Here is a 288,358-nt window from a genome sequence, read left to right on the forward strand (position 1 = left end):
ACCAACACAAATATTCCCTGTTCCGATGTAGTCCATTTAATAATGAGTGTCCCACGACGATCTCCCGTGTAGAGCTGTCACATCACGAGATGTGACCGCTTTACAGGGCCTCTGATGATAAACTGACGATAATACTCCTGCAGTGCAGTTCATCGGAGTTCGTGCACTCACTTTACGGCACTACAGCTGCATGAGAATTTTCTCACGCAGCGGTGCCGCAAGTGACAGCATGAACTCCGGTGACCTTTAGGCGGCGGAGTGATCCACTGCGGGAGCATCACCTCCGGTCACTCTATCACCGAAGCCGTGTAGAGCGGTCACATCTCCCGATCAAACATGATCGCAGTGTTCCAGCGGCATAGGGAAGCATCGCGCTTCCCTGAGACACTCGGATGTGATCGCATTGCTCGGAGGGTCTCCTACCTCCTCCCTGCAGGCCCGGATCCAAAATGGCCGCGGGGGGCCTCCCTGGTCCTGCAGGGAGGTGGCTTTCAAGCGCCTGCTCAGAGCAGGCGCCGGGAAGCTTCCCTGCATTGGCTGTCAGATCGCTGATCTGACACAGTGCATTGCAAAGTGTCAGATCAGCGATCTGTCACTTTACTGTGATGTCCCCCACTGGGGCAATGAAAAAAGTTTTAAAAAAAATATTTACATGTGTAAAAAAAAAAAGTAAATTCCTAAATAAAGGAAAAAAAATATTGTTCCAATAAATACATTTATTTATCTAAATAAAAAAACAAAACAATAAAAGTGCACATATTTAGTATCGCCGCATCCGTAACGACCCGACCTATAAAACTGTCCCACTAGTTAACCCCTTCAGTGAACACCGTAAAAAAAACCCACACTCTTTATTATCATACCGCCAAACAAAAAGTGGAATACCACGCGATCAAAAGGACGGATATAAGTAACCATGTTACCGCTGAAAACGTCATTTTGCCCCACCAAAAACGAGCCGCCATACAGCGTTATCAACGAAAAAGTAAAAAAGTTATAGTCCTCAGAATAAAGTGATGCAAATATAATTATTTTTTATATAAAAAATAGTTTTTATCGTATAAAAGCGCCAAGACATAAAAAAAGATATAAATGAGGTATCGCTGTAATTGTTGTGACCCGAAGAATAAAACTGCTTTATCAATTTTACCAAATGTGGAACGGTATAAGCGCCCCCCAAAAAGAAATTCATGAATTGCTGGTTTTTGTTCATTCTACCTCACAAAAATCGGAATAAAAAGCGATCAAAAAATGTCACGTGCCAGAAACTGGTACCAATAAAAACGTCAACTCGTCCCGCAAAAAAACAAGACCTTACATGACTGTGTGGACCAAAATATGGAAAAATTATAGCTCTCTAAATGTGGAGACGCAAAAACTATTTTTTGCAATTAAAAAGCGTCTTTTAGTGTGTGACGGCTGCCAATCATAAAAATCTGCTAAAAAACACGCTATAAAAGTAAATCAATCCCCCCCTCATCACCCCCTTAGTTAGGGAAAAATAATAAAATTTTAAAAAATGTATTTATTTTCATTTTCCCGTTAGGGTTAGGGTTGGGGCTAAAGCTAGGGTTAGGGTTGAGTCTAAAACTAGGGTTAGGGTTGGGGCTAAAGTTAGGGTTTGGATTACATTTACGGTCAGGATTAGGGTTGGGATTAGGGGTGTGGTTAGGGTTATGGTTGGGATTGTTAGGGATGTGTTTGGGTTTCAGTTAGAATTGGAGGGTTTCCACTGTTTAGGCACATCAGGGGCTCTCCAAACGCGACGTGGCGTCCGATCTCAATTTCAGCCAATTCTGCGTTGAAAAAGTAAAACAGTGCTCCTTCCCAACTCTACCATGCGCTCAAACGGTGGTTCCCCCCCCACATATGGGGTATCAGCGTACTCAGGACAAATTACACAACAACTTTTGGGGTCCAATTTCTCCTGATACCCTTTGGAAAATACAAAACCAGGGGCTGAAAAATAATTTTTTTGGGGAAAAAAAATGTACTTTATTTTCACAGCTCTAAACTAAACTAGTGAAACACTTGGGGGGTTCATAGTTCTCGCAACACATCTAGATAAGTTCCTTGGGGGGGTCTACTTTCCAATATGGGGTCACTTGTGGGGGGTTTCTACTGTTTAGGTACATCAGGGGCTCTGCAAACGCAATGTGATGCCTGCAGACCATTCCATCTAAGTTTGCATTCCAAACCGAGCCTCTTCCCTTCCGAACTCTGCCTTGTGCCCAAACGGTGGTTCCCCATATAAGGGTCTCTCCAAACGCGACATGACGTACCATCTCAATTCCAGTCAAGTTTGCATTGAAAAGTCAAACGGCCCTCCTTTCCTTCCAAGCTCTGCCATGCGCCCAAACAGTGGTTTACCCCCACATAGGGGGCATCAGCGTACTCACGACAAATTTTACAACAACTTTTGGGTCCAATTTCTCCTGTTACCCTTGGTAAAATAAAACAAATTGGAGCTGAAGTAAATTTTTGGTGAAAAAAAGTTAAATGTTAATTTTTTTTTTAAACATTCCAAAAATTCCTGTGAAGCACCAGAAGGGTTAATAAACTTCTTGAATGTGTTTTTGAGCATCTTGAGGGGTGCAGTTTTTAGAATGGTGTCACACGTGGGTATTTTCTATCATATAGACCCCTCAAGGTGACTTCAAATGTGATGTGGTCCCTAAAAAAAAATGGCGTTGTAAAAATTAGAAATTGCTGGTCAACTTTTAACCCTTATAACTCCCTAACAAAAAAAATGTTGGTTCCAAAATTTTGCTGATGTTAAGTAGACATGTGGGAAATGTTACTTATTAAGCATTTTGTGTGACATCTCTCTGTGATTTAAGGGCATAAAAAGTCAAAGTTGGAAAATTGCGAAATTTTCAAAATTTTTGCCAAATTTCCGTTTTTTTCACAAATAAACACAGGTAATATCAAATACGGTAAATGTTACCACTATCATGAAGTACAATATGTCACGAGAAAACAGTGTCAGAATCATCAGGATCCGTTGAAGCGTTCCAGAGTTATAACCTCATAAAGGGACAGTGGTCAGAATTGTACAAATTGGCCCGTCATTAACATGCAAACCACCCTTGGGGCTTTAGGGGATCCCTGTGTGTATGGCTTGTTTCTTTCTTCTTTCTTGATTCTCTATCGGGTGGATGTTGCCTGTGAGACTGTATTTTCTTAGTTTGAATAATATCCAGCCCTTACCTGAGGCCTAGAGGTCTAAGGATTCAGATTAGACATGATCTCCTGGATGAGTAATGTACATGCATCCCAATGCTCTGCCCATTATCCATATGCTGCTATTGTTTGATCTTCCAGCAATCCAGGGTCTCTTTCAGGTCTCCTTGTAATATGGTAAGCTGGTCTGTAACCAAGGTCACTGAGCCTTGAGGAGCGGTGAAGGAACAGTCCTGTGTTAAGCACATGCAGACCATTATTGGTCCGTACAGTCCTCGTTGTGGCGATGGCTATCTCCATACATTTGCTGGGCAATAAGATTCTAGGCCTATTCTGTGGCTGCAGTGTTTATAAGTGTCTATCACAATAACGGCAATAACTATCACTGAGGTTCATTATTGGTGTTGGGGTACATTAGATTTGTTCACTCTCCGTTTCTGCTGCATAATTTGTTTACCACATTCATACTGAATTTTGCCATTATAGACATATATCAGACACTCATTATGGCGATTTATCAGGTTTCTATAGTTATCTATATTTCTTCTTATCTTTCAGATAATTTCTTTATCTAGCCTGGTTATTACCTGAGACTTTGGTCCTTGGGCTTCTGCACCCATCCTTGGGCCTTTTCTTTAGTACTCCATTGGTGCTGACCGGAGGGACGTAAAGGGAATTGGACCTATCGGTAATACGGTTTCCAGGAATCCCTCAGGACAGCGCACTTATTTTCCCTCCCTTATGTTTATCTTTAGGCTTACACAAGATCAATTTTCCTGCAGATCATTCATCCATTAAGTCACCATGGCTCGAGGTTGAGCTGGAGCCATTCAAGGGGTTCTTACATATGAGTTTATAGGGGCTCGTATTGACCATTTCCATCCATCCTTCTGTGGTTCTTTGAAAAACACTGAAGGAGTGAGGTGCCCTATAACTTATATTTGTGATTCGGTCCCACTATAGGTCAAGGAAGGACTACCTTACATGGTGCTGTCTGAGGGACTCCTGGAAACTTTTTATCTTCCCTGCCCAATGGTCTAAAATTGTGTGACACACCTGTGGTGTGAACATGATTACTGCACCCCTAGATGAATTCATTAAAAGGTGTAGTTTGTAAAACGAGGTCACTTATGGGTGTTCTGGCACCTCAGGGTCTCTGCCAATGTAACATGTCACCCTCAAACTATTCCAGCAAAATCTGAATTCCAATATGGCGCGTCTTCCCTCCGATTATCCCTATTGAAAACTTGGGATCAAAGCAACATTTTAGGCCGAGTGCCCACGATCTGGAACTAGCAGCTCTTTGGCTGCAGCGCATGTTTGCTGAGTCCAAAGTGCTGTCTTCTATTGAACTCAGGTAGATCCGCATCTGATCACTGAACCGTGCGGATTCACCGCACCCAATTTATTCTATTGATGTAATTTCTGTTGTGGAGACTAGCATCTTCTCAAGAGTAATTGACATGCTGCGGTTGTGAAAGACGCGCCTCATGTCAGTCTCCGCAGGTGATACACAGGCGACTATGCACGCATAGTAGACATGGGATTTCTAGAAATCCCATCCACTATGCTGTAGGATCTGGCCGCTATGGTTTTGCATAAATACACATGGTAAAACCCACAGCAATTACTGATCGTGGGCACATATATGCCGAGTGGATAAACTGGTAATTCTCCATTGACTCAGCCCAATGTTATACAATTCTGTCAATTGCTTGAGTTACAAATGTTCACTACACCCCCAGATGAATTCCTTAAGAAGTGTAGTTGCTAAAATGAGGGCACTTCTGTGGGGGGTTCTGCTATTTTGGCACGTCAGTGGCTATTCAAATGTAACATGGTATTCGCAATTTACTTCAGCCAAAACTGCGCTCCAGAATTCAATTGGCGCCACTTCCCTGAGGCGCCCCCAAACAGTGGTTTTCCCCCACATATGAGGTATCGGCATACTCGGGAGAAACTGTACAACAAATTTTATTGTTCATTTTCTCCTGTTAACCTTCCTTTTGAAAAGGGGCGCCCCTTTGGAAGAAGCTCATATGTGAAATGGCACTGTCGGGTAGGAGCACGCGGCGGTCTGGAACCACGCACATGCCACTTTGTAAGTAACTTTCCTGAACTATAACTAAGCTTTATTTTTCCACTTACTCATTGCTTAGTTTGCTCTGTGTTCTACTCTGACTTGTTACTCGTTTCCTCTAATGGTCAATAGGGTATGATGTGGATATACTGCAAAATTATTTTATATTGAAGCAGGTATTTGACACATAAATCATCCTTGGAGCATTTACTGTGTATGGAAGCAGGTTTAACCCTATGTCTAAAGGCGTGTTGCAATATGGAGTATCTCAGATATGCCTGGAGAGGCATGCTAAGAATACACTGAAAAAATAGGGTTGTGAATATACAGGCATGTGTTTTTGAAAAAATTTGAAAGAAAAATAATTTCTGTATTATGACATTTTTTGTTGGGACTCAAGTTTGAAAACCCCATTGGGACAATTAGGTCCTTTGAGTGTCTGCACTGTGTCCCTTTGTTTAATCTAGTGATAATCCAGGAATTCCCTACGTATTAGTGAGGGGTGGCCGGTGGTTTAAACAGACAGTTAATTCATATACTGAATGGTGATATCATGTAGTTCCCTGCTATTTATCCATTAAAGAATTACCAGGGATAGCCGCCGAGGAGCGGGGACTCCAAGAGGGTGCCAACAGGTAGGGATCGTTTGAGGGACATATTAAGGCGAGTTTAGCTGTTCCATCTTTTCTGGAGTCACTGAGTACTATGTTATTGTGTACTAGACACAGTTTGTATGGTGGCGGTTTTTGTTTAGAATTCCTTTGCTGATTACAAACTGATTTAGTGTTGTATGATTTTGTACAGTTTGTGTTTTGTAGGGGTATAATCCGGATACTCTACTTGTAATTAGGGAATTCTAGGGATAGAAGGGAGAGCCGCCGATGAGCGGGGGTGCCACATTGCGTTCAAGAGGGTGCCAACCTTCGCTGGTAGGTAGGGTTAAGTTAGGGGTGGAGAGGGTGGTATAGATTTACCCATACCCCAACCTCCCTACATATTGGTCTAGTATGGTGGGTCATTGGTGACCTGGTGTCATTGTTTTTATGTTTGGTTTGATTTTTTTAATAAACTTATATATTTTTATGGTATTATTCTTTTTGTGAGCCTTGTTCTATACTAATCCAGTCATTATAGCATTTATACTTTTCTTACACATTGCGTTTGGCTCATGTCAGCTCTTTCCTTGTAAAGTGGTATTTGGACATAATCCCGAGTCCAATCACTTAAAGAAGTTGTCTACTACATGGCACACTTGGCCCTGCTAAAACATAGCAGCCTATACGAATCTCCCGTGCTGGCACCGGTCCCGCTGTGTCGGCACTCTCCCCGGGGCTGTCGTGCAGTTCTTGGGTGCCGGGGTCACTGTCTCCGCCCCAGGACAAATTTAAGGGGAAGTCTGGGCTGCAGCGGATCTGACTTCCTCTTCATATTCAATTTGTATGAAGGTGGGGACAGTGACGCCAGCGCTGGTTGGGCGCCGGGGTCATGTGTCACAACAACCACACGAGAGCGAGTGCTGACCCCGCTGGAACGGAAGGGAGTATATGGCACAGGAGGAGAGTATAATAATTGTTTTATTTTGTCAGTTCCAAGCGTGGGGTATGAGAAGGGGTTGTCCTAGTAGTGGACAAACCCTTTTAAATTAGGCAGTCACTTTGTTCTCTTTCTGACCTGTTTTGGTGGTGTCCATATTTTGAGGTAGGTATAAAGTCAGGGATTGCAGCTGATTTGTTGTTTTTCAGGGCTGCAGATGCAAGTGTGAATGGAGTCACTGACCTGTTGGCCAAACACAGTGTGAACATGCTCCTCTGTATACTGCAGGATGCAGACAGGCCCCAGTGCTATGCGGTGTAGCACAGATGTACAGTACTGATGTACATGCACCTGCACTATTTTATTTTTTTTCCTGTGATGTGGTTGGATTTTCCGATCTGTTTGGTAAATTGTTTTGTACTCTCCCAAATTTTAGTGTTCCTCCTCATGCATTTGCCTTCAGCCTAGCTGCTGACCATGGCTGGTGGATCTGGCACATTGCAGGAGGACATGTTGATCTCAGTCGTAACTTGTTGCAGGATGATGGCGCAGTGGATCGTTTGATGAACAGCCTGGCAGGATCCTGCACTGCACAACGCTAGGAAATTTCTCTCAATAAACTAGAATTATTGGGGCCAAAGGTGTCATTAGCAAAGCGGCAGCTGCTGGCTGCAAAATGAAAGCTGTTAATTGGTAAAAGTCACAACTAATGGAAGTGTTCTAAAAGACTTTCAATGAGATTCCCCACAGAGGCAGCTGCGCATTCACATGAGCGGGAAATGTGATGTGCAAATAGCCCAACTGAACTCTTGTTCGACAGCCGCAACACATGCAGGGATTGCCTAACAAACGGAATTCATGCGTGTTGTAGCTGTTGAACAGCCCTGAGTCCCCAGGTGCGGGGACTCAATATCCTATTATGCGAGCACGCCGAAGATGCTCGGTTAGTACCCGAGCTTGCCCAGATAACACTTTATCCACGCATGTTCGCTCATCACTAGTCAGAGCATGTGGGGAGCTGCACAGGTTGTAGTGCACTGCTGTAGAGCATGTATAAATGGGCTCATCGTGTAGTACTGTTATTTTACCACTTGAGGGCAGCGCAGCTCTATGTATGGAGTAACTGTAGGATCAGATCCTGATTGTCCTCTGGTATCGGGTGCAGCGTTTTCTCCGGGTGCTGATGCTGTACTAGTGGACACCTGGTGAACCTTTGAGGTTGTAGACACCCTGAAATCAGCCTAAAGCTATGTGCTGTTTGCAGCTTTGTGTGAATAATATGGGAAGTTGCTGAACTTTTCATTATACACTTAATTAGTATTTGAATTTTACAATTTTCCAAAATCTCTACTTGCTGTCAGTAAATGAAAACATTGTTTACATCCACATCGCGTATTGTGCAGATATAATTGGTGATCCTATTCATTGACGGCAAGCAGAGCTCCTGGAAACTGTGTGTATTGCAAAGATGTAAACCTGCATTGTTCGTACTTACCGTGTCAGCAGGTTTCTCCCTAGGGCCTCCTTGAGGAACATTTCGTATAGCTGTCAGTACCTGCATTACAGACACAGACGTTTGGGGATTCTGATTCTGGATGCCCATTACTGTCAGGAATAACATGAATTTTTCTGGTTGGAAGTGCACCTGCTTCATACAAGTAGTCAGAATTTGCTGCACTTAGTAAAAAGCACTTGGCCTCAGATTTTGGTATATAGTTGCCTATTACTTGGGGTGGGGGAACCCCCGAACTGGGAGCACAGGGGTTGGTCTCTGCAGGGATTACATGGGGGCCTGCAGTTATGGAGCTTCTTTCTTCTCTGGCTGTTGCTTCTTGTATTGGAGGACCAAGCAGCGTTTACTCCAAGGCCCCAAATTGTGGTGTCCCATAATGGAAGGACCGTAGAATGCCGAAAGAAAGAAAGGCTGCTGCTGGGCTGGCACAATGACCTGCGTATGAGCCGGTTCTGAGGGACACAGACCTGTGGCTTTTTTTGGGGGTAGGTGCTTAGGTTTGGGGTCTAAAATTATAACACCGTGGTTTCGTAACTACAGTAATTGGAGCAGATAATCATATAATTAGGGGCAGAAGATAGTGCTGGAAAAGTAAAGAGCTGGAGAAGTTGTCTGGGCTCAGTTGGCCACAAAACAGATTAGACCACCTGTGATCGATGGGGTATAACACTACTGCTGAACTGAGATCTGCCAATATATGGACACTGCATGGCGGTATTATTCAGCTCTATGTAACTTTTTATTTCATTGCTGTTAAGAGGTAATTGTATCATTTGGGACTTGTAGTGGCACGGTGTAGCGGTAGTATTTGTATGTACCCATGTTGCTGTATTACATCATCCTGGGAGATCTGAGGGTAGAATATCACTATGTATTCTGAATTGCAGAACTTCCATTTAGCCTGTGTGTTTGTATCCCATACTAAATGGATTTGATTTCCTTTGGTGCTGAAGAGGTTAATAACGACCCTTTCTATGCTGGTCAGAAGCTTGCAGCTCCATTTTCAGCTGCTTCTGATTTGGTCATTACCTTTCCCTATAAAACTTGGCCAGACCCCCTCTGCCTTGCCAGTGAAGGCTTTGCTTCCTAGCTCGTTGGAGATGCTGTGCTGAATGGGAGTTTGTTGTTGCCACTGGAGATTAGTCTTCCTGTGCTAAATGCTAAAGCTAAGTGGTTGGAGTGGAGTTGTTGTAGAAGTGACATTTAATTTACTATTCCTATCCTTCCCGCCTTACTTTAAGTGAGTGTTTGTTGCTTTCTGTTATCCCTGTTTTTGTCTGTCTTATTTGCCTTATATTTCTGTCCAAGGCTTCATGTGGTGGGGAGGGGACAGATCAGGGGATAACAGGAGTACAGTAATGTCAGAGACTTGGGCCTCTCTACCTTTTAAGAGTACCTATGGGCCAAGGATAGTTAGGGCCCCCCACTTCCTAACCGAAGACCATCAGTGTGACATATTTCGGCAAATAGGGCCAGACATAGTCTACACCCGGCCCCGATTCTCTGAGGGCATCTGGGCTGAGCTTGCAGCCTCCAGTGCTGCTGAGGTTTCACTTCTGACGTTAAATCCTTCACTGCTGGAGTGGTCTTGAGAAGCGTTTCATTGCATCGCTGCTCTCGGGTACTAAAGGAGTTTCTAAATTGCTGCCCTTTCAGCGTCCCCGCAGCCGCCATTCAGGGTTGCCATAGAAATCATTTTAAGTAGCGTGATTTGAGTCACATTCACCCGGAGTAACTTCGCGCTTTATCCATAAAGGAGAGAAATGTATTATCGGGCACTATAAGAGGCGACTCCAGTGTCTAGAAGACGGGGCAGGTACGGGCAGAAGTTAAATGCAATGCCGTAAGTGGAAATGGAAGGGACCAGTTCCTGCTGCTTTCTGTAAAGACAAGGTGTTTGTAGCTAATGGTGACAAAATAAAAAACGAGGACACGTCACATAAAAGCATTTAATTTACATGTAAATTGCCGCTTGGAAATGACGCTGACTATTGCAGGCGCCATGGAGGGAAGTGGGAGCCTGCAGGAGCGAGGAGATGGTGCATTTTCCATGGAGAAAGCGTGTTGTCTGCAGAACAGGCTGGAGACTGTACCATTTTGGATTGGACAATGTGGGGGGAACATTTTACAGCACATATGGCCAATTTATGCACAGGGCCCCATTCACACAATAGCGGACTGCCCTTCTGCCTATGTTCGGCTGATACAGATCTGTTTTCTTTACAGGCTATGGTACACAATGTGGCACAAAGAAAGGGAAATAGAAAAATGAATTCCTTTTCTAGTTGGAGCCTATACTGTGGTACCTGTCAGAGTTATACGTGCGGCCATCTTTCTGGTGTATACTGCAACTGCAGCCAATATCCTACATTTCACAATCCGGGCTGACCATGCAGTTACAGAGCGATGGCCCCTAAAAGGGGAATTCTACTTCAGTCATCTTGTGATGCAAGTCAGTCAGGAGGACCGCGCAGTGCTCATGTGGGCAGCCACACTTTATTTGAGAGTTGGCACCCCTCCCATGGAGGTCGTCCTCTGATGCATCAGTGTGACAAGATGACATTTTGTGGAATTTCCCTTTAATAAGAATTAACAGAATCATTATCTCACGCCTCATTGGTTTCTTTACTAATTTAATGTGAGGTGTCAAAATGGTACCATCTCCAGGGGGCACCATGTAGCCCATAGGCATGACATGGCTGGTGGCAGATCCAGTCACAAAAGCTGGCGGCAATGTAAGGTCAGTAGCCCGCCATTAACATTAGAGTGGCTGGATCTGTCAACAGCTGTATTGTGTGAGTGCAGCTTGGAGGCTCAGGTTAGGAATATTTGGTATTTGATATCTTTTTCCACAGTAAAGTCTTCAGGTTGTTTAACACCAGTGAATGGTGAACTTCCATCTGACTTGCGAGTCCGCTGAGGGTCATACAAGTCCGCAACTGCTTCTGCAGCTCCTCCCGAAGGTCTGCTGGTGAGCCGTACAGCAGGTATTCCTGCAGCAGTTTACAAGCTTTCGCCAGGTTTGGCTGGATAACGTCATTTTTACACTGTTTCATGAGTTTGTCACAGGCGGCGGTGCAATCTCTGCCAAACGTACAGTCCGAATTCTGCTCGCAGTGCCGCCCCTTGAGGAAGCCTCTGATGGTCATCTCGGTGGCCACCTGCCGCAGGTTTACCACTTTGAAGTCGTACTTTTCATTGTATCCGATGTTTTTAAAGCTGGTTTCACAAACAAAGAAACTCCCGTAAGTCCCGTGGAAAATCTCCTCCACAAATTCCAATAAGCCGATGGCAATTTTGGCTCTTCGGGGCCAGGCAGGCGCAAACCACTGGTGGATGAGTCTGTGCACGGGAGAAGGCAGCAGGTTTTGGAGGAAACTGGGCATCCGAGTGCCGTAGAGGGAGTCGTGAGGGATCTTCTCAGTGACATAGAGGTCTCCACAGTGGCCGAGAAGCTGGGATGTGTGCTCCTTCTCGTGTAACGAGAGCATGAGAAGAAACTCATTCAGTTGCAGTAGAGCCCATATAGATTTGGCTTCCGCCAAAGACACTTTTCCGTCCTCGTTGACATCTGCCATGGTTAAAATCTGGCTCACCAGGGTCGTCAGTGAAGTCTGATCTCCCAAATTAGCCTGGAAGGATGGAGAGCAGTTACATTCAGGATATGTACCATCGGCCTGACTGATGCACAGAAAAGACTGTGGTGCCAATGATAACCAATTCTGGGGTCCTGAGCTCAAACTAATTGCTACTGAGTCACAAAGGTGAAAAGTCACCACTAGGTTTGATCGAATAGCTTTTGATAAGTCCTTATCTGAATATCTAAAGCGCTTCCCGAATAGTTGCATTGGGAACCGGGATACCTGGAGCGCTCCCGATAATCAGCTGTTCGGCGCCGCAGCTATATGTGTCGCAGCTGTGTGACAGTCACAATATCTCTCCGTGTTTGCCTGGGTTTCCTCCGGGTACTCCGGTTTCCTCCCACATTTCAAAGACATACTGATAGGGAATTTAGATTGTGAGCCCCAACGGGGACAGCGATGATAATGTGTGCAACCTGTAAAGCGCTGCGGAATATGTTAGCGCTATATAAAAATAAAGATTATTAAAATAAAGATTATTACTATATACATATGGAGAGCCTGTTTGTTGTGACTGTCACACAGCCACGACACATGTAGCTGCGGCGCCGAACAACTGATTATCAGGAGCGGTCCAGGTTACTGAGGCAGCTATTCGGGAAGCGCTATAGCTATTTGGGTAAGGACTTATCCAAAGCTATTCGATCAACCCTAGTCACCACGGCTCGCAGTGATTGGTGGTGGTGGTCCGGTGACTGTCCCCAGACAAATGAAAAACTGGTGACTGGCTGATAGATACAGAAGGTCACATATTTCGCTTTATGACCATACACCCTTAATACACCTGATGCGTTAGAGATCCGTAATAATGGCGGAAGAGCAATGTTACAAGCAACCCCTTTCAGGCATACTATACTTACTGAGCTGTATTAAAGGGAACCTGTCACCCCCAAAATCGAGGGTGAGGTAAGCCCACCGTCATCAGGGGCTTATCTACAGCATTCTGTAATGCTGTAGATAAGCCCCCGATGTATCCTGAAAGAGGAGAAAAAGACGTTAGATTATACTCACCCAGGGGCGGTCCCGCTGCGGTCCGGTCTGATGGGTGTCTCAGGTCCGCTCCGGCACCTCCTATCTTCATTCCATGACGTCCTCTTCAGGTCTTCACGCCGCGGCTCCGGCGCAGGCGTACTTTGTCTACCCTGTTGAGGGCAGAGCAAAGTACTGTAGCGCGCAGGCGCCTCGCCTCTGACCTTTCCGTCGCCTGCGCACTGCAGTACTTTGCTCTGCCCTCAACAAGGTAGACAAAGTACGCCTGCGCCGGAGCCGCGGCGTGAAGACCAGAAGAGGACGTCATGGAATGAAGATGGGAGGCGCTGGACCAGATCTGAGACACCCATCGGACCGGGACCGCCCCTGGGTGAGTATAATCTAATGTCTTTTTCTCATCTTTCAGGATACATCGGCGGCTTATCTACAGCAATTCAGAATGTTGTAGATAAGCCCCTGATGACGGTGAGCTTACCTCACCATCGATTTTGGGGGTGACAGATCCCCTTTAAATAACAAGGTACTGATGAACTTATGTTTAGTAACAGGATATATATTTATTCCTCTGCTATATAAAGGGCTGGTCCACTACATTACACCCTGCCCTTGTGTCCTCACCGCTGCAGACAAGCATTTGTTATTGGCTTTTATTACATGACACGCTTCTAAACCGACATATCGCTACCAATCATGCGATTATGTGCCTCTTTTCACCGTTTCCTTCCGGTGATTTTTCCATCTCAAATGGCCTTCCTCTGGGCTATCGATTGGCAGAGATTGTCACCAATGCTTCACAAAATCTGTCTCAAAGGGGGCACGGTGACAACCTGTCTGAAGCCAGAAGCTGGAAGAAAACATTGGAGAAATACAATGAATGGGGTGACAGGCAGCAATTACACATATGCTTGTCTGCAGCTATTCGGACAGGTGGGGGTGAGTTATAAAGTAGTGGACACCCCTTTAAGTAGGCATATTTGCCAGCGGAGAGGTTCTGGGCGGTACTTGTCCTTTATGGAATATATAATTCTGACAACACAGCTGTACATAAAATATGATATCTTACAGGAGTGATGTCTCTAAAATGCCAATTGTTTCTATGGGAGGGGATTGGATCTTCTTCCTTTGTAGTCCCAGAACCCTCAATTCTCACCTTCAAGAAGTTCAGCAGCATCTCCTTGAATTCGTCCATGGAGGTCCCTCTGGTGGGTTTATCAAACAGGACGAGCTCCCTCCTCGGGACGGTGTCCGGGTTACTGTCTACTTTTAAGTTCTCCTCCACCCCACACTTAATGATGACCTCTCGGTCGCTCCATAGTCCCCTGTAGACCTGCAGAAGACAGAAACGCCCTTTTACTATGGTTTGGACCTGTTCGGCCTCACACAACCAGCCCTGACAATGGTTCCCAAGGTTTCCTGATGACATTTGTGACATTTCAACAAATCTAAAAAAAAAATAAAAATGATATGGTAACAAAAATCGTTATATGTAATAAAGCAGTTGCCTGATAATGAGCGGTGGTGCTGTCATGTCTGCACAAGTGCCGTTATGTGGATATACCATGTACACGGTACTTGCTGATCGTGCATGCGTCCTAGCAGGTAAGCCCAGATGTGACATCACCAGTGCCGCGCACCCCCCTATTAGAAACGTTAGCAAAGATAGACATCCCCTTTAAGGTAACTGCTGACGAGACATCTGCAATTCAAAACGCTCCATGGCAAGGTGCACTTATTTCTGCCACCTTTCCGCTGTTACATATTCAGCCGTTGGCTATACACAAGCCCATCAATGGTCATTAAGGGGCTGACCGGCAATATGCGTCCAGAACAATTGTTAATGCGACCGTTCTGCATGCCTGGAATATGTTTTCACCAGCATGTCTGATCAATGTGCTGCTGAAAATCATACCGGCATTGGCGATCCAATCACCGGATGATGATCGAGTGGTTTGCTCATTCTTCAGGCGATCGTCATCCTGATTTCACAACATGATAATCATCAAATGAGTGCAAGACTTGTTCCGATTTATCGGCTCGTCTGAATAGGCCTTTAGGCTACACATGGTGGTCACTGTCTGCCACAGGAACATTGCAAAGGTTGAGATCTTCAGAAATGGTGACAACGTTCCCAGCGGATATTAGGAAAAGCGATGGTCAGATGCTCTGATTTCTGCAGATTTTTCACATATGTCAAAATGCTAACTTTTGCTCTTTACTCTAGCAGATGGACGGATCACCATTTTCAGCTCCTAGTAGGTTCAGCAATCTGATCAGTTACTGGTGGTGAGATTTCTCTTGCACCAGTTTACCTATCTGTAGTATAATCCGCCTTCCCCAGTATCTCGCATACATTCTACAGCATAATACCTGGTGGGTGGGCGAGGAGGACAGGCACTGATGGAAGACCAGTGTGTGGTCCTCACATAAGTCTTTGCAGGCTGAGCCGGAAATAATCCCTTTCTTGTACTGGTCGCACTGGAAGAAAGACAAACAGCAGTGTTAGGAGGATTGGTGCATCGGGGTGTTTAGCCTAAAGACCCCCCATCTCTATGCACCTCCACAGACATTTATCAATTTCATGTAGACTTGGCCATTCTATAATTTCCCATGAGAAAAAAAGGTTTCTCACCTTCATCATGTACCTTTTTATTAAGCATTTTTATTTATTTTGTGCACAGTTTACATTTACAATTCGATGGACAGATTCAGTTCAGATTTTATTTTCAGGATGAGACTTGACGCAATGTGAATGCGGCTTTGTAGAAGGAATCTCACGGTCCTTTCTTAAATCCCATGAAGTCGGCAGCGTGTAAGATGGCGATTTGCGCTTTCTTCGCCCTCCTCCCTCCCCAGGTAGCAGGCGCTGCGGACGCTCTATAGCTGAAGCTTCCTAACAGACTTCAATAAAGAAATTAGTCCCAGCAGACGCCAGGTCAATACATTGTTATCAGTCCGTCTTTAACAGTAACCACCATCTGACAGACGCACAAGTACCTTAATTAAAACAGAGTGGCAGCCGGCCGCTCACCGCAAAATATCTGCCAGCATCTTTAAGGCACAAAGCCATTTTCAACAAGCTCCACTTTAATTGCATTCCACAAACTGCGCAAATGTCTGCAACGTTGTCATCTCCTAATGGGGACGGGACAGGAATATTCTGCAGGTCGGAGGCCATGTCTGCCCTACAGGGAGAAGCACATTAGGTTACTTTCACATTAGCGTCGTGCACTGTGGAAGGGCCGCACAACGGGGGCAGCGGATGCTGTTTTTCAACGCATCCGCTGCCCCATTGTGAGGTGCGGGGGCGGAGTTCTGGCCGCGCATGCACGGTCGGAAAAGACGGGCACAACGCACCAAAAAACGTTACAAGCAACGTTTTTTGGTGGTAACGGTCCGACGCAACCGTCACATGACGGTTGTGACGTGTGGCAATGCGTCGCTAATGCAAGTCAATGGAGAAAAAACGCATCCTGCAAGCACTTTTGCAGGATGCGTTTTTTTCTACAAAATGATGCATAGCGACGTGCAGTGCTATGGACTCCTGGTGGAGGCGAAAAGCTGAAAATATTCTCCATACTGTTTATAGATCATGGCTGGATGTCAGGGGCCATTCCCGAAGCAAACAGCGAATGTCCACTACACACCCTTCTCCCAGGCACATTTAGTAGGGAGCGATCAACCCCACATCACAGAAGGAAAGGCCGCAGCAGCGCTTCTCCACAGGTCACACGTCTAGAAGTGGCGGGAAATCTGCGATTCCTCTTTACAAGCACATGTTCCTCAGCATTAGCACCTGGTGTTATCCCTGCATGACCCTGACATCTTACCCGCAGGACAGGAGGGACATGGACAAAGGATTCATTGATGACACTGGGAACCAGAGGAGAAGAAAGCAGACAGGTAGCGAGATGGTAATTGGGACAAATTACAGGTTTCTGCTCTTTATACTGAGCGACTGATGAAGCTTCAAACAAAGCCAAACTCCAGACTGAGCTGTCCATAGTGGCACTGGTGCCCAGACAGGAGCGCAACTCCCAGCATGCTCCGACAGCCTCTCCAACCTGTGGTGCTACTGCACAACCACAACTCCCAGCATGCTCCGACAGCCTCTGTCTCCAACCTGTGGTGCTACAGTTACTGCACAACCACAACTCCCAACATGCTCCGACAGCCTGTCTCCAACCTGTGGTGCTACAGCTACTGCACAACCACAACTCCCAGCATGCTCCGACAGCCTCTGTCTCCAACCTGTGGTGTTACAGCTACTGCACAACCACAACTCCCAGCATGCTCCGACAGCCTCTGTCTCCAACCTGTGGTGTTACAGCTACTGCACAACCACAACTCCCAGCATGCTCCGACAGCCTCTGTCTCCAACCTGTGGTGTTACAGCTACTGCACAACCACAACTCCCAGCATGCTCCGACAGCCTGTCTCCAACCTGTGGTGCTACAGCTACTGCACAACCACAACTCCCAGCATGCTTCGACAGCCTGTCTCCAACCTGTGGTGTTACAGCTACTGCACAACCACAACTCCCAGCATGCTCTGACAGCCTCTGTGTCCAACCTGTGGTGCTGCAACTACTGCACAACCACAACTCCCAGCATGCTCCGACAGCCTGTCTCCAACCTGTGGTGTTACAGCTACTGCACAACCACAACTCCCAGCATGCTCCGACAACCTCTCCAACCTGTGGTGCTACAGCTACTGCACAACCACAACTCCCAGCATGCTCCGACAGCCTGTCTCCAACCTGTGGTGTTACAGCTAATGCACAACCACAACTCCCAGCATGCTCCGACAGCCTCTGTGTCCAACCTGTGATGTTACAGCTACTGCACAACCACAACTCCCAGCATGCTCCGACAGCCTCTGTGTCCAACCTGTGGTACTACAGCTACTGCACAACCACAACTCCCAGCATGCTCCGACAGCCTCTGTCTCCAACCTGTGGTGCTACAACTACTGCACAACCACAACTCCCAGCATGCTCCGACAGCCTCTGTGTCCAACCTGTGGTGCTGCAACTACTGCACAACTACAACTCCCAGCATGCTCCGACAGCCTCTGTGTCCAACCTGTGGTGCTGCAACTACTGCACAACCACAACTCCCAGCATGCTCCGACAGCCTGTCTCCAACCTGTGGTGTTACAGCTAATGCACAACCACAACTCCCAGCATGCTCCGACAGCCTCTGTCTCCAACCTGTGGTGCTACAACTACTGCACAACCACAACTCCCAGCATGCTCCGACAGCCTCTGTCTCCAACCTGTGGTGCTACAACTACTGCCCAACCACAACTCCCAGCATAACCCAACAGGCAAAGGCTTTCAGGGGAGGCTGAATCGTGCATTTTTGCAGGAGAGCCGCAGGTTGGAGACTACTGACCCAAGTCTTGGCAAGCTGGGTGACAACCCTCATAGGAGCTGTGACAGTGGTTGTCATCCTTTTTCTTGTCCCTTAAAGGCAGATGAAAAACAGCCTTTTATGGCGACATTCTCACATTTGTGTTTTTTTTTTTTTCTTGGGGGACGTTAACAAAGGAATAGAAGATCAGTTCATATGTTTGGAGGGGGAAGAGATAGAAAGGGAAAAGAGACGAAGCTTCAGAGACTCCCAAATTCCCTAGTATCTGGTTAGCGGCCAACGCATGATGGAATTAGGTCTGTGGAACACAGCAGGTGTTTGGTTACGATAAGTGCGCCTCTGTCCGTGCTCCAGGATCACCTGGCGTGCTCACTGAAGTACATTAGTCTGAGCGCTCTTCAAAAAAACTACTTCTTATGGATCTAAATAAAAGGCAAAAAATGAAAATGGGCCTAATCCTCTAATACAATCCATGAGAATACAAAGCACTCAGAGCAAACAGATGCAGCAGCATTAAGTGCAGCGTCCACAGTACCAGGCTGCCGTCACACTAGCAGTATTTGGTCAGTAACAAGTAACAAGTGTGGAACAAGTAGAGGAAAAGTATAATAGAGACACATGCACCACTTCTGCATTTATCACCCACTCCTGGTTTTGGCTTACCAATAGTGATGTAAAATACTGACCAAATACTGCTAGTGTGACGGCAGCCTCAGGCGTCTTCCCTCCTTGTGTCTCAAGGCTATGTTCCCACAATGAGATTTGGGGGAGTTTCTGATGTTGCAGATTTTCTGCACCCATTAAGTAAAATAGGTTACTTGCATTTTTTGAAAATATGCAGCTTAAAAAAACTCACCAAATGCTCATCGGGGGATATAGCCTGACAATCGAAATACACATATCAAAATGCAAAAAAGATTTCTTGCCGGGTTTTCTGTCCTCAAATCTCAGCCTTTCTGTTTTCTGCTGCATTGAACAGAGCTGGTTTTCAAAAGGCCGGCTCCTTGTAATGAATATTAATGACTGAGAGCCACTTGTAAGAGCCGCACAGCTCCCAGAAGACTAAATCTCCAAGTAATCTCATGCAAATACCAGCCTGCGTCATCAAGTTTTACTTTGAAAGAGATTTTTGAGTTTATGGTGCAAAGCACAAGACTGTCAGCAGCTACCAGGGAGACTGGCATCCTTTACTGGACGGGTACCAGTGCCATCTGTCCTGGCCTCCATGCTACCTGGTAATGGACCTGACAATGACTCGGAATAGGATGCTGGAAGCCGCAGCAATCACACTTAGTTTTATGAGAGGCAAAGACCCTGGGTCTGAATTTCATCACCAAGTAACAGGCAGTGTATGACATACGGACATTTCAGCGCCCAGCAGATTCTAGATTACTGGTCTCAGTCTTCTCACATTCAAAGACTGAAAACCAGTCCTGGCCTGATCCTGCTCCATGAATCAGTGTGCTCCTGTGTGGGCCACACATGTAGGCCCTGTTCCCATGCACAAAAATGCTGTACTTTGTTTTCTGCAGGTGTCCACACCAAAATATGCACTAGCAGGCAACATTGATAACGGCTTTTTTGTGTTTTTGAGGCCAATTTGCTGCACAATTTTTCAATGCAGAATTGTTGGAAATCTGCACTTAAAAAATGCAATTGTGTTTTTTACAAGTTCATCATCACTTGAGGAACACGCTCATTAGCGACTATCCCGTCTCAATGGGTCTTAATGCTGCGGCCACATAGTGATATGAAGACTGCTAGTGCACCGCACCTCATGTTAGTCAATGGGAACAAACTGTACCTCCAAATGCGCAAGGGAAATATCCAACACACTTGTGGTTTTGCCTTTCTAGACTGCAGTCATGGCTAGCAAACTGGGCAATTGCCCAGGGTCCCCACCCTCTTGGGGGCCTCCAGCATCTACAGAAGGAGCTACACTAACAATATCATTAAAACAATTGAAGAAAATAAAAAATGCACATATTTGGTATTGCTGTGTTCGTAAAAGTCCGATCTATCAAAATATAAAGTACTGTATTTTTCGGATTATAAGACGCCAAAAAAAATTCATAAATACATCTTACCGGATGCGATGGAGCAGGGTCCCAGGGTCGCTGCTGGAGGAGGCAAGAGTGGAGCGTTGCTGCAGGCTGGGATGTGGGAGTGTTCGGATGTGTGCCGCTCTTAGTGTCCAGGGGCTCTGCCGACATTTTGTTAAAGCCCAGAGCCTCTGCACTTACATGGTTTACTATGTGGTGGACTCCAGGAAAATGGCTGCCGGGGACGCCGCATGCGCAGATGGAGATTTTGGCAATGATGTGAATGGATGTAAGTGTCTGTGTGGTTGAGCCTAGAGTGTATGGACCTAGAGTGTATGAACATCGTCGCACCACACACACACACACTATACGCCGTACGCACCACTCACACTCTCACAGCCTCTTGCGCGGTACCACCAGTGGAACACCATCGCGAACACCCCGCCGCCGGGATCAGCCGAATGATTCACTGACTGCCGCCATCTTTGAACAGGAGGAACACATGCGCAGTTTTAATGTGATCGCCGCTATCTCTACACAAAGATGGCGACATTTTGATTTACTGCGCCTGTGTGAATTACGCACAGGTGCAGTGAATCATTCGGCTGATCCCGCAATGTGTCTACAGGTAGAGGAAGCCGGTCACATTAAAGGGATTTTCCCACAAACCAAAATTCATTTTAAAAATTGACTGTGTCTGACTGTGCACGAAGCATACCACATCCGGGCAGGGGAGGAAGCAAAATACTGACATTGTAGCAGGGAATTACAGTGGATTCATTTTGTGAGGCAAAATATTTCAATGACTGTTTTCAAAAAATATTTTACCTCACAAAATGTATCTTCTGCAATCTCCTGCTGTAATGTCAGCATTGTGTTTTGCTTCCTCCCCTGCCCAGGAGATGTGGTATGTTCAGTACACGGTCAGACACAGACAATTTTTAAAATGAACTTTTGTTTGTGGGAATACCCCTTTAAAAAGCAAGTATCAACGCCAACATGGCTCCTCCTAAAAAGTATGCCAATGACAATGAAAGGAAAGCAGCAAAGGCACAACTTCGAAGACAACAAAGGGCAAATGAGACTCTTGAAGAGCAACAGAATCGCTGGGACAAAAACAATGCATATAAGCGTAGGCATCAAGCACATGATTCCCCTGATGCAAAAGTCATTAGATTATCACAGGATGCCATTAGGCAACAACAGCGCAGCATGCCTGCCCCCATCGTGACATTACCGCCCTCCCGATGCAATAGCATCGGGCCTCCATCTAGTATATAATAAATGTGAAGACGTGTATGTATGTGCTCTGTATACATGAGCCGATGTAAACAGCAGACATGCTGCTCATATGATACTGTATGGGGACTAGTGTTGAGCATTCCGATACCGCAAGTATCATGTATCGGCCGATACTTGCGGTATCGGAATTCCGATACCGAGTTCCGATACTTTTGTGATATCGGAAATCGGAATCGGATCCATATTCATGTAAAAAATAAAGAATTAAAATAAAAAATATGGATATACTCACCTCTCCGGCGGCCCCTGGACCTTACCGCTGTAACCGGCAGCCTCCGTTCCTAAGAATGAGCGCGTGAAGGGCCTGCGATGACGTCGCGGCTTGTGATTGGTCGCGTGAGCTCACGCTCACGCGACCAATCACAAGCCGCGACGTCATCGCAGGCCCTTCACGCGCTCATTCTTAGGAACGGAGGCTGCCGGTTACAGCGGTAAGGTCCAGGGGCCGCCGGAGAGGTGAGTATATCCATATTTTTTATTTTAATTCTTTATTTTTTACATGAATATGGATCCCAGGGCCTGAAGGAGAGTTTCCTCTCCTTCAGACCCTGGGAACCATCCAGGATACCTTCCGATACTTGAGTCCCATTGACTTGTATTGGTATCGGGTATCGGTATCGGCGATATCCGATATTTTTCGGGTATCGGCCGATACTATGCGATACTATACTTTCAAGTATCGGAAGGTATCGCTCAACACTAATGGGGACAGATTTATCTACCACCGATTGTTCTGTCCCCATCATTCTTCAACAGGTGGTGTAAAAAGACCGGGAAACAAGAAATGTTTGTGTGTGTGATGGTGCAATATGTGAGCATTTAGGGTCCTACTTTAAACTTTTGCCTGGGGCCCCACTTTGTCTAAAACTGACCTTGACTGCAATGTAGGTTGTATGGGACCACATCTTGCCCTCCGCATCAGCAAGAGCAAAAACAATTGTGGCTATTTTGGACCGGAAATTTGTCTGTAAAAAAGTAGCAGGCCAAAAGCACATTCACACATATTACTGGTATCGTGGAATGTGACCTGCACCCAAAATGCCAACAAGATTCTTGCCACTGCTGGGGTCACCGTAGGTTACATCGGGATCCCATAGACAATCATTGGATGTGATGTTGTTACCGGCCAAGCCTAAAGTAATGCTAAAAAAAGGCCCTCATTGACTGACAGCACGCAACTGCAAAACGACCAGAGGGAAATTCAAAGGGTGGTAAAATGTGGCTGAAGCTTTCTGCCGAGAGGTCATGGAGGTAAAAGTCTCCAACAAATAGAAATGGCCTCTGAATGAAGATGAAATACTTTGTATGGTTTTTACTTTATGCCCCATGATGCACCAGTGTAGCTGCCGTTCTGACACCTGTGTCGTAAGCATAAGGGGCCTGACAAATGCCGGCTGGTGTCAGTAAGAGACAATGTTAGAATGTAACAGTGTTGGGGATCTTGGTATGGAGGGTCTGTGTGGCCCCCCACAGTCCCAGGGCCGGTCCCTTCTTCTCGCTCTGGCCTCCCATCTCCATGACAATTCCATGAATTCCTTGCTGGAATCAGCCAGGTTCATTACTGCGTCATTATCCAGCCATTAATCGTGCACGCACGGTGGCGGCTAAGGATGAAGTCTGATGTATACGTGCTGTTGTCAGGAAGGAGACTGATAATTCCCCTCAGGTGCCGTTCACCTCAAAAATCACAGTTACCAGAACAGTACTGGCAGCGGGGTCAGCTGAGACATCTACGGGCGTCTGATGGGCAATTCTACTTGTGTGGGCAGGAGTGTGATCATCTGCATATCTTTTCTTTAATAAATTCTTTATTTAAAGTATTTTTTTAACAAGCAAGGAAAACAAAAGAACATAACATCTTTTTTGTGTGACGTAAAATAAGGTTACTATTTGCATAACCAGTTGTTATTTTCAGAAAATTACAGTCATCTAACAACTGTATAATAGGAAGTGGGGGAGTAAAGGGAGTGGAGGTGAAAACGTAGGGAGAATTCGGAGATGGGAACAAGGGAAAGAAGGGTAAAGTGATGATGTTGATGAGTGTTGATGTTGATTAAGTAGTTAGAAGGCTCTGTCTTTCAAATGTGGGTAAAAACATTTGATTTTGAGATAGACATGAAGAAGTGATAATATTGTAAAGAGGTATGTATAGATTGTTTCTCCTGGAGGTTTCTCTGATGTATATAACCACAGGGTCCAGGAGTCAATAATTTTTGGAGTTGGATAGTCTAAGCTTTTCGTATATGCCTGTTTGATTTGTTTCTTTTAACCGTTCTTTACATGTAAGGGCTTCAACATCTTTCCAATGCCATGCAATGGTAATTTTAGCCGCATTGATCAAATGAGGTATCAGCGATTTTCTGTTTAGGTATACATTGGAGGGATCCAAATTGAGAAGAATGAAGCTGGGTGTTTCGGGCAATGATGCATGTCCTCCAAGGTTTAAGGTGGTGCAGCTCCTGCCGAGGATGGGCTTTAATGCGACTGACATCTACGCCTTCATACATCCCAATTTTACGCCCGAGTTTGATGTTAGCTTTGTTCAGCCAGAAACGCTTTAGCTCTTCTGGTTGAATTATGAGTTGGGGAAAAAAATGAGCCTGGCTGGCGAGACTTTTACATTTACGGTAAAACGTAAGCGTTCAGGCGGTAAGGTTGCCCACGTTCCATCATCTACCTTTCTGGGTAGGGATCGTATCCTGGTCTTCTACCAAGGGCAACCGAAGCTCTGTCACAAGTGCAGAGACCCCACACACTTCAGTGCGAACTGCACTGTGCAGAAATGTGCATTGTGTGTGGATGTCGGCCATTTTGCTGCATCTTGTGTGGAGATTAGGTGCCAACTGTGTGGCGAGTTAAGTCACCTATTCAGCCGTTGTCCTCACTCCTTCGCTATTGCAGTTGTGAAACCAGTGGGACAAAGCTGTGAGGCTGATTTTGCTGGGGAAGGGACTAGCAAAGATGATGGAGCTGATGGGCCAGGGAGGAAAAGCAATAAAAAGGTGCCTGCCCAGCTGAGGCGTCTAGACAAGCACAAAAAGGAGAGGGAGGTGGGCAAACCCCGGGGCTACTGGGGCGGCCACTGTCCTGAATGCAAGTCTTGCTGCTGAGGCCCTTAGGGATGAGGAGGTCAGGAATATCGACAGGGAGGAAAGCGCCACTTCCTCAGAATCCTCCCATGATGAAAGTATGGATGAGGACAATAAGCAATGGCTAAGGGACAAGCATAAGCTCATCACCAAAAGAGAAAAAAGGGAGATAAAACATCTCCTGCTCTGACCAAGGTACCTAAGGGAAGGTAAAACTGACTCTCCTCTGGTTGGTCTTTCCAAGCCCTTGAGAACATCTCTTCTTTGAAGAGGAGGCAGGGGTTGAGGTTCCGGCTGGGCTTACAGAGGGTGACGAGTCTCTTTCTTCTGGGGATGCAAGGTCCTTGGAGGGGGGGGGGGGACTGGCCTGGAGTCCAGAGACAAGGATGAAAGGAAAAAAACACTGGGGAATGGACAGCTCTGTGTTGTTAAAGAGGGGGGAAGGATTACTCCTCTGAGGAGGAAGAAAAGAAGGGGAGTGAGAGGAAGAAAGCCATCTAACTCAATCACCAATGATGGTGGTACCCACTCAGTTGATGCTTAATGTCGCCGGCATTAAATCAAATACGGCTAGATTGGCGGTCTTTGATTTTTTTAGCCTAGTTGAAGCTGACATTTTCTTTTTGCAAGAGACCAAGCTGCCAAACATGGCAGACGTGTTTAAAGCAAAGGTGGAGTGGCAACTCGGGCCCTCTTGGTCTCTTGCGGCCATGCCGTATAGCGGAATGGCGGCCCTTTTCGAGGGGACTTCAACACTGTCACAAGGACCTGGGGTAGAGGAGGTTCCAGAGACAAGATGACTTATGATAGCATCACCCTTAATAGTATAGCCAGTGAGGCTCACCTTTTGGATGTCCACATCCAACACACCCCAGGGCACGAGGGGTTCACCTTAGAGGTAACTGTAGGTCCAAGTAGACAGGTTTTCTTTAAAGGAGTGTCTTTTGTTGAGGTGGAGTTCTCCAACCACTGTTTGATTTTGTTTTCTCTGAATGTTACAGAGACACCCCTGATGGGAAGAGACTTTTGGGGAGGCTCAATTCGTCTCTCTTGGAAGAAGTGGAGATAAGACTGTCATTTGAGGATTTTCTTCAGAGCCAGGTGCCTTTACTGGATCTTTTGTAGTAGTAAGAGCAGTAGGAGATGTTCAAGAAAAGGTTGGTGAGATTTTTCCGCCAGCTCTTGAGCCTCAGGAATCTAGACAGGTACCACCTGTATCAGGGCCTGAGGAGGAAACTCGAGCATCTTGTCTCAACTGGAGGTAGCCGTGAGGAGATCATCAGAGTGAAATCTTTGATAATGTGGTGTCAGTATGATACACATGCATCTTTGATTTTTGAGAGGGATTATGTGAAGTCCCGCTTGTCCGAACTTACAGAAACTGCAAGATGTCAGTGAATAGTAAAGTATTTACAGGACTGGTTGACACTGCAGGGTCCCTGAAAAGATCCAGATGAGGGATCTTGTTTGTTGTCAGATCCTTCTACTCTCACCTCTTTGGTAAGTGGGATCTTGATTGGGCTGTCCCTGAACCAGGGGTAGATCCCTCTCTTGACGTTTTGACAGAGATGATCAGAAAGAGGAAGTTAAGTTGGTGATTGACAGACCTGTCCTAAAGAAATCGCCTGGTCCAGATGGCTTAACATTAGTGATGAGCGAGTGTACTCGTTGCTCGGGTGACCTCTGAGTATTTGTTATTGCTCGGAGATATAGTTTTCATTCCCTCAGTTGCATGATTTACGGCTTCCAGATACGCTGAATACATGTGAGGAATGCCTGTTTGTTAGGGAATTCCCACATGTATTTAGCGTATCTGGAAGACGTAAATCATGCAACTGAGGCGATGAAAACTATATCTCCGAGCAATAACAAATACTCGTAGGTCACTCGAGCGTGTTCGGGAAAACCCGAGCAACGAGTATACTCACTCATCACTACTTAAAATTTGAATTCTATAAAACCTTTAAGGATGCCTTGGTTTCCCTCTTGACTGAGGTATTCAACGATTGTCTTTCCTCAGGCACTCTGCCGAAGTCAATGAGGAGGTCTGCCCTGATCATCTTATCAAAGGGTAAGAACCCATCATCCACTGAGAATTGGCGTCCCATAGCGCTTCTTAATGCACACCGGAAGGTTTTGGCAAAGGTTCTGTTTAATCGGTTGCTGAAATTTGCACCCCAACTCCTTTCAGAGGCCCAGCATTGCAGACTTAGTGCTGTGCTCTGTATCTGAGAGGCAGTGGAGCAGGCTAGGGCTGGTCACTGGAAGGGGCACAGTCTGTCCATGTTGGGCCAGGCAAAAGCGTTTGATTGGGTTAATTACCTCTGGTCTGTCTTTCTGAGGTATTGACTGCTGGGTGGGTTGTTGATTGGCTTAAGACCTTGTACAGTGGGGCGGAAAGTTTCCCGCTTGTGAGTAGTTGGATTGCCAGCTCTTTTGAGGTTGGGTCTGGTGTTTGCCAGTGTTGTCCCTCTAGCCTACTACTGTACGTGTTCACGATTGACCCACTGTTTAGGAGAGTGGAACATGGACCGTTGGCCAGGATCGTGATGGACCAGGAAGCATCGGAAGCCACTGTGAGGGTGGTGGCGTAGGCTGATGATGTCACTGATTTTGTTTCCTCTAATGAGGAGGCAGGGTGACTGACGTCAGAGGTAGATTGCTACTTGCAGGCATCCGGGATAAGTTTGAGAGTCTCTGGCTGCGAGGAGGAGATCCTGGTTTTGTTCTCCTGGACACCCTTCCAGGACCTAAAGTCTCTGCAAAAGTCCTTGGCATCGAATTTAGCCAGGGGGATTACCCCAAACAAACTTCGGACAGCAAGCTAGAGATCACCAATCAGAGGGTGAACCAATAGGGTCTTTGACCCTAAATAAAAGGGAAAACCTGATAAAAACTTACCTGCTCCCTTTACGGATTTATCTGGGCAGTGTTTGCATCTTGCCGGAGCCTCTCTGGACTTGTGTCTATAGTTTGTTCTTCCCACTGTTATAGGGGAATAGACTGAACCTGATCAAGAGGGAGGATACTTACCATACGAGGAGACTAGGAGGGTTGAGTATGGTCAACCCTGTGGTATTCGTTGTGTATACCTTCATTAAGATCAATATTGCAATCCTCTGGAAAGAGAGGGCTCATCCGTGGGTATTCTCCTGTAGGAGATGGTTTCAGTCTTTTCTTCAAAGAATCAGAGACAGGAGGGCAAGTGAAGGATGTTCGCACACCGCATGGACATCTTCCCGGCTTATGCTACCTTGGTTCTGAAGGTAATTTGCCGGTGGGGACTGGGAATGTGGAAGCTCTGAGGACAGGAACTGTCCTCGGAAGCATTGTGGTACTGTGCTGTAAAGCATGAACCACTTCCTGCCTTATTGTTGCTTTAACACAGAGGTGTACAACAGGGTGGGCGCCTCCATTGGCTGTTTCCGGCTGGCCGTTCTCTCTTATGCGGAATGGGCCTATCCAGCATTCGGAGACCTAGGTGGTCGGGACCGCTGTACCTCATTTCTAGTTAGCGCAGTGGTTAGGTATCACACGTGGAACGCACAGGTGCTTGGTATCGACGCAACGGAAAATCCTCCCAGTGGACGATGTGTTTAGGACCATACTCACAAAAATAGTAAGTACCGTATTTATAAGAAAAGCTACAAGGAATTATGGCACACACCCACACATGAATGGCAATAAAAATGGCTTTATTGGAACATAGAGTGCCAATACAAACACATAATGACAATAGGCAGAGAAGGACAGAATAGTCCCAAAATATAGACCAATCAATAATTAAGTAGTACATAAAAATAATTATGATACAAGTTCATCACAGTAAGACTACCACATATGACAGGTAAGTAAGGATTATAGTGTATGAAGGATGTGACCGGGTATTAGACGTGATGTTGCTGCAGCTCTGGATATGACCGGGTATTAGACGTGATGTTGTTGCAGCTCTGGATGTGACCGGATATTAGGCGTGATGTTGCTGCAGCTCTGGATGTGACCGGGTATTAGATGTGATGTTGTTGCAGCTCTGAATGTGACCTTGTATTAGATGTGATGTTGTTGCAGCTCTGGATGTGACCAGGTATTAGACGTGATGTTGTTGCAGCTCTGCATGTGACCGGATATTAGGCGTGATGTTGATGCAGCTCTGGATGTGACCGGGCATTAGAAGTGATGTTGTTGCAGCTCTGGATGTGACCGGGTATCAGACATGATGTTGTTGCAGCTCTGGATGTGACCGGGTATTTGGGGGATATTGGGTGTATACTGGCCATTCCATGCAGTCTGTAAATGGGGCTAAAGTTGAGTTTTTCAGGCATGTTATTGTTGCCATTAAAGGGAACCTGTCACCTGAATTTGGCGGGACAGGTTTGCGGTCATATGGGCGGGGTTTTCGGGTGTTTGATTCACCCTTTCCTTACCCGCTGGCCGCAATATTGGATTGAAGTTCATGCTGTGTCCTCCGTAGTACACGCCTGCGCAAGGCAATCTTGACTTGCGCAGGCGTGTACTACGGAGGACACAGCATGAACTTCAATCCAATATTGCGGCCAGCATGCAGCCAGCGGGTAAGGAAAGGGTGAATGAAACACCCAAAAACCCCGCCCATATGACCGCAAACCTGTCCCGCCAAATTCAGGTGACAGGTTCCCTTTAATTACGTGACCCCATAGTCCAGAGTAAATGTGGCAGAGACAGTGCGGGGAGGTGACGGCTGGATTTTTACCATTATGTTCCCACTAATTCTCTTTAATAACTGGTTCTTGATAGTGGGATTTTGGTGGAGACTCTGTAAATACCCAGCGGATTGTTCAAAGCATCAGAATTTTGAAAACAAGAAAAATAAAATCTCTTTTTCCCTCTAAAGCTGTAATTTTGCGCTCGCTCTTTATCCTGCACGCTGGATACAACGCCTACTTTTTTTCCCCTTTCAATTTAATTGGTGGTTGCTATGACGATTGTGGTATTATTTATCCTAGAGGTTCCAAGTTTCAAGTACTTGTAGAGAAGAAAAACGGTCTTAAAGGGGCCACGCTGCACAAGAGATTGAGGGGCTTCAGTGAATCATCCTTTATTTTCTCCAGTTTATATTAATGAAAAAAAAAAAAAAAACAGAAAAACATCCTGACGGCCTGGGTGAGAACACTACGTCTCCCATAATGCAAGACGGCAGTGCAACCGCTGTGCAGAAGTCCGCCAGCAGGGAGCAGCAGTGGAGTAACAGTATGGGGCAGTGACCAGGGTCCACCATGGCCAGCTGATACCCAACGCCCCCTACATCAGATGCATTATAACACAAGCCCATTGTCTGTGAAAAAAAAACAAAATGCTGTGGAAAGCGCTTATCCAATGTATGAGAACTATGGCTGCTGGTAGGGACCTAGACCACACTCAGTCCGCCACTATAAACCTAGCAGAAATCAGTATGCAGCTCTGGATGTGACTAGAGAGTAAGTCAACGTCTGAAATATGCAAAGTCATAATAGCCAAGGTGAAGGTTGGGTGACCACCTGGAATATGAAGCAGATACCAAGATGATCACAGCCTCCATCTCATGTACAAGAAGGCTGAGCGTGAGAAACACCACCATTAATGATGGCGCTGAGCTGATAATACCGCGGTATGGCAGTCCCCCACACATACGCATGGCTCGTACTCTATGGATGCGTCTACAGAATCACCCGGGTGTGATCACAGGCCACCCAACAGAAGGAGTCCGGAGGCGACGAAGTGTCTCCTCTGTCCAGCGTTTCAGAGTTAGGCCTCTTTCACTCTTCCGTCTTTTAGCTCCCATCGAAATCCGTTGATTTTTTAAAAAAACAAGATCCAGTAAATTTTTTTGCTGGATCCGTTTTTTACCATAGACTTGAATTAGCGACGGATTGTGACGGATGGCCATCCGTTTCATCCGTCGTGCACTGGATCCGTCGGAAAATCGCTGTCCGTCGGGTGGAGAAAACATTCAGAGGAACGTTTTTCTACATGTCGGAAAATCGCTCAACGACGGATCCTGCGCTGCCCATTGTTGGCGATAATGGACCGTCAAAAGCAGGAATCCAGCGACGGGTTCCGTCTTTTGAAACTGAGCATGCACGGAAGAATTTCCAGTCAGGGAAATTCTCTCTCGCTTGTTCTCTCTCTCTTTTTACTATTGATGCTGCCTATGCAGCATCAATAGTAACAAGATATAATGTTAAAAAAAAAAAATCGCAATCCGGCGTCCCGCGCAGCGTTACCGCTGCTCGCGATGCTGCCGGCAGCTAGCATTCCCAGTAATGCATTGCGAAATGACCCAATTCTCGCAAGACCGCAATGTAATCAGAGGTCATTACCCCCAAGGCATTATTAGGAACGCTAGCTGCTGGGAGCATAGTGAGCATCGGTAATGCTGTGCGGGATGCCGGAAAGAATATTGCGATTTTTTTTATTAAATTATTTTTAACCTGAGTTGTGTTGTGTATGCGTTTTCGCAGCGGAAAAGTGCTGTGAAGACGCATACACAACAGGTGCACATAGCCTCAACGGGTCCGTCAGAAAAACGGGCACAGTGCACCCGTTTTTTACAATCTGCACAGGATCCGTCATTTCAACATTTTGACGGATCCTGTGCAGATTGTAAAAACGGAAGTGTGAAATGAGCCTTACAGAGGTTGGCAGCCAATATGGCGGCTATAAAACCTGGCACAAGGATGTCATTCTGCTCGGTGAGGCTTATGTGCCTACAGGTATATATCCTGTATACTCCCAGGGCACCAGGAGATTTACAAGTCAGGAGCAGAAGAGAAGCAAAGAAATCCAGCTCCGAAATTAAAATGGCAAAAATGTATTTAAACATTTTAAAATTGGAAAGCTGCTTAAAGATGACCATCAGATTATTGGAAAAGAACAGAAATGGCCCACAGTGGGTCATGGCTGTTCTTTTCCAATAATCTGATGGTCATCTGTAAGCAGCTTTCCAATTTTAAAATGTTAAAAAAAAAATTTCCATTTTAATTCCGGAGCTGGATATCTTTGCTTCAAGTTTTCAGCGTTTTGGCAGTGACGCTATTTCCGTGCTCGGACTTACCTTCGACCACATTGGATCTGATCTACAATGGGTGAGCTGAAATACTAACCTTCTTTTTGTAGGAGCAGAAGAGACCCTGGTGGTGGCAGTAATGGCGGCATTACTAGTGTCACTCCGGTCCATATCCGCTTACAGGAATACTATCAGACACCAGGACTTATATTTTCTGGGGATTTGGAGATTTTAGGGGGGAAATGCTCTTTAATGTTCAGATGTCGTCCTGGCGGTAAAATCCGCTGGATGTTTTTAATGTGACACAATAGCAGCTCTGGGATTTGCTTGGAATTCATTTGGAAGAGGATGAATCCATTAATTTAAATTAATCTACAGATTATAGTCGTCGGCGACGCTTTTAACTTATTATATCTGTGTCAGATAAAGGACGCCCTTCAGCAATGGAATGATCTTCATCCTAAACTTCTGGCCCCCTCCGCTCGCAGACGCTCCCCCCCATCACCAACCTCTCGAGCGACTACTTTGGCCGAGCCTCAACGTATTGGAGCTAAAACAAATTAAAACACTTGTAGAAAGTGCTGCACTAATCAAGGTAAATCAAGCTTTGTGCTTATGCAATTACTTTCAGAGCTGAAGGAAGAGAAATCAGCGGCTTAGCGTTAGAGCTTGTCTGCCGCACTCGCCGGCCACTGATGAAGCGGTATATTACAGGTCGCTCCACCATCAGCCGAAGCCGGTAACGCAGCGTTGTACTGGAAGACTTTATAGTATGGTGTGTTACGCGTGGGCTTACATAGGACTGCAGGTAACAACTGCTACATTATCACTGTATCTGAGGTGGAAATGGGAAAAAGGCCCAAAGGCACATTAGACAAATGTCAGCCGATATCGACAGGTTTGGCCCACAGTCTGACAGAGGAGATAAGGAGCCGCCATGTCAATTCGGACTGGCAATCCCTTTGCTCTCCACCAGACACGCCAGACAACCCACTTCACCACACAAATGCTCAGGGACACTTTTACCATGAAGCAATCAATATCTGCCAGGCATTACTATAATATGGGAGTGATGAAATAGTGGTTGGTTATCTGAAATTTTTTATATTCATTTTTTTTGTGACAATGATTGGGGGGACACCTAAATGTTCAACTCAGAAAAGCTGGAATCAGCATCAGTGAGGACTATGCCGCATTGACGGGTAACTCAGACTGAGGGATGAAGCTGAAAATTACAGGTTGGCAGCAGCCGGGTACCAGAAATTTGTGCAGGCCGGGTGGGGGGGTCCAAGCTGAATTTTTATACCAGGGACCAGGAGCCTTTACCTACATCCTTTAGCAAGTAAAGAGTTAATGGCATTGTGCTAGAATTAACGTGGCTGTTTTCTTCCAAAAATAGGGAGGCAAATGTTATTAAAGCCAGGAAAGATGATCTGAACCTGATCAGGTAAGAGAAGGCTTCCAATATTGTCCATCATCCGAGCAGTTATTCTGACAAGGCAATGATGATGAGAGTTATAATCCAATCACAACACGCTGATGCTTTATAACAAAAATAACACAAATTCAGCCGCATATAAATTTCTTGGTCTCATTGTTGGATGCATCAGATTTCCATCAGATAGGACTGATCGCACAGGTTATTGGTCCTGACATCACTGTGCCCCATTCATCATATATCTGCGGGGAGCTCATAAGATGCAGACCGTGGTGTGATCGCCTTTCGGATAACAGATCTGCCTTCGCTATCCCAGCTGACATTCAGGGCACTGATGGTTTCCAGGCGGCATTGCGATTATACAAGCCTGAGATGCAGCAACCCGAGCGTTTTCCCATTAGATTCCTGTAGTTAAATGGTTTTCAGGTGGGAGGACGCCGACGCTTCGCTTTTCCCGGTATACAGCGTTGGAGACACAGTGATAGTAAAGTCACCTTGGAGGTGTCATTATTAAGTACAGTCAATGGGCCGCTGCCCTGGCAGATTATAAGTGGACGTACAAAGATGACTCGTAGAATGAAGACAACTCATTGTGTCCCTTCACCATGAGGGTCAGAGCATGCTGAGAGTTGTAGTATCGCAGTGGATGGAGAGCAACCGGTTACAGACCACCGTGGGTGCATGCCCATCCAATAGCGCCCACCTGTAAATCTCCGATACTGGGTGGAAGAAGCTAATCTGATCCAACCCCCTGCTGACGGGCTGTGATTGATTTTTACTCTTCAGCCTCCACATAAATAAGTGATGATGCCGTAAGTCATCAGTTTATGTGCCCCCCAATACACTGTATATCATGTATATACTCAGTATTCTCCTTGCAGTTTCCGGCAGGAGCAGTTCTCTGATGAAGGCTCTGGCCTTGGAGTCAGTCCGAGGGTCCTCTGCTTTGTCTAACCCCAAGCTACTAACATTGCTGTTTGATTAGAGAATTTAATGTGGGCAGAATATCAATCAGCTGGTAGCTGCAGGATGGAGGGGGTTAGGATGAGGCGTGTGCGGAATTCACACTGCTTCCCGCTCCCCACAAGAGCCTTGTCCGAGTCTCCTCCGCTGCCAGACGGTATTGTCCTGCAGACCGCCAAGCTCATTATCTCTGCGGAGTGACAGCTTAGATGGTGGTGCTCAAACTTGGAGAAAGTAATAATTACGACTCTGTGCATTACACTGGAGTATTTCAAGTGTCAGAAATCGGACTCCTCACTCCAAAGCCCTTAATCAGAAGAGCTAATATTTGTGCTATCAGAGAGACACTGTGAAAAAGCAACGGGAAATATCAAAACGGCGATGCGTCAATCCGAGAAAAAATGTGACGGTGTCTACAGCATAAATAGAATGGGCAGCACCCCTCATTATAATCATCACCCAGCTTTCCCAGAAACCCATGTAAGATTGGAAGAGGATGAACTGGGGATTTCCATTTCGTGGGGTCAGCCCCATCCTCAACCTTCCAGAGGGCGATAAGTCACGGTCACCCGAAAGCAGTTCGGTGCTGTGAAGATTTCATGGCAAAGGGAATCTATGTCAGGCGCTAGATAACAAGGTGACCCTGCCCGAGCCACCGGGGAGATTAAAAGCCAGCAAACTGGCAGTCTCCGAAGCGCTCGCCAATTAATCTTTTGACAGGTTTTAATTTCAGCGAGTCCCATTGTTTCAGAGAATCCGTTCAGGTTCAGCTCACAGAAAGCTGTTTATTTAATTCTGCCGCCCACAGAAGCTTTTCCCAGAGACACCGAAGTGAAGGAGGAAGACGTACAGGGGCGGCCGGGTGACGGTGCTGACCGAGTGTCATTATGGCCTCAATCACACGTCAGTATATGTATGCTATAGCCAGGAGTGTCTCCAAAATACAGAACAGGGGTCAAGCTTTCAATTATAGTTTTTCTTTGTATGCTCCACTCCTGGTTTTGTCATACAAACACTGATGAAAAATCACTGAGCACATACTGACGCGTGAAGGAGATCTATGAGGTAGGGTGAACGTAAGTAATGGCTCTGGAAAAGGGGTCGCATGTAGGACAAGGTGTCCGGTAAAAGAGGCAAATGTATATGGTCATCTGTTATTTGTCCTAAGGACTACGATCCCTACAGTCTGCAGCAATGTCGGACACATGACTTGGAAGTAGCTCATGATCCTGAGGTAAAAGCTTACCCCCTTCTGTACCCACAACCTTCAGTAAATGTGGGCCATTGTGTACATCACAGCAGTTAGGCCTCATGCACAACTTCCGGCTGTGGGAGCTGCCGCCCTGTCTCCGTACAGAGGGTTTTCTTGGATTCTATACGAAGCAGTGACCCATATAGTTACGGCACTGATCATGGAGGGAGGTTTCTGGCCCTCGTCACTCTGAAGGCCGTTAGAGCCGTCATACACATTAGATGGCTGTTGGCCGCACAATATTTCCAGCATCTTTCTCATACACTTATTTGGCTGAAAGCTGTCATCAGACATGTCTGGCGGTGACTTGTCTCCAGGAGACAATACGATCCACAGTCCAAAATCGTACATGCATGATCAATATTTCCTAATAATATCGTCTGACAATAGTCAGTGTGTATTGGGGCAGGGGGGGTTTATAGTCAGCGTCACCCCTAATCTGTCATGGGGGAATGTCTGAAATGGCTGACAACAGAAAGCATCAGATTGCATTCAGCTGCACTGCAAACCAGGATGTGATGGACATTGGGTTTAGCGTTCCCTTATTAATGCCTTAATTCCACAATGTATGCAAGAAGAAAGTGGAGGCTGCCCATATGTCAGCGGAGCCCGCCGGCGGCTCGGTCTGTGCAGGATATTGATTCGGCATCTCGGCGAGCGCACGTTATCACAATGGAGCAGCTTCTCGCCCAACATGAAAAAATAATGACGAGAAACGGACTATGAAGAAGATCATTCCTCCGGCGTGCATAGTGGATATAGGAGTGAAATGCTCTGCACCTTTCTAATAAACTTCATAAGGGTACGTTCACACAGGACTTTTTTGCTGCTTTTTTTTACGCTAATTTAGGTGCGGTTTTTTGGTGCGTTTTTGGTGCGTTTTTTGGGTACGTTCACACAGGACTTTTTTGCTGCAGATTTTTGCTGCAGATTTTTGCTGCTTTTTTTATGCCAATTTTCAGCTGCTAGGACACCTCACAATGGCTCTTCACACCTCACAATGGCTCTTCACACCTCACAATGGCTCTTCACACCTCACAATGGCTCACAATGGCTCTTCACACCTCACTACCAGGAACTCCCTCACAATAGATCACAAACAGGACACCTCACAATGGCTCTTCACACCTCACAATGGCTCACAATGGCTCTTCACACCTCACTAACCACACCCCTAAGCTCTTGGCTGTGAGATCCCTTCCTGCTGGCCATGATTTTCTGCACAAAAAACGCAGCAAATAATGCTACATGCGTTTTTGCAGCGTTTTTTTCATCACCCATTCAAGTCAATGGGTGAAAAAACGCTGCAAAAACGCAGCAAAAACGCTGAAAGAAGTGACATGCCCTATGTCCAAAAAAAGCAGCAAAGCAGAAAATACTGATCAAACAAAAAACCAACGTGTGTGCATGAGATTTCTGAAATCTCATAGGCTTTACTGGTACTGTAAAAAGCAGCTGAAAATTAGCATAAAAAAAAGCAGCAAAAAAAAGCAGCAAAAAAGTCCTGTGTGAACGTACCCTAAGAGAGTTTTTCTATATTCCTGCTTGCTATCAGTGAATGAAAATGCTGCTTTACATTCAGAGGCTTAGGGTATGTGCACACGTAGATGCAACCACTGTGGATATTTCCACACCTGTTTTGAGAATTCCGCAGGTAAAATGCACTGCGTTTTACCTGCGGATTTTATGCGGTTTTTGTGCGGATTCCACCTGCGGTTTTACACCTGATTCCTATTATGGAGCAGGTGTAAACCGCTGTAGAATCCGCACAAAGAATTGACATGCTGTGGAATAAACAACGCTACGTTTCAGCACGTTTTTTTCCGCACCATGTGCACTGCGGATTTTGTGTTCCATAGGTTTACATGGTACTGTAAACTCAGGGAAAACAGCTGCGAATCCGCAGCAAAATCCGCAATGTGTGCACATACTCCCTTTAAGGCTGTCAGCTGAAATTAACAGTATAAACCAAGCACAAAGTCTTTTAGCGAATATTCCCCTCTACATATCACACCTTTAGTGCGTTCATCGCTGCCTATGTTCTGGAGAAGTTTAGGCAAATATGCTAATTAGGGTGCTTGGCGCATCTTGGGTGTAGCCAAGTGACTCCGTGCACTGCCCCACCCCCTGGTTTTGCATGCCCTGTTGATTGACAGCACTGGCTTCTCTGTTTTCTCTGCTGACAGTGCTCGTTCCAGGTAAGCCAGTCCTGTCAATCACCCTTGAGAGAGCCGATATATGCAAAACCAGTGAGCGGAGCAGTGCACGGAGCATTAATGGTGCAATTGTTGTAGGGATGATATCCCCTACAAGGCTTAGTCTATACCAGGCCTGCACAACCTGAGGCCCGCCAAAGGGTCTACTGCAGCCCGCGGAGCCATCTGTGAGATGACACTCGCCCATTCCTCTATTCAAATGTATTTGTGCCTTTCAGACATGAGTACATGTGAACACTGTGGCGCCAGGACTGAGGCAGAGGAGCAGTCCTTGACGTGCAGCAGCGTGATAAGCACCGGCACCGCAGTGGACATGCCAGGCACCAGTAAACACTCTATAGAGGAGTTGAAGATAAAATATGCTATCATTTTAAATAAGGGGGCTGGGGAGATATTATGGGGCAATTAGGAGGGATTGCTAAAGGCATAATATAGCGAGGGGTAGTTGAGTGGGAGGAACTTTATGCCGAGAGGCAGTGTAGGAAAAATATGGAAACGGGCAATTCGCAGGGATATTATAAAGAGGGGCAGTGTCGGTGATATTTTGTTAAGTGGCAGTGTGGGGGATATTATATAGAGGGGCAGTGTGTGGAGGGACATTATAGAGAGGGACTATTATGGAGAGGTGCAGTGTGGGGGATACTATGGAGAAGGGAAGTGTGGGATATTATGGAGAGGGACAGTCTATGGAAAATATTACTTAAGTGGGCTGTATGGGGGGATATTATGGAGAGTGGCAGTCTGTGGGCAATATTTAGAGGAGCAGTGTGGGGGATATCAGAGAGGGGCATTGTGGGGGATATTATAGAAGGGGCAGTGTGGGGGATATTATAGAGATATTATAGAGAGGCAGTGTGGGGGATATTATATAGAGGGGCAGTGTGTGGAGGGACATTATAGAGAGGGGCTATTATGGAGAGGTGCAGTGTGGGGGATATTATGGAGAAGGGAAGTGTGGGGGATATTATGGAGAGGGACAGTCTATGGAAAATATTACTTAAGTGGGCTGCATGGGGGATATTATGGAGAGTCGCAGTCTGTGGGCAATATTTAGAGGAGCAGTGTGGGGGACATCATAGACAGAGGCAGTGTGAGAGAATATTATGGAGAGGGGCAATGTGGGGGGATATCAGGGGCATTGTGGAGGATATTATAGAAGGGGCAGTGTGCGGGATATTATAGAGAGGCAGTGTGGGGGGATATTATGGACAGGGGCAATCTATGGGCAATATTATTTAGAAAGGCAGTGTGGGGGATATCAGAGAGGGGCATTGTGGGGGATATTATAGAAGGGGCAGTGTGCGGGATATTATAGAGATATTATAGAGAGGCAGCGTGGGTGGATATTATGGACAGGGGCAATCGATGGGCAATATTATTTGGAAGGGCAGTGTGGGGGGAATATTATGGAGAGGGGCTGTGAAGGGACTTTATGGAGAGGGGCAGTGTGTGGGAGGATATTTTGTGCAGGAAGCACAGTACGGGGCAATTATTTCGCCAGGGGCACAGCATGGGAAATATTTACATTTATGGAGCTGTACATTGATACTTTTATTTTTAAGGTCACCATATCAGAAAGTGCTGCTAAAGATGGAGAAGAGGGAAGTCTGGAAAAACAAGCTCTGGGCGTGAAATCTCATAATGGCATCTGTAATATATGGAGACAAAAAAGGGATGGGAGCGATCAGGTCTCACTGCGGAGAACCATGGCAGCCCATGCAGTGAGCGACCATTACAGATCTCTCACTGTACATCATTTACTGCGGCCTGACTGTGCAAACAGGCTATTAAATGACCGCTGATCGGTGCATGTAAACAGACCCGACAGCATTGTCTCAACTGGATACAATGACATCAGCAGCAATAGATTAAAAGACCCTTATAGTGCAGCCGCCTGTTCCTGTACAGAGCAATGAACATTCAGTGTGATAAATGTGCCATCAGAAGTATGACCTGCAAGAAACTTCTTAACCCCTTCATGACCCAGCCTATTTTGACCTTAATGACCTGGCCGTTTTTTGCAATTCTGACCAGTGTCCCTTTATGAGGTAATAACTCAGAAACGCTTCAACGGATCCTAGCGGTTCTGAGATTGTTTTTTCGTGACATATTGGGCTTCACGTTCGATCATTTTTGAGTTTATTTGTGAAAAAAATGGAAATTTGGCTAAAATTTTGAAAATGTCGCAATTTTCAAATTTTGAATTTTTATTCTGTTAAACGATAGAGTTATGTGACACAAAATAGTTAATAAATAACATTACCCACATGTCTACTTTACATCAGCACAATTTTGGAAACAAATTTTTTTTTTGCTAGGAAGTTATAAGGGTTATTTGACCAGCGATTTCTCATTTTTACAACAAAATTTACAAAACCATTTTTTTTTAGGGACCACCTCACATTTGAAGTTAGTTTGAGGGGTCTATATAGCTGAAAATACCCAAAAGTGGCACCATTCTAAAAACTGCACCTCTCAAGGTGCTCAAAACTACATTCAAGAAGTTTATTAACCCTTCAGGTGTTTCACAGCAGCAGAAGCAACATGGAAGGAAAAAATGAACATTTAACTTTTTAGTCACAAAAATGATCTTTTAGCAACAATTTGTCCTGAGTATGACGATACCCCATATGTGGGGGGACCACTGTTTGGGCGCACGACAGGGCTCGGAAGGGAAGGAGCGCCATTTAACTTTTGAATGAAAAATTAGCTACAATCGTTAGCAGACACCATGTCGCGTTTGGAGAGCCCCTGTGTGCCTAAACATTGGAGCTCCCCCACATGTGACCCCATTTTGTAAACTAGACACCCCAAGGAACTTATCTAGATGCTTAGTGAGCACTTTGAACCCCCAGGTGCTTCACAAATTGATCCGTAAAAATGAAAAAAGTACTTTTTTTTTCACAAAAAATTTCTTTTAGCCTCAACTTGTTCATTTCCACATGGGCAACAGGATAAAATGGATCCCAAAATGTGTTGGGCAATTTCTCCTGAGTACATCGATACCTCACATGTGGGGGTAAACCACTGTTTGTGCACACGGCAGGGCTCGGAAGGGAAGGCGCTCCATTTGACTTTTTCAATGAAAAATTAGCTCCAATCGATAGCAGACACCATGTTGCGTATGGAGAGCCCGTGGGTGCCTAAACATTGGAGCTCCCCCACATGTGACCCCATTTTGGAAACTAGACCTCCCGTGGAACTAATCTAGATGTGCAGTGACCACTTTAAACCCCCAAGTGCTTCACAGAAGTTTATAAATGGAAAGAAAAATTATTTTTTAGCCCGCAATTTTTTTTTTCACAAGAGTAACAGGAGAAATTGGACCCCAAAAGCTGTTGCCCAGTTTGTCCTGAGTATGCTGATACCCCATATGTGGGGGGGAACCACCGTTTGGGCACACGTTGGGGCTCAGAAGGGAAGTAGTGACATTTTGGAATGCAGACTTTAATGGAATGGTCTGCGGGCATCATGTTACGTTTTCAGAGCCCCTGATGTGCCTAAACAGTAGAATCCCCCCACAAGTGACCCCATTTTGGAAACTAGACCCCCCAAGAAACTTATCTAGATATGTGGTGAGCACTTTGAACCCCCAAGTGCTTCACAGAAGTTTACAACGCAGAGCCGTGAAAATAAAAAATCATTTTTCTTTCCTCAAGAATGATGTTTTAGCAAGCAATTTTTTATTTTTGCAAGGGTAACAAGAGAAATTGGACCCCAATAGCTGTTGCCCAGTTTGTCCGGAGTATGCTGGTACCCCATATGTGGGGGTAAACCACTGTTTGGGCACACGTCGGGGCTCGGAAGGGAAGTAGTGACGTCTTGAAATGCAGACTTTGATGGAATGGTCTGCGGGCGTCATGTTGCATTTCCAGAGCCCCTGATGTGCCTAAACAGTAGAAACCCACCACAAGTGACCCCATTTTGGAAACTAGACCCCCCAAGGAACTTATCTAGATAGGTGGTGAGCACTTTGAACCCCCTAGTGCTTCACAAAAGTTTACAACGCAGAGCCGTGAAAATAAAAAATCATTTTTCTTTCCTCAAAAATGATGTTTTAGCAAGCAATTTTTTATTTTCACAAGGGTAACAGGAGAAATTGGACCCCAAAAGTTGTTGCCCAGTGGTTTGTCCTGAGTATGCTGGTACCCCATATGTGGGGGTAAACCACTGTTTGGGCGCACGTCGGGGCTCGGAAGCGAGGGAGCACCATTTGACTTTTTGAACGCAAGATTGGCTGGAATCAATGGTGGCGCCATGTTGCGTTTGGGACCCCTGATGTGCCTAACCCTAATCCCAACTCTAGACATAACCCTAACCACAACCCTAACCCCAACACACCCCTAACCCTAATCCCAACCCTAACCACAACCCTAACCCCAACACACCCCTAATCCCAACCCTAACCACAACCCTAACTGTTATGAACTGGTGGTTTAGGAGCAACATGGGACGTGCTCTGGAGGAGGTGGTACCTGTACTGACCGCAGTTCCTGAGCTTAACACAACACTAGAAGTAGCCGTGGGATGTTCCTGTCACTCCCTAGACATCTCGTCACAGCCGGAGGACTAACTGCCCCTAAAGATAGAGAACAGGAAAGCTATCTTGCCTCAGAGAAAATCCCCAAAGGATAGGACAGCCCCCACAAATATTGACTGTGAGTGGAGAGGGAAATGACATACGCAGAATGAAAACAGGGTGTAGCAAAGGAGGCCAGTCTAGCTAGATAGATAGAACAGGACAGAATACTGTGCGGTCAGTATTAAAAACTAGAAAAATCCACCACAGAGTTTACAAAAATCTCCACACCTGACTAAAGGTGTGGAGGGTAAATCTGCTTCCCAGAGCTTCCAGCTTAACTGAATAAATCCATAGTGACAAGCTGGACTAGAAAAAACATAGAAAGTGCAGAAAGATTAAGTCCACAACAAGTGGACTGCAAAAGAACAAAGCAAGGACTTATCTTTGCTGAACTGGTCAGAATATCAGGGAAATCCAAGCAGAGATGTGAATCCAACCAGGAACCATTGACAACTGGCAACGGCTGAAGGATAGAGCCAGGATAAATAGCCGAGCCAGAATAAACGATCAGTGGAAGCAGCTGCTGACTGCTAAATCCAAGGAGCAGCAGTTCCACTTAAATCCACCGGAGGGAGCCCAAGAGCAGAACCTACAAAAGTGCCACTTACAACCACCGGAGGGAGCCCAAGAGCGGAATTCACAACAGTACCCCCCCCTTGAGGAGGGGTCACCGAACCCTCACCAGAGCCCCCAGGCCGATCAGGACGAGCCAAGTGAAAGGCACGAACCAAATCGGCGGCATGGACATCGGAGGCAACAACCCAAGAATTATCCTCCTGGCCATAACCCTTCCACTTGACGAGATACTGAAGCCTCCGCCTCGAAAAACAAGAATCCAAAATTTTCTCCACCACATATTCCAACTCCCCATCAACCAACACCGGGGCAGGAGGGTCAACAGAGGGAACAACGGGCACCACATATCTCCGCAACAAAGATCTATGAAAAACATTATGGATGGCAAAAGAGGCTGGAAGAGCCAAACGAAAAGATACCGGATTGATCATCTCAGAAATCTTATAAGGACCAATAAACCGAGGTTTGAACTTAGGGGAAGAAACCTTCATAGGAACATGACGAGAAGACAACCAGACTAAATCCCCCACCCGAAGCCGGGGACCAACACACCGACGGCGGTTAGCAAAACGTTGAGCATTTTCCTGAGACATAGTCAAATTTTCTACCACATGAGTCCAAATCTGCTGTAACCTGTCCACCACAGAATCCACACCAGGACAATCAGAAGGCTCAACCTGCCCCGAAGAAAAACGAGGATGAAAACCAAAATTACAAAAGAAAGGCGAAACCAACGTAGCCGAACTAGCCCGATTATTAAGGGCAAACTCGGCCAACGGCAAGAAAGCCACCCAATCATCCTGATCAGCAGACACAAAGCATCTCAAATAGGTTTCCAAGGTCTGATTAGTTCGCTCAGTTTGGCCATTTGTCTGAGGATGGAACGCCGAAGAAAAAGACAAATCAATGCCCATCCTAGCACAAAAGGCCCGCCAAAACCTAGAAACAAACTGGGAACCTCTGTCAGACACAATATTCTCTGGAATGCCATGCAAACGAACCACATGCTGAAAAAACAATGGAACCAAATCAGAGGAGGAAGGCAATTTAGGCAAAGGTACCAAATGAACCATTTTAGAGAACCGGTCACAAACCACCCAGATAACAGACATCTTCTGGGAAACAGGAAGATCCGAAATAAAATCCATGGAAATATGCGTCCAGGGCCTCTCAGGGACCGGCAAAGGCAAAAGCAACCCACTAGCGCGGGAACAGCAAGGCTTGGCCCGAGCACAAGTCCCACAGGACTGCGCAAAAGAACGCACATCCCGCGACAAGGAAGGCCACCAAAAGGACCTAGCAACCAAATCTCTGGTACCAAAAATCCCAGGATGACCAGCCAACACTGAACAATGAACCTCAGAAATTACCTTACTAGTCCATCTATCAGGAACAAACAGCTTCCCCACAGGACAGCGGTCAGGTTTATCAGCCTGAAATTCCTGAAGCACCCGCCGCAAATCAGGGGAGATGGCAGAAAGAATTACCCCTTCTTTAAGAATGCCAACCGGCTCAAGGACTCCAGGAGAATCAGGCAAAAAACTCCTAGAGAGGGCATCAGCCTTAACATTCTTAGATCCCGGAAGATACGAGACCACAAAATCAAAACGGGAGAAAAACAGGGACCATCGAGCCTGTCTAGGGTTCAGCCGCTTGGCCGACTCGAGGTAAATCAGATTCTTATGATCGGTCAAAACCACAACGCGGTGCTTGGCTCCCTCAAGCCAATGTCGCCACTCCTCAAATGCCCACTTCATAGCCAACAACTCCCGATTACCAACGTCATAATTGCGCTCCGCAGGCGAAAACTTTCTGGAAAAAAAAGCACACGGTTTCATCAAAGAACCATCAGAATTCCTCTGAGACAAAACGGCCCCTGCCCCAATCTCAGAAGCGTTAACCTCAACCTGAAAAGGAAGAGAAACATCCGGCTGACGCAATACAGGGGCAGAAGTAAATCGGCATTTAAGCTCCTGAAAGGCCTCAACAGCCGCAGAGGACCAATTCGTCACATCAGCGCCTTTCTTCGTCAAATCGGTCAGGGGCTTAACCACACTGGAAAAGTTGGCAATGAAACGGCGATAAAAATTAGCAAAGCCCAAAAATTTCTGAAGGCTCTTCACCGATGTGGGTTGAATCCAGTCATGAATGGCTTGGACCTTAACAGGATCCATTTCTATAGACGAGGGAGAAAAAATAAAACCCAAAAAAGAGACCTTCTGAACTCCAAATAGGCACTTAGACCCCTTCACAAATAAAGCATTATCACGAAGGATCTGGAATACCATCCTGACCTGCTTCACATGAGACTCCCAATCATCGGAAAAAATCAAAATATCATCCAAATACACAATCATGAATTTATCAAGATAATTGCGGAAAATATCATGCATGAAGGACTGAAATACAGAAGGAGCATTAGAGAGCCCGAAAGGCATCACAAGGTATTCAAAATGGCCTTTGGGCGTATTAAATGCAGTTTTCCATTCGTCACCCTGTTTAATACGAACAAGATTATATGCCCCTCGAAGGTCAATCTTAGTAAACCAACCAGCCCCCTTAATCCGAGCAAACAAATCAGAAAGCAAAGGTAAAGGGTATTGGAATTTGACCGTGATCTTATTAAGAAGGCGATAATCAATACAGGGCCTCAAGGAGCCATCCTTCTTGGCAACAAAAAAGAATCCCGCTCCCAATGGTGACGAAGACGGCCGAACATGCCTCTTCTCCAAAGACTCCTTGACATAACTCCGCATGGCGGCATGCTCTGGCACAGACAGATTGAAAAGTCGGCCCTTAGGGAACTTACAGCCAGGAATCAAGTTAATAGCACAATCACAGTCCCTATGTGGAGGAAGGGAACTGGACTTGGGCTCATCAAATACATCCTGGAAATCCGACAAAAACTCAGGGACTTCAGAAGAGGGGGAAGAGGAAATTGACATCAAAGGAACGTCACAATGTACCCCTTGACAACCCAAACTAGTCACAGACATAGATTTCCAATCCAGCACCGGATTATGTTCCTGTAACCATGGAAAACCCAGTACAACAACATCATGCAAGTTATGCAACACCAAAAAACGGCAATCTTCCTGATGTGCTGGAGCCATGCACATGGTCAGCTGAGTCCAATACTGAGGTTTATTCTTGGCCAACGGTGTAGCATCAATCCCCCTCAAAGGAATAGGGCTCTGCAAAGGCTGCAAGGAAAAACCACAGCACCTGGCGAATTCCAAGTCCATTAAGTTCAGGGCAGCGCCTGAATCCACAAATGCCATGACAGAAAAGGATGATAATGAGCAAATCAGGGTCACAGATAAGAGAAATTTAGGCTGTACGGTACTGATGGTAGCAGACCTAGCGACCCTCTTAGTACGCTTAGGGCAATCAGAAATAACATGAGCAGAATCACCACAGTAAAAACACAGCCCATTCTGACGTCTGAATCCCTGCCGTTCTGCTCTAGTCAAAATCCTATCACATTGCATAGGCTCAGGACTCCGCTCAGAGGACACTGCCATATGGTGCACAACTTTGCGCTCGCGCAGGCGCCGATCAATCTGAATGGCTAGAGACATAGATTTGCTCAAACCAGCAGGCGTGGGGAACCCCAACATAACATCTTTCAGGGCTTCAGAAAGACCCTTTCTGAAAATTGCGGCCAGAGCATCCTCATTCCATTTAGTGAGCACAGACCATTTTCTAAATTTCTGGCAGTATAATTCTGCCGCTTCCTGACCCTGACATAGGGCCAACAAGGTTTTTTCTGCATGATCCACAGAATTAGGTTCGTCATACAATAATCCGAGCGCTTGAAAAAATGCGCCTACATTAAGCAATGCCGGATCCCCTGATTCAAGGGAGAATGCCCAGTCCTGAGGGTCACCACGCAGCAGAGAGATGACGATTTTAACCTGCTGAATGGGATCACCAGAGGAACAGGGTTTCAAAGCAAAAAACAATTTGCAGTTATTTTTAAAGTTCAGAAACTTGGATCTGTCCCCAAAAAACAAATCAGGAGTAGGAATTTTAGGCTCTAAAGCCGGAGTCTGGACAACATAATTTTGGATACTCTGTACTCTTGCAGCGTTGATCCACACGAGAAAACAAACCCTGAACATCCATGCCAGCGCCAAAATCCTGAACCACCCAAAGATTAAGAGGAAAAAAAAGACAAAATAGACTGCAGAAAAAAAAATGGCTCAATTTTCCTTTTTTCCTTCTTTTGAGAAGCATTTAATTCATTTGTGGCCAGTTGTACTGTTATGAACTGGTGGTTTAGGAGCAACATGGGACGTGCTCTGGAGGAGGTGGTACCTGTACTGACCGCAGTTCCTGAGCTTAACACAACACTAGAAGTAGCCGTGGGATGTTCCTGTCACTCCCTAGACATCTCGTCACAGCCCGAGGACTAACTGCCCCTAAAGATAGAAAACAGGAAAGCTATCTTGCCTCAGAGAAAATCCCCAAAGGATAGGACAGCCCCCCACAAATATTGACTGTGAGTGGAGAGGGAAATGACATATGCAGAATGAAAACAGGGTGTAGCAAAGGAGGCCAGTCTAGCTAGATAGATAGAACAGGACAGAATACTGTGCGGTCAGTATTAAAAACTAGAAAAATCCACCACAGAGTTTACAAAAATCTCCACACCAGACTAAAGGTGTGGAGGGTAAATCTGCTTCCCAGAGCTTCCAGCTTAACTGAATAAATCCATAGTGACAAGCTGGACTAGAAAAAACATAGAAAGTGCAGAAAGATTAAGTCCACAACAAGTGGACTGCAAAAGAACAAAGCAAGGACTTATCTTTGCTGAACTGGTCAGAATATCAGGGAAATCCAAGCAGAGATGTGAATCCAACCAGGAACCATTGACAACTGGCAACGGCTGAAGGATAGAGCCAGGATAAATAGCCGAGCCAGAATAAACGATCAGTGGAAGCAGCTGCTGACTGCTAAATCCAAGGAGCAGCAGTTCCACTTAAATCCACCGGAGGGAGCCCAAGAACAGAACCCACAAAAGTGCCACTTACAACCACCGGAGGGAGCCCAAGAGCGGAATTCACAACACCTAACCCCAACACACCCCTAACCCTAATCCCAACCCTAACCCAACCCTAACCACAACCCTAACCCCAACACACCCCTAACCATAACCCTAACCACAAGCCTAATCTTAACCCTATTTCCAACCCTAGCCCAAATTCCAACCCTAACTCTAATTCCAACCCTAACCCTAAGGCTATGTGCCCACGTTGCGGATTTGTGTGAGATTTTTCCGCACCATTTTTGAAAAATCCGCAGGGAAAAGGCACTGCATTTTACCTGCAGATTTACCACGGATTTCCACTGTTTTTTGTGTGGATTTCACCTGCGGATTCCTATTGAGAAACAGGTGTAAAACGCTGCGGAATCCGCACAAAGAATTGACATGCTGCGGAAAATACAACGCAGCGTTTCCGCGCGGTATTTTCTGCACCATGGGCACAGCGGATTTGGTTTTCCATAGGTTTACATGGTACTGTAAACCTGATGGAAAACTGCTACGAATCCGCAGCGGCCAATCCGCTGCGGATCCGCAGCCAAATCTGCACCGTGTGCACATAGCCTAATTCTAAGGGTATGTGCACACGCTGCGGAAAACGCTGTGGATCCGCAGCGTTTCTGCAGCTGCAGGTCCGCAGCAGTTTCCCATGAGTTTAAAGTTCAATGCAAACCTATGGGAAACAAAAAACGCTGTGCACATGCTGTGGAAAAAACTGCGCGGAAACGCAGCGGTTTACATTCCACAGCATGTCACTTATTTCTGTGGATTCCGCAGCGGTTTTACAGCTGCTCCTATAGAAAACCGCAGTTGTAAAACCGCAGTGAAATCCGCAGAAAAACTGCGGTAAAACCGCGATAAATCCGCAGCGGTTTTGCACTGCGGAGAAATCTGCAGAGGACCAGAATACGTGTGCACATATCCTTACCCTAACCCTAATTCTAACCCTAGCCCTAACCCTAACCCTAGTTCTAACCCTAGTTCTAACCCTAACCCTAGTGGAAAAATAAAAGTAAATATATTTTCTTTATTTTATTATTGTCCCTACCTATGGGGGTGATAAAGGGGGGGTTCATTTACCATTTTATTTTGATCACTGTGATAGGTTTTATCACAGTGATCAAAATGTACATGGAATGAATCTGCCGGCTGGCAGATTCGGCGGGCAGGAACGGCAGCTGTGTGTTCAGTACTTTAGAAGGGATTGTCCAAGTAGTAGGCAACCCTTTAAAGGGTTATTCTCAGGCTCCTTAATGGGTAAAATTGAGAAGTACTGGTAAAAATAATAAACTTTGCAATTTCCTTCTTAATGCTACAGTTTACTCCTAGTTGACTAGGTTACCGGCCACCTATTCAGTCTATCAGTGGTGAATAGTTTCCTAGCAAAGGAGGTTGTGCTGGCAGGTTCTATGCTATAGAGCTTGGAAGCGCAGCTCTGAAACTCGCCAGATTGCAGGATCCAGTTTTTTCTCCCATGCTGCAGAAGCAAACCATTTTTTACTTGTAGTACCAAAGAGCGCACAACCAAGGTCAACGGCGCGACAACCCTGCTAATCCGAACTGTCAATCAATCAGGAGTGTACCACCCCTCAGCGAGCAGGAAGACAGGAGTCAAAGTAGCGATGACTTGTGAAAATCTAACATGAACTATATCTCTACCACTACATATCAGATGAGACTATAGTGGAAGCTCCTGAGGTCAGAGATGATGGCAGAGATACACTATGAGAGATTTTGAGCTCCTGAGGTCACAGATGACAGAAGTGATACACTATGAGACTGATACCAGATTGTGAGAGGGTAGGGAAGGTATCTGTGACATGTTTGCCACCCATTGTTTCATTACTTGGTCTTTTCTGCCATCCAGCTGTTGTGCGCTGTAGAAATAAAAGGAAATAGACATCAGAGACATATCTATTGGCTTTCACCACGAGAAAGTCCGATGAAGTAACTCAAGGTGTCGGCTAGCCCAAACTTAATCTAGTAGCCAGACCTTTGCTAATCAGTGAATGGTTAGTGATTTCTGAAATAAACCCACAAGTCCTGGATCTGGCAGCAGACTGTATAGAAGCGGGACAATGGGACGCATGTGACTGAGCCACGCCACTACATTACATTGACAGCTCGTTCTCTCTGGTTCACAGGCAATTCCCGCTCAGTAGATGAATACAGAGAACATTCCCATCTTCGTCGAGTAAATCTGCATGTTCAGAGGTTTCCACGAGCGGCAGATGACATTTACGTATCACCAGGAGCAGCGTGATCGGTCATTTCTAATATCATTGGCGTAAACACTATATTGAACCGCAGAAACGACAGAGCGGCGAGTTCATCTAATGATCTCATCTGAATGAATAGGGAATGAATAGGGTTGTCACAATCTACAATATTCCTGGCAGCTGACAAATGTACCGTGAAAGCAGAGGTGTGCGCCGGCAAAGGAAAATGCCAGATTATGCTAAACACATTAACATCATCAATAATATGCAGCTCGCCAGACGGAGGACATAGAATAGAGGAGACTAGACAGTAAGATAGATGCATTATATGGAGAAAACTATCTGCCCCCTAACATCCACCTTTAGGAGCTTTTCTGACCTCCCATTCTATATCCATAAACATTAATATGGAGTTTTCCCCCCTGCGGATATAACAGCTCCCGCCTTTCTGGGAAAGATTTTTTTACAAGGTCCGAGAGGCGTCTGTGGGGAATTTTGCCCCTTCATCCAGACGAGCATTTGTGAGTTCAGACCCTGATGTTGGGGGAGGCCGGGCTCACAATCTCCATTCTTGGATTGCCTGAGGTCCAGACTCTGTGCGGCCTGTGTCTGTATGGAGCTTGTGCTCTGGGCACAGTCATGGAGTCATATTACCCATTTTGATTGTGAGTGTCTTTTTTTTCTTACTGGTACTGAACAAGGATATAGGGTCATTGGGCCATGATGGTTGCAAACGGAAGGACACTGCCATTATGAATAGACACATTTTTTTGATGGGTATGAATGACCTATAAGCCATCTGGAGCGGAATTTTTTCTCTTTTTGTATTTTAATATTTGGACAAATGAGACATTTACACATTTTCTTGCCCAGATTGTATTTGTATATTTGAATCCTACTAGAGATATACAAGAGCAGAAAAACAAATTTTGTTTTGTTGTTTTTTCTAAAAATTTTTAATTTTTTTCTCCAATTTTTCTTGTTTTTTTTATTTTTTGGGCAATGGGTGTATTGGGACACGATTTTTTTACCATAGGGATTGACTAGGGTTAGAAGGGCAAGCCGCCACTGAGTGGGGGCGCCTACTGCTGAAACTTGGGGTGCCAACCTCCACAGTCAGGCAGGGGCCAGCATTAGTGGACCTGCAAGCAGGGCCGGCTCCAGGTTTTTGAGGGCCCCGGGCGAAAGAGTCTCAGTGGGCCCCCCCGTCCTTTAACACATACCACGATTCATGATGCCCAGATACAGCAGAGAAGTATAGGTATAGTACAATGCCAGATTTCACTTCTTACATGAGTGGTAGCTATTGTAAATTCTGCAGTGTATATATACAGGACAGGAGGAGTGGTACTGTACAGTGTATATATAGAGGGGAGAGGTACTGTGCAGTGTATATATACAGGGGAGAGGTACTGTACAGTGTATATATACAGGAGGAGCGGTACTGTGCAGTGTATATATAGAGGGGAGTGGTACTGTGCAGTGTATATATACAGGGGAGAGGTACTGTGCGGTGTATATATACAGGGGAGTGGTACTGTGCAGTGTATATACTTCAACAGCCGCCCAGCCCAGGCCCCCAGCACCTGTCCTGTATATCTATATATATAATTGTCTAAGGGTTTTTCTGCCTGTCTGTCTGTCCTGGAAATCCCGCGTCTCTGATTGGTTGAGGCCGCCAGGCCTCGACCAATCAGCGACGGGCACAGCATGGCGACGATGATGTCATAAAGGTTGCCTCGACCAATCAGCGACGGGCACAGTCTGCCGCGAATTCGCCTCGACCAATCAGCGACGGGCACAGTATCGACGTAGATGTCATAATGGTTGCCATGGCGACGATGATGTCATAAAGGTTGCCTCTACCAATCAGCGACGGGCACAGTCTGCCGCGAATTCTGGAATCATCATTGTCCATATACTACGGGGACATGCATATTCTAGAATACCCGATGTGTTAGAATCGGGCCACAGTCTAGTATATTATATACACTGTATCTATACAGGCTGTGCTGGGGGCCTGGGCTGGGCGGCGGCTGTAGTATATATATATATATATATATATATATATATATATATATATATGTCAGCTGCAGCCGCCCAGCCCATGGCCGCCCCAGGTCACCCAGACTCTCAGAGTATACAGCGATATAGCATGGCACTCACTCAGGGGCCGGTAGGAGCTCCTCCGGAATCTGCCTGTGACTGATAAGTTCATCACTGCACGCAGCCAGCCACGGGAGAGCAGAGCAGGAGAACATGCTCTCTCCGTCCACAATGTCACGCTGGCTGTGTCCTTAACCCCGATGTGCCTGGCCCTGCACTGACTGAGAAGATGCTTGTGCCAGCGCAAATTGGAATCTATGACTGTGTGAGAGGGCCCCCCCGTCTCGCCAGGGCCCCGGCACTTGCCCGGGTGCTGACGCCGGCCCTGCCTGCAGGGCCTAATAGTATCTAAATGTATTGTTTTCCCTATGGTAACCCATGTGTGGCAATGTCTCCAAATTTGGAATAATTGTTTTTAACTTTATGGATTAAAAGTTATATTTTAGGGATCCTTGTTTTCTCTGGTTCTTGCACAGTCATGGAGAACAGGGCCTTACCCAAACTGTTTCCACAAAGCTGAAGCTACAATTGTCCACAATGTCTTGTGCTGAAGATTAAGATTCCCCATCACTGGAACCATTGAGCTTAGGCCGTCCCCTGATAACAAGGCTATAGCAAACTTTACAGAGAGCACAATGCAGCCAGGCGCGTAACATTCTCCTACCATTCACTAAACCCAGATTTATCCATCAGACACCAGATAGAGAAGTGCAATCCATCACTAAAGTGAACCTGTATTATTCCAATGTCTAATAGGATTCTTAACATTGACAGCCTTCTCCAATCAGAAATATTCAACACAATACTAGGCCTATACTATCCCAGCTAGACCATGGATGCAATCCATGAAACTAACTGGCACTAACTAGTTAGAACAGAAGTCCCAGAAGACTGGAGAAGAGCAAATGTTGTTCCTATCTTCAAAAAGGGGAAGAAGGTGGACCCAGGGAACTATAGGCCGGCGAGTCTGACTTCTATACGAGGAAAGATCTTTGAACAAATTATTAAACAACATGTATGTAAGTACCTGGATAAGAATGAAGGGATTAACCAGAGTCAGCATGGGTTTGTAACTAATAAGTCATGTCAGACTAACTGAATTTCCTTCTATGACAGAATCACTGACTGGGTGGATCAGGGAAATGCTGTAGATATAGTATATCTTGACTTCAGCATAGCATTTGACAAAGTATCTCACACCATCCTTATTGAAGAAATGACTAAGTATGGAATGGACAAGGCAACTGTTAGGTGGATTCATAACTGGCTTAGAGTGGTCGTAAATGGCTGCACATCCAGTTGGAAGAATGGCTCAAGTGGGGTACCACAGGGTTCTGTCCTGGGCCCTGTATTGTTCAACATCTTTATCAATGATTTAGATGAAGCAATTGCGGGTACACTGATTAAATTTGCTGATGATACAAAGCTAGGAGGGATAGCTAATACTAGAGAAGAGAGAGAGGATTCAACAAGATATAAATATACTGGAGCAGTGGGCAGCAACTAACAATAGTTTTTAACAAGGAAAAATGCAAAGTACTACATCTGGGCAATAAAAATGAAAAAAGCATATACAGAATGGGAGGAATAGGGCTAAGCAACAGCACATGTGAAAAAGACTTGGGTATCCTAATGGATCATAAACTGAACATGAGTCAACAGAGTGATGCAGCAGCAAAAAAGGCAAATGCAATTCTGGGATGCATTAACAGAAGCATGCAGTCTAGATCAAGTCATTATTGTCCTCTACTCCTCTTTGGTCAGACCTCATCTGGAATACTGTGTCCAGTTTTGGGCACCACATTTTAAAAAAGACATCAACAAACTGGAGCAAGTTAAGAGAAGAGTAACCAGAATGGTGACCGGTCTGCAAACTATGTCCTATGAGGAATTGTTACAGGATTTAGGAATGTTTAGCTTGCAAAAAAGAAGACTGAGAGGAGACTTAATAGCGGTCTACAAACATCTCAAGGGCTGTCACATTGTAGAAGGATCATCTTTATTCTCATTTGCACAAGGAAAGACTAGAAGCAATGGGATGAAACTGAATGGGAGGAGAAACATTAGATATTAGAAAAAACTTTTTGACAGGGTGATCAATGAGTGGAACAGGCTGCCACAAGAGGAGGCGAGTTCTCCTTCCATGGACTTTTTCAAACAGAGGCTGGACAGACATCTGTCTGGGATGATTTAGTGAATCCTGCTTTGAGCAGGGGATTGGACCAGATGACACAGGAGGTCCCTTTCAACTCTACCATCCTATGATTCTAACCAGATACATATAACTTTCATATAGAGATATCACTAGAGCGGATAAAAAAAAACACACTTATTGCCTCCCCAAGTTTCGTGTATACAGGCTTCCTCAGGGGCCTGAAGCTATAATGAATACATATGGGTTCCTTCCACTTCTCAATAACATCACACACAGGTGATGAGGGAAAAGTCAAGAGGAAGGAATGTTATACACCAGGGGGTGATAAGGCCAGATGTTATAAACGAGGGAGCAATGGGACTGAATGAGAAACCCAAATTTAACGATTAAGCCATCAGTAACAATAATTTTGTCTATATAGTGTTGAAAGATGATAGATTAGATAAGCAAAACAAGGAAAGCAGCACTCCATAATTAATGCAAAAGGTGATATTTAATCGCCCAACATGGCATTACATCAAGTAATGATGGGTGAGTAAATACAGTTGTGCTCAAAAGTTTTACATACCCCAGCAGAAGTTTAGCTTTCTTGGCCTTTTTTCAAAGAATATGAATGATAGCACCAAAACTTTTTATCCTCTCATGTTTAGTGGTTGGGTGAAGCCATTTATTGTTAAACTACTGTGTTTTCTCTTTTTAAATCATAATGACAACCCAAAACATCCAAATGACCCTGATCAAAAGTTCACATACCCTGGTGATTTTGGCCTGATAATATGCACAGAAGTTGACACAAATGGGTTTGAATGGCTACTAAAGGCAACATCCTCACCTGTGACCTGCTTGCTTGTAATCAGTGTGTGTGCATAAAAGCTGAGTGAGTTACTGGGATCCAGACAGACTCCTGCATCTTTCATCCAGCCACTGACATTTCTGGATTGTGAGTCATGGGGAAAGCAAAAGAATTGTCAACGGATCTACAGGAAAAGGTAGTTGAACTGCATAAAACAAGAAAGGGATACAAAAAGATATCCAAAGAATTGATAATGCAAGTCAGCAGCGTTCAAACTGTGATTAACAAATGGAAAATCAGGGTCTCTGTAAAAACAAAACCACGGTCAGATGGACCAACAAAAATATCATCCACAACTACCAGGAAAATTGTTCGGGATGCAAAGAAAAACCCACAAATAACATCAGCTGAAATACTGGACTCTCTGAAAACTAGCGGTGTGGCTGTTTCAAGAAGCACAATAAGGAGGCACTTGAGAAATGGGCCAGAAGAAAGCCATTACTGCTCAAATGCCACAAAGTATCTCGCCTACAATATGTAAAACAGCACCGAGACAAGCCTCGAAACTTGTGGAACAAGGTAATTTGGAGTGATGAGACCAAAATTTAACTTTTTGGCCACAACCATAAATGTTACATTTGGAGAGAGGTCAACAAGGCCTATGATGAAAGGAACACCATTACCTACTGGAAAGCATGTGGGGATGTGTGAGCTACAAAGGCACAGGAAACTTGGTCAAAGTTGAAGGAAAGATGAATGCAGCATGTTATCAGCAAATACTGGAGGCAAATTTGCACTCATCAGCCTGGAAGCTGTGCATGGAACGTACTTGGACGTTCCAACATAATAACGATCCAAAACACAATGCCAAGTCGACCTGTCATTGGCTACAGCAGAACAAAGTGAAGGTTCTGGAGTGGCCATCTCAGTCTCCTGACCTCAATATCATTGAGCCACTCTGGGGATATCTCCAGTGTGCAGTTCATGCTAGACAGCCCAGGAATTTACAGGAACTGGAGGCTTTTTGTCAAGAAGAGTGGGCAGCATTACCATCTGAGAAAATAAAGAACCTCATCAACAACTACAACAAAAGACTGCAAGCTGTCATTGATGTTAGAGGGGGGCAATACACGGTATTAAGAAATGGGGTATGTAAACTTTTGATCAGGATCATTTGGATGTTTTGGGTTGTCATTATGATTTAAAAAGAGAAAACACAGTAGTTTGACAATAAATGGCTTCACCCAACCACTAACCATGAGTGGAGAAAAAGTTTTGGTGTTATCATTCATAATCTCTGAAAAAAAGGCTAAGAAAGCAAAACTTCTGGCGGGGTACATAATCTTTTGAGCACAACTGTATCACCTTTTGTATTCATTTTGGAGTGCTGCTTTTTTTTTTCATATCTGGAGGATTTTTTGCTTATCTGGAGAATTTGTCTGGGAAGGTCTTGCTGGTGCTGCACATAATTTTTCCACTTATTTTTAGATAGATGGAGTGATACCTGTTGTCTAGTTGTTGTTCTAGCTGTCTAGCAGGGGTGCATTCGTGCACTATTATTCATGTACATTTATTCAAAGTACTTTTTCTAAGTACTCGGCAGTTATAACATGGCAGAATATAACAAGCATCTCTTTTCTCTTCATACAGGTAAACTTATCACTCATTCTCTGAACTGAAATATCCTGCATGTCTATTGCTCCACTCCCTGACAGCAAGCAGCCTGAATGGTAAACTTATCACTCATTCTCTGAACTGAAATATCCTGCATGACTATTGCTCCACTCCCTGACAGCAAGCAGCCTGAATGGTATCTGAGTCATTCTATGTTCGGCATTGAATCCTGCATATATCTATACATGTTAGCCATCTTATTATGCAATTGTTTGTGTTTATAGATATTTAACTCACTTCTGCTTGTCCTTATGCAGAGAGATCACATAACTGTTTCAAAGCGGTTTATGATCTGGACCTGGAGATTTGTTTATCTGATCACTACATTTATTGTGTCCTGCTGTCTCAACTGAGTTAGATTGATTGCTAACGAGAGGGGAAAAAAAATTAACCCCATTCTGTCATTGGACGTACTATTCCGTCCATGTGGGGTGGGCCCTACTTCCTAAGGACGGAATAGTACGTCCAGCGCGATCGGCCGCGCTCACGGGGGGAGCGCGGCCAATCGCGGCCGGGTGTCAGCTGACATCCGGCACTATGTGCCAGGAGTGGTCAAGGACCGCCCCTGGCACATTAACCCCCGGCACACTGCGATCAAACATGATCGCAGTGTGCCGGCGGTATAGGGAAGCATCGCGCAGGGAGGGGGCTCCCTGCGTGCTTCCCTGAGACGATCGGTACAAGGCGATGTGCTCACCTTGTACCGAGCGTCTCCTCCCTGCAAGCCCCGGATCCAAAATGGCCGTGGGGCTGCATCCGGGTCCTGGAGGGAGGTGGCTTCACTGAGCCTGCTCAGAGCAGGCGCCGGGAAGCCTCCCTTCTGTGCACTTCAGATCGCCGATCTGACACAGTGCACAGCAAAGTAAAAATGTAAAAAAAAAAAAAATTCCTAAATAAATAATAATAAAAAATATATATATTGTTCCAATAAATATTTTCCATTAGCTAAATAAAAAAAAACAAACAATAAAAGTACACATATTTAGTATTGCCGCGTCCGTAACGACCCGACCTATCAAAATGTCCCACTAGTTAACCCCTTCAGTGAACACCGTGAAAAAAATGAAAAAAAACGAGGCAAAAAACAACGCTTTATTATCATACCGCCGAACAAAAAGTGGAATAACATGCGATCAAACAGAAGGAAATAAATAACCATGGTACCGCTGAAAACGTGATCTTGTCCCACAAAAAACGAGCCGCAATACAGCATCATCAGCAAAAAAATAAAAAAGTTATAGTCCTCAGAATAAAACAATGCAAAAATAATTATTTTTTCTATAAAATAGTTTTGATCGTATAAAAGCGCCAAAACATAAAAAAATTATATAAATGAGGTATCGCTGTAATTGTACTGACCTGAAGAATAAAACTGCTTTATCCATTTTACCAAAGGCGGAACGGTATAAACGCCCCCCAAAAAGAAATTCATGAATAGCTGGTTTTTGGTCATTCCGCCTCACAAAAATCGGAATAAAAAGCGATAAAAAAATGTGACGTGCCCGAAAATGTTACCAATACAAGCGTCAACTCGTCCCGCAAAAAAACAAGACCTCACATGACTCTGGACCAAAAAATGGAAAAATTATAGCACTCAAAATGTGGTAACGCAAAAAACATTTTTTGCAATAAAAAGCGTCTTTTAGTGTGTGATGGCTGCCAATCAAAAATCCGCTAGAAAACGCGCTATAAATAGTAAATAAAACCCCCCTGCATCACCCCCTTAGTTACGAAAAATTAAAAAAATGTATTTATTTCCATTTTCCCATTAGGGTTAGGGCTAGGGTTAGGGTTAGGGCTAGGGTTAGGGAAAGGGTTAGGGCTAGGGTTGGGGCTAGGGTTGGGGCTAGGGTTGGGGCTAAAGTTAGGGTTGGGGATAAAGTTAGGGTTTGCATTACATTTACGGTTGGGAATAGGGTTGGGATTAGGGTTAGGGGTGTGTCAGGGTTAGGGGTGTGGTTGGGTTACAGTTGAGATTAGAGTTAGGGGTGTGTTTGGATTAGGGTTTCAGTTATAATTGGGGGGTTTCCACTATTTAGGCACATCAGGGGCTCTCCAAATGTGACATTGCGTCTGATCTCAATTCCAGCCAATTCTGCGTTGAAAAAGTAAAACAGTGCGCCGTCCCTTCCGAGCTCTCCCGTGCGCACAAACAGGGGTTTACCCCAACATATGGGGTATCAGCGTACTCAGGACACATTGGACAACAACTTTTGGGGTCCAATTTCTCCTGTTACCCTTGGGAAAATACAAAACTGGGGGCTAAAAAATAATTTTTGTGGGGAAAAAATTTTTTTCTTATTTTCACGGCTCTGCGTTATAAACTGTAGTGAAACACTTGGAGGTTCAAAGCTCTCACAACACATCTAGATTAGTTCCTTAGGGGGTCTACTTTCCAAAATGGTGTCACTTGTGGGGGGTTTCAATGTTTAGGCACATCAGTGGCTCTCCAAACGCAACATGGCGTCCCATCTCAATTCCAGTCAATTTTCATTGAAAAGTCAAATGGCGCTCCTTCCCTTCCGAGCTCTGCCATGCGCCCAAACAGTGGTTTACCCCCACATATGAGGTATCAGCGTACTCAGGACAAATTGGACAACTTTTGGTGTCCAATTTCTTCTCTTACCCTTGGGAAAATAAAAAATTGGGGGCGAAAAAATCATTTTTGTGAAAAAATATGATTTTTTATTTTTACGGCTCTGCATTATAAACTTCTGTGAAGCACTTGGTAAGTCAAAGTGCTCACCACACATCTAGATAAGTTCTTATAGGGTCTACTTTCCAAAATGGTGTCACTTGTGTGGGGTTTCAATGTTTAGGCACATCAGGGGCTCTCCAAACACAACATGGCGTCCCATCTCAATTCCAGTCAATTTTGCATTGAAAAGTCAAATGGCGCTCCTTCGCTTCCAAGCTCTGCCATGCGCCCAAACAGTGGTTTACCCCCAAATATGGAGTATCAGCGTACTCAGGACAAATTGTACAACAACTTTTGTGGTCCATTTTCTCCTGTTACCCTTGGTAAAATAAAACAAATTGGAGCTGAATAAATTTTTTGTGTAAAAAAGTTAAATGTTCATTTTTATTTAAACATTCCAAAAATTCCTGTGAAACACTTGAAGGGTTAATAAACTTCTTGAATGTGGTTTTGAGCACCTTGAGGGGTGCAGTTTTTAGAATGGTGTTACACTTGGGTATTTTCCATCATATAGACCCCTCAAAATGACTTCAACTGAGATGTGGTCCCTAAAAAAAAAATGGTGTTGTAAAAATGAGAAATTGCTGGTCAAATTTTAACCCTTATAACTCCCTAACAAAAAAAAATGTTGGTTCCAAAATTGTGCTGATGTAAAGTAGACATGTGGGAAATGTTACTTATTAAGTATTTTGTGTTACATATCTCTGTGATTTAATTGTATAAAAATTCAAAGTTGGAAAATTGCGAAATTTTCAAAATTTTTGCCAAATTTCCATTTTTTTCACAAATAAACGCAGGTAATATCAAAGAAATTTTACCACTATCATGAAGTACAATATGTCACGAGAAAACAATGTCAGAATCACCGGGATCCGTTGAAGCGTTCCAGAGTTATAACCTCATAAAGGGACAGTGGTCAGAATTGTAAAAATTGGCCCGGTCATTAACGTGCAAACCACCCTTGGGGGTAAAGGGGTTAAAGAAAAAAAAAAAGGGGGATCTTAGAGCTAGTCTTCTATAAATGTAGACATACTTTGGGGATGCATTCGTGCACTATTATTCGTGTACATTTATTCAAAGTACTTTTTCTAAGTACTCGGCAGTTATAACATGGCACAATATAACAAGCATCTCTTTTCTCTTCATACAGGTAAACTTATCACTCATTCTCTGAACTGAAATATCCTGCATGTCTATTGCTCCACTCCCTGACAGCAAGCAGCCTGAATGGTATCTGAGTCATTCTATCTTCGGCATTGAATCCTGCATATATCTATATGTTAGCCATAATTGCCGTTATGCAATTGTTTGTGTTTATAGATATTTAACTCACTTCTGCCTGTCCTTATTTCTGAGAGATCACATAACTGTTTCAAAGCGGTTTATGATCCATGTAGACCTGGACATTTGTTTATCTGATCACTACATTTATTGTGTCCTGCTGTCTCAACTGAGTTAGATTGATTGCTAACGAGAGGGGATAAAAATAAAAAATAAAAAATAAAAAAAAAGGGAGATCTAAGAGCTAGCTTTTATAAATGTAGACATACTTTGGGGATGCATTCGTGTAGGGGTGCATTTGTGCACTATTATTCGTGTACATTTATTCAAAGTACTTTTTCTAAGTACTCGGCAGTTATAACATGTCAGTTAGACAGAACAGGAGACAGGTAAGACAAACTAAATCTATTCCCTATTCATTTGGAACAGAACAAATACTCACCATATGTATTTGTATAATCTATATCCTGGCTGCTGCATTCACTCACATTCACCTCCCTTGCATAAACTCTTTACACTCCATCCATATCGGCCCCTCTGTTCTTGCCTCTCCTATGTATAGCACTCATGCTCTGTTCACATTGCTTAACAGCGCAGATCCATTCAGTCCCACCATCCAACTCAAGAGACGCTCTCACAAATCACTTAACCATCTGCTCACTCTTTCTATCCTCCTTCTCCTAGTTGCTGGAGACATCTCTCCCAACCCCGGCCCCCCATGTTATAGCCAGTCAAACCTCCCAATTGCTACACCCAGAAACCCCTCTAACCTTGTTAATATTTCATGCATGCCTTCTGTCTCTTTCAATTGTGCCCATTGGAATTCTCGCTCTGCATGTAATAAACTCTCCTTCATCCATGACTTCTTCCTTTCTAACTCTCTTAATCTCCTGGCTCTTACTGAAAGCTGGATCCAGCAGTCAAACACCACCGCTGCTACTGCTCTTTCATATGGTGGACTACACTTTTCTCATACCCCAAGATCAGACAACAGAGCAGGTGGAGGCGTTGGTCTGCTCCTTTCTCCCAAATGTACCTTCCAAGTTATCCTCCAAGTACCCTCACTTGTATTTCCTTCCTTTGAGGTCCATGCTGTCAGACTCTACGTCCCCTTCTCCATGCGAGTGGCGGTGGTGTATCGTCCTCCCGGACTCAGTTCCTGGATCACTTTGCAACCTGGCTTCCACACTTTCTTTCCTGTGACACCCCCACCCTTATCATGGGTGATTTCAACATCCTCTTTGCTTCTCCCGTCTCCCCATCTGCTTCTCACCTTTTATCTCTAACCTCCTCTTTCGGCCTCTCGCAGCATACTAACTCTCCAACGCATGAAGATGGAAACTCCCTTGACTTGGTCTTCTCCCGGCTTTGCTCAGTGGACAATTTCACAAACTCCCCTCTCCCGCTCTCTGACCCCAACCTTCTTTCATTCTCTATCAAGAACTGCCATCCCGCTCAGATCACCCCCACTTTCCACATTTATAGAAACATACAGGCCATTAACACCCAGAAACTTATGAAGAACTTGCAGTCCTCATTGGCCCCAATCTCCTCCATCTCATTTTCTGATTCTGCTCTGAAGCATTACAATGAAACCCTGCAAAGTGCCCTGGATGAAGCTGCACCTCCTATACATAGAACAACTCAGCACAAATGGCGACAACCGTGGCACACGCTGCAAACACGTTTCCTGCAGCGGTGCTCCAGGTGCGCCGAACGTCTGTGGAGAAAATCTAATCTACCCGAAGATTTCATCCATTATAAGTTCATGCTAAAAACATACAACTCTGCCCTTCACCTCTCCAAACAAACCTATTTCAACACCCTCATCACCTCACTGTCAAATAACCCTAAACGTCTCTTTGACACTTTCCAGTCCCTACTCAACCCAAGAGAGCAGGCCCCAACCACGGATCTCCGCGCTGACGATCTGGCCAATTACTTCAAAGAAAAAATTGACCACATTCGACATGAAATCATCTCCCAATCTCTTCATACCATGCACTGTCCTCCCTCCCCCACTGCATCTAGTTCACTCTCTGACTTTGAACCAGTTACAGAAGAAGTAATCAGGCTCCTTGCATCTTCTTGCCTGACCACTTGCACCAGTGATCCCATTCCGTCACATCTCCTCCAGTCCCTTTCCCCGGCTCTCACCTCTCACCTAACAAAAATATTCAACCTTTCTCTCACTTCCGGTATTTTTCCCTCCTCATTTAAGCATGCCATCATACATCCATTACTTAAAAAACCATCCCTCGACCAAAACTGTGCCGCTAATTATAGACCTGTCTCTAATCTTCCCTTCATCTCTAAACTCCTCGAACGCTTGGTCCACTCCCGTCTTACCCGCTATCTCTCAGATAACTCTCTTGTCGACCCTCTTCAATCTGGCTTCCGCTCTTTACACTCTACTGAAACTGCCCTCACTAAAGTCTCTAATGACCTACTAACAGCTAAATCTAATGGTCACTACTCCATGTTAATTCTCTTCGATCTCTCCGCAGCATTCGATACTGTGGATCATCAGCTCCTCCTCACTATGCTCCGCTCCATCGGCCTCAAGGACACCGTTCTCTCCTGGTTCTCCTCCTATCTCTCTGACCGATCCTTTACTGTATGTTTTGCTGGTTCCTCCTCCTCTCACCTTCCCCTTACTGTTGGGGTTTCTCAAGGATCAGTCCTAGGCCCCCTCCTCTTCTCTTTGTATACTGCCCCTACTGGACAAACAATCAGTAGATTTGGTTTCCAGTACCATCTCTATGCTGATGACACCCAATTAAACACCTCTTCTACTGTTATCACGCCGACCTTTTTAGAAAACACCAGTGATTGTCTTACCGCTGTCTCTAACATCATGTCCTCCCTCTATCTGAAACTGAACCTGTCAAAAACTGAACTCCTCGTGTTCTCTCCCTCTACTAACCTACCTTTGCCTGACATTGCCATCTCCGTGTGCGGTTCCACCATTACTCCAAAGCAACATGCCTGCCTCCTTGGGGTCATCCTTGATTTCGAGCTTTCATTCACCCCCCACATCCGATCACTGGCTCGCTCTTCTTATCTGCATCTCAAAAACATTTCTAGAATTCGCCCTTTTCTTACTTTCGACTCTGCAAAAACTCTTACTGTTTCACTTATTCATTCTCGTCTGGACTATTGTAACTCTCTACTAATCGGCCTCCCTCTTACCAAACTCTCCCCGCTCCAATCTGTCCTGAATGCTGCAGCCAGAATCATATTCCTCACCAAGCGTTACACCGATACCTCTACCTTGTGCCAGTCATTACACTGGTTACCCATCCACTCCAGAATCCAGTACAAAACTACTACCCTCATCCACAAAGCACTCCATGGCTCAGCACCACCCTACATCTCCTCTCTGGTCTCAGTCTACCACCCTACCTGTGCCCTCCGCTCCGCTAATGACCTCAGGTTAGCATCTTCAATAATCAGAACCTCCCACTCCCGTCTCCAAGACTTTACACGTGTTGCGCCGATTCTTTGGAATGCACTACCTAGGTTAATACGATTAATCCCCACAGTTTTAAGCATGCCCTCAAAACTCACTTGTTCAGATCGGCCAACTGCCTCAACGCATTAACCTAACTATCCCTGTGTAGCCTATTTAAAAAAAAAAAAAAAACATAATCAGGTTCCTCGCATCATGTTCTCATACGCTTTATGCAGTTAATAGCCCTCTGTGTCTGTACTGTTACATACTTGGGCAGTTAACTGGTTCATGCAGCATTACATGAACACCCGAGCCTTACACTATGGCTGGTCCAAATAACTAAAGCAATTGTTACCATCCACCTCTCATGTCTTCCCTTTTTCTCATAGATTGTAAGCTTGCGAGCAGGGCCCTCATTCCTCCTGATATCTATTTTGAACTGTGATTTCTGTTATGCTGTAATGTCTATTGTCTGTACAAGTCCCCTCTATAATTTGTAAAGCGCTGCGGAATATGTTGGCGCTATATAAATAAAAATTATTTTATTATTATTATTAGTTATCTGTGTGGATGATACAATCTTATTGGTTCTCCAGTTTGAAGGTTGGGGATTTGCAGGCGGCTCCAGTGCTGTGCACACATGACAGCTCATAGAATGAGGAAGGAATCATATAATGGAAGACATTTTTACAGGAGGATTGAGAGCAAATGGGACCTGACCCACCAGTGGCTTGACCTTGTGAAGGCTGAAATGAGAGAGGGTCGCCGCTTCTCCCAGCACCTATAGCGCAGGTCTAGAATGTTGTGGTTTCCATGGAAACCACAGCCTCTACCACTTAAAGGAGCATTGTGCAAAACCCCGCCATTTGACAGGAGAAGAACAAGAGCTTCAAACAGCTAAGAAAAAAAAGGATATTTCTTTCAGAAGCTGCCGGAGTGTGAAAACTAAACTCAACTTACACAATGCACACTACATACAGAAGCAAAGATAGACAGACAGATAGATAGATAGATAGATAGATAGATAGATAGATAGATAGATAGATAGATAGATAGATAGATAGATAGATAGATGAAAAAAAATAAAGGCAGCACTCCATAGATTTAAGTGAAAAAATGTGGTATATTTCAAATCCACGTGGTGTGGCAATGTTTCGGCTCACACTGAGCCTTTCTCAAGCCTTGAGAAAGGCTCAGTGCTGCCTTCATTTTTTCCTCTGTCTGGTTTGGGACAAGTACTAGATACTTTGTTGAGGAGTCATGCACCCACTTATTGGTATTGTGCTGTTCCATTTTTTTGTATAGATAGATAAATAAATAAAAAGAGAAGAATTAGAGCAGCACAAAAATGCAAAAGAAAGAAAAGGAAAAAAAATCGGGTTCACTGGAAATGGTGTGCTGCCTCCATTTTCTGGATTCCAATAATTGAGGTTTGGTCTATGCCTGGGGCGCTGCTGAGATGGGCTAATAAAAGTAGCTCCTGCTTTTTTCACTGAGAATGGTGGGCTGCCTCCATTTTTCGGATTCATAGATAGAAAGATAGAATTGGTCTGTTCTGCGGGGTAATGAGCCGTGCAGGTGGGAGAATGTTCTATCTCCTTAACCTCTCACTTGAGCGCAGCCGGCATCGTGATGAGACTGAATGAGGTTTGTCTTATCACCTGTCACCCTGCCACACTGGAGATTGACCTGTCTCCTCTGCTCACAATGCATAAAATACATCGCCTCCCTAACTGGGAATCGGCAGACACTCCTGAAGGTTTCCAGTCTTCTTGTCACCTCGTAGTGAACTGATAAACTGCAGTTTCATAGATATTGATCAGGTGGAGCAGCTCCAGCTGTGTGGCGGCGGACGTGCCACACGTAAAATGGTAAATACCTGTTGTCTTGAGCACGCACTTGTACATATCTCGTCAGTTCTGTGTCTTCTGACTGCGGCCTCCACAACAGCTACACAGTGCTGCCTATTTAGGGCCTGTTCACACGTGGCAGATATGCTGTAGATTTTCCAGCTGCAGTTCATCATGAAGAACCTGCTGTTGCGCTGTTACTTTAGAAAAGCCTGGGAAGAGGGACTCAATACTGTCCTTCAACCTAGGTAAACCGGCCTAGACTATCCCTAATCTTGGGTTACTCCTGAAGGTGGAGATGCCTGGTTCTCTTACCTATCTGTGTTGTTACTAAATCCTATGCAGCTTCAACCCTCACCCCAGTGAGAGAAGGGGCAGTCTTATTAGGGGTAACACCAGCTGAACAGACAGGGGCAAACCAAGGCACAATCAAATGACAGGCAAACAAGATAAAATACAAAGGGAAGATGGGTGCACAGTAACGGGGCAGAAAAGCAACACAAAGGAAAGCCAACAAGGGGAAGGAAGAGGTATTCACAACAAACTGCATGCAACAATCTCCAGACAAGAAGAGCGACTCTCCAGAAACACCTTCTACTTCAATGCAGCAAAGAACAGAATGAAGATTCTATTGCTCGCATGGAGGGAAGCCAGACACAGGTTTATATAATGGAAGGGTGTGGTTAAAATAAGCAGCAGGGCCAGTAGATCACGAGGAACTCTAAACCCTTTCCATGTTCAGCTAATCACCACGATCTTCTAATCTCAAATGTCCCAGCAGAATGTGGCACATTCATCACAGCCTCATATGTTAGGGTACTGTCACACTCTGCAACTTTCCAACGATCACGACCAGCGATACGACCTGGCCGTGATCATCGGAAAGTCGTTGTGTGGTCGCTGGAGAGCTGTCACACAGACCGCTCTCCAGCGACCAACGATGCCGAGGTCCCGGGTAACCAGGGTAAACATTGGGTTACTAAGCGCAGGGCCGCGCTTAGTAACCCGATGTTTACCGTGGTTACCAGCGTAAAAGTAAAAAAAAAAAAAAACGTACATACTCACATTCCGGTGTCCTTCAGGTCCCTAGCCGTCTGCTTCCCGCACTGACTGAGTGCCGCCGTAAAGTGAAAGCAGATCACAGCGGTGACGTCGCCGCTGTGATCTGCTCTCACTTTCCGGCCGGCAGTCAGTCAGAGCGGGAAGCAGACGGCAAGGGACCTGACGGACACCGGAATGTGAGTTTGTTTTTTTTTACTTTTACGCTGGTAACCACGGTAAACATCGGGTTACTAAGCGCGGCCCTGCGCTTAGTAACCCGATGTTTACCCTGGTTACAAGCGAACGCATCGTTGGATCGGTGTCACACACAACGATCCAGCGATGACAGCGGGAGATCCAGCGACGAAATAAAGTTCCAAACGATCTGCTACGACGTACGATTCTCAGCAGGGTCCCTGATCGCAGTAGCGTGTCAGACACTGCGATATCGTATGGATATCGCTGGAACGTCACGGATCGTACCGTCGTAGCGACCAAAGTGCCACTGTGTGACAGTACCCTTATAGGCTGACTTGTGCAATCTGAGTATTTGTGTATCCACGTGGCAGATGAGGTTCAGTGATGAAAAACTTAAAGTTATGCAAATGAATATTAATAATTATAATATTAATATTAATAATATTAATAATAGGAGTGTCACTTGTAGGGAAATATGTGAGTGTAATCTGCAGATCTCATATGATTTAGGTTTAGTTAAAGTAGGAGAGTCTCTTGTAAAGAAGGATCTGGTTGTACTTGTAGATCACAGACTCAATAACAGCACGAAAGGTCAATCAGCTGCTTCTAAAGCCAGCAGGATATTGTCAAGTATCATAAGAGGTGCAGACTCGTGGGACAGGGACGGGATACGACCACTTTACAAAGCGTTCGTGTGACCTCCTCTGGAGTATGTAGAGCCACAACACTGATGGGGCATGGGGGAGCTAAGATATGAGAAAAGATTAGTAGAATTGCATTTATTTAGTCTTATGAAGAGACGTCTAAGGGGTGACATGATTAACATGTACAAGTACATAAATGATCCATACAAAAAGTACCGTCAAAAGATGTATCATGACACCCCTCAAAAGACAAGGAGCATTATCTCTGCCTGGAGAAAGAAAGGTTCAATCTCCAGAGAAGACAAGTCTTCTTTAAAATGAGAACTATTAATCTGTAAATTACTGTACCTCAGGAGCCAGTCACAGCATGAACCATTGATGGTTTCAAAAAAGGCTAACCGAATATGGGGGTTTTTTCAGGAGAAAACAACATAATTATTGAAATGTTTAAAGTTCTTTTCTGAATGTTTGTTTCAGTGGATTGACAAATGGGATCAGGAGGGACAGATTAACTCTTCTGGGGTGGATCAGATCATGCTTTAAGGTTGTACATAGCCCCTTCTTTTTATCCTTTCCCATCCCCCGGTTAACCTAAAGAGGTTGTTGACTACTTTAACACCGATGGCCTATCCTTAGGATAGGTCATCAATGTCTGATCAGCCGGGCTTAGACACCTCACAATCAACTGTTATTGGTGGTGGCGGCCACAGGACGAAAGTACTTGGGGAGTTTGCTGTCTACTTGTAGTGGGCAAGGCTTGTTACTAGTACCCTGTAGATGGCCAGCTTCAAAAGTTCTTCTGACTGGTGGCTGCCACCGACACCAGTTATAGCTGATCGGCGGGGGTGCCAGGTGCTTGAACCTGGCCAATCAGACATTGATGACCTATCCTAAGGATAGGTCATCAATGCAAAAGTAGTGGACAACCTTTTTAATTGACATGTGTCTTTTCACTTTTTTCAACATTAACTATGAAACTACTATGATACATATGGGAAATATACACTACTTATTCCCAAGTGAATAAGATGATCGGAGATCACACGGAAAAGGTCAATTAAAAAAGTAAGAATAACCTAGCCTTACTCACAGAGCTGACAGCTTTCTTCCTATGAGTCAGTGACTGTAAAACACCAGAGTCTAGCGCAGAACTGTATGAGCTGATCACAGAGGATTATCTACTCAATTCATAGTCCAAACCCTCGGAGATGTAAGCAGGACTACATACATACAGGGTTTTTTTGCCTATAACAAGAAGCAAAGATTTGAAAAACTGAAACACTGCATATTAGAAAATTACACTTGTCGTACACGTATTTTGGTTAGCATTCCATCAATACACAGGTGGTGTCCACTCCATTGTTACTTATTGGCATCATGAAAAAAAAAATTCATAAAAAAAAGATTCACACTCAAAAATGTACATTGTATAAATGCAAGATTTAGTCAACTTTCTAAACAGTGCCACTCCTGTAAATAGTCGTCTGTGCTGCTGCTTGTGACATAGCTCTGACAGCACACCGATTCTGGATCTGCCCTCTCTCGGCTTCTCAGAACCATGGAGGGCGAGGAGGTTGTATAAAGCAGATTACAGAGTTAACAGGGCAAAAAAACATCTAATTTTGGCTTTAGGCTATGTGCACACGTTGCGGATTAGGCTTAGGAATTTCTGGTGCGGATTCTGCCTCTACTGGCAGAAAACGCACCTGCGTTTTTTTGTGCGGTTCCGCAGCATTTTTTTTGTGCATTCTTGCTGCGGTTTTCTTGTGGATTTGCTGCGGTTTTTACCCCTGTGGTTTTTTATAATGGAGTGGGTACAAAAACGCTGCAGATTCACAAAAAAGAATTGACATGCTATTTCTTCAAAATCGCAGCGTTTCCGCAGCGGATTTTCTGCAAAGTGTGCACAGCATTTTTTTTTTTTCATTGATTTACATTGTACTGTAAATCAATTGCGGATCTGCAGCGTTTCTGCACTGCAAAAAACGCTGCGGATCCACAGCAAATCCGCAACGTGTGCACATACCCTTAGACAGGAAGGAAAGCACACACAGCCAGTCTAGATGACAGTGTGCATCACACAGAGTGTAAGTAGTGGTCAGCATCCAGGGAAAACTCTTTAGAGAGAGGAGGATACACACTCCTCCATGTCTGTAGCACAAAGGAGAAAAGCATGGACTGTACAAGAGGAAACTAGTCCAGTAATCAAACAGTGCTAATACATGAGAGCTAGCGGAGGAAGCCTCCAGGACTCTCAAATTCATGACTGCGTATCGCCAAGATTGGTCCTTAGTGATACCGTAAAGTACCAATCCCAGACCACAATTTCCCAAATTATTCTTCCAACCATTTGAATAAAGACATGAGCACTATTTCTTTGGATAAATTGGCCACAGCGGCCATTTTATTAACAAAACAAACATAAATAACACCACTTATACAATAGTATAAAAACTTGAGGGGAGGGTTCTTGGAGCTAATAAATCGGGCACCAAAAAATAGGCAAAATCCCACACCAACTTTAAAACGAAAACCTTCTTTACCCTCAGCCGTAACCACCAGCTCGAGGGCACCATGTAACCCGTTTTCTGGGCAAACAAACCCCAAAGCTCCAGAGGTAAACTCCCCAACCAGAGCCCGTAAACCAAAGCCAGATCAGCCCCATAAAACACCAACTCCAAGAACCCCACCCTGCGCCAACCAGCCACTGTGACGACGATCCAAGTGAAACCCCAAGGAAAAAGACCTCGTTAAAAAGCCCAATCCCCCCCCCAGCCCAAACCAAAACCCCAAGCCTAGACCCAAAACAAGGGAGGGTGGGTGTCCTTCTCACGTCGCTGTGGTGACAGGTAATGTCCCTTCCCGCACTTTTCCCTACAAAACCCGCCCCCACCTAAAACCACCCCTTTTTCCTTTCCCCCTTGAGCCAATCCCCACTGCCACTGATTAATTTTGAACAATGCTCCCCCACTCCCCTTGGCAACGCGGTCATGGGGGTTTCCGTTCAACTACGTTAATACAGCCCCCCGCTATCCTCATATCCAGCATGTATTACTGCATCGGACATCCCATAAAAGGGAAGTCTGGAACTAGGAGCAGATTGTAACTCCATATCAGGGATTCTGACAATAAGAAATGAAACAAAGAGTATTCATAAACTTTAAAGTTGGGAAAATAAGTATTTGATACACTGCCGATTTTGCAAGTTTTCCCACCTACAAAGAATTGATAGGTCTGTAATTTTTAGCATTGGTACACTTCAACTGTGAGAGGCAGAATCTAGGAAGAAAAAGCAGAAAATCACAATGTATTATTTTAAAATAATTAAATTGCATTTAATTGCATGAAATAAGTATGTGATAACCTACCAACCAGCAAGAATCCAGTCCCTCAACCTGTTATTTTTTCTTTAAGAAGCTCTCCAACTCTGCATTAATTACCTGTATTAATTGTGCCTGTTTTAACTCATTACCTGTATAAAAAGACACCTGTCCACACACTCAGTCAATCACACTTCAACCTGTCCACCATGGCCAAGATCAAAGAGCTGTCTAAGGATGCCAGGGAAAAAACTGTAGACCTGCACAAGGCTGGGATGGGCTACTGCACAATAGGCAAGCAGCTTGGTGAGGAGGCAACAACTGTTGGCACAATTATTAGAGAATGGAAGAAATACAAGATGACTGTCAATCTTTCTTTCTTGGTCTGGGGCTCTATGCAAGATCTTGCCTCAGGGATAAGGATGATTCTGAGGAAGGTAAGGAATCACCCCAGAACTATATAGGAGGACCTAGTTAATGAACTGAAGAGAGCTGGGACCACAGTCTCAAACATGACAGTTAGTAACACATTACGCCGTCATGGATTAAAATCCTGCATGGCACACAAGGTCCCCCTGCACATGTCCGGGCCCGTTTGAAGTTCACAATTGACTATCTAGATAATCCAGAGGAGGCATGGGAAAGGTCATGTGGTCAGATGAGACCAAAATAGAACTTTTTGATATCAACTCCACTCGCTGTGTTTGGAGGAAGAAAAAGGATGAGTACAACCCCAAGAACACCATCCAAACCATGAAGCATGGTGGGGGATACATCATACTTTGGGGACGCTTTTCTGCAAAAGGGACCGGATGACTACACCATTCTGAAGGGAGAATAGATGCGATCAGCGAGATTTTGGCCAACGGCCCCCTTCTCTCAGTAAGAGCATTGAAGATGGGCAGCATGGTGGCTCAGTGGCTAGCACTGCAGCCTTGCAGCACTGGAGTCCTGGGTTCAAATCCCACCAAGGACAACATCTGCAAGGAGTTTGCAGTTTGAGTTTGTGTATGTGTTTGCGTAGGTTTCCTCCGGGTACTCCAGTTTCCTCTTACAATCCAAAGACATACTTATATTTAGAATTTAGATTGTGAGCCCCATTGGGCACAGCAATGATAATGTGTGCAAACTGTAAAGTGCTGCGGAATATGTTAGCGCTATATAAAAATAAAGATTATTATTATTATTGGTTGTGGCTGGTTCTTCCAGCATGACAATGACCCGAAAGCCAGGGCAACTAAGGTGTGGCTCCGTAAGAAGCATTTCAAGGTCCTGGAGTGGCCTAGCCAGTCTCCAGACCTGAACCCAAAACCCAATAAGTCATTTTTGGAGGGAGCAGTGCAGTGTGGGCAAACTTGGTCAAGATCTACAGGAAATGTATGACCTCAGTAATTGCAAACAAAAGTTACTGTACCAAATATTAAGTTGTTTTTCTAAAGTATCAAATACTTATTTCATGCAATAAAATGCAAATTAATTATGTAAAACGCATACAATGTGATTTTCTGGATTTTTTTTACATTCGGTCTCTCACAGTTGGAAGTGTACCTACAATAAAATTACAGTCCTCTCCATTCTTTGTAGGTGAGAAAGCTTACAAAATTGGCAGTGTATCAAATACTTATTTTCCCCACTGTATATATAAGAGAGGGTGAGCACTATCCATGATTAAATGTGTTTGCAGAGAGGATGACTTATTACTAATTTTCTGTCTATAGTGCAATACAAGGGGCATACAAATGTGTCACTGAAGACCTTCTGCAGACAATGAGAAGGAAGACGTCGGGACGGTTGGGAGTAGATAAATGCCACAGTGGTAGTCTAGTGCTTTAAGAAGTGTGATTATGCAACACCTAACAGTTATTAATTAGATTTAAGATACACATTAGATAGATATTGGCCAAATGACCGGCTGACAACTATTTCTCCTAATCTTCCTTTCCCCATTGGCTTAGCGTGCATATGTTTTCAATGGGTAGCAAAAACTATTAAAGCAATAAAAACTGCTTCCAGGCACCTCTGGTGTGGAGATACAACATGCCCAATTTCCCCTCCCCCCCCAATATCAGCCTCCATACACATCATATGGTCAATTGTTCCCACCTATTGTGTAAGAGCATCCTGGAGTATAGGTGCAGTTCAGGAGACATCCTTCAGCGACTGGCTACATTATCGTATTATGATAACAGTTAATAATAAGTATCAAATTCTATCAGTGTATGGCTGACACGAAGATCATTGGTCTGACTAATGACCACTGCAGCTTTCTCCTCCGCAGTCTGATGGGGTAGCTGAGTCTGCTGCTGTAGCTCTATGGATATGTCCACATTGGATGTATATTCAGTGCATAAAAACTGCTGCAGACTTTGCCGTAAATGTTTGCAAATGGTGAAATTAATGAGATTAGAAGATTGTGGCGATTAGCTGAACATAGGTCCTCTTTAAATCCTCACAGTGATTCATGAGTTAACAGGTTTCTTGTGGCATGGAAAGGGTTTACAGTTCCTTGTGATCTATTGGCTGTGCTGCTTATTGAAACCACACCCTTCCATTATATAAACCTGTGTCTGGCTTCCCTCCATGCCAACAATAGAATGTTCATTCTGTTCTTTGCTGCATTGAAGAAGAAACTGTTTCTGGAGAGTCACTCTTGTCGTCTTGAGATTATGGCATGTGGTTTGTTGTGAATTCCTCTTCCTTCCCCTTGTTGGCGTTCATTCGTGTTGCTTTTCTGCCCTGTTACTATGGTCCCATCTTCTCTTTGTATTTTTTCATCCTGTGTGCATGTGGTTTGTGCCTTGCTTTGCCCATGTCTGCCCAATTGGTCTTACCCTTTTCACCCATGCAACTTCCTTAACTGGGGGAAGGGTGAAAGCTGCATAGGATTTTGTCGCAGCACAGAGAGGTAGGAGAACCAGGCATCTCCACCTTCAGGAGTAACCCCAAGATTAGGGATAGTCTACGGTTTACCTAGATTGAAGGACAGTATGGGGTTCCTCTTCCCCGGCTTTTCTAAAGTCATAGCGTAACAGCAGGTTCTTCATTGTAAACTGCAGCAGGAAAATCTACAGCGTATCTGCCACGTGTGAACAGGCCCAAAATAGACAGCACTGTGGAGGCCGCAGTCAGAAGACACAGAACTGAGAACGAGATATGTACAAGTGCGTGCTCAAGACAACAGGTATTTACCGTTTTACGTGTGGCACGTCAGCCGCCACACAGCTGGAGCCGCTCCACCTGATCAATATCTATGAAACTGAAGTTTATCAGTTCTCTACGAGGTGACAAGAAGACTGGAAATCTTCAGGAGTGTCTGCCGATTCCCAGTTAGGGAGGCGATGTATTTTATGCATTGTGAGCAGAGGAGACAGGTCAATCTCCTGTGTGGCAGGGTGACAGGTGATAAGACAAACCTCATTCAGTCTCATCACGATGCCGGCTGCGCTCAAGTGAGAGGTTAAGGAGATAGAACATTCTCCCACCTGCACGGCTCATTACCCCGCAGAACAGACCAATTCACACCAGCGGACACATGTGGAATCTATTTTTCCCAGTAGCTTCAGAATAGAAGGTGATTTCTGCATCGCTCAGGTACTAAGGGGAATATATATTCATACGTGGCTCTGGTAAAGGCAAAGACACATCAAACAGATGGCAGCTGAATTGTGTCCACCATGTGTAACCATCTCATAAAGGAGCAGCAGTCACTAATCCACAGGCATTGCCAGAAAGAGTAAACTGGCAGGCTCTTACATCACAAGGCAACAGACACACACGGTATTCCTACTTGGGCACTTTCGTCTTGCTCACTTATGCACTTCATATATGTAACTGTTTGGATAAAGACCTGGGAGGGTCAAAACGTCATCACTGCGGCCTACTGCATGAATCTGTTTATATATATATATATATATATATATATATATATATATCTCTACTATGAATTTATTATACCCCTGATGAAGCTAATATAATAGCGGAACGTGTGTCAGATCCTCTTGGTCTTGGTTAGTGCACCCTATTTAGCCTTATTAGTAGTGTTGAGCATTCCGATACCGCAAGTATCGGGTATCGGCCGATACTTGCGGGTATCGGAATTCCGACACCGAGATCCGATACTTTTGTGGTATCGGGTATCGGTATCGAAACAACATTAATGTAAAAATGTGTAAAAGAGAGAATTAAAATAAAAAATATTGCTATACTCACCTCTCCGACGCAGCCTGCACCTTACCGAGGGAAGCGGCAGCGTTCTTTGTTTAAAATTCGCGCTTTTCTTTCCTTTACGTGAAGTCCCGGCTTGTGATTGGTTGCGTCGCAGTCACATGGGCGACGCAACCAATCACAGCAAGCCGTGACGTAATTTCAGGTCCTTAAGGATTTTAAAATTACGTCCCGGCTTTGTGATTGGTTGCGTCGCAGTCACATGGGCGACGCAACCAATCACAGCAAGCCGTGACGTAATTTCAGGCCCTTAAGGATTTTAAAATTACGTCCCGGCTTTGTGATTGGTTGCGTCGCAGTCACATGGGCGACGCAACCAATCACAAGCCGTGACGTCACGGGAGGCTGGACACGCGCGCATTTTAAAATGCGCGCTTGTCCAGCCTCCCGTGACGTCCCGGCTTGTGATTGGTTGCATCGCGGTCAACCAATCACAAGCCGGGAGGCTGGACACGCGCGCATTTTAAAATGGCTTCCCGGCTTGTGATTGGTTGACAGCGACGCAACCAATCACAAGCCGGGACGTCACGGGAGGCTGGACTCGCGCGCATTTTAAAATGCGCGCGTGTCCAGCCTCCCGGCTTGTGATTGGTTGACAGCGACGCAACCAATTACAAGCCGGGACGTCACGGGAGGCTGGACTCGCGCGCATTTTAAAATGCGCGCGTGTCCAGCCTCCCGTGACGTCACGGCTTGTGATTGGTTGCGTCGCCCATGTGACTGCGACGCAACCAATCACAAAGCCGGGACGTAATTTTAAAATCCTTAAGGACCTGAAATTACGTCACGGCTTGCTGTGATTGGTTGCGTCGCCCATGTGACTGCGACGCAACCAATCACAAAGCCGGAGCGTAATTTTAAAATACTGAATGACCTGAAATTACGTCACGGCTTGCTGTGATTGGTTGCGTTGCGGTCACATGGGCGGCACGCGACCAATCACAAGCCGGGACTTCACGTAAGGAAAGAAAAGCGCGAATTTTAAGCAAACAACGCTGCCGGTTCCCTCGCTGAGGTCCAGGCTGCGTCGGAGAGGTGAGTATAGCAATATTTTTTATTTTAATTCTTTATTTTACACATTTATATGGATCCCAGGGCCTGAAGGAGAGTTTCCTCTCCTTCAGACCCTGGGAACCATCAGGAATACCGTCCGATACTTGAGTCCCATTGACTTGTATTGGTATCGGGTATCGGTATCGGATTGGATCCGATACTTTGCCGGTATCGGCCGATACTTTCCGATACCGATACTTTCAAGTATCGGACGGTATCGCTCAACACTACTTATTAGGTCTTCAGATAATGTGGTCTCCCCCTACATGGCTATCATGCAAAGGTTTTTTCAAATTTGTCGGGGAACGGTGCAATGTATGCGAATTTGCAGATAATAAGAGAAAAACCTTGGCTCTTCCCCGAAGTCCCACACTTAATATTAGTTCTTTCATAAATTGTGACTCAATTACCCTATGACTAAGGGCACTCATGTGCCAGAAATGCGTTGGGTTTTGGTTCAAGAATTTTTAATGTTTTGAGTTCCAAATAAAATTTAATTTTATACTATCTGGATGGTCGTGCTGAACTTCACTCCTCCCTCCTCCTCCACTGCTTCTATTTGGCTGTAATGTGCGCCAATTTGGGCAATACTCACTTGTTGGGCCTCTTTTGAGGGTAACGCGTGTATCTGTCTTTATGTCTGACACTTGTGTATTCTCTATTTAGGTTGGCTTCATCATTTTGACTCGGTCTTTATTAAGGGTTTGTCCATTACTTGGACACACCTCTCTCAAATTCTGTAAGCCTCAGTGTAATAAAAAAACAAACAAAATAATGGACACTCAACTGTTGCCCCAGCACCGTTGCAGCAATGTCGGGGCCGGGTCTGCTGGCACTTGTGTAACAATGACTAAATCAGCATCTCCTAGCGGGCAGCTCAACGCACCCGACCACTTGGGCAAAACTCGGACATCAGAGGGGATTTGCTGCAGTGCTCACATAACAATTGCATGCGAGTGCCATCAGACTCAGCATCTCTGCGGGAGAGGAGAATCGGTCACTTTTTTATTATTTTACGTAGGGTAAAGCATATAACAAGGTGAGGTCCAAGTAGTGGTCACACTCTTTAATTCACACTCTTTAATTTGATATGATCTTCATTGGGGCAGGGTGTATGATTATATACATTATCGGATATCCTGATGAGACTGATGTCGGCTGACAGTTGTGTGTGGGTTCCTCCCGCCTCTCTGCTGATAAATGAAGTGGCGGGAGACACCGATACAGTATGTCTGACTTCGGACTGACTCTCTTTTATTTTCCCATAGGAGTCGGCACTGCTCCCCAGAGAGCACACAGCGGAGCGCTCCCGTGTATGGAGGAATAGCTGTCAGTCAAACAATCGTTCATCTGATAACGATCTAATGCCATTCCATGTGGCTTAATTTGCTATTTTATGTGTATTTAGCATTTAAATGTATATAAATGGCGATAACCTGTGACTTATACGTAGTGGGCTTTTTCTATATCATGTATAATTGTTTACCTCCTAAGATCCTTCCCACGACCCTAGATTGCGGCCGGACTGTGCCCAAGACCACACGTCTGTCTGACTGCAGGTATAAGCCGTTTGATGGTCATGGCTCCGTGGTTTCGCAGATGAACGGCAGCTTTGCTTTCACCCTTAAATTGCTTTTCGCTCCAATTTATTGTAAAACTGCAGCGATCCCCCTGTCGGAGCGGTGTCTGCCGCCTCGTAGCAATTGTACAGAGGCAACGTGTGAACCCAGAGTGACAGATTAGTGCCGTTGATAATGGCGGCCTGGGTATATACATAAATATATCCATTAGCTAACAGCAAGTAGAAACCTGGAAACTGCAGAAGGATTAAAAACCTGAAGGCAAAAATCATAAGAGGATATGGAGACAGCAACAAAGTGAACGGGAGCGGCGCGGCCATAGTGAGGGATCGGGCTAATGCACAAGACAGATTCTACAGAGGCAGAGTATGATGGGCGCTCAGACATGACACCGACTGACAGCCGCACCACAGAAGCCGCTGCAGGAAATCCGCCATCCAGTCCATAGGACATTATGAGCCTGGGCCCACAGCAAAGCGTCTCTGTGTCACCGGCAGAGACACCCTACATTAGGTGCATTCACACCTTGTCGTCACAGTGGAATTTCTGGCCATGGAATGATAGAATCCGCTTCAGTTTTGAAAAAAAAATAATGTGGAATTTTACTACAATTTAGCTATAATATCTAGATGGGAGAATAATCTACATGAATCCACAACTTGCTGCGTGATTTCACACGTGAGCTACAGAGAACATGTCGGAGCAGGATCTTGCATTTCATTCCAATGTTACTGTCTGGGATGTGCGTTCTGTGCAGCCATCATTTGGTTGGTTCCGTTACCTGCCCCTCTGCAGCAGGTGATGGGAGGACTGGCCGAGCTCCGGGACCCTTCTCCTCACACAATGTCCGGGCTGGCAGGCAGCGTGTGCTTATTATGGGTGTGCAGACATGGCGGTATTAATGAAATGCCATGCTGGCTGTGCCATATGCTCTGACTCATCCTACACGCCTGGAGCGCACGCAGCCACGTTGGTAAAGGACAGAGACCTCGATTTTCTGTCCTCCAGGCTCTGCTGGGAGATGGGATTGTTTTTGCCAAGAAAAAAAAAACGTAGTCACTACAGATTGTGCAATGAGGAGCTGCTAACAATGGGCAGACGTAACCATCAGCGTCAGGGGACTGTGGGGACAGAAGCTGGGGGTTATGAGCACTGGCCTGTCACAGTCTGTGTCCAAGCTCCAAATAGTCTATGGATGGAAGTGCTACCTACTAGTTTACCTATTAAAGGGCTCCTCTCCTCATCATAAAGGGGGACAATTGAAATGTCATTTGTAACAACAAGCGACTTTGTAATTTACCGCTTATTGAAAATCCTTTCTGTTCTCCAGAACTGATGGATTTTTCACTATATAGTGTACACAGTTTGTTGTCTAGGTAACCAGCCACTGCTGTGGTCTATCAGAGGTGGCTGGTTCCGACCCCCATCATGCCAGGAGGCAGAGGAGCAGTGCACTACTGAATGGTGATCAGAATATCCCTCCTGATCCAGGATCATTAAAAACAGCGCCACACCCATATCCAGGCTGTGTCTGGTACTGCAGCTCAACGTGTCTGAGCCGCAATATCACACACAACCTGTAGAGAGGTGTGGTGCTGGATTCAGGAAGAAAGCAGACATGTTTTCCTACTCCTAAAAAAAAACAACAAGGAATAAAGCTCATAATAATTACTACACTGCTCCAATTAATGTATTGACTTATCATGTTTACTTATACTCTAATCACACCCAATGCTGCATTTACATAGAACAGTGCATTATGGGAGTCACATGGAGCTGCATCATCATATGGCTGATACTGGAAGTAACACTTCTCTATAAGTGGCAGCAATGGGATGGAGAATGCAGCACTGGATGTGTCTGGAGTACAAGATGACTAAGTAAAATAGCTTTCAAGGTAACCTGTCATACGAAAAGATCTATTCTCTAAATCAGGTTTTTCCTTTAAAATTGTTTTTAAAAATTTGGCAAGGTTTTATTTTCTATATCACAATCTTTACAAAAAATATCTATTAGAAATCTTATGATTTTCACATCGGTCACTGAGGCTTTTCTAGACTCTAAATTTCAGGAAATTCAAATGTACATTAGCAGCAACAGACTGACTATTGTAGTTAAGCCTCTAATGAGCAAGTGCAAAAGTCATTGTGAAGGGAAGGAGAGGAGGTGAGCTGCGACATCACCTATTGTGATTTGTGGACACTTATCAGCTGTGTAAAGAGGTGTTACCAGACATTGTACAGGAGGAGGTGAGCTGTGACATCACCTATTGTGAATGGTGGATCCTTTGTTATCAGCTGTATATAGAATTGTTATCATTCATTGTACATGAGGAGGAGGTGAGCTGTGATATCACCTATTGTGAATGGTGGATCCTGTGTTATCTACTGAATATAGAGGAGTTATCAGTAATTGTACAGGAGGAGGAGGTGAGCTGTGAAATCACCTATTGTGAATGGTGGATCCTTTGTTATCAGCTGTATATAGAATTGTTATCATTCATTATACATGAGGAGGAGGTGAGCTCTGATATCACCTACTGTGAATGGTGGATCCTGTGTTATCTACTGAATATAGAGGAGTTATCAGTAATTGTACAGGAGGAGGAGGTGAGCTGTGAAATCACCTATTGTGAATGGTGGATCCTTTGTTATCAGCTGTATATAGAATTGTTATCATTCATTGTACAGGAGGAGGAGGAGGTGAGCTCTGATATCACCTATTGTGAATGGTGCACCTGTGTTATCAGCTGTATATAGAGGAGTTATCAGTAATTGTACAGGAGGAGGTGAGCTGTGAAATCACCTATTGTGAATGGTGGATCCTTTGTTATCAGCTGTATATAGAATTGTTATCATTCATTGTACAGGAGGAGGAGGAGGTGAGCTCTGATATCACCTATTGTGAATGGTGCACCTGTGTTATCAGCTGTATATAGAGGAGTTATCAGTAATTGTACAGGAGGAGGTGAGCTGTGAAATCACCTATTGTGATTTGTGGACATTTATCAGCTGTGTAAAGAGGTGTTTGTACAGGAGGAGGTGAGCTGTGAAATCACTTATTATGAATGGTGGATCCTTTGTTATCAGCTGTATATAGAGATGTTGTACAGGAGGAGGAGGTGAGCTGTGCTGTGATATCAACTACTGTGAATGATGGATCCTTTGTTATCAGCTGTATATAGAGGTGTTATCAGTCATTGTACAGGCGGAGGAGGTGAGCTCTGATATCTACTGTGAATGGTGGCTCCTGTGTCATCAGCTGTATATAGAGATGTTGTACATGAGGAGGAGAGCCCTGATATCACCTATTGTGAATGGTGGATCCTGTGTTATCAGCTGTATATAGAGGCGTTATCAGACATAGTACAGGAGGAGGTGAGCTGTGATATCATCTGTTGTGAATCCTGTGTTATTAGCTGTGTATAGAGGTGCTATCCAATATCAGACATTGTTATCCTGCCTCTGATGATAAGGGAAACTGCTGTAAACTCTTTCTGAAAGAACATGAAGGCACGAGTCTAAAATAGCCCAGCGGCCACTGTGAAAACTGCAGGATTACTAATCTTTTTCTTTTTTTTTTTTTAAATAAATATCATGATTGGTAAATAAAAAAATACATGCAAAACAAAAACCTTATTTAAACAGCAGATCACTTTCTAATGACACATTCCCTTTAAATACAATGACACATAAGTTTCAGCCGGACCGTGGGCTCGGGGGTCCTGTAAATCTGTCCTTTTTGGTGATCTGAATGCATCTGTTGCTTCTAGATGTGCAACATAATTTGCTTTCGGAATGGAGGTTTGTAAGTAAATCATCATCATCGCGGTTTCCTGGTGATAGCAATCTCTGGGCGCTCTGCAGAACATCAGAAAGCCTGCCTGCATTATATAATGGAAACCATTGCAGCATGGCCATGTTTTATTGATGTACCTGCGTAATGAATGGGTTATGACATCTGCCTGGCCTCGCCGGAGACAGGGCTGAGGAGCAGAAACAGCGAGCGAGCAAAGTCTACAACGTGTGCCAAAGAAACGGACTGGAATCAAAATTATACAGCACAGCGGAGAGAAATGCATTCAGTGCAGCGCCAGGAAGATTAAAGGGAATGAAACCCAACCGAGTAACCGGAGCACGGCGAGAACATTGTCTGCAGGAGGAGAGGAGCGCCAGGTACCAGGCATCAAGCACTGCTCAGAAACACAGAGAATGGCCTGATACCTGGCAAAGAAAGACACGAGCGCAAATTACTGTAATCCATTAGAAAGACACAAAAGAAGAAGAAAAATAATAATCAGAAAGCAATGAGATGAATTAATCAGAAATGCTACCACAGAGATATACTAAAGAAAAACTGTAACAGGAGGACAAAAATCCACCACATACATTAGATACTGTGAATATCTAGATCAGCAGTGACATCACTGAGAATGCTTCCTATCCATCACTAGAGATCAGCGGTGACATCACTGAGAATACCTCCTATCCATCACTAGAGATCAGCGGTGACATCACTGAGAATACCTCCTATCCATCACTAGAGATCAGCGGTGACATCACTGAGAATACCTCCTATCCATCACTAGAGATCAGCGGTGACATCACTGAGAATGCCTCCTATCCATCACTAGAGATCAGCGGTGACATCACTGAGAATGCTTCCTATCCATCACTAGAGATCAGCGGTGACATCACTGAGAATACCTCCTATCCATCACTAGAGATCAGCGGTGACATCACTGAGAATGCCTCCTATCCATCACTAGAGATCAGCGGTGACATCACTGAGAATGCCTCCTATCCATCACTACAGATCAGCTGTGACATCACTGAGAATGCTTCCTATCCATCACTAGAGATCAGCGGTGACATCACTGAGAATGCCTCCTATCCATCACTACAGATCAGCTGTGACATCACTGAGAATGCCTCCTATCCATCACTAGAGATCAGCGGTGACATCACTGAGAATGCCTCCTATCCATCACTAGAGATCAGCGGTGACATCACTGAGAATGCCTCCTATCCATCACTAGAGATCAGCGGTGACATCACTGAGAATGCTTCCTATCCATCACTAGAGATCAGCGGTGACATCACTGAGAATACCTCCTATCCATCACTAGAGATCAGCGGTGACATCACTGAGAATGCCTCCTATCCATCACTAGAGATCAGCGGTGACATCACTGAGAATGCCTCCTATCCATCACTACAGATCAGCTGTGACATCACTGAGAATGCTTCCTATCCATCACTAGAGATCAGCGGTGACATCACTGAGAATACCTCCTATCCATCACTAGAGATCAGCGGTGACATCACTGAGAATGCCTCCTATCCATCACTAGAGATCAGCGGTGACATCACTGAGAATGCCGCCTATCCATCACTAGAGATCAGCGGTGACATCACTGAGAATGCCTCCTATCCATCACTAGAGATCAGCGGTGACATCACTGAGAATGCCGCCTATCCATCACTAGAGATCAGCGGTGACATCACTGAGAATGCCTCCTATCCATCACTACAGATCAGCGGTGACATCACTGAGAATGCCGCCTATCCATCACTAGAGATCAGCGGTGACATCACTGAGAATGCCACCTATCCATCACTAGAGATCAGCGGTGACATCACTGAGAATGCCTCCTATCCATCACTAGAGATCAGCGGTGACATCACTGAGAATGCTTCCTATCCATCACTAGAGATCAGCGGTGACATCACTGAGAATGCCACCTATCCATCACTAGAGATCAGCGGTGACATCACTGAGAATGCCTCCTATCCATCACTACAGATCAGCTGTGACATCACTGAGAATGCCGCCTATCCATCACTAGAGATCAGCGGTGACATCACTGAGAATGCTTCCTATCCATCACTAGAGATCAGCGGTGACATCACTGAGAATGCCTCCTATCCATCACTAGAGATCAGCGGTGACATCACTGAGAATGCCGCCTATCCATCACTAGAGATCAGCGGTGACATCACTGAGAATGCCTCCTATCCATCACTAGAGATCAGCGGTGACATCGCTGAGAGTGCCTCCTATCCATCACTAGAGATCAGCGGTGACATCACTGAGAATGCCTCCTATCCATCACTAGAGATCAGCGGTGACATCACTGAGAATGCCTCCTATCCATCACTAGAGATCAGCGGTGACATCACTGAGAATGCCCCCTATCCATCACTAGAGATCAGCGGTGACATCACTGAGAATGCCGCCTATCCATCACTAGAGATCAGCGGTGACATCGCTGAGAATGCCTCCTATCCATCACTAGAGATCAGCGGTGACATCGCTGAGAGTGCCTCCTATCCATCACTAGAGATCAGCGGTGACATCACTGAGAATGCCTCCTATCCATCACTAGAGATCAGCGGTGACATCACTGAGAATGCCGCCTATCCATCACTAGAGATCAGCGGTGACATCACTGAGAATGCCTCCTATCCATCACTAGAGATCAGCGGTGACCTCACTGAGAATGCCACCTATCCATCACTAGAGATCAGCAGTGACATCACTGAGAATGCCGCCTATCCATCACTAGAGATCAGCGGTGACCTCACTGAGAATGCCACCTATCCATCACTAGAGATCAGCAGTGACATCACGGAGAATGCCTCCTATCCATCACTAGAGATCAGCGGTGACATCACTGAGAATGCCTCCTATCCATCACTAGAGATCAGCGGTGCCATCACTGAGAATGCCGCCTATCCATCACTAGAGATCAGCGGTGACATCACTGAGAATGCCTCCTATCCATCACTAGAGATCAGCGGTGACATCACTGAGAATGCCGCCTATCCATCACTAGAGATCAGCGGTGACATCACTGAGAATGCCTCCCATCCATCACTAGAGATCAGCGGTGACATCACTGAGAATGCCTCCTATCCATCACTAGAGATCAGCGGTGACATCACTGAGAATGCCTCCTATCCATCACTAGAGATCAGCGGTGACATCACTGAGAATGCCTCCTATCCATCACTAGAGATCAGCGGTGACATCACTGAGAATGCCTCCTATCCATCACTAGAGATCAGCGGTGACATCACTGAGAATGCCTCCCATCCATCACTAGAGATCAGCGGTGACATCACTGAGAATGCCTCCCATCCATCACTAGAGATCAGCGGTGACATCACTGAGAATGCCGCCTATCCATCACTAGAGATCAGCGGTGACATCACTGAGAATGCCGCCTATCCATCACTAGAGATCAGCGGTGACATCACTGAGAATGCCTCCCATCCATCACTAGAGATCAGCGGTGACATCACTGAGAATGCCTCCTATCCATCACTAGAGATCAGCGGTGACATCACTGAGAATGCCGCCTATCCATCACTAGAGATCAGCGGTGACATCACTGAGAATGCCGCCTATCCATCACTAGAGATCAGCGGTGACATCACTGAGAATGCCGCTTATCCATCACTAGAGATCAGCGGTGACATCACTGAGAATGCCTCCCATCCATCACTAGAGATCAGCGGTGACATCACTGAGAATGCCTCCTATCCATCACTAGAGATCAGCGGTGACATCACTGAGAATGCCTCCTATCCATCACTAGAGATCAGCGGTGACATCACCGAGAATGCCGCCTATCCATCACTAGAGATCTACAGTGACATCACCGAGAATGCCGCCTATCCATCACTAGAGATCAGCGGTGACATCACTGAGAATGCCTCCCATCCATCACTAGAGATCAGCGGTGACATCACTGAGAATGCCTCCCATCCATCACTAGAGATCAGCGGTGACATCACTGAGAATGCCGCCTATCCATCACTAGAGATCAGCGGTGACATCACTGAGAATGCCGCCTATCCATCACTAGAGATCAGCAGTGACATCACTGAGAATGCCGCCTATCCATCACTAGAGATCAGCGGTGACATCACTGAGAATGCCTCCTATCCATCACCAGAGATCAGCGGTGACATCACTGAGAATGCCTCCTATCCATCACTAGAGATCAGCGGTGACATCACTGAGAATGCCTCCTATCCATCACTAGAGATCAGCGGTGACATCACTGAGAATGCCTCCTATCCATCACTAGAGATCAGCGGTGACATCACTGAGAATGCCGCCTATCCATCACTAGAGATCAGCGGTGACATCACTGAGAATGCCTCCTATCCATCACTAGAGATCAGCGGTGCCATCACTGAGAATGCCTCCTATCCATCACTAGAGATCAGCGGTGACATCACTGAGAATGCCTCCTATCCATCACTAGAGATCAGCGGTGACATCACTGAGAATGCCGCCTATCCATCACTAGAGATCAGTGAGAATGAAGCCTACCACCATTAAAAGTCTCAGACTTGAGTTACATAGATAATGTAGTAAACTTCCCGATTTTCTGCTTCTTCCTAGATGTTCGCTCTCCTTTTTATTACTGTTCCTCAATCCTTGTGACTGGAGAAGGCCGTTGTAGCCAAAGATTAGATGGCTTTTTTAAGCAATCCTGAAGACTTGGAAGAAGTGATTTCAGTCTCAAATCTTTTGATACAAGAACAGGTTTAATTTAGTCGCTCCCAGAAGCTCTTGATAAGGGCGAGTGTTGTAGATTGTGTGGCACAATAAGCCGGACACACATTATAGCGTGAACAAATAAATTAAGTCGTCCTATGATGTTCACAATCGCTGCTCGAGGACCTGAAGTAAAGGCTTAAGGTCGCAGACCTGTATGTGTACGCCATGAATAAGCCGCCATTTAATAATTCACTGAGATCTGCGAGTCTGGCGATTATCACAAAAGGCAGAAGAGCCACAGAATGGCAGGAGTCCCGCAGAGACCGATGCAGAAATACAATTCTCACAGTTTACCACCATGCATTCATCTTATCAGACATTTTCTAGGTATTCTGAGGCTGACAATAGTACAAGGATGCCCTGACTGCTGGGATCCCATGATTGCTACTCACAATAATCATGCGGCACACGTGTCCTCTGCACAGCTCCGAGTAGGAGGAATAGTGGATATAAACCACCCAGCTGCCCACGAAGATGCCAAGCCATGCCAAGAAGAGATATTTCACCTTGATACCAGGAAGGCGACTCTAGGATAAAAAAAAAACAAAACAAGAGGACGGATTACAAGGCGGGTATACATCACACAAGAGCGGAAAGAAAAAAAGGCTTTACTTTCATGAACAGAATTGTATGCCAGACACGGTAAGACGACCGGGGCTTGTGGTGCCAGCTCAGAGTCAGCATCTCGCTGTGCAGGAGATAGCGCTCAATATTTGCTTAGACCTCAGCTTCTCAAGGTCATCGCTTCTCATTGAGCCGTGTACCTGCGTCAGCTGCAAGTCGGGATGGATACAGGAATTTCTAGCCAGAATTTCACTTTTTCTTAAATACACATTTTACCAGTCTCTATGTGTCGGCTAAAGAGAACATGTTGAAAGCGAGATGTATCCCACAAGAAAGCTCCGGCCTGCATGGGGAATGAAGACACACAATAGCCATCTGTCAGGCCTGAAAAATGTTCCTCACCAGAGGAGCCCATGGACAAGAGCCCACAACCCTCCTGGGCTTACAGAGCAAGAAGACATTATGTTTCACCAACCTGACAATGTATTCGACATGTTCAGAGAAAACATAGAATACCTGAGACCACAAAACTACTGCGGGACACACCGAACAATAACATATGGGGGTACGGGATAATGACTCTGACACTCGGGGTGCAGGACAAAAACAGACACTCTGGGTACAGGATAATGACGCCGACACTTGGGGTACAGGATAATGAAGCAGACACTCGGGGTACAGATAATGACGCTAACACTCGGGGTAAAGGATAATGACCCTGACACTCGGGGTACAAGATAATGACGCTGACACTCGGGGTACAGGATAATGACCCTGACACTCGGGGTACAGGATAATGATGCTGACACTCTGGGTAAAGGATAATGACCCTGACACTCGGGGTACAAGATAATGAAGCAGACACTCGGGGTACAGATAATGACGCTGACACTCGGGGTACAGATAATGACGCTAACACTCGGGGTACAAGATAATGACGCTGACACTCGGGGTACAGGATAATGACGCCGACACTCGGGGTACAGGATAATGACGCCGACACTCTGGGTACAGGATGATGACGCTGACACTCGGGGTACAGGATGAGGACGTTGACAATCGGGGTACACGATAATGACGCTGACACTTGGGGCATGGGATTATGACTCTGACACTTGATTCTTGAGGTACAGGACACTGGCCCTTGTACAGTCGTTTCCACATTTCAGTTAAGCTCATCACTAATAACGCAGACTTGTTATCAGATCTCCCTAAGGTTCTGGCAACAAGTTTAATACAGAGCAAAGCATGGACACAAATCCTATTTGTTGCACATATTAGGAAGCGAAGTCTGGCCCCAGGCACCTGAAACGTTCCCTCATTTTTATCAGGCTGGGAGGATGCCATCTGGATCTTCCTGCTCTTGATGTATTAGCTATCACTTAGCTGAAGAAATCTGGTATAATGCTCCTCATGCTGAGCAGAGAGTAGGTGAAGTGTACCAGCCATTAGGCCTTTTTCACACGTAATATTTCCGGTACTGGAAAAAACAGTACCAGAGATATCAGTGTGCGTGTGTCTAATACTTGTGGCACATGTGTGGCAACTGAGTGCAGAATCAGAATCATGCGTACCGGCATCTGGGAAGCAGCGGTACAGTTAGCGCTGTCCTCCGGCTCTGGGTGCTGAAGATCGCTCACATCATTCTATCCTGCTCGTGCTGCAATAAGTGCTAGCAGGGAAGAATGTTGATAGTTGTATTCAACTGATAGCAGTGAGAGCAGGCGATTGTTGATGGGAGTATTCATCAACTGCAGTCTGCGCTATAAATAAATATATTTGAAAAAAATGATGTGGGGTTCCCCTGTATTTTTGATAAAAATCCAGGCAAAACTGACAGCTGCGGGCTGCTACCCTCAGCTGTCAGTTTTAGCAAGGCTAGTTATCAAGAATAGAGGGGTCACTATGCCGTATTTTAAATTATTTAAATAATTTGAAAAAATGAAGTGGGGTCCCCCCCATTTTTGACAACCAGCCAAGCTAAAGCAGACAGCTGGGGGCATGGATATTGGCCCCCCAGCCTAAAATAGCAGACCATGGCCACCCAGAAAGGCACATTTATTAGATGGCGCTTTGCCCGGCTCTTCCCACTTGCCCTGTGCCGGTGGCAAGTGGAGTTCATGTTTGTGGGGTTGATGTCACCTTTATATTGTCTGATGACATCAAGCTCACGACTTAGTAATAGAGAGGCATCTATAAGGAATTTCTAATGGTGATCTGGGGTGAACTCACTGATTTTTTTCTTACGGTCACCGAAGTTCAGCCCGCTGCTGCGCTCGCAGCAGCTCATTCACCAGTAGTTCTCAGCCTGGGCAGTCGTATCTTGGCACCGTACAGGTTGAAAACTATTTATCCCAGACATGGATTACGGCGTGGGACAGAACGACAGACAGATGAGGGATATTGTTTTTTTTATTTTTATTTTTGTTTTATTACAGGAGGTGAGGGCTTCAATGGAATGGGCATTAGGTGAGTATACAGTAACTATTATTTTTAAATTTAAAAAAAGTGCGTTTTGTTTTTATTTGAAATAAAGAACTTTATCCCCTGTGAGGCGGTGACAGATGTTATTTATATGCGAGGACCGTTATGCATCCCCCCAGGTGGCACATAAAAGCGTATTAAGGCCGCTGGAGTGCATTGCAGTTACAGATATAGCTGTAATTGCAGTGCAAAATAAAAGTAAGTTTAGTCTTGGACAAACTATTTGCCCAAGGCAGATAAAAGAAAACCCGGCATGGGCTTTTAGTCTTGGAGCGAACTACAGGATGGTAGTGGAGCAGTTCGCTCCCTCCAGTCCGGGTCTTATAAGTGGCCCATGGCCACAGATTCCATTTAAAAACCCTGCAGCAAGGGGTTGGGTGTGTCAGTCTTGATTTGCAAACTGCAGAGCAGGTGGCTCTGCAAGTCTCAGCCTGTGTGAAGTAACACGGAACCAAGTGGCACCCCTCAGCGTGACATGGTGGTGCAGTCGCCCATGGCAACCAGTCTCCGATACGGACTGTCTTGCTACCCGGCTGTGACCTGGAGGATACTATTTGTTTTCCGCTTGTGAGTACATTGGACATTAAAGACACATTTTTTTTAACTTTCCTGTGGTCACTGCCTGTCTGTCACACTGCACCAACCCCGCTGCACTACACCCTACACTACAGGGCCAACAATCTATGGGGTCTTGGCTACCAGTGGTATCTGAGACCCCAGAAAACATGATTTGGGTTGTTTTTTACCATCCCCAGTCTTGTGATAGCTGTTATTCACCGATCGCAAGAAAAAAAAACCTCTGATTTTCCATTCATCTCTCTCTCCTCTGGTATGATCCAGCATACCAGAGGAGAGAGAAATGAGGTCCCCCGGTACCTCAGACATTCCTGGATCCTGCGACTCCATCCCCTGGCCCTCCGTGTAATTTTCCAGGAAGAAAATGGTGGGTGCATGTGCAGTGCGCCCACCGAGATCTGCCAGCCGGCACCAATAAAAGATTTTTCCTACTGGTTCATGTTGATCTCTGTGATAGACCCCATCACAGTGATCAAAAAAAAAGTAAATCAAACTCCTCTTTATCACCCCCTTAGATAGGTAAAAATAATAAAATGTAAGAAATGTATTTTATTCCATTCTTTGCAGTTAGGGCTAGGGTTGGGGTTAGATGTAGGGATAAGGTTGGGGTTAGAGCTAGTGTTAGGGTTGGAGTTAGAGCTAGGGTTGGAGATAGGGTTAAAGTTGGGGTTAGAGCTAGGGTTGGGATTAGGGCTAGGGTTGTGTTGGGGTTCCGGTTGTGTTGGGGTTAAGGTGGTGTTGGGGTTATGGTGGTGTGGGGGTTAGGATTAAGGTTAGGGGTATGTTGGGGTTAGGGCTGTGTTAGGGTTGGAGTTAGAATTGGGGGGTTTCCTCTGTTTAGGTACATCAGGGGTTCTCCAAACGCGACATGGCGCCCACTATTGATTCCAGCCAGTTTTGCGTTCAAAAAGTCAAACAGTTTTCCCTCCCTTCTGGGCCCTTCCGTGCACCCAAACAGTGACTTTCCCCCGCATACGGGGTATCGGCGTACTCAAGAGAAATTGCACAACAAATTTTCTGGTCCATTTTCTCCTGATACCCTTGTGAAAATAAAAATGTTTGGTTCCAAAGTAAATTTTCATGTTTTCCTTCCACATTGCTTTTGCTCTCGTGAAGCACCTGAAATTGTATACAGAGGATCCATGGGCTTGTATACAGGCTGGGCTGGGGACATGATGCTACGTATTCCCTCCACAGACGAGCCACATATATTGATAGTTATAGAGATCCTTGCTGCACTGCTACATAATATTCACCAGCAAACAAAGAAACATGACGTTCTGCTTTGTTGTTAGGTATTCAGACCACCAGCATCCACGTCTTGGATGAATCTCTCATCAGTTGCAGAATTTTTTGTGCAAATCTGAACCTGGGAGGCATTAAAAGTGGTTGAAAAATTAAGAGACGGGAGGTTAAAACGTATATTTATCGCAGTGCTCAAGGCGGCCTCTTCTGTTTCCATGGTAACTTCCGGCACTGGAGATTAAAAGAAACAAATTAATGCCGAAAAGATAAATATGCGGGAATGATCGGAGCTACAACGGTGACGCAATGCCGGAGTATATTTACATATCAACGTATTATCGGTGAAAGTGCAAATGACATGGTAATTCACTGGAACGCAGGATCCAGGACGGCAGAACGGCGCCCAGTAAGGAATCAGGGGCTTATACATAGAGACGGTGACAGTGTACACGGGGCTCAAGGAGTCATAAAAAAGGTTGTCAGTAATACAAACAGTTTACAAAGTTATCGGAGTTTAGCCAGCAGTGTAAAGAATGGAGGATTTCTGTGTGCCAATTGCTTTGCAGTTCAATATGATCAATTGCTTAAAAAGTTATTCCCAAAATAACAAGCGATCCCTTATCCATCGCATACGATAAAAGCTGCTAATCACTGAGGTCTGACTGCTGGCCCCCCAGTGATCGCGAAATCAGGGCTCCGCAGAGAGGTGCGCATACTCCACCTCCGCTCCATTCAAGGCAGTGGCCCAGTAGTTACACACCCCGTTATCTCCCCTCAATCAGTTCATTATCCTACTCGTTGTGTTAATACGTTAATGTAATGGAACCTGAATACCATCTGGTGCTCTCTGTTATCAGCCATAGTGATCATGGGGCAGGTAGGTTTCAACACATCCTGTTAAAGTTAATTTGTCAGTAGGATCAACCCTCTTAAATGGTTTAAATGAGCATGGAGGTCATAGAAAGTTTAATAAAATGACACCTTGATATCTGGATTTGATGACTTAGGCTACGTTCACATTTGCGTTGAGCGCCGCTGCGTCAGCGACGCAACGACAACGCAAACAAAACCGCAACAAAACGCATGCTAAAACGCTGAGTTTTGCGACGCATGCGTCCTTTTTCGCCGAAAGTTGGACGCAAAAAAAATGCAACTTGCTGCGTTCTCTGAGCCCAACGCTTGCGGCCAAAAAAACGCATGCGTCGCAAAACGCAGCACAACGCATGTCCATGCGCCCCCATGTTAAATATAGGGGCGCATGACGCATGCGGCGACGCTGCGGCACCGAACGCTAATGTGAACGTAGACTTATTCCAGAGAAATCCACATTTTTACTAAAGAGATGTGAAAAAGTGTTTGCCCCCTTCCTGATTTCCTATTCTTTTGCATGTTTGTCACACTTACATGTTTCAGATCACCAAGCAAATTGAAATATTAGAGAAAGATAACACAAGTAATCACAAAATGCAGTTTATAAGTGAAGGTCTTTATAATAGAGTTGAGCTTATTTGATCGGGTCCCTGCTTATTCGGCAAGCTATAGCGCTTACTGATTAAGCTACAGCGGGAACCTTGATGTGTGGAGCGCGCCGGCTGATCTGGTGCCGCAGCTGCATGTGTCACGGCTGTGTCACAGTCACAGCACATGCATGGAGAGCCTGTGTGTTGGACTATCCATGCATGTATTGTGTGTCACACAGCCGCGACACATGCAGCTGCGGAGCCGGACAGCTGATCAGCCGGCACGCTTCATGTATCCGGGTTCCCTCTGCAGCTTATTCGGTAAGCGCTATGCCTTTCTGATTAAGCAGGGACCCGATCAAATTAGCTCAACTCTAGTCTTTATCATTATTGGAAAAAAAGGAAATTCAAATCTACAGGGCCCTGTGTGAAAAAGTGATTGCCTCCCCACTTAAAACATAAATTAACTGCGATTTATCACATCTTTGGGAAGAAGAGTACAAATTCCGTAGCCACGCCCAGGCCTGATTACTGCTACACCTGTCCTCAATCAAGAAATCACTTAATTTGGACCTGCCTGACAAAGTGAAGTAGTCCAAAAGATCCTGAAAAGCTAGACATCATGCAGGGATCCAAAGAAATTCTGTAACAAATGAGAAACAAAGTAATTGAGATCTATCAGTATGGAAAAGGTTATAAGCCACTTCTAAAGCTTTGGGACTCCAGCGAACCACGGCGAAAAAGTGATTGCCCCCTAAAGCTAATAACTGGTTGGGCCACCCTTAGCAGCAACAACTGCAATGAAGCGTTTACAATCACTGGCAATGAGTCTTTTCCAACACTCTGGAGGGAATTTGTCCCTCTCATCTTTGCAGCATTGTTGTAATTCAGCCACTTTGGAGAGTTTCCAAGCATGAACCACCTTGGTCATGCCACAGCATCACAATCGGATTAAGGTCAGGAGTTTGACTAGGTCACTCCAAAGTCTTAATTTTGTTTTTCTTAAGCCATTCATAGGTGGATATGCCAAATACAAAAGAATAGGAAATCATGAATTGGGCAAACCCCTTTTCACACTACTATGTATGTAAGTAAAAAAGCTGTTAAAATCTATGGGCCAGACACAGATCTCCCTGAGACCTCACCTCCAGAGCTCATTGTAAATGACAGTCATTACACATTACACTTGTAATGCCTCCTGACAGTCTGCTCTCCTGATCTACATGTCTCACACTGGTAACGCACCCTTTCAGGGGACCCTGTTGGATATGGCAATGCACCAAAACGCCAGATAATATAAAAGCAATTGTTTGTCCAAAAATTATTAAACAATTGAAGCATAGTAAAATCAGGAAATAAGAGGCAAGAAAGCCTTAAGGAACACAACCATGTTAGGCTTATGTATACTATATTAGGACATCACATGATAGGGAAAAAGCAATGCTTATACATAATTAAAATTTCAGGTTTATATAGAAGTATGTAAATACTAATCAAACATTTTTAATATGGTAAAAGATTATAGTTGGTTTGATGTGAGGGAGACCAGGGTGGAGGAAAAAAATAAATAGTACTAGTAACATCAGTTGCGTGGATTCTATACTCCAACTCCTGACCCCACTGCATCCATGTATCAGACCATGTAGTAGTATGTGGAGAAACATCCACGGCATGAAATATCATTAATGTGAAAAATAATAATTACATCCCTATACATTAAGGATCGCCTGACCATAGGGTTCCTAGGCTTGAGCATTTATGTTAGTAACATAATTAACATAACATTATTAGTCTCCATTATCCATACATCAAAATTAATCTGTCGATCACTTTGACACAAAACACAAGCACAAACCCCGGTTCCAGCCTTTCTTGGAGTATCCTAAAGATTAAACATCAGTCTTTATAATTAAAGTTCAGTTATGGAAAAATGAATTGGTTCGAGCTGCTGTCTCTGCAGGATCATCGACCAAGGGCTGGACTTTATGTGACTGGGTCCTGCAGAAGATATGGTCCGTGCTGAAGTTGGGCCTTGGTGCTCCTCGCCAACCATTACTTGGCTACGGCAATGACGTCAAGTTGGCACACAAGATGGCAGCAGCACATCATTCTTCTCAGCGGTTTTCACTTCTCTGAATGCGGACAGAGGTTTCTATCCCAGTTGTCATGGCTACGTCCAAGGACACATAAATATTGTTTTTGTGTTTCTTTTACATATATTTTGAAAAGAAACTCCATTCCTTGATAGAGTATCTTCATGAATTCAATATAGATTACTACATGTATGTACGTCTTTACTGCTGTGGTCAGAGAAATGTAAAGGTGCAAAATAGAGACAGGTGCACTGGGTCAAGGAAAAAGAGTTTTCTGCTTTGGACAATCCCTACGGGTGCAGTAGAGATCGTTGACAATAAATTGGGATGTTTCCGGTATACGCCGGGTCTTGTGGTGTGTTCCCGGTATACGCCAGGTCTTGTAGGATGTTCCTGGTATACGCTGGGTCTTGTGGTGTGTTCACGGTATACGGCGGGTCTTGTGGTGTTCCCGGTATACGCCGGGTCTTGTGGGATGTTCCCGGTATACCCCGGGTCTTGTGGGGGTGTTCCCAGTATACGCCGAGTCTTGTGGGATGTTCCCAGTATGCGCTGGGGCTTGTGGGCTGTTCCCGGTATACGGCAGGTCTTGTGGTGTGTGTTCCCGGTATATGCTGGGTCTTGTAGGATGTTCGCGGTATACGCCGAGTCTTGTAAGATGTTTCCGTATACGCTGGGTCTTGTAGGATGTTCCTGGTATACGCTGGGTCTTGTGGTGTGTTCACGGTATACGGCGGGTCTTGTGGTGTGTTCCCGGTATACGCTGGGTCTTGTGGGATGCTCCCGGTATACGGCGGTTCTTGTGAGGTGTTCCCAGTATACGCCGGGTCTTGTGGTGTGTTCCCGGTATACGCCGGGTCTTGTGGGATGTTCCCGGTATACCCCGGGTCTTGTGGGGGGTGTTTCCAGTATATGCCGGGTCTTGTGGGATATTCCCAGTATGCGCCAGGGCTTGTGGGCTGTTCCCGGTATACGGCAGGTCTTGTGGTGTGTGTTCCCGGTATATGCTGGGTCTTGTAGGATGTTCGCGGTATACGCCGGGTCTTGTAAGATGTTTCCGTATACGCTGGGTCTTGTGGGGTGTTCCCGGTATACGCCAGGTCTTGTGGGCTGTTCCTGGTATATGCCGGTACTTGTGGTACGTTCTGGAGTGTCACAATATTAGTCAGATGGATTTCAGGTTATGGCTGAACACAAACCATGGAAACCTCATGCTCACTTCGACCATGACATTTTCTGTTTTAATGTTAAAAGGATTCTCCGTTTTTCATGACTATAAAACATCACATATAAATTAAAAGCCTCCACTTCTTGTTTGCACACGCCGCTCTGAAGCTCTTCAGCACACAGACTACAATTCATGGAGTCACGCACTGTGATTACGTGTCATTTTACCAGCAATTTCTTCCTTTCGAGACACAACGTGAAATTACGTGTCCTGTGGTTTCCTCTTCAATTGGAGCTACCTCATTGCCTCTCTGTACTGCAGCAAGTGGGAGGGAAGGGGGGTATCCTTGAGTGATGGTTTCCCGAGGTCCCAAAGCCCCTGCAGACCTATCCCCAGACCCTTTCCTCCTTATTACTGCACCCAGTGTGCCCCGCAGCTCCCAGGACATCATTATCACTGTTATTTCAGCTTTCTTCTTAGAGATCCCTTCATCATCTCGATCACAGCTCCTATCATGCTGTGGTTGCAAAGCTTCAGGTGGGCTACATGGCTCCGCAAGCCCCCGCTGCCTCCTGCATACATATATTTTTGGCCAGGAACACATAAAAGATGAGAGGCTGGTTTCTTCTCTCATCCTGTGGTTTGAAGCTGCATTCGAAATGCGTCGAGATTCTCACTGAGGCTTATGCAATGTGATTGCCTGCACCTTCTATTTTCTAGCTGGTGGGCAAGATACAAAGGTAACGCATTCTCCAAAGAACCATACTTGGCCCTACTACTTGTATACATGTGCAAAATCATACGCAACAGCCATATTTTTACAAGAAGGTCAATTAAAGGGACTTTAGGCTAATGACGGATTTTTCCTGCAGGCGACGTGTGCTCACCTGCCGTTCTACAAACGCATTTTAGGTTTGATAAAAGGCTTTCCTTAATTAGAAGACAAGGATTATTTGAGGGTGACACATTCTATCTTGAGAAATGGCCGTGTAAAGCTTCATCCAAAGAAGAAGCAGCACTGAATTGTTGTCCATCCAACAGATTAATTCCTACTTCAGCCGATGTATTTCCAAAGAACTGGAGTTCCATTTGTCACTTCCATTGTGTAGCCCCAGTATTGCACTGCTGGCGGCCAGGCATCCCTGAAAACTGTAAACTTTGATATTTGGACTAAACCGTTTGTATTTAGAACGATAAATGGCAGCCATGACTCTTAAAGGTTCAATAGGTTTCCAACATAAACCATGTTTTAAATTATGAATTTTCACTTGATGATCACAGATCCTCAATTGATCTTTTGTAATGTGTATCCCCCACCCCACCCCGCTGATATCAGTCCAGGAAGTTCCTCACGGCTAATTAATTAGTCTTGATAATGTCTTTATCTTGCGTGTCTTCCTGGCAACCACAGAGCGAACAGACTGTGTGAGAGGACACCCAGCATTCTCTACACCCCCTGCGGAGCTGCGCTTCATATAGCACAGCACTGGTGGAGGCATAACTGTATAACAAGGACAGGAAGATGACAAAGCTGCCATACAAACAGCGTACAAGTCACACAAAGAAGACAGACACTAGTAGGAAAGGGACTACATTTTACCTACAGAAAATATATTAAAAAATGAAACATGTCAGTGTCCTAGTTTGTTGCATCAGAATTATATATTTGTATTTGCACTTTTTTTATTATTAAAAACATCTTAAAATGTATCCGCTTATACTTACAGAGGTTGTCCACTATTATGTGCCACTGAAAACATCCACTGTGTTTATTTTAGCAATATTACCTTTTATCATGCTGTAGCAGCACATCTTCAGTGCTGGATCCAGCTCTCATGGGGTTAATCGACAACTTCCTTTCTCCTGAGTTATTGTGCTCTAATACTACAAGTTCCATGATGCATTGCACTGGCCACTAAGCCGGAACCTACCACACCCACTCCAAAACACACCCCAGCCCCTCCCTCCTCTAGCTTCAAAAACATTTGTGATGTCATTTCTGTCCAACCTCCTCTTTTACATTTGTTCAACCCACACTCCATTACACACGGATGGATGGATGGATGGATGGATGGATATGTCTATTTCCATAGATATGTCCATATCCATGTTTCTAAACCCCTTCACCCCTGGAGCTTTTTTCGTTTATCGCTCCCCTTCTTTCCAGAGCCATAATTTTTCCGTCAATATGGCCATGTGGGGGCTTATCTTTTGTGGGACAAGTTCTACTTTTGAACGACACCATTGGTTTTACCATGTCGTGTAACAGAAAATGTGAAAAAAATTCAAAGTGCGATGAAATTGCAATCCCACACTAGTTTTTTGCTTGGCTTTTTTGCTAGGTTCACTAAATGCTAAGGCTGTGTGCACACGTTGCAGATTTGATTGCAGATCCGCAGGGTTTTTCGCTGCACAGAATTGCATCATATCCGCAGTGAAGTGCACAACCAATGTAAGTCTATGGGAGCCGCAGACTTGTTGTGCACATGCTGCGGAAAAAGCCGCACCGAAACGCAGCTTTTTTTTTCAGCAGCATGTCACTTCTTTGTGCTGAACTGCAGCGTTTCTGCACCCTTAGACTTTAATTGAGTCGGGCACATCCGCAACAAAACCGCAGATGTAAAAAAGATCTGCAGTTTTGCTGCAGATGTGGGTCCGAGAAACGCTGCAGTTCGGGAGGAGGGAAGTGTGTGGGCGGTGATGATGTGCGTGTATGTGTGTGCGGGCGGGGTCTGCGGGCTGTTCGGATGTGTGCGGGACTGCTCGGGTGTGTGCGGGCGTGGTCTGCAGGCTGTTCGGATGTGTGCGGCGCTGTGCGGGACTGTTTGGGTGTGTGCGGGGCTGTGCAGGATTGTCCGTGTGCAGGGCTGCCATCAGGGCATTACAGCCGTGACTGGCGTATGGGGCCCGGTGGGCAGAGGGGGCCCGCATCGGGCCCCCTCTCATCTGCTCACCGTCCCCTACCGGCAGCTGCAGGCTGAACCGGGCCCTTAGCGGCGGCCGGCGCTGCAGCTGTTTAACGCTATTGACGTGCGGGCCCGCGCCCGCACGTCAATAGTTAACAGCCGCCAGCCAATCTGAGGCTGGCAGCTGACGTCAGCCGCAGCGTGCATGTCGCCGGCGTCTGACGTCATTGTCAGTCGCCGGCGAGTGCACGCTTCAGCTGCGTGGAGAGAGCAGGAGCGCGGCAGGTAAGCGGAACTTGTTTTTTTTTTGTTGTTGTTTATTTTTTTTATTTTGAGCGGCGATCCGGGGGGCCCAGGGCACGACGCTGGACACACTGGGGCAGAACGGCTGGACACATTGGGGCAGAACGGCTGGACACACTGGGGCAGAACGCTGGACACACTGGGGCAGAATGCTGGACACACTGGGGCAGAACGCTGGGGCAGAACGCTGGACACACTGGGGCAGAACGCTGGACACACTGGGGCAGAACGCTGGACACACTGGGGCAGAACGCTGGACACACTGGGGCAGAACGCTGGACACACTGGGGCAGAACAGCTGGACACACTGGGGCAGAACGGCTGGACACACTGGGGCTGAACGGCTGGACACACTGGGGCAGAACGGCTGGACACACTGGGGCAGAACGGCTGGACACACTGGGGCAGAACGCTGGACACACTGGGGCAGAACACTGGGGCAGAACGCTGGACACACTGGGGCAGAACGCTGGACACACTGGGGCAGAACGCTGGACACACTGGGGCAGAACGCTGGACACACTGGGGCAGAACGCTGGACACACTGGGGCAGAACGCTGGACACACTGGGGCAGAACACTGGGGCAGAATGGCTGGACACACTGGGGCAGAACGGCTGGACACACTGGGGCAGAATGCTGGACAAACTGGGGCAGAACGCTGGACAGACTGGGGCAGAACGCTGGACACACTGGGGCAGAAAGCTGGACACACTGGGGCAGAAAGCTGGACACACTGGGGCAGAACGGCTGGACACACTGGGGCAGAATGCTGGACACACTGGGGCAGAACGGCTGGACACACTGGGGCAGAACGGCTGGACACACTGGGGCAGAACGGCTGGACACACTGGGGCAGAACGGCTGGACACACTGGGGCAGAACGGCTGGACACACTGGGGCAGAACGCTGGACACACGGGGGCATGACTGGAGACACTGGGGCATGACTGGAGACACTGGGGGCATGATTGGAGACGGGGCAGAATGGTGATACGGGCATGATTGGAGACACTGGAGGCAGGATTGGAGACGGATGGGGCAGGATGCATACGATGGAGACAGATGGGGCAGGATGGGGAGATCATATGGGGCAGGATGGATACTCATTAGGGCAAGATGGGAGAACATATGGCTGACGCCAGGAATGAGACACACGGGGGCTAGGATGGCGAATATTATTACCATAGGGGCTAATTAAGGGATATTATTACTGCAGTGATGTATTTATTTTATTTTTTGAGTACACTGTTTTAAATGGAGGGGCGGTCCTATTACTGTGTAGAGTGATACTATGTCGCCTTCTTCATGTGGTGTAATGTAGAAGTTGGGAAAATTAAGTACTGTGTTCTGCAAGTGGAACTCGAGATAACTGTGTTATTTCCTGCAGAGACGAGTCCTGGCTGGATGAAGTGATGGCGGTCTGTGCTGGATGAAAGATGAAGGACTTCACCTAGAGACGTCACTGGTGAGTCAGTGTTACCTATACACTGACACTATGCACTGTATACTATATAGAGAGGTCCTGTGTATAATGTCACCGGTGATCACTGGATTACCTATACACAGAGCTCCTGTGTATAATGTCACTGGTGATCACTGGATTACCTGTACACAGACACTGCATACTAAGTACAGCTCTCCTGTGTATAATGGCACTTATGGTGATAGTATTGTGTTTTTTTTTATTATTGATCAGTATTGTAGTATTCAGTCACTATGTGGTGGTAATATGTGGTCTGGTCATGATGTTGTGGTATTTGTTCCTTGTATTTGATATTATTCGATCACTGTGGTGGTAATATGTCATCTGGTCATGGTGTGGCGGTATTTGTGCCTTGTAGATAGTATTATAGGTCACTGTGGTGATAATATGGTGTCTGGTCATGGTGCTGTGGTATTTGCTCCTTGTATGTGGTATTATAGGTCATTTTAAAAATTGAAAAATAAATAAAAATATACCTAAATTGTATTGCATATTTTAACAAATATTTAATAGGTTACAGTAGAGTAGGGCCCGGCCAAAAGTGTCTACCTTGTCATTTTGGTGGCTTAAAAAAATCTTTTGGCCAAAACAAAAGCTGCCGGCTATATGTGTGATCTGGTGATGGGAACTGTCAATGTGTGATAGGCGAGAAGTGGAGATTTTCCAAGAGAGAGCTGTGGGACTGTGGACAGTTTGAGGGGTGGGGCGTGGAGGCGGGGCTGGGGTGGAGCCTGGGCGGAGTCTCAAGGGGGCCCCGGAAATTTTGCCAGTATGGGGCCCCGAAATTTCTAGTGGCAGCCCTGTCCGTGTGTGTGGGCTGTTTCCCATGTGTGCGGCACTGTGCGGGACTGTTCAGGTGTGTGCGGGGTCTGCGGGCTGTTCGGATATGTGCGGGACTGTTCAAATGTGTGCGGCGCTGTGCGGGACGGTTCGGGCGTGTGCATGACTGTTCGGGTGTGTGCGAGGCTGTTTGGGTGTGTGCGGGACTGTTTGGATGTGTGCGGCGCTGTGTGGGGCTGTTCGGGTGTATGCGGGACTGTTCAGGTATGTGCGGGACTGTTCGGGTGTGTGCGGGGCTGTGCAGGGGGTCTTTTGGGGTGTGTGTGCAGGCATCATCCGATGGGACTAGAAGTACGCAGCATCCAATCTGCAGCTAATTCGGATGTAATCCGGACAGTGGACACGCACCCTACACTATCCATACATCTATCAATAGATATATCTATCCAGATATATCTATAGATAGATATATGAATAGATAGATGTATGCATCTATAGATCTATAGATCTACAGTGGGGCAAAAAAGTATTTAGTCATTCAGCAATAGTGCAAGTTCCACCGCTTAAAAAGATGAGAGGCGTCTGTAATTTACATCATAGGTAGACCTCAACTATGGGAGACAAACTGAGAAAAAAAAATCCAGAAAATCACATTGTCTGTTTTTTTATCATTTTATTTGCATATTATGGTGGAAAATAAGTATTTGGTCAGAAACAAACAATCAAGATTTCTGGCTCTCACAGACCTGTAACTTCTTCTTTAAGAGTCTCCTCTTTCCTCCACTCATTACCTGTAGTAATGGCACCTGTTTAAACTTGTTATCAGTATAAAAAGACACCTGTGCACACCCTCAAACAGTCTGACTCCAAACTCCACTATGGTGAAGACCAAAGAGCTGTCAAAGGACACCAGAAACAAAATTGTAGCCCTGCACCAGGCTGGGAAGACTGAATCTGCAATAGCCAACCAGCTTGGAGTGAAGAAATCAACAGTGGGAGCAATAATTAGAAAATGGAAGACATTCAAGACCACTGATAATCTCCCTCGATCTGGGGCTCCACGCAAAATCCCACCCCGTGGGGTCAGAATGAGCAAAAATCCCAGAACCACGCGGGGGGACCTAGTGAATGAACTGCAGAGAGCTGGGACCAATGTAACAAGGCCTACCATAAGTAACACACTACACCACCATGGACTCAGATCCTGCAGTGCCAGACGTGTCCCACTGCTTAAGCCAGTACATGTCCGGGCCCGTCTGAAGTTTGCTAGAGAGCATTTGGATGATCCAGAGGAGTTTTGGGAGAATGTCCTATGGTCTGATGAAACCAAACTGGAACTGTTTGGTAGAAACACAACTTGTCGTGTTTGGAGGAAAAAGAATACTGAGTTGCATCCATCAAACACCATACCTACTGTAAAGCATGGTGGTGGAAACATCATGCTTTGGGGCTGTTTCTCTGCAAAGGGGCCAGGACGACTGATCCGGGTACATGAAAGAATGAATGGGGCCATGTATCGTGAGATTTTGAGTGCAAACCTCCTTCCATCAGCAAGGGCATTGAAGATGAAACGTGGCTGGGTCTTTCAACATGACAATGATCCAAAGCACACCGCCAGGGCAACGAAGGAGTGGCTTCGTAAGAAGCATTTCAAGGTCCTGGAGTGGCCTAGCCAGTCTCCAGATCTCAACCCTATAGAAAACCTTTGGAGGGAGCTGAAAGTCCGTGTTGCCAAGCGAAAAGCCAAAAACATCACTGCTCTAGAGGAGATCTGCATGGAGGAATGGGCCAACATACCAACAACAGTGTGTGGCAACCTTGTGAAGACTTACAGAAAACGTTTGACCTCTGTCATTGCCAACAAAGGATATATTACAAAGTATTGAGATGAAATTTTGTTTCTGACCAAATACTTATTTTCCACCATAATATGCAAATAAAATGATAAAAAAAACAGACAATGTGATTTTCTGGATTTTTTTTCCTCAGTTTGTCTCCCATAGTTGAGGTCTACCTATGATGTAAATTACAGACGCCTCTCATCTTTTTAAGTGGTGGAACTTGCACTATTGCTGAATGACTAAATACTTTTTTGCCCCACTGTATCTATATGTAGATCTGTCTATCCATTTCATCTATCATCTATCTGTCTATCTGTGTGTAATTGAGTGTGGGTTGGACAAATGTAAAAGAGGAGGTTGGACAATAATGACCTCACAAATCTTTTGTTTTTGTTCAATAATACATCTTTATTTAGCTTTCAAAAATGCACAAAAACCGTGCACAAACCACACCCAAAAAAATTTAAAAATGCATCAAACCGCGCAAAAAACGCACCAAGAACTGCATCAAAACCGTGAAAAAAAAGTGAAAAAAATGCATCAAAAACACAGCTGCATTTTCTGCAAGGAGATGCAGATTTTGTGCAGAAAATTCTGCACCCAAATCTGCAACGTGTGCACACAGCATAAAAGTGACCTACCATTATGATTCTCCAGGTCATTACGAGTTCATAGACACCAAACATGTCTAGGTTATTGTTTATCTAGGTGGTGAAAAAAAATTCCAAACTTTGCTAAAAAGAAATAAAATAATTGCACCATTTTCCGATACCAGTAGCGTCTATATTTTCTGAGATATCGGGTCGGGTGAGGGCTAATTTTTTGCGTGCCGAGCTGACGTTTTTAATGATACCACATTTGTGCAGATACATTCTTTTGAACGCCCGTTATTGCATTTTAATGCAATGTTGCGGCGACCAAAAAAACATAATTTTGGCTTTTGATTATTTTCTCTCGCTACACCGTTTAGCGATCATGTAAATTTTTTTTGCTGTATTGAAAACAGCTGACATGTTGCGGCTTTGAAGTGGGCTCACCGCCGAAGCCCACCTCAAGCGGGGGATACTGCCAGCTGACGTACTATTCCATCAGCTGGCAGAAACGGGTTAATGAACAATGTTTCAGTAAAAAAAAAAAAAATGGCGTGGGCTCCCGCGCAATTTTCTGCGCCAGAGGGGGAAAGCCGACGGCCGGGGGCCAATATTTGTAGCCTGGGAAGGGGTAATACCCATGGCCCCTCTGTAGGCAATGAATATCAGCCCGCAGCTGTCTGCGTAGCCTTTACTGGCTATTAAAATAGGGGGACCCAACAAAAAGAAAATGACGTGGGGTACCCCTATATTTTATAGCCAGAAAGGCTACGCAGACAGTTGCGCGCTGATATTCATAGCCTAAAGAGGGGCCATGGATATTGGCCCCCCGGCTACAAATAACAGTCCGCAGCCGCCCCAGAAATGGCGCATCTGTAAGATGCGCCAATTCCGGCACTTAGCCCCTCTCTTCCCACTCCCGAGTAGCGGTGGGATATGGGGTAATAAGGGGTTAATGCCACCTTGCTATTGTAAGGTGACATTAAGCCGGGTTAATAATGGAGAGGCGTCAATAAGACGCCTCTCCATTATTAATCCTAGTGTAGTGAAAGAGTAAAAAAAAAAAAAAAAAGACAGCCAGAAAAAAGTATTTTAATATTCTTATTTTAACCATACTTACCATACTTCAGCGCCTGCAAAAAACGTAAAATAATAAACCGTATACTCACTTTCCGCCGTAGTCCAATTAATAACGAGTGTCCCACGACGATCTCCCCTATAGAACAGTGACATCGTGTGATGTCACTGCTCAATAGGACCTTCAGTGACACACTGACAGGAGACAAAGGCTCCTGCAGTACATCACTGAGGGTATGTGCACAAGTTGCGGATTCTCTGCGGATCCGCAGCGTTTTTTGAGGTTCAGAAACGCTGCAGATCCGCAATTGATTTACAGTACAATGTAAATCAATGAGAAAAAAAAAATGCTGTGCACACTTTGCGGAAAATCCGCTGCGGAAACGCTGCGGTTTGAGGGTATGTGCACACGTTGCGGATTAGGCTTAGGAACTTCTGGTGCGTATTCTGTCTCTCCTGGCAGAAAACGCACCTGGGTTTTTTTGTGCGTTTTTGCTGTGGTTTTCTTGCGGATTTGCTGCGGTTTTTACCCCTGCGGTTTTCTATAATGGAGTGGGTACAAAAACGCTGCAGATTCACAAAAAAGAAGTGACATGCTACTTCTTTTAAACCGCAGCGTTTCCGCAGCGGATTTTCCGCAAAGTGTGCACAGCATTTTTTTTTCTCATTGGTTTACATTGTACTGTAAATCAATTGCGGATCTGCAGCGTTTCTGCACCTCAAAAAACGCTGCGGATCCGCAGAGAATCCGCAACGTGTGCACATACCCTAAAAGAAGTAGCATGTCACTTCTTTTTTGTGAATCTGCAGCGTTTTTGTACCCACTCCATTATAGAAAACCGCAGGGGTAAAAACCGCAGCAAATCCGCAAGAAAACCGCAGCAAAAATGCACAAAAAAACGCTGCGGAACTGCACAAAAAAACGCAGGTGCGTTTTCTGCCAGGAGAGACAGAATCCGCACCAGAAATTCCTAAGCCTAATCCAAACGTGTGCACATACCCTGAGAGGTTGCCTTAGTTCACTGGTCTCACTTTATGGCATTTGCTGCCTGGGAACTTTCTCTCACAGCAATGCCAAAAGTGAGACTAGGGACTATTTTCTCACAGGGGCGTAGGAATACATTGTGAGGAATACATTGTGGAAGGATACCTTCCAGCACTGTATTCCTGGAGCCCCTGGAGAGCGGTCGCATCAGCTGATACTGCTGCTCTCCATGGGAGATCGTCGAGGGATTGGATTTCTGCGGATCAGGGAGTATAGTGTTTGTTTATTATTTTAATATTTTTTACAGGTGGCAATGGCTTCGGGGAACAATGTGACAAGTGATGGTATGTACTCTATGTTGTACTGTAATGTCTATATGTATGTTGTATGTACGTACTGTTTGTATGTACTGTATGTCGCATTTTGCATGTTGTCGCATGCTGTCGCATGTTGTGGCATATCGCATGTTGTCACATGTTGCAAGTTGTCACATGTCGCATGCTGCATGTCGCATGGTGCATGTCCTCACATGTCGCATGTTGTCACATGTCGCCGCATGTTGTCGCATGCTGCATGTCGCATGTTGTCACATGTTGCATGCTGCATGTCACATGTTGCATGTTGTCGCATGTTGTCTGCTGCATATTGTAGCATGTCGTCACATGCTGCATGTTGTCACATATCTCATGTCGTCACGTCGAATGCAGCATGTCGCATGTTGTCACATGTTGCATGTCGCATGCTGCATGTCGTCACATGTTGCATGTCGCATGCTGCATGGTGTATGTTCTGTATGTGTGTTCTATGCATGTTGTATGTACTGTATATGTGTGTATGTGTTGTTTTTTTTACATTTAACACATTAGCCGGATGATGGGACTACTACTGTCCCATCATTGGCTAATGTGTCACTCACTGTCACTGTAGCAGGCATAGCCCGATGGGACTTGTAGTCCCATCGTACGATGCCTGCACACAGAGACACACACACCAATGACCCCACCGCACAGCCCAGCAGACCCCCCGCCCGCATACTCCAGCACCTTCGGCAGATTCACCGCGCAGACCCCAGCCGCCGCCACCACCACCGCCGCACCGGCTGCACATCTCAGCACATGAGCTCGACCGGCCAGCAGACCCCAGCCCCGCCCACAGCACAGCCCCACCCACCCCCACCCACCCCCAGCACAGCCCTGCAGGCAGCCCACAGCCCCGCCCAGAGCCCAGTCACTCTTGAGTGACTGCTGTCTGTGGAGCCTCGGTCACGCCTGTCACGTCAATTTCCAGAGTCTGGAAATTGACGTGACGTTGGCGGAAATTAGCGGTGCCTGCAGCCTGGGGGTCACGTGACCCGGACTCAGCTGCCGCCATAGCGCCGCTCACAGGTGAAAACGGCAACAGAAGGTATTTATAAAATTCATTAGGGGCCCCAGGGGGATACATTGGGGGGTTAACTGAAAGTAGTGGACAACCCCTTTAATACAATTTTAGAGAAAAAAAAATACACTTATGTTACTGATCCTGCACTGATCCTGACTTACAACCTGTATTATACTCCAGAGATGCACTCACTATTCTGCTGGTGCAGTCACTGTGTACATACATTACATTACTTACCCTGTACTGATCCGGAGTTACATCCTGTATTATACTCCAGAGCTGCACTCGCTATTCTGCTGGTGCAGGCACTGTGTACATACATTACATTACTGATCCTGTACTGATTCTGAGTTACATCCTGTATTATACTCCAGAGCTGCACTCACTATTCTGCTGGTGCAGTCACTGTGTACATACATTACATTACTGATCCTGTACTGATTCTGAGTTACATCCTGTATTATAATCCAGAGCTGCACTCACTATTCTGCTGGTGCAGTCACTGTGTACATACATTACATTACTTACCCTGTACTGATCCTGAGTTACACCCTGTATTATACTCCAGAGCTGCACTCACTGTTCTGCTGGTGCAGTCACTGTGTACATACATTACTGATCCAGAGTTACATTCTGTATTATACTCCAGAGCTGCACTCACTATTCTGCTGGTGGAGTGTGTACATACATTACTTATCCTGTCCGGATCCTGCATTACATCCTACTCTGGCATATTGTTACAAATGTTAGTTTTCTATTCCTTACATATGGAAGGTTGTGGATAAGCTGGGTGGCAAGTAGTAAATTAGTTGTTCATCACGTTTCTAGAGTCCCAACCAACAACCCCGCCTAACTGAACAGCAATGTGATCACTTTTAGCTGTGGGCAGAGCGTCCCTCACTCCACACCTGTAAAACAGCAGTACAAGTCACTGGTATGGGCAGATGATTTTCCAGCATTTTATTCTGCAGCCAAAACCTGCTCTCTTGGTAGAAAAAAACATGGACGTAAAATGCAGGTTTTGTCAAGTTGTCGCAGCTTTTTCTGCTGTGCTTACATGTCTATTTTATCCATAGTACATGTTAGTTTTATTCACCAGAAACTCAGCACAACCCGTCTGCTCCATTGTTTGCACTTTCTCATTGCATTCTATGGGTGAAGAAAGATTGCTGCAGACCCGCTGAGAGAACGGACATGCTGCAGCTCTCAAATTCAGTCAGGACAAAACAAAAACGTTTGGATGAGATTTTGGAAATGTCACAATTTTTGTTGGTATGGTAAAAGCTTTTTTTTTTGCATAAAAACAGAACCGCTGCGTGTGAATGTAGCCTTAGTAAGTAATGTTCCTTATCCATGTACATTCACAAGCCAGAGAATAGGGGGAGTTGTTTGTCATCATTAGGCCACGTTCACACGGTCAGTATTTTACCTCAGTATTTTACCTCAGTATTTGTAAACCAAAACCAAGAGTGGAACAATCAGAGAAATGTCTAATAGAAACACATCACCACTTCTACATTTATCACCCACTCCTGGTTTTCGCTTACAAATACTCATCTGAAATCCTGAAGGTGTGAACGTGGCCTTACCAATATGACCTTGCTGGTTGACACGACTTATAATAATTAAAAAGTAAAATAAAATGTATTTGTCTCAGAAAAAAAAGAGAAAATAAATGCCAGGCTGTTCCTGGAGATCGCACAACGCAACTGAAAACTAATTAGAAAATGAAATGGAGTCATTTTTTCTCTGTCTTTCTCCAGGCGAGATTCATTAATTAGTAAAAACACATCACTGTCCAAGGTCCTGATCTCCGGCCACAGCAGCGCTGCTGTTTGGACAGTTGTGGCATCCTGTTTAGCATTTTCCATGGAGGTGTGAACATATGATTTGACAATTTTAGAAGAGAGGATGAGAAAGTGAGATTTTATGGCTGCAGGGAAGCAGACTTGTAGTAGAAGAATGGGGGTCACAATGAGACAGGCGCCTCCTTGTATACAGTAGGTAGGTGTAACGCTCTATGACACGTTGTATCCGCTTGGTGCCCATACAGTGCTCAGTGCAGATGTCACTGTTGTAGAAATTCTCTCCCAACATAAAATCAAGTAAGGCTCTAAAGGGTTAATCCAACAAGAGAAGTAATGAAGCTGACAACCTGGATGTAAAGTGACAGGAACAGGACAGAGCGAGTACATGATGATGAAGTGTGCAGGCTGCGAGGTATAGACATCATGATAGATAACGTGTAGGGAGCGCGTCTCCCATAAAGAGGAGATGGAAACCAGATGAACGTCACATAAAGACGCTGAGCTAGGTAACATTGCACAATGGCGGCGGCGGCGACTTCCCCACAGCTGATCCTGCTGAAACGTATCTGACGGTAGATCATGATGTGACTCGGGCCATATTCACACTGGTGTCTTGGTTAGAATAGGACTTGTGCTGATCAAGAGAGGCCAGTTTATGCTCTCAACTTTTTCCCACTTCTCCCTTGAATTTTTTATTTTTTTTTCATTTTTAACATCCCCCTACAAGTCTCAGAGACATGAGGGTCTTTCTTTAGTGCACCCAAAATGCCAGTGTTCATGGTCGTTACCAAGAGGGTGTTCCTCACGGGATAATTATGCAGAATAGCATAAAGACACGCCCTAGAGAATCCCGCCAGCCTCGCCCCCTTGTAAAGACTATAATAATTAGCATATTTGAGTGGACTAAATAAAGAAGGTCAATTTCTGAAATTGTATGGTGGAGAATACTCCAGGAATTAGGAATCGGGAGGGGAACCTTCTTTCTACCAAGGGCCATATGGATATTTATACCATCCTTTGGGGGCCGTAAAAATAGTGCACTAACTCCGCCCTCAAAGTAAGTCTTGAAGCTGGCACTGGGGTCCGGATATAATCTTTCATTGCACGTGCCCCGGTGTTCAGTAGTGAACGCTGTGTGTGAGATGACAGTGCAAGAAGGAATAAAAGGCCAATGGCCATCAAAACACAACTGCGGGCCCAAGTACTGCACTCCTGAATCTGCCCAGAGGCCAAAGAAAAGGTAATCACAGGCCACAAATGGCCTGCGGGCCTGAGGGTCCACACCCCTGAACTAGGAGAATAAAATAGGAGTAAAACCTGGCTGCTTTTCACCTCAGGACCTCTTTATAGAAGCTTAATCAATTCAGGATCCAAATTAAAAAAAACCAAAACAATGTATACTCTCCTCGACGCCATTCCAGCTGGTGCCGGCATTTATGGAACATTATTGCGTCACTTGTCAGCAATGGAGCGGCCTCTCGTCAGCTGCAGCTCATCACTCTTCCATCAGGCCGGACGTCCGCTCTGATAACATAGTAAAGGTTGTAGATGACGACCGGGCTTCATTGGCGGCAGCCGGCAAGTGACACTATAATGTCACAGCAGTGCCGACAAATATGGAACGGCACCGCAGCAGGAGGTAATAATAATCATTTTATTTCTATAGCGCCAACATAATCCAAAGCAAGACAATAAAGACATTACCGAGTAACACAAACTCACTTACAGGAGGAGTGAGGGTCCTGCTCAGAAGCTTACAATCTCTAAGGAAATAGGGGGACACAATAAGTAAAAGGTGCTTGTGAAGGAGACAAGTATACATTGCTATTACCTTAATTCAGGTCCTGAATATATTAAACTGGAGTGGACCAGGGATGGACAATCCCTTTAAATTCATACTGGCGCCATGTCATAGCAGACTTTTGGTATATCTGAAGGCAAAATGAGTGCAGCAGTCTGCGCCAATTGTTGTAAAATAAATCCATATTGGAAAGCAAATGACTCCAATGTGAACAGGGTACAAATGTTGTGCAACTTTCTGTTGAAATAGTGAGTAAAAGACCCCGCATATAATAAGTTGCTGAACCTCTCGGACCTATCAGCTCTAGAAAATACCTGTATTTTCATAACAAAAAACCTAAGGGACACCTCATTTATACACCTTTTCCTAGAGGAATGACAGAGGAACTCACAATGCAGAGTTTATGTATTTGTACTCACTTGTATGGCGCCATTCCGCAGCGCTTTACAGACATTATCATCTCTGTCCCCATTGGGGCTCACAAGCTAAGTTCTCAATAAGCATTTATTTTACTGTGGAGGGAAAAAAAAAGGAGAACCCGGCGGAAACCCATGCAAACACTGGGAGAACATACAAAATCTGTGCAGGTGTTGACTTTGGCGAGATTTGAAGCCAGGCCGCTGACGCGGTAAGGCTACAGTGCTGACCACAGGGTGTTCTAAGAAAATCGGCTTCTTCTTTAGGAGGACCTGATTCCCGCGCTCACCTCTGTACAGTACTGTCTACAGATTTATTCTGCATTTAATAAACCCTCGTTTGCCAAATCCCAGTGTTTCTCTTTTGCCACCATGTGAAAATCCTGTGCCCCAGTCCTGCCTGGAGGCAGCGTGGGAGTCAGGAGAGAGAATTGGCAATTCACAGTAGGAGAGAAAGTTAAATTCAGTGTTCAGCATTTACGGCACAATGAGGCTCATTTTATCAGCTCAGGGATATGACGACCTTGCAGTACCTGCCTGTTATCGCTCTGGAGTGTTGGAGCGACATCATCAGGTCCCACAACAAATCATCCAGGTAGACTTGACAGGCGAGCAGCTGCTGGGGGTTTGCGACTCAACCTTCTCGAGAACCTTTGGGAGGCAAGGAGGCCACTGGAAAAAAAGGAGCCCCATTAAAACATTATTAGTGTGCAAATATGCTGGGGACCCTTTTATGAGAGGAGAAGACAGCAGACACAGAGAGCGCACAGGCGAAATGTCAGCTCGGCAGTAATGAATTCAATGCATCGGGGTCCATTTAGTAAACTGATTGAAATGTCTTTAACTGCTTATGCCAGGAGAACTTTTCAATAGGAAGACATGTTTATGAAATAGAATAATGCAGTTTTATATCTCCTGTGCCTTTCAACATCGGTAAAAGGCATTTACGTAAAGTTAACATCCTCTCAGAAATATAGCAGGCAGTGCATAGTGGAGAGTTGGAGACACTGTTCAGCCAGTTTATATTGCAAGGTTTCTCAAAAGCAGAAAACCCCTGAGATTTTTCTAAGTCAGGAGTGGGGAACCTCTTTTCTGCCAAGAGCCATTTGGATATATATAACATGACTCGGGGGTCGTACAAAATTATCAACTTGAAAATGATCTTGCTATAGTTCATCAAAAAATTAATTAACTCATCGTAATGTGATGGCTGGAGCTGCTGCTCTTCTGTGCGGCTGTGATGTGAGGAGGTAGTGATAACAAACCTCCCAACTTTTGAAGAGCAAAAAGGAGGGACAAACCATGATGCCTCAAATCGGGAAAGTTCCGCTGAATCAGGGACGGTTGGAGCTATGGTGATAATGTTGCGGCTTGCGACTGCTGTTCCAGATTTGTGTCGGTCTGGAGCGCAGCTGACTCTTTGCGATAAGTTTTGTAAAGAACGTGCAGCAGTAAGATGTACAGAACACAGATGTTCACTGCAAGTCTCCTCACATGGGACTGATGCATATGCATCACATAGGAAACACTGAGGCTGCAGAATATGCGTCACATAGGAGACACGGGCTAGGGTATATTGTCATGGTTTGGTATGCTAAGGTCTGGGGTTAATTTGGGTAGCCTCCCTTTGGTTTCTGTGAGGCTTTTTATAGCCTCTTTATGGACCCATGCCTTGTCGGTTATACTTTTGCCCTTGGCTGAGTGTCGACCCTGGTTTGACTATGACTAGTGCCTTTGTTGGTGGTGTTTCTTGGTTCTGACCCAGTCTGTCCATCATTCTGAGTTTGTCTTCTGTCTTTGTACTTTACGTGTTCTTCTGGTTATTGACTGCGGTCTGGCTCTGACCACCCCCTCAGTTTAGTCCTTTTGTACCACATTGCTCTCTCCAGCTTCTGACCCTGGCTTTTCTTCTACTATAATTGTCTCTGCCCTTACTCCGCATATCTACGGTTCCACACTACACCCGCTCCGCTTGGCTCTCCTTCTGCATACCTGCGGTTCCGCTCTGCATTTGCTCTGCTCCGTACTCCGAAATCTGTAGCTTTACTCTCGACTCCTCCTCTGTTGGTCACGTGTTCGCAGGTCCTGCACACCGGTGGCGTCCTCGCTCGGTTTCCTCATCCTGCCGGGTGTACTATCTGCCTCCAGGATGGTGTTACAAGCGTCGCCTGCCCGCTTCCCCCAGGGACTACTGAACTACTGGTGGATATCTGTTCCGTGGTCCTGACAATATATATCACATAGGCGTCACATAGGAGACACGGGTTGGAGTATATACATCACATAGGATACATTGGAGCTGGAACATATAGCATAGGAGATACTGGGGCTGAAGTATATACATATCACAAGATACATTGGGGCTGGAGCACATGCATCACACAAGACATTGGGGCTGGTGCTCCCATCACACAAGACATTGGGGCTGGTGTTCCCATCACACGAGACATTGGGGCTGGTGCTCCCATCACACGAGACATTGGGGCTGGTGCTCCCATCACACGAGACATTGGGGCTGGTGCACACATCACACAAGACATTGGGGCTGGTGCACACATCACACAAGACATTGGGGCTGTGCACACATCACACGAGACATTGGGGCTGGTGCTTCCATCACATGAGACATTGGGGCTGGTGCTCCCATCACACAAGACATTGGGGCTGGTGCACACATCAATCAAGACATTGGTGCTTGCGCACACAACACAGGAGATATTTGGGGCTCGTGCATACATCACAGGGGATCCTTGGGTTGAAGCTGCTTTCCTCACCTGCGGAATGGCAGCGTATGGCACGTAAGCTTTGCCCACTGAGTATGTTCAGATGCTGACACTGGCCAACGACAGAACGTAATCCTTCATTACATATGCCGCAGAGTTTAGTACTGAACACTACGTGCTCACAGTGGAAGAAGAAACTAAATGGTCGGCTGTGGGCTCAAGCACTCTCGTCCTCAGGAGTCTGCCCAGGGGCCAGAAAAAAGGTCCCCCACCTCTGCTCTAAGTAGACTCAATGACTAATGGTATAAAATGACAGCCAGGCGTTCACACCATGTTGGGACTTGTGCTACTCTGGAAGATCCACCGCAGGTCTCGTCACCCGGCCAACATGAATAAAGTTCGTAATGCACCTTGAAAATTGGGGTTTCACATCATGCATAATGACATTTCCCCAATCAGAAAAAAGTCCGATGTGGTCACCAACTTTAGTACCATTTATAACTCTACAGAAAGATAATGCACATCACTTGGTGTTATGCCACAGGTTTGGGCAGTGAGCCTCTACTCGTACACACTCATTATGTTATACGGCTATTACATTTACCGTATTGCTACAAATAATGTAAACTGACTTTGCACATATCTTTCTTGCATCTATTCTATCTTACATTGTGCCTTATTTGACTCTCACAAACAGAGCTCCATTCACACAAAGCTTTAGGAAACAGACTGTAGTTTATGCACACCCTGTGTAAGGCTATGTTCACACACCCAGCCTTCAACGATTACACATCATCACATACATAAGATGCAGCTGTCACGTGTCTACACAAGACATGATCTCTAGAAGCTAGCATACATCCACTGGTGGAGAACCAAGGAAGCATTAGAACGTGGGAAAAGTGAGTGTTTTTTTTTGCTTTCTTAAAAACTTATCTAGACTTGTGGCTTTGGCTGCAGATCCACAATTAATTCCCAACAAAATAAAATCCGCCACAATTAGTTTTAATTTTCGATGATGACTCCTCAATGAACTCTGGAAAAATCTACAAAATTCAGACCACAATTTGATATTGAAATTTTCACATTCAGCCTGCATATCCGTATTAATTGTCTGCAGAACTTTTAATATGTGGATGCAGGGCCAGCTCCAGGTTTTCGTGGGCCCCGGGCGAAGGAGTCTCAGTGAGCCCCTTTCACACATACCACAATTCTTGATGCACAGATACGGCAGAGAAATATAGGTATAGTACAATGCCAAAGATTTCACTTGTTTCATTACATGAGTGATATCTATTGTAAATTCTACAATAGCTCAGAAACCGGACAGTATAGTTCTCCATACAGTATTATGGGCACCAAATAGTGCTCCATACAGAATAATGGACCCAATATAATGCTCCATACAGAATAATGAGCTCCGTATATTGCTTCATACAGTATAATCAACCACATATATTGTTCCATACACTATAATGAGCCACATATATTGCTCCATACAGTATTATGGGAACCACATTTTGCTCCATACAGTATAATGCGCCCCATATATTGCTACATGTAGTATTATGGGCACCACATAGGGCTACAAACAGAATAATAAGCCCGATATAACGATCCATACAGAATAATGAGCACCATATACTGCTCCATACAGAATAATGAGTCCAATATATTGCTCCATACAGCATTATGGGCAGCACATCATGTGCCATACAGAGTAGTGAGCCCCACATATTGCTCTATACAGTATTATGGGCACTGCATTTTGCTCCATACAGTATAATGAGCCCCATATATTGCTCCATACAGTATAATGAGTCCATATAATTCTCCATACAGTATAATGAGTCCATATAATGCTCAATACAGAATGAGCCCCATATAATGGTCCAAACAGTATATAATAGGCCCCATATATTGCTCCATACAGTATAATGAGCCAAATGTAATACACCATAGAGTATAATGAGCCCATATAATGCTCCATACAGTATAATTAAACCCATATATTGCTCAATACAATATTATTGGCACCACATAATGTTCCATACAGAATAATGAGCCCCATTTATTGCTCCATACAGTATAATGGGCCCCATATAATGCTCCATACAGAATTTGCCCCATATAATCCTCCATACAGAATGGGCCCCATAAAATGCTCCATACAGAATGGGCCCCATATATTGCTCCATATATAATGAGCACCATATAATGTGCCATACAGTATATGATGGGTCCCATATATTGCTCCATACAGAATTGGCCCCATATAATGCTCCATATATAATGGGCCCCATATAATGCGCCTCCTATAATGCTTCATATATAATGGGCCCCATATGATGCGCCTCATATGATTCTTCATATATGATGCTACAGTGTATGATGCGCCCATATAATGCTCCATATAGGTATATTTTTGAGTAATATGTAAATTGTTCTTTTATTCTATAAACTACTGACAACATGTCTCCGAAGTTCCAAGCAAGAAATTTTGTATTTATTTACTGAAAATGAGAAATGGTCAAAATAACAAAAAAATGCATTGCTTACAGACCTCAAATAATGCAAAAAAAAAACAACACAAGTTCATTATCATTTAGAAACAACAATACTAATGTGTTAACTCCGGAAGAGTTCAGAAATCAAGATTTGGCGGAATAACCATTATTTTTAATCACAGCTTTCATGCGTCTTGGCATGCTTGACATCAGTCTTTCACACTGCTTTTGGGTGACCTTATGCCACTCCTGGTACAAAAATGTAAGTCGTTCTTTGTTTGAAGAGTTGTGACTATATATCATCCTCTTGATTACATTCCAGAGGTTTTCAATGGGGTTTAGGTCTGGAGATTTGGCTGGCCATGACAGCGATTTGATGTGGTGGTCCTCCATCCACACCTTGATTGACCTAGCTGTGTGGCATGGCGCATTGTCCTGCTGGAAAAACCAGTCCTCAGAGATGGGGAACATTGCCTGAGCAGAAGGAATCAACTGTTTTTCCAGGATAACCTTGTATGCGGCTTGATTCAGACGTCTGTTATGATCCTTAGTGGTTGAGGATCACAAATTACTCCAGCTAAGTAACAAACATAGGACAAGCTCTAGGGAGGTGGCAAACTGGACTGACCGCAAATCTGAACCTATCCAAACACACTAGAAGTAGCCGGTGAACGTGTCTAAAATCCTAGATGTCTCGAGCCAGCCTGAGAAACTAACTACCCCTAGAGAGAGAGAAAGACCTCACTTGCCTCCAGAGAAATAATCCCCAAAGATATAGAAGCCCCCAACAAATAATAACGGTGAGGTAAGAGGAAGGCACATACACAGGGGTGAAAGCAGATTCAGCAAATGAGGCCCACTAATACTAGATAGCAGAAAATAGAAAAGGGGTCTGTGCGGTCAGTAAAAAACCCTTACAAAATATCCACACTGAGATTTCCAGAACCCCCGCACCAACTAACGGTGTGGGGGGAGAAACTCAGTCCCCTAGAGCAACCAGCAAGCGAGGAAATCACATTTTAGCAAGCTGGACAAGAAACATGATGAATGCTGATAATCAAAAAATGAACAAACAAAAACTTAGCTTGTCTTGGAGAGACTGGGAGCAAGGTAGTCACAAGGAATCTGAAGAGCACTGAATACATTGATAGCAGGCAAGGAACTGAGTATCCAGGTGAGCTAAATAGGAAACCAGCCAAGGATAATGAACCAGCTGATGCTGCCAACCTGCAGAAAGACAACACTACACAGTACCGCTCGTGACCACTAGAGGGAGCCCAAAAATAGAGTTCACAACAGTACCCCCCCCTTGAGGAGGGGTCACCGAACCCTCATCAAGACCCCCAGGGCGATCAGGATGAGCCGCGTGGAAGGCACGAACCAAATCGGCCGCATGAACATCAGAGGCGACAACCCAGGAATTATCTTCCTGACCATAGCCCTTCCACTTAACCAAATACTGAAGCCTCCGTCTAAAGATACGAGAATCCAAAATCTTCTCCACCACGTACTCCAATTCGCCCTCGACCAGCACCGGAGCAGGAGGCTCAACAGAAGGAACCACAGGTACCACATACCTCCGCAACAAAGACCTATGGAACACATTATGAATGGCAAACGATGCTGGGAGATCCAAACGAAAAGACACCGGGTTAAGGATTTCCAAGATCTTATAAGGACCGATAAAGCGAGGCTTGAATTTAGGAGAGGAGACCTTCATAGGAACATACCGAGAAGACAGCCACACCAAATCCCCAACACGAAGTCGGGGACCCACACCGCGGCGGCGGTTGGCAAAGCGCTGAGCCTTCTCCTGTGACAACCTCAAATTGTCCACCACATGGTTCCAAATCTGCTGCAACCTATCCACCACAGAATCCACCCCAGGACAGTCAGAAGACTCAACCTGACCCGAGGAAAAACGAGGATGGAAACCAGAATTGCAGAAAAAAGGCGAAACCAAAGTAGCAGAACTAGCCCGATTATTAAGGGCAAACTCGGCCAATGGCAAAAAAGTCACCCAATCATCCTGATCAGCAGAAACAAAACATCTCAAATAAGTTTCCAACGTCTGATTAGTTCGCTCGGTTTGGCCATTAGTCTGAGGATGGAAGGCCGACGAGAAAGACAAATCAATGCCCATCTTAGCACAAAAAGTCCGCCAAAACCTGGACACAAACTGGGATCCTCTATCAGACACAATATTTTCAGGAATGCCGTGCAAGCGAACCACATTCTGAAAAAATAGAGGAACCAAATCGGAGGAAGAATTGCCTTCTTAGGCAAGGGCACCAACTGGACCATCTTGGAAAAACGATCACACACCACCCAGATGACAGACATTTTCTGAGATACTGGAAGATCCGAAATAAAATGCATGGAAATGTGCGTCCAAGGCCTTTTCGGAACAGGCAAAGGCAAAAGCAAACCGCTGGCACGAGAACAGCAAGGCTTAGCCCGAGCACAAATCCCACAAGACTGCACAAAAGGAACGCACATCCCGCGACAAGGAAGGCCACCAGAAGGACCTAGCCACCAAATCTCTGGTACCAAAAATCCCAGGATGACCCGCCAACACCGAAGAATGGACCTCGGAAATAACTCTGCTGGTCCATCTATCCGGGACAAACAGTCTCTCTGGTGGACAACGGTCAGGTCTATCCGCCTGAAATTTCTGCAGCACTCGTCGCAAATCTGGGGAAATGGCAGACAAAATCACTCCCTCTCTGAGAATACCAGCCGGCTCAGAAACTCCCGGAGAGTCAGGCACAAAACTCCTAGAAAGTGCATCAGCTTTCACGTTCTTCGAACCAGGCAGGTATGAGACCACGAAGTTGAAACGGGAGAAAAACAACGACCAACGAGCCTGTCTAGGATTCAGGCGCTTGGCAGATTCAAGATAAATCAAATGTTTGTGATCAGTCAAGACCACCACACGATGTTTAGCTCCTTCGAGCCAATGTCGCCACTCCTCAAATGCCCACTTCATAGCCAACAACTCCCGATTACCAACATCATAATTCCGCTCGGCAGGCGAAAACTTTCTTGAAAAGAAAGCACATGGCTTCATCACAGAGCCATCAGAGCTTCTCTGCGACAAAACAGCCCCTGCTCCAATCTCAGAAGCATCAACCTCGACCTGGAAGGGGAGAGAGACATCTGGCTGACATAAGACTGGAGCTGAAGAAAACCGGTGCTTCAGCTCCCGAAAGGCCTCCACGGCCGCAGGAGACCAATTAGTCACATCAGAACCCTTCTTGGTCAAATCCGTCAAAGGTTTAACCACGCTAGAAAAATTAGCGATGAAACGACGGTAAAAATGAGCAAAACCCAAGAACTTCTGAAGACTCTTAACAGACGTGGGCTGAGTCCAGTCATGAATAGCCTGGACCTTGACTGGGTCCATCTCCACAGTAGAAGGAGAAAAAATAAAACCCAAAAAGGAGACCTTCTGTACTCCGAAGAGACATTTTGAGCCCTTCACAAATAAAGCATTAGCACGCAAGACCTGAAACACCATCCTGACCTGCTTCACATGGGACTCCCAATCATCAGAAAAGACCAAAATGTCATCCAGATAAACAATCATAAATTTATCCAGATATTCTCGGAAGATGTCATGCATGAAGGACTGAAACACAGAAGGAGCATTAGAAAGTCCAAAAGGCATCACCAAGTACTCAAAATGGCCTTCGGGCGTATTAAATGCTGTTTTCCATTCATCTCCCTGCTTAATGCGCACAAGGTTATACGCACCACGGAGATCTATCTTGGTGAACCAACTGGCACCCTTAATCCGAGCAAACAAATCAGACAATAGTGGCAAAGGATACTGAAATTTGACTGTGATTTTATTCAGAAGACGATAATCTATACAAGGTCTCAAAGAACCGTCCTTCTTGGCCACAAAAAAAAATCCTGCACCAAGAGGGGAAGAGGATGGGCGAATATGTCCCTTCTCCAAAGACTCCTTTATATAACTCCGCATCGCGGCATGCTCTGGTATAGACAAATTAAAAAGTCGTCCCTTAGGAAATTTACTACCATGAATTAAATTTATAGCACAGTCACAATCCCTATGAGGGGGCAGGGCACTGGACCTGGGCTCATCAAATACATCCTGGTAGTCAGACAAAAACTCAGGGACCTCAGAAGGAGTGGAAGAAGCAATAGACACCAACGGAGTATCGCCATGAATTCCCTGACAACCCCAACTTGACACAGACATAGCTTTCCAATCTAAAACTGGATTATGAGCCTGCAGCCATGGCAGACCCAAAACGACAACATCATGCAAATTATACAAAACAAGAAAGCGAATCACCTCCTGATGTACGGGAGTCATGCACATGGTCATTTGCGTCCAATACTGAGGCTTATTCTCAGCCAATGGCGTAGCATCAATTCCCCTCAGAGGAATAGGAAATTCCAAAGGCTCCAGGACAAAACCACAGCGCCTGGCAAACAACAAATCCATCAGATTCAGGGCAGCACCCGAATCCACAAAAGCCATAACCGGGTAGGACGACAAAGAACAAATCAAAGTAACAGACAAAATAAATTTAGGCTGTATAGTACCAATGGTGACAGGTTTAGCAAATTTTTTTAAGCGTTTAGAGCATGCTGAGATAACATGAGTAGAATCACCACAGTAAAAGCACAACCCATTTTGACGTCTATGACTTTGTCGCTCAATTCTGGTCAGAGTTCGGTCACATTGCATAGACTCAGGTCTCTGTTCAGAAAATACCGCCAAAGGATGAGCAGATTTGCGCTCCCGCAAACGCCGATCAACCTGAATGGCTAAAACCATAGAATCACTCAGACTTGTAGGGGTGGGAAACCCCACCATAACATTCTTATCGGCCTCAGAAAGACCTTCTCTGAAATTTGCAGCCAGGGCACACTCATTCCATTGAGTAAGCACCGACCATTTCCGAAATTTTTGACAATACACCTCTGCTTCATCCTGACCTTGAGAGATAGCCAGCAACGCTTTTTCTGCCTGATTCTCAAGACTCGGCTCCTCATAAAACAGTCCAAGAGCCAGAAAAAATGCATCTACATTAAGCAATGCAGGATCTCCTGGCGCCAGAGAGAAAGCCCAATCTTGAGGGTCGCCACGCAACAAGGAGATAACAATTTTAACTTGCTGAGCGGAATCACCAGAGGAACGAGGTCTCAGAGATAGAAATAACTTACAATTATTCTTAAAATTTAGAAACCTAGATCTATCTCCAGAAAAGAACTCAGGAATGGGTATCTTTGGTTCTGACATAGGGCTATGAATAACAAAATCCTGAATACTTTGCACCCGTGCAGTAAGATGATCCACACTAGAAGTCAGAGTCTGAACATTCATGTCTGCAGCTGAGCTCAAAACCACCCAGAGTTCAAGGGGATGAAAGAAGCTAAACAGACTGCAGCAAAGGAAAAGCGGGAGGAAAAAAAAAAAATGTACTCAGGTCTTCTTTTTATCCCACTTCTGCGATGATTAAACACTTTTGGGCCTGCTATACTGTTATGATCCTTAGTGGTTGAGGATCACAAATTACTCCAGCTAAGTAACAAACATAGGACAAGCTCTAGGGAGGTGGCAAACTGGACTGACCGCAAATCTGAACCTATCCAAACACACTAGAAGTAGCCGGTGAACGTGTCTAAAATCCTAGACGTCTCGAGCCAGCCTGAGGAACTAACTACCCCTAGAGAGAGAGAGAAAGACCTCACTTGCCTCCAGAGAAATAATCCCCAAAGATATAGAAGCCCCCAACAAATAATAACGGTGAGGTAAGAGGAAGGCACATACACAGGGGTGAAAGCAGATTCAGCAAATGAGGCCCACTAATACTAGATAGCAGAAAATAGAAAAGGGGTCTGTGCGGTCAGTAAAAAACCCTTACAAAATATCCACACTGAGATTTCCAGAACCCCCGCACCAACTAACGGTGTGGGGGGAGAAACTCAGTCCCCTAGAGCAACCAGCAAGCGAGGAAATCACATTTTAGCAAGCTGGACAAGAAACATGATGAATGCTGATAATCAAAAAATGAACAAACAAAAACTTAGCTTGTCTTGGAGAGACTGGGAGCAAAGTAGTCACAAGAAATCTGAAGAGCACTGAATACATTGATAGCAGGCAAGGAACTGAGTATCCAGGTGAGCTAAATAGGAAACCAGCCAAGGATAACGAACCAGCTGATGCTGCCAACCTGCAGAAAGACAACGCTACACAGTACAGCTCGTGACCACTAGAGGGAGCCCAAAAATAGAGTTCACAACAGACGTCGTTCGCAAAGATTAACCTGCCCAATTCCAGCCTTGCTGAAGCATCCCCAGATCAACACCTGGTCGTCTAAACGTTAGGCGACCTGGAGCCACAAGTTGAGTTCCCATGCGGGTGGCGGGCGCGTCAAAACAACAACTCAGCATACATCCGCATGTCCTGCATACCCAATGTTAAAGATAGGTGTGCAGGACGCATGCAGAAGTAGGTGGGGCTTAGCGGAGGACGTACGCAGCCCTCCGCAAAGCCCCCAAAACGCTAATGTTAACTTAGCCTAAAATGTTTATGAACTTGTTTTCTTTGTATTATTTGAGGTCTGAAAGCACTGCATTTTTTTGATAATTTTGACTATTTCTCATTTTCAGAAAATAAATACAAAATATATTGCTTGGAACTTCAGAGACATGTTGACAGTAGTTTATAGAATAAAAGAACATTTTACTCAAAAATACAGTATACCTGAGACAAACTGAACATTTTGCAGTGGTCTCTTAATTTTTGCCAGAGCTGTATATGTTGCTTCAGCGTATAATGAGCCCCATATATAATGCTCCAGATATGATGTGCCCCATTCATAATGCTCCAAACGTTAAAAAAAAAATTAAAAAAAATGAAATGCTCGCCTCTCCTCACTGGCAGCTGCTCTGCTCCGGACTTCCTCAATGTCACCGTCTTCCAGCTCTTTGCACTGTGACTGTTCAGGCAGAGGGTGCACAGACAGGACGTCACTGCACCCTCTGACCTGAAATGTCACAGTCAGAAGACGCAGAAGACACTGCAGCGGTGAAGTTGGGAGAGGTAAGCATTGCAAGTGCCGGGCCCTGAGCAAGCTGCGGGGGGGCACACGCGTGAGCACCAACATTGGTACCGGGCCCCATAGCGCACCGGTGTCCCTAACGGCGAGTGCCCCCCCCCCCCGCCTGCTCCGGGCCCCGGCACTTGCCCACGTTCTGACGCCGGCCCTGTGTGGATGTACCATAATTGAGAACCAAGGAAGGGAAAGCTTACGCAACACGTTATATACAGTAGTTTGGCTTTTGGTCAGTTGAGACTTCAGCCACTTGTGGCATTACTGCAGCGACTTTGACCGTGATCTTGAATGGTAAATTGACCACAAATGTGCAGTACCGACAAATGTGACAATACATATCGTGCAAACCAGCTCAGCCCTACAGGAACATGTAGAAAAAATCTTGCATGTTCTCCATTTCCAGCAGATAATCCTTACGGTCTGGCAGCATTGGTGTTTCTGATGAAAATGACCCTATGAGAATGGGCATGGTGGTGCTATTAGATTATGTTCTTACTATATATATATATATATATATATATACATATATATATATATATATATATATATATATATATATAAACACACAAAGCATGGAGCGGGCATTTTCTCTGCAATTCCATTAATATGGCAGCCTGATGAGTCACACTGATCCTGATATGCTCAGATTTGCTATATTTGTCCTTTTGCTCAAACCTTCAATGTAGAACAAGAAATTGTTATTTTTCGCAGGGTAATTCTGTGCCATTTTCTACATTTTTATATGAAATAGCCAATCCTTGGTACAAATGAATCATACAGCTTGCCTGGCTCTTTATCAGCTACCAGGGAGGCTTGTAAGCTGCAGTTAAGAAGACTTATTACCGGCTAAATATATGCCGTCCATAGGTTCAGTGGTAATCTGTTACCGGAGAGACTGCAGTGTTGGGGTGGTCTATAGCCCGTCCATCTGTTACAGCTCTCCGGATCTGGATGCCTGCCCAGATACTTTGCATAGACATTTACAATAGCAGATAAAATGCATTTTTTTTTATTGTACACCTGTTTCCACCAAAGACTCTTTGCCCTGGAACATATAGCCAAAGCTCAGGAGGCTGCCCCTAAGATAATGACTCTGCTGCTGGAAATGGACAGATACAACCAACGCCATAAAACATCATTAGCTTCTTATTAACTAATGTGCATTTTGAGTTTCCTCCTTGGATGAGTGCCTGACTCAGACACGACGGTGAGATTTTCACTGTAACATAAAAAATCCAAATCAATAAGTCTCCATAGGGACAAGAGACACGGCCAGTCGTCTGGGTTAACCTTCTAGAATCAGTCATTTCTTGAGGAATGTTAGTCAGCCACTGACCCTCAGCTAAAGAGATGGTATTAAAGAATATTGACACCATTATCAGTCACCCGTAGCTGGACCATGTACTGCCGAGAGTTCAGAAATGTTCAGAAAGTCGGAAATATTCCAGACACGTGGACGAGGTATCAACATTCAGAGTGACACATCGCGCTCCCCTGACCCTTCCTCCGTGTCATATCTCTGTCACTGTAATTAAGTACTTTAGCACGGACGAGAAACTCATTTCCACCTCTCTGCCCATATCACACCGCGCTGTCTGGGCATGTCGTGTCTGGGCAGGCTTATATCCAATTTAAGTTCACCATGCTGAGTACTCAGGGTAATGATGAAGACTCTTTTGCCGGAGCGACTGGAGTTGATGCACGAGTAGGGCCCGTGAATATAGGTAATTGAAAAAAGTCACTGCGGGCCATGTACATGCAGAGATTAATGCCTGAAACTGACCAAATTGTAATCCACAATCCACAGTGGACATATATGAGCGTGCTGACTTCTATGGGCGCCATACCTTTAGTGGTATTCCCACTTTCCCGATGCACTGTATCCTGTGCAGAGTTTCAGCATTGAGTCCTATATACCTCTATAGCAATCCGTATATCTGAAGAAGGTCTAAACGTCATTTATCTTACATGTATAGACAGCTTTGGGTCTTATGATTCTTGGACTAAGGCCTCGTTCACATCGCACCGACCAATAATTACCTATGTACAAGTGCACGTGAGAAATTCTGTGCATGGACCATCCTTTATACTGGTCTGTTTTACCCAGGGCTGAGTCAGAGCCCGAGCCCATTTTGATAGAGTCGGAGTCATGGAAATTGAGAAGTTGGAGGTTTGGCTTACTGACTCCACAGCCCTTGTTTTACCTCCTGCCCCCATTCACAATGCAGACAATACACATATACAACATTTATAAATCATGGAGAAGGTTGTCACCAGCTTGTCATACTCCAGTCACATCCAGAGCGATGATTATAATGGTGACTTTTGCCACTCTGTATTGACCAAATGCCCTAAACCTCTTAGCCGTAGATTATTCCCCATCATTGCATCCTGTTGTTTCTTTCCAAACAAGGCTACCATAATGTACCCGATGCAAACACTACATTTCTCACAATGCTCCATACAGATAATGAAGCAGCAGGTGAGGTGAGATCCTGTAGGCTTTTCTTGCCAGATCCATTAAAAATAGACGTCAATGGGTGCCGCATTAACAGGTTCGTTGCTCATTGTTGAAAAAAAAACCAGATCCGGCAGAGATCAGTTAGTGAATAACGGGCTAAAAAGTTGGATCTGCATAACTTTTTTTTCCTAACGGATGACTGCTGGATCCGTTCTAGCTGATCATTACTGGACGTGTGAACACAGCCTTACAGAAATACAGTAGCACTCTGAATGGGTGCCCTCATGGAAACATTTTCAGTGCTTATATCAGAGTTGTATTTTCTACACTTTATAGTAATCACTCTATTCACAAATTGTGATTTCGCACTCTGCGCAATTCATCAAAAAAAGTATATTATTATGCAGACTTCACTTTAACTGTTATACTGATGCAACATCCAGCCCGGCTAAATTGCTGGCAACATAGTGGCTCATGAATCATGGTGAAGATCCAGAAAATGGCCGCCTCTGCAGAGCTTTAAGAAAGCACTTTATTTTAGCTGCAGTTGACTGATGGGCCCCATATGATCTGTACCCCCCCCACATGTCTGGATGAGTCGGCGGCCCCTGTAAACAGTGCTATTGACAAAAGATGTGTAGATATGGAGAAGAAAGACTTGGCGCTTCCTACCTTGCCCCATCAAACTTCGCCTTCTCTACCTTTAATTGTCTGTGCCGGCGGCCATACTCTGGGGCATCTCTCCTCTCTTATGTGCATTGTGCGCGTTTTGGAAGGCAATCCATTCTGTGTCAGTGTTATGCAAATCAATATACACTATATGGCACTCAGACATCATTTTTATTAGCAAGCTTTTCATTTGCCTAATCCTCTAGGAATTGCTCCTGAATGATGATCCTGAGGCTCGTCGCTGAAATGCGACCAACAAACTTCTGCAGAATGAATGACTGTCTATAAACCTGGCAGCTCCCTGCACCCGGGAGGCCGGGGCCGCTAGGAGGGAGAAGGTTAATGGTTGGTGCAGAATTGACTTAGCATCTTCGCTGTATGTTTAATGGTACATAGAGAATGCAGCCCACAACGTGCTCAGAATCTCACGCTGAAGAGTCAATAACACGAGGGTCCTAAAGGGAACACATTACAAAATGCAGTCCGATCGTCAGGATGAATAAATTAGCCAATACTTACATATTTATGGGTACAGATTCAGTAATATTATTATTCAAATCTTTGGTCATTCTTGGACTAGGAGTCCAGGGGGCAGTCCTAATCAGTGTTGCGTTGCCAGCAAAATTTGCATTAATGTTAATGCAAGGAAGGCTATCAATGAACAGGGCCGCTCATCGGACTAGTACACCCAGAAGGATCACAGTTTTAAATCAGGTTTAAATACTAAAAAATTTCCCACAAGAATGTAGGAACCATGACAGGTTCCATTTTAAGCTGTGTTCGACTTTTTTTTGTAATCCAAAAGGTAAATTGTTCAGTATAAATAAAAGGAGTAAAAAATAAAAATGTGAGCCTTTTTACCCCTTTTTCTCTGTCCTTACAGTTTTTCTAAAAAGTGGGTGAGATTTAGCAGAAGTGGGCAGGGGCGCACGAGGAATATAACGGGGATCGTAAGAAACCAGCAACCAACTGCAAGGCTAAAGGTGTCCTGGTCCAATCCATCATTTCCAGGCCAATTCTGTTCACTGAGATACAAGAACAACTACTATGGAAACCAGTATTATTCAGCGCCACATGTCAAAATTCACCAACCAACTAAACTTCACATGGTATCTTGGAACCCGACTTTGGAGTCCATCATCAGGGTAGGTCCTAAGGGGATAGAAAAAAATTCTGCTGTGGGTTCCTAGTCAAATCCAGCAGTGATTCTCAACAAAACTCACATTTTTCGTGCCGATTTTGTTGCGGCTTTGCCACAGATTTCACCCAATGTATTGCAAGGTAAAACCTGCAGAGAAAAGCTGCAGAAATAATTGACATGCTGCAAAGTTAGAATCCGCACTACAAGCCAAGACAGATTATTGCACAGAGCACGGATGAAATTTGTTAACACCTCATCCAGTCTCCTGCAGCCGTATTTTATCCTGAATTTAATAACTTCCCATTCACTTACAGCTAACACATGAATGCAGAAGGGCTTTATTTTCTTTTTGCCAAACTACTATGGTTTTCTAGAAAATGCGGCTTGTGAAACTACCTTAAAGGGGCTGTCCCCATGCAAATATTCATACTCCAAAAGGATCAGGGAGGTGAATAGAAACCTTCTTTCCTGGGTCCTGTGCTATCTCTCACCGCTGCGCTGGTACTTTACGGTTGGCTGTAGGAATGACGTCAAATTAACATTGCTGCAGCCAATCACTGAGCTCAGCGCCCTGATAATATGGATGGTACCAGACATTGAGTAGCGTCGAGGAACACAGCTAGACCAAGGGAAGGTGAGGGACGTTTGCCTCCTTTGAAGAGTTTGGAATAATAATCGTTGGACCCTTGTCAGCACATCCGAGCGTTGGAGGCAGAGTCAGGGACTACCATTTTTAGCAGCGTAAATCAGTAACAACTACCCCTAACAATATAATATTATTGTCCCAACTATTCGTGTCTCGAAAGGACTCTGATGTCCGGTGCATATTTCCAGCAATTGCACAGGGTCATTATGAAGAACACTCTCAGCCATTATCCGGTAGCTCATCATCTCCTCTCACACATATATTGCAGTTATAGATGTTTATTCTGACAGATGTGCAGTGTATTCATCAATAGACTATAATACGAGGCGCAGCGGGTCCGCCATCTCCCCTGCGGGCGAGCCATGCGTTTATCCAGGGTCACTTATGATGATCGCATTTACCAAGACAAAAGGAGCAAACGGCAACCCAACACGAGTGATAGTGGCTTCCTGATCACTGCTCCGTGGAGCAGCTGAGTGACTTGTTTTATGAGTCGCCTGACCCCCGCTGTTGGTGGATACCCTTACAGAAGATGACAAGGCGATAAGAAACTTGATGCATGGTAGGTCCGTTTGCTGCTGGCACAACCACACAACAGACAATCCAGCCGCCGTTTATCTGTTGTTCAGATAAAAGGAGGCTTCATACATTTTGTAAAGGCATTAGCAGAACGCTTGGTTCCCGGATGCGACCATCTGCAGAATATCGAAACCCAACACCATTGCATACAAGAGCTCTCTGTACGAGCAGCAAAATGCATCCCATATCATATTCCCTGTATGGAGCAATCTAAGCACTCCAGTCCTGCAAGGACTGCCCTATAGCATGTAGGTGGTTGCAGATGGGAGGCTGATAATATCCCCGCCATATACATATATTCACAGACACAAAAGATGAACACAGACACAAAAGATGAACATAGACATGTGTCCATCAAGGTCAACCTTTCTCTGGAACCGAGGTACTCTGGAGAAGAGGTACTGTTCAGTGTATATATCCAGAATAATACAGATACTGTGAATATGTGAATAACACCCACTATACAGGACAGAAGAGATAATGTGAAGGGTATATACATATTATATATATATATATATATATATATATATATATATATATATATATATATATATATATATACACACATACACTGCTCAAAACATTAAAAGAAACACAAAACAGAATTTAACTCCAAGTAAATCAAACTTCTGCGAAATCAAACTGTCCACTTAGGAAGCAACACTGTTTGACAATCAATTTCACATGCTGTTGTGCAAATGGAATAGACAACAGATGGAAATTATTGGCAATTATCAAGACACCCTCAATAAAGGAGTGGTTCTGCAGGTGGGGACCACAGACCACATCTCAGTACCAATGCTTTCTGGCTGATGTTTTGGTCACTTTTGAATGTTGGTTGTGCTTTCACACTCGTGGTAGCATGAGATGAACTATACAACCCACACAAGTAGCTCAGGTAGTGCAGCTCATCCAGGATGGCACATCAATGCGAGCTGTGGCAAGAAGGTTTGCTGTGTTTGGCAACGTAGTGCCCAGAGGCTGGAGGCACCATCAGGAGACAGGTCAGTACACCAGGAGATATGGAGAGAGCCGTAGGAGGGCAACAACCCAGCAGCAGGACCGCTACCTCAGCCTTTGTGCAAGGAGGAACAGGAGCACTGCCAGAGCCCTGAAAAATGACCTGCAGCAGGCCACAAATGTGCATGTGTCTGCACAAACTGTTAGAAACCGACTCCATGAGGATGGTCTGAGTGCCCGACGTCCACAGATGGGGGTTGTGTTCACAGCCCAACACCGTGTAGGACGCTTGGCATTTGCCACAGAACACCAGGATTGGCAAATTCGCCACTGGCGCCCTGTTTTCTTCACAGATGAAAGCAGGTTCACACTGAGCACATGTGACAGACGTGACAGAGTCTGGAGACGCCGTGGAGAGCGATCAGCTGCCTGCAACATCCTTCAGCATGACCGGTTTGGCAGTGGGTCAGTAATGGTGTGGGGTGGCATTTCTTTGGAGGGCCGCACAGCCCTTCATATGCTCGCCAGAGGTAGCCTGACTGCCATTAGGTACCAAGATGAGATCCTCAGACCCCTTGTGAGACCATATGCTGGTGCGGTTGGCCCAGGGTTCCTCCTAATGCAGGACAATGCCAGACCTCATGTGGCTGGAGTGTGTCAGCAGTTCCTGCAAGATGAAGGCATTGAAGCTATGGACTGGCCCGCCTGTTCCCCAGACCTGAATCCGATTGAACACATCTGGGACATCATGTCTCGCACCATCCACCAACGTCATGTTGCATCACAGACTGTCCAGGAGTTGGCCAATGCTTTAGTCCAGATCTGGGAGGAGATCCCTCAGGAGACCATCCGCCGCCTCATCAGGAGCATTACCAGGCATTGTAGGGAGGTCATACAGGCACGTGGAAGCCACACACACTACTGAGCAACATTTCCTTGTCTTGAGGCATTTCCACTGAAGTTGGATCAGCCTGAAACTTCATTTTTCACTTTGATTTTGATCATCATTCCAACTACAGACCTCCTTGGGATATTAGTTGCGATTTACATTGATCATTTTTAGGTTTTATTGTTCTCAGCACATTTCACTATGTAATTAATAAAGATTTACAACTGGAATATTTAATTCAGTGATATCTAGGATGTGGGATTTTAGAGTTCCCTTTATTTTTTTGAGCAGTGTACAGTAATTCACCAAACAAAGAAGCAAAGAAGGTGAATATAAAACTTATATCTTACCTAATATACGTTAAAATTAGTCAATCACATAATATAAAAAAAAAAAAAATGGGTCACCCGCATCACATACAGTACAGACCAAAAGTTTGGACACACCTCAATTAAAGATTTTTCTGTATTTTCATGACTATGAAAATTGTACATTCACAATGAAGGCATCAAAACTATGAATTAACACATGTGGAATTATATACTTAACAAAAAAGTATGAAACAACTGAAATTACCGTATATACTCGAGTATAAGCCGACCCGAGTATAAGCCGACCCCCCTAATTTTGCCACAAAAAACTGGGAAAACTTATTGACTCGAGTATAAGCCTAGGGTGGAAAATGCAGCAGCTACCGGTGAATTTCAAAAATAAAAATAGATGCTCCATACCATTCATTATTGCCCCATAGATGCTCCATATAAAGATGTGCCATATATAATGCTCCATACCATTGATTATTGCCCCATATATTATCCATATATAGCTGTGCCATATAGAATGCTCTGCACCGTTCATTATGGCCCCATAGATGCTCCATATAAAGCTGTGCCATATATAATGCTCTGCACCTTTCAGTATGGCCCCATAGATGCTCCTTATAAAGCTGTGCCCCATATACAATGCTCTGCACCGTTCATTATGGCCCCATAGATGCTCCTTATAAAGCTGTGCCATATATGCTCTGCACCGTTCATTATGGCCCCATAGATGCTCCATATAAAGCTGTGCCATATATAATGCTCTGCACCGTTCAGTATGGCCCCATAGATGCTCCTTATAAAGCTGTGCCCCATATACAATGCTCTGCACCGTTCATTATGGCCCTATAGATGCTCCTTATAAAGCTGTGCCCCATATACAATGCTCTGCACCGTTCATTATGGCCCTATAGATGCTCCTTATAAAGCTGTGCCATATATGCTCTGCACCGCTCAGTTTGGCCCCATAGATGCTCATTATAAAGCTGTGCCCTATATGCTCTGCACCGTTCAGTTTGGCCCCATAGATGCTCATTATAAAGCTGCCCCATATGGAATGCTCTGCACCGTTCAGTTTGGCCCCATAGATGCTCCTTATATAGCTGTGCCCTATATGCTCTGCACCGTTCAGTTTGGCCCCATAGATGCTCATTATAAAGCTGTGCCCTATATGCTCTGCACCGTTCAGTTTGGCCCCATAGAAGCTCATTATAAAGCTGCCCCATATGGAATGCTCTGCACCGTTCAGTTTGGCCCCATAGATGCTCCACATAAATCTGTGCCATATATAAAGATGCTGCTGCTGCTGCAATAAAAAAAACAAAACACATACTCACCTCTCTTGCTTGCAGCTCCTCAGCGTCCCGTCCCGGCGTCTCTCTGCACTGACTGATCAGGCAGAGGGCGGCGCGCACACTATATGCGTCATCGCGCCCTCTGACCTGAACAGTCAGAGCGGAGAGACGCCGGGAAGACAGAGCGGCGCCCGGCGTGTGGAACGTGGACAGGTAAATATGCGATACTTACCTGCTCCCGGCATCCCGCTCCATCCCCCGGACAGCTGGTCTCCGGGTGCCGCAGCCTCTTCCTCTATCAGCGGTCACCGGCACCGCTGATTAAAGAAATGAATATTCATTTCTCTAATGAGCGGTCCCACGTGACCGCTGTACAGGGGAAGAGCTGCGGCACCCGAAGACAGTGTGACGGGCAAGGGGAGCGTCAGGATCGCCGGGACTAGGTAAGTATGCCTCAGCGCCCTCTCCCCCTCACCCGCCGACCCTGCCACAGACCGTGACTCAAGTATAAGCCGAGAGGGGCACTTTCAGCCCCAAAATTTGGGCTGAAAATCTCGGCTTATACTCGAGTATATACGGTATGTCTTATATTCTAGGTTCTTCAAAGTAGCCACCTTTTGCTTTGATGACTGCTTTGCACACTCTTGGCATTCTCTTGATAAGCTTCAAGAGGTAGTCACCGGGAATGGTTTTCACTTCACAGGTATGCCCTGTCAGGTTTAATAAGTGGGATTTCTTGCCTTATAAATGGGGTTGGGACCATCAGTTGTGTTGTGCAGCAGAAGTCTGGTGGATGCACAGCTGATAGTCCTACTGAATAGACCGTTAGAATTTGTATTATGGCAAGAAAAAAGCAGCTAAGTAAAGAAAAACGAGTGGCCATTATTACTTTAGGAAATGAAGGTCAGTCAGTCGGAAAATTTGGGAAAACTTTGAACGTGTCCCCAAGTGCAGTGGCAAAAACCGTCAAGCGCTACAAAGAAACTGGCTCACATGAGGACCACCCCAGGAAAGGAAGACCAAGAGTCACCTCTGCTTCGGAGGATAACTTTATCCGAGTCACCAGCCTCAGGTTAACAGCAGCTGAGATTAGAGACTAGGTCAATGCCACACAGAGTTCTAGCAGCAGATACATCTCTACAACAACTGTTAGGGCTCATTTCCACATGCGAGGCACACGTCCGTATCTCGCATGTGGAAACCAAGCTCTGGCGCCGGAACTTTGGAGCGGAGCTGTGCAGCTCCATGTGTTCCTATGCGGCCGCACGCTCCGCTCTGGAGTGCCGGCTCCACAGCTTGGTTTCCACATGCGAGATACGGACGTGTGCCTCGCATGTGGAAATGAGCCCTTAAGAGGAGACTTTGTGCAGCAGGCCTTCATGGTAAAATAGCTGCTAGGAAACCACTGCTAAGGACAGGCAACAAGCAGAAGAGACTTGTTTGGGATAAAGAACACAAGGAATGGACATTAGACCAGTGGAAATCTGTGCTTTGGTCTGAGGAGTCCAAATTTGAGATCTTTGGTTCCAACCACCGTGTCTTTGTGCGACGCAGAAAATGTTAACGGATGGACTCTACATGCCTGGTTGCCACCGTGAAGCATGGAGGAGGAGGTGTGATGGTGTGGGGGTGCTTTGCTGGTGACACTGTTGGGGAATTATTCAAAATTGAAGGCATACTGAACCAGCATGGCTACCACAGCATCTTGCAGCGGCATGCTATTCCATCCGGTTTGCGTTTAGTTTAACCATCATTTATTTTTCAATAGGACAATGACCCCAAACACACATCCAGGCTGTGTAAGGGCTATATGACCAAGAAGGAGAGTGATGGGGTGCTAAGCCACATGACCTGGCCTCCACAGTCACCAGACCTCAACCCAATCGAGATGGTTTGGGGTGAGCTGGACCACAGAGCAAAGGGCCAACAAGTGCTAAGCATCTCTGGGAACTCCTTCAAGATTGTCGGAAGACCATTCCCGGTGACTACCTCTTGGAGCTCATCAAGAAAATCCCAAGAGTGTGCAAAGCAGTCATCAAAGCAAAAGGTGGATACTTTGAAGAACCTAGAATATAAGACATTATTTCAGTTGTTTCACACTTGTTTGTTAAGTATATAATTCCACATGTGTTAATTCATAGTTTTGATGCCTTCAGTGTGAATGTACAATTTTCATAGTCATGAAAATACAGAAAAATCTTTAAATGAGGTGTGTCCAAACTTTTGGTCTGTACTGTATATTCAGAAAAATCCCAATCTCTTTGTATGGGACGAAACTGACAATGGACATTAGACAAATGGTGTCACTTCAGATGAGAACCTAATGACATTACTCCAAGTTATGAAGTCATACCCATCAAGTCAATAAAAGTGTAAAACTGACAATAGGTAAAATAAAAAAATAAAAAAAGAACAATCTCACCCAATTATGATGTAAATGGAGTAGTCACGAATGGTCCATGTCTCCTGACATGTTTCCTCTTTCTAGAATCATCAGGGAAAATGGCACAATTAGCAGAGAGGTAAGGCCATCATCCCATCCAGGGAATGTGAAGAAAATCCCTAGAAGGGAGGACAGCTTTACCTTTCTGCTAACAGTGCCTTGAATCTAGAAAGGAGGCAGAAGAGGCACATAGGGTCAGTCCAGGGCCACTCAGCATGTGAGGGTCAGCTCTGGACTGCCCTTGTAAGGGTGGGAATCTTCAGGGATGTCACGGGTCAGTCTGTCATCATAGGGATTCTCAGGGCTAACACCTACACTCCTTCTAAACTGACAACAGGAGCAACCATGGAGACATAGACCATTCATAACTACTCCATTTACAGTACATCATAATTGGGTGAGTGTTCCCTTCATTACCTATTGTTGTCAGTTTTACACTTATCGACTTGACGGGTATGACTTTATAACTTGGAGTAATGTCACTAAGGTCTCAAGTGAAGTGAGACCATTTGTCTTGGACTGACCATTGTCAGTTTCGTCCCATACACAGAGATTGGTTTTTTTCTGTATTTGTGTATAGGTATTTACGTGATGCAGGTGACATGTTTTTTATATTGTGTGGTTGACTAAGTATAACCTATATTAAGTAGAAATAGCCGGATTACTTACGGTAATGCTCTTTTAATGAGTCCATGACAGCACCCACTGGAGAGATAGGGATCCGCCCCAAGGAACAGGAAACCTACAGAGACATAAAAGGGGGCGGTCCCCCTCTCCTCCTCAGTTTAATTTCAGAGTACCCGGAGGACCGCCAGTGTTAGTCAACCATCACAATGTATCATCAGAATATAAACTTCATAGAAGTAATTACATTGGCTTTTATTAGGGAGGGATGTGACTGGGTGCTGTCATGGACTCATTAAAAGAGCATTACCGTAAGTAATCCGGCTATTTACCCTTCGCCATGACAGCACCCACTGGAGAGATTTCCAGAGACCAACACCTAGGGGGGGACCACCGTGCTGAGGATAGTCCTGCCAAAGTGTAGGTCAGAGTCGGAAGACAGGTCAAGCCTGTAGTGATTATAGAAAGTGGAAGGAGCCAACCAAGTTGCAGCCTTACATATATCCTCGATTGGCACGTTCCCTTTTTCGGCCCAGGAAGAAGCCATGGCTCTGGTGGAATGTGCTTTGATGCCCTCCAGAGGTTCTTCATTTTTCATGGAATAGGCCAACCGGATAGCGTCTCTTATCCACCTGGATAATGTTGCTCTTGTGACTCCATATCCTTTCTTTTTGCCCTGGAAGGATATGAACAGAGCCCTACTCTGCCTCCAACTACTAGTTTTCTCAATATATTGCAAAACTACTCTCCTGACGTCTAGAGTATGGAATTTTTGTTCTTCAGGAGTAGAGGGGTCTTTAAAGAAAGTAGGAAGATGTATCTCCTGTGACCTGTGGAACTTCCCTGCTACCTTAGGAAGGTATAGGGGGTCCGGTTTTAAGATTAGTCTGTCATGAAATGTGAGAAGGTAAGGTTGATCTATCGACAAGGCCTGAATGTCGCTGACTCTTCTAGCCGATGTTAAGGCTACTAAGAAGGCTGTTTTTAACGACAAGTGTTTTAAAGATGCTGTGTCTATAGGCTCAAACGGAGATTCTGTTAGAGAGTCTAAGACTAGATTTAGATCCCAAGGAGCTACTCTAGGTATGTGGACAGGAGTAACTCGTTCACAGGCCGTGATGAAGCGGGATACCCATTTATTACCAGCAATATTATGGCCATAGAGGGCACCCAGAGCGGACACCTGGACCTTTAGTGTGTTAACTGACAGACCTAACTCTTTCCCTTTCTGTAGAAATTCTAATATAGATTTTATTGGGACTTCAGAGGGGTTTGAACTAGTATGGAACTGTAGAAATTTCTTCCATACTTTGGTGTAAATTTTTGTCGTAGATGGTTTCCTGCTAAGCAGGAGTGTATCAATTAGGCCTTTTGAAAACCCCCTGGAATTTAATATCTGCCTTTCAAATTCCAGGCCGTCAGGTGGAGGCTGTCCACCTGAGGGTGGAAGAAAGGTCCCTGAGAGAGAAGGTTTGGGATTGAGGGAAGGACCCAAGGATCCGTCACCGACATTGACCGCAGGCACGAGAACCATGGTCTCTTGGGCCAGAATGGCGCTATCAGTATTATCCTGGCCTGTTCTTCCCTGATTTTCCGTATTACTTGTGGAAGCAGAATTATCGGAGGGAAAGCATACGCCAGCTTGAATTGCCATGGTGTTTGAAGAGCATCTAGAATGTCCGGGTGATCTGCACAGGACCGAGATGCGAATTTGTGGACTTGTTTGTTTTGTTTTGTAGCGAACAGGTCTATTTGGGGTTTGCCCCATAACAATGTTATCTTGTGGAAAATGTGAGGATTGAGACACCAATCTCCTTGATGAAGAGTGTGTCGACTTAGGAAGTCCGCTTGTTGATTGTCCTCTCCTTTGATGTGGACTGCCGAGAGGGACAACAGATGCTTTTCGGCCAGGATTAAGGTACTGTTTGCGGAAGATATTAGAGCGTCTGATCTTGTGCCGCCTTGTTTGTTTAAATACGCCACTGTCGTAGTGTTGTCTGAACAGATTCTGACGTGGCTTCCTCGTAGCTGTGGGAGAAATTGACGCAGTGCATAGTTTACCGCATTCAATTCTTTCAGGTTTGATGAATATAAATCCTCATTCTTATCCCAGGTTCCCTGGCAGAATCTATCTCCCATGTGTGCGCCCCAACCATGGGGACTAGCGTCCGTAGTTATCGTGTGGGATGGTGATATTACCCAAGGGACACCCCCCGCTAGGTTGTCTTTATTTAGCCACCATTCTAAGGAGGATAAGACTTTCTCGGATAAAGTTATTTTCGATTCAAGGTGCCCCAGAAATTTTCTCTGTTCCCGAAGTATCTGATGTTGTAATGTTCGGGTATGAAGTTGTGCCCACTGAACGGCTGGAGTACAGGAGGAGAGGGATCCTAGCAAGGACATTCCTGCTCTCAGGGACATTTGAGGTTTGTGAATGGCCGCCACAACTTTACCCTCTATAAGAGATATTTTTTCTTGGGGAAGTAGACATTTTTGCTTTATGGAATCTAGATTAAATCCCAAAAATGTCTGAAGAGAAAGTGGGATGAGTCTGGATTTTTTATAGTTGACGATCCAGCCCAGGCTTTCTAAGGACGAGACAGTGTCAGCTAATCGTTCCGCACACTGAAGGGACGAATTTTCTACAACTAAAAAATCATCTAAGTAGGGAATGATTAATGTGTCTCTCTGGCGAAGGTAGGCCATTACTTCTAACATTACCTTCGTGAAGATCCTGGGTGCCGTGGAGAGACCGAAGGGCATGGCTGTATACTGGAAATGATGAATCTCCCCCTCAAGAGTTACTGCCACTCTTAAGTATTTTTGATACCTACTATGGATAGGGAGATGGTAGTAGGCATCTTTTAAATCAATGCCGCCCATTCTACAATTTGGAAAAAGGAGCTTAATGGCCGATCTAATAGACTCCATTTTAAACGTATAATTTTTAATAAACGTATTGAGTTTTTTAAGATTTATAATTTTTCGAAATGAACCATCGGGTTTAGGGATTAAAAATAACGGAGAGTAGAACCCTTTACCCTCTTGTCCCACTGGCACCCTAACTAAAACATTTTTAACTATAAGACTTCTAATTTCCAGTTCAAGGGCCTTCTGTTGCACTGGTGAGGAAAGGGCTGTTAAAATAAAGGAATCATGGGGAATTTGGAGGAATTCTATTTTCATTCCTTCCTTAATAATATTTAGCACCCAGGAACTTGACGTGATTTTTCGCCATTGGGGAAAGAAAAATTTTAACCTGCCCCCTACTGGGGTGTCTGGTGTTTCAGAATTTGTTGTCTCTACGGAAGGGGGGGCCTTTGAACATAGTGCCACCCTGTTTTCCCTCTCTTGTGGCCCATCGTGACGATCTTTCATTTTGTGTTCTTTTCCCGAACGGCCTTTTCCTAAAGGTCTTCCTATAGAAAGGAATTGAGGGGTCAGGGAAGGCTTTTTTCCTCTCTTTTGCTTTTTTGAGGATCTCGTCTAATGCTTTCCCAAACAAAAACTCACCCTCACACGGAATAGCGCAGATCTTAGCCTTTGACTGCGTATCCCCCTTCCAGCTCTTCATCCATAACGCACGTCTGGCATTATTAATTAGACCGGCTGATCTTGCTGCAAGGCGAAGAGAGTCAGCTGAAGCATCGGCCATGAATGCTGCTGCACCTCTAATTAGTGGTATCGCATCCCGCAATTTTTGTCTGGAGACCCCCTGTTCGATCTGTTGATCCAGCTGATCAATCCAAACAAGCATGGATCTAGCTGTGCACGTGCTGGCAATTGATGGCTTAAATATGCCCGTGGAAGCCTCCCATGATCGTTTCAGTGACGATTCTGCCTTCCGATCTAGAGGATCAGAAAGTAGGCCCGCATCCTCGACTGGCAGAGCTGACTGTTTTGAGGTGGAGGCGACTGCAGCGTCCACCTTAGGGATTTTAGTCCATGAAATTAACTCCTCATCATTAAAGGGGTACTTCCTTTTGGAGGCTGACGGGAGAAAACCTCTCTGGTCCTGTTTCTCCCACTCCCTCTTTATTAGTGCCTTAACTGCAGGAATTACTGGGAATGCTCTTCTCTTCCTCTCCGGCAACCCTGCAAACATGATGTCTTGTGCAGTTTGGTCGTCTTTTGTATCCTCACAACCTATAGTATTCCTGATGGACTTTACTAGGTTGTCCACCCCATCAAGGGGAAAACAAGCTCGACCCTCAATGTCGGAATGTGTTGAGGAAGATGACGCCTGCGAGGAGTCTGAGTGGATAACGCCTTCCTCCTCGGACTCAGAGCTGGATATAGCCTTTTCTTTCCCGGATTTTTTAGGGGGGGTACTGGCTTGTGAGATGGCCTGTAATTCCTCTCTAATTATGGCCCGTATATCTGTGACCGACATAGATGGACTCTGCATTGTTTCCGCCATACACTGATTGCAGAGTTTTTTGGGGTGGGAATCTGGGAGAGGCTCGTCACATAACGCACATTGCTTGTGCTTAGATTTCTATCTCTTTTTGGCCTGGGAGAAGAAGACATTTGTGGAAAAGGGTGTCAGCTTTATAGGCAGAGGGGAAATTACACTCACCCAGTGAAGCTGTACGGTACCGAAATAGGAGGCTGCGACTTTCTGGATCTTGAATCCTTGGTCTCACTCCTGTGGCTGGCATCTGAGGACCTTCTACTGGCTGGTTCACCTGCTGGGTCCACTGTCTTGCCTGGGGACGACATGTTGCATCGCCTGTGCGTTTGCAACTTCCCCCTTTTTATAGGCCAAGATCCGGTCAGTAAACTTTTTTTTTTTTTTTTTTTTCTTTCACAGCGGTGTACTGCGCATGCGCGAAACCGCGCTTTCCCCCACCGCTGTGTGAGTGACCCGGAAGTGCTCCTCTACCTCCGGGTCATTCTGGGGATTCTTACACCGCTCCACGCATGTGCGGCCGCCATTATCCCGGCCTGCGCTATGGAGCGGTGTACCGGCTGCCGCTGCAGCTGTGCCGCAGATCCCGGACCCTTTACCTGGTGGTCCGCGTCTGGAGCCTCTTCAAGGCCGCACCTCTGCAGCGTTGCTCTTGTGGAATCGGCGGCGTCTCCCCCGGACTCAGCCGTCCCACATGCCGGACAGACGAGGGGGGAGCCGTCTAACGGAGTCTCCCCCGACGCTGCATCTGGACTGCATCCCCTGCCGTTCCCGCAGAAACCGCACAGGCGGATGCTCCTAGCCCAGGTAAGATCTTCTGTAGTCTTCAGAGATCCTGTCCCCTGGGAACAGGAAACCTAAACTGAGGAGGAGAGGGGGACCGCCCCCTTTTATGTCTCTGTAGGTTTCCTGTTCCTTGGGGCGGATCCCTATCTCTCCAGTGGGTGCTGTCATGGCGAAGGGTAAAAGGTTAGTTTTTATATTATTCACCATCCTTGCCCCTTTATAATGATGAACTCTGCTAAAATATGAGAAAAAAAGCAAAGAACTTGGATGATATGTACACACATGTAAAATAATTCATCTGAAAAGGGTTTGTCAAAAATCAATGCCCATCAAGCAAAAAAAAAAAAAACCCAGTAGTAGAAACAGAGTGAGTATATGAACTCCAGGTTTTGGGCACCATCAAACAACCTTAGTCGAAAGCAGCCAGGGCAGAAGCAGATTTTACACCACTTAGCACCTTATCTCAGAGAATAAAATGCTAACATATACTAATATGGTACATTCACTAATAATGGTAAATTTAGTAATACATTATACTAGAAAACAGCGTGTGAAATAAGCATTGAACACGTCACTAATTTTCTAAGTAAATATATTTCTAAAAGGTGCTATTGACATGAAATTCTCACCAGATGTCGGTAACAACCAATCCAAACAGGCAAAGAAATGGAGCCATAGGTGTCCATAAATTAGGTTATGTGTAATAATGAGAAGTGACACAGGGAAAAAGTATTGAACACGCTTACTGAAATGTAATTAATGCTTCGAACAAAAGCCTTTGTTAGTGATGACAGCTTCAAGATGCTTCCTGTATGGAGAAACTAGTTGCATGCATTGCTCAGGTGTAATTTTACCCCATTTTTCCACACAAACACTCTTCACATACTGAAGGTCCTGTGGGCTCCTTCTATGGACTCTGAGCTTTAGTTCCTTCCATGAATTTGCTATTGGATTCAGGTCTGGTGATTGGCTGGGCCATTCTAGCAGCTTTATTTTCTCTGAAACCAATTGAGAGAGTTTCCTTGTCTGTGTGTTTTGGATCATTGTCTTGCTGAAATATCCATTCTCGTTTCACCTTCATCATTATGGTAGATGGCACAGGTTGTTTTTTTTTTTATCAAGAATGTCTCAGTATAGTCGTCCATTCATCCTTTCTTCAATCATACGAAGTTTGCCAGTGTCATATGCTGAAAAACAGCCCCGCACCATGACATTCACCTCCAAACTTCATTGCTAGTATGGTGGTTTTGGGGTGATATGCAGCGCCTTTTGGCCTCCAAACATGGTATGTATTATGGCATCCAAAGAGTTCAATTTTGGTCTCATCTGACCAGACTATATTCTCCCAGTATTTCACAGGCTTGTCTAAATGTTGTTGAGCAAACTTTAAACCCGCTTAAGCATGCTTTTTGTTCAGCAAATGAGCCTTGCACGGTGAGCGTGCATACAGGCCATGGAGGTTGAGTACATTACTTATCGTTTTCTTTGACACAAATGTACCTGCTGATTCCAGGTCTTTCTGTAGCTCCCCACAGGTGATCCTTCACTTTTGGACAACTCTTTTTATAATTCTTTTCACATCTCTGTCTGAAATCTTGTGGGGAGCACCTGGTCGTTGATGGTTTATGGTGAAATAATGTGCTTTCTACTTCCGTATTCCAACAGTGCTCACAGGAACCTTCAGTGGTTTAGAAATTCTTCTGTAACCAATGCCATCAGTATGTTTTGCAACAATAAGATTGCAAAGATCCTGAGACAGCTCACTGGTTTTACCCATCAGGAGATATGTTTCTTGTGTGGTACCTTGTAATAAAACATCATTTTATAGTCCATCAGTTGAACCAGATTATATTTTTTAACAAGTGGCAGGATTGCTTTTTAATTACTGATAGATTTCAGCGGGTGTCATGACTTTCCATTACAGTTTGCACCTTTCTTCTTGTGTTTAATTCTTTTTCCCGGTGTCATTTCTCATTATTAAACATAACCTAATTTATGGACATCTACGGTTTGATTTCTTTGCCTGTGTGGATTGGCTGGGTTGTTACCGACATCTGGCGAGAATTTCTTTTTAATAGCGCCTTTAGAAATATATTTAGTTAAAAAATTGGTGAATTGATCAATACATATTTCACCTGCTGTATATGTCAAATAGAATATAACAGAAATGTATAGTAGCCCTGCAAAGTGCCCTGGATGAAACTGCACCTCCTATACACAGAACAACTCGGCACAGACGGCGACAACCGTGGCACACGCTGCAAACAAGTTTCCTGCAGCGGTGCTCCAGGTGCACCAAACGTCTATGGAGAAAATCTAATCTACCCGAAGATTTCATCCATTATAAGTTCATGCTTAAAACATACAACTCTGCCCTTCACCTCTCCAAACAAACCTATTTTAACACCCTCATCACCTCACTGTCCAATAACCTTAAAGGTCTCTTTGACACTTTTCATTCCCTACTCAACCCAAGAGTGCAGACGCCAACCACGGATCTCCGTGCTGACGATCTGGCCAATTCAAAGAAAAAATTGACCACATCCGACAGGAAATCATCTCCCAATCCCCTCATACCATGCACTGTCCTTCCTCTCCCACTCCATCTAGGTCACTCTGACTTTGAACCAGTTTCAGAAGAAGTAATCAGGCTCCTTGCATCTTCTCGCCCGACCTTTCCCCGGCTGTCACCTCTCACCTAACGAAAATATTCAACCTCTCTCTCTCTTCCGGTATCTTTCACTCCTCATTTAAGCATGTCATCCTACATCCATTACTTAAAAAACCATCCCTCGACCAAAACTGTGCCGCTAATTATAGATCTGTCTCTAATCTTCCCTTCATCTCTCAACTCCTCGAACGCCTAGCCCACTCCTGTCTTATCTGCTATCTCTCAGACAACTCTCTTCTCGACCCTCTTCAATCCACTCTTTACACTCTACTGAAACTGCCCTCACTAAAGTCTCTAATGACCCACTAACAGAAAAATCTAATGGTCAGTACTCCATGCTAATTCTCTTGGATCTCTCCGCAGCATTCGATACTGTGGATCATCAGCTCCTCCTCACTATGCTCCGCTCCATCGGCCTCAAGGACACCGTTCTCTCCTGGTTCTCCTCCTATCTCTCTGACCGATCCTTCACTGTATCTTTTGCTGGTTCCTCCTCCTCTCACCTTCCCCTTTTTCTTGGGATTCCTCAAGGATCAGTCCTAGCCCCCTCCTCTTCTGTTTGTATACTGCCCCTATTGGACAAACAATCAGTAGATTTGGTTTCCAGTACCATCTCTATGCTGATGACACCCAATTATACACTTCTCCTGATATCACGCCTGCCTTTTTAGAAAACACCAGTGATTGTCTTACCGCTGTCTTTAACATCATGTCCTCCCTCTATCTGAAACTGAACCTGTCAAAAACTGAACTCCTCGTGTTTTCTCCCTCTACTAACCTACCTTTGCCTGACATTGCCATCTCCGTGTGCGGTTCCACCATTACTCCAAAGCAACATGCCCGCTGCCTTGGGGTCATACTTGATTCCGAGCTTTCATTCACCCCCCACATCTGATCACTGGCTCGTTCATCTTATCTGCATCTCAAAAACATTTCAAGAATTCGCCCTTTTCTTACTTTCAACTCTGCAACAACTCTTACTGTTTCACTCATTCATTCTCGTCTGGACTATTGCAACTCTCTACTAATCGGCCTCCCTCTTACCAAACTCTCCATGCTCCAATCTGTCCTGAATGCTGCTGCCAGGATCATATTCCTCACCAATCGTTACACCGATGCCTCTACCTTGGGCCAGTCATTACACTGGTTACCCATCCACTCCAGAATCCAGTACAAAACTACTACCCTCATCCACAAAGCACTCCATGGCTCAGCACCACCCTACATCTCCTCTCTGGTCTCAGTCTACCACCCTACCCGCGCGCTCCGCTCTGCTAATGACCTGAGGTTAGCATCCTCAATAATCAGAACCTCCCACTCCCATCTCCAAGACTTTTCACATGCTTCGCCAATTGTTTGGAATGCACTACCCAGGTTAATACAATTAATCCCCACAGTTTTAAGCGTGCCCTAAAAACGCATTTGTTCAGACTGGCCTACCGCCTCAACGCATTAACCAAACTATCCCTGTGTGGCCCATTCAACAAACTTAACCCATAATCAGGTTCCTGGCATCGTGTTCTCATACACTTTATGCAGTTAATTAGCCCTCTGTGTCTGTACTGTTACATATTTAAGCTGTTAACTTGTTCATGCAGCATTACATGAACACTCGAGCCTTAACCCCTTCACCCCCAAGGGTGGTTTGCACGTTAATGACCGGGCCAATTTTTACAATTCTGACCACTGTCCCTTTATGAGGCTATAACTCTGGAACGCTTTGACGGATCTTGGCGATTCTGACATTGTTTTCTCGTGACATATTGTACTTCATGTTAAAGGTAAAATTTATTCGATATAACTTGCGTTTATTTGTGAAAAAAATGGAAATTTGGCGAAAATTTTGAAAATTTTGCAATTTTCCAACTTTGAATTTTTGTGCCCTTAAATCACAGACATATGTCACGCAAAATACTTAATAAGTAACATTTCCCACATGTCTACTTTACATCAGTACAATTTTGGAACCAAAATTTTTTTTTGTGACGGAGTTATAAGGGTTAAAAGTTGACCAGCAATTTCTCATTTTTACAACACCATTTTTTTTTAGGGACCACATCTCATTTGAAGTCATTTTGAGGGGTCTATATGATAGAAAATACTCAAGTGTGACACCATTCTAAAAACTGCACCCCTCAAGGTGCTCAAAACCACATTCAAGAAGTTTATTAACCCTTCAGGTGTTTCACAGGAATTTTTGGAATGTTTAAATAAAAATGAACATTTAACTTTTTTTCACACAAAATTTATTTCAGCTCCAATTTGTTTTATTTTACCAAGGGTAACAGGAGAAAATGGACCCCCAAAGTTGTTGTACAATTTGTCCTGAGTACGATGATACCCCATATGTGGGTGTAAACCATTGTTTAGGCGCATGGCAGAGCTTGGAAGGGAAGGAGCGCCATTTGACTTTTCAATGCAAAATTGACTGGAATTGAGATGGGACGCCATGTTGCGTTTGGAGAGCCCCTGATGTGCCTAAACATTGAAACTCCCTACAAGTGACACCATTTTGGAAAGTAGACCCCCTAAGGAACTTATCTAGATGTGTGGTGAGCACTTTGACCCACCAAGTGCTTCACAGAAGTTTATAATGCAGAGCCGTAAAAATAAAAAATCATATTTTTTCACAAAAATGATCTTTTCGCCCCCAATTTTTTATTTTCCCAAGGGTAAGAGAAGAAATTGGACCCCAAAAAATGTTGTGCAATTTGTCCTGAGTACGCTGATACCCCATATGTGGGTGTAAACCATTGTTTGGGCGCATGGCAGAGCTTGGAAGGGAAGGAGCGCCATTTGACTTTTCAATGCAAAATTGACTGGAATTGAGATGGGACGCCATGTTGCGTTTGGAGAGCCCCTGATGTGCCTAAACATTGAAACTCCCTACAAGTGACACCATTTTGGAAAGTAGACCCCCTAAGGAACTTATCTAGATGTGTTTTGAGAGCTTTGAACCCCCAAGTGTTTCACTACAGATTATAACGCAGAGCCGTGAAAATAATTTTTTTTTTTTTTTCTCAAAAATGATTTTTTAGCCCCCAGCTTTGTATTTTCACAAGGGTAACAGGATAAATTAGACCCCAAAAGTTGTTGTCCAATTTGTCCTGAGTACGCTGATACCCCATATGTCGGGGGGAACCACTGTTTGGGCGCATGACAGAGCTCGGAAGGGAAGGAGCGCCATTTGGAATGCAGCCTTAAATGGATTGGTCTGCAGGCGTCACGTTGCATTTGCAGAGCCCCTGATGTACCCAAACAGTACAAACCCCCCACAAGTGACCCCATATTGGAAACTAGACCTCCCAAGGAACTTATCTAGATGTGTTGTGAGAACTTTGAACCCCCAAGTGTTTCACTACAGTTTATAATGCAGAGCCGTGAAAATAAAACATCTTTTTTTTCCCACAAAAATGATTTTTAGCCCCCCAAATTTTTATTTTCCTAAGGATAACAAGAGAACTTGGACCCCAGAAGTTGTTGTTCAATTTGTCCCGAGTACGCTGATAACACATATGTTGGGGTAAACCCCTTTTTGGGCGCACGGGAGAGCTCGGAAGGGAAGGAGCACTGTTTTACTTTTTCAACGCAGAATTGGCTGGAATTGAGATTGGACGCCATGTCGCGCTTGGAGAGCCCCTGATGTGCCTGGACAGTGGAAACCCCCCAATTCTACCTGAAACCCTAACCCAAACACACCCCTAACCCTAATCCCAACGGTAACCCTAACCACACCCCTAGCCCTGACACACCCATAATTCTAATCCCAACCCTAATCCAAACGTAAATGTAATCCAAACCCTAACCCTAACTTTAGCCCCAACCCTAACTTTAGCCCCAACCCTAACTTTACCTCCAACCCTAGCCCTAACCCTAACCCTACCCCTAACCCTAACCCTAAACGTGACTGAAATACGTGGCACTGAAATACGTGGCACTGAAATACGTGGCACTGTAATACGTGGCACTGAAATACGTGATACGTGGCACTTAAATACGTGGCACTGAAACACGTGGCACTGAAATACGTGGCACTGAAATACGTGGCACTGAAATACGTGGCACTGAAATACGTGATACGTGGCACTTAAATACGTGGCACTGAAACACGTGGCACTGAAACACGTGGCACTGAAATACGTGGCACTGAAATACGTGGCACTGAAATACGTGGCACTGAAATACGTGGCACTTAAATAAGTGGCACTGAAATATGTGATATGTGGCACTTAAATACGTGGCACTGAAATACGTGGCACTGAAATACGTGGCACTGAAATACGTGGCACTTAAATACGTGGCACTGAAATATGTGATACGTGGCACTTAAATACGTGGCACTTAAATACGTGGCACTTAAATACGTGGCACTTAAATACGTGGCACTTAAATACGTGGCACTTAAATACGTGGCACTGAAATATGTGATACGTGGCACTTAAATACGTGGCACTGAAACACGTGGCACTGAAATACGTGATACGTGGCACTGAAATACGTGGCACTGAAATACGTGGCACTGAAATACGTGGCACTGAAATACGTGCAACTGAAATACGTGGTACTAAAATATGTGGCACTGAAATACGTGATACGTGGCACTGAAATACATGGCACTGAAATACGTGGCACTTAAATACGTGGCACTTAAATACGTGGCACTTAAATACGTGGCACTTAAATACGTGGCACTGAAATATGTGATACGTGGCACTTAAATACGTGGCACTGAAACACGTGGCACTGAAATACGTGATACGTGGCACTGAAATACGTGGCACTGAAATACGTGCAACTGAAATACGTGCAACTGAAATACGTGGTACTAAAATATGTGGCACTGAAATACGTGATACGTGGCACTGAAATACATGGCACTGAACTACGTGGCACTGAAATACGTGGCACTGAAATACGTGGCACTGAAATACGTGGCACTATGACTGTCAGAAAATGTTCATTAAACGGTTAGGGGTAGAGTTAGGGTTAGGGTTTGGATCCCTTTATCACCTTGATGGTGGTGGGTGGCTTTTCAGTGTGTTTTCTGTTTTTTTCGATAAAAATGCATGCGTTTTTAACGCAAACAAACGCATGTGCTTAAAAACGCAATAAAATACTGCAGGTTGTATTTCTGAAAATGAACGCATGCAGAAAAAAAACGCATGCGTTTGAAAACGCGACCAAACGCGTACAAAAAAACCGCATGCGTTTTCAATGTTAAATATAGGGAAAAAACGCATGCGTTTTTTTGTGCAAAAAACGCTGCAGACAAAAACGGAAGTGTGAAACCAGCGACGCTTTTTATAGCAAAAAAGTTTTTGCGTCTCCACATTTTGAGACCTATAATTTTTCCACATTTGCTCCACAGAGTCATGTGAGGTCTTGTTTTTTGCGGGACGAGTTGACGTTTTTATTGGTAACATTTTCGGACACGTGACCGTTTTTGATCGCTTTTTATTCCGATTTTTGTGAGGCAGAATGACCAAAAACCTGCTATTCATGAATTTCTTTTGGGGGAGGCGTTTATACCGTTCCGCGTTTGGTAAAATTGATAAAGCAGTTTTATTCTTCGGGTCAGTACGATTACAACGATATCTCATTTATATCATTTTTTTATGTTTTGGCGCTTTTATACGATAAAAACTATTTTATAGAAAAAATAATTATTTTGGTATCGCTTTATTCTCAGGACTATAACTTTTTTATTTTTTTGCTGATGATGCTGTATGGCGGCTTGTTTTTTGCGGGACAAGATGACGTTTTCAGCGGTACCATGGATATTTATATCAGTCTTTTTGATCGCGTGTTATTCCACTTTTTGTTCGGCGGTATGGTAATAAAGCGTTGTTTTTTGCCTCGTTTTTTTTTTTTTTTTCTTACGGTGTTTACTGAAGGGGTTAACTAGTGTGGCAGTTTTATAGGTTGGGTCGTTACGGACGTGGCGATACTAAATATGTGTACTTTTATTGGTTTTTTTTTTAAATTTAGATAAAGAAATGTATTTATGGGAATAATATTTTTTTTTTTTTTTCATTATTTTGGAATATTTTTTTTTATTTTTTTTTACACATTTGGAAATTTTTTTTTTTACTTTTTTACTTTGCCCCAGGGGGGGACAATACAGATCGGTGATCTGCCAGTTTGCATAGCACTCTGACAGATCACCGATCTGCGAGAAGTGCAGCCTGCTTCACAGTGCCTGCTCTGAGCAGGCGTCTGTGAAGCCACCTCCCTCCCTGCAGGACCCGGATCCGCGGCCATCTTGGATCCGGGTCTGGAGCAGGCAGGGAGGGAGGTAAGACCCTCGCAGCAACGCGATCACATCGCGTTGCTGCGGGGGGCTCAGGGAAGCCCGCAGGGAGCCCTCTCCCTGCGCGATGCTTCCCTGCATCGCCGGCACATCGCGATCATGTTTGATCGCGGTGTGCCGGGGGTTAATGTGCCGGGGGCGGTCCGTGACCGCTCCTGGCACATAGTGCCGGATGTCAGCTGCGATATGCAGCCGACACCCGGCCGCGATCGGCCGCGCTCCCCCCGTGAGCGCGGCCGATCGGCTATGACGTACTATCCCGTCGGCGGTCATACGGGCCCACCCCACCTCGACGGGATAGTACGTCGGATGTCAGGAAGGGGTTAAGGTACCTTCACACTAAACGACTTTGCAATGATAACGATAGCGATCCGTGACGTTGCAGCGTCCTGGATAGCGATATCGTTGTGTTTGACACGCAGCAGCGATCAGGATCCTGGCAATTCTAGTGGGAAGCCAAGATGCGTCCTGCCCCCACTAAGGCAAAGAGACGTAAAGCAAAGCTAAGCATCCAGTCAGTTGGTTTCCGTATCTTACTAATAGATAAATCTATATATTGCAATTACTACATTTTTCACCTCTATTAAAAAGGATGTGACCAGCAAAATCAACAGTTACTCCTACGAAGGCCTAACAGAAAAACTCAAATTGTACCCCTACTTCTTATTGTGGTGTCTCCAGGACACAGTCCTCTTCCCTTTCTAATATTTTGTGAGAAGGATGGCATGACCATCTGTCTGCTTTCTTGAGTTTTGAGGGACATGGGGAGCAATTAATATAAAAGCCCCCCAATGTTCTAAGACCCCATAACATGCATAGGGATAGTTTTTTTGTTGTATATGATACCTATATTTGACTAATAAGCCATCACATCCAGAATACTGGGCTACTATCGTCTAGAAAAGGATGTCGTCTACAATGTAACCAGCTGAAATAGGGCTTGGAGTACAATTCTAATGCAAATTTAGGCGACACGTCTACAAGGAACCTTCTACATAAGCTGCAGATAACAAGGCTGCCCTACAAAAACGACCAAGAATGAGAAGACAGCATTACCACAACATCATGCCAAGTAAACAGTCAATGATCTTAACTAACAAAGGTCTTAAACTCTTCTCCCGGGACCAGGAACCGAAAGTGCATTAATATCTGCCTGTGATTTCTCCAACTTTGCTCTTTCATTATTAATGAAGAGGATATTGAATGTAACTACAGTTCAGTTTCCTCCGCTTAACCCCTTATTACCAAGGCAGGTGGCTGCTGCTCTGTAGACTCCAGAGGCAAATATCACAAGCAGATGGAAAATGGACTGAAGCAAAACTGCATCGTAAATATAAAACCAGGCCACCGGCATCGAGCCATTAACAAATGAGGTCTAGTATTACTAACCCTGAGAGGGTATCAGATCTGTGTGTAGGAGCATTTATCTGTACAGGATGTGACCACAGCTACTTTATTATATCATCTTAATGACCAAGAATTCCCTGATATGTAAAGCCCCATATGTCTGATCACACAGCATTGTCCTTCCAATTAGGGGGTAAAAGCAAGTAAGACAGTCCTGTAATCAGGGTAAGAAGATTGGAAAATGATCAGGAGTCACACGTGGTCACTAGTATGAGGTGGTACAGGTGATGGAGTTGCTTCTTGGCTACTTACTTGGAGTCCTTTGGAAAGCGGGCAGAACAGGACCATATGGACGAAGCGTCTTAGCTTTCTCATCCTCCTAATTCATGGGAACTAGTTCGGTGCTAGGAAGGTTAGTGTGCAGGTGCCCTAAAGTAGACGATCATTGAGAACATGTCACCTCATCCATCCAGGGGTCCGGCTTCAATGTTACTTGTAGTGAATAGGAAATCTTTAAGTCAATCCTTTACTTGTAGGAAAGATGTCCTCATTGACCATTCAAGTGACCCATTAGATTAGGATCCAGTGCCCATTTGTACCCCTAGATGAGCCCCTCCAGGGGAACACATCCCAGATTGAGCTGTCAGCTTGTCTCACCCCTGACTTGTCCAGGAGACAGTGTAGTAATGATAGTCACCAGGAGGCTGGCAGGATGCAGTCCACACAAAGGGGGCAGCTTCTCCCTGTGCCAAGAGGGACTGCTTATCTCCGGCTATCTGGGCTCCGTCACTTCCCACTACAGAATTATTGTTCTTTTCAATGCTGCCACAAAGGAGTCATTTTCTGCTCTTTCAGCCTGTGGGTCACTACATTTCCAGAAGATCCCACTAGGGTCTGCGCCTCTCTGTGGTGCTGACTGCAGACTCCCTGTAATGAATGCACCCCAGCCAAAAGGAAAACCTGCCCTCTGCTTTACTGTAGCTACATGCCAAGTACAGACCTGTAATCTGGCCATTAGAGGAGCGCACCCCAGTACTCTGCTACATCGCCCTCTCACAGTCCTCCTGGATTATCACCCCAATCACCGGATCCTCTACCAGACCAGGAGCATCACAGCTCCCCTCACATTACAGGCTGGGCACAGGTACAAATGCCCAATACATGCCCCTGCCTGCTCCGCTCACTCAGATTCCCTGCAGGTTTCTCCTACAGTCTTCAGGACCCCCGTCATTGCTCCCTGGGAAGTCTGTAGGGGGTTTATTCACCCTTTGACCCCTCTTATTCTACCATATGACCCTGTGACTGCCCTCAGCCTGGGCACTGCTCATCAGATCACCTAGGATGACACCCGAAACCCCAGATCACATAGCTGCTCTGCCAGGAGACCACCGATTCTACAATGAGCGCCCTTCCCTCTTAGGAGACCCCATCACATCTGGGCTCCAGGTCACATACAGAGCATGGCCCCGGTTTCCTCCCTCGGTGCACGCTCCTCGCCCCTATATATGCCCTATGCAGCCCCCTGTCCCCCACACATGTCCCCCCTCACCTGACACCCCCCAGCATGTCCCCGGCCGCCCGTCCCTCGCTCAGCGCTGCCCAGGGTCCATGGTGGCAGCCCCCTCCCGGTGTCTGCTCAGCGCCCCTCTCCGCCTCCTCTGACGGCTGATAATGATGTCAGTCCTCGGCCTGGAGCCGCAGTCCCGTGGCTTCTCCCGGTCCCCGGGTGTCCCGCCGGCTGTGTGCTCGATGCCCCGGACCAGTCCCCACACCGCTACTGCTGCTTCTTCTTAAAGCAGGACTCTGGCTTTGAGGATTATTTGTCCGCCGACGCAAAATTCAGCAGCACAGAGAGGGGGAGCCTGGAGCAGGTGCAGCCGAGGGAGGATGGGAGGCAGCGTTAGCTGATTAACCTCCCCTTATTCATCCGCCAGGCTGAGCCTCAGCTGCTGCAGCTCCTCTTCCTTGACTTGAGCCTGTCCTATCATGACGCCTATATTAGCTCCTTTCCTACATTTCTAGTCCCGAGCCGCAGCTGCTGCACAACCTCTTTCCTGACACAGAGATGCCAGTCACTGAGCATGCTGGATTCAGCACATCCTGTGTCCAGCCCTGACCCTATAGTCTGCCATATTGGAAGGGGCTGCACAGCAGACCAGTGCCCCCCTGCCCTACACTCAATGGTTTCCTAGGTAACCTGGCAGCAGGGGCTGATACATTGTTGCAGTGCACCCTGGATGTGGTGACAGCACATTACAGGCTAGTGCTTGTCCCAGTATGGAGTCTGTGCCATAGGGGCTTGGGATTTCAAGTTCAGAAACGTTAGGGTGTCGCCCCCTGCTGAGGAATGCCTTGTGTGGCAGACACCCTCCCCCATGATTTTCTGTAGAGTTTTACACTATTTACAAATCCTCATCAGGTTATGTAACAATTCCCTGCTCTATGTAACGCCAGTGTGAACATCGTCCTGCCAGACATGAGTGCTCAGGGAACAGCGCCCCCTATTGGGGAGTCATCATGAAGAGGACCCAACCTGACTTATTCTGACCTCTGTGCCTCTTATGAACCCTATAAGGGTATGTGCACACGGTGCGGATTTGGCTGCGGGTTCGCAGCAGTTTTCCCTGAGTTTACAGTACCATGTAAACCTATGGAAAACAAAATCCGCAGTGCCCATGCTGCGGAAAAAAACGCACGGAAACATAGCTTTGTTTATTCCACAGCATGTTAATTCTTTGTGTGGATTTACACCTGCTCCATAGGAATCCGCAGCCATATGAACTTTCATTGTGTTGTGATGTGACATTGCGATAATAGCAGCTTTGGAGGCGAGTTGTGCCAAAGATTTCAGTACTGCGTAGAAAAATATCATAAATGTTGAGTTTGACCTAAGAGTTGCCAAAAAACAGCAACTTGAGCTTTTTGTCACCTTGTGTCCAAGTTCTGTAGCATCACAATATTGCGATCTTTGCTCGACATGCGAGGTAACCAGACTTTGTGTAGCCCCAGCCTAAGGCCGGTTTCACACGTCAGTGATTCCGGTACGTGAGGTGTCAGTTTTCTCACGTACCGGAGACACTTACACACGTAGACAAATTAAAATCAATGTGTCTCTGCACATGTCAGCGTGTTTTCGCGGACCGTGTGTCCGCGTGCAAAACACGGAGACATGTCAGTGTTCGTGGGAGCGCACGGATCACACGGACCCATTACAGTCAATGGGTCCATGTGAAACACGTACCGCATACGGATGCTGTCCGTGTGCAGTCCGTGTGCCGTGCAGGAGACAGCCCTACAGTAAGCGCTGTCCCCCCAGAGTGGTGCTGAAGCCGCCATTCATTTCTTCTCTCCAGCAGCGTTCGCTGGAGAGAAGGAATGAAAAATCATTGTTTTTTGGGTTTTTTTGCGGTTGAAACAAAGATCTTTATTTCAACCACAAAAAAAAACAAAACACAAAGATTTTTCATTTCTTCTCTCCAGCGAACGCTGCTGGAGAGAAGAAATGAATGGCGGCTTCAGCACCCAAAGCAGGGGACAGCGCTTACTTTAGCGCTGTCTCCTGCACGGTCCGTGTGGTACCCAGTCGGCACACGGCTGCCGCACGTGTGCCACACTGATGTGCCACGTGAGCTCACGGACACGGATAACTCCGGTACCGATTTTTCCGGTACCGGAATTATCTGGACGTGTGGGACAGGCCTAAAACAGGCGTGATCCGCACTGCAGGTGTCCATCGTGTTTCAGTCCACTTACATACAGTTTCCATTCTTTTACTTTTAAGGCCTTTATAAAATGTACGTGTCCCAGATTTTGTACTTGTAATCGCCTCTGCAAAGATATGCTCACCTTCAGCATCTGATAAGCTCTGCAGATATCATAGCTGCTGACTTCAGCAAAAATTTCATCTGATTGGGTAAAATACAAACTAAAAATTCTGTCTAAATCCTGAAATGGTGAATACAAGAGTTCTGCTTAAGAATGAGTCACTTGGCATCATTGAAAGTGGCATTTTGCCCAGAACTGAAACTATTCACTGTATATTTCAGATGCTCCACAGCAAGTCAAGTGGTTTAGTGGGAAAGCATCTCACCAAGGATCTGCTCTCCTGCATCATTGTTAAATGTTCGCACAGTCCAGGGGTGAGATAGGACCTATTCAGTCATCTCCAGTCAAATTTCCAGCAATACTTAGCATAGGGAGCAGTCCATCTTGGACTCTGAGGTCTGTACAGCTCTTTTAGCCCTACTACCCAGGAACAACTCTTTTAACCCTACAACCTAGGGACAGCTCACTTATAGCCCTACTACCCAGTGACAGCTCTCATAGCCATACTACCCAGGGACAGAACTCTTAGGCTTCTTTTACACTTACCGTGTTTTTTGCTGCCCGTTATTGCGGGCCTTTTTTGCGGGCCGTATTTCCACAATTTTCACAGTCTGACGCAATAACGGACCCCCAAAAAACGTGCTGACCACCGTTTTTTGGGTTTCCAATACTATGGAAAAAGTATTGGAAAAGAAAAAAACGGTGTTCTGCAAAACTGGAAGTCACAGTGCACAGCAAAAACAAGCTTCTGTTGTTTTTGCGGCCCCATTGATTTTCAATAGGGGCCGTGTCCGTAAGCCGTGAAAAATATCAAGCAGGCTTGATATTTCTTCACGGCCGTAAATACTGCCCTCACGGCGTACCGTGGAATTATTGCGGCCCGTTTTTGTGTCCCCATAGAAATCTATTGGGGTCGCAAAAACGGGACGCAAAACCACGGTAAGTGTAAAAGAAGCCTTAGCCCTTCTACCCAGGGACAGCTCTTTTACAGCCTTGCTACCCAGGGATAGAGGGGTCCCCTCCCTACACGCTTCCATTAGGACAACGCGATGCGATCACATTGTCCTGATGTCTCCATGGAGAACCCCAGCTCCATGATGACCGTAGGGTCCTTCCGAGTCCTGCAGGGAAGGTGGTTTGTGTATGCAGATATATCAGATCTCAGTGGATGGATCTCAGTGTTGCCAGCTGCACATTTACATTCAGAATCTGGGCTTCCAAATGCACAACGTGCTCACATCTCGCACAGCAGTATGCACCCTCGACCGGCTGATCAAGGACTGCATACATGTGGCAAGATGTGCACTGGATGGCATTAACAATAGTGAATGGGGATTGCACCAGACAAACGTTAAATAAAAAATAAATGCAAAGTATCAATAAAACACAGACAGCAATTCAGTAATTCCTCCCTTGGAAACTCCCTGAATCCAAAGTCACTGAATCACAAGTCACACTTACCTCTGTACGCACTTACGCTCAGGTCACACTCAGCTCATTCACACTCGCTAAGCTGAAGATTTAAAGAGTTTGGTTTTTTTTCCCCCCTCAGCAGTAATCCACATTGCTGTTCAATGCACTTCCAAAAGGAGGTCACCTAATCACTTATACTGCACGAGGAATGGCGTAAAAAAATAAATAGAAAACAATTCTTCACATTCTTTTGATTTTTCCACATATGAGGTTTCTGTGAACTCAGGAGAAATTGCGCAACAAATTTTGGGTTCCATTTTCTCCTTTTGCAACTGTATAAATACTAATTTTGTAGCTAAAAAAGATTTATCTGGGAAAAATGTGATTTTTTTTCTTTTATTTTCATGGCTTAACATTATAAATAGTATTGAGCGATACTGTCCGATACTTGAAAGTATCAGTATCGGATAGTATCGACCGATACCCGAAAAATATCGGATATCGCCGATACCGATACCCGATACCAATGCATTTCAATGGGACGCAAAGTATCGGAATGGTTCCCAGGGTCTGAAGGAGAGGAAACTCTCCTTCAGGCCCTGGGATCCATATTCATGTGTAAAATAAAGAATTAAAATAAAAAATATGGATATACTCACCTCTCCGGTGGCCCCTGGATCTTACCGCTGTAACTGGGAGCCTCCATTCCTAAGAATGAGCGCGTGAAGGGCCTTCGATGACGTCGCGGCTTCTGATTGGTGGCGTGACCGCTCATGTGACCGCTCACGCGACCAATCAGAAGCCGCGACGTCAGCCGCGATGTCATTGAAGGTCCTTCACGGGCTCATTCTTAGGAACGGAGGCTCCCGGTTACATCGGTAAGATCCAGGGGTCGCCGGAGAGGTGAGTATATCCATATTTTTTATTTTAATTCTTTATTTTACACATGAATATGGTTCCGATACCGATTCCCGATACCACAAAAGTATCGGAACTCGGTATCGGAATTCCGATACCGCAAGTATCGGCCGATACCCGATACTTGCGGTATCGGAATGCTCAACACTAATTATAAACTTCCGTGAAGCACCTGTGGGTTCAAGGTGCTCAACACACATCTAGATAAGTTCCCTAAGGGGTCTAGTTTCCAAAATGGACACGTGTCACCTGTGGGGGTTTCCACTGCTTAGGCACATCAGGGGCTGTACAAACGTGACATGGCGTCCACTAATTATTCCACCACATTTTACATTCAAAAAGTGAAATGGCGCTCCTTCCCTTCTGAACCCTGTCGTGTGCCCAAACAGTAGATTTCCCCCACATATGTGGTATCGACATGCTCAGGAGAAATTGCACAACAAAATGTATCGTCCATTTTCTCCTGCTACCATTGCAAAAGTTAAAAAAAAAAAAAAAAGTAGGTCTAAGGCCGGTTTCACACATCAGTGGCTCCGGTACGTGAGGTGACAGTTTCCTCACGTACCGGAGCTACTGACACATGTAGACACATTGAAATCAATGCATCTGTGCAGATGTCATTGATTTTTTGCGGACCGTGTCTCCATGTGCCAAACACGGAGACATGTCAGTGTTTGTGGGAGCGCACGTATGTCCGTGTGCAGTCTGTGTGCCATGCAGGAGACAGCGCTACAGTAAGCGCTGTCCCCCCACATGGTGCTGAAGCCGCCATTCATATCTTCTCTGCAGCAGCGTTTGCTGTAGAGAAGATATGAATAATCCTTTTTTTTTTTTTGTTTCTCGTGTTTAATGCAGCGCCCCAGAGTCCTGGTCGTTGCAGTACTGTGGCTCCGCCACTACGGGGAGCTACGGTGCGTCCGATGGCACTGAAGGAGTTCATCTGATCAGGTATCACAGACACCAATACATTTCACAGCCGGGCCTCCGGGGGGAGCTAAGGGTGCTATTCATTAGGCCACTCCCCACCATAGTGGGTAAACTGGGGGTCAGGCAGGAAGTTAGATCAGAAAAGCTGACTGGATTGAACGAAGTAACACCTAGTGGCAGAGGGTGTTGTGGAGTAAGAGACAGTAGGGTCTCTGTCAGGGGTGGGATCCTGACAGAGGCTTGGCAACGAGGAAGAACGAAAAGGGACCGCGCCTGCTCCGGGTAGCGGCGGTGCCCAAGAAAGGACTAGAAGCGAGATAGATTGTGCTGAGTGAGAAACGAGATCAAGCGATAGGAGAATACCAGTAGGGGTCGTGCTGTAAGACCGGAGCAACATCCTACTGAGGCGCATTACCGGTGGCCGGAACGCCGAGGGAGTGGAATAACATACAGCTTCAAGCCATACTCCAAACAGCGGCAGGACAGTCAGTCTCAGGCGGGCTGTCTAACACATATCACCTATGAAGTCTTGGGAGGCAATTGCGAGAGAGGGGCGTCTCTAGGGTCCCGGAAGAACTCCAGGCCTATCCGACAAACGGGTGCCGTTCTAACTGTAACATCAGGAAGGGACGGAAGATTAGAAGAACATCATTTAATCGAGTTGTGAGGGAACTTAAGGAACAGACACAACGGTTGTGGGGTACTTTCCGTAAGCACAGCAGGGAAGGACTACAACACATAGCGCTAAGAAGGAAGGCACCGATTTCCACCTGTGAAGTGAACTCTGGAGGTGCCATTGGACCGGCCGGACTTGCGTAGCCTGGCGAACCGTATTCTGGACTGAGGACCCAGAGATCTTCAGTAAAGAGGTAAAGAGACTGCAACCTGGTGTCCTCGTTATTTACCGTGACCTGCACCCCACAACTGCACCACCAACATCCACACCACTTATTGCACCGGACGTCCCCCACTGACAGACAGGGCCACGGACCGGGTCTAGCCACCGTGACAACCCCAGGACTGAGACCCAGAGGCCCGGCTCCGGGTACCCCTCGGCCCTGCGGCGGTGTGGGGGCGCTCCATTTAACATAAAGATCCATGTCCCCACCCCCTCCCACCCCCCTGCTACCCCCTGTGCGCCAGCCCGCTGTTATTAAAATACTCACCCGGCTCCCTCGCAGTGTCCTGTCCTGGCCGCAGCTTCTCCTGTGTGCGGTCACGTGGGGCCGCCCATTACAGAAATGAATATGCGGCTCCACCCCTATGGGAGGTGTAGCCGCATATTCATGACTGTAATCGGCGGCCCCACGTGACCGCTCATACAGTAGAAGGTGCGGCCAGGACAGGAAGCAGCGCCAGCGAGGGAGCCGGGTGAGTATTTTAATAACAGCGGGCGGGCGCACAGGGGGTGGGAGGGGGGTGGGGACAGGGATCTTTATGTTAAACACCAGAAACAAAAACAAAAAAAATGATTATTCATATCTTCTCTACAGCAAATGCTGCTGCAGAGAAGATATGAATGGCGGCTTCAGCACCACGTGGGGGGGACAGCGCTTATCTCTAGCGCTGTCTCCTGCACGGTGCGTGTGGTACCCAGTCGGCACACAGGCGGCACACGTGTGCCGCACGTGTGCCACACTGATGTGCCACAGAAACGCACGGGCACACGGACACGGATAATTCCGGTACCGATTTTTCCGGTACCGGAATTATCTGGACGTGTGAGACTGGCCTAAAGGAAATTTTTTGTGAAAGAAAAGTAAATGTTTATTTTTTTCTTCCACATTCCAAAAATTTCTGTGAAGCACCTGAAGGGTTAATAAAATTCTTGAATGTGGTTTTGAGCACCTTGAGGGGTGAAGTTTTTAGAATGGTGTCATTTTTGGGTATTTTCTGTCATATAGGCCCCTCAAAGTCACTTCAAATGTGATGTGGTCCCTAAAAAAATGGTTTTGCAAATTTTGCTGTAAAAATTAGAAATCGCATTAGAAATCACTGGTCAACTTTTAACTCTTATAACTTCCTAACAAAAAAAAAATGTTTCCAAAATTGTGCTGATGTAAAGTAGACATGTGGGAAATGCTATTTATTAACTATCTTGTGTGATGCGACTGATTTAAGGGCAAAAAAATTAAAAGTTTGAAAAATGCAAAATTTTCACCATTTTTGCCAAATTTCCTTTTTTTTCACAAATAAATGCAAGTAATTTCTATGGAATTTTACCAGTATCATAAAGTACAATATGTCCAGAGAAAAAATTCCCAGAATCACCAGGATCCGTTGAAGCGTTCCAGAGTTATGACCTCATAAAGTGACAGTGGTCAGAATTGTAAAAATTGGCTGGTCAGGAAGATGAAAACAGGCTTCTGGAGAAAGGGGTTAAAAATGAGGGGTTCCTAGTAGTGTTGAGCGATACCGTCCGATACTTGAAAGTATCGGTATCGGATAGTATCGGCCGATACCCGAAAAGTATCGGATATCGCCGATACCGATACCCGATACCCGATACCAATACAAGTCAATGGGACACCAAGTATCGGAAGGTATCCTGATGGTTCCCAGGGTCTGAAGGAGAGGAAACTCCCCTTCATGCCCTGGGATCCATATTAATGTGTAAAATAAAGAATAAAAATAAAAAATATTGATATACTCACCCTCTGACGCGCCCTGGTTGTAACCGCCAGCCTTCGTTCCTAAGAATGAGCGCTTGAAAGACCTTAGATGACGTCACGGCTTGTGATTGGTCGCGTGGCGGTCACGTGACCGCTCCGCGACCAATCACAGGCCATGACGTCATCTAAGGTCTTTCAAGCGCTTGAAAGACCTTAGATGACGTCACGGCTTGTGATTGGTCGCGTTGCGGTCACATGACCGCTCCGCGACCAATCACAGGCCGCAACGTCATTTAAGGACTTTCAAGCGCTCATTCTTATGAACGGAGGCTGGCGGTTACAACCAGGGTGCGTCAGAGGGTGAGTATATCAATATTTTTTATTTTTATTCTTTATTTTACACATGAATATCGATCCCGATACCAATTCCCGATACCACAAAAGTATCGGATCTCGGTATCGGAATTCCGATACAGCAAGTATCGGCCGATACCCGATACTTGCGGTATCGGAATGCTCAACACTAGTTCCTTGTTTTCGTCCTGGTTATTTATTTATTTTTTTAAATGTTCATCATTCATTGGCATTTTCAGATGTTTTCTCCTGGTTCATCAATTCTAAAAAGTTGTAACATACTCTCCAAAAAAAAATATATATATCTTTGCACATCTAACAGCTACACATTGTCATTTCTATTCTGCACTCTATTCTGGTACGTGTCACATGGACAGCACACGGATGATACACTTTAGGCCGGCGTCACACTGGCGTATTGCATCCGATGCGAGATCATCGGATGCGATATGCTAATGACACTCGGCTCCTGCTCGCAGCAGAGCAGGAGCCGAGTGTCATGCGTCTGTGCTCCGATTCTCTCGCACAGGGAGGATCGGAGCACAGCTGCGGAGGAGGCGGAGAAATGAAATTCTCCATCTCCTCCATTGCTGGGGTCCGCTTATAACGCACAGCACTCGGATGATATCCGAGTGGTGTGCGCTGCCTCACTCGCACCCATAGGCTTATATGGGTGCGAGTGAGCCGAGAGTTTTCCTCGGTCCGAGACAATCGCAGCATGCTGCGATTGTCTCGGACCGAGGAAAACGGCCGACAAAAAATCGGCTGGTGGGAGCTGCCCCATAGCTGAACATTGGTCCGAGTGCAATGCGATTTTTTATCGCATTGCACTCGGCCGTTTAAAACGCCAGTGTGACGCCGGCCTTAGGTAATCTGTGTGCACATATGCCGGACAAATTGATGTCTTCACGGACTGGAGACACTAACATGTGAAGGGGGCCGAAGATGCTGTTGGACTGCTGTGTGACCAGGCTTGATGACGACATTATGGCGAGCATCACCCAGCTAATCTCGAAACTGATATACCTGAGGCTCCATCATAAGGCAAGAGAAATTAAATCAACCAAAGCTGTGGATCTGCCACATGACAAACACCAATGCATTTAGGACTTTTTTGGTGCTTTTAATTTGCACCTTATTGATATAATAATCTATGTTTTATGTTTATTTTTCCTTGTTTTTGTCTTGTTTATTTATTTATTTTTTAAAATGTTCATCATTCATTGGGGTTTTCAGATGTTTTCTCTTGGCTCATCAATTCTAAGGCCGGTGTCACACTAGAGAGAAATACGGACGAGGGAGAGGCACAAAACCAACGCATTGCACACGGACCAATGTTTCTGTATGGAGCAGCTTCCATCAGCCGTATATTTCTCAGCCATATTTAACGGGCTGAGAAAATCGCAGCATGCTGCGATTGTCAGCGTATTCCTCCAAAAATGAGGGGGTGAGAAAAATACGGATTACACACAGACCACACGTCTGCCCTGCGAGAAATACGCACCAGTGTTCTATAGAAAAGCAGGTAATTCAGAGCCATGTACAGTAAAATCACACTGACAGGTTACAATAGGATAAAATAAATGTCTTATATATATATATATATATATATATATATATATATATATATATATATATATATATTTATTACATATTTATTACAGAACTAGATAGCATAAAAGCCGGTAATTTAATTGCCGGCTTTTGCTAACTCCTTACCAAACCCAACAGGATATTAGACATGGTTTACATACAGGACACCATTTCATATCTATAATATTTTTACATATTCCTCACTAATAATGTTAGTAGTTTGTGTGTGCAAAATTTGTGAACTCTAGGTGTTAAAATAAAGGGTTAAATCATAGAAAAAACTGGCGTGGGCTCCCGCGCAATTTTCTCCGCCAGAGTGGGAAAGCCAGTGACTGAGGGAAAATATTAATAACCTAGAGAGGGTTCATGGTTATTGCCTCCCCCCTGGCTAAAAACATCTGCCCCAGCCACCCCAGAAAAGGCACATAGGTAAGATGCGCCTATTCTGGCACTTCGCCTCTCTCTTCCCACTCCCCTGTAGTGGTGGGATATGGGGTAATAAGGGGTTAATGTCACCTTGCTATTGTAAGGTGACATTAAAGGGAACCTGTCACCCCCCAGGCGTTTGTAACTAAAAGAGCCACCTTGTGCAGCACTAATGCTGCATTCTGTCAAGGTGGCTCTTTTAGTTCTTGTCCCTGCCACTGCTGAAATAATCGGTTTTAGAATTTGACCCTCATACCTTGAATTTGTCGTGGGGGCAGGTCTTTCCCCCCCAACACAGACGCACCACAGCCGTCAGCTATTTCCTCATTTCTCCCTGGCGCCGCTGCCTCAGCGTTATGGCATGTTCCCGGCGCATGCGCTGTAATGTTAGTCCTTGGGCATGCGCAGTTAGCGCTGCCCGTCCACTGACATCACATGATGTCTTTCTTATCGCGCCTGTGTGGACGTGCGGTCCGAGATCCCACCCTGCAATCTCTTCTAATTTATTCACACTGCGGGGCTGGGAATCTTGGGTACTTATCTGCGGCTCTCCCTCATCTCCCTCTGCCTCTTTCCTACTGTGCAGCGTCATAGGAATCGTCAGATATCCTCAGATTCCTATGACGCTGCACAGTAGGAAAGAGGCAGAGGGAGAGCCGCAGATAAGGAAAAAAAAGGAAAATAAAAAAGCAACAATATCCCATACCTGTCCGCCGTAGAGTCATGTCCCACGATGTAAATCCATCTGAAGGAGTTAAATACATTTACAACCAGGAGCCTTCTAATGCAACCGCTCGGGGCTGTAAAAGACAGGGGAATGAATGGAATGCAGGGAAGCTTCGGTGACTTGTGGTGCAGTCTCTGAAGCTGCGCCCCTGATGGCATAAACTCATATGAACTGTAGCGTGAGATAATATTCCGAAAAATTCCCACGCTACAGTTCAAATGAGTTTATGCCACCAGGGGGCACAGCTTCGGTGACAGCACCGCTAATCCCCAAAGCTATATTACCTTCATTTCATTCATTCCCCAGTCTCTTACAGCCAGGAGCAGTCACATTAGCACCGCTCCTGGTTGTAACTGTATTTAACCCCTTCAGATGGATTTACATCGTGGGACATGACTGTACGGCGGACAGGTAAGGGATATTGTTGCTTTTTTATTTTCATTTTTTTTCAGAAGAACGAAGGTCTTCAGGTGGATTGAGCGTACAATAAAGATATTAAAACCCCCATGTGTTTATTTATTTCATTAAAATACTTTATTCAATATATGTGTGTATATTTTTAACCCTTTACTACTATTGGATTAATAATGGATAGGTGTCTTATTGACATCTCTCCATTATTAACCAGGCTTAATGTCACCTTACCCCATATCCCCCAGCTACTCGGGAGTGGGAAGAGAGTGGCTAAGTGCCAGAATAGGCGCATCTTACAGATGTGCCTTTTCTGGGGTGGCTTGGGGCAGATGTTTTTAGCTGGGTGGGGCCCAATAACCATGGTCCCTCTCTAGGCTATTAATATCTGCCCTCAGTCACTGGCTTTCCCACTCTGGCAGAGAAAATTGTGCGGGAGCCCACGCCAGTTTTTTCCGTGATTTAACCCTTTATTTTAACACCTAGAGCTGCAAAATTTTGCACACACAAACTACTAACATTATTAGTGAGGAATATGTAAAAATATAACAGATATGAAATGGTTTACTGTATGTAAACCATGTCTCATATCCTGTCGGGTTTGGTAAGGAGTTAGCAAAAGACGGCAATTGAATTACCTTACCGGCTTTATGCTATCTGTGTGTGTGTGTGTGTATATATATATATATATATATATATATATATATATATATATATATATATATATATATATATATATTTAATTTTTTTTCTCACGAATATTTGAGCCCATGGATCCATTCTATGTCCATTTTGCAAGCCGGCGAGAAAATCTCGCCGTACGGATGCCACACGGATACTTTTTGGAGAAAAAAAAAATCGTATCCTCGCATTGAATAGGGATCACTGTTCAGGAACTTTTCTGCGTATCTCGGCCGTAAAAAACGGACCGTATTTTCATACGTTAGGTCTAACCCCGGCCTAAGAAATTGTAACATACTCTCCATTACCTCCTCCTGCCCCTAGGAGTGATTAAATGAGCATCTGAAATTTGTGAGTCATTTTAGCAGAACATACAACTTCTTGCTCTAAAACATCGCATAATAGACAAAAATATGCAACAGTTATATGATTTCATGCAAATAAGTTCATCACCCACATGTGCCATTTTACAGAGTTTGCCACAAAAAAAAAAAAAAGAGATAAGACAAAAAAAAACAAAGAAGCAAACCGTTACTGAAAAAGAAAACTGCGCAATTGACTAATCCGGTGTAGGCGTGTAATGGCGTCTGTCATATCTTTGGACAAAATTGCAAAGTGTTTATATAGGTCACTAGTATATATACACACACACACACACACACAATCAAATATATCAAAAAAATACAGACTCAAAAAGTTCAATTAAATATGAGGAGAACTTGAGTCATAATGTATCTCAAAATATAAATATTTTATTAAGGGTAGATATTTACCACAGACTAAATACAAATACATATAATAGGATATGATAAAATAGTGTGATCCAAAAAAAAGAGTAGTAGCAGTCACAGGGTGGATCAGGACAACATATTATGCTAAATAATTGCATATACATGTAGAAAGCAATGCACATAAGCAATGTAACTTAAACAGGTAGGACAATCAGTTAAGGTACCGTCACACTAAGCGACGCTGCAGCGATAGCGACAGCAATGCCGATCGCTGCAGCGTCGCTGTGTGGTCGCTGGAGAGCTGTCACACAGACCGCTCTCCAGCGACCAGCGATGCCGAGGTCCCCGGGTAACCAGGGTAAACATCGGGTTGCTAAGCGCAGGGCCGCGCTTAGTAACCCGATGTTTACCCTGGTTACCAGCGTAAAAGTTAAAAAAACAAACAGTACATGCTCACCTGCGCGTCCCCCAGCCTCTGCATCCTGACACTGACTGAGCTCCGGCCCTAACAGCAGAGCGGTGACGTCACCGCTGTTGCTTTCACTTTCAGTTTAGGGCCGGCGCTTTAGTGTCAGGAAGCAGAGGCTGGGGGACGCGCAGGTGAGCATGTACTGTTTGTTTTTTTAACTTTTACGCTGGTAACCAGGGTAAACATCGGGTTACTAAGCGCGGCCCTGCGCTTAGTAACCCGATGTTTACCCTGGTTACCAGTGTAAAATATCGCTGGTATCGTCGCTTTTGCTGTCAAACACGGCGATACACGGCGACCTAGCGACCAAATAATGTGCAGACCTTCTAGCAGCGACCAGCAATTTCACAGCGGGATCCAGATCGCTGCTGCGTGTCAAATACAGCGATATCGCCATCCAGGTCGCTGCAACGTCACGGATTGCTGGCGATATCGCCTAGTGTGACGGTACCTTTAGTCACTTGTTTGTACCAAGACTAATCAGTTCCACCGATAACTATCACCATGTATAGTGCTAGCATGCATTGCTAAAAACCATTACAATGTATCAGACATAAGTAGCATAAGATATGTATCAATAAATCAAGGGTTAATTACCCATATTGTGTCTCTTCTTGTCCACGATGTGACCGCAAACCCGACGTACGTTTCGCGAGTATAAAGACTCGCTTCCTCAAGGTAGCAAATTGCATAGTGTGTTGCGCTACTTTGCCTGGAGCCTCCAGATGGGAATACAGCCCCAAATCCTGAGAAGGGAATATTATGGCGACTGCAAGATTTTATTTTACTGATGGGCCCATGGTTGTCCTAATATAGAGGTCCCGCACGGCTACACGAGTTCCCCACAGGTCTTTTCCGCCCCTGACAGGTGATGCCGTCATATGACTGCTGCAGCGAATGACTGGCTTCAGCAATGATGTCACATGACATGCTGTCAGCAGAGACTGGTGGGGAACATGGACGGCGGTGCAGGGGAACGGCGCCGGCCCGGGAGGTGACTGAGGAGATCTTTTAATTTTAGGATGGTCAAACTTTTTAAGGCTAAAGCTACAGAGAAATTTGCCGTTTTAGGCAGAAATAAAACACGGTGTAGGGGACGTCCAATATATTGGTAAAACCAAAAGTCACAACAGACAAAACAACGAAAAAAGAAAGAAAACCACTGATTATGTGATGACAAAACCCCAGCTCCCATAACCAGCCGCTTCTGTTAGCAAAGCACGTGACAACACTCCTGGGAGCCATTTTGACAGGAATATTCACGATCACTCAGCTTTCCTAAGAAACAAATGTTTGTAACTCATTTACTGGGAGATTTGGTGTAAATTTGTGAGAAAATGCAGACAGCACACACGTAATACACCATTTCTCACTCTTACGCCAGGTTCACACGTTCAGTATTTGGTCAGTATTTTACCTCAGTATTTGTTATCAACAATCAGGAGAGGAACAGTCAGAGCAAAAGTCTAATAGAGAAACGTCACCACTTCTGTATTATCACCCACTCCTGGTTTACAAATATAGATGTGAAATACTGACCAAATACTGAACGTGTGACCGTGGCCTAATTACACTGTGGCACGGCTGCTTTCTCTCACTTCTTCCTTTGCCTCTTGATTCTAGTGATGGGTCGTTCACGAACGAACCGAGACAAAGAGTCGGCTCCCTGCTGGGAACGATGGGAGTTGGCACCCCAATGAGAGCCGCTTGCACTCTCCGAATGACTCTCGCTGGGGGTAAAATCAAAGTTAATGTTCGGATGACAAGGAAAATGACTGGTTTTAGGTGAGCGTAATTTCAGGCCATGTTCACACGTTTTTACTGCGGATCCGCAGCAGTTTTCCATGCGGTGTACAGTACCATGTAAACCTATGGAAAATAAAAACCGCTGTGCACATGCTGCGGAAAAAAACGCGCGGAAACGCAGCGGTTTATTTTCCGCAGCATGTCAATTCTTTGTGCGGATTTCGCAGCGGTTTTACACCTGCTCCATATTAGAAAACCGCAGGTGTAAAATCGCAGTAGAATCGCACAAAAACCGCGGTAAATCCGCAGTAAATCCGCAGGAAAAACGCACTGTTTTTGCCCTGCGGATTTATCAAAATCAGTGCGGAAAAATCCGCACACCATTCCGCAGCATGTGCACATAGCCTCAATGTAATCAGACTGCAGCAGGGGCGGACACTGACAGCTTGGGGCCCCTGTGCAAGAAATGTGTCTGGGCCCCCTTCCTTTTATGGCGACCAAGCTACAGATTATATACATTTTTGTTACAGTCTCCTCTCATTATACATATTGCTGCCCCTTATTATATAGTTCCCTCTTGTTATATACAGCACCGTCTCTTACATATCAGATTCTCATTATTTATAGCTCCCTGTTATTTATTACATATCGTCCTCTCTTGTTAGATATAAACTCAAATGACAGCTGATGGAGCATGGGTAAGCTTGTTTTGTGATGGATGACACTGAAGAATTGGTCTTCTGGTCAGATGCTGCTCCATCAGCAGTCATCCTACATTCTACAAGAGAAGACGATGTAATAAAGAAAGGGCGCAGTGAATAACAAAAACAATGAGAAGACTCAATGTAAGGGATGGTGCTGTAGATTATAAGAGATGATAATACGTAATAACGGAAGGCGCTCCACATAACAGGACGCTATATACCATAATAACGGACGGCGCTCCACATAACAGGACACTAATAATGGACGGCGCTCCACATAACAGGACTATATACCGTAATAACGGACGGCGCTCCACATAACAGGATGCTATCTAATAATGGACGGTGCTTCACATAACAGGACGCTATATAATAAAGGATGGCACCATACATAAATAGAGAGGATGTTACGTAATAAGGGATGGCAGAGTGCCTGTACCGCAGACACAGTGCACAGAGGAGGTAGGAACATGCTGGGCACAGCGCCAAATGGCCGGTGAGTAAGCTGGCATCCCTGCATGGAGGGAGGAGGGGACACCATGCCAGGCATAGCTCTACATGCCCCTTTCTCTGATAATTTGTCTTGTTCTTCTGCAACACGTGAAAAAAAAAAAAGGTTCTGCTCACTTTTCTCCGCTCCCACGCTACGCGGTGTCCTCTCCTGCAACTGGAGCAGGAGCCGCCAGCTGACTTCGGCGTCCCCACCATCGCGCATGATGTCGCTGCCATATGCCCCCAGTCATAGGCACACCGAGGTCACCTGATGGACGCAAATTGATCAGCGGTGTGTACTGCAGCGGAACTGGAGGATCCCCCTGTGCAGCGCCCCAGAGCCCTGGTCGTTGCAGTACTGTGGCTCCGCCACTAAGGGGAGCTATGGTACGTCCGATGGCACTGAAGGAGTTCATCTGACCAGGTATCACAGACACCAATACATTTCACAGTCGGGTCACCAGGGGGAGCTAAGGGTTCTATTCATTAGGCCACTCCCCACCATTGTGGGTAAACTGGGGGTCAGGCAGGAAGTTAGTTGAGAAAGCTGACTGGGTTGGAACCAGGCAACACCTTGTGGCAGAGGGTGTTGTGGGAGAAGATTCGGTAGGGTCCCTGTTGTGAATTTGGATTCTGGGCTCCCCCGGCGGCTACTGGTGGAATTGAACTGGTGTCTTCATCTTCTCTGTTCACCTGTTCCCATCAAGATGTGGGAGTCGCTATATAACCTTGCTGCTCTGTTAGTTGCTTGCCGGTCAACAATGTTATCAGAAGCCTCTCTGTGCTTGTTCCTGCTCCTAGACAACTACTAGATAAGTTGGACTCTTGTCCATGTTTGTTTTTGCATTTTTGTTCCAGTTCACAGCTGTAGTTTTGTTACTGTGTCTGGAAAGCTCTTGTGAACAGGAATTGCCACTCTGGTGTTATGAGTTAATGCCAGAGTTTTAAAGTAATTTCTGGATGGTGTTTTGATAGGGTTTTCAGCTGACCATGAAAGTGTCCTTTCTGTCTTCTGCTATGTAGTAAGTGGACCTCAAATTTGCTAAACCTATTTTCATGCTGCGTTTGTTATTTCATCTTAATTCACCGCCAATACATGTGGGGGGCCTCTGTCTCCTTTCGGGGTATTTCTCTAGAGGTGAGCTAGGACTAATATTTTCCTCTGCTAGCATTATTTAGTCCTCCGGCTGGTGCTGGGCATCTAGAATCAACGTAGGCATGCTACCCGGCCACTGCTAGTTGTGTGTTAGGTTTAGTTCATGGTCAGCTCAGTTTCCATCTTCCAAGAGCTAGTTCCTATATATGCTGATGCTATGATCTCTTGCCATTGAGATCATGACAGGTCCCTGTCAGGGGTGGGATCCTGACAGAGGCCTGGCTACAAGAAGGAATGTAACGTGACCGTGCCCGCTCAGCATAGCGGCGGTGGCCAAGGAAGGATTAGAAGCGAGATAGATTGTGCTGAGTGAGAAACGAGATCAAAGCAAGAAGGAGAATACCAGTAGGAGTCGTGCTGTGAGACCGAGGCAACATCCTACTGAGGCGCACAACCGGCGGCCGGAACGCCGAGGGAGTATTACAATATTCAGCTTCAGGCAATACTCTAAACCAACGGCAGGACAGTCAGTCTAAGGCGGGCTGTCTCACCCAAATCACCTATGCAGTCTTGGGGGGCAACTTGTGGAGAGGGGCGACTCTAGGGTCCCGGAAGAGCTCCGAGCCTACCCGTCATACGGGTGCCGTCCTAACCGCAACATCAGGGAGGGACGGAGGATTAGCAGAACATCATCTAATTGAGTTGTGAGGGAACTTAAGAAACGGACACAGCAGTTGTGGGGACTTTCCGTAAGCACAGCAGGGAAGGACCGCAACACCTAGCGCTAGAAGGAAGGCACAGATTTCCACCTGTTAAGAGAACTCTGGAGGTGCCATTGGACCGGCCGGACTTGCGCAGCCTGGTTATCTGGATTCCGGACTGAGGACCCAGAGATCTTCAGTAAAGAGGTAAAGAGACTGCAACCTGGTGTCCTCGTTATTTACTGCACCGCACCACCACCACCACTACCATCATCCATATCTATTATTCACTGTACGCCCCTCGGCAGGGTCACGGACCGGGCCTAGCCACCGTGACAACCCCAGAGCGAAGACTCAGAGGCCCGGTACCGGGTACCCCTCGGCCCTGCGGCAGTGGGGGCGCTACAACCTGGCGTCACGAACAGGATCTACTTAAGCCTGAAAAATCAGGTCATGTGTGCCTTGGAACTGTGATTTATTGTGCTTGGAATGTGATTTATTGCAAAGACTGTGCTGTGCCACTTGCCGCCAAAATCCGCCGCCATTACAGCGCTGAGGAGAGCGAAGGAGAAGAAGAGGGGCGTGGAGTAGGCGTGGACAAGCTGAAGAGCCCGAAGGACGATGGCCGCCCAGTCTAAATATTTCTGTGTCCTGAGGACGTGTCCGTCAACAGCCGAGGTCCGCCTCCTGATCCTGTTTGGAGGGTGGAGACCATGGAGACGGGGCCGCCCACGAAAGAGACCGCGGGAAGAAGACGCTGGGGAGGAGATAAAGATGGCGACGCTGGGAGCACCGCGTGGGGATGACCTGACTCGGCATGGAGCCGCATCACCGGACACAGCCTCGGAGACACCATCGTTGCGGGGACTGACCCTCACGGAACCACCGATGGGTCGACCCAACTGGCAGATGTCCGAGGAGTGTGTGGCCGCAGCCGAGGCCCGACAGATAGCACGCCGCTTGGAGGCTGATGCCCGCGTGCTCGCTTGGCTGGGCCAGCCCACGGAGGTCCGCCTGTCTCCGGTGTCCCCTGCTCCTCACAACCCGGCCGCGGCGGAAGGTACGCTGCAGGTACAGGGCCTGAGGATCCTGCCGGAGGCAGGACACCTGCGGCGCCTGATGACAGCATGGCGGAACAGACCCCAACCTGCAGCCCAGGTAGATCTGACAAGCGTCGCGAAGACCCCACCGTCTCACTGGGGTGTTGTGGTGTCCTTCAACTCCCGGAAGGGAAGGGGAGTTATCCAGGAGATCGGGGAGCCACTACAGGTCCGTGTTGACCGGGAAGAAGTAGAGCCCTGCGGGGGAAGGTATGATTCCGACCTGGAGCCTGGTGACGCAGTGACCTATACCCGGTGGAGGAGGGAAACTGGCGAAACTGGCTGGATGGCTCGGGGCGTCCAGCAGTGTGTCGCACTCCAGGCTGCTACTGGGACATCTGAAGACGAGTCTCCTGCAGAGAAGGCGATGGAACCTGTCTCCGTGGAATCTCCAGAAGTCCGGGCTCACCGTGTGCCCCTGGGTCGCGCTCGCCCACAAGCAAGGAGGGCATCCCGGTGAGGGATCCTGTCGCTGCTGGAGCCAGGACCGGCCCTTGCTGTACCAACGCGGCCCGTTGGCCGGGTGAGGCCTGGAAGGAGACCATCCCCTACACTACAAGATTAAGTAAGCAGGAATGCTTTAATAAATGTAAATAGTTATTGTTCTACTGTTTTGCTGCTAAACCCGTTGAGGGTTAACTCTTAAAGGGATCCCTTTGTTGACCCGGGATCCCTATTGTTTTGTTTGCTTTTCCTACCTTCCCCTGTTATCTGGAACTGCCGCCATCATGAACAGTGCATGATACAAACTGCTTGTAAATAGTTCGCACCTTATTAAAGGTGCTCCCTACTGGTTTTACTTAAAGAGAGACTCTTTGCGAAGATACCGCACCGGAGCTTTTGCTGAGTATGGACTGGTAGCTTGAGAAGATGTGCTACCTTATAAAGACTTGGTCCCCTCTTAAAGGGGATGTTCACGTATTGCGCTGATGAACCGTATTGCCTTAAGACAGTTGGGTGGCAATAATGTCTTGGAAAGAGAAAGTAATAATGTTGATATGAACACGTTAAATGTACCTAACTAGTTAAATGTGAAAAGTGTTTGATAATGTTGATGGAAGAACGAGGACAGGAAGTGAACCCGTAGGGGTTAGTGGTGAGTCCTCTTAGGAGCCAGATAGAGATGGCTCAGTGATTTCAAACTGAAGGTAAATGTTATGTTCTATACTGTGTATAGTAGTTGAAAAGGCAGTAGGCCCGGGCTGAAAGGGGCGGTCCTGTAAAGAAAGGAGAGGCAGTAGGTCTGGAGCCGTTAGGACAGGCGGTCCTGCAGATTTAAAGAAGGGGAATGAAGTTAATTGCCTTATAGTGTGTTATAAGAAGGTCTTTAGTGGATTCAGAGTGTACATCCTTAAAGGCAACGTTGAATTAATGTCTAAAAATTTTTGCACTTAGTAGAATACCCGGTTGGGTAAAGAGAGTTATTTATAGAAAAGTTATTTAAAAGTATTTAACCATGTTTGTAACGTTCAAGTGTCCTCACCTCCCATAAAGGGAAGCTCTGTTCAAGTATACTTATTGCTATTGCACTCAACGAAATTGTATGTCTTTTTGCTAACCTGTATTGTTGTTTTCTTCCCAGTCCAGGAGTACTGGATTTAACCGGGGGGGAGTGCAGCGCCCCAGAGTCCTGGTCGTTGCAGTACTGTGGCTCCGCCACTAAGGGGAGCTATGGTACGTCCGATGGCACTGAAGGAGTTCATCTGACCAGGTATCACAGACACCAATACATTTCACAGTCGGGTCACCAGGGGGAGCTAAGGGTTCTATTCATTAGGCCACTCCCCACCATTGTGGGTAAACTGGGGGTCAGGCAGGAAGTTAGTTGAGAAAGCTGACTGGGTTGGAACCAGGCAACACCTTGTGGCAGAGGGTGTTGTGGGAGAAGATTCGGTAGGGTTCCTGTCAGGGGTGGGATCCTGACAGAGGCCTGGCTACAAGAAGGAATGTAACGGGACCGTGCCTGCTCAGCATAGCGGCGGTGCCCAAGGAAGGATTAGAAGCGAGATAGATTGTGCTGAGTGAGAAACGAGATCAAAGCAAGAAGGAGAATACCAGTAGGAGTCGTGCTGTGAGACCGAGGCAACATCCTACTGAGGCGCACAAGCGGCGGCCGGAACGCCGAGGGAGTATTACAATATTCAGCTTCAGGCAATACTCTAAACCAACGGCAGGACAGTCAGTCTAAGGCGGGCTGTCTCACCCAAATCACCTATGCAGTCTTGGGGGGCAACTTGTGGAGAGGGGCGACTCTAGGGTCCCGGAAGAGCTCCGAGCCTACCCGTCATACGGGTGCCGTCCTAACCGCAACATCAGGGAGGGACGGAGGATTAGCAGAACATCATCTAATCGAGTTGTGAGGGAACTTAAGAAACGGACACAGCAGTTGTGGGGACTTTCCGTAAGCACAGCAGGGAAGGACCGCAACACCTAGCGCTAGAAGGAAGGCACAGATTTCCACCTGTTAAGAGAACTCTGGAGGTGCCATTGGACCGGCCGGACTTGCGCAGCCTGGTTATCTGGATTCCGGACTGAGGACCCAGAGATCTTCAGTAAAGAGACTGCAACCTGGTGTCCTCGTTATTTACTGCACCGCACCACCACCACCACTACCATCATCCATATCTATTATTCACTGTACGCCCCTCGGCAGGGTCACGGACCGGGCCTAGCTACCGTGACAACCCCAGAGCAGAGACTCAGAGGCCCGGTACCGGGTACCCCTCGGCCCTGCGGCAGTGGGGGCGCTGTACCTGCACTGCAGTATATTTCAGCTGAGTGTGCATCCGAGGATGCAGATCAAGCTGAAATATTCTCTGGTGTCAGCGGCTTCACTCCACCTCTGGGCCCAATGCAGGCGCAGCGGCAATTTGTCTGCTCGCGAGAAACCCCCATTAAGTGATACTTACCCTTAGGCAGGGTTCACATTGCGTCAATGGCAATGCGCTGACGGCATCCGTTACATAGCTGCACTAACGCTATGTAACCGATGCGTTAGCGCACCCATTGACTGCCATTATGTAGCGCATCGCTAACGCATATCATAATCGGCATGCGTTAGGCCAGTCTCACACATCCAGATAATTCCGGTACCGGAAAAATCGGTACCGGAGTTATCCGTGTCCGTGTGTCCGTGAGCTCACGTGGCACATCAGTGTGGCACACGTGCGGCAGCCGTGTGCCGCCCGTGTGACGACTGGGTACCACACGGACTGTGCAGGAGACAGCGCTACAGTAAGCGCTGTCCCCTGCTTTGGGTGCTGAAGCCGCCTTCTCTCCAGCAGCGTTCGCTGGAGAGAAGGAATGAAAAATCATTGTTTTTTAATTTTTTTTGCGGTTGAAATAAAGTTCCCGGTAAACAACCCCCTCCCACCCCATGGGAGGTGGAGCCACATATTCATCACTGTAATGAGCGGCATCACGTGACCGCTCATACAGGAAGAGCTGTGGCGCTGAGAGGAAGCATCGAGGGAGCTGGGTGAGTATTTTATTTCCAGCGGGCGGGCGCACAGGGGGTGGGAGGGGGTTGGTTACCGGGACCTTTATTTCAACCGCAAATAAAATAAAAAAAACAATGATTTTTCATTCCTTCTCTCCAGCGAACGCTGCTGGAGAGAAGGAATGAATGGCGGCTTCAGCACCACAAGCTGGGGGGACAGTGCTTACTGTAGCGCTGTCTCCTGCACGGCACACGGACTGCACACGGACAGCATCCGTGTGCGGTACGTGTTTTACACGGACCCATTGACTTTAATGGGTCCGTGTGATCTGTGCGCTCCCACAAACACTGACATGTCTCCGTGTTTTTCAAACGGACACACGGTCCGTGAAAACACGCTGACATGTGCAGAGACACATTGATTTTAATGTGTCTACGTGAGTCAGTGTCTCCGGTACGTGAGAAAAATGTCACCACACGTACCAGAGCCACTGACGTGTGAAACCGGCCTTAGCGATGTGCCGTCATTCTGTGACAGACCCTCGGACACGGGCTGCAGCGTTTCCGGATCCGTCACCGATAGCGTAGGTGGAGCATCTGCGCGATCGCATAACGTAATCTTTAAAAGGCACTAGCGTTGGTGCAGTCCGTTTAACACACCTTCACAAACAGATAGGTCTGTACACATGTTATTACTTACACGTCGTCCCTCTGGCAGGTGCATTCTTCCATCTCCAGCAGCTCCATCCTAGGGGTCTTCAGTCCTCCATCAGCACTTACTGGCCAGATCTCCAGCTGTCCCCGGTTCTTCTGAGAAGTTCTGGCAGGTGTCTGACCCATGTGAACATCTGCCATCACATCACCCTCCCCTCCCCCATGGCCACTTACCACCCCTGTACTGAGGGGTCTTTATTGATGTATGGCTGCACTGGCCACTCAGGCAGCATTCACACTGCAGCTCCTGCTTCTGAACGGGCCAGTGCAGCGGTTTTCTAATAAATCCCCCTCAGTACAGGGGGTGCAGATAGCTATAGGGGGCAGGGGGATTGGTGTGATAGCCAATGTTCACCAGGTAAGGCAGGTCAACTGTTACCTCAGAACTGCTCAGGAGATAGGAGACTTGTCAGTCTGTACTGACTGCTCGGAGGCTGCTCCCAGCAGTCAGAGGCAGTGAGGAGGCAGGAGACAGGACGGGCTGAGATCAGCCGTACTTAAAGGGAACCTGTCACCCCAAAAATCAAAGATGAGCTGCGGCCACCGGCATCAGGGGCTTATCTACAGCATTCTGAGAGGCCGGGAGAGGTCCTTTCCCGGCGCCTGCGCACTGCAGTACTTTGCTCTGCCCTCAACAGGGCAGACAAAGTACGCCTGCGCCGGAGCTGCGGTGTGAAGACAAGAAGAGGACGTCATCATAAGAAGATAGGAGGCCCCGGACCGTGGCACCCATCGGACCCGGACAGCAGCGGGACCGCCCCTGGGTGAGTATAATATAACCTGTTTTTTTCATCTTTCAGGATACATCGGGGGCTTATCTACAGCATTACAGAATGCTATAGATAAGCCCCTGATGCCGGTGGCCGCAGCTCATCTTCGATTTTTGGGGTGACAGGTTCCCTTTAATAACCAGGCCTGTTCCTGCCTGCAGAGAAGCTGGGGGTGTGTCCAGGAATCCCGGGGGCGTGTCCAGGACGCCCGCCTCATAGGCTATGTGCACACGATGCGGATTTAGTGCGGATCCGCAGCTGATTTTTCCGCGCAGAAACGCTGCAGGTCCGCACTGTGATTTACAGTACAATGTAAATCAATGGGTAAAAAAAAAAAGCTGTGCAGATGGTGCGGAAAAATCAGTGCGGAAATGCTGCGGATTTAAAAGAAGTGCATGTCACTTCTTTTGTGGGATCTGCAGCGTTTCTGCACCCTTCCATTATAGAAATCCGCAGTGGAAAAAAACACAGAAAATCCGTATCAATTCCGCTGCAAATCCGCACAAAATCCGTTTAAAAACTGCGGCAAATCCGCAGCTGCGGATTCTGCCAGGAGATGCGGATTTTGTGCAGAAAATTCTGCACCCCATTCCCTACGTGTGTGCAGCGCCCCAGAGTCCTGGTCGTTGCAGTACTGACGCTCCGCCACTAAGGGGAGTGATGGTACGTCTGATGGCACTAAAGGAGTTCACCTGACCAGGTATCACAGTCACACATTACACTTCACACTCTGGCCTCCAGGGGGAGCAAAGGGTTCTATGTATTAGGCCACTCCTCCCAATCTGGTAAAACTGGGGGTTGGATAGGAAGTTAGAGAGAAGCTGACTAGGTTTTGCCCAGGCAACATCCTGTGGCAGAGGGTGATGCAAGGGGAGATTCAGGGGGGTCCCTGTCAGGGGTGGGATCCTGACAGAGGCCTAGCGAAAAGGACAGATCGTTATGGAACCGCGCCTGCACCTGATTGCGGCGGTATCTTAAGAAAGGATAAGAAGCGAGGTTTATTGTGGAGAAGTGAGAAAAGAGATCACAGCACAAAGGAGAATAGAACCAGTAGGAGTCGTGCCTTAAGATCGTGGCAACATCCTACTGAGGCGCGTAGCCGGTGGCCGGAACGCCGAGGAAGTATTGGGCTCCAAGCATTACTTCAAAGAGCGGCAGGGCAGTTGACTTTAGGTTGGCTGTCTCACCTAAATCACCTAAGCAGACATAGGAGGCAATTGTGAGAGAGGGGCGACTCTAGGGTCCCGGAAGAACTCCAGGCCTACCCGTCATACGGGTGCGTCCTAGCCATATCATCTGAGGGACGGAGAAGAACATCAGAACAGAAACGAGAGTTGTGAGAAAGAACATCACAAACAGACACAACAGTTGTGAGGACTATCCCGTGGTGCTCAGCAGGGAGGTACTACAACACACAGGCGCTAGAAGGTAGGCACTGATTTCCACCTGCAAAGGGAACTCTGGATGTGCCTTCGGACCGGCCGGTCTCAGCCAGCCCTGTTAGCAGTGCTCTGGATTGCGGACCCTGAAGCCTTCAGTAAAGAGGTAAAGAGACTGCAACCCTGTGTCCTCGTTATTCATCACGACTTGCACCACGCACCACCATCACACCTTTCATTGGACGCCCCTTAGCAGGGTCACGGACCGGGTCTAGGCACCGTGACAACCCCAGGACCGAGACAGAGAGGCCCGATACCGAGTACTCCACGGCCCTGCGTCTGGAGGCACTCCATGTGCACATAGCCATAGAGTGAGCGAGAGGAAGAACCATCCTGACAGCAAAGGACTTAGGTAGGGCCCCCTTCCTCTCCTCTAATTAGTGTACATGCTGCAGCTGGCTCTCAGAGAAAAACTTCAGCAGCTGATTGGGCCTCTTCTTCTTCAGGGCCCCTGTGCAGCTACAGCGGTATATCTGCCCCTGGACTGCAGGCGAACATAGATTAAATAGGGATCCTAAAGGAACTGACTCTTTTTGTTGAGCTTAGGCCTCTTTCACATTTCCGTCTTTCATTTTACGTCATAATGAGTAGTTTTGTGAAAAAAAACGGATCCTGCGAATTTGCCCACAGGATGCGTTTTTTCTCATAGACTTGTATTAGCGACGGATCGCGATGCATAGCCACACGTTTCGTCCGTCGTGAACTGGATCCGTCGGAATTTGTCGACACGTCGTCTGGAAAAAATGTACAATGAAACGTTTTTTGTCTGCGTCGGAAAAACGTGAAAGGACGGATCCTGCGGCATACATCGTAGGCTAGAATGGAAGCCTATGGACGCAGGATCCGTCGTGGTGCGTCACGTGATGGAATCCAGCCCTGGATTCCGTTTTTTTTTTTACACTGAGCATGCTCCAAATCAGTATTTAGTAGCCAATTGGCCAGACAGCCCCAAATCTATATAAACCTGGCCTGTGGCTTCATTCCTCAATGTGCCAGCAAGAAGCATACACGCAAGAAGCCTGCCAGCAACCTGCCTGATGGATAGATGCATAGATGGTCACAATATTTGCTAGAACTCCTTCCATTTCTGCCACTTGCTCCAAACCCTCTCAAAGACGAGGTGTTAAAACACTCAATATATAGGTTTCCATTATCTTCCAGTAGCCAATCACATTTGGGAGCCTCCCATTTGGAGGTATAGAAAATGGATCCGTAAACAAAATGGATAAAACAGATGAAAAAAACGGATAAGATGGATGTAACGGATCCAGTTTTTCGACAGAACCGTCTAGCGGATCCGTTGAAAAACTGGATCTGTTACATCCATTTTACACTATTTTTGACCCATCCGTCGATACGGATTGTGATGCCCGCCAGATGACGGAAGTGTGAAAGAGGCCTTAGCCGGATGCCAAAAAGAGCCAAATGCCCATCACTGTATATTCCCGCTCAAACTGACAGATTGCCTTTCTGAAGCAGGAGCTGCTGCTATTGGTCAGTTCCCCTGTCATTCATTGGCACAGCACAGGTGGGACTTTTCTCTTATTGGCCAGTATTGTGAAGTACTGGTGATTGACAATTCAATCAGCCAATTAATTTCCTTTTATGTGTCATTGCAAAGAATTGATTGGTTGAGAAGGCTCACCTCACATACATCTATGAATCATCAGCAGTGTCAGCAGCTGAGAGGAGCAGCAATGTCAGCAGTGCAGCATCTGAGGTACAAATGTCAAAAATGAGCTCATCTTCATCTTAGTATTGTTATTAGGAATTATTCTCTGCTATCCCCTGTTCCAACCATTTTAAGCCACTCTGTGCCTCCAAGTCACCATCAGGTTGTAGCATTTTATGATTCGTGTGATAAAACAAGGGCAATAGCTCAAAAAGAGGATATGAGGGCGTGCGAGCCCTGAGGGAAAACTGTATAAAACGTATTCAGAAATACACTATTGCATCCCTACATCTGTCATACCACGCGTCTACACCGTGTCCCCTGCTCGCCTGCGGTACCGCCAGACTGTGACTGCTGTACTCATGGTCACGCATCTACACGGTTAGCATCCCCTGCGGTACCGCCAGACTGTGAGCGCTGTACTCATGGTCACGCGCCTACACGGTTGACATCCCCTGCGGTACCGCCAGACTGTGAGCGCTGTACTCATGGTCACGCGCCTACACCGTTAGCATCCCCTGCGGTAGCGCCAGACTGTGAGTGCTGTACTTATGGTCACGCATCTACACGGTTAGTGTCCCCTGCAGTAACGCCAGACTGTGAGCGCTGTACTCATGGTCACGCATCTACACGGTTAGTGTCCCCTGCGGTAACGCCAGACTGTGAGCGCTGTACTCATGGTCACGCATCTACACGGTTAGTGTCCCCTGCGGTAACGCCAGACTGTGAGCGCTGTACTTATGGTCACGCATCTACACGGTTAGTGTCCCCTGCAGTAACGCCAGACTGTGAGCGCTGTACTCATGGTCACGCATCTACACGGTTAGCATCCCCTGCGGTACCGCCAGACTGTGAGCGCTGTACTCATGGTCACGCGCCTACACCGTTAGCATCCCCTGCGGTAGCGCCAGACTGTGAGTGCTGTACTTATGGTCACGCATCTACATGGTTAGTGTCCCCTGCGGTACCGCCAGACTGTGAGCGCTGTACTCATGGTCACGCGCCTACACGGTTGACATCCCCTGCGGTACCGCCAGACTGTGAGCGCTGTACTCATGGTCACGCGCCTACACGGTTAGCATCCCCTGCGGTACCGCCAGACTGTGAGCGCTGTACTCATGGTCACGCGCCTACACCGTTAGCATCCCCTGCGGTAGCGCCAGACTGTGAGTGCTGTACTTATGGTCACGCATCTACACGGTTAGTGTCCCCTGCAGTAACGCCAGACTGTGAGTGCTGTACTTATGGTCACGCATCTACACGGTTAGCGTCCCCTGCGGTAACGCCAGACTGTGAGCGCTGTACTCATGGTCACGCGTCTACACAGTTAGCGTCCCCTGCGGTAACGCCAGACTGTGAGCGCTGCATTCACAGTCACGTATCTACATGGTTAGTGTCCCCTGCAGTAGCGCCAGACTGTGAGCGCTGTTCTCACAGTCACGTATCTACACGGTTAGCGTCCCCTGCGGTAGCGCAAGACTGTGAGTGCTGTAGTCATGGTCCTGCGTCTACACGGTTAGGCCGTGTGCACACGTTGCGGTTTTTTCGCTAAAAACGCATACATTATGCATCCCATCATTTAGAATGCATTCCGCAATTTTTGTGCACATGATACGTTTTTTTCCGCGAAAAAAAATGCATCGCGGTAAAAAGCGCAGCATGTTCATTAATTTTGCGGATTTTTCGCATTTTTCCCACTATTTAATGCATTGGGAAGCTCCGGAAAAAAACGCGTCAAAACGCTCAAAAAAGCGCTAAAAAAACGCATGCGGATTTCTTGCAGAAAATGTCTGGTTTTGCTCAGGAAATTTCTGCAAGAAATCCTGAACGTGTGCACACAGCCTTACTGTATGTGCACATGTTCAGGATTTCTTGCAGAAATTTCCTGACAAAAAACGGACATTTCTGCCAGAAATAAGCTGAATACATGTGGAAATTCCCTGACAAACAGGCATTCCTTACATGTATTCAGCGTATCTGGAAGCCGTAAATCATGCAACTGAGGCGATGAAAACTATATCTCCGAGCAATAACAAATACTCGGAGGACACCCGAGCAACGAGTACACTCACTTATCACTACAGCCAGTACCTGCCATGTGAGGAGCAGGCTGTATAACACAGCCAGTACCTGCCATGTGAGGAACAGGCTGTATAACACAGCCAGTACCTGCCATGTGAGGAACAGGCTGTATAACACAGCCAGTACCTGCCATGTGAGGAACAGGCTGTATAACGCAGCCAGTACCTGCCATGTGAGGAGCAGGCTGTATAACGCAGCCAGTACCTGCCATGTGAGGAGCAGGCTGTATAACGCAGCCAGTACCTGCCATGTGAGGAGCAGGCTGTATAACGCAGCCAGTACTTGTAATGTGAGGAGCAGGCTGTATAACACAGCCAGTACCTGCCATGTGAGGAGCAGACTGTATAACACAGCCAGTACCTGCCATGTGAGGAGCAGGCTGTATAACACAGCCAGTACCTGCCATGTGAGGAGCAGGCTGTATAACGCAGCCAGTATCTGCCATGTGAGGAGCAGGCTGTATAACACAGCCAGTACCTGCCATGTAATGTGCAGGTTGATCTCCTGAGCCTGCTCCATATATCCTCACTGATGGTGTTGTACATGTAGGTGGATGTCAGGAAGGGGTTAATAATGTACAAATCAAACTGTGCCATTATTAAAGGGATGTTCTCGTCAATATTTCATACTTCAAACAACTGCTGAGACTAGCATGATCCTAAAAATGCAGGACTGGCTCCCTCAATACAGCACCAATAAGAAGCGATGGGTTGTGCTGTAATGTACGGTACCTCATTGTTGCCTGATAGGGCATAATCTTATATTAGGGACATGCCCCCCTAATGGAGCATCCCCGCAGATGGTATCTATAAGGCTGTGTTCACATTTTCCCTGGCTTCAGTGCATCTTATTGGATGGCAGACTGTCATAAGTCAGTGGTAGCAATATTTAGGATGGACCGTATACTGCGGCACAAATGTAAACAGCAAAATAAAGGTCAGAAAAGAAAGACCACATGGCCATAAAACGCTCTGGATAGGTACTGTTACTGACTTTAATACAAAAAGATGCGCTTTTCAATTCTGTGGGATCCTGACTTTTACTAAACAAACATATTAAGAACGTTTTTTGGGGTGCTTGCATGTAGATCATAAGATTTTCCTGCCGTAAATTGTTTTTGTTTGCAAACAAATAGACTGATTTTCAACAGTGTTTTGAATCAGAGTTTCCTCGGTACTTGATCAGTGTGTAGGTGAAGCGATGGCCGGGGGACCACCACGGTGCAGGAAGACTACTGTACACAAGATGAGGTGCAAACAACAAAGGGTAGATTTATTGGAAGGCAAGGAATGGAGGGAATGAGGAAGATGCAAACAGGGGTATACAATGGCAACAGACAATTTACAAAAGTTATGAACTTTAACTTTTCCGTAAAACAGCACGGTGCTACAACTATTGCAGACTCAATATATGTCTAACAAGCAAATGTAAACAATAAACGAGTGATGATGCTACTCTATGTATAACCTCCCTGGCCTTTACTAAGCAGGCCACACGACTCCCGTGTACTGACTATTGAAGTCTACACTAGGCCCTAACAGGTGCACCAAACAGGAACAAACTCACGGTGATGTTGGAGAATCAGCTCCAGTCCCAGGGGGGCCCCCAGCAGTCTAATATGGTGGTGCGTACGGCTTTCTGTCAGCTCTGTGAAGCATGGTCTTCTCCTTGCTTCTGGATCCTAGGGATGCTCCTGGAAACTGTAAGTCCCTTTCTCTGTATCTTCGTGGCTCTCTTGCAGCTATATCAGGACAGAATTCTTCTTTCTTTCAGCTATCAGCACAAAAAGTCCTCTCTGAAGCAGCCTCAGCTCACACACGCTGCTCCAGCTCCGCACCTGCACTCTGCACAGACTAGTTCATTCCAATGATTATTGCAGGGGAGAAGCAGAAGATTCCATCACGCCAGACAAGGGGGTGCAGCCTGTTAAAGTGACAGCGTGTTCCTTACTGTCCATAACAGCACCACCCTTTTACATGGGTGTCAAGGGTTAGAGAGCTGTAGTCGCGACCGAGCTGCTGTCCAGTTGTACTCTGGCACTTTACAGAGAAGGGGTGTCCCAGTCCTAGTGTGCTGTAGGATGTGGGATCCATCACACTCGCTTGTAGGCTGCAGGCCTCTGCTGCCTCCAGGCTTGCGTCCTCAGGAGCTGCCTCACACAATACGTGGGACATCAGGTTCTTTGCAACAGTCAAACTTTCACTAAACAGTCCAGGTTCATCAGGTAAATACAGGTGGGATAGGGCACAGCAATTCAGACTTCCTTCCTCCTTAACACAACTCTTCTGTTCCCGTTCTGGACTACCTCCAAACCCGCTGACTCGATCAGCCTCATGAACTTGTTGTCCACTCTGTGCAGTGTGGGAGGTGGCGAGAGGCTGCTGTTTCGGGCACCCTGGCACCCCTCAAAGATAACATAATGTCCCATCTGTTGGGTGATTTGTATGGGGAACTAGAAGGTGGAATGGCTGCAGATTTGGGCCTTTGATTTTTTACATAGACTTTATGGATGATTTTTTTTTGATCCATGACTAAAAAGGGACAAATCCCCATTATTTTTTTTCAATAAAACACTGGCATGTGAGCAGCTTTACACATTATAAATGGTACATGTTTTGTACAAGAACACATACATGAAAAATGAGGAGTTCCAATGATAAAATAAAAATGTCCAAATGACGCTATGGGACAGGAGAGACTTGCACATATAAAATCCATTTAGAGCTGATCCTATGGACAGATACAAATGGTGCTGATAAATCAATATGGTGTATAATAATTAGAAAATTATTCAAAAATTATAAAGGAATAGAAAATGAAATTACTGTCACTGTGTGTGGAGGGGAAAGTAACTTGTGCAGTTTATACTAGGTAAGGTCAGTGCCTCTGAGGAATAAAACAGATTTGGCCTGTTATATGATAACCTGAGTAATGTGGTTAATCCCCGAAAGTAGGGGGAAAGTAACAGGTGCAGTTTGTTCCTAACTCTGAATTTTTAGTGATGTAGATGATGTATACAAATGAAGGTAAAAAAAAGTTTTGGTTTTTTTACCTATTGCTGTGCCCCTGACCAGTGATGTGCAGCGATCACTGTCTTTATTTCTGATCTTCCGGAGCGGTAGGAAGAGGTGCCATGGTGCGCTAATCACAGATTCGATTAGTGTAGGACCACAAATGATAGTCCTGGTAGTAGATAACCAAATTGTAAAGTTCAACATAGTGTGTGGCAAGTCAGAAGAAGTAGGGCAGCCTCAGCCGTGTGCAGGAGAAGAGAGCTGGTACCTGCTGTTGTCTGGAGGTGCGTGGCGTTCGTTGTCCACACTCTTAATCCTCAAAGGAGATGAGGAATGGTGCCGTGGTACACTGATCCTGTATCCGAGTATCGCTGGACTACAGGGAGTCCAGATGGTACTGGTGTAGATGTTCGATACTCATTATTAGTCTTTTTCTCTTTTTTCTTGTTTTCCATTTTTTTGATTATACCAAAATTGACATGCCCATTGATCTGTCTTTGCCATTTACCCACATCGGTGTGCTGGAGTTGTGCGCACGCGCACTCGGCGATTCGCCGTCCCTGCTCTCTGTATCTCTGTGGCCTTGGCAACGCCAGTGACTTAGTTCCTGTGCGTCCGACCACGTGATGCAGTGGGCGGGGACTCCTGGGTCTGCTTGATGGCGCCTGCGCCGCCATAACTTCAGCGTCTGACGTCGGATTGTGTTAGAATATATAAATGCCCTGATATCCATGAATTGCCACCCCCTGACGAAGGATTCTAAATCCGAAACGTGCGTTGGGGTGCGCATTGTTTGGAGGATGGTGACGCTACATAAAGGTACAGGTACTCCCATATATATTTTTGGACTATTTCTTGCACTCAGCACTTTTGCTCCATTTTTGCTTTTTGCACATTGCACTCAGCACTGGTGCACTTGCTTTTAAACCCACACATTGCCTTGTAGGGTTTTCATATTTTTAATTCTCACATTATGGTTTTATAAACTTTTTTCACTTGTGAGACACTATTATAGTCCTATAGGGAGCCCTGAGATTAACCCTTCCTGATGTGTTGCACCATTTGCCTATCTAGGCTTTTATATATTGGTGATTAATTGTGTATTTATGTCACCTTATATTGTTTTTATATTTTTCCCAACATGTGCACATGAAATATGTTATTACCAGCTCAAATAAAGTAATTTTAATAAACTATATCCGTGTCACTATTCCTTTGGTAATTGATCCTAGTCTCTGGTGGTTGGCTCTTGCTAGTTATATGAGTGGTTCCCACTCAACACTTGTTTGTTTGCACTGGAGATCACTGGTTTATAATCCTTTGACATATATATATATATGGGATGGTATAGATAGAATTTTTCATTCCTCAAGTGTTAACAAAATTTCCTTGTCTCAATATACACTGTGTTTTGCACAGGCTTTCTTCCATAAACCGGAGCATGGACTTCAAGGCCAGAGAGATTTCATGGCAGGGACAAATCAATGCGGTATTCTGCAATGGTGATACCATATTGAATACAGATAACGGTTTACAGTTTAATGATATATTTAATAATATTAAGACTCTAACCCATAAGAGAACCCGTTCGTGGTGGAATCGGGCCTTCCTGGAAAATTATATACAAAGACAGTTAATACCTAGAGGGCTACGGATTCAAGTTACTCCCTCCTTTCCTGTGGAGGATGATGAATTTATAAAAAACTGGGAAGAAATATGTAATGAAACATCGAAAAAATTAATGGAGTTATTGGTTAGATACAACGTAGGAGTATTGACCAAAATTGATACACTCCTTGAGGAGACACTTATCAAAGCTAAGGCAAATTGTACGGTGGAACAGTTTCAGTCTATCAATATACAAATGGATAAACATATTGACCAATGGGTTAAAGACATTCAGGTGAAACAATCAAATAAGCTCTCGAGGGATCAGAAAGACTTCCTGAATGGGAAGATATATAAATGGCGGAGGTATCAACCAAAAGATAATGGAAGGGATAGAACTCCATCAACCTCAATTAATCCACAAATGAGTGATGTGTCTGGTGCCTCCTCCTCCGCCCTGTCTATAACCTCAATTGTCTCTACACCGAAACGGAAGAGAGAACCACGTTATACAGCTGCAAAGAGACCTTATGGGTACTCTCCGGAGAAATCAAGAAATAATTTAAAGGTAATCAATCTTAGTTCACATAAATTATCATCTATTGAGATTGACATCTTGGGTCGAGGTTTAATGTTTTGTCCAACAGCGCAGTTTGACTGTTTTACTGCAGTCAAAGATTTGCATTTATTCGCGAGAAAGTTGGTTTTTAAAAAATACTTCCATAATGAAAATCTGTTACAAATGTTCCCAACAGAGGCGGAGCAGGAGGCACTAACCATCCTACATGAACTGGCACAAGAACATAATGAAACAGAGGAAGGTAAGATCCCTGAGTCAATTAAACCAAAATCTAAGAAATTTCCACCCTTGTCAGCCTACCCTGCAATTGACGTTTTTGTTAAAACGGTAAGCAGAGAATTTGAAAAGATACCTCTATACCCTAACAGTGATAACTTGAATAGGGAAGAGAGATTAGCTCTGAAAAGATTGCAGGAAATGGATGATGTAGTAATTAAATCAGCTGACAAGGGTGGTAATATAGTTATTTGGCCGAAGGCGTTATATGAGGGTGAGGCCTTTAGACAGCTGAGAGATGTGAGATGTTACAAGAAACTAACATTTAATCCATTGGACAAATTCAAATCAGAACTTACATCTATTCTCAAAATGGCATGTGATAATGAGGTGATCACCAAGGAACTATCTGCAGCTCTTCAAGTCTTGGAACCTATGGTGCCAACTTTATATTTGCTACCAAAGGTACATAAGAACCAAACGATTCCCCCAGGTAGGCCGATCATTTCCGGCTGTGGGAATTATCTTGAAAATGTAAATAAGTTTGTAGATGCTAAACTGCAGCCATTGGTAGAAGAATTGCCATCATTCATAAAGGACACAACAGAATTTTTGAAAAAAGTAGATGGGTTATGTATTGAAAACGACACATTGCTGGTGTCATGTGACGTAGAATCCTTGTATACTAATATACGCCATACTGATGGGATAAAAGCTGTTCAATACTATGCACAAACTTCGTCCATGTCCCCCTTGATGAGTAAATTTTTTCTATTTAAGGGGTCCCTCTACCTACAGCTCCAGGGTACTGCAATGGGTGCTTCTTTTGCACCGGCTTATGCAAATCTATTCCTGGGGCTGTGGGAGAGGGACCTCTTTATGTCAGATCAGTTACAGTCGATGGAGCGTGTCCTCATGTGGACACGCTACATCGACGATATTTTTCTGATCTGGCAGGGATCAGCGGATACCCTGAAAGAGTTCATGACAGGGTTAAATCAGAACAACTATAACATACATTTAACCTACAAATCTGATTATAAAGTGATGGAATTTTTGGATGTTAGTATCCAGAGGGGTGACGATGGTTGTTTACACACTGACCTCTATAGAAAAACCACCTCGGTAAACTCGTTACTTCACGCAGCCTCAGCACATCCTCCGACTATGATACGGTCGATACCAACAGGACAATTTCTGCGCCTAAGGAGGATATGTTCTGATGAGATAGATTTTGAAATGCAAGCTGAGGATCTAAAAATGAGGTTTTTAGAAAGGGGGTACAGTAAACGTTCCATCAAAAAAGCATATAATCGGGCCAGACATACAACAAGACATCAAGCTCTATATTCAAGTAAAATTTCGGTCTCTAATCAACCAGTTAGGTACATTACCCAATATCATGGCCAAGCAGATCTGATGCGGTCTTGTATGGCCAAATCATGGTCAATCTTACAGTCGGATCCCATTTTGTGTAAATATGTTGGGGAGATACCCAACATTACTTATAGGAGGTCCAGAAATCTAAGGGATTTTCTTGTGCAAAGTCACTACACGTACAAGACAACCCTTCCCCTTTTTCCATCTTGTCCCAGGATACAAACAGGATGTAAATCATGTGGGAAATGTATAGCCTGTCCCAACATTCAGAGAGCCCAAGAATTTTGGAATTCAAAGGGTACGGTCAGTTATAAAATTAAACATACTATAAACTGTACCTCTAAGGCCGTAATATACTATGCGATGTGCCCCTGCTCTCTTATTTACGTGGGACTTACAACTCGACAATTAAAGATTCGGACCAGAGAACACGTTCTGGGTATCCTGGCAGCAAAAGAAGTTGAGGATGTTTCATTATTAAAAACTATTCCCAGGCATTTTAAAATCCACCACAACTGTGATGCCTCACTTTTGAAAGTGATAGGCATTGATATGATTAAACAGAATGAGAGAGGAGGAAAGGTAAGTATACCTTTGGCTAAAATGGAGGCCAGGTGGATATGGACCTTGGATACGGTATCTCCACTTGGTCTAAATGAAAATTTAAGCTTTGCCCCTTTCCTGTAAACCGTAATATTTTAATCATGGCATTTTAATTTTTTATAGTACTTTTATATTTTATTCCGTATATGTGGTTTTTTATATTTTTAATATCTCTATTTATATGTAGGTATACACATGAGAATATATGTGTATATATATGAGTATACAGGCATGTGTGTTATATATGTACATATGTGTTTATACACATATGGAGTGTATACATATATACACAGTTAGTTTTAATTGATGTTTATTTGTATTTTCCAGACTTTAGATGTTACTTACCTTTTTTTTGAAGTTTGAAGCTGTCATTGGTGTATGGCTGGTCCATCTGTGGCGAAATTCATCCATTACCGGATTGCTGAGAAGCTTTCTTCATACACTGATGAAAAAATTGGATTGTCCTCTAGATCTGGAAAGTGAAAATGAGAATGAATATAGAAAGTGGCATTATATTATGTCATTTTATTATTTTTGTTCTTCCATTGATGAAATTGAGATTGGTGATCTATGATTTTTGATATATGAGTTATTATAAGGTTATTGGTTGACATAATAAGGAAAGAACAAGGTGGAATAAAGTTCTTTCCCTCTCTTCTTTCCCCCCTCCCCTTCCCCTTCTTTCTCCTTCCCCCCCCCCCTTTCCTTTGCCCCCCCCCTTTTCTTCTTCTTTTTCTTTTCTTCCCCTCCTCTTTTCAACCCTTCCCCTTCTTCCCCCCTCTTCCCCCCTCTTCCCCCTCACCCTTTTCTTCTTCCTTTTCTTTCCTTCCCCTCCTCTTTCCAACCCCCCCCCCCTTTTCCCCCCCCTCCCCCTTCCCCTCTCCCACTCCCTCCCTTTTGTCACACGCTGCCAATGAGCACTTTACTCTACTTCATAATTTATGAATATATTCTATTAATATTCTTTTTATTTGGTTTGATGCACAAGGCAGTGTTCATCTGTCAGTCTCACATAGTGTTCCTACCTATTATATAGACATATGATATTAGAGTTTCATATATATATCAATGAATTATTATTTATTATTTTTTATTTTTTATTTTTATTATTATTATTATTATTATCATTATTATTTTTATTTAGAGATTTTGGAATAGTGCTGGTATGCCACTCTCCAGCACTTATTGGGTTTATGGACACATTAATTGGTTGTATGTATGTGGGTGATATACATTGATTTATGTGATTTTTTATTTGGATCCCTGTTGATCCAGCACTTTCTGGTGTACAATTTTTTGTACATAATTGCACATCATGGAGCACATTTTTCTTTCCTTTTTCCTTCTTTTGGCCTGCATTGGTGTGTTAGATTTATACATACCAATGAATTTTATTCATTTTCATTTGTGTTCATCCAGCACTTCCTGGTGCACACTGTTCTTGCACAATTGCATATATATTTTTTGCTTCTTTTGCTTTGGATCTATGGATATCCAGAGTGCTACGTATTATTGAAGGTTAATTACTCCCTTCCTTTCTCCCTTTCCCTTTCCACTGTTCCCTTAAGTCATTTCAATACCATTAGATGGTTCTTTCAATATGAGTAGCATGTACTCAATAGTTATGCCATATTGTCTCGGACCTCTTAGGTCACCTATCAAATTATTATTAGTCTTTTTCTCTTTTTTCTTGTTTTCCATTTTTTTGATTATACCAAAATTGACATGCCCATTGATCTGTCTTTGCCATTTACCCACATCGGTGTGCTGGAGTTGTGCGCACGCGCACTCGGCGATTCGCCGTCCCTGCTCTCTGTATCTCTGTGGCCTTGGCAACGCCAGTGACTTAGTTCCTGTGCGTCCGACCACGTGATGCAGTGGGCGGGGACTCCTGGGTCTGCTTGATGGCGCCTGCGCCGCCATAACTTCAGCGTCTGACGTCGGATTGTGTTAGAATATATAAATGCCCTGATATCCATGAATTGCCACCCCCTGACGAAGGATTCTAAATCCGAAACGTGCGTTGGGGTGCGCATTGTTTGGAGGTTGGTGACGCTACATAAAGGTACAGGTACTCCCATATATATTTTTGGACTATTTCTTGCACTCAGCACTTTTGCTCCATTTTTGCTTTTTGCACATTGCACTCAGCACTGGTGCACTTGCTTTTAAACCCACACATTGCCTTGTAGGGTTTTCATATTTTTAATTCTCACATTATGGTTTTATAAACTTTTTTCACTTGTGAGACACTATTATAGTCCTATAGGGAGCCCTGAGATTAACCCTTCCTGATGTGGTGCACCATTTGCCTATCTAGGCTTTTATATATTGGTGATTAATTGTGTATTTATGTCACCTTATATTGTTTTTATATTTTTCCCAACATGTGCACATGAAATATGTTATTACCAGCTCAAATAAAGTAATTTTAATAAACTATATCCGTGTCACTATTCCTTTGGTAATTGATCCTAGTCTCTGGTGGTTGGCTCTTGCTAGTTATATGAGTGGTTCCCACTCAACACTTGTTTGTTTGCACTGGAGATCACTGGTTTATAATCCTTTGACATATATATATATATGGGATGGTATAGATAGAATTTTTCATTCCTCAAGTGTTAACAAAATTTCCTTGTCTCAGTCTATGCAGTGTGCAATGGCTTGGTGGTGATCCAGAGGTAACAGCACGACCCTGGCCGGTCCACTTCAGCAGTATCATACCACTAACGGACTGTGGTGAGTGACATCACTCGATTCCAACTTTAGGTCAAGCTGCTAGCAGTGACGTCACGCACCACGGTCCGTTAGCGGTATACTACCAGTGAAATGATCCCTCCAGCGCACGCCACTATTTGTATCTGTCCATAGGATCAGCTCTAAATGGATTTTATATGTGTACATCTCTCCTGACCCATAACGCTGTTTGGACATTTTTATTTTACATTTTAGACAACAGATGGAAGTTGTCCACCAAGCCAGGCAGCTGGGTGAGGTTCTGTTGTGTCTAGCACCAGTGGATTTGTTTTATCTATTTTGCGTTCCAATAATATTTTACACTTTTATAACTCTTTCCTTCCTCATCTGTAGTTCCAGATGAAAACTTCTACATTGTCTTCATCTCCATTTTTTTTTTAGTGTATGGGAAGTGGTCTCTCTAATAGGAACGTTTTCCCTGAATCCCCAGTGGATATAATCTTGATAGATTTACATATGGATGGGTATAATTAGGCAGACGACCAAAGAGTTCATACGTTTAAACAGGGATTGTTCAGAGAATCTAATTAGGAGCGAGCGGATCTTCCGCTGTAGCAATACGCCAAGTAATTAAGTGATTACTATTGATTGTACAAATGTCCACAGAGCGGTTATCATCTCCGAGTGATTAATTCATCTAATAAAAAGGTGATATTAAAATTCCAGTCACTGGGATGTAATCGTGCATGACACTGGGTGGGCTATAGAATGAATGTTACATGAGATGTCATCCAATTAGTCCAGAACTTCTCATTGGATCCATTGCAGCAGTGCAATAGATTGATTGCCAGGTGAAGCTGCGACTAAGGCTACTTTCACACTAGCGTCTGTACGGGGCCGTCGTGCTGCGTCGGCCCGACGTACCGACGCATACTGTGCAAGCGCCGCACAACGGGGGCAGCGGATGCTGTTTTTCCACGCATCTGCTGCCCCATTGTGAGGTGCGGAGAGGCGGGGGCGGAGTTCCGGCCGCGCATGCGTGGTCGGAAATGGCGGACCGTCGGCACAAAAAAAGTTACATGTAACGTTTTTTGCTGCCGGCGGTCCACCACAACATGACGCAACCGTCGCACGACGGTTGCGACGTGTGTCAATACGTCGCAATGCGTCGCTATTGTTAGTCTATGGGGAAAAAAACTCATCCTGCAGACGACTTTGCAGGATGCGGTTTTTTGCCAAAACGACGCATTGCGACGTATGCAAAAAAACGCTAGTGTGAAAGTAGCCTTAGGCTATGTTTCCACAGTCAGTATTGGCAGCGCTTTGGATGCAGCACATGTCCGCTCTGTCCAAAGCGCTGCCGGCTTTTGTACTTGCCAAGAATTCCGCATGTGTTCATTGAACCATGCGGAATCACCGCATCGTATACATTGGACTGTGATATTTATTTTGCGGAGACTGAGCGTCTCCGCAAGATAGATTGACATGCGGTCTGGAAAGACGCGCTGCATGTGCGTATACACAGGGAAGCCGGAGGCATCCCTGCACGCATAGTGTAGATGGGATTTCATAAAATCCTATCCACTATGCTGTAACATCTGGACGCTGCAGGTCCAATCCGCAGCGTTTACTGACCGTGGAAACATACCCTTACAGTCAGATGTTAAAGTATAATAGGCGATTGCTTTATGAATGGCGTAAGGCTCTTTTGCAGTCAAGTCGTAGAGTTGTCTTTGCTGCAATATTACAGCCAGAAAAGTGGCACTTTCACAAAACCATTTTCGTTGTAATTAGGTATGTAACAATCTACCCCCACCCCCCTGCCCAAAAAATGCAATATGACTTTAAAGTGTGAAATAAACTTAAATAAAATTTTTCAGACTAAGGCTACTTTCACACTAGCGTCGGCCCGACGTACCGACGCATACTGTGCAAGCGCCGCACAACGGGGGCAGCGGATGCTGTTTTTCCACGCATCCGCTGCCCCATTGTGAGGTGTGATTTTTTTTTCTCAGATATCACAAGGATCCATAGTTTCATTGACCCATACACAAATCCATTTTTAATGGTGCCTGTCAGCCCTTTTATTGCTATGTAATCCAAGAGCAGCATGATGTAGGGGCAGAGAGCCTGATTCCAGTGATGTATCACGTGCTACGTTGTGTGCTGCAGTTTCAATACAATCCATGTTTTATCAGAGGAAGATCATTACTGCCGAACTAGGTGTTACGTGCCAGGAAGTACAGCTAATGTGTGTAACCCTGCCCCCACCACTTATTGGCGGCTTGCTGAAATGCACGATGTATACAGGAAGCTGCCAGTCAGGTCATGTTTGGGACAGGGTTAGGCCGGGGACACACTTAGGCTACTTTCACACTAGCGTTAACTGCATTACGTCTCAAAACGTCTTTTTTTCGAAAAAACGCATCCAGCAAAAGTTTTTGCTGGATGCGTTTTTTTCCCCATAGACTTGTATTGGCGACGTATTGCGACGGATTGACATACGTCGTGTACGTTTTACGACGGATGCGTCGAAATTTGGCGACACGTCGTCTCAAAAAAACGTTGATTGTAACGTTTTTTGTCTCCGCCTAAAAAACGTGTCGCGACGCATCCTGCGGCATACGTCGTTGGCTACAATGGAAGCCTATGAGCGACGGATGCGTCGGGACACGTCGTACGACGCAATGCAGCGCTGCAATACGTTTTTTTACACTGAGCATGCTCAGAAGCAGAATTTTGTTGCCAATTGGCCAGACACCCCCAAATCTATATAAACCTGGCCTGGGCCTTCAACCCCACATATGCCAGCAAGAAGACAGAGAGGAGAAGAGACTGCCAGCAAGACCCCAGCCAGCAACAGGACCCCAGCCAGCCACAAGACCCCAGCCAGCCACAAGACCCCAGCCAGCCTGCCACAAGAGTCCAGCCAGCCTGCCACAAGAAGCCAGCCTGTCACAAGACTGCAGCCAGCCTGCCACAAGACTCCAGCCATCCTGCCACAAGACTCCAGCCATCCTGCCACAAGACTCCAGCCATCCTGCCACAAGACTCCAGCCATCCTGCCACAAGACTCCAGCCATCCTGCCACAAGACTCCAGGCAGCCTGCCACAAGACTCCAGCCACCATAGAGCCAGTGTGAGTATTGCAATTTTTGTGTGCATCTGTGTGCCTGTGCATTTCTGTGTGTATGAGGTACTACTGACTACAGCAAGAGCTTAAAACCTGAAGAGAACCTGAGGCCTGCCGTCGTCCTGCACGAGCCAGTGCCATGCTAGAGTCCAGATCCACCATGATGCCAGCCACTGTGAAGACCTGCAGCTTCAGCCAAAGGATTGTCAGCCTTTTGTATGTGTGTGTGTAATGTGTGTGTGTGTATGCGTCTTCTGATTGGGTTCACCTTTCTGCCTTTGTTGTACATATGTGTATTTGCATAAAGCTATGTGCGTGCATGTGTATGTGTGTATTTTTGGACGGTTGTGTGCTTTTGTATCATGTGCCTGCACCTTATTATGCCTTTGCCAATCTTATGCCTGTTCATGTGGGAGGGTATGTGTCCATGTTCAGGATTGCATCAGGATTTGGTCAGGATTTTCCATCAGTATTTGTACGCCAAAACCAGGAGTGGGTGATAAAAGCAAAAGTGTGCCTGTTTTCCTATTATACTTTCCCTAATTGTTACACTCCTGGTTTTGGCTTACAAATACTGATGGAAAATCCTGACCAAATTCTGATGCGATCCGGAATGTGGACACATACCATGCATGTTTGTGTGCGTCTTGTTGATTGCATGTGCATTTGTCCATGCTTTAATTGGTTAATTGCCTTTTTCTGATGTATTGACTGTATAGTGGTCTGTGCAGCATGTGGTTTAAATGTGTTTTTTTTTTTTTTTTTTTTTTTTAAATCTGATGTATTTTTTTAAAAAGTCTAGCGGTCTGCAGCTTGTGGTTTGAATGTGTGAGTGTTTTTTTTTTTTCTATTTAAAAGTGTTGATTTTATTTTAATTACTGTTAAAACCATTTGCAGTTGATGTACTTGTATTTAAAATAAAGAGCATGTCAGCTCCTAATTGTGATTTTAAAAAAAGAGTGAAAAAAAAGAAAATAATTAAATTTTTGTTAAAAAAATGTCCGTAGTATCATTTCATAAAGGTAAATTTAAAACTGGTGTATGTACCAATGGTTACAAATGCAATACAGAGTTGGTTGAGGGCACTTTTTTTTAATAAAGGTTACACTTAAAGGTTTTTTTGGGGAGGTGATTTTTTAAAATAAAATGTGGTAAATATATGTTTACATGGTGGGTTCACATTTAAAAATATTTTTTTGGGAACATGGAAATGAATGGTATACCGTGCACCTGTTTTGGGGTTTTGGTGTTCACATTTAATGAACTTTTCTCACATCATTTTAGCAGGGTGTTTATTAAAACATTACCTAGTTTAGGGGGTGGTCTAACTATAAATCCATTATACTTATTATAGATACACCAGGGACCAGGTCCATAGCACCCGCCTGTGTTCCATACCAGGACCAGCCCACCAGGACCACAGCCACCAACTGTTAACCCCTTTCTGACATCTGACGTACTATCCCGTCGAGGTGGGGTGGGCCCGTATGACCGCCGACGGGATAGTACGTCATCATCGATCAGCGGCGCTCACGGGGGGAGCGCGGCCGATCGCGGCCGGGTGTCAGCTGCATATCGCAGCTGACATCCGGCACTATGTGCCAGGAGCGGTCACGGACCGCCCCCGGCACATTAACCCCCGGCACACCGCGATCAAACATGATCGCAGTGTACCGGCGGTATAGGGAAGCATCGCGCAGGGAGGGGGCTCCCTGCGGGCTTCCCTGAGACCCCCGGAGCAACGCGATGTGATCGCGTTGCTCTGAGGGTCTCCTACCTCCCTCCTCGCCGCAGGTCCCGGATCCAAGATGGCCGCGGCATCCGGGTCCTGCAGGGAGGGAGGTGGCTTACCGAGTGTCTGCTCAGAGCAGACACTTCGTAAGCCTGCAGCCCTGCACAGCAGATCGTCGATCTGGCAGAGTGCTGTGCACACTGCCAGATCAATGATCTGTGATGTCCCCCCCTGGGACAAAGTAAAAAAGTAAAAAAAAAGTTTTTCCACATGTGTAAAAAAAAAAAAAAAAAAATTCCTAAATAAATAATAATAAAAAAAAATATATTATTCCCATAAATACATTTCTTTATCTAAATAAAAAAAACAAAACAATAAAAGTACACATATTTAGTATCGCCGCGTCCGTAACGACCCAACCTATAAAACTGCCCCACTAGTTAACCCCTTCAGTAAACACCGTAAGAAAAAAAAAAAAAAAACGAGGCAAAAAACAACGCTTTATTACCATACCGCCGAACAAAAAGTGGAATAACACACGATCAAAAAGACTGATATAAATATCCATGGTACCGCTGAAAACGTCATCTTGTCCCGCAAAAAACAAGCCGCCATACAGCATCATCAGCAAAAAAATAAAAAAGTTATAGTCCTGAGAATAAAGCGATACCAAAATAATTATTTTTTCTATATTTTAGTTTTTATCGTATAAAAGCGCCAAAACATAAAAAAATGATATAAATGAGATATCGCTGTAATCGTACTGACCCGACGAATAAAACTGCTTTATCAATTTTACCAAACGCGGAACGGTATAAACGCCTCTCCCAAAAGAAATTCATGAATAGCAGGTTTTTGGTCATTCTGCCTCACAAAAATCGGAATAAAAAGCAATCAAAAATGGTCACGTGTCCGAAAATGTTACCAATAAAAACGTCAACTCGTCCCGCAAAAAACAAGACCTCACATGACTCTGTGGAGCAAAATGTGGAAAAATTATAGGTCTCAAAATGTGGAGACGCAAAAACTTTTTTGCTATAAAAAGCGTCGCTGGTTTCACACTTGCGTTTTTGTCTGCAGCGTTTTTTGCACAAAAAAACGCATGCGTTTTTTCCCTATATTTAACATTGAAAACGCATGCGTTTTTTTTGTACGCGTTTGGTCGCGTTTTCAAACGCATGCGGTTTTTTTCTGCATGCGTTCATTTTCAGAAATACAACCTGCAGTATTTTCTTGCGTTTTTAAGCACATGCGTTTGTTTGCGTTAAAAACGCATGCATTTTTATCGAAAAAAAACAGAAAACACACTGAAAAGCCACCCACCACCATCAAGGTGATAAAGGGATCCAAACCCTAACTCTACCCCTAACCTCACCCCTAACCGTTTAATGAACATTTTCTGACAGTCATAGTGCCACGTATTTCAGTGCCACGTATTTCAGTGCCACGTATCACGTATTTCAGTGCCACGTGTTTCAGTGCCACGTATTTCACGTATTTCACGTATTTTCACGTATTTCAGTGCCACATATCACGTACTTCAGTGCCACATATTTTAGTACCACGTATTTCAGTGCCACGTATTTCAGTGCCACGTATTTCAGTGCCACGTATTTCAGTGCCACGTGTTTCAGTGCCACGTATTTAAGTGCCACGTATCACATATTTCAGTGCCACGTATTTAAGTGCCACGTATTTAAGTGCCACGTATTTCAGTGCCACGTATTTCAGTGCCACGTATTTAACGTATCACATATTTCAGTGCCACGTATATCAGTGCCACGTATTTCAGTGCCACGTATTTCAGTGCCACGTATTTCAGTGCCACGTATTTCAGTGCCACGTATCACATATTTCAGTGCCACGTATTTCAGTGCCACGTATTTCAGTGCCACGTATTTCAGTGCCACGTATTTCAGTGCCACGTATTTAAGTGCGACGTATCACATATTTCAGTGCCACGTATTTCAGTGCCACGTATTTCAGTGCCACGTATTTCAGTGCCACGTATTTAAGTGCCACGTATCACATATTTCAGTGCCACGTATTTCAGTGCCACGTATTTCAGTGCCACGTATCACATATTTCAGTGCCACGTATTTCAGTGCCACGTATTTAAGTGCCACGTATCACATATTTCAGTGCCACGTATTTCAGTGCCACGTATTTAAGTGCCACGTATCACATATTTCAGTGCCACGTATTTCAGTGCCACGTATTTCAGTGCCACGTATTTCAGTGCCACGTATTTAAGTGCCACGTATCACATATTTCAGTGCCACGTATTTCAGTGCCACGTATTTCAGTGCCACGTATTTCAGTGCCACGTATCACATATTTCAGTGCCACGTATTTCAGTGCCACGTATTTCAGTGCCACATATTTCAGTGCCACGTATCACGTATTTCAGTGCCACGTGTTTCAGTGCCACGTATTTAAGTGCCACGTATCACGTATTTCAGTGCCACGTATTTCAGTGCCACGTATCACGTATTTCAGTGCCACGTGTTTCAGTGCCACGTATTTAAGTGCCACGTATCACGTATTTCAGTGCCACGTATTTCAGTGCCACGTATTTCAGTGCCACGTATTTCAGTGCCACGTATTTCAGTGCCACGTATTTCAGTGCCACGTATTTCAGTCACGTTTAGGGTTAGGGTTAGGGGTAGGGTTAGGGTTAGGGCTAGGGTTGGAGGTAAAGTTAGGGTTAGGGTTTGGATTACATTTACGTTTGGATTAGGGTTGGGATTAGAATTATGGGTGTGTCAGGGCTAGGGGTGTGGTTAGGGTTACCGTTGGGATTAGGGTTAGGGGTGTGTTTGGGTTAGGGTTTCAGGTAGAATTGGGGAGTTTCCACTGTCCAGGCACATCAGGGGCTCTCCAAGCGCGACATGGCGTCCAATCTCAATTCCAGCCAATTCTGCGTTGAAAAAGTAAAACAGTGCTCCTTCCCTTCCGAGCTCTCCCGTGCGCCCAAAAAGGGGTTTACCCCAACATATGTGTTATCAGCGTACTCGGGACAAATTGAACAACAACTTCTGGGGTCCAAGTTCTCTTGTTATCCTTAGGAAAATAAAAATTTGGGGGGCTAAAAATCATTTTTGTGGGAAAAAAAAGATGTTTTATTTTCACGGCTCTGCGTTATAAACTGTAGTGAAACACTTGGAGGTTCAAAGTTCTCACAACACATCTAGATAAGTTCCTTGGGAGGTCTAGTTTCCAATATGGGGTCACTTGTGGGGGGTTTGTACTGTTTGGGTACATCAGGGGCTCTGCAAATGCAACGTGACGCCTGCAGACCAATCCATTTAAGTCTGCATTCCAAATGGCGCTCCTTCCCTTCCGAGCTCTGTCATGCGCCCAAACAGTGGTTCCCCCCCACATATGGGGTATCAGCGTACTCAGGACAAATTGGAAAACAAATTTTGGGGTCCAATTTATTCTGTTACCCTTGTAAAAATACAAAGCTGGGTGCTAAAAAATCATTTTTGAGAAAAAAAATAAAAATTATTTTCACGGCTCTGCGTTATAATCTGTAGTGAAACACTTGGGGGTTCAAAGCTCTCAAAACACATCTAGATAAGATCCTTAGGGGGTCTACTTTCCAAAATGGTGTCACTTGTAGGGAGTTTCAATGTTTAGGCACATCAGGGGCTCTCCAAACGCAACATGGCGTCCCATCTCAATTCCAGTCAATTTTGCATTGAAAAGTCAAATGGCGCTCCTTCCCTTCCAAGCTCTGCCATGCGCCCAAACAATGGTTTACACCCACATATGGGGTATCAGCGTACTCAGGACAAATTGGCCAACATTTTTTGGGGTCCAATTTCTTCTCTTACCCTTGGGAAAATAAAAAATTGGGGGCGAAAAGATCATTTTTGTGAAAAAATATGATTTTTTATTTTTACGGCTCTGCATTATAAACTTCTGTGAAGCACTTGGTGGGTCAAAGTGCTCACCACACATCTAGATAAGTTCCTTAGGGGGTCTACTTTCCAAAATGGTGTCACTTGTAGGGAGTTTCAATGTTTAGGCACATCAGGGGCTCTCCAAACGCAACATGGCGTCCCATCTCAATTCCAGTCAATTTTGCATTGAAAAGTCAAATGGCGCTCCTTCCCTTCCAAGCTCTGCCATGCGCCCAAACAATGGTTTACACCCACATATGGGGTATCAGCGTACTCAGGACAAATTGGCCAACATTTTTTGGGGTCCAATTTCTTCTCTTACCCTTGGGAAAATAAAAAATTGGGGGCGAAAAGATCATTTTTGTGAAAAAATATGATTTTTTATTTTTACGGCTCTGCATTATAAACTTCTGTGAAGCACTTGGTGGGTCAAAGTGCTCACCACACATCTAGATAAGTTCCTTAGGGGGTCTACTTTCCAAAATGGTGTCACTTGTAGGGAGTTTCAATGTTTAGGCACATCAGGGGCTCTCCAAACGCAACATGGCGTCCCATCTCAATTCCAGTCAATTTTGCATTGAAAAGTCAAATGGCGCTCCTTCCCTTCCAAGCTCTGCCATGCGCCCAAACAATGGTTTACACCCACATATGGGGTATCAGCGTACTCAGGACAAATTGGCCAACATTTTTTGGGGTCCAATTTCTTCTCTTACCCTTGGGAAATAAAAAAATTGGGGGCGAAAAGATCATTTTTGTGAAAAAATATGATTTTTTATTTTTACGGCTCTGCATTATAAACTTCTGTGAAGCACTTGGTGGGTCAAAGTGCTCACCACACATCTAGATAAGTTCCTTAGGGGGTCTACTTTCCAAAATGGTGTCACTTGTAGGGAGTTTCAATGTTTAGGCACATCAGGGGCTCTCCAAACGCAACATGGCGTCCCATCTCAATTCCAGTCAATTTTGCATTGAAAAGTCAAATGGCGCTCCTTCCCTTCCAAGCTCTGCCATGCGCCCAAACAATGGTTTACACCCACATATGGGGTATCATCGTACTCAGGACAAATTGCACAACATTTTTTGGGGTCCAATTTCTTCTCTTACCCTTGGGAAAATAAAAAATTGGGGGCGAAAAGATCATTTTTGTGAAAAAATATGATTTTTTATTTTTACGGCTCTGCATTATAAACTTCTGTGAAGCACTTGGTGGGTCAAAGTGCTCACCACACATCAAGATAAGTTCCTTAGGGGGTCTACTTTCCAAAATGGTGTCACTTGTAGGGGGTTTCAGTGTTTAGGCACATCAGGGGCTCTCCAAACGCAACATGGTGTCCCATCTCAATTCCAGTCAATTTTGCATTGAAAAGTCAAATGGCGCTCCTTTCCTTCCGAGCTCTGCCATACGCCCAAACAGTGGTTTACCCCCACATATGGGGTATCAGCGTACTCAGGACAAATTGTACAACAACTTTCGGGGTCCATTTTCTCCTGTTACCCTTGGTAAAATAAAACAAATTGGAGCTGAAATAAATTTTGTGTGAAAAAAAGTTAAATGTTCATTTTTATTTAAACATTCCAAAAATTCCTGTGAAACACCTGAAGGGTTAATAAACTTCTTGAATGTGGTTTTGAGCACCTTGAGGGGTGCAGTTTTTAGAATGGTGTCACACTTGAGTATTTTCTATCATATAGACCCCTCAAAATGACTTCAAATGAGATGTGGTCCCTAAAAAAAAATGGTGTTGTAAAAATGAGAAATTGCTGGTCAACTTTTAACCCTTATAACTCCGTCACAAAAAAAAATTTTGGTTCCAAAATTGTACTGATGTAAAGTAGACATGTGGGAAATGTTACTTATTAAGTATTTTGCGTGACATATGTCTGTGATTTAAGGGCATAAAAATTCAAAGTTGGAAAATTGCTAAATTTTCAAAATTTTCGCCAAATTTCCATTTTTTTCACAAATAAACGCAAGTTATATCGAATAAATTTTACCACTAACATGAAGTACAATATGTCACGAGAAAACAATGTCAGAATCGCCAAGATCCGTCAAAGCGTTCCAGAGTTATAGCCTCATAAAGGGACAGTGGTCAGAATTGTAAAAATTGGCCCGGTCATTAACGTGCAAACCACCCTTGGGGGTGAAGGGGTTAAAAGTAAGTTTTGAAGACCCCAAATCTGCTGCTTCAATGTGTAGAGCAGATTGCAAGTGTCTTTAAACTTACAGAAAAACCAGGACCACAGCCGCCGCCTGTCAGCCCAGGACCACAGCCGCCGCCTGTCAACACAGGACCAGCCCACCAGGACCACAGCCAGAAATCTTTCAAAGTAAGTTTTGAAGACCCCAAATCTGCTGCTTCAATGTGTAGAGCAGATTGCAAGTGTCTTTAAACTTACAGAAAAACCAGGACCACAGCCGCCGCCTGTCAGCCCAGGACCACAGCCGCCGCCTGTCAGCCCAGGACCACAGCCGCCGCCTGTCAGCCCAGGACCACAGCCGCCGCCTGTCAGCCCAGGACCAGCCCACCAGGACCACAGCCAGAAATCTTTCAAAGTAAGTTTTGAAGACCCCAAATCTGCTGCTTCAATGTGTAGAGCAGATTGCAAGTGTCTTTAAACTTACAGAAAAACCAGGACCACAGCCGCCGCCTGTCAGCCCAGGACCACAGCCGCCGCCTGTCAGCCCAGGACCACAGCCGCCGCCTGTCAGCCCAGGACCACAGCCGCCGCCTGTCAGCCCAGGACCACAGCCGCCGCCTGTCAGCACAGGACCAGCCCACCAGGACCACAGCCAGAAATCTTTCAAAGTAAGTTTTGAAGACCCCAAATCTGCTGCTTCAATGTGTAGAGCAGATTGCAAGTGTCTTTAAACTTACAGAAAAACCAGGACCACAGCCGCCGCCTGTCAGCCCAAGACCACAGCCGCCGCCTGTCAGCCCAGGACCACAGCCGCCGCCTGTCAGCCCAGGACCACAGCCGCCGCCTGTCAGCACAGGACCAGCCCACCAGGACCACAGCCAGAAATCTTTCAAAGTAAGTTTTGAAGACCCCAAATCTGCTGCTTCAATGTGTAGAGCAGATTGCAAGTGTCTTTAAACTTACAGAAAAACCAGGACCACAGCCGCCGCCTGTCAGCCCAGGACCACAGCCGCCGCCTGTCAGCACAGGACCAGCCCACCAGGACCACAGCCAGAAATCTTTCAAAGTAAGTTTTGAAGACCCCAATCTGCTAGTTCAATGTGTAGAGCAGATTGCAAGTGTCTTTTAACTTTTACAGAGACACCAGGACCACAGCCACCGGCCTTACTTCCACAACAATGTCCTCTTCTGACAGCCCTCCTCCACAGCAACAGCGTGTATCGGTAAGTTAACACAAAATTTTTTATTTTTTTTTTTAATTTACTTTTTTTTTGATCACTACATGCATAAATTATGTTTCAACAGGAAGCTGAATCAGATGAGGAGCTGTCAGAAGGGGGCGAGATGGGTGGAGAGATGCAAGTGGAGGAGGAACCAAGTGTAAGTAGTGGTGAAACAGTTGCTTCGCACATCACACTGCACCATACACAAAACAGACTTTCATACATAACTAAACACAGAAAATATATGCCTACCTAAATGAGAATTTGTTTCCTTTATTTCAGGCTGCTGGTGCTGCTCCTGCTGCTGCCGCTGAAGGTTCTCCCAGACACTCCCAGAGTCGGCGGACTCGTCGCCGCGGTCGGCCATCAGTGAGTTTTTTTTTTTGGGGAGGGGGATTCTATTGGTACTTTAGTGTTTCAGTGTACTAATTTGTTTGTTTTTCTTCTTTTTTTTGGCACAGGCTTCACAGCGTGCTCCCGCAGAAGAGGATGATGATGATGATGATGACATAGACATTGATGATCTCATCGAGGAGGTTCGCGAGCGGGAGGCGCTGTGGAACATGGCTGACCGCAGGCATGCCGATACCGGTGTCACCCGTCGGCTCTGGGACGAAGTGTGTCACAACCTCTTTCCAAGGTGGGAGAGCCTTCATCCTCAGCAGCTGAGCAAACTAGGTAAGTATTCACTTTCCAGTGATGTTTTGAGCTGAATGTAATGTATTGCATTTACAAATTTTTTTTTTTTTCTTTTGATTCTTGTCTTCACAGTTGGAAAGGTTAGGAAGCGGTGGCGGTCACTGAGGGATCACTTTAAGAGAAAATTCAACGCGGAGATGCAGGCCCCGAGTGGCTCTGCAGGAAGGAAGAGGAGCAAATATAAATATGGCCAGGCCCTCTCCTTCCTGAGGCGAACCATGCTAAGCAGAGTGTAAGTATTCTACAGCCCACTAATAACCATGTTAACCTGTCTACTTAGTTTGCTTTCAGTCAGGGCTTTTTCATATCAATGTATTAATTTCTTTTGTTTTTTCTTTCACAGCACCTTCTCCAGCCACCGGGCGCCTGCATCTTCCTCTGCGCCCTCTGGAGCGATCCCTCCTGAGTCCGCCACTGAGGGCCACGTCGGTAGGCCCCACACCACTGTCCCCTCCTCTGACCCCTCTGTCCCCTCCACTTCATCTGCCCCAAGCAGTGGAGCATTATTGCAGGCTTCATTGCTCGCATCTGATGCTGAACAGTTAGCGTTCCCTTTACCCCACCTCTCTGATCCTGCCACCTTGAGACCACCATTAGGTTCGTGGCGTCAGCGACACAGGGGTCAGGAAAGGAGCTATGCTCCTGAATTCTTACACCTGAATGCATCCTTCCAAGGCTCTTTCAAAATTTTGGGAGAGCAAGTGACTGCTGGTTTCAACATGGTGCAATCCCGCATCAGTGAAACAAGCCAGGAAACCAGCAGTTGCTTGGATAGGCTGCATTCAGCTGTAAGTCCCGATCCGGCCAATATTTTTTTTCAATCCATGCTCAGGAGCATGGAGAAGCTTTCTTTTGAGCAACAGATGCGGGTAAAGAATACCTGCCATAATGCTCTACTGCAGGCCGTTAATGACCCCCAATCTACCCACACACCTCCCCACACCTCCACTCCAATTCCACCCCAGGCCCCATTTCCACACCATGCCCAACCCCAGGCCCCATTTCCACACCATGCCCAACCCCAGGCCCCATTTCCACACCATACCCCCCATTACCAAACCCAGCCCCAATACCCACACCAGCACCATTACCAAACCCAGCCCCAATCCCCACACCAGCACCATTACCAAACCCAGCCACAAACCCCACGCCAGCCCCATTACCCAACCCAGTCCCACTACCCTACCCAGTCACAATACCCAACCCAGTCCCCACAACCATCCCGGCCCCCAGACCAAATTCCTTCCCCAATGTTTTCTTTACCCAGCTTTTCTCTTCCCCCTACCCCAACACCACCCCCCTCTGGTCAGCCTCTTGGTTTTACCCCCCCTTCCACTGCACCCCAAACAAGTAGGGTTTCCCCACCTATCGACGTGGTCCAACCTTCCTGCCCCTCCTCCCCTCGTATCTCCACCCCACACTTTGAAGACTTGTAATATAGTTTTGTAAATGTTTATGTCAATGTGATTTAAAAAATTTTGCAAAGTTTTCAAAAAAAAAAAATTTAAAATAAATATCTATTTTTTTTTGCAAAAATTAAAAAAAAAGAAAAAAAAAAAGAGTTAAAATAAAATTCTGATTATAATTCTACTCTTTGTGTGTGTGTGGATTTATTAAGGTAATATAATAAAAAAGGTTTAATAAAAACAAACACCAGACATGTGAAAGGTATAACATAATGGTTTTACTAGCAAGAAAACCACGCTTTTGGGCCTTTTTTTTTTTTTTTTTTTGGCAGAAACACATTTTTTACATAAACAAAACACATGGGAAACAGGTTACACAATCATGTCTTGCCACGGGATCCGCCCGACAGGTGAGACAAAATAATCGGCAAACTGGTCCCTCATCCTTGTAACTGAACCTGTAGAGCGAACCGAGCTGCTGCGGTAGTCCCACAAGGTGGTCTCCAACTCTTCATCATCCAAGGAAACGGGCTCCTTTGAAAGAACAAAGTTGTGGAGCACCACACAGGCTTTAACAACCTCGTCTATAGTTATTGTTTTCAGTTTGATAGCCGTCAGCAGAACTCGCCACTTCGCCGTCAATATGCCAAAGGAACACTCCACTACTCTTCGTGCTCTAGTAAGCCGGTAATTAAAGACCCGCTTGATATGGTTTAAGTTCCGGCTACTGTACGGTTTCAGTAGGTGAGGCGACAGTTCATCACCTACAAAAACATATTCCATGGCTGGGTCATTTGTTCCTGGCAGTGGTCTGGCTGGCGGGAAATCGTAGCTCTCTCCATAAAGGCAACGACCCATCGGAGAGTTTTTAAGAACTTGTGAATCGTTGGACCGTCCATATGGAGCGTGGGAAAAAGTTCCCAGGCTGCAGTTCATGAGAACATCCAGCAGGGGCGCATCACCGCGACTGAATGTAAGTATAGATCACTGCTTTCCTTTCAGCACCCGGGGATTACAGGCACGAGCGAGTGGTTTATCGCAGCTCGTGCCTGTAATATTAGTTAACCCATTCAGATGGATTACCTCATGGGACGTGATAGGACATCAGAGAGGGTATGTATATTGTGTGTTTATTGTTTTGCCAAGTGAGGGTCTGAAAATGGATTGAGAGATCAATAAATTATTAAAACAACCGCTGTTTATTGCATTAAAATACTTTTAAATCATATGTGTGTGTGTGTGTGTTTTTTAACCCTTTCATACAATTGGATTAATAATGGATAGGTGTCATAATTGACGCCTCTCCATTATTAATCTGGCTTAATGTCACCTTACAATAGCAAGGTGGCATTAACCCTTCATTACCCCATATCCCACCGCTACAGGGAGTGGGAAGAGAGTGGCCAAGTGCCAGAATAGGCGCATCTTCCAGATGTGCCTTTTCTGGGGTGGCTGGGGGCAGATGTTTGTAGCCAGGGGGGGCCAATAACCATGGACCCTCTCTAGGCTATTAATATCTGCCCTCAGTCACTGGCTTTACCATTCTGGCGGAGAAATTTGCGCGGGAGCCCACGCCAATTGTTTCCGCCATTTAACCCTTTATTTGAGCAGCTACAGCGCCCAAATTTTGCACATACACACTACTAACATTAGTGTGGAATATGCAAAAAAAAGGGGGATATGAGATGGTTTACTGTATGTAAACCATGTCTCATATCCTGTCAGGTTTGTGAAGGAGAAATGCAAAGCCGGCAATTGAATTACCGGCTTTTCTATAGAACACCGCTGCGTATTTCTCGCAATGCACACGCATGGTCCGTGTGTAATCCAATTTTTTCTCGCACCCATAGACTTTCATTGGCGAGTCTCGGCCGAGATACGCTGACAATCGCAGCCTGCTGCGAGTTCCCTCGGATCCGAAATACGGTGGAGAAAATATCGGATGATGGGAGCTGAACCATAGATTAACATTGGGCCGAGTGCTATGCGATTTTTTATCGCATAGCACTCGTCCGTATTACGGTCTAGTGTGACCCCGGCCTTATACACAGCTTAGTATTCTGACCACCGCTTCATCTACAGCAGAGAAAACATCAAGTCTATCAAAACTGCAGAAAGCAGCCCAGTAAGTGACACATTGCTGGAATCAGGCTTTCTGCCCCTACATCATGCTGCTCTCAGATTCCATAGAAAAAAAATTGCTAACAGATTCCCTTTAACCCCTTAATGACCGTCAATACATCTTTTAACTGACCTGAGATATAAGAGATTACCATCCTTATACAGGTGACAATCCAGCAGCTGTCGGCTGTCCACTATAGCTGACAACTTGCTACATCAGCCATGATCAGCATTAGCACCGTCCATATCTGTTTAACCACTTAGATGCTGCTGTAAATAATGACTATATCATATAAATGTTTAAAAGAGTGTGGCTTCTCACTCTTAATCCCCACCGGCACCCTGAGATCATGATTGTGTGGTCCTGATGCTTGCCATGGCAATTCACAGCCTTAAGGTACCGTCACATTAAGGGTATGTGCACATGTTGCGGATTTCTTGCAGAAATTTCCTGAAGAAAACCGGAAATTTTCTGCAAGAAATCCGCATTTTTTTTTTTGCGTTTTTTTTCCGTTTTTTTCGCGTTTTTTAGCATTCTGCAAGCGTAATTAGCTTGCAGAATGCTAAAGTTTTCCAAGCGATCTGTAGCATCGCTTGGAAAACTGACTGACAGGTTGGTCACACTTGTCAAACATAGCGTTTGACAAGTGTGACCAACTTTTTACTATAGATGCAGCTTATGCAGCATCTATAGTAAAAGATAGAATGTTTAAAAATAATAAAAAAAATAAAAAAATGCTTATACTCACCCAGACATCTCCTCAGGGGCGTCCGTTCCTCTTCCTATAGCTGGTCTGTGCGCACAGGACCTTCCGTGACGTCACGGTCACGTGAGCGGTCACATGACCGCTCACGACCAATCACAGGACAGTGACGTCATCGGCAGGTCTTTCACCGCACACCAGCTACAGGAACCGAAGCGACAGCGTGCAGTGGAGGCGGGAAGACATCGAGGGTGAGTATATCACAATGTTTTATTTTAATTCTTATTTTTTGACCACTTATATGGTGCCCAGTGCGTGGAGGAGAGTCTCCTCTCCTCCACCCTGGGTACCAACCGCACATAATCTGCTTACTTCCCGCATCGTGGGCACAGCCCCGTGCGGGAAGTAAGCAGATCAATGGACCCCTAGGTGTGCGGAATCCCCTGCAATTCCGCATTTTAATGAACATGTTGCTTTTTTTTCCGCGATGCGATTTTTTCGCGGAAAAAAAGGCTACATTTGCACAAAAAATGCGGAATACACTTAAAATAATAGGAGGCATATGTAAGCGTTTTTTTCACGTTTTTATCACGTTTTTATAGCGAAAAAACGCGAAAAATACTTAACGTGTGCACATGGCCTTAGCGACGCTGCAGCGATATAGACAACGATGCCGATCGCTGCAGCGTCGCTGTTTCGTCGTTGTGTGGTCGCTGGAGAGCTGTCACACAGACAGCTCTCCAGCGACCAACGATGCCGAAGTCCCCGGGTAACTAGGGTAAACATCGGGTTACTAAGCGCAGGGCCGCGCTTAGTAACCCGATGTTTACCCTGGTTACCAGTGTAAATGTAAAAAAAACAAACACTACATACTTACATTCCGGTGTGTGTCGCGTCCCCCGGCGTCGGCTTCCCTGCACTGTGTAAGCGCCGGCCCTAAAGCAGAGCGGTGACGTCACCGCTGTGCTCTGCTTTACGGCCGGCACTGACAGTCAGTGCAGGAAGCTCTGAGCAGCAGCGCATAACCCTGTGGACGCCGTGGGACGTGACAGACATCAGAAGGTGAGTATGTACTGTTTTTTTTACTTTTACAATGGTAACCAGGGTAAATATCGGGTTACTAAGCGTGGCCCTGCGCTCAGTAACCCGATATTTACCCTGGTTACCATTGTAAAACATTGCAGGCGTCGTTGCTTTTGCTGTCAAACACAACGATACACGCCGATCTGACGACCAAATAAAGTTCTGAACTTCTAGCTCCGACCAACGATATCACAGCAGGATCCTGATCGCTGCTGCGTGTCAAACACAACGATATCGCTATCCAGGACGCTGCAATGTCACGGATCGCTATCGTTATCGTTGTTAAGTTGTTCAGTGTGAAGGTACCTTTAGAGTCTGCCGGTACCAGTGGCCTGTTCAAAAGTCAGCGACACTTAGGAATGAAAAAGTGTATTTTTACCACCTGTCATGTCACTTTGCATTAATTCCTGAAAATCACCTGAAGGGTTAATAAACTACGTTATAGCAAATTTTAAATGTCGAGGGGTGCTATTTTTAAAATGGTATCACTTTGGGGGGGTTTCCAATATATAGGACCCCTAAAGTTACTTCAAACCTGGATAGGTCCCTAAAAAAAATAATTTTGTAAATTTCCATGAAAAAATTAAAAGTTACTGCTAGATTTTTAAACCTCCTGAAAGGCTAACAAAATAAAATAACATTTTACAAATGGTGCTGATGTAAAGCAGACATGTGGGAAAATGTTGTTTATTAATGTTTTGCTATGGTATGAGTATCTGAATTAAAGGGATAATTATTCAAAGTTTTACATTTTTTATTAATAAACACAAAACATACCGACCTAAATTTACCATTATCATAAAGTATAATGTGTCACTAAAAAACATTCTCAAAATCACTGGAATTTGTTGAAGCGTTCCAGAGTTATTACCACATAAAGTAACACTGGTCAGATTTTTAAAATATGGCTCTGTCACTAAGGGGTTAAAAAACCAATCCATGTTTCCTGACTGTGAAACGCCTGTCCTATTCTCATCAGTTTTTTTAATCAGACTTGGCTAATAACACCTTCATGACATTCGCAGTACATGTATGGCGCCACGGGAGATGCATTCCCACCAACCACCGTACATCTGCGGGATGATCATGTTGGCTCACCGGCAAAGCAATCGTCAGGAGGCCTCAGCTATATATTATAGCTGACACCCTGCAGAAACGCCCACGATCAATGCTATCACCAATCGCAGGTATTAAACCCCTCTAATGCTGCTGTTTATAGTGACAGTAACATCGATCGGCATAGCAGATAGAGGGAGCTCTCTCTGCTCCAATTTGCACAATGCGATTTTGGTTGACTTCTCGATCCGCTGAGCCACAGCATTTACACCTTTTATCCAGGTGTTTATTGTCTGTTATCCTTGCTTTAGTCTTTTTAGGTTAACAGGTGTTTTCATTTTTATTATTATTATTATAGCGCCATTTATTCCATGGCGCTTTACATGTGAGGAGGGGTATACATAATAAAAACAAGTACAGTAATCTTAAACAATACAGGTCACAACTGGTACAGGAGGAGAGAGGACCCTGCCTGCGAGGGCTCACAATCTACAAGGGATGGGTGAGGATACAGTAGGTGAGGGTAGAGCTGGTCAAGCAGCGGTTTGGTGGACCGGTGGTTACTGCAGGCTGCAGGCTTGTCGGAAGAGGTGGGTCTTCAGGTTCTTTTTGAAGGTTTCGATGGTAGGCAAGAGTCTGATATGCTGTGGTAGAGAGTTCCAGAGTAGGGGAGATGCGCAAGAGAAATCTTGTATACGATTGTGGGAACAGGAGATGAGGGAAGTAGAGAAGGAGATCTTGTGAGAATCGGAGGTTGCGTGCAGGAAAGTACCGGGAGACGAGGTCACAGATGTATGGAGGAGACAAGTTGTGGATGGCTTTGTATGTCATGTTTAGGGTTTTGTACTGGAGTCTCTGGGTAATGGGGAGCCAGTGCAGGGATTGACAGAGGGGAGAGGCCGGGGGATAGCAGGGGGACAGGTGGATTAGTCAGGCAGCAGAGTTTAGAATAGATTGGAGGGGTGCGAGAGTGTTATTCATTAGTCTGTCCAATCACCTTTTGGGTGTAACTATATATACTTTACCCCTGCTGGTATCTCTTGCTGGTGATATTTTCATTTGGATTTTCAGTCATACTGCCGTTGTTTATGCCAGTCAGTGAAAGACTAGCCAGGGTTTATCTCTCTGCTGATTATGTTTTTACCCGGCACCTACCTTCTGTTTCTTGTTTAGGAAATACGCGGCATACTCTCTAGCATTATGTACCTTATCTTTTCATTTTATATTACGTGGTTTGATTAGCTCACTCTGGGATCTCTTTCTATCTCAGCCCTCCTTCCCTTTTCTAGGTAAATTACACTCTTCTCTGCCCTCCGGTTCCTTAGGAGGAATGTGAAGCACTTGACGATCTTTCAGGTAGAATTGGTCCGAGCTGCCATCTGTTGTTAGGGTTATTCCAGACGACTGTGGGATCAAAATATCTAGTCTGTACAGGAACCGGCTGGGTAAGTTGCAGTTTTTTAGTGTCTTACCTATTTTCCCATGTGAGTTGTTACACAATCTAAATGCTGCAATTGCAGCATGTAGAAGGCTAAGAAAGGTTGGAGGCTTCCACTCCCACGCCATTGTCACCTATGCAAGGCCAGACTGGGACTTAAATTCAGCCCTGGCATTTTTAAGAACACAGGCCCACTTCTTGTAGCTTCTGTAATCTTGCTCTCTAGATAGTCTAAGTACAGGTCAGCAGCATACAACAGAGATGACGCCCGACCAGCCTCACTTTAAATACAGCGGGAGAGCAAATAAAATGTTTTGCATGGGGGTAAACAGGGGGTCAGGAGTCAATATACATGTCAGTGTAAAGGTACCGTCACATTAAGCGACGCTGCAGCGATAGCGACAGCGATGCCGATCGCTGCAGCGTCGCTGTTTGGTCGCTGGAGAGCTGTCACACAGACCGCTCTCCAGCGACCAACGATGCCGAGGTCCCCGGGTAACCAGGGTAAGCATCGGGTTGCTAAGCGCAGGGCCGCGCTTAGTAACCCGATGTTTACCCTGGTTACCAGCGTAAAAGTTAAAAAAACAAACAGCACATACTCACCAGCGCGTCCCCCAGCCTCTGCTTCCTGACACTGACTGAGCTCCGGCCCTAACAGCAGAGCGGTGACGTCACCGCTGTGCTGTTAGGGCCGGCGCTCAGTCAGTGTCAGGAAGCAGAGGCTGGGGGACGCGCTGGTGAGTATGTGCTGTTTGTTTTTTTAACTTTTACGCTGGTAACCAGGGTAAACATCGGGTTACTAAGCGCGGGCCTGCGCTTAGTAACCCGATGTTTACCCTGGTTACCAGTGTAAAATATCGCTGGTATCCTTGCTTTTGCTGTCAAACACAGCGATACACGGCGACCTAGCGACCAAATAAAGTGCAGACCTTCTAGCAGCGACCAGCAATTTCACAGCGGGATCCAGATCGCTGCTGCGTGTCAAATACAGCGATATCGCTATCCAGGTCGCTGCAACGTCACGGATCGCTGGCGATATCGCCTAGCGTGACGGTACCTTAATGCAGCACAGAAGTGATAAAGGTGACAGAATTTGTTGAAAGACTCATACACTGGTGATAAGCTCCCTTTAAAAATAGACTTGTTTCCACAAAACTGCAACACAGGGCAGTAAAATGCAAGTTACAGAAATAAAGTGTGGGCAACCTGGGGGGGGGGGGGGTCGTGATTCTGCAGCATTACAGTACATACACACATATACAGTGCATGTGTGAGATATATATATATATATATATATATATATATATATAGGTTAAAAAGTTGGAACAGCATCAAAGACAGTACTTTAACAAAGTGCACGCATCCCCAGCCAGCAATCTCAGAAGGCTCCTTGCAATAGTAGAAAAAAAAGGGGAAACAGCACAGCAGACTTCCAGGAAAAAAAAAGAAGTGATGTTTATTGTCCAAATGGTGTGGCGACGTTTCGGATACAATCCTTATATACAAACTACAGAAACTACAGACACATGACTTGCACATATACACAATTTACACATTGAGCATATACATATACACTCACTCCTTTCTGCAGGCAGCTGGATTTCTTCATGTGACATTACTTTCTAGGAGCAGGGGGTTTCAGCTCCATTGCTAGTGGTTGCACACACAGGCCTAAGCCCTCCTGTTGCCCTCAGCCCTGCATCCTCCAGCACTGATCCTCTGGCCCTCAGCCCTGCCTCCTCCAGCATTGATCCTATCACCCTCAGCCCTGCATCCTCCAGCACTGATCCTCTGGCCCTCAGCCCTGCATCCTCCAGCACTGATCCTTTAGCCCTCAGCCCTGCATCCTTCAGCACTGATCCTCTAGCCCTCAGCCCTGCATCCTCCAGCACTGATCCTCTCACTCTGAGCCCTGCATCCTCCAGCACTGATCCTCTCACACTCAGCCCTGCATCCTCCAGCACTGATCCTCTCACTCTCAGCCCTGCCTCCTCCAGCACTGATCCTCTCACTCTCAGCCCTGCATCCTCCAGCAGTGATTCTCTCACTCTCAGCCCTGCATCCTCCAGCACTGATCCTCTGGCCCTCAGCCCTGCATCCTCCAGCACTGATTCTTTAGCCCTCAGCCCTGCCTCCTCCATCACTGATCCTCTCACTCTCAGCCCTGCATCCTCCAGCACTGATCCTCTCACTCACAGCCCTACATCCTCCAGCACAAATCTTCTCACTCTCAGCCCTGCATCCTCCAGCACTGATCCTCTCACCCTCAGCCCTGCATCCTCCAGCACTGATCCTCTCACCCTCAGCCCTGCATCCTCCAGCACTGATCCTCTCACCCTTAGCCCTGCATCTTCCAGCACTGATCCTCTCACAATCAACCCTGCATCTTCCACCACTAATCTTCTCACTCTCTGCCCTGCATCCTCCAGCACTGATCCTCTCACCCTCAGCCCTGCATCCTCCAGCACTGATCCTCTCACCCTCAGCCCTGCATCCTCCAGCACTGATACTCTCACCCTCAGCCCTGCATCCTCCAGCACTGATACAGCAGAGGAGGGAATGCTGCAGCTGCTATTGGAGGAGCTCAGTGTTGTAATATTCCATCATCTTGTTCTCCTCACAGCACTGGCCCCGCTCACCTCCTCCCATTGGTTTCTGTAGCTCCCCTGCTTGATTTCATTGGCTGGGTGCTACAGACAGTAGCTGTGTCTGGTGCGGCCTCTAGGAGAGGTATGCAAATTATCCCCAGCCATGAGCAGGAGCTGGGAGATAGCCCGGGGATAAATGCCTCCCTGCCCCCAGCCCAGCTTACCTCCACTCTTCCTCCCATCTGCCGAATCCTGTCCCACTGCTGATGTTTGCATGAAAAGAGCAGTTGAGGTTGCGCCTCCTTCTCCTGCTCCTGAGCGGCTCCTGCACTGACACGACATCAAAGGGGCTCCTGCAGAGGGAGCAGCCCACGGCAGGTGGCGGCCCCTCTGGCAAATGCCAGAACTGCTCGATGGCTAGTCCAGCCCTTCACCTATGTGACGTAATTGAAAACTACTAATGGATGTCATGGCAACACAAGGTCAAATAATGACCTTCCCAATCCCCTCCCTTCTGAGCCCCACAGAGTGCCTCAACTGCTTTTAGCACTCACATGTCTGTCAGTACAATAGTGGGGAGAGCCCACTTAATTTATGGGGTGCGTGTCTCCAGAAGCACGAGCTAGGCACAGTGTACGTATACTACAATGTACTGGGCACTACAACTTACTGGGCACTACAATGTGTGGGAACTACAATGGCAGAATTGACATTTTGGCCGGAGTCACACTACAGCGAGATACGGCCGAGTCTCGCAGGTTAAAAACAAGCTCTGGCACCGGCACTCCGGAGCGGAGCGTGCGGCTCCATGTATTGCTATGCGGCCGCACGCTCTGCTCTGGAGTGCCGGCGCCAGAGCAGGGTTTTAACCTGCGAGACTCGGCCGTATCTCGCTGTGTGTGATCCTGGCCTTTCACTCAGCAACATCCATTGCTGCTTATTTCTGGAAAACACCCAAGGAATAAAAATCATCACTACACTTGTACATAAGTTCCCAGAGGGATGTAATTTCCAAACTGGGGACAGTTGAGAGGGGATTTTGCAATTCAGGCACTTAGGGGCTCTTTATATGGAGTTCACAAACTATTCTAGGAAAATCTGTGCCCCAAGTGTCAAATAGTGCTCCTTTCCTCCCCTAAGCAGTACACATATGGGAAATTACCACATTCAGCAGAAATTGTGTAACAAATGTTGTTTCCATTTTACCCATTTCCCTGTGTGAAGTGTAAAAAAATCTGGGGCTAAAACTTTTTTTTGTGGCTTAAATGTACTTATTTTTCCTTCACTGCCCAATGGTATAAAATGTAAGGAACATGTGGTGTCAATATGATCACTGCACCTCTAGATTAATTAATTAATTGAAAGGTGTAGTTTGTAAAATGGTCACTTATGGGGGATTCTGTTGTTCTGGCACCTCACGTGCTCTGCCAATGTGACATGGCACCCTCATGTTGATCCTTCCCTTCTAAGCTTTGCACTGTGTCTGAAAAGTAGTTCACGATTACATGTAGGGTATTGGCGTACTCAGAAGAAATTGCACAACAAACTGTGATGTCAGTTTTTTCACATTATCCCTTATGACAATTAAAATCTTGGGGTTAAAACAACATTTTAGTGGTAAAAATATAAGTACAGTATACTTTCTTTACCGCACAATGGTATAAAATTCTGTGATACACCTGGGGTGTTAATGCAGCGCCCCAGAGTCCTGGTCGTTGCAGTAATATTATTCTTCCACCAGGGGGAGTGATATTACATCTGATGGCAATAAAGGAGATCTCTTTACCAGGTATCACAAACCATACACCACACTTCACACTCCAGACCACCAGGGGGAGCCTTGCTCCTATCTACTAGGGCACTCCTCACAATTAGGTAAAACTGGTGGGCTGGATAGGAAGTGAGTCAGAAGCTGACTGGGCTTCACCCAGGCAGTATCGAGTTAGAAGCTGACTGGGCTTCACCCAGGCAGCACCCTGTCAGGCAGCCAGAGGGGAAGGAGGAACATCACAGAGCTGCAGACAGACAGGTCCCTGACAGGGGTGGGATCCTGTCAGAGGCCTAGACAGAAGGCCACGGAGCTGCGCCTGCCCCACGTGCGGCAGCATCCTAAGGAAGGACACGAAAGAGAATTGTATTGTAGCGGGTGAGAAATGAAGTCATAGCACAAGGAGAGAAAACCAGAGGGAGTTCTGCCCTGCAAAAGGCTGCCTCCTTCTGAGGCGCAGAAGCCGGTGGTCGGAACACCGAGGGAGCAACAGTCTCTAAGCCTTGCTCCAGAGACTGGCAGGACAGTCAATTCCACGTTGGCTGCCCGACCATATACCCAGGAGGCATGGTGGCAACTTGTGGGGGCTGGGGCGTCGTAGGGTCCCTGTAAAAAGCCTCAGGCCACCAGTCATACGGGTTTGTCCTATCCATACCATCTGGGGGACAGGGAGAAAGACAGAACATCTACAACAGTTGTGAGGACCTTACCGAGAAGCTCAGCAGGGAGGTACTACAACACACAGGCGCTAGAGGAAGGCTACTGATTTCCACCTGGATAAGGGGACTCTGGATTTGCCTTCGGACTGGCCGGACTCTACCTACCCTGTGGACTGTACCCTGGACTGTGGACGCTGAAGTCTTCAGTAAAAGGTAAAGAGACTGCAACCTTGTGTCCTCGTTATTCACTGCGCCTTACGCCATCCATCACCCACACTCTGGGAAGCCCTGGGGACACACTTCACCTGTGGGAAGGTATACCATCTAGCTGCCATCACATCACCCCAGCGGACCCCTAAGCAGCGTCGGTCACCCTGACCGAATACCACAGGTGGCGTCACGAACACTAAACAAACTTTCCCTTTTATTGGACGTCACTCAAAGGGCCACAGACCGGGTCGGGCCACCGTGACATCCCCTGAACTGAAGGACCCGGTACCGAGTACCCCATTGCCCTGACGTGGGGGCGCTCCATTAATATGCTCATTTCACTCCTAGATTAATTAATTGAGGAGTGTAGTTTGTAAAATGGGGTCTCATGTGGGGGGGTCTGCTGTTCTGACACTTAGGGGCTCTGCCAATACGACAGCACTTTCAGACATTCCAGCAAAATCTGCACTACAATATGTTGCTCCTTCCCTTCTGAGCTTTACACTGTGCCTCAAAAGCCATTTTCAACCACATATGGGGTATTGGCATACTCAGGAGTAATTGCATAACAAATGTTCCCTCTCATTTTCTTCTATTATCTGTTTTAAAAATTAAAAACTTGTGGCAAAAGCAATATTTTAGTTGAAAAAATGGTAATTTTTCATTTACTCAGCCAAATGTTCTCTAATCAGCATGAAGAGATTCAATTTAAAATATAACCTTTAAAGGGAGTCTGTCACCTGAATTTGGCGGGCCCCGTTTACAGTCCGATGGGCGGTGTTTTCTGTTCTTTCATTCACCCCTTCCTTTCCCACTGGCCGCAATATTGTCTTGAATTTGATTAGGTTTCCTCCGCAGTATGCTTTGCCCAACTGCGGGCAAAGTCGAAAAGCATTAGTGTGCATGCACCGGCAGCGCACTATGTCCCGGAACACAGTGAAATACTTCCGGGACATAGTACACAGGCGCATGCGCACTAATGCTTTTCGACTTTGCCCGCAGTTGGGCAAAGCATACTGCGTGTGCGCAAGGCAAGATTGCATTGCGCACGCGTGTTCTACGGAGGAAACCTAATCAAATTCAAGACAATATTGCGGTCAGCGGGAAAGGAAGGGGTGAATGAAAGAACAGAAAACACCGCCTATCGGACCGTAAACGGGGCCCGCCAAATTCAGGTGACAGTCCCTTTAATATCATTTAAACACAGGGAATTCACAGAATTGTATAACATTCAGCTGAGTTACACATGTACAGCAGAAGATACCTACTAGTGCTGTCAGAATTGGTTCTCTCAGAATCAACTTCGTTCCCTTATTTTGGGGTTCAAGATATTAGTACACCATTGGGGTACTGACCATGTTAGGAAGGGACCTATTGCATGGGGCATGACAAGGTTAGATAGCCCTCCACTCAGCTACAAGCTCCCAGGAGGATTCATTAAGAACTACATCTTCACTTCTGGTATGGGTGAGAGCGAAAACAATTACCATTCACTTGGCATACTTACATAATACACGTGATATGACACTCACAACTATGATTTCATTGTCTATATATAGTGTGTATTTTGGGGAATTCCCTTTTTCTAAATGATATATTAACCCCTTCATGACCCGGTGTATTTTTGTTGTTTTAGTTTTTTACTCCCCTCCTTCCCAGAGCCATAACCTTTTTATTTTTCCATCAATAAGGCCATGTGAGGGCTTTGGTTTTAGCATGTCATGTACTAGAAAATGTGAAAAAAATTCCAAGTGCGGTGAAATTGCAAAAAAAAGTGCAATCCCACACTTGTTTTTGTTTGGCTTTTTTGCTAGGTTCACTAAATGCTAAAACTGACCTGCCATTTTGATTCTTCAGGTCATTACGAGCTCATAGACACTAAACATGTCTAGGTTATGTTTTAAAAAAAACAAAACAAAACACCATAAGAGGAAAGACCTCCACTATTCTAGACAAAAAAACACCAGTACACAGGCAGAGATACTTACCTGTCCAAGGCCTCCAAACAATTGCACTAACCAAGGTGCAGTGGACCCAAGTTAAGATGGCAGATACACAGGTGCAATAATACCAATAATGCAGCCACCCTACAATCAGGAATTGGCCGCTTGGTGCACCTGTGCAAACAAATAGTCTGTATGTGGCGTGTTCACACAGAAATGCAAAGTATATGGCTCAAAGCCTATTAATGACGCCATGTAGCGGGCTCACCATAATGCATCCTGTGTGAACAGAGGCAACAGTATACAGAGCCATCTAGGGCCCAGTTGCACCCTGGAAAAATATACAGTGCACCAAAAACATAACAATGTATGCAAGGTATTGGTCGATATTATGGCCACAATATTTAAGCTGCCAACCCTGCCATCTTTACTTGGGTCCGCTGCACCTTGGCTAGTGCAATTGTTTGGAGGCCTTGGACAGGTAAGTATCTCTGCCTGTGTACTGGTGTTTTTTTGTCTAGAATAGTGGAGGTCTTTCCTCTTATGGTGTTTTTTTTTTAGATTAGGACTGCCAATATGTAAGGACCCTTGACGCCACATACAGACTATTTGTTTGCACAGGTGCACCAAGCGGCCAATCCCTGATTGTAGGGTGGCTGCCTTATCGGTATTATTGCACCTGTGTATCTGCCATCTTAACTTGGGTCCGCTGCATCTTGGTTAGTGCAATTGTTTTGGAGGCCTTGGACAGGTAAGCATCTCTGCCTGTGTACTGGTGTTTGTTTGTTTTTTTAGGTTATGTTTTATCTATGTGGTGAAAAAAAATTCCAACCTTTGCTAAAAAGAAAAAAAAAATTGCGCCATTTTCCGATACCTGTAGCATCTCAATGTTTCATAATCTGGGGTCAGGTGAGGGCTTATTTTTTGCGTGCTGAGCTGACGTTTTTAATTACACCATTTTGGTGCAGATACGTTCTTTTGATCGCCCGTTATTGCATTTTAATGCAATGTCGCAGCGACAAAAAAAAAGGAATTCTGGCATTTCTAATTTTTTTTCTTGCTACGCCATTTAGTGATCAGGTTAATCCTTTTTTATTGATAGATCGGGCGATTCTGAGCGCGGCGATACCAAATATGTGTATATTTAATTTTTTTATTGTTTTATTTTGAATGGGGCAAAAGGGGAGTGGTTTAAACTTTTTTATTTTTTTCATATTTTTTTAAAACATTTTTTTTTTACTTTTGCCATGCTTCAATAGCCTCCATGGGAGGCTAGAAGCTGGTACATCTCGATCGCCTCTGCTACATAGAGTAAAGCTCAGATCGCTCCTATGCAGTAGAATTGCTGCATTGCTATGAGCGCCGACCACAGGGGCCAGCTCATAGCAATCCGGCATCCACAACCATAGAGGTCTCAAGGAGACCTCTGGTTGTTATGCCGATGCATCGCTGACCCCCCATCTTGTGACGGGGGTCAGCGATGCGCTCATTTGTGGCCTGATGGCTGGAAGCAGTAGTTAAATGCCGCTGTCAGCGTTTGACAGCGGCATTTAACTAGTTAATAGTTCAAAATAGCTGACATATCCCGGCTTTGATGCGGGCTCACCGCCGGAGCCTACATCAAAGCAGGGGATCTGACCTCGGACGTACTATCCCATCCGAGGTCAGAAAGGGGTTAAAGGTTATATTTTAAGTACAAGTTCTCCGTTAAAGTGCTGGATTCTGATATAACTGATTTTGACAGCATTAGTCGGTATCTTCTGCTGTACATGTTTTACTCAGCCCAATGTGTGATGCAGTGACCCATGTTACAACCAGGGGGCACTGTATGTGCTCCTCAGGATACGCATGGAGGGGTGTCTAGTGGTGATAATGAAACAGTGTCCGGCATGATTGTAAATGGCCGGTATGTGTCGCAGAGGGAGTCTGCGCTGTAAGCCTGTAGTATTGTCGTTCTGGGACCTGTAGTCCCACACGTATTTGTGTTTGTTTACTAAAAGGGAGGCTTGCAGGGTTAGCTGGAGATCTGGGCGGGACTGGCTAACCACACATTCCTCCCACCTATGGGAGTGGTTACAACTACAGTTGTGGCCAAAAGTATTGACACCCCTGCAATTCTGTCAGATAACTCAGTTTCTTCCTGAAAATGATTGCAATCACAAATTCTTTGGTATTATTATCTTCATTTAATTTGTCTTAAATGGAAAAACACAAAAGAGAATGAAGCAAAAAGCAAAACATTGATCATTTCACACACAGCTCCAAAAATGGGCCAGACAAAAGAATTGGCACCCTCAGCCTAATACTTGGTTGCACAACCTTTAGCCAAAATAACTGCGACCAACCGCTTCCGGTAACCATCAATGAGTTTCTTACAATGCTCTGCTGGAATTTTAGACCATTCTTCTTTGGCAAACTGCTCCAGGTCCCTGATATTTGAAGGGTGCCTTCTCCAAACTGCCATTTTTATATCTCTCCACAGGTGTTCTATGGGATTCAGGTCTGGACTCATTGCTGGCCACCTTAGAAGTCTGCAGTGCTTTCTCTCAAACCATTTTCTAGTGCTTTTTGAAGTGTGTTTTGGGTCATTGTCCTGCTGGAAGACCCATGACTAGTGTTGAGCGATACCTTCCGATACTTGAAAGCATCGGTATCGGATAGTATCGGCCGATACCCGAAAAATATCGGATATCGCCGATACCGATACCCGATACCAATACAAGTCAATGGGACTGAAGTATCGGAAGGTATCCTGGATGGTTCCCAGGGTCTGAAGGAGAGGAAACTCTCCTTCAGGCCCTGGGATCCATATTCATGTAAAAAATAAAGAATTAAAATAAAAAATATGGATATACTCACCCGTCCGGCGGCCCCTGGACCTTACCGCTGTTAACCGGCAGCCTCCGTTCCTAAGAATGAGGAGTTTAGGACCTTAGATGACGTCGCGGCTGACGTCGCGGCTTGTGATTGGTCGCGTGACCGCTCATGTGACCTCTCACGCGACCAATCACAAGCCGGGACGTCATCGCAGGTCCTAAACTCCTCATTCTTAGGAACGGAGGCTGCCGGTTAACAGCGGTAAGGTCCAGGGGCCGCCGGACGGGTGAGTATATCCATATTTTTTATTTTAATTCTTTATTTTTTACATGAATATGGATCCCAGGGCCTGAAGGAGAGTCTCCTCTCCTCCAGACCCTGGGAACCATACACTGGGAACTTCCGATTCCGATTTCCGATATCACAAAAATATCGGAACTCGGTATCGGAATTCCGATACCGCAAGTATCGGCCGATACCCGATACTTGCGGTATCGGAATGCTCAGCACTACCCATGACCTCTGAGGGAGACCCAGCTTTCTCACACTGGGCCCTACATTATGCTGCAAAATTTGTTGGTAGTCTTCAGACTTCATAATGCCATGCACACGGTCAAGAAGTCCATTGCCAGAGGCAGCAAAGCAACCCCAAAACATCAGGGAACCTCCGCCATGTTTGACTGTAAGGACCGTGTTCTTTTCTTTGAATGCCTCTTTTTTTCTCCTGTAAACTCTATGTTGATGCCTTTGCCCAAAAAGTACTGTAAAGTTTAAAGTTTGTACTTTTCTTTGTCTATTTAGTCTTGGTAGTGATTTCTTTTTCTTGTTACTTTCCAGCCGGTGATTGCCTACTCCAATTTTTTCTTTCTTTTTTCTCTCATGGTGCTTACTTTGATTACCTATAATGTGAGGGGTCTTAATAGCCCGAATAGACGTTTTTCCTTTCAGAGGGAAATTAATAAATCTGTTGCGGATGTGGTGTGCCTGCAAGAAACCAAATTTAAGATACATAATCATCCTGCATTTGCCCTAAAAAATTACCCACATGTTTTTGAAGCCTCGGGTCCCTCTAAAGGGGCAGGTGTTATGACCCTGACCAGAGACTCCTTGTCGTTTGAACTATTGGAGGAATTGGTTGATCTGAATAGTAATTTTCATGTCCTTGTTTGCAAGTTAAATTCCCAAATTTACACAATTGTAAATATTTATGCTCCTAATAAGGGTCAAATTAAATTTTTAGATAAGTTGCTGAAAAAAATTTAATTTGGTCCCTGATAATATACTTGATGCCTCATCCTCAAATAGGCTTAACTTCTCCTCCTTAAATAATTGGCTTTTTATTCACGAACTTTATGACATCTTTAGATGTTTAAACTCCACTTCAAGGGAATACACATATTTTTCTGACTCCCATTTGTCAGCTTCTCGCATTGATCTGATATTATCAGATGTGTTCTCCCTCCCTAGATTTTCCTCTATATCCATTGGTAATAAATCCATTTCGGATCATGCCCCTGTCATTGCCAAATTGATTGAAGGTCACTCTATTAACCCCTTAATGACCGCCAATACGTCTCTTAACTGACCCGAGATATAAGAGCATAGCCTTTCCATACAGGTGACAATTCAGCAGCTGTCAGCGGTACACTATAGCTGACAACTTTCTGTATCAGCCACGATCAGTGTTTGCACCGTCCAAATCTGTTTAATGCCTATGCAGCATCAATAGTAAAAAGATCTAATTTTACAAAGAATAATAATAATAATTAAAAAAATGGTTATTCTCACCTTCTGACATCGCGCGCTGTCCTCAGCAGTGCAAGCGGCAGGTTCCGGTGTCAAGGATGCTATGCGAGAAGGACCTGCCATGACATCACGGTCATGTAATCACGACGTCATCACAGGTCCTGCGCTCATACCAATCCTGCGACCGGAAGCTGCCACCTGCACCGTACACAGGCGCCAGGACTTCAAGGGGCCTTCGGAAGGTGAGTATATGTTTATTTTTTATTTTAAGTCTTTTTTAACCACGCATATAGTGGCCACATTGCTATATACTGTAAGGAGTTAAAAGCACAAGAAGAGTCTGGGGGCGGTTACCTGCTCGGCTCTGTGCCTGGAACCATTGAGCTGTGCTGCAGGTTCCCTAGGGGGCAGACTTGTAGACTGGGACAGAAAGGAAGCAGCCAGAGAGCGGGAAAGGGACGCACGCAGGAGACAGAGCAGCGTGCAGAGCAGCGTGCAGAGCAGGGAATGCCAGATATTTCTCCACGTTAGACTTGGCCAGCGGCTACTGGCAGGTGCCCATGTCTGAGCAAGACCGAGCCAAGACGGCTTTCATCCTTCTGATGGGACTGTATGAGTTCGACCGGATGCCCTTCGGCCTAGCAAACTCCCCAGGAACATTTCAGCGACTCATGGACAGATGTCTGGGAGACTTGAACTTTGAAGCCACTTTGATCTACTTGGATGATATCATCGTCTTTGCCCCCACCTTTGAGGAGCATCTGCAGAGACTAGAGCAAGTTCTGAGTCGGCTACAGAAGTATGGCTTGAAAGTGAAACCCCAGAAATGTCACCTCTTCCGCACCGAGATTGAATACTTGGGACACGTTGTCTCCGCTGAGGGGGTGAGGCCTTCCCAGGAGAAGATCGCTGCGGTACAAGAGTGGCCAACTCCAAAAACGGTGCGTTCCTGGGACTCACGGGATACTTCAGACGCTTTGTAAAAGACTTTACCCGCCTTGCTAATCCACTCCAGGAGTTGTTGATGGGAGTGCCCTCTTGCGCCAAAAACAGGAACATACAGTGGGGGAAGCATCAGGAGGAGGCATTCTTGGCTTTGAAGAAGGCTTTGACGGAGGCCCCCATGCTGGCCTACGCTGACTTCACACAACCGTTCATCTTGCACACTGATGGGAGCCTGCAGGGCCTCGGGGCCGTACTGTCGCAGATGCAGGACGGCAAAGAGCGCGTCATCGCATACGCCAGTCGGTCTCTGCATGACTCAGAAAGGAATCCAGAAAAAAACAGCTCATTCAAGCTGGAGTTCGCGCTGGTGTGGGCAATGACTGAGAAGTTCGCGGAATATCTGGCTGGCTCAGAAGTTCATGTACGCACCGATAACAATCCGTTGGCCCATCTCGAGAATGCCAAGTTAGGATGCCCTCTCCCGAGTAAACTATCGCAAACCAGCACCCAGCCAGGATGAAGAACTGGAAGATGTAGAGGTTCCAGGTTTTGGAGAGACTGCCAGGACGGTGGCAGCGGCGTGGGAAATTGAACAGGAAGAGGCCTGTGTGAATTTGCTGGAGCAGCCCCGCGATGAGTGGGTCCGAGTGCAGCAGGAGGATCCGGAGCTAGCTCAGTTGAGAAGGTGGGTCGTGTCTGAACAAATGCCCAATCGACGTGAGAGGAGGTCCATGTCACCTGAAGTACTGAAGATGCTACGCCAGTGGGAGAGGCTCGAGTTGCGGGATGGTATCCTGTACCGGAAGGTATTCCTGCAAACAGAACTCAGTCTTGTATGGCAGACGGTGATTCCCTTGTCCTTGATAGACCAGGTGGCTAAGGAAGCACATGAGAAAGGTGCACACTTTGGGCCAGAAAAGACTTTCCAGTGGTTACAGCGCCTATTTTATCACCCCCACTTAAGGAACATTGTGGATAAAGTATGTCAGCAATGCAGAAGTTGTGAGCTGGTCAAACCACCAGAACAACGAGCTCCCACAGAGACGGTGAGGTCTTCTGGCCCCATGGACCTACTGGCAATAGATTACTTGACAATTGGACCAGCACACCAAGGCTACGAGCATTGTTTAGTGATGATAGACCACTTTACTAAATTTGCCGTAGTGACGCCCACGCGGGACCAGACTGCCGAGTCTGCTGCTCACGCAATCTGCAAACACTTCATTCAGGTGTACAGGTGTCCCAAGCGCATCCATTCTGATCAAGGGGCCTGCTTCCTCGGAAGAGTGATGGAGGAGCTGCACCAGCTGTACAAAATAGATAAGTCCCGGACCACCCCTTATCATCCACAGGGGAATGGGGCTTGTGAAAGATTTAACCGCACTCTGATTCAAATGCTGAGGACCCTGGAGGAGGACCAGAAGGCAAAGTGGACTGAGTCCGTCCCTGAATTGGTGTGGGCGTATAACAATCGTAAACACAGCACCACCGGATTCACCCCCTACTCTCTGTTCTTTGGCCGACCCAGGAAGGGACTGGCAGAGCTGGCGCTGGAACCCGAGGAGGACTACCCACGGACGGGGTGTACTCCTGGGTTCAAGAACATCGTCATCGGCTGCGGACAATTCAACGTCTAGTGCAGAACCGGCTGCAAGAATTGGAGCATCCCCAGTTAGCTCCACAAAAGGGGACAGCCCTGCGGCCTGGAGACCGAGTCTTAGTGAGGGAAAAGCGCCCACACAACAAACTAGAGTACCGGTGGGAAAAAAGGCCGTACCGAGTGAAGCGGCGGCTCGGCAACGGGGGTCCCATTTATGAGGTCCAGCCCGAAACGGAGGAAGGGACTCCCACCCGCACGCTGCACAGGAATATGTTGCGTCCATGTTTCTCTCGAGATCCTGAATCAGTCCAATTGGCTCCAGCACCCCCACCGGCTGCGCCAGTGATCAATGTAGATGTGGAAGACGAGGAAGACTCCGAATCTCTCCCAGTGAACCCAGGAACAGGGCTGGTGCCAGAATCTACCAACGTATCGGAGGAAGCCTCGACTCCTCCCACAGCAGCTGACACCACCGCCCCTGCTGGTTTGAGACGCTCTGAACGTTCAATGGCTGGTGTACCCCCTATTCGCTACAATCAGGACGAGTTCATCTGGCAGTAGATTGTGCAAGGACTGGAAGATTGCCAGCAGGAACTCCTGAAGATCTCGCCCGTGGAATGGCGAGCAGAAAGAGGGGGGGGGAATGTAAGGAGTTAAAAGCACAAGAAGAGTCTAGGGGCAGTTACCTGCTCGGCTCTGTGCCTGGAACCATTGAGCTGTGCTGCAGGTTCCCTAGGGGGCAGACTTGTAGACTGGGACAGAAAGGAAGCAGCCAGAGAGCGGGAAAGGGATGCATGCAGGAGACAGAACAGCGTGCAGAGCAGCGTGCAGAGCAGGGTGCAGAGCAGCGTGCAGAGCAAGGTGCAGCTGCGCTCCGGAAGAGAGAGAGAGCTCCCGGTCTGAGGACAAACAGAGAGAGACTGCCCAGAAAGACTGCATCTTGTGAGTACATAAAAGCGTACTCTGCTGTGACTGGAGAGGGGCGCTTTGAGACCCATTTAGAGAAGACTACACCCTGGTCCCCGCGGTATCAGTACAGAGACTTAACAGTACAGAGCCCCTGACTCCTGGTACAGAGACTTAACAGTGCAGAGCCCCTGTTTTCCTGGTACAGAGACAACAGTGCAGAGCCCTGATTTCCTGGCTGTGCTGTAAAAGTTAAAGACTCAGAGCCTGTGCATACCACATTAACTCCCGAAACCCCAGGCAGCAGGCTCCCAGAGACTACTCTGCCCACGGACAACAGAGGGAAGACAAGTGCCGCTGTTTCTCGGCGCCTACGTTGGAGAAGACGTCCCTCCAAGCAAGTCCTCATCAGACTGATAAGTGTTCTTTTCTCAAGAAGTCCTGCTTAATTCTGTTATATTGTTTAACTCCCATATTTTTGCACTGTTTTATTGCTAGTTATTTTCCATTGCTTCCTCCCTGCGAGGAGAACCTTATTCCTGTTATTAAACCCCTCAACTGTTGGTCTGTCTGTTCCGTGGTTTTTTTTGGGTGCGTTTTTTTGGGTGCGTTTTTTTGGGTGCCTTTTTTTTTTTGTGATTTTTTTTGGGTGCGTTTTTTTTTTTTTTTTTTCTCTTGCCAGCTCAACCAGGTTACAATGTGTACATTGTTTATAACCAAGCTTGCTCCCATATCTGATGCCAGATTTTTCTGACAAAATTTACTATATTCATATAACTGTGTAAAATTAAATTTTTTATTCTCTTATAATCTACAATTTTGTAAGTAATATTGTGTATTCCCATCTAGCCACATTATTTGTCTTTGTGTTTTCTGTTCTGCCTTATATCTTGCCTTGCATGCACTCACATGTGTTTCTCTTTCTTTGTTAACAACTGTGTTAAATTTGCTAATCAACTGCAGCACCGGTGTGTTCACCGGATCTTGGTATAAAGGTATGAGACGGATCTCATAGTAGATATCATGACTAAGGGTGCTCTGTCACCAGAAACGCGTTGATACTGTTTTTATTTCTGTTGTTGCTGATGTTTTATCCTCCACATATATTGAAGTGAATAAAGGAACGACACGTTTTTTCACTATCTCGTTGAGCTGGATGTTTCCTTCTTCCTTGATCCTTCTACGCCCTGACACAGCGGTTCCGTGCTCCGAGTATCCAGAGATGTTAACTATGGTGAGCTGGACTTTGCTTTGTTCTATTTGACATACTCAGTACCTGCATGCTATTACAATACTACGTGGGCTGTGTTACATACTGCATGGGCTCTGTTATATACTACATCTCTGTGCTATATACTATGTAGCCGGGCAATATACAACGTGACTGTGCAATATGCAACGTGACTGTCCAATATACTACGTGGCTGTGCAATATACTACGTGCTCTGTGTTATATACTATGTAACTGTGCAATATACTATGTGGCTGTGTCGGTTCTGTTATATACTACGTCGACTGTGCAATATACTGCGTAGCTATGCAATATACTACGTGCCTCTACAATATACTACGTGGCTATGTTATATACTACGTGGCTCTGCTATATACTACGTGGCTGACCAATATACTATATACCTGTGCAATACACTACGTGGCTGTGTTATATACTACGTAACTCTGCTATATACTACGTACGCTGTGTTACATACTACGTAGCTCTGTTACTTACTACGTAGTATATACTTACTACGTAGCTCTGTTATATACTACGTAGCTATGTTATATACTACGTCGGTTGTGTTATATACTACGTCACTGTGCAATATAGTACGTAGCCTGTGCTATATACTACCTACATATTCCAGAATACCCAATACGTTAGAATCGGGCCACCATCTAGTGTTCAATAAAATTAAAAAGGTTAGGATATGTAACCGAATCGACAAGATCATTTCTCCTAAGGGCATTTCTCTCATCCACCCACAGGACATTGCAAATGAATTTGCACAATATTTCAATCAATTATATAATTTGCGGTCTGATCCCTCTCTTCTCATTCCAGGTGCGAGATCTATTGATGACTGGTGGTTATTGGTCCTGATGGTTATAGCAATAATTATTATAAATCATTCTGTGAAATTCTTGTCCCCCATTTAGTTCAAATTTTCAATGCTCTGCATCCGTTGGTTCTTTCCCTAGGGAAAATTTGGATGCCACAATTATACTTATTCCCAAGCCTCATACTAGTCCTGATCAAATACTTAATTACCGTCCCATTAATTAATACTGATCTCAAAATTTATTCCAAAGTCTTAGCTAACCACCTTAACCTTATTTTGCCTAAATTAATTTCCACGGACCAGATTGTATTTATCAAGCACCGGCAATCCATTGAAGGTACCAGGAGGCTGATAAATATTATTAAATTAATTAATTCCCAAAAAATTAACTCCACTTTAATTTCCCTTGATGCAGAGAAAGCATTTGATCACTTAAATTGGACTTTTCTCAAATGTTCCCTACAAAAATTTGGCTTTGATTTGGACTTTATAAATAAATTTAGGGCTTTATATTCCGATCCTCAGGCAAAAATTTATATTAATAATCACTTTTCTTCCCCATTTCCAATCTCTAATGGTACCCGACAAGGTTGCCCCCTTTCTCCATTGCTTTTTGCCCTTGCCATAGAGCCATTAGCCCAGCTCATTAGAGATAATCCCTCCATAGAGGGAGTTCGCACGGATCGTAAGGAATTTAAAATCAGTTTATATGCTGATGATATTCTACTGTCCCTTACCAATCCTTGTCATTCTATTCCACATTTGCAAACCCTTCTTAAATTTTTTTTTTTTTTTTTTTTCTTTTCATATTTTAAAATAAACAAGTCCAAGTCGAAAATTTTTCAATTTAATCTCACTGAATCTCAAATCCAGAGTATAAAGGATATTTCTCCCTGGCGTTGGGCGGAGAGGGATATTGTTTATTTGGGTCTGAGATTTTCTAGAAACTTTAGCTCCTTGATTCCCAGCAATTTGGATTCTCTTATTGCTTCCATTTCTAAAGAGTTTAGATTTTATGATGATAAAGTATTATCGTGGTGGGGAAAGAGCCTTATTGTAAAATCAACAATTCTTTTCAAGATTCTCTATGTCTTCAGGTCCCTTCCTTTACTTGTTTCTACTTCCTATTTGACCAGTTTGCAGGCACACCTCAATCTGTTTGGGGCAACAAGAGAGCTCGTATAGCCTCTAGTCAACTGTATAAACATAAATTGTGTGGAGGTATGGGTCTTCCTAATGTTTCGGCCTATTATTTCTCCAATTTAATTAAACAGAGTCTATATTGGTGGTCTGCAGATCATACACCTTCATGGGTGGAATTGGAATTATATTTTAATAGAAATTCTCCACCTTGTAATGTTATTATTAATTTATTCACCTCTAAGTCTTTGCTTCGGTCTGATCATCCGATTTTTGTAGCTGTTCTTGTGGCATGGCGGAAATTTCTCAAAATTAAAAACGGTTTTGCCAAGATGGAGCTTATGCTGAGACTTCCCCTCTTTTTTTTGGCTACTGTTTTCTCGTTTGATCAACATTCAAATTGGGCTGACTTGGGAATCTCTAAACTACATGACATCTTTCATGGTAACAAGTTTGTGTCATTTACCCACCTTAAAGATAGGTTTGGTGTTCCCTCATCGGCTTTTATGCAGTTTACTATTTTAAAGGATTTTTTGAGGCCACTGGTGACTGGTCGCCCTCCTTTATCAGAGCCGGCGATTAATATTTTATGCAACTCCGCTCATAGCATATTATGGTCTACTCAAAATATCTACCAGTGGTTTAATAATGATTTCAAAATTATAAAATCCCCAACATGAGCAAATGGGAATCTACTTTGAATCTTTCTGTAGCTCTAGATGATTGTGAACAGGCCATGTCCTTGACTTATTCTGCCACCATGTCCATGGCTCTTCATGAGTCTTATTTTAAGCTTATCTCTAGGTGGTATTATTTACCGTCTCGCTTAGCTTTTATTAATCCTTCCAATTCTCCTCTCTGCTGGAGGGATTGTGGACATTATGGTAGCCTTTCCCATTTGTTTTGGTTTTGTCCACGTATTAGACCTTTTTAGGATGAAATCTCTTCTCCTATTTCTATTATATTAAAACGTTCGGATTTTTCTCTGTCTCCTCAGTTAGCCCTGCTCTCGTTGAATGCAGATCAATTGACTCCACCTTTTAGGAAACTTGATACACATCTGCTTTTAGTTTCTAAGAATGCTATTGCTTTTTTTGGAAATCTTCTAAACTACCCTCTTCACAAGAAATTATTGACAAACTGGCTTTCCATAAATCCTATAAACAAAAATTGGTGTTACTGAATGGCTGCTTTCCTTCCTTTTTGAAAAAATGGTCTCGCTGGCTGGAAGTATTTCCATAAGAATTTACTGTATTTATTGTTTCGCTATTTTATTTTATTCTATTTTTACTTTTATGCTTCATGAATGTTTCATGTCATTGCATTTATGTTAACCTTGCTCTCTCTATGTCTTGTTTTGGTTGAAAATGTTAATAAAGTTGTTTGGAAAAACAAGGACGGTGATCCCAGTTCGGCAGTTTCCCTGGGAACCAGGACTGACAGGAGTCAGTGTGTGGAGCAGGAGCTCCTGTAAGGTAACTCCAGACAAACAAAGGGGGTTACGGGCAGAGAAGTATCTGCCAACAGACTGTTGGTGCCTGTTGTGTTCCTTGGACGTTAATGAGCTGAGTTAAAGGGAACCTGTCACCCCCCAGGTGTTTGAATCTAAAAGAGCCACCTTGTGCAGCAGTAATGCTGCATTCTGACAAGGTGGTTCTTTTAGTTATTGGTGCTGTAACTGCAGAAATAATCCGTTTTGTAATTTGTCCTAAATACCTTTCTTCAGTCCTGGAGGCAGGTCTTTCCCCCCTGCTGCAGACGCCACACAGCCGTCACTCAAGTCTTCTTGGCGCCGGGCGCCTCCTCCTCAGCGCTGTTTTGAAATCAGCCAGCGCCTGCGCACTTTTGTCATGCCTTGGGCAGGCGCAGTGAGCGCTGCACGTCCTCTGTCCTCATATGCAGTCTAGCTGACTGCGCCTATGCGGCCGCCCTGCCTGTGAATCCCAGCCCCGTAGTGTGAATAAATCAGAAGACACTGCGGGGCTGGGATTCCCAGGCAGGGCGGCCGCACAGGCGCAGTCAGCTAGACTGCATATGAGGACAGAGGACGGGCAGCGCTCACTGCGCCTGCCCAAGGCATAACAAAAGAGCGCAGGCGCCGGCTGATTTCAAAACAGCGCTGAGGAGGCGGCGCCCGGCGCCAAGAAGACTTGAGTGATGGCTGTGTGGCGTCTGCAGCAGGGGGGGAAAGGCCTGCCTCCAGGACTGAAGAAAGGCATTTAGGACAAATTACAAAACGGATTATTTTTGCAGTTACAGCACCAATAACTAAAAGAGCCACCTTGTCAGAATGCAGCATTACTGCTGCACAAGGTGGCTCTTTTAGTTAAAAACGCTTGGGGGGTGACAGGTTCCCTTTAAAGTGCTATGGACTATGTGTACGCCTGTGATGTACAACATGGCCTACGGTGCGGTTTATGACGTCTAAATAAACCAAATAGACGGTTTTTGTGAGAAACCATGCCTGGGTGCTTTAATCCCGTTGCCAAGCGAGTGTCTCCCAACCCACCCAGGTAGCGCTATCTCACAAATGTCATACAATTCTGTGAATTGTCTGAGGGTTTAAAATTCTCTCTACACCCATAGATGAACTCTTCAAGAGGCGAAGTTTCCAAATGTGGTTAATTGTGGGGATTTCTGCTGTTTTTTCATTTTAGGGGCTCCTCAAATGTGACATGGCATCCGCAATTTATTCCAGTCAAAATGGTTCTCCAAAATTCAAGTAACGCTCTTTTCCTTCTGAGCCTTACTGTGTGCCCAAACAGTAGTTTGTGACCACACATGCAGTACCACAGTACTTGGGAGAAATCGCACAATAGATTGTCATCCAATTTCTCCAGCTTCTCTTGTGAAAATTAAAAATGTGGGGCTAAAGTAACATTTTTGTGGAAGAAATGTAACATTTCATTTTCACTCCCCAATATTATAAAATTCTGTGAAGCATCTGTGTGTTCACGATGCTCATGGCATTCTAGATGAAAGCCCGGACCGAAAACGGGTTTACATCAGACCAGAAACCAGCCCGAGTAGCATTTAAAGTTAAACTGAGAATACGGACGTATGGATTGAGATAATTTAACCTTGGGTTGCTCTTTTATGTATTAAATCGCCTTAGGGGCACACTAGACAATATATTATATACACAATAATTATACACATACAATGGCCAGATGTGCAAATACAGGTGAAGTACAAAAGATATAAGCAAATGAATCATGTCTGTGACCGGTTTGATGTGAATTCGACCATGTGTGCACTGGGCCGCAGGGTGCAAGGGCTGCCAACGGGTTCCTAGTTCGCTGACAGCACGTTATTCGATGTGGATCCCAATTTCAAAGTGAACAGCAAGCATACCACATAGAGACCACATGGCCTTATACTAGCATTTATTCCCTGTGGTTCACTCCCCTCTTGTCCTCTGGGCTCAACCTACATTACCTCCCCTTGCCTCTAGCAGCTGAAACCTCCAAAACCTAACATGGGTCAGAACTCCTTAATGGACGGTCGTAGGGATTTTGGCATCATCGGATCCGGCCGGGCCCCTGCTATATGTTGAGGCCAAACTCAGCTGTGTTACCTAGCTCCTACTAGTCATTGTATGTAACTCCCTACCCTGGCGTGCTAAAACGGATCAAGACCCTGGAAGGCATTTTGCCCATTCCGGAGATCTCAAAAATGTGACAGGTGTGTGGCTAGCACATGATAAGTCCATATTCTCCTTATGAAATCATAGCTGACTCAACAAAGCACAGCTGCCGGAATACTCATCGGGTGTTATTCTTCAGAGATCGCAGTGAGTATCCATTCCTCTTCAGTAGCGTGCACTGTCAGCCGCCTGCTTCCTGCTGGGGCCGGCGGGCACGTGTGCCGATTCTTAAGAGAAATGAAAATTCTGAATATTCATTTCTCTTAAGTATCATGACAAGAAAAAAGAGAAAAAGAATGCCCATAAAGTGGGAACACCCAAGCTGAGTAAAAAAGTGTTTGTAGCTTTTATTAGTGTCAATATCAAACAGTGATTGCACAAAAGACACAACAATAGTTAAAAACATTTAAAAACCCAATATATACCGCTCTATAGTCATGCCGTGTGGTATAGGCAATGACCAACCACAACAAATTTCTCAGACTTAGAAGTTATATACACTGGCTAAAAGTACACATGTTTAACCCCTTTACCCCCAAGGGTGGTTTGCACGTTATGGACCGGGCCAATTTTTACAATTCTGACCACTGTCCCTTTATGAGGTTAGAACTCTGGAACGCTTCAACGGATCCCGGTGATTCTGACAATGTTTTCTCGTGACATATTGTACTTCATGATAGTGGTAAAATTTATTTGATATTACCTGCGTTTATTTGTGAAAAAAATGGAAATTTGGCAAAAATTTTGAAAATTTCGCAATTTTCCAACTTTGAATTTTTATGCAATTAAATCACAGAGATATGTCACACAAAATACTTAATAAGTAACATTTCCCACATGTCTACTTTACATCAGCACAATTTTGGAACAAAATTTTTTTTTTGTTAGGGAGTTATAAGGGTTAAAAGTTGACCAGCAATTTCTCATTTTTACAACACCATTTTTTTTTTAGGGACCACATCTCATTTGAAGTCATTTTGAGGGGTCTATATGATAGAAAATACCCAAGTGTGACACCATTCTAAAAACTGTACCCCTCAAGGTGCTCAAAACCACATTCAAGAAGTTTATTAACCCTTCAGGTGTTTCACAGGAATTTTTGGAATGTTTAAATAAAAATGAACATTTAACTTTTTTTCACAAAAAATTTACTTCAGCTCCAATTTGTTTTATTTTACCAAGGGTAACAGGAGAAAATGGACCCCAAATGTTGTTGTAAAATTTGTCCTGAGTACGCCGATACCCCATATGTGGGGGTAAACCACTGTTTGGGCACATGGCAGAGCTCGGAAGGGAAGGAGCGCCGTTTGACTTTTCAATGCAAAATTGACAGGAATTGAGATGGGACGCCATGTTGCGTTTGGAGAGCCACTGATGTGCCTAAACATTGAAACCCCCCACAAGTGACACCATTTTGGAAAGTAGACCCCCTAAGGAACTTATCTAGAGGTGTGGTGAGCACTTTGACCCACCAAGTGCTTCACAGAAGTTTATAATGCAGAACCATAAAAATAAAAAATCATTTTTTTTCACAAAAATTATCTTTTCGCCCCCAATTTTTTATTTTCCCAAGGGTAAGAGAAGAAATTGGACCCCAAAAGTTGTTGTACAATTTGTCCTGAGTACGCTGATACCCCAAATGTGGGGGTAAACCACTGTTTGGGCGCATGGGAGAGCTCGGAAGGGAAGGAGCGCCGTTTGACTTTTCAATGCAAAATTGACAGGAATTGAGATGGGACGCCATGTTGCGTTTGGAGAGCCACTGATGTGCCTAAACATTGAAACCCCCCAAAAGTGACACCATTTTGGAAAGTAGACCCCCTAAGGAACTTATCTAGATGTGTGGTGAGCAGTTTGACCCACCAAGGGCTTCACAGAAGTTTATAATGCAGAGCCGTAAAAATAAAAAAAATTTTCCCACAAAAATTATTTTTTAGCCCCCAGTTTTGTATTTTTCCGAGGGTAACAGGAGAAATTGGACCCCCAAAGTTGTTGTCCAATTTGTCCTGAGTGCGCTGATACCCCATATGTGAGGGGGAACCACCGTTTGGGTGCATGGGAGGGCTTGGAAGAGAAGGAGCGCCATTTGGAATGCAGACTTAGATGGAATGGTCTGCAGGCGTCACATTGCGTTTGCAGAGCCCCTAATGTACCTAAACAGTAGAAACCCCCCACAATTGACACCATTTTGGAAAGTAGACCCCCTAAGGAACTCATCTAGATGTGTTGTGAGAGCTTTGAACCCCCAAGTGTTTCACTACAGTTTATAACGCAGAGCCGTGCAAATAAAAAACATTTTTTTTTCCACAAAAATTATTTTTTAGCCCCCAGTTTTGTATTTTTCCAAGGGTAACAGGGGAAATTGGACACTAAATATTGTTGTCCAATTTGTCCTGAGTATGCTGATACCTGATATGTGGGGGGGAACCACCGTTTGAGCGCATGGCAGAGCTCGGAAGGGAAGGAGCATCATTTGGAATGCAGACTTAGATGGATTGGTCTGCAGGCGTCACATTGCGTTTGCAGAGCCCCTAATGTACCTAAACAGTAGAAACCCCCCACAAGTGACCCCATATTAGAAACTAGACCCCCCAAGGAACTTATCTAGATGTGTTGTGAGAATTTTGAGCCCCCAAGTGTTTCACTACAGTTTATAACGCAGAGCCGTGAAAATAAAAAATCCTTTTTTCCCACAAAAATTATTTTTTAGCCCCCAGTTTTGTATTTTCCCAATGGTAACAGGAGAAATTGGACCCCAAAAGTTGTTGTCCAATTTGTTCTGAGTATGCTGATACCCCATATGTTGGGGTAAACCCCTGTGTGGGCACACGGGAGAGCTCGGAAGGAGCACTGTTTTACTTTCTCAACGCAGAATTGGCTGGAATTGAGATCGGACGCCATGTCGCGTTTGGAGAGCCCCTGATGTGCCTAAACAGTGGAAACCCCCCAATTATAACTGAAACCCTAATGCAAACACACCCCTAACCCTAAGCCCAACGGTAACCCTAAGCCCAACGGTAACCCTAACCACACCTCTAACCCAGACACACCCCTAACCCTAATCCCAACCCTATTCCCAACCGTAAATGTAATCCCTAACCCTAACTTTAGCCCCAACCCTAACTTTAGCCCCAACCCTAACCGTAGCCTTAACCCTAGCCCCTAACCCTAGCCCTAACCCTAGCCCTAGCCCCAACCCTAACCCTAGCCCTAACCCTAGCCCTAACCCTAGCCCTAATGGGAAAATGGAAATAAATATGTTTTTTTAATTTTTCCCTAACTAAGGGGGTGATGAAGGGGGGTTTGATTTACTTTTATAGCGGGTTTTTTAGCGGATTTTTATGATTGGCAGCCGTCACACACTGAAAGACGCTTTTTATTGCAAAAAATATTATTTTGAGAGCTATAATTTTTCCATATTTGAGACCACAGAGTCATGTGAGGTCTTGTTTTTTGCGGGACGAGTTGACGTTTTTATTGGTAACATTTTTGGGCACGTGACATTTTTTGATCGCTTTTTATTCCAATTTTTGTGAGGCAGAATGACCAAAAACCAGCTATTCATGAATTTCTTTTGGGGGAGCCGTTTATACCGTTCCGCGTTTGGTAAAATTGATAAAGTAGTTTTATTCTTCGGGTCAGTACGATTACAGCGATACCTCATTTATATCATTTTTTTATGTTTTGGCGCTTTTATACGATAAAAACTATTTTATAGAAAAAATAATTATTTTGGCATCGCTTTATTCTGAGGACTATAACTTTTTTATGTTTTTTGCTGTGCTGACGATGCTGTATGGCAGCTATTTTTTTGCGGGACAAAATGACGCTTTCAGGGGTACCATGGTTATTTATATCTGTCTTTTTGATCGCGTTTTATTCAACTTTTTATTCGGCGGTATGATAATAAAGCGTTGTTTTTTGCCTCGTTTTTTTTTTTTCTTACGGTGTTTACTAAAGGGGTTAACTAGTGGGACAGTTTTATAGGCTGGGTCGTTACGGACGTGGTGATACTAAATATGTGTACTTTTATTGTTTGTTTTTTTATTTAGATAAAGAAATGTATTTATGGAAATAATTTTTTTTTTTTTCTTTATTTAGGAATTTATTTATTTTTTTTTTTTTACACATGTGGACATTTTTTTTAAAACTTTTTTACTTTGTCCCAGGGGGGGACATCACAGATCGGTGATCTGACAGTTTGCACAGCACTCTGTCAGATCACCGATCTGACTTAGAGCACTGCAGGCTTACCAGTGCCTGCTCTGAGCAGGCACTCGGTAAGCCACCTCCCTCCCTGCAGGACCCGGATGCCGCGGCCATCTTGGATAGGGGACCTGCAGCGAGGAAGGAGGTAGGAGACCCTCGGAGCAACGTGATCACATCGCGTTGCTGCGGGGGTCTCAGGGAAGCTTGCAGGGAGCCCCCTCCCTGCGCGATGCTTACGTATACCGCCGGCACACCGCGATCATGTTTGATCGCGGTGTGCCGGGGGTTAATGTGCCGGGGGCGGTCTGTGACCGCTCCTGTCACATAGCGCCGGATGTCAGCTGCGATAGGCAGCTGACACCCGGCCGCGATCGGCCGCGCTCACGGGGGGAGCGCGGCCGATCGCGCTGGACGTACTATTCTGTCCTTGGGAATTAGGGCCCACCCCACATGGACGGAATAGTACGTCCAATGGCAGAAAGGGGTTAAACAGGAAAGATATATTAGTGTATATATGTGAACACTGTACATGTGCAATTATAAACTATTTGTATGCGCATGCGTTTGATATTTCCAGGAGGGTGTGTCTCAATGGGCGTGTCTCAATCAGTTCCTGGACATGTGCAGTCCGATGTACGCAAGCGCATCGTACGCATGCGTTCCCATAGACAGTAATGTTTTTTTTAATGCACTCATCCGCATGCGCGTGTCTGCGCATATTTGAAGGAAATTTGCCGCCTCAAAAATTCTAACATGGTGCGTTAGCCGCACCCAGCCGCACACTGCAAAAAAACACATGCGTAAGCAAGCACGGGCAAACGCATGCAGCTGCATCTACAATGTTAAAGATAAGAAATCAAGACACATGCGGATGTATGCGTCAGAAACGCTGCGGACACAACCGCAAATGTGAAACCAGACTAAGAAAGAACTTCAGGAAAAGTAGAGGTAAGTATACCATTAGGTACTGACTAGAAGAAGTCTGATAAAAAAACTGCAAATTGTGATGAATGTGTGAAAATGTGATGAGGAGCGGTTCACAGCTACCTTTAAATGCCAAAATGTTTATTTGCTCTGTGTTGCTCCAGTTCTCTGCATCTCACTGTCAGGGCCTCTCAGGAAATGACTTTTTTCCAGTCTCTTCTCTCCTATTTGCTGATGTTCAGTATTGGAAATGGTGTCCTAGACTCATATTATTACAGTACGCTCGTGTTTGTGAAAGGATTGACCTATGGTGCTAAAGAGACGAGATGTCAGGTCCTTGGAGAGTGCCAGAAATCTTGAAGGTCGATACAAGGGAAATAATACTGTGATTTCTTCCAGTCTGTGAAGCTGAGGCTCCACTATGAAATTACTTGGAATTAGCTATATCTGCAAATAATGATGTGTGGCTCACTGAATATACAGAAATATCCATTTTATGTGGACTATCACAGCCCATGTCTGTAACGTGGGTTCTGACTGCAATATATGTTAACTAAAGCCTCAGGCACACAAAGTTTATACAGCATGTATCAGTACTATATATAAGTGAATGAGAATGTATAGGGATATTGTGGTCTGTGCATTTTTGATACCTGTTCCTTTTTTTTTATTTTTAATGGCTGTCCGCTGTTGCATAGTAGGAAATATATCAATCTCACTACAGATATTTGCCAATGCTGTCACACACCACTGCTTACATTGAACTTATTGTAGGATCCAAATATAATAAAACATATTCATCATATGACTGAGTGTACATTACATTAACATGCAATTAACATGAGCTGTCTATGCATCCTAGTAACGTGCTTCTGCTGTTGTCTTGTATTCTAGTAATCTCCTGTTCATATGGACACTGTATTGTACCACTTCTCCTGTCTACTGGATTTAATTCTCAGCATCTGTATTATTCTGTATATATATATATATATATATATATATATATATATATATATATATATATATATATATATATATATATATATATATATACACACACACTGCAAAGTACGACTTCTCCTGTCTGGCATATACTATATACTGCACAGTACCACTTCTCATTCCTGCAAATACTAACTAATGCACAGTACCACTTCTGTTCGATTTTGGTCTCATCTGACCACATGACCTTTCCCCATGCCTCATCTGGATCATCCAGATGGTCATTGTGAAGCTTCAAACGGGCCTGGAAATGTGGTGGCATGAGCAGGGGAACCTTGTTTGCCCTGCAGGATTTTAATCCATTATGGTGTAGTATGTTACCAACGGTAATGTTTGAGACTTTGGTCCCAGCTCTCTTCAGGTCATTGACCAGGTCCTCCCGTGTATTTCTAGGCTGATTCCTGACCTTTCTCAGAATCATCCTTACCCAACGAGGTGAGATCTTTGTAGGCACTGGTAAAGTAATGGAGGGGAGATACGTGTCACTGCGCTTAATGGCAGCAGTGATATGAAACCCCAGAATATTTTCCTCCAGCACACTACGTGTTTGGAGGGTAAAGTTTCTGTAGTGCAGTGTACCTGGAGAGGAAACACTCCAGGAAAGTGTGTGTGCCTGTGTGGTATGTTAAGGACCTGTACCGTGGACAATGTACTTGAGAGCGGGCTGAACCCTGCTAGGAGAAGGACTGTGCTTTTTGTTTTGCTGTTTCACCCGGAGGGCAGTGTGTATTTTTTCCCTGCTTGGTTTATGCTGCCTCAATAAAGCAAGCACGTTCTTAAAGAGACAGTGTTCCATTTATACCTCTGTGTCCAGCCAAGTGAGACGCTCTACCACAAGTGGTGTTTCGGATGCGGTCAACGTTCTAGGAGCACGGGTAGCAGCGGTGGATAAACTATATGACCTGGGTGAAGGCGGGTACAGGGATGAAACAATGGTCTGACAAAATGGAGGCTCTTATCAAGCACCTGATCCTGAGCCAAAAGCAGCAACACCAACAACATCGGGAGCAGCAGCAGCCCAGGAGCAGCAGCGCCAGGAGCAGCAGTTTCGTGAGCAGCAGCAGGTACAGCAGGAGACAAATAAACTCCTAATACAAAAGCTTCAAACAGCAGCTGAAACTCCTGGTGGGAGATGTTCGCAGTAGAGAGAACGCCCCTCGTCAACGTGATATCTTGTGCTGCCGCAAAGCGGTAAGACAAGCCATGCAAAAGATGACCCCAGGGGATGATATAGAGGCGTTTTTGACTGTTTTCGAGCGGATTGCAGAGCGCAATTTAACTGGCGAACCCCATAAAGCTTATGGGATGCCTGGGAATATGCCAAGTTAAAAACTGAGATATTGGCATGCTCAGGGGTCACTATGTCTGTCAGGGCCCAAAGAGTTCATCACTGGGCGTATTATGGTGACATACCTCCCCGCTCACAGATGTTTGACTTATTGCATCTGGTCCAGAATTGATTGCAACTGGAGTCCTCCACTCCAGCCTAGATGGTAGACCGGATGGTCATGGACAGATTTATTCACTCCCTCCCGAGGTCGGTGCAGACCTAGGTTGCCCAATGAGACTCCGTAATGCTGGTGACCTCGTGGGCCTCCTACAAAGGTACCAGGTTGTTGATAGGTCCCTAAGGAAGCCAGGAAGTGGGGGATCTCGACGCTGGGGTACTCTGCGAGAGCCCAAAACTCACAAGGGAGATAGTAGAGCCACCATTTGGGGGAGTCCGAGATCCCAAAGGAGTCGCTGAAGGTTTGCCAAAGGCTGCTGGAAAAGACCTAATCTGCTGGAGATGCCACAGGCCTGGACACATAGCTGCCCATTGTCCTATGACCTCTGAGCAGATGAGCTGCAGCCTAGGGAGGCACTCGTCATACTACGCTTATCCCACCTGCAGTGTGGACTATCAGCCTGGAGAGAGGCTGCAGTCATATCGTGTGGCCATAACCGGAGTGCAGGTGTCAGGACTCTTGGACTCAGGGAGTTTGGTGATCCTGAGAAGGGCCACGCTTCCACACCAGCTGATCCCAGGGAAAGGTGGGTGTCCGCTGTGTCCACGTCCACGCGGATGCCAAGGACTACCCTGTTGCCAGAGTGCTGATAAAAACAAGCCGGGGTACAGAATCCCATGAGGTCGGGGTAGTCAGAGACTTGCTACTCCCCATGATAATCAGGCAGGACTTCAGCCTGTTCTGGGACTTGTGGTGAAAGACAGGGCTGCCAAGTGACTCAAACAGGAGGCGGCTCAACCTTGATGAAACCCCATTGCAGATGGAGATGGACGAGTTCCCCTTGTGTGTCCTGGCTGGTGACGAGGACAAGATGGTGATCAGTGAGGCTGAAATTTCTGAACTGGGGGTTTCTGGTGGGAATTTTGGGACTGCCCAAATGCAGGATTTTACTTAAAAAATGCATTTGACAATGTGACTGTGATAAATGGGGTTGCCCAAGAGCCAACACCTGGTTCCCGCACTTTGCAGTCAATGAGGAGTTGCTATATCGGGTCACCAAACAGCGAGGGGAAATATTAGAGCAGCTGTTAGTCCTGGGACCCTATAGACGTAGGGTACTAGATCTGGCCTATGCTCATGTCTAGGCATAGATAAAACCCAGAGGTTCTACTGGCCTGGATGTCACAGGGACATTGTTAATTTCTTCCGGTCCTCCCCTACCTGTCAGCTAACTGCCGTCGTATCCCATTTGCGCAGTCCCCTAGTTCCGTTACCCATAATTGAAGTCCCATTTGACCGGATTGCCATGGACCTGATCGGGCCCTTAGTTAAGTCCTCCAGGAGTCATCTGTATATTCTGGTGGGAATGGACTACACTACGCGGTATCACTGAGAAACTCCTCTGCCCGGATTACAGCACAGGAGCTAGTCCATGCTTTCTCCCTGATGGGCCTGCTGAAGGAGATTCTGAGAGATCAAGGGACACCGTTCATGTCCAAGGAAATGAGGGAGTTGTGCAAGGCCCTCCAGATTACCCAACATAGGATGTTGGTGTACCATCCGCAGACAGACGGCCTGGTGAAGAGGTTCAATAAGACCTTAAAGTCCATGTTGAAGAAGGTCGTGGAGAAGGATGTCCGAGATTGGGATTGTTTCCTGCCAAAGCTACTGTTCTCCATCAGAGAAGTCCACAGGCCTCTACGGGGTTCTCACTGTTCGAGCTGTTATCCAAACGACACCCCCGGGGACTTCTAGATGTTGTAAAGGAGACCTGTGAAGCAGAAGTCACACCACAATGGAGCATCATCGAGCATGTAGCCCAACTGCAGGAATGGATCGCAAGGGTGATGCTGATTGTGAAGGAGAGCCTCCTTCAAGCACAAGAAGCCTAGGCAAGGGTTTACACAAGGCTGAAACAGTTTAGCCCTGGAGATTGGGTGTTGGTATTGATCTCCACTGTGGAGAGTAAGTTTATGGCCAAGTGGCAAGGGCCATAAGAGGTGGTCGAAAAGTTGAGTGAAGTCAACTACAGGGTCCACCAACCAAGGAGAAGAAAGCCATACCAAGTGTACCACATCAAGTTGCTCAATCCGTGGCGAGACAGGGATCCAGTAGAACCATTGTACCTAGGGCCCCATCCTGAAGCCAAGGTCGAGGATGTCACAGTGGCAGAGACACTGTTGCCGACCCAGAAACAACAGGGCTGAGAGCTGCTTTAGCGGAACCGAGACCTGTTTTCAGAGTTACCAGGATGTACCCAGGTTGTAGAGCAAAAAATCCTGACTGAACTGCATGTGAGGGTGAACCAAAGGCCATAACAGATTCTTGAAGCTCGCTGCAAGGTCACCTCCAAAGAGGTGAAGAGAATGTTGAGCCTGGGCGTCATCAAGAAATCAAAAAGCAGCTGGTCGAGCCCTATTGTCCGTGTGCCAAAACCCGACTGAGAGAGCCGCTTCTGTAATGATTACAGGAAACTCAATGAGGTGTTTAAGTTTGACGTTTATCCGATGCCCCGGGTCGATGATCTTATTGAGAGGCTAGGGTCAGCCAGATACATCACAACCCCGGACCTAACTAAAGGGTACTGGCAAATTCTCCTGTCTCCAAGTGCCAAGGAGAAGACGGCCTTCTCTACACCTGATGGGTGCTTTCAGTATACTCCGATGCCTTTCGGACTACAAGGACCCCCAGCTACCTTCCAGAGGGCTATGGACCAGATACTAGTCCCTCACAAGAAGTACACTGCCGCTTACTTGGACGACATTGTGTTCTTCAGCCTGGATTGGGAAAGTCACCTGCAGAAGGTCCAGGTGGTACTGGATGCTATGAGGAAGGCAGGGTTTTCTATAAACCCAAAGAAGTGCACCCTCGGCAAAGCAGAGGCAAAGAACTTGGGCTACATCGTTGGAAGGGGCGAGATAAAGTCACAAATAGACAAAGTAGAGGCAATCCAGGATAGGGATGAGGGTGCCATACATACCAGTATAGGGATGAGGGTGCCATGCATACCAGTATAGGGATGAGGGGGCCATGCATACCAGGATAGGGATGAGGAGGCCGTGCATACCAGTGTAGTGATGAGGTGGCCGTGCATACCAGTATAGGGATGAGGTGGCTGTGCACACCAATATAGGGTTGAGGTGGCCGTGCATTCCAGTATGGGGATGAGGTGGCCGTGCATACCAGGATGGGGATGAGGAGGTCATGCACACCAGGATGGAGATGATGAGGAGGCCGTGCATACCAGGATGGAGATGAGGAGGGCATGCATACCAGGCTTATACTCATGTCAATACTTTTCCCCAGTTTTTTTGTGGTAAAATTAGGTGCCTCGGCTTATATTCAGGCTGCTTATACTCGAGTATATATGGTACTTATTTTCCCCCGTGTGTGTGTGTGTGTGTGTGTGTGTGTGTGTGTACGTATATGATGCGTGTGTGTGTGTGTGTGTATGTACAGTAAAGACCAAAAGTTTGGACACACCTTCTTATTTAAAGATTTTTCTGTATTTTCATGACTATGAAAATTGTACATTCACACTGAAGGCATCAAAACTATGAATTAACACATGTGGAATTATATACTTAACAAAAAAGTGTGAAACAACTGAAATTATGTCTTATATTCTAGGTTCTTCAAAGTAGCCACCTTTTGCTTTGATGACTGCTTTGCACACTCTTGGCATTCTCTTGATGAGCTTCAAGAGGTAGTCACAGGGAATGGTCCTCCAACAATCTTGAATGAGTTCCCAGAGATGCTTAGCACTTGTTGGCCCTTTTGCCTTCACTCTGCGGTCCAGCTCACCCCAAACCATCTCGATTGGGTTGAGGTCTGGTGACTGTGGAGGCCAGGTCATCTGGCGTAGCACCCCATCACTCTCCTTCTTGGTCAAAAAGCCCTTACACAGCCTGGAGGTGTGTTTGGGGTCATTTTCCTGTTGAAAAATAAATGATGGTCCAACTAAACGCAAACTGGATGGAATAGCATGCGGCTGCAAGATGCTGTGGTAGCCATGCTGGTTCAGTATGCCTTCAATTTTGAATAAATCCCCAACAGTGTCACCAACACACCATCACACCTCCTCCTCCATGCTTCACAGTGGGAACCAGGCATGTAGAGTCCATCCGTTCACCTTTTCTGCGTCGCACAAAGACACGGTGGTTGGAACCAAAGATCTCAAATTTGGACTCATCAGACCAAAGCACAGATTTCCACTGGTCTAATGTCCATTCCTTGGGTTCTTTAGCCCAAACAAGTCTCTTCTGCTTGTTGCCTGTACTTAGCAGTGGTTTCCTAGCAGCTATTTTACCATGAAGGCCTGCTGCACAAAGTCTCCTCTTAACAGTTGTTGTACTGTAGATGTGTCTGCTGCTAGAACTCTGTGTGGCATTGACCTGGTCTCTAATATGAGCTGCTGTTAACCTGCGATTTCTGAGGCTGGTGACTCGGATAAACTTATCCTCAGAAGAAGAGCTGACTCTTTGTCTTCCTTTCCTGGGGCGGTCCTCATGTGAGCCAGTTTCTTTGTAGCGCTTGATGGTTTTTGCCACTGCACTTGCGGACACTTTCAAAGTTTTCCCAATTTTTCAGACTGACTGACCTTCATTTCTTAAAGTAATGATGGCCACTCGTTTTTCTTTACTTAGCTGCTTTTTTCTTGCCATAATACAAATTCTAACGGTCTATTCAGTAGGACTATCAGCTGTGCATCCACCAGACTTCTGCACAACACAACTGATGGTCCCAACCCCATTTATAAGGCAAGAAATTCCACTTATTAAACCTGAGAGGGCACACCTGTGAAGTGAAAACCAGAAAATCATTCCCGGTGACTACCTCTTGAAGCTCATCAAGAGTGTACAAAGCAGTCATCAAAGCAAAAGTTGGCTATTTTGAAGAACCTAGAATATAAGATATAATTTCAGTTGTTTCACACTCTTTTGTTAAGTATATAATTCCACATGTGTTAATTCATAGTTTTGATGCTTTCAGTGTGAATGTACAATTTTCATAGTCATGAAAATACATAAAAATCTTTAAATGAGAAGGTGTGTCCAAACTTTTTGTCTGTACTGTGTGTGTGTATATATATATATATATATATATATATATATATATATATATATATATATATATATACACTCACCGGCCACTTTATTAGGTACACCATGCTAGTAACGGGTTGGACCCCCTTTTGCCTTCAGAACTGCCTCAATTCTTTGTGGCATGGATTCAACAAGGTGCTGGAAGCATTCCTCAGAGATTTTGGTCCATATTGACATGATGGCATCACACAGTTGCCGCAGATTTGTCGGCTGCACATCCCAAAGATGCTCCATACAAGGCAGGATGGATCCATGCTTTCATGTTGTTTACGCCAAATTCTGACCCTACCATCCGAATGTCGCAGCAGAAATCGAGACTCATCAGACCAAGCAACGTTTTTCCAATCTTCTACTGTCCAATTTCGATGAGCTTGTACAAATTGTAGCCTCAGTTTCCTGTTCTTAGCTGAAAGGAGTGGTACCCGGTGTGGTCTTCTGCTGCTGTAGCCCATCTGCCTCAAAGTTCGACGCACTGTGCGTTCAGAGATGCTCTTAGGCCTACCTTGGTTGTAACGGGTGGCGATTTGAGTCACTGTTGCCTTTCTATCAGCTCGAACCAGTCTGCCCATTCTCCTCTGACCTCTGGCATCAACAAGGCATTTCCGCCCACAGAACTGCCGCTCACTGGATTTTTTTTCTTTTTCGGACCATTCTCTGTAAACCCTAGAGATGGTTGTGCGTGAAAATCCCAGTAGATCAGCAGTTTCTGAAATACTCAGACCAGCCCTTCTGGCACCAACAACCATGCCACGTTCAAAGGCACTCAAATCACCTTTCTTCCCCATACTGATGCTCGGTTTGAACTGCAGGAGATTGTCTTGACCATGTCTACATGCCTAAATGCACTGAGTTGCCGCCATGTGATTGGCTGATTAGAAATTAAGTGTTAACAAGAAGTTGGACAGGTGTACCTAATAAAGTGGCCGGTGAGTGTATATATATATATATATATATATATATATATAATCTTGCTAAAAAAAAAGACACTAAAATCTCACATCCTAGAGCCTTCTGGTTCATGCAAAGACTATCAGGACTTCAAAGAAGACCAATGACAACTGGCAGAGCTGGAAAAAAAATAGCATTTATAATTACATTGCTTCTAAAGCTATGTTTAAATGTGGATGATGATCATCATCTATAAATGTATGTACACTGCTCAAAAAAATAAAGGGAACACTAAAATCCCACATCCTAGATATCACTTAATGAAATATTCCAGTTGTAAATTTTTATTCATTACATAGTGGAATGTGAGAACAATAAAACCTAAAAATTATCAATGTAAATTACAACTAATATCCTACGGAGGTCTGGAGTTGAAATGATGCCCAAAATCAAAGTGGAAAATGAAGTTACAGGCTGATCCAACTTCAGTGGAAATGCCTCAAGATAAGGAAATGATGCTCAGTAGTGTGTGTGGCCTCCACGTGCCTGTATGACCTCCCTACAACGCCTGGGCATGCTCCTGATGAGGCGGCGGATGGTCTCCTGACGGATCTCCTCCCAGACCTGGACTAAAGCATCCGCCAACTCCTGGACAGTCTGTGTGCAACGTGACGTTGGTGGATGGTGCGAGACATGATTGTTGTGAATCTGCTTTTGGGCTCCTTCTGGTGGTGGCTAGTGGTACTGGTGACTCGGGTGTGTTTTCTTTCTCAGTTCACCTGTTTTCATCAGTAGTGGGGAGTTCCTATTTATTCCTGCTCTTCAGTCATTGCCTTGCCGGCCATCAATGTAACCAGAGCCTTTCTGTTGCATGTTCCTGCTCCTAGACTACTGATCAGCTAAGTTGGACTCTTAGTCCTAAGTTTGTTTGTATTTTTTGTTCCAGTTTACAGTTATATCATTCTCTGTAGCTGGAAGCTCTTGTGGGCTGAAATTACCACTCCGGTGTCATGAGTTGACACATGAGTCTTAAAGTAATTTCAGGATGGTATTTTAAAAGGGTTTTCAGCTGACCGTGCAGTTCCCTTTTGTATCTTTCTACTATCTAGTAAGCGGACCTCGCTTTGCTGAACCTACCTTCATACTGCGTATGTCCTTTCCTCTGAACTCACAGTCAATATATGTGGGGGGCTTCTGTCTCCTTTTCGGGGGAATTTCCCTAGAGGTAAGCCAGGTCTGTTTTTTCCTCTACTAGGGTTAGTTAGTCCTCCGGCTGGCGAGAGACGTCTAGGGATAAAACGTAGGCACGCCCCCGGCCACTATTAGTTGTGTGGTAGGTTTAGCTCACGGTCAGCTCGAGATTCCATCACCCAAGAGCTCGTCCGTTATTTATGTGTCCTGACGTTCCCCTGCCATTGGGAACCATGACACATGATGTCCCAGATGCGTTCAATCGGATTCAGGTCTGGGGTGGGCCAATCCATAGCTTCAATGCCTTCCTCTTGCAGCAACTGCTGACACACTCGAGCCACATGAGATCTGGCATTGTCCTGCATTAGGAGGAACCCAGGGCCAACTGCACCAGCATATGGTCTAACAAGGGGTCTGAGGATCTCATCTCGGTACCTAATGGCAGTCAGGCTACCTCTGGTGAGCACATGGAGGGCTGAGCAGCCCTCCAAAGAAATGCCAGCCCACACCATTACTGACCCACTGCCAAACCGGTCATGCTGAAGGATGTTGCAGGCAGCAGATTGCTCTCCCCGGCATCTCCAGACTCTTTCATGTTTGTCACATGTGCTCAGTGTGAACCTGCTTTCATCTGTGAAGCGCACAGGGCACTAGTGGCGAATTTGCCAATCCTGGTGTTCTGTGGCAAATGCCAAGCATCCTGCACGGTGTTGGGCTGGGAGCACAACCCCCATCTGTGGACATCAGGCACTCAGACCATCCTCATGGAGTCGGTTTCTAACCATTAGTGCTGACACATGCTCATTTGTGGCCTGCTGGATGTCATTTTACAGGGCTCTGGCAGTGCTCCTCCTGTTCCTCCTTGCACAAAGGCTGAGGTAGCGGTCCTGCTGCTGGATTGTTGCCCTCCGGCCCCCTCCACGTATCCTGGTATACTGGCCTGTCTTCTGGTAGCGCCTCCAGCCTCTGGACACTACGCTGAGAGACACAGCAAACCTTCTTGCCACAATTCGCATTGATGTGCCATCCTGGATGAGCTGCACTACCTGAGCCACTTGTGTGGGTTGTAGAGTACGTCTCATGCCACCACAAGTGTGAAAGCACAACCAACATTCAAAAGTGACCAAAACATCAGCCAGAAAGCATTGGTACTGAGATGTGGTCTGTGGTCCCCACCTGCAGATCCACTCCTTTATTGAGTGTGTCTTGATAATTGCCAATAATTTCCATCTGTTGTCTATTACATTTGCACAACAGCATGTGAAATTGATTGTCAAACAGTGTTGCTTCTGTTGAGTCCTTCTCCGTCCCTGGCTTCCTGGATGGGATCCAAATAAATAACACGCAGCACAAAGGTTGTGTGTTCATAGACCGGGATAGCCCTGGAGCCCGCGCCTCTCCTCACTGGGCGCTCCCCCTTCTTTATATAGATAAAAAGTTTAGACATTTTACAGACATGCGCACAAGCGCTCATATTTCACAATCACTTACAAAGCAAATCTTATTCTAGTGAAAAAGTTACAATTATTTGGCATGTAGATAAAAAGCTACAATATCAAGGAGGAATGTGCGCGTGATTACTAACAAAACAAAGAAAATGTCAAGTTTGCAGAAATATTTCTTGTTGTATACCAGATTTCTCAGGAAGAACACAAAATGGATTCCCCGGTTCAGTCTGATCTCCACAATTCCCCCCTTTGACATATTCTTTTTTTATTACCACAGGGCCAAAGACAAAGCCTTTATTTTTTGGTATTACACATGCACACACTTATATTATTAATAAGAGAATCAAATCTAGTATTAATTCTTCTATCGCAAATTATTTTCTTCTTTAGCAGTATGCTAAAATATAAAAACAAAAATGAGTACGGTAATATTAATTAGAATCACTAGAGGATAACATAAGAATAAAGAAAAAAAAAAAAAAATTTTATACTCTTGCATCTATTACACAAAATTTATCTGTGCATACTGAGATACCCTTGAGCACAATCTTGAATAATACATATATAATTACAATAATTATAACTATATGTATTATGCTCTGCATGATCCCAGCAACCCACCCACCGATCCCTCTGAACCAGTTGGCTGGGTTAAGAAATGAGAAGGTATCAGACCACCAGCTATCCTTATTCTGGTCATTGTCTTTGTCATACTGATCTCTGAGCCGTTGTACATCCTTTAATTTAAATGTCATACTCATAATACTATTCGGGTCTATATAATGACAACAGGTGGGTCCAATGATTTGACACATACCCCCTTGTGAGGCAGTTAAGTAATCCAATACCAGAGTATGTTGGTTGATGACTATTATAAGCTGGTTCTGTACAGCTATACTAGTGTTTAGTATATCCAATATATCCCAGATCTGATCATCTAGATAATCCGTGGCTCTAACTAATTTATCCCACATTTGTGTTAACATAGGATAAATAAAAATGGTACTAGCAATTTTGTTAGAAATTCCCATCTGTACTATATGTGGCCTTCCCGAAGGACGTGGTGAGTTGTCTGCAGCTCTTTTATACAGTGTGTGCTTGGGCACGGCTTGCATATTCACTTGTTTATTTGAAATTATGAAAGTAGCCGGGGTTAGGCGTCCTAATGTACAAGTACCCTTTATACCTACGGGAAGCCATTTATATGCTCCTTCTCCGCATATCCAAAATGTACCTTCAGGCAGATCCCATAAAGCTGAGTGCTGTAATACCAATCTATGAGCCAAATCCACAAAACTAGATACATTCTGAAGCATACACCAAGAGGGTTTTTGTCCCAAGGGGCTACAGTACCCGGCTGCGGGATTCCCACATACAGGCATTCCTTTGACATACTCATCGGATTCATTACAAATCAGGTTTCCTGGCTTACTTGTACAACTGTTTGCATCACCTTGGGGGAACAACTCAGAATGTTCCCATTTTCTATTATGTATGTATCTTTCCAATACTACAGGTTTGAAGGCATCAGAGGAAGGGACGGTTGAACTGAAACTGAGCTGTAGATTTTCTGTGGGGACCTGTCCTAAATCAGTTAATCTAGTCTTATTTCTAGGTACCCATTTTCCTCCCCTGAATGCTAAATATTGTAGATGTGTATTACTCCCTGAGAGATTACCCTGCCACCAAGGAAATTCTACCCATCCCACAATTGGTATGGCGATTGTAGTATTCCACCTCCTAGTATTACCAGTTTGGTTGTTGGCCAGTTTGTCTGAACAATTAGGCCAAGCGAATATTTCTTCTGCTGACACGGGGACTGCTAGAAAAGGTATACTTGTGGCTGATACTGGTGAATGGGTACAGATCCAACAATCTGCTAAAGGTTGCATATTATTTAACAAATCATGCACTAATTTTCTATGATGTTGTACGAATCTATTGTTCAAAGGGGTTAGAGAATTTAGTCTTTCCCATGCCTTCGTCGTGGTTAATACTATTAACATCAATATCATGAGTTTTATACTGCTCTTTTGCAATGGCTTGCATGTATCCATGATGCTTTTCCTTCAAGCTTGACTGATGTAGGTGTTGTCAACAGGACTTGAAAGGGTCCGTCAAATCTTGGTTCAAGAGCCTTTCTGGTGTGTCTTTTTACATAGACTTGATCACCTGGTTCCAACTTGTGACTTCCTTCAGTGTTGTCAGGATCTGGAAGGGAAGCAAAAACTTGTGCATGCACCTTAGTTAATTGTTTCTGAAGATTTTGCACATAAGAAGTCAATGACTCAATATTTAATACAAGTTGCTGTGGAAAATAACATCCTAAATTGGCAGTCCTGCCAAACAAAATTTCATATGGAGACAGTTTAGTCTTACCCCTTGGGGTATTGCGTATTGAGTACAGGGCCAGTGGAAGGCATTCTGTCCAAGGCTTTCCTGTTTCAGCCATGGCTTTCTGTATTTTTAATTTTAAAGTTCCATTCATGCGTTCCACCTTACCAGAACTTTGAGGATGATACGGAGTGTGTAACTGACTTTCAACACCCAACATTTTCAGTACATTTTGAAATATTTCTCCAGTGAAATGAGTACCCCTATCTGACTCGATCACTTCAGGGAGACCGTAACGGGGCACCAGTTCGGCAACTAGCTTTACAGCAGTGTTTTTAGCTGAAGCCTTCCGAACTGGATAGGCCTCTGGCCACCCTGAGAACATGTCCACACACACCAACACATACTCATACCCATTACTTTTTGGCAGCTGGATAAAGTCTATCTGTAATCGCTGAAACGGGTAGAGAGGTCGGACGTGGTGCTTCATAGGGGTCTTTGTTGTCTGTCCGGGATTATGTGCCAGGCATATAGCGCATGCAGCACAATAGTCTCTTGCATAGTTGCCAAAACCTGGAGCCAACCAGACTTGCTTTGCCAGCAGTGTCATTGCATTTGCAGACACATGAGTAGGGTGGTGTAGTCCACCAACTACAATCGGGTACCAGGCTCTAGGTAGACATATTAGTCCATCTTTCTTCCAAATTCCCGCTTGTTCTTCTGCCCCTTCCTTTTTCCACCTGTCCCTCTCCTCTTCTCCTGCATCTTCCTGTGCTTGTCTCAGTCTATCTTCAGTATTTTCTGTGGGGTTTACAGTATGAACCTGTTGTAAGGGTTTAACTGCTGCTGCTTTGGCTGCTTTGTCAGCCCTATCATTTCCCCTAGATTCCCTAGTGTCGAGTCTCACATGTGCAGCTACCTTGATTACTGCTACTTCTTTTGTTTCTTGTGCAGCCTCTAAGATCTGTTTGATCAGAGAAGCATGTTTTACAGGTTGTCCTGACGCTGTCATGTAACCTCTAGCTCTCCAGATTACTCCAAAATCAAACACAATACCATGTGCATACCTAGAATCAGTGTATATATTAGCTGTCTGATTCTCAGCTATTTTTAGCGCTTCAATCAATGCTGTTAGTTCTGCTTCTTGTGCAGACTGTTTCGGTGGAAGTGGTTCTGCTTTGAGAATTTCAGATTCTGACACAACTGCATACCCTGTATGAAAGTTACCTGTGTCATCTGCAAATCTACTACCATCTATAAACAGCTCTAAATCTGGATTTTGAAGTGGTGTTTCGGATACATTGGGTAAGCCTACCGTTTCTTGTAAAATGAGCTCTGTACAATCATGTGTGTCTGTAGGGAAAAAATTTGCGTGTGGATCAGTGTCCTTATTCCCCCCTTCAGACTCGAGAGGTAGCAGTGTTGCTAAATTAAGAGTCTGAAGCCTTGCAAATGTGATAGTAGAGGGGAGCAGCAAAGAACACTGTAGCCGCAAATGTCTGGCCATGGAAATGTGTTTTGGTTGTACCTGGTTTAATATCCCATAAACATCATGTGTGGTTTGAGCTGTGAGTGGATGCTCTAGGACAATTTCTGATGCTTTGTCCAACAATAGTGAGACAGCAACAACTACACGTACACAGGTTGGCGCTGCTCTAGCTACGGGATCTAACCTTGCTGAAAGATATGCAATTGGTCTTTGTTTCCCTGCATGCTTCTGGGTAAGAACTCCTGTAGCATGGGAATCAACTTCTGCAGCCATAAGCTGAAATGGTTTTGTGTAGTCTGGTAGCCCTAACGCTGGAGCTGAAACAAGGGCATCTTTTAATTGTTGGAACGAAATCTGACCTTCTTTTGTCAACAAATAAGGTTCACTTTTTACACAGTCATACAGTGGTTGCATTAGTTGACTGGCATGTATAATCCATTGTCTACAATGAGACACTATTCCTAAAAATGCTCGTAGCTGTTTATGATTTTTAGGCTCATTCATCTGTCTTATTGCTTCAGTTCTTTGAGGTGTAAGATGTTTTTTACCTTGAGAAATGCAATGACCTAGAAAGACCACTTTGGTCTGACAAACTTGTAGCTTTTGTCTATTCACTTTACACCCTTCTTTTTCTAGAAAACATAGTAAACTTACAGTGGACCTTTCTGCGGTTTCTAGATCTGGGCAGCAAAGTAGTATGTCATCCACATACTGTAAAATTACTACCTGTGGTTCAGGTTCAAACCTCTGAAGAACTGTTTGTAGAGCATTTGAATAAAGAGTAGGGGAGTGTATCATTCCCTGTGGAAGGCGTGTCCACGCCAACTGTTTGCCCTTAAATGTAAATGCAAACAAATGCCAACTATCTTGGTGTAAAGGAACCGAGAAAAATGCATTTGAAAGATCTATTACAGTAAATACATGAGAACTGGCTGGTATCTGTGATAGTAACGTATGAGGATTGGGTACAACTGGGGTGATTGGATCTAGAACTTTGTTTATTTCTCTTAGATCATGTACCATACGATATTTGGGCATAGAACTCTTATCAAGAGTTCTCTTCTTGACTGGATACAGAGGAGTGTTAGCAGGTGATTGTATCTCTACCAAAACTCCTTTCTCTCTGTATTCCTCTATCTGTTTTGTAATTGCTAGTTCCTGCTGGGCACTCACAGGGTATTGTCTGAGCTGTGGGAGAACAGTTCCTGGTTGCACAGATAGTTTTACAGGAGCTATATGCAATAGTCCTACATCAGTATCTCCCTGTGCCCACAGTGTTTCTGGGACCATTGAGAGGTCTAGATCTGTGGTGTACTCTTTTTCTTCAGTATAATCCTCAAAAGCCTGAATTCTGACATATTGTTCTAATGTTTCTGCATCATCAGGGATAGTCAGCATAACTGTGCCATCTTCCCTAAAATTGATGTTAGCTTCTAATTTCTTTAGGACATCAGTTCCTAACAAACATGTTGGGGCACCTCTGGCATACAAAAATCTGGATGCAAAACATTTAGGTCCTAATGAGACCTCTAGGGGCACAGTATATGGCAATATTCGAATTACCCCATCATAACCCTCAGCAAAAGTTGTTTGTTGTGAAATATCTTCCGGGTTTGGAAGAAAATCTTGATTCAAAATTGAGGAAGTTGCACCTGTATCTATCAAAAATGGAATCTCTCTCCCCCCCACATTCACCTGTATCATAGGTCTTCTAGCTGGTAGGGAAGTTTGTAACACATCGAGTCAATCTGAATCTGGTATGGGACCATCTACGATGGTAGATTTCTGCTGGTTGTCCATTTGGGGAGGGTTATTTCTGGGAACAAATTTTCCTGACTTTATATCTGCCAACTTTTCCCTGCACTCTTTTTGGAAATGACCTGGCTTTTTGCAGTAATGACAAGGAAAATTGTGTCTTGCTCTCCCTCCTGTTGTGTTTGCTTGCGCTATTCTGACAGGCTTATGATTTTCTCTTAAATCCAACTCTATCCCTACGGCTTTTTGCCTAGCCAAGTGTGGGTCTTCCAAGGTTCTCCAATCAGGAGTTGCGGCCTTAAGTTTCTCCTTCACTTTTGGAGACAATCCATCTATGAAGGTTTTTGTAATTAACCTCATCATTCCTGGAGTGGTCAGATCTATTCCTTCATCTCTAAAGCTATTTTCTACCCCTAGATAATACTCATCTACTGATTGACCAGGTTTCTGAGCCACCATTCCCGTTGTTCCTCTCTGCCTCTGTTTCTGCCTCATGAAAATTATTAAGTGGTCTACAAACTGATTGCCTGATTCTACCGTTTGTAGGGCACCTTCTCCTGCTTGTCCTACTTGTCCTACCTGTCCTGCCTGTGGCCTATGTCCCTGTAGATATGCCAGTAATTCCTGGAAGAGACCAGGAGTCATTTTCATTCTACATAATTCCTCTCCATCCGCCCAGACTCCTGCGTGAGTCTGCATAATTTGCTGTATATATTGTGCAAATCTGACTGGAAACTGAGTGGGGTCTGGCGCGTTATGCAAGAGAGACATACCTTCAGCAGGGGACCAAGGGAAATATTGCCGAGTTTGATGATACCTAGTTCCCATTACCCCGTCAGCATTTGTTTCCCTAAAAGGTCTTGGTATTACCCTAACAGGAGCAAGTACAGTGCCATGTCTAGGCGCACCACAGGCTAGGCAATCATTCCTCCAATCTGGATTTTGTTGTCCACAGTGTGAACATACCGTTCCTCCTACCCCACCAAGATTGGGATACAAGGCTGGAAATTGTTTTCCTCCCTCTACTCCTCCAGATGGTACAAATGATTGGGCATTTGGATCTAGGTAAGATGGTGGAATACATCCTTTCCTTCCTATAGACCATTTGAAAGTGTCTGGATCATATCTCCAATTTTCTTCTCTTGCTGTTTTTGAGACTTTTATCATGCAGTGCACAATATCTTCCCACCCATTATCTTTAACTATTCCTCCTCTTTCTTTATTTACTCTTTCCCATTCTGTGCTGAACATAAGTGCTTCTGAAATTCCCAATTTTTCTCTTACCCTTCTAATCTGCTTTCTGACTGTCTTTCCACATCTTTCCTGTATGATATCTGCTGCTTCCACTTGTCCTAAGACGGTTTTTGTCTGTTTATTTCCCATTTTTCTTTTCAATATTAGCTATGTCTACCCTAGGTGACGTTTGGACAATCACTTACTCTGTGGTGATGTCTCGTTGCCTTCTCTCCTAGGGAGCTAAAATATTGAAAGGCTCGTCTGCTCCGTTTCTTCTAATATGCAGGACGTACTTAAGTGCTATTATGCACGCAAACAGACTCAGCGACACCTGTTGTGATTTTGCTTTTTGCTCCCTCTAGTGGTCATTAGTGATTTGACTCTGGAGCGTCTGTCTTTTCCTATATCCTCACCTGGGCCGTTAGTTCAGGGGCGTTGCTATATAAGCTCCCTGGACCTTCAGTTCAATGCCTGGCATCGTTGAAATCAGAGCTAATCTTTTGTGCTCTTGTCCTCTGATCCTGGTTCCTGTTTTTCAAGCTAAGTCTGCTTCTTTGCTTTTTGCTTTTGTTTTGTTTGGTATTTTTGTCCAGTTTGTTCCTATCTGTATCCTGACCTTTGCTGGAAGCTCTAGGGGGCTGGTGTTCTCCCCCCGGACCGTTAGACGGTTCGGGGGTTCTTGAATCTCCAGCGTGGATTTTTATAGGGTTTTTGTTGACCAGATAAGTTATCTTGCTTTATTCTGCTATTAGTAAGCTGGCCTCTCTTTGCTGAACCTGGTTCATTTCTGTGTTTGTCATTTCCTCTTACCTCACCGTTATTATTTGTGGGGGGCTTGTATCTTGCTTTGGGGTCCCTTTCTCTGGAGGCAAGAGAGGTCTTTGTTTTCTTCTCCTAGGGGTAGTTAGATTCTCCGGCTGGCGCGAGTCATCTAGCGATCACCGTAGGCATGATCCCCGGCTACTTCTAGTGTTGGCGTTAGGAGTAGCTATTTGGTCAACCCAGTTACCACAGCCCTATGAGCTGGATTTTTGTATCTTGCAGACTTACACGATCCTCTGAGACCCTGTCCACTGGGGTCATAACAGTATGCCAGGCCAGTATTAAATGTTTAATGCATTGCAGAAGTGGGATTATAAGAAAGAAAATTTTGAGGTTTTTTTTTTTCCCCTCTCTCATTTTTTTTTTTTTTCTTTTCCCCTTTACCTCAGAGTGGCTTAAGCTTGCTGCAGACATGAATGTCCAGACCTTGATTACAAGTGTGGACCAGCTTGCCGCTCGTGTGCAGGGTATACAAGATTATGTTACCAGAAATCCTAGGTCTGAACCCAAGATTCCGATTCCTGAACTGTTTTCAGGAGACCGATTTAAGTTTAGGAATTTCAGGAATAATTGTAAATTATTTTTGTCCCTGAAACCTTGTTCGTCTGGAGACTCTGCTCAACAAGTAAAAATTGTTATTTCATTCTTACGGGGTGACCCTCAGGATTGGGCTTTTTCGTTGGCGCCAGGAGATCCGGCATTGGCTGATATTGATGCGTTTTTTCTGGCGCTCGGTTTACTTTATGAGGAACCCAATCTTGAGATTCAGGCAGAGAAAGCCTTGCTGGCTATGTCTCAGGGCCAGGACGAGGCAGAGGTGTATTGCCAAAAATTTCGGAAATGGTCCGTGCTGACACATTGGAACGAGTGTGCACTGGCCGCTAATTTTAGAAATGGCCTTTCTGAGGCCATTAAGAATGTTATGGTGGGTTTTCCCATTCCCACAGGTCTGAATGATACCATGTCCCTGGCTATTCAAATTGACCGGCGGTTGCGGGAGCGCAAAACCGCAAATTCCCTCATGTTGTTGTCTGAACAGACACCTGATGTGATGCAATGTGATAGAAAAACCGCAAATTCCCTCATGGTGTTGTCTGAACGGACACCTGATTTGATGCAATGTGATAGAATCCTGACTAGAAATGAGAGGAAAATTCATAGACGCCGGAATGGCTTGTACTACTACTGTGGTGATTCTACACATGTTATCTCAGCATGCTCTAAACGTATATCTAAGTTTGTTAGTCCTGTCACCGTTGGTAATTTGCATCCTAAGTTTATTCTGTCTGTAACTTTGATTTGCTCACTGTCATCTTATCCTGTCATGGCGTTTGTAAATTCAGGTGCTGCCCTGAGTCTTATGGATCTCTCATTTGCTAAGCGCCTTTTTCTCTAGGAAGTTTTCGCCTGCGGAGCGAAATTATGATGTGGGCAATCGGGAGTTGTTGGCCATGAAATGGGCATTTGAGGAGTGGCGTCATTGGCTCGAGGGTGCTAAGCATCGTGTGGTGGTCTTGACTGATCACAAAAATCTGATGTATCTCGAGTCTGCTAAGCGCCTGAATCCTAGACAGGCCCGCTGGTCATTGTTTTTCTCCCGTTTTGACTTTGTTGTCTCGTATTTACCAGGTTCAAAGAATGTGAAGGCCGATGCTCTTTCCAGGAGCTTTGTGCCTGATGCTCCTGGAGTCGCTGAACCTGTTGGTATTCTTAAGGATGGTATTATCTTGTCAGCTATTTCTCCAGATCTGCGACGTGTGTTGCAGAGATTTCAGGCTGATAGGCCTGATTCTTGTCCACCTGACAGACTGTTTGTGCCTGATAAGTGGACCAGCAGAGTCATTTCCGAGGTTCATTCCTCGGTGTTGGCAGGTCACCCAGGAATTTTTGGCACCAGAGATCTGGTGGCCAGATCCTTTTGGTGGCCTTCCTTGTCTAGGGATGTGCGGTCATTTGTACAGTCCTGTGGGACTTGTGCTCGAGCTAAGCCTTGCTGTTCTCGTGCCAGCGGGTTGCTCTTGCCCTTGCCTGTCCCTAAGAGACCTTGGACACATATCTCCATGGATTTCATTTCTGATCTTCCGGTGTCTCAGGGCATGTCTGTTATCTGGGTGATATGTGATCGCTTCTCCAAGATGGTCCATTTGGTTCCTTTGCCTAAACTGCCTTCCTCTTCCGATCTGGTTCCTGTGTTTTTCCAGAACGTGGTTCGTTTGCACGGCATCCCTGAGAATATTGTGTCAGACAGAGGATCCCAGTTCGTTTCCAGATTCTGGCGATCCTTTTGTAGTAGGATGGGCATTGACTTGTCGTTTTCGTCTGCTTTCCATCCTCAGACTAATGGACAGACGGAGCGAACTAATCAGACTTTGGAGGCTTATTTGAGGTGTTTTGTCTCTGCTGATCAGGACGATTGGGTGACCTTCTTGCCGTTAGCTGAGTTTGCCCTTAATAATCGGGCTAGTTCCGCCACCTTGGTTTCGCCGTTTTTCTGCAACTCTGGTTTCCACCCTCGTTTTTCTTCGGGTCATGTGGAACCTTCTGACTGCCCTGGGGTGGATTCTGTGGTGGATAGGTTGCAGCGGATCTGGAATCTTGTGGTGGACAACTTGAAGTTGTCACAGGAGAGGGCTCAGCGCTTTGCCAACCGCCGCCGCGGTGTGGGTCCCCGACTACGTGTTGGGGATTTGGTGTGGCTTTCTTCCCGCTTTGTTCCTATGAAGGTTTCCTCTCCCAAATTTAAACCTCGTTTTATTGGTCCTTACAAGATATTGGAAATTCTTAATCCTGTATCCTTTCGCCTGGATCTTCCTGTGTCGTTTGCTATCCACAACGTGTTTCATAGGTCCTTGTTGCGGCGGTACGTTGTGCCTGTGGTTCCTTCTGCTGAGCCTCCTGCTCCGGTGTTGGTTGAGGGCGAGTTGGAGTACGTGGTGGAGAAGATCTTGGATTCTCGTCTCTCCAGGCGGAGGCTTCAGTACCTGGTCAAGTGGAAGGGCTATGGTCAGGAAGATAATTCCTGGGTGGTCGCCTCTGATGTTCATGCGGCCGATTTAGTTCGTGCCTTTCACTCCGCTCATCCTGATCGCCCTGGTGGTCGTGGTGAGGGTTCGGTGACCCCTCACTAAGGGGGGGGTACTGTTGTGATTTTGCTTTTTGCTCCCTCTAGTGGTCATTAGTGATTTGACTCTGGAGCGTCTGTCTTTTCCTATATCCTCACCTGGGCCGTTAGTTCAGGGGCGTTGCTATATAAGCTCCCTGGACCTTCAGTTCAATGCCTGGCATCGTTGAAATCAGAGCTAATCTTTTGTGCTCTTGTCCTCTGATCCTGGTTCCTGTTTTTCAAGCTAAGTCTGCTTCTTTGCTTTTTGCTTTTGTTTTGTTTGGTATTTTTGTCCAGTTTGTTCCTATCTGTATCCTGACCTTTGCTGGAAGCTCTAGGGGGCTGGTGTTCTCCCCCCGGACCGTTAGACGGTTCGGGGGTTCTTGAATCTCCAGCGTGGATTTTTATAGGGTTTTTGTTGACCAGATAAGTTATCTTGCTTTATTCTGCTATTAGTAAGCTGGCCTCTCTTTGCTGAACCTGGTTCATTTCTGTGTTTGTCATTTCCTCTTACCTCACCGTTATTATTTGTGGGGGGCTTGTATCTTGCTTTGGGGTCCCTTTCTCTGGAGGCAAGAGAGGTCTTTGTTTTCTTCTCCTAGGGGTAGTTAGATTCTCCGGCTGGCGCGAGTCATCTAGCGATCACCGTAGGCATGATCCCCGGCTACTTCTAGTGTTGGCGTTAGGAGTAGCTATTTGGTCAACCCAGTTACCACAGCCCTATGAGCTGGATTTTTGTATCTTGCAGACTTACACGATCCTCTGAGACCCTGTCCACTGGGGTCATAACAGACACCATACAGATCACAAAACTTTCTGTCTCAGTTAGCATACTTGTCCCAGGCTCATGAAACCGCGTCCTGGGCTCATTCTATCAAACCTTATCCAGAAATGAAGGAGGTTAAGCACTTATTGAGAGTCAAGCATGGGCGGAGGTCTCCCCGAAAGGACGCAACCACATGACCCAGTTAGGCTGACTTTCGTGTATAAGGCTTATACCCCAACTATTTCGGCTTATTTTCTACGTACTTTTGCTCTTCTTTCACAACATGCCACAACCTTCACACTGTTCACACACTGCCAGGGACAGGACTTATAAATCTATACAATATGGTAACCCGAGTTTTATAGGTATCTACTCACTACTAGACTAACCCAGCGTGACACGGCTCGTAGAGATCTTTCGGATAATACAGGGCAGATAAAAGAGAACTAATAATGTCTCTTACCTGGCCAGGTTTTTTCAGTTCATTTGCCGTCCATTATCCCAGATCTCCGTTGTCCGTATCCGCAGGTGAATCTCGAGCAAATACTCTCGCCTCGGGTCCCTGTTCGGGCGCCAAGAAATGTTGAGTCCTTCTCCGTCCCTGGCTTCCTGGATGGGATCCAAATAAATAACACGCAGCACAAAGGTTGTGTGTTCATAGACAGGGATAGCCCTGGAGCCCGCGCCTCTCCTCACTGGGCGCTCCCCCTTCTTTATATAGATAAAAAGTTTAGACATTTTACAGACATGCGCACAAGCGCTCATATTTCACAATCACTTACAAAGCAAATCTTATTCTAGTGAAAAAGTTACAATTATTTGGCATGTAGATAAAAAGCTACAATATCAAGGAGGAATGTGCGCGTGATTACTAACAAAACAAAGAAAATGTCAAGTTTGCAGAAATATTTCTTGTTGTATACCAGATTTCTCAGGAAGAACACAAAATGGATTCCCCGGTTCAGTCTGATCTCCACACTTCCTAAGTGGACAGTTTGATTTCACAGAAGTTTAATTTACTTGGAGTTAAATTCCGTTGTTTGTGTTTCCTTTATTGTTTTGAGCAGTGTATATATATGTATATATATAATATGTATACACTCTTCACATTATCTCTTCTTTCCTGTATAGTAGGTGTTATTCACATATTCACAGTATCTGTATTATTCTGGATATATGCACTGAAGAACAGTACCTCTTACACACACACACACACACACACACACACACACACACACACACACACACACTGAGATAAGCATTGAACACGTTACTAATTTTCCAAGTAAATATATTTCCGAAGAAATTTACATGAAATTCTCATCAGGTGTCGGTATCAAACCATGTAATCCACGGGCAAAGAAATCACATTTGTCCATTCATCCTTTCTTCAAACATATGAGGCCCCACACAATGATGTTCCTACCTACAAACTTCACTGTTGGTGCGCTGTTTTGGGGTGATATGCAGTGCCTTTTGGCCTCCAAACCTAGTTTGTATTATGGCATTCAAAGAATTCAGTTTTGTGCTCATTTGACCAGGCTATATTTTTCCAGTATTTCACAGTCTTGTCAAAATGTTGTTGAGCAAACTTCAATCACGCTTGAACATGCTTTTTTTTCCATCAATGGAGTCTTGCGTGGTGAGCATGCATACAAGCCATGGAGGTTGAGTACATTACTTATAGTTTTCTTTAAAACAATTGTACCTGCTAATTTCAGATCTTTCTATGGCTCTCCACAGGTGGTCATTGGCTCTTGGACAACCCTTATAATTGTTTTTACTCCTCTGTCTGAAATCTTGCGGGGAACTCCTGGTCATGGCCGGTTTATGGTGAAATTTTATTCTTTCCACTTCTGGATTATTGTCCCAACAAGGAACCTTCAGTAGTTTCGAAAGTCTTCCGTAACCAATACCATCAGTATGTTTTGCAACAATAAGATTGTGCAGCGCCCCAGAGTCCTGGTCGTTGCAGTACTGTCGCTCCGTCACTAAGGGGAGTGATGGTACGTCTGATGGCACTTAAGGAGTTCACCTGACCAGGTATTAGTCACACATTACACTTCACACTCTGGCCACCAGGGGGAGCAAAGGGTTCTATGTATTAGGCCACTCCTCACAATCTGGTAAAACTGGGGGCTGGATAGGAAGTTAGACAGAAGCTGACTGGGTTTTGCCCAGGCAACACCTAGTGAGAGAAGAGGTTGCTTGGGAAGATTCAGGGGGGTCCCTGTCAGGGGTGGGATCCTGACAGAGGCCTAGCGAAAAGGACAGATCGTAACGGAGCCGTGCCTGCACTTCATTGCGGCGGTATCTTCAGAAAGGACAAGAAGCGAGGTTTATTGTGGAGAAGTGAGAAACGAGATCACAGCACAAAGGCGATAGAACCAGTAGGAGTCGTGCCCCGAGATCGGCAACATCCTACTGAGGCGCGTCTGCTGCCGCTGGCATTATCCACCGGCCCACTCAGACACTCATTGCAGCGCACGACCTGGTCGTGCAGGAAACCCAAACTCATGGAGTGCACCTGGCACCGGGAGTGGACTTGGAGTCAAGCCTTCCTACACCGCAGAGGGCTACCTGTCAGGTAAGGCCCTGGTGGAGGCCGCCTCCTGACTAACCGGAGTGAGCCATGGCGCAACGAAACTGTATATAGTTCATTTAACTGTTTGTCTTCCTGCTGTGTTGCTGCTGATACCCGACAAGGGTTGTCCTTAAAGGGATCCCTTAGTTGACCCGGGATCCCTATTGTTTTTGCTTTTTGTTTTTGCTTTTGCTTTTGTTCATCATTGTTTACAAGGACTGCCGAATCATGGACGGTGAGTGGTTCACAAACTGTGTTGTAAATAGTTTGCACCTTCTTAAAGGTGCCCCCTACTGGGTTTACAAAAAGGAGAACTTTTTGAAGAGACTGTTCTTGAATACAGCGCAGAAGTTCTTGCCTTAAACAGACTTGCAGATAGAGAGTCTGCACTACCTCAAAGAGACTTGGTCCCCTCTTAAAGAGAATGTTCATGTGTTGCACTTAAGTATAATGTTACTTTGAGAATGTTGAATAGTAATGAATAGTGTGTAGTTATTTAAGAAATAATAGGAAATGTTCGATGATGTTACTAGAGGTTGAGGACAGGAAAGAGTTGAAAGCCGAGTTTCGGTGAAGTGAACCCGTAGGGGTTGGTGAGTCCTCCTGGAAACCATAGAGAGATGGTTGATTGATCTTATACTATGAATAAAAATTGAGCTCATAGAAGAAAAGAGGCAGTAGGCCCGGACGAGTAGCCAGGCGGTCCTGCATGTTCGAAATCAGAGAGTAAAGAAAAGTGTTGCATTTAGGAAAGAGAAATAAAGACAAAGTTAATTTATATTGTAGAGTTTTATAGTAAGCCTTTAGTGGGTTCAGCTTATACGCCCTTAACCCCTTCCCGACCTGTGACACAGCGTATGCGTCATGAAAGTCGGTGCCAATCCGACCTGTGACGCATATGCTGTGTCACAGAATGATCGCGTCCCTGCAGATCGGGTGAAGGGGTTAACTCCTATTTCACCCGATCTGCAGGGAGAGGGGGAGTTGTACTTCAGCCCAGGGGGGGGTGGCTTCACCCCCCCGTGGCTACGATCGCTCTGATTGGCAGTTTCACTTTCAACAGCCAATCAGAGCGATTTGTAATATTTCACCTATGAAAATGGTGAAATATTACAATCCAGCCATGGCCGATGCTGCAATAGCATCTGCCATGGCTGGAGACCCTGATCTGCCCCCACCCCACCGATCGCCCCCCCAGTCGTCCTTTTTGCCCCGATCTCCGTTCCGCTCCCCTCCTCCCTCCTGTCGGCTCCCCCGGTCCTCCTGTCCGCTCCCCAGGTCCTCCGATCCCCCCCCCGTGTTCCGGTCCCACCCCCCCATACTTACCTAGCTCCGATGTCCCTCCCGGTGTCCGGCCGTCTGCTTCATGGGCGCCGCCATCTTGGAAAATGGCGGCGCATGCGCAGTGCGCCCGCCGAATCTGCCAGCTGGCAGATTTGTTCCTGCACATTTTGATCGCTGTGATAAGTTCTATCACAGCGATCAAAATAAAAAAAATAGTAAATAAATCACCCCCTTTATCACTCCCATAGGTAGGGACAATAATAAAATACAGAAAATATAATTATTTTTGTTTTTCCATTAGGGTTAGGGTTAGGGGTAGGGTTAGGGGTAGGGTTAGGGGTAGGGTTAGGGGTAGGGTTGCACTTAGGGTTGCACTTAGGGCTAGGGTTGCACTTAGGGGTGCACTTAGGGTTGCACTTAGGGCTAGGGTTGCACTTAGGGTTGCACTTAGGGCTAGGGTTGCACTTAGGGTTGCACTTAGGGTTGCACTTAGGGCTAGGGTTGCACTTAGGGTTGCACTTAGGGTTGCACTTAGGGCTAGGGTTGCACTTAGGGGTGCACTTAGGGTTGCACTTAGGGCTAGGGTTGCACTTAGGGTTGCACTTAGGGCTAGGGTTGCACTTAGGGTTGCACTTAGGGTTGCACTTAGGGCTAGGGTTGCACTTAGGGTTGCACTTAGGGTTGCACTTAGGGTTGCACTTAGGGCTAGGGTTGCACTTAGGGTTGCACTTAGGGTTGCACTTAGGGCTAGGGTTGCACTTAGGGTTGCACTTAGGGGTGCACTTAGGGTTGCACTTAGGGCTAGGGTTGCACTTAGGGTTGCACTTAGGGTTGCACTTAGGGCTAGGGTTGCACTTAGGGTTCCACTTAGGGTTGCACTTAGGGCTAGGGTTGCACTTAGGGTTGCACTTAGGGGTGCACTTAGGGTTGCACTTAGGGCTAGGGTTGCACTTAGGGTTGCACTTAGGGCTAGGGTTGCACTTAGGGTTGCACTTAGGGTTGCACTTAGGGCTAGGGTTGCACTTAGGGTTGCACTTAGGGTTGCACTTAGGGCTAGGGTTGCACTTAGGGTTGCACTTAGGGTTGTACTTAGGGTTGCACTTAGGGTTGCACTTAGGGCTAGGGTTGCACTTAGGGCTAGGGTTGCACTTATGGCTAGGGTTGCACTTAGGGTTAGGGTTAGAATTAGGGTTAGAATTAGGGTTAGGGTTGGAATTAGGGTTAGAATTAGGCTATGTGCACACGGTGCGGATTTGGCTGCGGATCCGCAGCGAATTGATCGCTGCGGATTCGTATCAGTTTTCCATCACGTTTACAGTACCACGTAAACCTATGGAAAACCAAATCCGCTGTGCCCATGGTGCGGAAAATACAGCGCGGAAACGCTGCGTTGTATTTTCCGCAGCATATCAATTCTTTGTGCAATTCCGCAGCGTTTTACACCTGCTCCATAATAGGAATCCGCAAGTGAAATCCACACAAAAAACACTGGAAATCCGCGGTAAATCCGCAGCTAAAGCGCAGTGCGTTTTACCTGCAGATTTTTCAAAAACTGCGGAAAAATCCACACAAATCCGCAACGTGAGCACATAGCCTTAGGGTTGGAATTAGGGGTAAGACTAGGGTTAGGGGTGTGTTGGGGTTACGGTTGTGGTTAGGGTTGGGATTAGAGTTAGGGGTGTGTTGGGGTTAGTGTTGGAGTTAGAATTGAGGGGTTTCCACTTTTTAGGCACATCAGGGGGTCTCCAAACGCGCCACGGCGCCACCATTGATTCCAGCCAATCTTGCGTTGAAAAAGTAAAATGGTGCTCTCTCCCTTCCGAGCCCCGACGTGTGCCCAAACAGTGCTTTACCCCCACATATGGGGTACCAGCGTACTCAGGAGAAACTGATCCACAACTTTTGGGGTCCAATTTCTCCTGTAACCCTTGGGAAAATAAAAAATTGCGGGCTAAAAAATTATTTTTGAGGAAAGAAAAATGATTTTTTATTTTCACGGCTCTGCGTTATAAACTTCTGTGAAGCACTTGGGGGTTCAAAGTGCTCACCACACATCTAGATAAGTTCCCTTGGGGGTTTAGTTTCCAAAATGGGATCACTTGTGGGGAGTTTCTACTGTTTAGGCACATCAGGGGCTCTGCAAACGCAACGTGATGCCCGCAGAGCATTCCATCAAAGTCTGCATTTCAAAACGTCACTACTTCACTTCCGAGCTCCGGCATGTGCCCAAACAGTGGTTTACCCCCACATATGGGGTATCACCGTACTCAGGAGAAACTGGACAACAACTCTTGGGGTCAAATTTCTCCTGTTACCCTTGGGAAAATAAAAAAATCAGGGCTAAAAAATTTTTTTGGAGGAAAGAAAATGTGTTTATTATTTTCACGGCTCTGCGTTATAAACTTCTGTGAAGCACTTAGGGGTTCAAAGTGCTCACCACACATCTAGATAAGTTCCCTTGGGGGTTTAGTTTCCAAAATGGGGTCACTTGTGGGGGGTTTCTACTGTTTAGGCACATCAGGGGCTCTGCAAACGCAACGTGATGCCCGCAGAGCATTCCATCAAAGTCTGCATTTCAAAACATCACTACTTCACTTCCAAGCCCCGGCATGTGCCCAAAAAGTGGTTTACCCCCACATATGGGGTATCAGCATACTCAGGAGAAACTGGACAACAACTCTTGGGGTCAAATTTCTCCTGTTACCCTTGGGAAAATAAAAAAATCAGGGCTAAAAAATTTTTTTTTAGGAAAGAAAACGTATTTATTATTTTCACGGCTCTGCGTTATAAACTTCTGTGAAGCACTTAGGGGTTCAAAGTGCTCACCACACATCTAGATAAGTTCATTTGGTTGTCTAGTTTCCAAAATGGGGTCACTTGTGGGGGGTTTCTACTGTTTAGGCACATCAGGGGCTCTGCAAACGCAACGTGACGCCCGCAGAGCATTCCATCAAAGTCTGCATTTCAAAACGTCACTACTTCCCTTCCGAACCCTGACGTGTGCCCAAACAGTGGTTTACCCCCACATATGGGGTATCAGCGTACTCAGGAGAAACTGGACAACAACTATTGGGGTCAAATTTCCCCTGTTACCCTTGGGAAAATAAAAAATTCAGGGCTAAAAAAATTTTTTTGAGAAAAGAAAAATTATTTTTTATTTTCATGGCTCTGCGTTATAAACTTCTGTGAAGCACTTGGTGGTTCAAAGTGCTCACCACACATCTAGATTAGTTCCTTGGGAGGTCTAGTTTCCAAAATGGGGTCACTTATGGGGAAGCTCCAATGTTTAGGCACACAGGGGCTCTCCAAACGCGACATGGTGTCCGCTAATGATTGGAGCTAATTTTCCATTCAAAAAGACAAATGGCGTGCCTTCCCTTCCAAGCCCTGCCGTGCACCCAAACAGTGGTTTACCCCCACATATGGGGTATCATCGTACTCAGGACAAACTGGACAACAACATTTGGGGTCCAATTTCTCCTGTTACCCTTGGGAAAATAAAAAATTCTAGGCTAAAAATCATTTTTGAGGAAAGAAAAATTATTTTTTATTTTCACGGCTCTGCGTTATAAACTTCTGTGAAGCACTTGTTGGTTTAAAGTGCTCACTATGCATCTAGATAAGTTCCTTGGGGGGTCTAGTTTCCAAAATGGGGTCACTTGTGGGGGAGCTCCAATGTTTAGGCACACAGGGGCTCTCCAAACGCGACATGGTGTCCGCTAACGATTGGAGCTACTTTTCCATTCAAAAAGTCAAATGGCGCGCCTTCCCTTCCGAGCCTTGCCATGCGCCCAAACAGTGGTTTACCCCCACATATGAGGTATCGGCGTACTCAGGAGAAATTGCCCAACAAATTTTAGGATCCATTTTATCCTGTTGCCCATGTGAAAATTAAAAAATTGAGGCTAAAATAATTTTTTTGTGAAAAAAAAGTACTTTTTCATTTTTACGGATCAATTTGTGAAGCACCTGGGGGTTTAAAGTGCTCACTATGCATCTAGATAAGTTCCTTGGGGGGTCTCCTTTCCAAAATGGGGTCACTTGTGGGGAAGCTCCAATGTTTAGGCACACAGGGGCTCTCCAAACGCGACATGGTGTCCGCTAACGATGGAGATAATTTTTCATTCAAAAAGTCAAATGGCGCTCCTTCCCTTCCGAGACTTACCATGTGCCCAAACAGTGGTTTACCCCCACATGTGAGGTATCAGTGTACTCAGGAGAAATTGCCCAACAAATTTTAGGATCCATTTTATCCTGTTGCCCATGTGAAAATTAAAAAATTGAGGCTAAAATAATTTTTTTGTGAAAAAAAAGTACTTTTTCATTTTTACGGATCAATTTGTGAAGCACCTGGGGGTTTAAAGTGCTCACTATGCATCTAGATAAGTTCCTTGGGGCGTCTAGTTTCCAAAATGGGGTCACTTGTGGGGGAGCTCCAATGTTTAGGCACACGGGGGCTCTCCAAACGCGACATGGTGTCCGCTAAAGATTGGAGCCAATTTTTCATTCAAAAAGTCAAATGGCGCTCCTTCCCTTCCGAGTTCTGCCGTGCGCCCAAACAGTGGTTTACCCCCACATATGAGGTATCAGCGTACTCAGAACAAATTGGACAACAACTTTCGTGGTCCAGTTTCTCCTTTTACCCTTGGGAAAATAAAAAAATTGTTGCTAAAAGATCATTTTTGTGACTAAAAAGTTAAATGTTCATTTTTTCCTTCCATGTTGCTTCTGCTGCTGTGAAACACCTGAAGGGTTAATAAACTTCTTGAATGTGGTTTTGAGCACCTTGAGGGGTGCAGTTTTTAGAATGGTGTCACTTTTGGGTATTTTCAGCCATATAGAACCCTCAAATTGACTTCAAATGTGAGGTGGTCCCTAAAAAAAATGGTTTTGTAAATTTTGTTGTAAAAATGAGAAATCACTGGTCAAATTTTAACCCTTATAACTTCCTAGCAAAAAAAAATGTTGTTTCCAAAATTGTGCTGATGTAAAGTAGACATGTGGGAAATGTTATTTATTAACTATTTTGTGTCACATAACTCTCTGGTTTAACAGAATAAAAATTCAAAATGTGAAAATTGCGAAATTTTCAAAATTTTCGCCAAGTTTCCATTTTTTTCACAAATAAACGCAGAAATTATCGACCTAAATTTACCACTAACATGAAGCCCAATATGTCACGAAAAAACAATCTCAGAATCGCTAGGATCCGTTGAAGCGTTCCCGAGTTATTACCTCATAAAGGGACACTGGTCAGAATTGCAAAAAACGGCAAGGTCATTAAGGCCAAAATAGGCTGGGTCATGAAGGGGTTAAAGGAAAAGTTAAATTATTGTTCAAAATTTGCACTTAGTAGATAGAATACCCGGCTGGGTAATGATGGTTATTTATAGTCGAGTTAGTCATAAGTGTTATTTATAACCTTGAGTAAAAATGTAAATATGTTTCCGTTTGTAACGTTCAAGTGTCCTCACCTCCCATAAAGGGAAGCCCTGTTAAATTTACTTGTTTATTGCATTTCAAAAATGTTTATGTCTTTTGCTAATATGTATTGTTGTTCTTCTTTCCCAGTCCGGGAGTACTGGATTTAACCGGGGGGGAGTGCAGCGCCCCAGAGTCCTGGTCGTTGCAGTACTGTCGCTCCGCCACTAAGGGGAGTGATGGTACGTCTGATGGCACTTAAGGAGTTCACCTGACCAGGTATCACAGTCACACATTACACTTCACACTCTGGCCACCAGGGGGAGCAAAGGGTTCTATGTATTAGGCCACTCCTCACAATCTGGTAAAACTGGGGGCTGGATAGGAAGTTAGACAGAAGCTGACTGGGTTTTGCCCAGGCAACACCTAGTGAGAGAAGAAGTTGCTTGGCAAGATTCAGGGGGGTCCCTGTCAGGGGTGGAATCCTGACAGAGGCCTAGCGAAAAGGACAGATCGTAACGGAGCCGTGCCTGCACTTCATTGCGGCGGTATCTTCAGAAAGGACAAGAAGCGAGGCTTATTGTGGAGAAGTGAGAACCGAGATCACAGCACAAAGGCGATAGAACCAGTAGGAGTCGTGCCCCGAGATCGGCAACATCCTACTGAGGCGCGTAGCCGGTGGCCGGAACGCCGAGGAAGTATTGGGCTCCACGCATTACTTCAAACCAACGGCAGGGCAGTTAATTATAGGTTGGCTGCCTCACCTAAATCACCTAATGAAGACAACGGAGGCAATTGTGGGAGAGGGGCGTCTCTAGGGTCTCTATAAAATAACTCCAGGCCTACCCCGTCATACGGGTGCATCCTATCCATATCATCTGGGGGATGGAGAGAAAGAACAGAAACATACATGACAGTTGTGAGGACTATCCCGTGGTGCTCAGCAGGGAAGTACTACAACACCCAGGCGCTAGTAGGTAGGCACTGATTTCCACCTGCAAAGGGAACTCTGGATGTGCCTTCGGACCGTCCGGTCTCAGCCAGCCCAGTTAACAGTGCTCTGGATTGCGGATGCCGAAGCCTTCAGTAAAGAGGTAAAGAGACTGCAACCCTGTGTCCTCGTTGTTTACTGCGGCCTACACCACCACCTACACCTTTTATTGGGCGCCCCTTAGCAGGACCACGGGCCGGGTCGGGCCACCGTGACATCCTCAGAACCGATAGACCCGGTACCGAGTACACCGCCGTCCTGCGTCTGGGGGCCGCTCCAACTGCAAAGGTCTTGAGACAGTCCACTGGTTTTACCCATCATGTGATGTTTCTTGTGTGGCACCTTGGTAATGAGACACCTTTTTATAGGCATCAGTTGAACTAGCTGATAATTTTTCACTAAGTGGCAAGATTTCTTTCTTCTTACTGATAGATTACATCTGGTGTCATGAATTTCCAATGGCTTTTTGAACCTCCCCTTCATTTGTTCATTACTTTTTTCCTGGGTTATTTCTCATTATTACACATAACTTAAAGGGAACCTGTCACCCCCCCTCAGGCGTTTTTAACTAAAAGAGCCACCTTGTGCAGCAGTAATGCTGCATTCTCACAAGCTGGCTCTTTTAGTTCTGGTTGCTGTAACTGCCGAAATAATGAGTTTTGTAATTTGTCCTAAATACCTTTTCTTCAGTCAAGGAGGCAGGCCTTTCCCCCCTGCTGCAGACACCACACAGCCGTCACTCAAATCTTCTTGGCGCCGGGCGCCGCCTCCTCAGCACTGGTTTGAAATGAGCCGGCACCTGCGCTCTTTTCTCCTGCCTTGGGCAGGCGCAGTGAGCGCTGCCCGTCTGTCCTCATATGCAGTCTAGCTGACTGTGCCTGTGCGGCCGCCCTGCCTGTGAATCCCCGCCCCGCAGTATCTTCTGATATATTCTCACTGCGGGGCTGGGATTCACAGGCAGGGCGGCCGCACAGGCACAGTCAGCTAGACTGCATATGAGGACAGACGGGCAGCGCTCACTGCGCCTGCCCAAGGCAGGAGAAAAGAGCGCAGGCGCCGCCTCATTTCAAACCAGCGCTGAGGAGGCGGCGCCAAGAGGATTTGAGTGACGGCTGTGTGGCGTCTGCAGCAGGGGGGAAAGGCCTGCCTCCTTGACTGAAGAAAAGGTATAGGACAAATTACAAAACTGATTATTTCGGCAGTTACAGGAACCAAAACTAAAAGAGCCACCTTGTCAGAATGCAGCATTACTGCTGCACAAGGTGGCTCTTTTAGTTAAAAACGCCTGGTGGGGGTGACAGGTTCCCTTTAATTTATGGACACCTGTGGTTTGATTTCTCTGACGGTGTGGATTGGATGGGTTGTTACTGACATTTGGTGAAAATTTCATGTCAATAGCACCTTTAGAAATATATACTACTTGGAAAATTGATAAAAAATAATAAAAAAGGAGTATACCGGAGCAGAGAAATAGTATAAATATACTATTTCTCTGCTCCGGTATACTCCTTTTTTTTTTTTCTATGGTTCTTATGGAGTTAGTTTGTCCTTGGGACGTTGGGCTTTTTTAGCACGATTCAGTGCTCTAATTTCCCAGTTAATATGTTGCCTAGTTTTGTTATTGGAAAATTGATGATGTATTCAATACTTTTTTCACCCGCTCAATATATGTATCTGTATTGATATATATTGTGGTAGATTGGCTTACTCAGCTGTACACGGAGGTAGACATGGGAACACTGTCTCTTTAAGTCTATCACTGGTTTATCATATACATGCGGCATAAATCGCAATGAAGTAAAAATGAACACAGCCCTTTGGAAAAAAAACACATGAAGCATGGACCTTGTGGGTGTGGGGATCCGCCCACTCAAGGATAGCAAAACACACGGTTCAGGTTAGCAGAAACATGAACACCACTCTGTAGTTAGCTTCTGAACACACTGAATACTGAATGCCTCAGAAAGCCAACTATATAAATCCCAGACCACATCCTGGGGTTGAGATATGGAGAACACACCCCCACCCGCTCTATGGTTGTTCTAAAAAACCCAGCCTTTTTAAAATGTCCGATTAAACCCTCCCAACACAAAGTGTGCTGGAGCAAACTTCTGAATTTCAAATCAATTAAGCTAATAAACTTAGTGAAACGTATCTCCCCTCCAGCACTTTGCTAGTGACTTTGTCATATATCCCCCGCCTCTGCCCAAAGCTGGGGTTTTTGGCACCTTCACTCACTTAACAGGGAAGTCTCGACAGGGCATCTGTGCAGTTTCCCGTGCCTGTGCTCCACATGAAAACTTAAGTCCTGAGCACTAGATACCACCTAGTCACCAGGGCTTTCTTCCTCTTCCTTTCCCCTATCCATCTCAGGGGCGCATGATCTGACACTAGCCTGAACTTCCAGCCTAACATATAGTACCTCAGCATGTCAACTGCCCATTTGAGGGCCAAGCACTCTTTCAACAATGGCATAGGTTTTCTCACAAGCAGAGTTTTCTGCTTAAATACAAGATGGGATTTTCCTCTGTTTACTTCTTTAGACAACACGGCTCCCAACCCAACCTCTGAACCATCCGTCTGTACCACAAATTCTCGACTGAAGTCAAGTGCGATCAAGACCGGCTGCTTACACAGGGCGAGCTTCAACTACTGGAATGCCATCTCTTCAGAGGACTATTTGACCATCGACGTCTTCGTGCTCTTAAGAAGATCAGTCAGGGGGGCTGCTGTCATGGTGAAATTTGGGATAAATCGCCTATAGTGTCCCACAGTTCCCAGTAATGAGCTCATCAATCTGGGGCATCGGATATATGTTGAACTTGGACACCTCGTTTAGCTCCCTGTAATCATTACAGAAATGCCATTCTCCATCCGGCTTCGGCACAAGGACAACGGGGCTGGACCAGTCGATCGTTGATTCCTCGTTGATGTCCAGTCTCAACATTCTCCTCACCGCCTTCAAAATCACATAGTGGCGGGCTTCGAGGATTCAATATGGCTGTTGGTTAATCCTCAAATGCAGTTTCGTCAAGATCTCATGCGCTACAACCTGTGTATGTCCTGGCAGCTCCGAAAACAGGTCTTGGTTCCGCTGAAGCAGTTCTTGTCACTGTTGTTTCTGGGCCCGCAACAGTGTCTATGCCACTGTGACTTCTTCGACCTTGGCTTCCGGACTGGCCCCCAGGCACGTAGGTTCCATCAGTTCCCTGCTTCGTTTAAGGAGGTCGATGTGATACACCTGGTGCGGCTTTTTTCTTCCTGGCTGGTGGACCTTGTAGTTGACGTCACTCAACTTTTCGACTACCTTGTATGGCTCTTGCCACTTGGCCAGGAACTTACTTTCCACCGTGGGGATCAGCGCCAACACCTGGTCTCCAGGGCTAAACTTTCTCAGTCTCGCCGACTGATTGTAGACCCTTGCCTGGGCCTCTTGTGCTTGAAGGCGGCTCTCCCTCAAAATCCGCATCACCGTCGTGATCCTGTACTGCATCTGGGCCACATGTTCAATGATGCTTCGGTGGGGTGTTACCTCCGCTTCCCAGCTCTCCTTTGCAATGTCTAGAAGTCCCAGAGGGTGCTGTCCATTAAGCAGCTCAAACAGTGAGAACCCCATAAAGGCCCCATAGGCCTTCCTTAATGGATGATATAATTTATGGTTATATGATGCACCTTAAATTATTTGGGTCTCCTAGGAATAATAATGCTTGAACTCTGGAGCTCAATAGTACTGTCATGGTTAGGACAAGGTTATGTCTTGTACTCTCAGGGTTAATGTTCTTAGCCTCTCTTTCAAGATGGGAGGGCTATTTATACTGCTCCTAACCTGGTATCCTTGTCAGCTATAGGTTTTTATGCAGTCTGTATGCTCAACCTCCGAAGTGTGTGCTGGCTTGCTTTGTGTCTTACTGTCACCTGCTTTATTTGTTTTCCTGTATTACTGACTTCTGGCTTGGCTTCTGACTATTCTTTGACTCTCCCTGTTAGTATCTTGTAATCTCCTGGCTAAAATCTTTGTTTGTTTCACTATTCTTTTATGCTTGTCCCTTCTCTGTTTCCCCGGTGTCTGGCTCTGCCCCCTGACCGCCTCCCACTCTGTCACATGATCGTAGGTCCTTTTGCTTTACCTGATCACTCTCTCATGTGAAAGGTCCCGTTGGTGTTCATGTTAGTTACCCGGTTTCTGGTCCAGCTCCGTTGCTGCTGGGTGCAGTTTCCTCTGCAGCATTAATACCCGGGTATCGTGACATTATTGCTGACCTGATAGTTTTCTCCCTGGTGTGGGGGGTGGTGTTTGTATGCCTTGGACCCGGTACAGGTTCTCACAGGACAGGTTAATGAGGTTTCTCAGCTTTTGCAGAAGCTGTCAGTGGAACAGCAAGCCTTGGTCCACTCGCACCAACAGGTGCAGAGAGATGTGGCAGGTGCTTTACAGGTGTCTGCTCCATTTCAGTGCCGGGAGGGGGGGTCCCTCTGATGTATCCTTAGCGGACCCCGAACCGCCAGTAAAATTACCCTACACTTTTTCTGGGGATAAAAAATTGTTCAGGGTCTTTAAGGAGAGATGTAAGTTGTTTTTTGAGTTACGTCCCCGGGCCTCTGGAAATGAAAGGCAGAGGGTGGGGGTAGTTATGTCTATATTCAGGGGGTCCCTGCAGGCATAGGCCTTCTCTCTCTCTTCCTCTGCTCCTGAACGTATGTCTGTGAACCTGTTTTTTGAGTCTCTGGGGCACATTTATGATGAGCCTGATAGAGTGCGTCTTGCAGAAGATATGGTGATAAGTGTAACACAGGGGAAGCACTCCACTGAATGGTTCTGCTCAGAGTTTAGGCGCTGGGCAGCTGAAAGTTCTTGGAACGATGCAGCCCTGAGGGGGTTGTTCCGCATGGGTCTGTCTGACCGTCTGAAGGACGCTCTGGCACTTCATCCTCCTCCTGATACCCTGGAGGATGCCATGACACAGGCAGTTCGAATGGACCGGAGACTCCGTGCTAGAGGAATGATGCAACAGGAGACTTCCTTATTCTCTAAATTATGTGACGCTGCACCTGTATCTGAGCCCATGGAGACTGGGTCAGTCTCGGTCTCTGAAAGTGAGAGAAGACACCGCAGAGACAATCAACTGTGTTTTTACTGTGGAGCCTCTGGACATTGGAAAAGGAACTGTCTATCCTGCCCTTCTGTGAAACCATCTGAGAAATGAATGAGTCTGGGCAACAATCGAGGAGGTTGTCCAGACTCCCAGGTACATTTTTTCTCGCTTACAAAACTTGTGCTCCAGGTGAAATTGGAGCTTGCTGGAGGTCCTGTGGTGACCACCGCTTTTGTTGACTGCGGTTCTTCCGTTAATTTGATTGATGCCCAAGTTGTGACTCGTAATAAGATGGGGACAGTTAGGTTGAAAAACCCAGTTAAAATTGTGGCTGTTGATTTGTCCCCTCTTACCCGGGATGGAATTTGTTTCAAAACTGATTTTCAAAACAGTTTTTTCTCTGAAAGTGGGTTCCACTCACGTGGAGCAATTAAGTTTTTTGTATTGAATAATCTGCCTGCAGGGCTGGTTCTGGGAATGCCCTGGCTGCAATGCCACAATCCTGCCATTGATTGGGTGGCGGGGGAGATTACTCAATGGAGATGTAAGGGTAATGGTCCGTGTTGTAACCTGGGACATTTTGTTAACCCAATAAAGTCTGTATCTATGTCGTCTGTCGGTCTGGAGGGTATTCCAGAGTACCTGAAAGACTTCGAAAACGTGTTTTCCGAAAGTGAGGCAGAGGCGCTTCTACCACATCGACCCGGTGATTGTGCTATTAATTTAATCCCAGGAGCCAAATTACCCAAGGCTCGTTTGTACAATTTGTCTGGGCCCCAGCGCCAAGCCATGAAAGAGTACATCACTGAGAGTCTCCGTACGTGGCATATTCGGCCTTCTGTTTCACCCGTCGCAGCAGGGTTTTTCTTTGTGAAGAAGAAAGATGGTGATTTGCGACCGTGCCTCGACTTTCGGGAACTGAATAAGATCACTGTGAAAAACACGTATCCTTTTACTCTGATTCCTGATTTATGTAATCAACTCACTGGGGCCAAATTGTTTTCTAAGCTTGACTTACGAGGGGCTTATAACCTGATAAGGATTCGAGAGGGAGATGAATGGAAAACAGCGTTTCTGACTACCGAGGGCTTATTTGAAAATTTGGTTATGCCCTTTGGTCTCACTAACGCCCCTGCTGTGTTCCAGAATTTTATTAATGTTGTTTTTTCTGACCTGATTGGGCGCTATATTGTCATTTACCTGGATGACATCTTGATATACTCAGAGAACAGTCAGTCTCACTTACACCATCTTCAGACAGTTCTTGTGAGACTCAGGGAGAACCATTTATACGCAAAACTGGAGAAGTGCTCATGCTTTATGCAAGAACTGTCTTTTCTGGGATTAATTGTATCTGGGGATGGGTTCCGCATGAACCCGGGGAAGGTTCAGGCCATTTCTGATTGGGTGCAACCTCATGACCTGAAGGGGTTGCAGCGATTTCTGGGCTTCGCTAACTATCATAGGAAGTTCATTAAAGGGTTTTCGCAGGTGGTGAAACCCTTAACGGACCTCACACTCAAAGGGGAGGAGGTAAAAAAAATTGGTCCGAGGCCGCAAAAAATTCCTTCCAGACATTGAAGAAATGTTTTATTTCAGCCCCTGTGTTGATACAACCTAATCCGTCGAGACCTTTTTTTGTGTGTAAATCAGGTTTATTAAGTAAACTCGCATATAGTGATACATTTCAAGTTGAAATAGTAGCAAATAGAAACAGCATGAGATAACATTTGGCATTTCTTAATACTATAACCAGGAGAAAATACAATAAACTTTTTCATGCAATCCTATATAATGGCTCCTTCTTCTCTTTTAGTATAAAGAAGCTATTCTTGTAATTATTCAAAGAGAATCAGGGATCAGAAGTAGATTTCTGAGTGTACACTCAAGAGCGCTCTACCCGCTAACCTTGTGATAGATTATTACTATTGGTGACCGAATGCATGGTAATTAAGAATCCAATTCTCCGGAATCCGTACTATTAACTAATTTTGAATGTAGTGCTGGAGTAGGGTATCCAAACAGTATCCTATTGAGACCTTTTTTATTCAGTCGCCATGACAGCACTAACGAGAGAGAGGGGATCCGCCTTTCAGGGACAGGAAACCTACAGACATAAAAGGGCGGCACCTCTCTCCCGCATCAGTTGGTTTCCTGTTCCTGACAGGGGACCCTGCAGACATTCCTTAAGGAGAAAGGTGAAGATAGAAGACTGTGCCCAGACCCGGCAAACCGGTTCAGGAGGTGGGAGTTCCCCTTCCTCGGTGTTGATCGAGGTCCTGGACGTGCCACACCACAGAGGGCTGTGGGGGTAGGCAGCAGCGGGAAAAAGCAGCCTTCAGGGGGAGTGCTGACTTTTGGGTGTCCCATCGCCACAGGTACAGGTGCTTATAACGTGAGAGGCCCTGCCCTCCGGGACTATGCGACGGAGCTAGCGTCCTGTTCCGGCCGGGACCAGGTGTGTAGAGCGGTGGGGCGGTCGGCGTTCCTAGCACGGCGGTGCGCGTCGTGAATGACGCACAGGAAGGGGCGGGCCCTGGTGAGCGTCTGCTGGCGAGGATGACGTGCGGCGGTAAATATGGCGGCGCCCTGTAGAGCGCCACGGGGGTACGCAGGCATTTGGAAGCTCTTGGGGCAGATGGAGCTAATAGGTAGGATAAGGCAGCGACACGCGGCACAGCAGGCGGAAGATAGTACCGATGGGGTGGGGTCTCATGGGGGAGGGGCCTCCCATATACTACGTACCAGGCAGTTCACCCGGATTGGCCTGCTGACCCCATCCAGGGGAGGTACTTGAGGGGGGCCAGGCTATTTAAGAGATCCCTATGGACTGCCACATGCTTCTTATCCATATTGGAAAATGGAGTCTCAGGCAATCCGTACGCGGTGGACGCCCTCCTAATTCCATGGCATTTCAACCTAGCCTATGCCTTTCCCCCATTGAACTTGATCCCGATTGTTCTGAGGAAGATACGGGAGGACAGAGCTCGGCTAATCCTAATAGCGCCGTTCTGGCCCAGGAGGCCGTGGTTTCCTTGGCTGAGGAAATTGTCCATTTCTCAGCCTTGGATTCTTCCAGAACTACCAGACCTCCTCTCCCAAGGTCCAATTTTCCATCCACGAGTGTCCAATTTACATTTGGCGGCTTGGAATTTGAAGAGACATTACTGAAAAAGAAGGGGTTTTCACAAGGACTGATTCATACTTTACTTAAAAGCAGGAAGATTTCCACAATGAATATTTATGTTAGAGTCTGGAAAAAATTCTTGACTGTTTCAGGAGCAGAGATTGGTCAGAAAGTCTGTATTACTAAGGTTCTGGAGTTCCTGCAGAGAGGTCTAGAGATGGGTCTAGCCACTAGCACCCTTAGAGTCCATGCTTTAGGGGCATTATACAATTGTAATTTAGCTAGCAATTACTGGATTGCTAGGTTTATCAAAGCAGCGGCTCGGTCGAGACCTATGGTTAAGAAAAAACTAGCCCCGTGGGACTTAAACTTGGTACTTACAGCTTTAATTGAAGCCCCCTTTGAGCCTATTGAATCTGCTCCTATAAAAGTCCTGTCCTTTAAAACAGCTCTTTTGGTCGCTCTCACATCAGCAAGGAGAGTTAGTGACCTACAAGCCCTCTCTAGACAGCCTCCATACATTCAGTTTAGAGATGATAGGGTAGTATTAAGAACTGATCCTCTTTACCTTCCAAAGGTAGCGTCAAAGTTCCACAGACTTCAGGAGATAAATCTCCCCACTATTTGTCCTAATCCCAAAAATCAAAAAGAACTCAAACTCCATTCATTAGATGTTAAAAGGTGTCTGCTCAGATATATTACTTTAACAGACCCCTGGAAAAAAAGATAGTTCTTTATTCATATCCTTTCAGGGAATCAGGAAAGGGTTTAGGGTGTCCAAAAACACCTTAGGTAGATGGATTAGGGAAGGGATATCTTTGGCTTATTCAGCAGGTGGCCTAGAAGTCCCGGAAGGTATAAGAGCTCATTCCACTCGAGCCATGGCGACATCCTGGGCGGAAAGGTCGGAGGTGTCGATTGAGGACATACAGTGGGGCAAAAAAGTATTTAGTCATTCAGCAATAGTGCAAGTTCCACCACTTAAAAAGATGAGAGGCGTCTGTAATTTACATCATAGGTAGACCTCAACTATGGGAGACAAACTGAGAAAAAAAAATCCAGAAAATCACATTGTCTGTTTTTTTATCATTTTATTTGCATATTATGGTGGAAAATAAGTATTTGGTCAGAAACAAAATTTCATCTCAATACTTTGTAATATATCCTTTGTTGGCAATGACAGAGGTCAAACGTTTTCTGTAAGTCTTCACAAGGTTGCCACACACTGTTGTTGGTATGTTGGCCCATTCCTCCATGCAGATCTCCCCTAGAGCAGTGATGTTTTTGGTTTTTCGCTTGGCAACATGGACTTTCAACTCCCTCCAAAGGTTTTCCATAGGGTTGAGATCTGGAGACTGGCTAAGCCACTCCAGGACCTTGAAATGCTTCTTACGAAGCCACTCCTTCGTTGCCCTGGCGGTGTGCTTTGGATCATTGTCATGCTGAAAGACCCAGCCACGTTTCATCTTCAATGTCCTTGCTGATGGAAGGAGGTTTGCACTCAAAATCTCACGATACATGGCCCCATTCATTCTTTCATGTACCCGGATCAGTCGTCCTGGCCCCTTTGCAGAGAAACAGCCCCAAAGCATGATATTTCCACCACCATGCTTTACAGTAGGTATGGTGTTTGATGGATGCAACTCAGTATTCTTTTTCCTCCAAACACGACAAGTTGTGTTTCTACCAAACAGTTTCAGTTTGGTTTCATCAGACCATAGGACATTCTCCCAAAACTCCTCTGGATCATCCAAATGCTCTCTAGCAAACTTCAGACGGGCCCGGACATGTACTGGCTTAAGCAGTGGGACACGTCTGGCACTGCAGGATCTGAGTCCATGGTGGCGTAGTGTGTTACTTATGGTAGGCCTTGTTACATTGGTCCCAGCTCTCTGCAGTTCATTCACTAGGTTCCCCCGCGTGGTTCTGGGATTTTTGCTTACCGTTCTTGTGATCATTCTGACCCCACGGGGTGGGATTTTGCGTGGAGCCCCAGATCGAGGGAGATTATCAGTGGTCTGGAATGTCTTCCATTTTCTAATTATTGCTCCCACTGTTGATTTCTTCACTCCAAGCTGGTTGGCTATTGCAGATTCAGTCTTCCCAGCCTGGTGCAGGGCTACAATTTTGTTTCTGGTGTCCTTTGACAGCTCTTTGGTCTTCACCATAGTGGAGTTTGGAGTCAGACTGTTTGAGCGTGTGCACAGGTGTCTTTTTATACTGATAACAAGTTTAAACAGGTGCCATTACTACAGGTAATGAGGGGAGGAAAGAGGAGACTCTTAAAGAAGAAGTTACAGGTCTGTGAGAGCCAGAAATCTTGATTGTTTGTTTCTGACCAAATACTTATTTTCCACCATAATATGCAAATAAAATGATAAAAAAACAGACAATGTGATTTTCTGGATTTTTTTTTCTCAGTTTGTCTCCCATAGTTGAGGTCTACCTATGATGTAAATTACAGACGCCTCTCATCTTTTTAAGTGGTGGAACTTGCACTATTGCTGACTGACTAAATACTTTTTTGCCCCACTGTATGTAAGGCGGCCACATGGTCATCTCCATCTACTTTCTTTAAACATTATAGATTAGATCTGGGTGGCTCCTCCGATCTCACGTTTGGTAGAAGGGTGCTGTAAGCAGTAGTCCCTCCCTAAGACTTTTCTCTGTAAATCTCTCATTAGTGCTGTCATGGCGACTGAATACTCAAGCTACTTACCGGTAGCTGTGTTTTTCAGGAGCCCATGACAGCACTCTTATATTCCTTCCCTTTATGCTGGTATGACTTATCAACACTTGTTTATATAAAATTTTTAAGTTTAATTACAGGGTGGAATGTATAAATTATTTATGTGCTACTAACCAAGGAGGTCCTCTCATGCTCTGTAATCCAACTGATGCGGAAGAGAGGTGCCGCCCTTTTATGTCTGTAGGTTTCCTGTCCCTGAAGGGCGGATCCCCTCTCTCTCGTTAGTGCTGTCATGGTCTCCTGAAAAACACCGCTACCGGTAAGTAGCTTGAGTATATCGTAGAGGTTGACGCATCAGAGGTGGGGGTGGGGGCAGTGTTGTCTCAGGGCCCGTCCACCCTTACTAACCTTAAACCCTGTGCCTTTTTCTCTAAAAAATTCTCTTCGGCTGAGAGAAATTATGATGTCGGCAACAGGGAATTGTTGGCAATTAAATTGGCCTTCCAAGAATGGAGGCATTTTTTGGAGGAGGCTGTTCATCCCGTTACGGTCATCACTGATTATAAAAATTTGGCCTATATCGAGTCTGCTAAGAGATTGACCTCCAGACAGGCTCGGTGGGCCGTTTTTTTTTCTCGACTTCATTTTACCATTACGTTCCGACCGGGATCTAAAAATGTAAAGGCGGATGCCTCATCCCGAAGTTTTGATTGTGTGTCCCCTCCAGAATCTCCTTCCTTCCATTCTTTAACCTGGAGTGGTTGTGGCTGAAATCTCATCTGAGTTACAGAGAGAGATTTTGGAAGCACAGTCACAAGCTCCCAAGAATAAACCCTCTGGCAAATTGTTTGTACCCGATCATTTCCATTTCACACTTCTGCAAGAATTTCATGACTCTGTGTTGAGTGCACACCCTGGGATTGCAGCTACCCAGGAGGCAGTAGCTAGGAATTTTTGGTGGCCTTCTATGGGTACTGATATTAAAAAAATTGTGAATACTTGTGGGGTGTGTGCTCGCTCTAAGAGCTCTCTGGTCCAGCCGGCCGGCCAGGGAATTGGTACCTTTGCCAGTTCCGGATAAACCTTGGACACACCTGTCCATGGATTTTATCACTAATCTTCTTCCTTCAAAGGGCAACTCTGTAGTCTGGGTAGTGGATAGGTTTTCTAAACAAGCCCACTTTGTGCCGTTATCTGCATTGCCTTCTGCTGAAACCTTAAGGTACCGTCACACTAAGCGACGCTGCAGCGATAGCGACAGCGATGCCGATCGCTGCAGCGTCGCTGTGTGGTCGCTGGAGAGCTGTCACACAGACCGCTCTCCAGCGACCAACGATGCCGAGGTCCCCGGGTAACCAGGGTAAACATCGGGTTGCTAAGCGCAGGGCCGCGCTTAGTAACCCGATGTTTACCCTGGTTACCAGCGTAAAATGTAAGTACATACTTACATGCGTCCCCCGGCGTCCGCTTCCTGTAATGACTGAGCGCCGGCAGTAGCAGGGCACAGCGGTGACGTCACCGCTGTGCTGTGCTTTCACATTCAATTTGCGGCGCTCAGTCAGTGTGGGAAGCGGACGCCGGGGGAAGCATGTGAGTATGTACTGTTTGGTTTTTTTTTACATTTTACGCTGGTAACCAGGGTAAACATCGGGTTACTAAGCGCGGCCCTGCGCTTAGTAACCCGATGTTTACCCTGGTTACCAGTGTAAAATATCGCTGGTATGGTTGCTTTTGCTGTCAAACACGGCGATACACGGCGACCTAGCGACCAAATAATGTGCAGACCTTCTAGCAGCGACCAGCAATTTCACAGCGGGATTCTGATCGCTGCTGCGTGTCAAATACAGCGATATCGCTCCCTAGGACGCTGCAACGTCACAGATCGCTGGCGACGTTGCTTAGTGTGACGGTACCTTTAGCTCGTTTGTTCATTCAGCATATAGTTCGGTTGCATGGAGTCCCTGTGAATGTGGTGTCTGACAGGGGTGTGCAATTTGTTGCTAGATTTTGGAGGGCTTTTTGTAAGAAGTTGGGGGTTACGTTGTCTTTCTCCTCTGCTTATCACCCGGAATCTAATGGTCAAACTGAATGCACCAACCAGTCGTAGGAACAAATTTTAAGATGCCTTGCTTCTTCCAGACAGGAGGACTGGTGTGAGGTATTACCCATGGCAGAATTTGCATTCAACTGTCATATTAATCAGTCTACTGGCAAATCTCCTTTTCAGGTCAATTATGGATTTGTTCTGCAATTTGGAGAATTTTCCTGCATGGATTCTGGTTGCCCTGGTGCTGAGGGTATGGTGCAACAGTTAAGAACCCTTTGGAGGGAGGTTCAGGGTAATATCTCCAAAGCTCAAAGGAGGTACAAACATTTTGCAGACAGGAGGAGGGGGTCAGCTCCTACACTGACAGTGGGGGAGAAGGTGTGGTTGTCTACCTGTAACATCAAACTTAAAGTACCCTCTATGAAGTTGGGTCCCAGGTTTATAGGTCCATACAAGATATTAGAGGTGATCAACCCGGTGGCCTATAGATTACAGTTGCCCGCCTCCTTCAAAATATCAAATGTCTTCCACAGGTCCCTATTAAAACCTGTGGGGAAGGTTAGAGAAGATTCTTCATCCAATGCTCCGCCAGTGTTGGTAGAGGGTCAGCCGGAGTATGAGGTAGGGCACATCATTGATTCACGGTGGATGCGTCGAAGGCTTCAGTACTTAATACATTGGAAGGGTTATTCTATTGAGGATCGGTCATGGGTTCCGGCCAGTTCTGTGCATGCTGATCGACTGGTGCGGGATTTTCATGCCAGGTACCCTGAGAAGCCTGGGGGTCCAGTGGCTCCCCGTTAAGGGGGGGTACTGTCATGGTTAGGACAAGGTTATGTCTTGTACTCTCAGGGTTAATGTTCTTAGCCTCTCTTTCAAGATGGGAGGGCTATTTATACTGCTCCTAACCTGGTATCCTTGTCAGCTATAGGTTTTTCTGCAGTCTGTATGCTTAACCTCTGAAGTGTGTGCTGGCTTGCTTTGTGTCTTGCTGTCAACGGCTTTATTTGTTTTCCTGTATTATTGACTTCTGGCTTGGCTTCTGACTATTCTTTGACTCTCCCTGTTAGTATCTTGTAATCCCCTGGCTAAGATCTTTGTTTCACTATTCTTTTATGCTTGTCCCTTCTGTTTCCCTGGCGTCTGGCTCCGCCTCCCACTCTGTCACATGATCGTAGGTCCTTTTGCTTTAGGCCTCTTTCACACTTCCGTCTTTTAGAATCAGTCACAATCCGTCAAAGTGTTGAAAAGACAGATCCTGTGCAGATTGTAAAAAACGGATGCACTGGATCCTGTTTTTTGACGGATCCGTCGATGCAGCAGCTGCAGGAAAAATGGGTTAAATTAAAGGAATAGAAATCCTTCCAGGCATGCTCAGTGTAAAAAAACGGAATCTGTTGCTGGATTCCGTCATTTGACGGACAGCAACGGATCCTGCGCCCATAGGCTTCTATTCTAGCCAACGACAGACGCCGCAGGATCCGTCGCTGTACGTTTTTTTGACACAGACGTTACATTGAACGTTTTTTCCAGACGACGGTCCGCCAAAACATGATGGATCCGTCCCACGACGGATGCGACGTGTGGCCATCTGTCGCGATCCGTCGCTAATACAAGTCTATGGGAAAAACCGTATCCTGCGGGCACATTTGCAGGATCCTTTTTTTCCCAAAACGACGCATTGCAACGGATCTGAAAAGACGGAAGTGTGAAAGTAGCCTTACCTGATCACTCTGTCTCATGTGAAAGGTCCCATTGGTGTTCATGTTAGTTACCCGGTTTCTGGTCCAGCTCCGTTGCTGCTGCGTGCAGTTTCCCCTAATTAATACTTGTGTATCGTGACAAGTACCTTTTTTTTCCTTATAGTGTTATGGAAATATTTGGGTTGGATAAATATATCCCTGTGTGTGCTGTGGCCGCTCCCAATAAGACTGAGTATTTTGAGCGCTCATCAAGAATGGACTGTACACAACTGTGACAGAACAACATTCCATCAATACTGGTACTTTATTGTACATACATAGTTTTATATTTTCACATAG

General features: G+C 45.5%; 1 protein-coding gene across 3 annotated transcripts; it reads right to left on the bottom strand.

Annotated features, from left to right (window-relative positions):
- Positions 1–10,244: 10,244 nt before the first annotated feature.
- DIPK1B (divergent protein kinase domain 1B) lies at positions 10,245–196,670 on the bottom strand. Of its 3 annotated transcripts, XM_077284790.1 has the most exons (6): positions 195,925–196,670; positions 87,100–87,234; positions 15,583–16,122; positions 15,308–15,415; positions 14,091–14,267; positions 10,245–11,941 (listed from the first exon to the last, which is right to left on the bottom strand). In XM_077284790.1, exons 3-6 carry the CDS (start codon positions 15,595–15,597, stop codon positions 11,129–11,131), a joined length of 1,113 nt encoding a protein of 370 aa, XP_077140905.1. In that variant the 5' UTR covers positions 15,598–16,122; positions 87,100–87,234; positions 195,925–196,670; the 3' UTR covers positions 10,245–11,128. The 3 variants fall into 3 exon arrangements, with proteins under 3 accessions (XP_077140905.1, XP_077140904.1, XP_077140906.1); XM_077284789.1 differs by lacking the exons at positions 15,583–16,122; positions 195,925–196,670 and adding an exon at positions 151,860–153,709; XM_077284791.1 differs by lacking the exons at positions 87,100–87,234; positions 195,925–196,670 and having other exon boundaries at positions 15,570–15,590.
- Between the last annotated feature and the right edge of the window lie 91,688 nt (positions 196,671–288,358).

The sequence above is a fragment of the Ranitomeya variabilis genome, chromosome 2 (assembly GCF_051348905.1).
Source record: "Ranitomeya variabilis isolate aRanVar5 chromosome 2, aRanVar5.hap1, whole genome shotgun sequence".
In the NCBI taxonomy this organism is placed as follows: domain Eukaryota; kingdom Metazoa; phylum Chordata; class Amphibia; order Anura; family Dendrobatidae; genus Ranitomeya; species Ranitomeya variabilis.

Excerpts from the sequence above, each read along its gene's own strand:
- DIPK1B (XM_077284789.1), bottom strand. The coding sequence starts at position 151,922 with ATGAGAAAGCTAAGACGCTTCGTCCATATGGTCCTGTTCTGCCCGCTT. Across the intron at positions 87,235-151,859 it reads CGCTTTCCAAAGGACTCCAA|AGTCGCCTTCCTGGTATCAA; the intron begins GTAAGTAGCCAA and ends TTTTTATCCTAG. Across the intron at positions 11,942-14,090 it reads TGCTGCTGAACTTCTTGAAG|GCTAATTTGGGAGATCAGAC; the intron begins GTGAGAATTGAG and ends CCATCCTTCCAG.